Genomic DNA, 272,749 nt, shown 5'->3' on the forward strand with positions numbered 1-272,749 from the left:
TCTGATATGTGTTGTAGATGAGCACCTGCCCTCCTGCAAACCAGGAACGTTTTGCCAGTGGAAAACTGGTGACAGTGCAGTTTCATCCTTCAGCTCAAGTGGTGATGACAGCTGGGCATGATCGCTCTGTGTCCCTCTTCCAGGTGAAGAATTTCAGTTTGTACTCTGCTAATGGTCACTAACATTGAACCTTTTTTTTTTGAGTGTGCATGAAATACCCTGGAGTGGTAGACTTTTTTTCTCTCTTCCTCTGTACACTGGATGTAATGGTTACAATGGAAGTTCCTTTGGTTAAAGGCATCTTGGAAGGAATTTGTGACTTCACTTGTGACTTCAAACCAAGCACATGCAGAGTACTGGCAAACTTTTTGTCTCAGAGATAATAGCTGAAGATTTGTATTTAAAGACATTTGGTTTGAAGGTTTGCAGTGACAAGGACTAACGAGGTTTTTTGTTCCTAAGTTGTTTGGAGAGCCTGTAGTGGGGGCAGCAGCCCACTTTGCTTTGAGACTGTAAAATTGCTGTGAAATCATGTTGTGGATGGAGAGGCAATGCTGCAGGAAGAAGGTGTTGATCTTGAGACACTGCCTTGTTCCTCTGAAAACTAAAGATCCTACTTTTATTTAGGAACTTTTAGCATGGGCCAGTGTCACTGAAATGGTCAGACACAAGTGGAATGTGATATTCCCACAGAGCTGCAAGAAAATCCAAATCAAAGCAGATGTTTCCATTTAGAAAAAGCACAATAGAAGTGATTATTTGAACAAAGCATGGGCAAGATGAGGAAGGGCAACAGGTGTGAAGCAGAAGGCAGGGAGTGTTATATGAGGTGAGAAGATAAGAACCAGATCATTTGTAGGAGAGAAAGAGTTTAAGGCTTCACAGTGGTGTACTTCTTATTACCTAAGTCTCAGCTCAGAGGTTGATATGGTTTTTCTCTGTAAAAGTATTTGATATATTCCTCAATCTGACAACCCTGTTTTTTTGTTTTGAAGGTGGATGGTATAAGGAACTCAAAAATACAGAGCATCTATTTAGAGAGTTTTCCAATTTATAAGGCTCGTTTCAGTGTGGATGGAGAACAAGTTATAGCCACTGGTACTCACCACAGCATGTTCTTTGTCTATGACATGATGGCTGGGAATATCATCCCTATTCCAAAAGTACGAGGTATGTTTTGCAGCTCCGAGTGTCTGGGCATAGTTGAAGCTGTCCCAAATAGAGATGGCACATGAATTTGCTTTAAAAGGAAGCACAGTGGGTTGTTGGAGGTTGTATTTTTAACTTGCCTTCAAGGAAATAAAGTACTTTTAGTGCTAATTTGTCTGGTATATTAATTATCACACATGAGCAAAGTTAAGTTCAGCTTCACTGTGACAGCACAGCAGAAATTGAAAGCTGAAGCGGAGTCAGGTCTTAGTCATATTCATTCTACCTCTGAATGTTGAAGCCAAAGAATAAAAAGTAAAAGAAAATCAATCTAAAGTTTCAAATATCTTTTTAAAGGTGTGGAGGAAAAATTTCTCAGAAACTTTGAACTCTCTCCAGATGGATCATTTATGCTGCTAATTGGAACTTCAGGTTACCTTCACTTGCTGTCCATGAAGGTACTTTCTCTGCATGGTTCATCTAGCTTCATTTCCTTCCTGCATTTTCCTTTTTATCTCATCTGCAAGGCAATCTAACTTTCAGCTGAAGCCAAGGTATGACACATACTGTGACAGCCCTCAAAAATGCGCTGCTGAATCAATCCACTGCAGCTTTAGGGAATTACTTTGGACCCTCTGAGGCTTTGTTCTGCAGCTCCCTGGGGCTGGTGGAGATCAGGGCAGTTTGATGGGGTTTTCAGCTGGAAGAAGTTGAATGTCAGTGCTGCATTTCAGCTGCTTGCACAAGCACTGTGCTGGCAAAAGGAATGGGAACAGCTTGGGAACAGGCACCTCGGGGTGGAAGAAATACAGGACTGCTTTTTTGGGAGTCATGCTAATGCATGCTGCTGTTCCCTGTTCATGAAACAGTCTTTCAGCTGAATTTTAAAATGCTGTATGATGGAAGGTGGATTTGTTTTAAACTTTTACAGGGAAAAATACTTTTAAAGGAGGAAGTTCAGTTTTGTATAACTCAGATCCTTCAATGAGGGAGAAGACAAGTGTTTGTTGATCCAGCTGCAGTTGGACTCAGGAGCTTGTGCTCTGCTTTGCAGGCACTAAAAATGTTGGTGCTGTTCTCTGCATGTCAGGGTAGCTAACTTAAGATTCCTGTGGGACAGGAAACAATATTTTTGTAGATTTTTGGTAGATTCTCTGTCAGCATTGTTCTTCATCCTACAGACAAAAGAACTGATCAGCACTATGAAGGTGAATGGAAGGTGCACTGCCTCTGCTTTCACCCCAGACAGCAGTAAAATATACAGCTATTCAAGTGAGTATTCCAGCAGCTCTAATCATAGTTCCATTTAAATTGCATAAGTTCTTAGAAGTGACTTACCATTTTAGAAAAGTAATTTTTAAAATTTATGTCAGTATCTCTTTTAAAAATACAACCAAGTGATCAATCAATAAAGAATGGAATTAATTATTTTAGTATGCCTTTAATTATTTTGGTTTTTTTTTAATACCCTATATTTGATGCATAAATGACCTTCTAGTTGCCATGTAATTAAATTTATTTTAACAAAATAGACCAACAAGTGATGTGTATGTGTGTTTCCTCTAATATACTTGATTCTGCAACCAGAGGAGGGCGAAGTTTTCATTTGGGATGTGAGAAGCAGAAAGTGTCTACACAAATTCGAAGATGAAGGTTCTTTGGAAGGAAAGTGCATTGCTGTTTCAAAAAATAACCAGTATGTGGCATGTGGGTAAGTGACTGAACTTTGACAGCTTCTTCTGCTCTCAATTTGAAGCTCTTCAATGAACTTACTGGTGGCTGGTGAGAGTGTAGGAACACGGTTTGGTTCTAATAAGCTTAGAGTAGACATGAATAGATGAATATTCCCTACTTTATGATAATAATTTAGTTTTTCCTGTGTAAATATAAAATACCATAGTACTAAAACAATAGGAGTGATACTGGTATTACTATTGCCATGTATGGGTTCAGCAGTTAATTTTGAAATCACACTGACTAAAATCACAAATTGTGTAACAGGAATGTTGATTCAGGATCTTCTCTCTTTTCTAGTTCTCTTCCCTGTACTCTGAATTTGGCTCCTGCAAGGCAGCATGCTAACCTTTTAAAAGGGGCCTCAACTCAAAGCCACAAGCTGAAACTATTTCTCCAGATTCATTGAGATGCAGTTTCAGCCAGTGTTCTTTTAAGTGAGAACAGCAAATAAATACAGGAGTACAATATATATTTTCTTAGCTCACTGTTGAAGAGGATTTTAAAGTGAGCTTATGCTGCACTTAAAAAAAAGCCCACAATAAAAAATTTGAAGTTATTTCAGAATGTTTTGGTATCAAGTTCTCCTTGCTTTGAATTCATCCTAGTAAGAGATGGGGTCATCAAGGCTCTCCACAGTCGAGTCTCTTATTATATAAGTAAAAAGAAAATCCATCTAAACCCTTCCACTAAATACTGTTATAAACTCCAAAGGAAAATAAATCTGCAAACAAAATATTATTACAAACTGCAGTAAATAATTGGAAATTACATTTTCAGGTAAGTAGTGGCTATAGATAACAAGGCAATATGTACTGAAATGTTTATTTTCGGTATAATCTTTGTTCATTTTGTTCTTTAGTTCATCTTCTGGAGTTGTAAATTTATACACTACTGATGTCTGCCTCAAAGAAAACCGTCCTAAACCAGTTAAAGCCATAATGAACCTTGTTACTTCTGCCACCTGTGTGACTTTTAATCCCACCACAGAGATTCTGGCAGTAGCCTCCCGTGACACTGATGAGGCTGTCAAATTGGTATGTTCAGCTTCTTTATTGCAATATTTCTTTTATATCTTGCTAAAAATACTGCTGGTGACATAATAAAACTGATATGAAGCAGATACAGATACTGCAAAAGGTGCTGGACCAACCAGATGAGGACATGGCTAAGACACTATGCATTTACAAGAATATAATTTTATTTTCTTTAGTAAAGTTGCTCTGAAAATAACATTTTGTAGTTTAGTTTACCTTTTTACCTTTTTAAAATGCCCTCTAAAATGTCTGGAAGTGTTTGAGGCCGTGTTGGACAGGGCTTGGAGCAACCTGGTCTAGTGGAAGGTGTTTGAACTTAACACTGAGCTTCAATTATAGATTTGTAGTTTAATTTTATTTTTAGTGTTTTTTTCCCCAACTTTAAATTCTGACCTATTTCTCAATATAGGTACACCTTCCTTCATATACTGTATTCTCAAACTTCCCAGTGTTCAGAAGAAAACAGATTTATCTTACTCAGTCTATGGACTTCTCTCCCAGAAGTGGATATTTCTCAGTAGCTAATAACAAAGGCAAAGCTTTGTTATTTAGGTAGGTACTAAGTTAGCTCCATTAATCCCAGGTAACATGTTTATGTTCTGTAAGATGGGGCAGATGACTCTACCTGATAAGGTGATTGCTGGTCTGAATTTCACCTGATGACTTACTGGAGTGTGGAATTGGCTTTCCCTGCTGGAGCACAGCCCTTGTTTGTCTGATTATGCAAAACCTTCTGTTTCCATAGTTCTTTATTTTCTTCCCCTGCTGGTATGGTCAGGGGTGGGGTGAGGAGCAGTGCTAACTCTAAGCAGGAATATTTATTTTTTTTCAACTCACAACTTCATGGTGCTTGTAAAACTGCTTAATTTTAAGATGTGACTTTAATGATTTACCAAAATGGAAAGGAAAAATTCATAGAAATATTCCTAAATATGAATAAATCTTGTGATTTGTCCTTTAGTTGAACTTGAACTTCATATTATAATGGCACTTAAGTAATTCTAGCAGGTAGATGTTTGCTCTTCTACTCCATCAGATTAGCTAAGGATACTCAGTGACGCTGCTGAAGAGCTGTTGTTTCTTCATGTTATACCCTCAACAAATTACTGAGAACTTTTAAATCTCTCAATTTTTTTTCTTTAGGCTGAAACATTATCCATCGTTCTGAAAGAAGATACAGGAGAAAATGAACCAGTAACTGAGGTGAAAATAGCACTAGAACTATTCACAATATTGAATACTGTGGAGCCTCAGAATTTCAGTTTTGCTGCCTCCACTTCTTTCCAGATGGCAGGAAGAATTTCTTAGCCCTCTGCAATCTGTCTTGCCTGGGTCACTCATGGGCTGGAGTAGGATTGGCCTTGTCACTCTCAGCTTCTCTGATAATGCAGCAAGTTGATAGTTCAACTAAAAACCACTGTTAGCAGGACTGATTATATTTAAATCAAACTCAGCAATGCTGATAAACAGTTGCAGGCTGGCAGGGACTTAGCTTGTTCCTGTTCTGAAGTATTGTGAGCCCACCCAAATCTGCATCATTTCAAATTCCCATCACATGAATTACTGAAGTTTGAAGCATAGTTTGTGTGCAGATGTGATTTTATTGTGCACTTAAATGTCTTGGGAAACTGGAAAAACTTGTAACCTTGACAGTAATCCAGCAGACTGACAAAAACTGTGTTAATGAGGGGAGGCTGAACTTGTTCAGACTGGAAGCAGCTCTGGCTGCTGCATGTTAAGTTTGCATAGAATTTTGTGATGGCTCGGTGTTTGGAAAATACTAAAAAAATTCTCTCTACTGGTCTTTCCCCAGGTGTTGTAACCTGCAGCTACAAGGATGCTGACAAAATCAAAGTTTTTTTTTTTAATTTGTAATTTTATATGGGAGCTACAAAATACTAATAGAATATATGTATTTTAAAATTTGTTTGTTTTAAATAAATATACCTGGTAAGTTTCCAGGCAACTTGTTTCAACTTATTCCAATGCTGAACAGTTCCCAGAACCAGTCAGTCCCACTGTCCTCCTCTGACTGTGTTCCAGCTTCCACTTTGATATCCTTCACTTGTTCCTGGAGATTTTGGATGCTGTGGTTGATGGCTTGGCTTCTGATGTGAGGTTAAAACAGCACATCCCCTCAAATTCCTCACATCCATGGCCATGGGCAAGCAGTAAAATGTCAATTGCAGCCTATTTTGGAGGGTTGTGTGCCTGGTGGTCTCTTCATCCTCCAGGAAGGCACTGAGGTTTGTGGATGGTTGTGTTGGCCTTCTTACTGAGCCAGCACCCCAGGTGAGAAATCTCACTGAGGGCCTTTGCTGCAGCTACCCATGGTAAAAATACGGATACCACCATCCTCTTTCCTTTATTCCAATTGTAAATTGTCACAATTTTCATCAAATTGCTCATATGATCTTTTTTGGTGAGCCAAATGAGCTTTCTCTTTCCAATCTTGCAACAATGTGATGCTTGGGGTGAGGGTAGTAAGCTGTCCAAGGCTACAGGACCCCCTTGGAGGTGAGAGGGGACTCCTGCCCAAGCCCTATCCCCACAAACAAGAAACACTCCTCAGGGGAGTACCCAGGGGTGAGATGTGGATGAGGCCAGTGTTCCACTGGTGTAATTGCACCAGTCATCCGAATGTGTTTTCCAAACTGGGTCCACATTGTTCCTGTGAAGGGAATGAATGTGGTCATAGAGTGGGACAGGCTGGTGTGGTCACCTGTATTGAAACAGAGTACAGAATTTGGCCCTGGAGCACCCAAACAGATCCAATTCTTGGGGCTCCTCTGGTGCATGCAGTAGCAACCTCATCCACTCATCCCAGGCATCCATGGCATTGGGTTCCTTACCAGCATAGGGATAGTGCCTTTCTGTCAGTGGAATTCCTACCAGGAATGATGACAAGGGGTTGCCAAATTAAGAGTTTTTGTGAGGGTCACCCAGATGTTTTCATGGGGTTGTGGCACAATCCACCCTGCGATACTTGGCAGGAACAGCAGCATCCAGATCTTTCCCATGATGTCTCTGGAGGCAGCAAGAGGCAGGCTCAAAAGGAATATATAAACCTAAGAAGTAATTAACAAAAAGCTTTTAGAATCCAAAACCTTTCACTCTTGATGACTTGGTGAATTGATCTCCCCCCTACTCCCCCTTTTATTAAATCAGAACAATGAGGGGAAAGCAGGGTGAGAAAGGGAAAGGGTGGCAACATTATGTTATTATTTTAATGTGGGAAAGTTTGGCTTAAAGGTGTAGGAAGAAAGGAATTAACAATATAACAAAGCATGTGTGAAAAGTTTGGATACAACTTACCTAGGTAAGTCTAAACCAGTGAAGCAGTCCACAGTTCTCTTTTCCTGTAGAATCTACTAGATTATCTAGCAGAACCTAGATCTGGAGAATGGTTTCAAATACTTATCTCTCCAGATCTTCTATAGAGAAGAGGTGAGGCATTTTACCCGTGCTTCAAGATCAACTGGAGAGAAAGGTACCTTTACCACTACCAGGCCATGAGAAACTTTGTTTACCCCAGGTTCACCCCAACACTGGCCACTCCTGCAGTTTCAGATGGTTTTCCAAATAAAATAATAAATCCACATAGGGCAATTCATTCCATTTTCCTCTCTCCCTCCCTAAACTTATGTACCATTCTCTGGCCACTTAGCCTGGTAGTTTAGCTGGTATACTGGCCACCACTTATTATACAACTGGATTAGTCTAGAATTACTTGGTGGGTCTCCTCCTATCTGTTACCAGTTTTTCAATATACATTTCAGTGGAGAATTTGGAATATCATCTCTCACTTAAGTTATAGGAGAAACCGGCCCCATGTTCAATAATTACAAATATCCAAGCTATTACTTCTGAAAGTCATAACTGTATTTCTGAGTTTGTAATGAAGGGAGGAGTGGGGAAGGGAAAGGAGACTGCCAAGCCACAATCACTAAAACTGACACAAGAGGGTGCCTCGAGTCAACAAATGCGATCTCAGCCACAGACACAAAACTAAAGCAATTCCAGAACTCCAGCTAACACTCAATCAAGCTCCAACTCTCTCTCAGCAAATGAATTTTTATATCACGGGCATCCCCATGCTGAGATGCTGGCAAACTCAAATCAACACACGACTCTCACATGAACACATTGTCAGAGTTCAAGAAAAATGCAAAGAATGCAACAAATGCAAAGGAATTAAGCAAACTTCACCACAAAAGCGGCTCCAGACGAGGCCAGGGCCAGGCTTCAATTGGAAATGGAGACTTACTTTTCTTCATTCCTCCACCCAAGTCAAGGTGGTGGCAGCATGTGCTACAAGACAGTGGAACAATGATTTTTCTTTAAACTGCAAGCTTAGCTTGATACAACGAGTCCTGATACCTCCTGAGGACAACCTCTAATACTTTCTAGGGGACTTGGAACCCCTAATACTTCTTGGGGACTTGAAATTTTGACAGGGAAACTCTGATCCCCTGAGGTCAGCAACTCAAATCTCCCCATGATAAGCTTTGACAGGGACTCAAACCCTATTTGCAGTGACTCAACACCCCCTTACCAGTAACTCTGTGTGAGGATTCGTATCCTTTGTCAATGATCCTAAGATAAATAATTTAAATGATGCCTTTACTTACCCCAGGGATCTGGCCTCGAGTCCCTGCTGGCCAGAAGCTGAAGTTCTCCCTGAGAATTCTTTAGTGCCAGCTGGAGATCTGTTGACTGCTGATTCATTGAAGCTCTAGGCTGATCTTCTGGCTGGCTTTCCAATTTACTGTCATGAAATCTCCAAAATATCAGAATAAGACCCCTTATCACTCTCTGCAACTCCCTGAAAAGTGGTTGTAGTCCGGTGGGGTTGGTCTCTTCTCCCACACAACCACTGACAGATCAAGAAGACATGGTCCTAAGGTCTGCCAGGGGCAGTTTTGGTTAGATGTCAGGAAAACATTCTTCACTGAAGGAATGATTGGGCTGGAATCATCTGCCCAGGGAGGTGGTGGAGTCACCATCTCTAGACATGATTAAAAAAAGACATGGCACTGTCAGTTATTGTTCCTTGTCAATCAGGTGAATTCCAATGATCTGAGTGGTAGGTCTGGTAACTAGATGCTGTGACATACACAAGAGTAGAAAGATTACCCAGCAGCTGGCAAAAAAGTCCAGAAGAAACTAAGAGAATTTTCATCTGCAGTGATTTCTGCAGGCTGCAAGACTCAAAGGATAATTTGAAAAAAAAGTGTTCAATGGCATGCATCCAGCATAGGACCTATTGCTAAAATAATTAATGAATGCTGTATTGTTTCTCTGAGCTGTGGTAGTAAACAAGTGTCTCATTACAATTCACACAGACCTGTGCAGTGTGTTCCATACTCTCTTACCTCTGTCTGGAAAGAAGCTGAATGGTACCTCTGGAACTTGCACTTAAAATTAGCCATAGTAACTTACTGATTTGTTTGAACATATCCTCCAGCAAACAGATCCCTCAGTAAATCATGTCTTCACCTCAGAGCAATTAAACCAGTGGAACAGGACTTCACTTGAATATGTTTACTGCTCTAATCCTGCTTTTGCCATATGCTGGTTTCCCCCAGAGGGAGGAAGTCTGAGTACCATGCAAGATTTTCGAAATAGAATAATAAATGAGTGGGTGTTTGAGCTCTGAGAGGATGTGAAGCCCTGAAGCTGGTGAACCTGATTTGGTATTTCACTTGCATAGAGTAAACCCAACATTTTCCAGCATGTTTTCAGCTCGGAAACCTGCGTGTGCTTATGCAAAACATCATCAAGAACAAATGAAGGTGAAGCACATACGACAAATTAATGAACAGGTCAGGCCTCTGCTATCCCACTTTTCCAGCTGTGGAAGGTTTTGCTAACTTTTAAGTACAGTAATTAACATGTTTCTGTTGGAGGGCCCTGCAGGAAGGGGAACCTGTGCCCAGATCCTCTTGCCCAGCATGGGCAGGGCTTTTGGCAGCCAAGCCAGACACTCCTCACAGGACCACAAGCCCTGCTTCTGCCATAAAACAGCTTCTTTATGGTGGTCAGATGCAAGAGTATGTTATTTGTGTGCTTTTCTGTGCAAGGAGGCTGCAGAAGGGCTGGCAAAGGGCTGTGGAAAGGCTGTGGACAAAGAGAAGGTTAATGCTCCACCAGTGATGCACCTCAAGGCTGCAGTTCGATGTGGGGAAGATTCTCAAGGAGGGGGGAACCTCATTTTTCTTCTACTGCTCATAGATAGCAAGATTTCCAGACACAGAGTGTCTCTGGGCATCAGGATTTCAGTTATATATTCAGTATATAACTGTAAAAATTGTAGAGAGCTGGTCCCAGAGGCCTGGGGTGGTCCTGGGTATGTGTCCAGCTCCCATTTCAGTAAAAACAATGTGGCCTGTGGCTACTCCAGGCTGAAGTTTTAAGGAATCCCCAAATTCATATTTTTTTTCTGCCTTTCCCCTATCTATCCTCTGGGAATCTCTTCTGTGCTTTCAGGCAGACTCAGCAAAGGCTGCAGGAAGTTTCTTTAAAGGTTCTTTAGCTCAAACAACTCCCTTAATCTAAAAATATGAGGCATGTAATTGCTGTTGCCATTTGTAACAGCATTAAACCTGTGCAAAGTTAACTGCTGGCTTTAATGGAGCTGCTCTCCATTTAGATTATTTTCCCAATGAGCTTGTCATTTCTTCATTATTTTACTCTCTTCATAGTTTTCCTGCACTTTGATAACAAATTATCCTTTGCTTTCAAGGACACAGAGCACATGTTTCTGTGAAGCATGTGATAATCTCAGAGTCACAATTTGCTTTATGAGTGGCCATGCCACCTCCAGAGATCAGCCTAGTAAGGAGGACTATAGGAGAAAATGTGCAATAATTGAGTTTAGTGAATTTTTATGGTAATGAATTTGTGTATGTTGTGTTGAAAGGGGAGAGATTGATATACTCCAGCTAGTAGCACATACTTCATTAACTTTATTGGGCAAAATTACTTAAGACTTCAGCAATATCCAGTGCTAGTCCCGGCCCAGAGTAATATCACAGCACTTATAAGCATCATTAATTGCCAGAGCATATGCTTGCACACATGTAGTAGAAGTGACATCACTCCAAAGAACTCAGATGTTTATGTTTATTTATATGTCACTCAATTTAATGGATGTATGGGAGTTGCTGCTACAAGTGTTAAATTTGGTCACTCTACATGCAGCCAGTTATCCTGGAGGCCCTGGTGCATCCACAATGTGCTTTGAGCTGTGATGTTTAGAATTGCACCTGTCTGCAGTTCTTTCTGGCAATATTTTTGCTGATGTGATTCCTCTAAAGCTAAAAGAGCAGTGGATGGTTTGTAAGCATGAAAAAAGGCCACCTACTTTGTCAGAAGGAAGCTTGTCTGAGCTCTGCAAAGGAGCATTGTGATTTTATGTGGAAATAGCTGGGAAAATTTCAGCTTAAAAAAAGAGTCAAGATTTTCATAAAAGGAGCCTTCTGGTGCTCTTACTCAGAAGAACCACATGCAGAGTAGTTGGTGTGGGTAAGTATTCTCTGTGCTGCACTCTGCTGCTCCAGAGAACAAGATGTTCTTTGAGGTTCAAATCAAAATTTAAATACTTCTTCTATTCTCCTTGTCTAATGCTATGTAAAAACACACAGCTCTGATATGGGGCTTCCCCCCCTTTTCCCCTTCTCTGCTGAGGCAGAAGGATTCTCATGATGGTAAATCTTTATCCAACTGAATGAAAACTTTATTTTTTTTTAAAGTGGGGAGGGAAGTAGTTATTAGACCTTGTGACAGAATTTTGTTCTCTGCAGCTCCTGTGGGATTGGGCTGTTGAGGTTCCCTGGTCCAGCAGCCCCACCCAGGGATGCTGCCTCTGCCATTCCTGATTCTGACAACTGCTGCAAAGAACTCATTTGCAGGGCTAAAGCCTTTTCAGCATGATAAATTCTATTCCTCCCCCCCCATCATTAGTTTCCAACCTCACTTTTTTCTTTTTAATATAACTAAGCTAAGTGGGATAAAGCAAGGAGTAGGTTTCTGCACTCTAGGTAAAATTTATAGCTTTTGAAAAGCTCGTATGGCTCAGGAAGTTAATTGTATCCTGGGACTAAAGGTAAAAGTAGTAAATCTTTAATAACCTCATGTGCTGCAGCTGGGAAAGGGGGAAAATATTGAAGTCTGTTCCCCTAAACACATCACTGTGATGTCCCTTAGTGACAGTTTTGGTGTTAATACAAAACCTGGAATTTAAAAAAAAACCCTAAAAGTAGTCCAAGGCGTGCATATATGAACAAGGGCTGGCTCCAGACTCCTCCAGTGCTCAAGAAAAATTTGATTTTGTCATGGTGACACAGGTGGGAGGGCAGGAGTCATGGCTCATTCCAGGAAGGGGTGGGAGACCTCAGCTGGAGAAGCTGGGGAAATGACCCTGTTCAAGGACTGGTTCCATGGCAGGATTTCATCCTCTTCTCTTTTTCTAGAGAATACTTCCCCATCTGGTTTCAACAGATGGTGATAGAATATCTTGCATGGCAGCCCAAGACAGTACTAGAGTAATTTGAAAGTATGAAAGAGGGTTAAAAAACTGTAACAATCTTCTGAAAACTTCAAACAAGCAGGTTTTGTGACCCAGTGGAACAATTCAGGGAGAATGAAGTGCTCCATTGCAGAGGTAAGACATCTGATGAATGTCTCCAGTACAGGAGGGCAGATGATGTCAGCTCCAAGCTTCATTTGCAAGTAATTGTCTTTGTACATGGCTGGCATAAAATCTGCAGCAACCTGGCATTTCAGCATGCCCCTCAGTACAAATGGGCACCAAAAGCAGATGCTTTAATATTCAACCAGCATCACTTCTACTGTACCTAATTAATTTGTATAAAAAAAAATTATTGGCGAGAGAGAGCAAAAACCACTGTAAAACTGTAATGTTGTTAAAAGCACTGATCTGCAATTTTTTCTGCTTTTCAAAGTGTGAATTTTTGGTGGGCTGGACACACCAAGGTATGGCATCTAGTTCAAAACTGGCTCAGGAGGTAAGGCACAGCATAGTGGACTCCAAATATTTTTAGTTCCTTTAAACTCTTGTTTAACTCAACGTTAAAACTCTACTGACTGCCTGAATGAAGAACCTGAGAGTTCAAATCTTTGTGTCTATCTTTACATTTTCTCTGGCTGCTAAATGATTTTTATTGTATTTCATTTTATTCAGTAACCTTATCACAGAATTGAAATGAATTTATCCCCCACTTTCCCTCCTCAGACAGAAGCTTATGAGGTCTCAATTTTCCAAACAGGCTTCACTTACAGTTGGAGAAACCTCTGAAAATTGAGGCTGCTTTCCTTCCCCTACTTGCAGTTCCAGAGAGTAAATGGTATGAAGAACAGAGCCCAAAGATTTTAAATTAAAAGTTGCTATTTTCAGAGCTGGAAGAAGTCCTTTGTCAGTGGAACAAGTGCAGAGCAAAGCAATGGCTTTTCATTTTCTTTTATCCAATAATCCTAGGTTCAGTCCCAAGAAACACCCTTGCTCTGCTTGTGTTGTGGTTCTGCTTTGCACCATCCACTTCCAACCTGCATGGAACTGGAACTAATAACACAGAATGGGAAAAATCACATTACTGATTACTTGGGGGATGCATGCTACTTTATACAGCTCTTTTGAAATTAAAAATGAAGCAGTGAGTTTTAATTAGGCACTTTTTGGCAAAATATGAACTTTGTTTTCTTTAGTGGGCTGTAATTTTGTATCTATGTGTTTCTTTGCTACTACTTGGAAAAAGCCATACTTTTACAGGAACATACCCCATTTTTCCTTTATTGTAATTGTTTTGGAATAAGAAGTAATCATCCAGGACTGAACAACTTGCTCTACCAAACATTTTGTTCTCAGTCCTAGTAAATTGCTTTGAGAATTGAGCAAAGCTCTGCTCAATCATGCAAGATATCCATTCCAAAGAACTCCAGGAAAGTAAACCTGCCTTAGCCCATTGCAATCATCTTTTATACTTCTCAAAGATAAAAATATAAGAGCATGATTCCAAATGCACTGGAATCTGCACTCAATGAAGAAATTAGTTTAATAAAACAGCTTCATGTTCCTCATCTAAATCCCCCGACCTGACAAGTGTTTAACTTATTTATTACTAATAGAGCAATTCTGCTCTGATAGAACCTTCCATCAGTGGATATTGGTCGTTTTGCAGTTAGGAATGAAGGTGTTGAGCTCTTCTGGAGGGACCTGCATGGGAAGGCAGGGTGGAGGGGATGGGGTGGAAAACAGGAGTCACTCACCTGTGCTTTTTATTGACAGCCTGTCTGCAGATTCCTCCTGCACCCCTGTGTGCCAGACAAAACCCCACAAGAATATGCTGTCCAGATAACATCATCACCTTTTTTGTCCCCCTTTTTTGCCCTTGTTTGTTTGTGGCCATTTGTTTATTTTTTGGGTTTTTTTTGGCCTGTAAGTACCAAGTAGATATTTGTACGGATGGGAAAATCTCATTTCAAATCTTTCCTCTTATGTGCAAGCACATTCCCCTTAAGATTGGAATTTCAATCTTTCAACTTTTTTTCTTCCCCCTTCCCGTGTCACTTGGCTTTATTTGCTAGTTAAGTCAGAAATTGAGTGTACAGACTCCACACCATGTTCTTGTAATGGTCACAGTGCAGCCACTGGCACATGGGCTCACCCATCTTCTTAGGGAAGGAACAAGGTAATAAAAGTTTTTATGGAATAAGTGATATTGGTGGTAGTTATTGTTCACAGAAATGCAGTGTTTTTTGAAGAGCTGTGTGAAGGTTTCTTGTACTTTATTATTTCTATTTGTAGCTATGGGAAGTTGGTAGTGACTTGAAATAAACCATCCACCTATTGAGTAAATAATATTTTACAGGTTAATAAAGAGTTCCTTTTCTACTTCTTTTAAAGATTATAAAATAGTGAATAGGACAAGGACAAAAAGTTAGGGTTTTGAAACCACTGCAGTGTAACAAGTTAGTAATGATAGAGCCTTGGAAAAGGGCATTTTCAGAATCTATGTAAATAATGTTAATTTTATCATTGCAATTGTCTTCCAGCTCTGGGCAAAATGCTGCTCTGTCTTCAGTCTCCTGTTTCACAAGGCTTCTGTTGTGAAATAGCTTCTTCATTAGCAGAAGCTGTTTGTGGTTTGTTCTTTCTACAAATTCGTATTGAAAAAGTTCATAGCAGCATCTTAGTTCTGTTTATTTTTACAGATAAAGTAAAATCTGGGTATTAGAATGCTATAGAAAAGACAGGTGCAAATGCATTTAGTAAAATCTAATGAAAGGTTTGTGCTTTTAAGTAAGTATGGCAAATAAAAGCTACTTGAAGCCTGAGACACCCTATCAAATGCAATCTGACTTAATAATTTCAAAAGAACTGTATAAAGTAGCATGCATCCCCCCAAGTAATCAGTAATGTGATTTTTCCCATTCTGTGTTATTAGTTCCAGTTCCATGCAGGTTGGAAGTGGATGGTGCAAAGCAGAACCACAACACAAGCAGGGTATTTCTTGGGAGTGAATCTAGGATTATTGGATAAAAGAAAATGAAAAGCCATTGCTTTGCTCTGCACTTGTTCCACTGACAAAGGACTTCTTCCAGCTCTGATTTTTCTGCATGCAGAACCAGTTTTAGCTTGAAAACATTGTGGCATAGTGGGAAGTTGTGTTCCTTAGACATTTATTATTTCAAAATCATCACATAGGTACAAAGTCAAAAGCATTTTCATCTGTAATTTCTTGCTGTAATGCTATCCAAGAGAACCCTTTTAAAAAAAATTGTTAAAATTTAAATACTGGGGTTTTTTTTCTGTTAGAGTGGTTTAGAAAATATGAAAAATTTGTAATTAAACCCCTGAAAATAAACACCCTCCCAGTAGTTATCAGGGCTAATGCTTGGTAGATATTTACCTGGGAAGGCCACTATTAAAAGCTGGGATTTATGTGCCTTTAGAGTGTATCTATGGAGTGGTGACAAGTTGACAGCTTGCCTAGCAGTAACTGTATTCAGACAGGAAAATGTAGGCTGGTAAGTAAATAAAACTATGTCCACTCTTCTGTTGAAATACCTTGAAGATTTTGTACTGGGAGAACAGGTTTTATCTGAGATGGGGTTACCAATTATTCCATTAAATGTGTTGGAAATTAATGTCTTAAAGGCTGTTACCCCGGTGCTGACTATTTAGGCTAGACAATGAGTTAAGTTGTTATTACAAGGACTGATAGACACACAGGTACAGTAATTGCTTAAGCCTCATTTCATTAGTGAATTAGGCCAAAAATAGGATGGAAAAGCTTCTGACTGGTGAAACTTGCTGAGCTGGAGTTTTTAATTTTCTGTGCAAGGCCCATTAGAAACAATATATCAGTGACTGATATTCCTTCCAGACACACTGGTAAAATGCAGGTTTCTATCCCTGCTGTCTTTGTACTTCCTAGCTCTAAATATTCAGGATTTCTGAGCACCAGAGGATGAATGAGCTGGGTCTGAGCTGTTTTGTTGTGCTTCTCATTAAGGGTGACGCAGAGGCAGGTACATTGGAACGGCCCACAGATGTTCAGACCTGCATTATGCCCCTTCCTTGTCCAGTATGAATATGATAAAACTCCAGAAATGTGGTGGATGGGGATTTGGCCACCAGTGTAACCAGCCTGCCCTGGAGAGAAAGCTTTTGGTCTCCAGCTTGTCACCCCCCTGGGGGAGAAACCCTAGTTAAAAGTTTTCTGGAGCCCATACAAATCTTATGTATCCCATTGGTTCTTCCCCTTTGCTCTGCCCTGGAAACTCCAGTTGATAAAAACCCCTGTTTGCCCTGGCTTTGTGGCTTTTCATCACTTCACCCCTTCAGAAGGAGCTGAATAAAGCCCCCCAAAGAATTCTCTACAAAGGCTCTGTCTCTTTCCTTCAGTGTAGCCTGAAGAATTGCATTCTCTCTGCAGCCCTTTTCAGGGCTCTGAGCTGAAACTGCAGAAGCAGCTGCAGATGTTCCTGTGCCTCCAGGGCATCCATCCCCAAGATGCTTTTCTGGGAAGGTTGCGGCGCCTTGAGTTAAGAAAATAAGGAAATTAAGATTTTAACTAGAGTAGGAGCAACTTAAAAAAATTTAGATAAAAGAAACATATGAAACTTTAAGGTAGGAGCAATATAGGTATTATATGATTACTAGGTGTATCACCCTGAATCTAGAGCCTTCTGATTGTTTAGAACATTGTTTATTTTCCTTTTTCATTGTTAGAATATTGTTAATTTTTCTTTTTTCTTTTTCTTTTTTTAAAGGAGAAAAAGTGAGATGTCACCCTGAAAACTAAACCTTCTGATAATATTTTCATAGTTTAATTACTTTCCCATGAAAGTCCTGTAAACATAAGTTGTTTATCACATTCCTTCTATGAAATGTCTTTCGATGGACATTTTGCATGACCAGTGTGCTTGGGAAGGTGGTAACTTATTTATTCAATCCCTGGTCATTGTTGAGAATCTGTAAATACTGGAGTCAGAGAATAGAGTGTTGGGGTTTTGTTCTGACACTGAGTGGTTTGTGTCCTTTAGCAATACTGGGTGTAGTTAGTTAAAAGCAAGGCTACATACTTTTTGCTTGTAGAAAAGAAATGTAAATTAGTCAACAATTGCCAAAATGAAACAAATAGCCCAAGGATATATATAATTTACTTGTGTTAAGTTGTGTTTGTAGAAGGAGACATGAAGAATAGACTATTGTGGAAGAGAAGAGGACCATGTCTGCACCTGCAAGCAAGAGATCTGAACCGTGTTCAAGAGAACCAGGAGCGCTACCAACAGGACACAGTTGAAAAGTCAAACCCAAGGAAAAGAAAGATTTTATCAAAAAGACCCCAGACCCACTTTAATAGAAGATCTGAGCATCACTAGAGGGGCATGGAGCTCATTACCATACAAGACAAGAGCAGGCAGAGTCAGGCAATGAATATGTATATTCATATATTCATATATTGTATAGGCAAACAGTGTAATCCTATGCATCTGTAATAGTTTGGGGAGTAAATAGGGAATAAAGGGCAGTGGGAGGCATGCATGTCTTTAGGAGAGGACTCTGTCCTCTTGCCCAGCCATAATTAAGCATTAGCCATAATAAATAATAATAAATAATAAATAATAAAGCCATAATAAAGCATTACTACTTTCTGACTGTAAGTAGTGAGAGTCCTTTGTCTGTGATTTTACAGACTTCAACCTGACCACCACCCCAGCTGTGACACAGAAAGGCAAGATATGTGGCATTAATTACTTTTGCAGATCAGCATCTGCAGTCTGCTTCCTCTCTCTCTTGTCATTAAAAATGGTAATAGTCTTGTATGGTGAAAGGACTGTGCTTGTCAAATATGCAAAAAAAAGATCTGCATTTAGGGAAATGCAGATGTTGAGTGGTTTTAGAGCATTCCTCACTCCAACTTTACATATGAATGAAGGTAAAAAATATCTTGTGATTGCTTTGTATCTGTGCTTTCTTTTGGAATGAGTTGCCAAAGCCATGAAGTTCCATTTAAGATTATTTGCTTAAAATTCTCGTGTGGGTATGAATGAAGGGATTGGAATCAGCAGCATGTTTCTATACAGACCATTTGTTTTGCACTGGACAGGTAGTTAATGGTGTTCTATTTGTAAATGTTGGAAATGACAGGTGAAGTAGAATAATGCTTTGTCTTAAAGGAAGTTGGGCAAGTTTAGAAGCTTTCTTTCCATTTACTGAGTCTGGTTTACCAAAACCTGTTTATTTCTCAACATTCTGAGGGGGTGGGGTGTCAAGAAAGGGGTTTTGGTCATAATTTTGTTTCTGGACCAGCTATGATAAATACACTGAAATATTTGAAGTTTGTCTTTCTGAAATTTCCAGCAATCCTTACTATTAAGAGACTTGGAAGCACCATGAAGATATTATATTATTCCTGTTCTGGTTTGCTTGAAGCTAAAGGGGTGTAAATGTGCCTAAACAAGGTGAAAGAGATGGGAAATTCAAGAGCAGTGATATCAATGTAGAGATTTTTTTTTTTGTCTTCAGGCTGGTCTTTGTTTTTTATGGTCTCCTATTGAAAGGAAATAACTGGTTAAATTGGTACAATAATGGAAGATCTTTGATTTAAAAAAAAATAAATATTTTTGTTAGATTTCAACAGTAAGATGCCCAGTAGTAAAAAAGCATCACATAGGAATTGTCAAATTAAAAGCTGAGGTGGGAGCAGGCATTTTCATTACAAAGGTCTATTCTTGTGAAGTCCATTAACATAACTGGAAGACAATGATAATGCTATTAAATGAGTAGATTTGAAAAATGCTTGGGAAAATTATCTTGTTAACAGGAACCAATGAGCTGGTAACCTGAAATTAGACCAGAGGGACTTATTATACTTTAGAGATACTTGGAAATAGAGGCAGAAGGCTCAAAATTTTAAGCACAGAAAATACGTATTTTAAATTCCAGATTTAATGGGGAAATCATTATTGCATGCTTTATTACATTATTACATGCCTTTTAATATATCCCAACTTGCAAAAATCCCTAGTTCTGTAAGACCTTTATGCCAGAATGAAAATAACAATCTTGTTTGTTATTGATCTCAGGTATTTTGTAGCCAAGCTTAAAGAAGCTTTGGCACTGGGTGATATTTGAAAGAGATTATTGCAGGAGTTTGCTGATTTTTTTTGTCTGTCTTTTTAACTGTTGAAAGCTTTGCAGAAATGGTACCTTCATAAAAGCTTTTCCCAGGAAAGATCTGCTCTTTGCTGGTGGAATATTCTGCAAGTCTGTTGGTTTAAAGAAACATAAATTCAGAATTATGTGAGATCTGGAAGTTGTCCCTAATATATTGTACATTAGGGTAACTTACTGCTTTAGAATTGTGCAGAAATAATGGGGAGATGTACTGGTTTTATATAAGTGTTTCATGAAGAGAGAACCTAAAAAATCTGATTTAGCTGGAACTTATATTTTTTTATAAACTGCATTTCATAAATGAGTGAATGTGGTCAAGCACAACTGGGGAAAAAGCCAGCAAATCAGCAATAAATAATCGTTCTTGTATGGCTAAGGAAGTTCAGCACTGGTTTTCTGAACAAAAATAAGCAATTTTCTTAATCACAGAGAATGTTTGATATTTCTCATGAAATGAAAATTTCAAAGGAAAAGGACATGGAAAATCTGCATGATTATGTTGATAGAATATTGTTATGACACACCTGAATAATGAACATATGATGCCATATGCTCCTAGCTAATTAATATTCTTATTGGCTTAATGAGACTTGATCTTAAATAGATAAAAACTCAATTTAACAATATTTTAATAATTTAAAAATTATTTATTTAGATATTAATTATTAAGAAAGGGAAGTTATAAACACTGATGCTTCAGGCATGGTAAAAAGTAGACAGAAAAATACAAGGATTAAGGGTGGGTGAGTGTTTTACATTCAACTCTGACCTGGCTGCTCATCTGAACCACAAAAGCAATTCTGGAGTCCCAAAGCCTCTTGTGTAATGCTGGCACAACATTGCACCTACAGTGCCTTTGGCAAAGTGAATTATTTTTTGGGCTCATGGGAAGGAATTGCCACCTGGGAGGAAGCTGGAATATAATTTCTTCTCATGGAGTTGCCTCATACCCTTCTGCTATAGAAATTATTCAGTGGTTTTCCTAAATTTCACCTGATAAAGCTGCAAATTTCAGTGCAATTTCAGACTTTCATTTAATAACACACTCAGCAAACCTATAATTTAATTTATGCACCTGTGGAGGTTGTTAAGCAAGATAAACCCTCACATATTAAAATCATAATAGAATTTATCCAAATCCCATTTCCTGCCTGAAATAGTGGGTACTATTTGTCAAAACACTTCTTCTTTTCTTAACACAAGCTCTGTGTTGCTGCTGGTTTTTCTTTTGTTGTTTTAAAACCAAATTATTATTTAAAAAAAATAATTTTGAACTGATTTGATGCTTAATTTTTCGTGTAAAAAATCCTCAAGGAAACAACAACACGAACTGCTGTGGTATGAAAACACTAAATTCTCAAAGCAGCAGCCTGAGTTTCTACCTGAATTTTCAAACTTTAAATCTGAACGGTGCACTCTGGTCAAGTTCTAGTTTAGAATGTTCTGTCTGTTATATTAATGGAAGAATATTGATGTTTTGGCTGGGGAAATGCTATATGGCTTTATCCCAGGCTTTGCATCCTTCCCCTTCACTTATGCACATTTTAAGACCGGGTTCTTAAAAAAGAAGAGGAAAACTCTTTCTTTGACATTTTTTCCCTGGATATGTGAGTAGGAATGACTTCTCAATTATCTTTTTTTCCCTACCAAAGTGAAAATTCAGATAGTGAGCCCAGTGGTGTAAGTGCTGTGCCATGTTGAGATCCTTCTCTCAAGGTCCCAGATCCTGGTAGTTTCTGACTCATGGGGTGAAATATTTGGTGAGAAGGGTCTTTTATTAACAGGGAATGCATGGAAGTGTTTTATTTTCTGGTTCCTTACTGTGCTCCTGTATTTCTGCTTTGTGATTATCAGTCATGGCTTGTGTGAATGCAATTTCTCACATCTGATTTGTGAGCTGTGGTCTTCTTATCCATGGCTAATGTCAAATACTCCCTCTGTTGCAACATGATCTCTAAAATAATAGGAATGTTTTTGCTCTTGAGATTATCTAATAAATTATTTTCTTTGTATCCAGGATGTTGTGGGAGCCTGCTTTACTGCTTTACAGTTCTGCATTAATTGGCTGATGTATTTATAATTTCTTCTCCCCTGCATTTATAATCTTTCAGTGTTTAACAGCTGTTCTGTTATATTTACTGAACTTTGAAGGGCTCAGTTTCCTGTGAAGGTGGAAGAGTTAAGTTAATCTTTGCTGTATATAAAGAAGTTTTTTACCTGGGAAATGCCCTCTGGAGCTCTGCTCTGCCTGCTTTGTTCTTGAAAAACTGTAACTACTTTAGGGATTCTATAAGCTTCTGATTTAATTCCTGGACTTTCATTGTAGGTGAGGGATGACCAAAACAAAAAATAGGTCAAGCTTTTGGGAAAATCAAACCTAGATTTGTTGAAGAAAAAATCTGCTTTGTTCTGTGCATAGCCCCTGCTGCTCTGCCCCAGGATTTATGCCCATGTGAAGAGTGAGGTGGAATTAGAACTCTGAAATTGTTGAGGTTTTCCTTTATTTCCATAATAATTTCTGGTGCTCAGCCCACCTTGGAGCCAAGCCTGAAATGCCAGCGATTTATTTTTTCTTAATCACATTTTAAAAGGTGACTCATTGTAAATGCTTTTATTGTATGTTGAGCTGGAAGGACAGAAAATGGAGTTTTGATAACAAAATATCAGAAAGTAGAAAAGATACCATTATTGCAGGAGTTGAAAAGTTAACATATTTATTAAAGTTCTGACAGTTGTGACAGTCATCCTTGCTGGTAAATGTCAGTGCATTATAAACTTCCACAGCTTCCTCCTTGTTTCTCAGACTCCTGTCAATCACTGCAATTATCACATAAATCAAAAGTCACATAAAACTTAAAAACACATAAAACATAAACTTTCTTTACTTCCCTGCTGCATCATTCTTAAGCTCAACATATGATGGAAGCTGTGATTTGTTTTTCTGGAATATTTGACAGCTGCTTGCTATTAATAGGGTTTTTTTTTTGAAAGCCCTGCCTTTAAACCCTGCACACTGCTCTGAATGCCCAGCCACAGCAGGGGAAACCCTTGCCTTGGTTTATTGCTCTTACTGCACCTGGATTTTAATGAAATGCTGCAAACAGGACTGTGCACAGCCTTACATAACTGACCCAAAAAGGGAGATGCAAAAGGGGAAAAATATGCACAAAGGGAAGAAATTAAATGATGAAAGCGTAGGGAAGGAGGAAAAACTTTAATGTAAAGACAAGCAAGTTGCCTTTTGGTAAAAGGTTGGACATCACAGAATTGGAGATGTTTACCTTTGTGCATCCTGGGTACCTCAGTCTGTTTTAAAGACAAATCTATTGTGCACCATGTTCTGGTTGCATTTTTCTATTTCATATGCAAAATGCTGAACAATGAGATGCAAATGACAAAATATGCTGGGGCTTCCCCAGCAGCTTCCAGCTGTGGCAACAGACAGGGATCCAGGTTCTCCATCCAGGTGTGTTCCCACTGAACAGACTAAGAGTTTGGATTTAAATTTCTTCTCTCCCCTCACTTTTAAACTGCCTTTTATGCCTGTGGTGGATAATGCATCTAGAAATCTGAAATAAATGCCTTACAGTACTTGAGTTTTTCAATTCCTGATGGTGCACAACTGAAGTCAATGGGTGCAAGATCAAACCCTGAAAGAGCCTATTGCTGCTGAAACAATTCCATGTGTTGTATCTGTTTTTCACAAGTATGTATATTTACATACATACATATATACATATTCATATTCATATACATATATATATATATATGTAGACTGGCAGACACCCAGCTGTGTTGTTAATGGCTTTTCTGCTGCCTAATACAATCTGATGTGTTTGTACAAATAGCTCTCAGATTTAATTCTTTTCAGTTCTTTGTTTATGATTTCTGAGCTTTAAAACAAAAATAAATGTTCAGGACGGTAATTAACAAGTCATTAAGTTACTGTTTCCATTTTAGTGTTTGTTTAGGATATGAAAGGTTTTATGCTTTTCATAAATTGGTTTCCCAGGAAATGAGTCCTTCAGTGCTATTCTGGCAAAATCCAGCTGGCAAGGATGTCTTGAATTGGCACTGCATCCTGTTCAGAGCTCTAGCTATATTTGTATCCAAAAAGGAAATGGTAATCAGACTAGTCATAAATTATCTGAATAAAGGCTTAACAGGCAAATCCTGTCCACTGCTTGGGTCTCTTAGGAGCTCAGTGGTGTGGAGTTCCTTAGAGCAATTTCCTCCTTTGTCTTCATGTAAAGTTTGTTTCAGTCTGGCTGCAAGTGAATAATGAAGTGATGGGGATTTCTGTTTGTGTTTGCTTGTTTTTCTAAAAATTTAAAACTCATGTATCTTATAATCTCCCAAATTTAAATGTATGTAATAAGGCCTAATTTTCATGTAACAGTCAAAGTGATTAATCATCTGATTAGATATACAACTTGATTAAGGAAAGATGGTTCTTTTCATCACGAACGTGAGTTAGAAAAGCTTTCTCCAAAGACTGAAATGTCTTTTCCAGAAATAGGTAGCCTGAATAGCACATCTGCTGTTGTTTTGCTGGCTTTCCCCTTTTTTAGTAATTGAATTATTTTTTGGGTGATTCTCTAGAATTCAGTGTTTTCCTGTTAGCAGGAAAATCTATATTTCTCATTATTTAGGCATCCAGCACCTTATTCAGGGCAACTGAATTGATGCTTCCCTTGTTTCTCATGGTATGGCAACCTTTCAACTTATGATTTTATAGTTTTGAATTTTCCCTGTTTTTTGGATTTAAGTGTAATGTATCACAAAATAAGTTTGTGTGCACAATAAGTGGCTATCAAAATGCAGGTAACTAAAATATTAAGTATATTCTGTGTCTAAAAGAAATAAAATAACTACCGTAGCTAACATAAATAATACACTTTCATATGAAATTATAATTTTGCCAACATCTTGTACTTTTTGTAGGGTAATCCTCTGTTGTCTTTGTCAATGTATCCAGCATTCAGAGTTGCTGCTTTGTCATTCACCTGTAAAATAAAATAAAAAAAGACTGATAGCTTTTCACAACAAGTCAGTAGCAATTAACTTAAATATTTACTGACAACTACATGGTCAAAACCACTCTGATAATACCAGTTCAGTCTGTACAAATCAAGAAAATTGTAGGTGAGGGTTTTGACTTACTAATGACAAAATTAGGCAATTTATACATCCAGTGAGAAAGCCTGAACTTTGCTGGTGTTACAAGTGACACTGACATGCTGTGGTCAGGATGTGAGCGTGGTGAAACATGGTTTGATTACAGTACAGTGTGGCTGATAAGGCTGTAATTAGTGACATGCTAATTACATGAATGCTGACACAGAGAGCATGTGTCACACATCTCCCACAAGAGCATGTCTGCCTAGCTCCTCCTGCCAAGCTTCATTAATCCACTGGATCCCCAGAGCATTGATTTACTGGGCACTGTCATTTCCAGCATTACATTCCATGCACATCTGAGGCTGGAGTTGTGTTGGGAATTTCCTTACAAAGCCCATTCCTCTCAGCCTGCTCACTCCTGTGTGAGCAGGAACTTGCCATGGGCTGGTGTCCTGGCCATTGCTGGCCCCAGTGTCAGCCAGAAACACAAAACAGAGCCTTTGGCCACTGGTGAGACCACACTGGCTTTTAAAGGATTGGCCTCTCCAAGTTTGATGGGAGATTTCTCTGATTTTGAGAATAAAGATAGAATCAGCTCTTGCTTCAGCCTTTCCCTCAGGTAGGTGCCAGTTTATATTTTCTGGCTGTGGGGAGAAATACATTAAATGAATTAAAACCACCAGCCAGTTATAGGAAAGTGGATTTTCACTCTGTCATCCCAGTGACAAATTTCTGAGGTGGGTTTCACAGGCTGAGTGTGATGGAGGAGTAAAGCACCCAGTGTCCTGAAAGTCCTGCCATGAGCTGAGATCTACAGTTTTAGTGGCAAAATATTTATTGAAGTGAAATATACATCAAGTAGATACAGTAATTTTAATATATATGTATACACAGACACAGAAATGTTTTACAAATAGGACGAAAACAACAAAGATATTTATGTAAAGTTAAATAAACATTTTTACTCTGGTTCTTCTATAAATAATAGCATTTTAACCCTATTCTTTATCAGTGTATTTTGAGGGCTTCATTTCAGACTTCATTTCCTCATGCACGGTCCAAATGCTCAGGGATACAAAGGATGCAGATGGAGATCCACTGCTATGTGATATTTTGATGACAGTTTTTGCTGTTTTGATGAGGATTTTGAATAAGAGGACAAACAGTTCAGGTTGAGAAGGAAACAAAACGTTGGCAGGGGTTGTATGTTGCATGACAGCATTTGAAGGTATTATGGAGAAATTGGCATCAGGACCTGGGTTCTGCCTGAGCTCTTTCACTCACAGTTTTGTCCAAGACAACATCCAAAAAACCTCTTCAATAAGATGATTTTAATTACCAAGCATCTTTGTGTGTTTTTTAGTGTGGAGGATTTTTGTTTGATCTTTTTTTTTTGTATGTTTAATTAGTCAAGAGAGTAGAAAACATACACAAAATACATTATTGTATAGTTAGGAGAGGAACTGAATTTAAAACCAACCAGCTTTTTGTACATGTTTGCATTTACATGGGGTATTATCCAGGATCATTGTCTCCATTTCTGATTTATCATTGACTATGGAGTAATTGCAAAATAAATGTAGTCACTGAGGCAAAAATAATGCATATGACAGGTGGATTTAGATGAGACCAGACTTAAAGCTAGAGGCTGCCTTGGTAAACTAAGACACTGCTTCAGTTCTGAGGAGAGAACCAATGTGGATATGTCAAGGGAGAATTACCCAAAGTAACTAATGATGTGCATTTCCATTCTTCTGTTCTTCTGTGGACTCTGAAGAATCTCAGTCTTTTAAAATTCTAAGATACATCTCTGACTGTGCATGATAAATTTGTGATTATCTAATCCAATTTATATGGTAAGAGGGTAATTTCTTTATTCTCTGCATTACAATTTGTGTCCCTGATTTTGTAATTCCCTGTGGAGGACAGAATCTTTTATAGGGTGGTGAAATCTGATTCTAATTTAACATAAAATCTAAAAGAAGGAGGAAGCTTTTATTCAAGGTATTGTAGTCCAATATTCCAGTAGGTGGCCACCTTGCTCCATCTTCCAGGCAATACAGAGGTGACCAATGGCTACAATATTTCACCAGGTTTTTCTTGTTTTCAGTGCCACCTGTTCTGGCAATTTCCTTCCCATGTGCTGCAGCACATCCCAGTGGGCTGGCCTTGGGTATCTCTTTGCTCTGCCTGCTTCCCACGTTCAGCTCCCCAGTACTTCTTTACTTTAATCCAATTATCTGCCCTAATTTGGAGCTGTTGGGGTATAAAAATGAGTTGAGCACACTCACTCTTGATTATAGTTGCCAGTCTTTCTAAACTGTTAATAACTCCGTTCCTCAATAGCTCAGAATCTGAGTTCCCTCCTCCCTGTGACTGCTCACTACTGAAATCCTCAATAAATAGCTTCTACTTCTTCCTCACAGCATCTAAAACAGAGTGATTGGCTTGGCCATTGCTGCAGAAATCTCTGCCTGTACCACAGCTTTTCACACTGAATGCAGTGAAAACAACCCCAGAGCACACATGGGCAGCTTTCAGGGCAAAGAACAATATCCACTTGGGCTCTCTCATTCATTCATGCACCAGAACCCTTTGTTCATCTCTTCCAATACACAGCACACTGAGGTTTCTTGCACTTCCAAAGTAATGCTTGCATATACTGACTTGAAATCTAATCTGTGAGTCTTTTGTCTTTTTTGAATTTTCAACACTGAAAATTCTTACTGCATGCAATAGAAAACTAGACTTTGAATTACACCTAAACACTTAAATTTCCCTGCGCGTCAATATATTTGAATTTCCCTTGCTGTATAATCTACTTTATAAATTAATTGCCTTATTAAAGTGTGAGGATTTATATGAGTTTATTGGCTTGCTGTACCCGCTTTTGTTCATAAACAACAGTAAGCACGCTGATTTACAAGTGCTTTTGATAACTTATCAAGTACAAATGCAGATTTTTTTTGTGGGACCTGTTCAGATGGAAGCAGGGAAATAGTTCATTTGAATACATTGCTACAGTGCTATCAAATTCATGGCTGTGGGGTTTTTTACTGCTTATATCTCTTTTTTTACTTTTTCTTTATGTACTACACATAACTTCTGGCTGTTTAGGATGAGCTAGGAAGGTATAAAGATATGTTCTTAAATGATGATTACAGACAATACTTTGGCAATCAATTGTTTTGAGGATAGATGGCCATCAAAAATCCCAGCAAACCATAACACTTACTGGTTTGCAAGATTTATTTTCTAGAAACTGAACAAGCTGCATATTTAAAAATGAAAAAAATATTGTAGATCTGCATAGCTGCATTTTTTCAGTTTGAGACCAGCCATGTGGAATGTCCAATGTGTGACTGCTGCAGCAGGTGGAGGTGCAGCTCATCACCCAGCTCAGCATGGGGAATTCAGGAACACACAGGTTTCATTCTGTTCTATGATTCTGGCTACTTCTTGTCAGGTAATTGTTTCTTAATATGAAGATTTTCTCCTCTCTGGTAGTCAATAAAGTAATATTACACAGTATGATATACAGAATATCTCAAAAAATTGCTTCTTTTGAATACCAAATATATCTATTTTCTGCTTAGGTTGCCCTGAATTTGAACCCTCTGGCCAGCATGAGTTCTACAAGATCAGTGTGATGCAAAGTGATGTTGCAAATTTCAATTTCTGAGAACACTTGCTCAGTGACTCATTTCTTCTCTCTCTGTAAATATGGTCAAATGCCACGATGCTCTTACCAGGGTGATGACCTGTGCACTTGGCATATTAATTCTAGGCCATGTTTTTAATAAGAGACTCTTAATCCCTTGCCATGCTGAACCCAGTTATGGTTACTATTGGCTCTTGCAAAATTCAGAATTGTTAGCAAATAACGTTCAGTTTTGACTGCAGTAGGAAAAATATTTATGCTTGTTGTTTACACAGCAGACAGTGTTTTAACAGATATCATAGGAGCAGCCACCTTCTGCCTCTTCCAGGTCACTGCTCATCTAAACATCATGTGAAAGTAGTGTTGTTTTTCCTGGAGTTTTAACCCCTCAAAAAACCCCTGCTGGGCAATTTTCCATTACATTCTCCTCTAAGTAACTGATATACATTTATGTTTTAGTTACAAAAAGGTAAAGACTTTATATTCAATAGCTTTGAGGGGGTGATATCCCCTATTTGAACTCAAAGAAATAAGGATGGAAAATTTTTGGCATTGTGTGGGCTCCAAACCCTTAAATCCTGAAAGAAACATGAAGGAAATGTGATGTATAGAGCTGAGCACTTTTACCCTCCCCAGCACAAATCTGAGGGAGTGTGAGCAGCTCTGGGTACCTCAGTGTTTCCAGCAGGATGATTGATGTTTTAGCATCATCCAGGTATGTGCAGAGGGACATAAAGAAGCTACTGAAAGGGTAGCTTGGTCCTTTCAGCTTTACTGGGGATTTTCTGGCTTCTTTAAATGAAGTGATAAACCAGGTTGAGCAAGTGATTTATAGCAGGTGGGAGCCCAGCAGGATGAGTATATCTAGCACTTGAGGGAAGCAGAGGTCATGGAAATAAATGTGTCAGAAATATAATTAAATGTTTTGTGCTGCTGCTGATGTATAATTACAAATGCCACCAGCATCACGTTCCTACAGGAGGGAACCATAAACTTTTGTGACCTTCTTGCTCTATAGAAATTCCCCAGCTTTTCTCTTCCTTCATGATCCTGCTGTTTTTCTTTGTAATTAAAGGAAATAATAAAAGGTTTTCTCTACCACAAATGAAAAGTGGATGAATTCAAACCTATATGTATATTTTTTCATAAAAGAGTAAAAATGTGAAAAGACCACTTACCTTAAATGCTGTCAGCTATGGTGAAGATGTAACTCACTGTCTGCTATTTTTATATGTTCTATTATTGCACTGGGGTTATTTGCCATGGCTGTAACCTGAGGAGTGAATTTGGATACTAAACTTGAAAACTTCTCCTTGCTGAATGCAGGTAAGAAGTGCTCCTGCCATTTAACTAGATATTAGTCAAAATACAATAGGCTGTATAAAAATAAAGCTTTGTCAGGCAGGAACAACAAATTGTACTGTAAGAGAAACAAATTTAAATGCATTGTCTCCATTGGATTTATTTGCACCTAAAAGGCTAAATTATCCTACTTATAATTTGAAAATATTTGAATTAACTGAGGGAGAGAAAATAAATGTATGAAAAGTGACAGTCTTGTCAATACATGCTTGGAACTGACTACAGGAGAAATTATGGTATCAACCTAAAAAATGGAACTCCTCAGGGTTCTGAAAACATGAAGATGATAGCATCAATATGCCAGAGATATATATGAATCCCCCAACCATATAGAATAATCAGTGACTGCCACATGTATGATACTTCATATGTGTGTATAAAGATGCATAAATGTTACAGTGCTCTGAGCTGCAGGGGAGAGAAGAATTGATGTATTTATTAACACAATTTCTTGGACAATGAACACAAAGGTAGACACAAGAAACTCTCACAGAGTTAAGAGAATTCTGTAGTCAATTTAATCTTGCATTTTACTTTAAGTGCAAGGCCACAATATAATAATCTTTTTACAAACATGTTCATCTTGTGCTTGAGAATAGTGGGAGAAATTGTGGAAAGGAGACTCAATTTGATGGAATAAAGAAACACATTGGAATGAATATAAAAGGGAAAGAAAATTTGCAGCTAAAGAAATGAGTAAATGTAATTCTGCTTGCTTTGCCCAGATAAACTTCAAATATGTTTGCTCAGGGACCTTTATGTGAAGATACAACACTTGTCTGGCTCAGGTTTTTTTTTCAACAGTGGACTGTTGTTGTGTTTGTGTTCTGTAGTATTGGTATACTGTGGGGGTTGATGGAGGAATCTTCTGTTTTCTTCATATAGATTCTGCAAAGTTTGCAGAAGATTGGGTTTTTCTGTCCACTAAAGCATCTTGAAATAAGTTTTGGCTGACTCAGTTAAGCCATGGAGAAATAAAAGAGTCTCCAGTTACAGAGAAATGAAAGTGTTTCTCTCTGACCTCTGTTCATTTCTGGTTTCTGCCTTTTCCAGCTCATCTGCTTTGCATGCCAAAGAATCAAAAAGATGAGGAGATTCTTCCTTGTTTCCAGACAATATGACAATATGGACTGAGGGTACCATGCTGATTCATCAGGATTCAGCTCCCTGCAGCTAACATTGCTCCTTTCAGCAGTTTGGCTTTGGGATTCATGAGACTCTGGGGTCAAACCAGGACCCTCTTGGTGGGGATTCCACAGTGCTCTATGAATAGTGATGATTAGATTATCGTGTGTTTGCTCTTTGATCCCTTCTAAAAGAAAGGCCTGGCCTGGGATTTTCCTGTACACAGGTAAGACCACAGATATCCCTTGAAAATCTGAGGGAAGAAAGGGGCATCAGGTTTGAGACCTTGCCTGTAACCTAGTCACTGGGAAGAACACTGGCTAGTCCAGGCTCGACAGGCTTTTTATGTTTTATTGCTAAACTCAACAATCTCTTTCATCATCGGCCTATCTATGGTATTTTATAAATGAATACAAGCATTGTGCTGGCTTTGGCTCCAGTTTAATGTGTTAAACGAGTGAACTTGTGTGAAGATCTTGCCTGACTTGTCTCTCTTGTGTTTTATGACATTAGTAGAGAAGGTGAGCACAGGACATCTTTGTCCTTTTCCAGGGCTATGGATGTTTGTAAGGGAAGGGACTGGGCAGTGCAGTGCCCAGGGGATCAGCTGGTGAGGTATCAGTGATACAGGATGTATCCATGATGAGATTCTGGCTTATGTTTCATTTAACAAGAGTGACAGCAGTGCATGGGATGAGATGCATTAATTTTAGCTTGTTTCTCAAGCATTTATAGGCACACAGGAGGTTTGTGTGTGGTGTCTAGGGCCTTGTTGCCAGTTTTTGTCATTACCATTCCCAGGTGGGCTGGGAGGGCTCTCTCTCAGACCATCTCTCAGGCCCAAGAAACACAAAATGATTACTAATTAAAAGGGATTTATTCCCAGAAGAATCAGTGCAGATATTTCTGGTGTGGTGGGATGCACCTGGGAGAAAGGGGCACTTCTACTATAAGAAGAATAAAAATTCTAGGACCTGAATTTCAATTTGAGCAGCAATAGTCATTGCACAGCTGCTGCCAGAAAATAAAAGCAATTATGACAGTTTATGAGAGAAAGCTTTCTCAGTCTTGTCCAGGTGAAGGATGCAATACATAATAAAAAACAGCAAAGTAATGCCTAGGGCTTTAGGGAGGGGTGCTACTGTGGAGAGTAGGATATCTCAGCTTTAGGATTACATCACACACGTGCTGGACAGCGTTGGTTAAGCAATTGTTCATGCTGAGGCATTCTAATGAGTGTGATGCTTCACACTTTGCTTTCACCACTAAGTATTGCTCTGGACTTGTTTTTGTACTCACATATTGTGTGATATCTGCAAAGCCACCATCAAAAATTGATCATTGCTGAACCTGGGCCTTCAAATGCACGCAAAAAAAATCTGGCAACATTTGTCTCATGGCAACGTCTTCTCAGCACAGTGAAGGATGATGCAGGGGGATGGGGAAAAGATTTCTTTGTTTCACAAGATGCAGGTGTGGTGGTTTCAAATAGCTTGATTTTTGGTGAGGAGAGAAAAAACCAGCCACGAAAATGATTTTGGCCAGGGCCAAGAGTGGCCATGCAACCCTGGTCAGGGTGGCCAGAACTGCATGGCCAGAATTGGAGCAGCCAGGGTGGTGCTTCACGGCCACAGCTATCTCAGAATGGCTCTCAGTGAACTTTATTTGCTTAGCCACTTCTAGCCAGCCCTGCTGTGGGCAGAAGGACAGAAGAAGAGGCAGCAGCTTTCCTGTTTTCAGCACCCTGCATAAAGAAAAGGTGCAGAGTGGAGCTGGCAGCTGGCACAGGCTTGTCTGGTGCCAGCGGAGACCCCACGACCAAGCACAGCGAGAAGCACGACCAGTGAATCCCCTAATTGTGAACAAGATCAGCCTTTCAGCACTATTTCAACTGGCAGGACCTGAGAACAAATGAACCTATGAATACCAATTCTCTCCCAAGCCATAGAAAAGGAAAAAGTGAGGACAAATTTGGAGAGCAACATGGTGACACTGAAGTCGGTGCGAAGGAGGGAGGGGGAGGAGGAGATGCTCTGATCATCAGAGCTGAGATTCTTTTTGCAAGCTGTGGCGAGGGCTGTAATACAACAAACTGTTTCCCTGGAATTCATTAAGTGCATGGGGGGATGCAGCATTCACCCACAGCCTGTGAGAAGAGTGTGCTCACCCTGGAACGTGTGGACACTGAGAAACTGTGATCTAGTGAGAGGTTAGAACAAAGAGTGTACCCTTACTTTGGGAGATAGAGGAAGAGGACCCTTTCTTTGATACCAGAACAGCTCATCCTTAAAAACTGCACTCCATAAACTAAATGGCCTATGGAAACTAAAAAATCAGTTGTGGGAAAACTGGTTTTGCCCATGGGAGGGACTCACGTTAAGGCAGGTTTTGGGTGGGACCGTGACTGGTGGAAATTCAAAATTAAAAATGTTGGAAAAGTTCACAGAACTGTCTCCTGAAGGAAGGACTCCATGACACAGCATAAGAAACTCCTCTCCCTAAGTGAAATGAAGGAAGATTTTTATGAGTGACAAACTGACTAAAAATTTCATGTTTTGTCTTCCTCTGCTGTCCATGTGGAAGGAAAGAAGGGCAGGGGGAGGGGAAAAGTGCTTTAAAGGTTTCTTTTCATTCTTATTTTCCTTTTAATTGTTCTAATAATTTTTTTTATACCTTTTTAAGTTTGGAGCCTGTTTTGCCCTTAAAATGCATTTTCCAGATCCTTATCTCACCCATGAATTTTTTAATTATTCTTTTCTCCTCCTCTGCTCAACTGCAGCAGAGGAAAATGAGTGAATTTTATGATTTTTCATAGATGCACTGACATTTGTCCAGTGTCAAACCCACTACAACAGGACATTCATGTTTCTGTGTTCCAGTGCCCCTCAGGAAAATCACCTCTGACCTCTGAAAATTGTGTAGTAATTGAAGTTTTTTTAAAAAGTATTATTAATTAGGGTGAATCATATCACTTGTAGTGATCTTGTGAAACACTGAATGTGTGTTCATTTTCTATTTGCTGTCAGACATTGTTAGTTCTGCCCTCTCCATACTTTGCCAGTATTCAGGAGCATTGTGAAAGTCCAGTATTCAGTGTTGATAAAATATTTATTGCCATCTCACTTCAGTCATTCTGATCCACATGATAAAATAATTGTTCCTACTGTTTTTATACTACACTTGTTTCACTTTACTATTCTCTTTTTTTTTTTAATCCCTAAGCTTACATTTTTGCTTTTAAAGTAACATTTTTCTTTTCTCATAATATTTTGTTTATTTTGCTGTTTGTGGAGTTTATGCAAGTCTGTTCTGAGCACTGAGAAACAGACCTTGGGTATCATCTTTTTTCTCTTTAATATGTGTATTTTTTTACACAATCTGATCCTGCTCAGCAAGGTTTTCAGTGTGCTTATCTTTGTGTTCACTGTGGGGAGTGGGAAGATGCAGAGAAAAATACACAAGGAGTGAAATGGACTGGGAGTGGAAAATAACAATTTGAAGGTGCAGCATTCAGAACTTGGCATTTAGGTGGAATGACATTTTTTTGAGCAGCCCTGAACCAGCCATTGAAGTCCACCATGGTTACACATCTAGAAAGGGTGGTGTGTCATTTTGAGGGTATCTGGAAAATTCACATAATTATCTAAGTGCTAAATGTTATCTGAACATTGCTGGCTGCAGTTTGATAGCTCAGTTCCCTCTGGTGAGGCAGACTCAACAATTCCTCATGGCATAGGAAGGGGATTTGGTTTCTCTCTCCCTGTGCTTGGCAGGATCATTAAATAAACCCCAAATCAACCTCCAACCACCAGTAATGGGAAATATTACACAGTTGTGGCTGTGCTTGTGCTGCAAGTCCATCCCAAACTTTATAAGGGCTTCCATTGCTGCAGAATCTGAATTGTTTTTGGTGTGGTTCCTACATCAGCCCTTCCCTGTTGTGCCAAGGCTTTTTTGGGTTTTGTTTTGGGTTTTTTGTTTTTTTGGTGTGAACAGAGACTTAAGAGGGGGCAGGGATTTGTTACAGATTCCAAGAGCAGCCTCTGGTGGAACAAATGTCTTCCAGGCCCCCAGGCTGTGGGGAAGTCCCAGAAAGCTGATTACTGCTTCCCTTGAACAACCATATTTCCTACTGTAGTGCTTGTCAGCTTCTTATTTTGCAAAATTCACACTATAAATAACAATACAAAGGTGGAATATTTTAAAAGAGCTCTATTCCCTTGAATAATCCTGATGGCTACTGAGACAAGTCAGCTCTTCAAATTATTATTTTTTTTTTTATGGGTTCTTTTTTTCCCCCTGGATTTTTCTTTTATAAATTTTTTTTTTTCTAAAATATTAATCATATTTGATTTTTCTGTTGATTGTAATTTACTTTAAAATTAAGAGGAAAATGATGAATATTTGAATGAGTGAATGTCTTGAATTAATGTTCTTATCATTAAAAAGGGTAACAGAGGTTTAGGTTAATGTATTTATCTGTGCATTAATGTAGCCTCAGCACTCATTTTGTCTGCCAGTGTTTCTAAGTAGCAATTAGAAAATAAAGTGAACTTGATTTCCAGTGACTGTGCATAATAAATGTGCTAAACATAATTACATATTTAAATGCATTAAACTGCAAGAATGATTTGGGATATTTAGCAAAGCTCAGTGAAGAAGTATGGGAACTATCTGCAGTAATTGCTCTAGATTTAATTGTACCATTAAAGGCATGAGTGTTTATATTGTAACAATATAATCTGATGTAGGAAGAACTTGCAAAAACGTGGCAAATAATTGTAAGTTTTCTATAACCAGTGTTATTTGTGTAGCAGCACAGTGCTATCGCTATTATTGTAGCAAGAGGGGAAGTTCCAGTAAGATATAATTTATAAATATAAAGAACTTATTTTCTGGAGGCATAACATAACATGCATGAGCTAGAATGGATTAGATTTTGAGATCTTCACATAAGCAAATATCCTTGGGGACTTTTGTTTAAATCATTTAGGGGAAGATGATCGCAGAAGAAAAACTCTAAGTGACAAAAATATTGCCAAATAATCTTTGTGTAAAAATTGGTGCTTTCAAAAGGTAAAATTTAGATGAAAAAGTTTCTTTTTATTTCTTCAATTACCTGGGAAAAGGGCCTAAATAATTGTCTTAGGAACACTTCTAAGATTTCTGTGTTTGTTTTTCTTTTTTCATGGATTGAACTGGAAAGATTCAGTCCATGAATGTCCATGAGGTGTCTCAAGGCAGCAGCTGCAGTGAGGAAATGCTGGTTGTCTCTTGTCCATATGGGTTGGGGAGCTACCACAGCAGAGAGAGGGAATTCAGCTCCAGCCCATGCAGGATACAGAGAACTCCAGTGTTAGCCCTCGGAATTAGAGGTACTTCTGTGTGCTTTCTGTCTATGGTGCTTTTAATGTGCTAACAGTCTCAGGAAGTAGATGTTGCCACTACTTGTTTTTCCTCAAATAAGCTTCCATCACTTTTTTTAGGTTAGATACAAAACTGGAAAGCAAAACAAACAGAGAGACAACTTGGCATAATTCTGAATTTCAGTGCTATGCCACTGAGCCATCAAATAAGCAATAGGGGCTTTTTTTCTGTGTTCTTTCTTGTTTTAAAACCTATTCAAGGTCATGGTTTGAATAGAAAAGTAATTGGATTTGAGACACCATATGTTGTGGGATGCTTATGACATCCCTAATGAATGCTATAAGGGTACTACTTCCAAAAAAATGTTGACATTAGCACTGTAATGGCTGTTGACATGAAAACTTTCATTAAGAGAAACATCTTGAAGTCAGTCTCATCTGATTTTTTTTTCTTTCTCTTTTCCACCCATCATGATAAGATGCCCACTCCTGAGACACAAAGGGCTCTGCTTACCTTGCCAGGCTCCAGCCTGTCACCATCACTCTCTAGGCTTTACTGCCCTTCCACAATATCTCCTGATTCACACTGACAAATCCTACACTATAAAAACATCCAGTTTGCATTGCTGTCTGTCTCATGTCAGTAATTTCACAGAATTTGTGGTGCTGTTTGCACAGAAGGTTATTCCTGTGCTGTTTTGTAAATCAACTACAGGTAAATGCTGTTAAAAGAAAATACATTTTCTAGATAGTAAAGTTTGGAGAAGTTTCTCTTTTTGTGTTTGTCTCTTTCAGTGCTTTTGTCTGAGAAGCATGAAGGCAATCTCGAATTTGTTCTCTTCTTGCTAGGCAGTGTAATTCTGAAGAATCCTTTACATAAGGAACCTTAATATCATTTGTGTATATCATTGGCTGTTCCCTCACACTTCTTATAGTGCCTGTTCTTCCACTGGGTGTAAACACCTCCTTGGTGCCAGAGCATTTTCTGGTTTCACCTTGCTTTCTGTGAACTTAAATGTGGTACAACGTGAGCATTAGAGATCACGAGGCCTGGCCAGTCTCCAGACTGAAAAAAAGAACCAACCTGAAAAATCCCTCAGTATTCAAGAAGGTCAAACATGCACTGTGTGAACTTGTTAAACACATTTATTGAGTTCTTGACAGTAACCAAACACAGTGAATGACCATTATAAATTAAAAAAAAGGCATTTGCTTTGACTTGGTCAGCTCCTGATTTATCTGTAAAGAAAAAATATCCCTTTCACCACCGATTTACAGGATTGAATGTTTGTCCCAATAATGGCTTCAGCAAGGAAAATGACAATTTTAAACTGAGATATGTTTCAACTGCTTTCTGCTTCTGCTTCCTGTTAATGATGGACTAGAAAGTACAGTTAAAGTTATACCACCTTTAAAGACATTCCCAATTGCAATTAACTCACTTGAATGGGCTGCAAATAAAGAAATGAAGTTAAAAAAGAAAATAAAAGAAGAAAAAAAGAGAAAAACACAAATAATGTGTCCACAAGTAGTAGAAGCTTGTTGTTTCAGAAAGGAAAAAAGAAATCAAAGCAACTTAACTAAATTAATTTGTTAAACACATTTATTGAGCTGTTAATAGTAACCAACACAACATATGATCTGTTGTAAAACAAGAAACAGAAAATGGATATATTCTGATTTTGCCAAATCCTACTACAGATATGTGACAGAGGGAAATATTTCAATTTCCTTTTTATTCTGCAGTGATATATTTACAATACTTATCTCTCAAAGCCTGTCCCTTTTTAAATGAAATTAACAGAAAGATCATAACCTAGAAATAAGTTTCCTCTACAGTAGTCTTGTTCTGTCTTGTCGGTATCCATTAATAATAGTGAAATAATGAGAGCTTTCCAAGGATTACTTGGCACACAGAACACAACTCCACTTTGATGCTGTACTGAGCCACCTTTTATCTTTTTTTGTTTTTTTCAACTGGGGGTGGGGGTTGGGGAGAAGAGGAAGAATTTTATATGTACAAAGGCTGAAAAGTCTTTCTTTGTGACTTTAAATTAGTTCAGGAAAATTGTAATCACATTTACTGTAATTAAACTGTAACTGTTTTGTTTTGTTTTTTGTTTTTGTTTTGAAATGGCCACCAGTCACATGAATGAATTTTGAGGAGTTTTCCAACATGGCAGCTCTTTTCCCACAGCACATGGTGCACGTGAGCCCAGAGAAGGAGGTTGCATTGCAGATGATGTCAATTCCCAGAAGGAGCATTCCACTGAGGATTTGGGTTCTGCTTGCTCTGTCTCATTTGAGGAGCCATTCATTTACTGGAAGAGAAACAAACAAAAACAATTATGCTTAAATAAACTCTAAATATGAAAGTGGTTTAACACTGCGAATCAAATTAATTTAACACTGTATAAGGCACGTAGACAAAATGTCTTAAAAAAGCCAGGAGGTTCAGTTTCCTCCTTTTCCTAGAAAATAATTGAATGACTGTTTCTTTCAAGTACTGCAACACAGTCATCTGCTATGCTGCTGAAAATGTCCTTTCTTTTCCTTTAGCACTACTCCTTCATAATGATGATATTGCTGCTGTGAGGGCACTTCAACACCATTATTTCAGGCAACACAGTTGTGTGCATGGGCTCAAAGATGCATGAGACACATGAGTTGTGAGCCATAGCTGTGGCACTGTTACACTCCAGCTCCAGGTGACTGAGCTGCTTCATTGTTTATATCCACAGCTTAACACAACATTCAGAAATTTAGGTGTTTGTTATGGTGGTGCACCAAAAAAGCAAAATTAAGTCTTATCAATTATTAATTTTGTTTGAGATCAGTTGTCATCAAGACTAGCTCATCCCCCTTTGTGGGTGAGTAAACCAGAGCAAAATGTATTTTGTAAGGTGAGAAGAACTTAAAATGAGGCTAGAAAACCAAGGACCCAATGTATTCACTTCTAAAAAAACATATTAGATGTCCCAGACTGTTTTTTTGTCATGTCCTGCACATTTACTCATCTATTTCAAATGTGTGGCATTTGACTGAGGCAGTTATCCTCCCATATCTGGAGTTTTATGTGTTTTTATTTGTGTGCCCTTGGATATCTCACAGAAAGGAGCTCAGTGAAAACAAGACAGGGTTATTCTGGAGGTGGAATGTACCTCTATATTGTAGTTTCTGTGCTCTATTGTTTGGACAATCTTTTCCCTGTAAACTAAAGTTGATATTGGTTCGGATACATCGATTGTTGAGAGGCTGGACTGGTCTGAAATTGTCGCTCATGCTCAGAAATATCTGTGATGGCTGATTCTGGCTTAGCAGTCGTAAAGAATGCATCTATAAAGACAAAACAAGGGGTTTTTAGTAATGGTCTTTTCTGTAAGTAAACAACATACAACACTTATTAAATAGATTAGTTAATAAATGGAAGTGAAACAGAATTTCAGTGAAACGCAATTTCAGTAAAACAGAATTTAAGTTAACTCTAACAGTCTGTAGCCAGAGTTAACTTAAAACCATTCCTTGTGTGCTCCTCTGTTTCTGAGCCAGTTTTAGATGAGAATAACCAGTTTTGTGGGAAGAAAATGAAAATAGTATTGAGGTATCCTTGTGGGAGAGGAAAGGAATGGAATCCACAGTGCTGCATGGCAGCAGCTGGTACAGAACAAGTGAACTTGGTGAATGACAAAAGCTAATTTCCTGAATTTTGTAGCTATCAGTGCAGCTTTCAGTTGTTAAGCCACAGTTTTGGATGATGTTATTCAAGAACCAGGTAGGGGCAGGCTGGATGGGAAGGAAAACTGACAGTGATGCTGCAGAAGTTGTGAAATTAATGATATTAATAAATGAGAGCCTCATTTTTGCTGACAGGTCTGTCATGATGCTGTCTATGCTGTGACTGTGAGTGCTCCTACAGCAGACTCCAGCCTTCTTCTGAGGTGGTTTTACAGCACAGAGGGAAATACTGAATCATTCTGTGCATCCAGCACTGGCTGGCAGAAATGGCTGTCATGGTGACTGTGCAACTCTTAATTGATTCAAGTCCACCAAAATCAGAGAGGGGGAAAAGAAGTTTCAAGTTAAAAACCAGAAATCCTCAATATTATGGTTTAAAGATATAAAACCAAAATATCTTCCACATCAGTGTACAATTTAAGAGGTTTGTTTATGGCATTTAATGGGTAAATCCAGTAGCTGGGTTTTATGTACTGGAAATCATTAAAAATTTCTAGGGAAAACTTGAGCTAGGCATTGCTTTTTCAGTCTGAGTACATAACATAATTAGTAAGTATTCCACAAAATCCATTTGCAGCATTAATTATGGAGGATATAACTAAGTATTAATGGAGGATGTGATTAACCATTAAAGCATGACAAGGAACAAGTATCATGAGGTTATAACCCATAGGTAGCAGCACAGACTAGAAATATTCTAATTCTTATCTTGCACATTAATGTTGGACCTAAAAATGTTTCATGTAGGAAAATATTCAGGTGCTGTGTTTCAAATGTTCATAATATTGAGCCTTTTTGCCTGTGCTCAGTGGTGTCATTCTCTCAAATCACCCATTTAGAAAAGAAACAAAGTGCTTCCTCTGCTTCCAGACTAAACTGGATGGAAGGAATATCACAAAAATAAAACATCTCAGGCTTTTTAAGGTCATGTTATTTACAATGTTAATATGATTTTAAATCCCAAAGTGATATTTAGAGTTGTTTTCTTGTTCCTCATTTCTTTTCTCAGGCCATATTTCTTCTGCTGCCTGCCTGGGGTAGAGAGATGGTGGCTCAAGTATTCCTTGAGGTTCCAGTATGCAAGAGAGGTTTTAGTTCAGCTCACAGGTATGTAGGCAATTCACTGATGGAAACTCTGGAGAAGAGGGCAATTGGTGTTAAATTTGCTGTTTTCTGATGCCAGTCATTGGATTGTAAGCAAATTGTAAGAAAAGTAGTTTTTGAGATTTTTCCACTGGTGTGTTTCCTCATCAGCTTCCTTTTGGATGTGAAGTTTTGTTTTCTCTTGCATAATTTCTCCTGCTTCTTTCTAATAGGGACTTCAATATATCAGTCTGATTTTTCTGAAGGTATTTGTGGTGTGTACTCTGTAATTTTATTCTATACCACAAAGTATTGGCTGATTTTATTCCTAGAAGGCTCCAGATACCATATCTCTGTCATGTGGACAGGATTTCTGAGCCTGAGAGAGTTTCAGGAGCTCATCTCTTCCCAGGGGAAAAGTTCCTGGGAACAGTTTTCTCTCCAGGATTGTGTTATTGTAAATAGATAATATTTCTCAAAACAATACTGAACAGATGTTCTTGGTGTGTTTTCTCTGGTCCCACCAATGGGACCAAAGGGGTGTTGGTCCTTCTACCAATCAGGGTAACCTGGTTGGGAAAACTACATAAGGGTTGAGAAAACCCTGAAATAAAGGCTTTCTTTCCCTCACAGAACAGCTCTGTGTGTCAGATTGTCTGAAGAACCCTCAATATATTGTGTCCATCAGTGACACTGTCACATTTATGTGCTATGGACGTGTGTTTATTCAGACCTAGGAGTGGCCTCTGTTAACCTGAATCACCTCAGCTGTGTTTGCACAACACTGCTGTACTTGTTTTAAAGTCCCCAGGAAACTGTTCACAGCATCACAGGATGATGCAGATGTGAAGAGACTGCAGGAAGCCATTTGGTTCATACCCTCACTGAAAACAGGGCCCCCCTCAAAGTTTGTGTTGTGTAGATACTGACAGAGCTCTAAACAGTCAATATTTTCATTTTGGAAAAAAAAACCTCTTCAATGCTTTTGCAAACTGTATAAATTGCATGCAGAGATCTCTACAGCACAAAGGTTGAATCTAATGTAAAGCAATAAATATTATATTTAAAATAACATTTTGTATCTATCCTAGACTGAGTAATTTGTAAATTGCTTTACCTGCATCCTTGTTATGTAGACAGGTTTGTTCATTATTATCCAGCTTGCTGTTTCATAGCAGGGTGGAATTGTCATTGACCCATCATATGTAATGAAACTAGATGTCTCTGGATAAAGTTCCTCAATATTAAGCCCCTGTAGAAAGTATGCATCATCTGGAGAACAAAGGAGGAAAACAATTCAGGTAAAGCAGTAGCATCACAAAACAAACAAACCCAAACAAAAATCCCAAAACAAACAAAACCACCACCCTTTTCATGTCTCCTAATTGCAGAACATGATGACATGATGTTCAGTTTTACCAGAGAACAAAGTTTAACAGATGCACATTGCTGGATGCTCCAGCAGTTCAGACAAGAACAAGAAACACAAGAAACATCCCTGACCCTGCTGGGTGGAGCTGCACTGAGATTCCCATTCACACACTGAGAGCTGAGCACAGGCACTCACAGGGCAACTCTGAATCACATTTAGGGACCAGACTCAAAAGCTTCTTAAAGTTGCAGTAATTGATTGAGATGCAGAAGCCTCTGGAGAATGTCAACTTTCCATCTTTTGGGGTGATTAAGAATTTTTGCTCAACAAAGCCTCAGGAAGGCCAAGATTAAAACTTAATTGCCCTTCTGGCATGAGAGGAAGTTGCAGTTAATTCATGATAGTAAAGAAGCTCCATGAAGCCTCCTGGCCTCATGCAGGTGCAGTGACAGCTCCTTCAGAAAGCTCCATTCTAGGTAGAAAGCTTGCTGGGGAGCAGTACCAGGGTCCCTGCCTTTGCTCTAAGGCTCCCTGGGAATTAATGAGGTGTATTCCTCTGCAACAGAATTTATTCTGTGGATATGTAACAAAATATAATGAGATATGGTTATATCTTTCAAAATTCATTAAAGTTCCCTAGTGTTTTCTGTACTACCTGCACTATTTCTCTTTGGCCCTACAGTTCTTTTGGCAGTGCTGTCAAAGCTAACACTCAGCTTTTCCTGCCAAATCTTGAGCTGTAGGAGTTCATCCACAGTATTTTAGTACTGGTACACTGCTGCTTGTGTGTATCTCAGAGAAAGCTGGGGTGGTTATGATTTGTAACATTGTGAGATCTTTTTGAACCCTTCCACTTGTGTGTGGTGTCTCTAATTTGGTTCATTTGCAGAGGGAACATTAGAATGTAGGCAAGGAAAAGAGCACACTGAGGTGTGTTCCCTCTTTCAATGCTCAACATGAGCTGGCCTTGATTTGCAGAGAAATCAAATGATCAAGGAAGTGCATAAGAGCTAAAAATGAAAGGCACAATTTAACTTGAATTTAAGATACTGTAGCTGAAGGACATAACTTAGATGAGCAAAAGTCTTGTCTCTTACAATCTAATGGAAAAAGAGGCTGTAGACTATTGTCATGGGCAACAGAAAATCAAAGAACACAGGCAGAGCAAATGTGTCCTTGTCTTTTATTTTAATACAGCACAGTCAACATGGTACAGGTTCTTGGGGCAACAATATTGGCAGTTACAGCATCAGTTAAAATGCCAAGGTAAGAGTGTAATGTTTCTGCCTCATTGACCAGGGCCTTGCTGTTACTTCATATTTTAAATGTATTTGTTATTTTAAAAGATAAGATCTTGTCAGGTCCTCTCATGTTTGTCAGAAACAGAGCCCTCTGTCCTGTTCCTGCAGCTTGAGCAAGGGTGATTGCCCTGCTGAATGGCTGGCTGGATCCTCCAGCAGAAGGGAAAGTGCTGTTAGTGTCTGGGAGGTGACTGGAACCTGTTTTAATATGCCCAGGCTTCAGTGGCCCATGGCCCATGACAGCCTCTTTCTAAACCCACATCTTCCAGACAGAAGCAGGAAAACAGTAAAAATACTTGAACAAGTAGAGATGACTGAATAGACCTGTGTCCTAGCCCTTAAAAACTTTATTTGCAGTGCACTCATAATTTTGCTAGAATTGCATCAGGAGAGAACTGATGGACTTTTTTTCATGCCAGTGCCTGTTTTCAATGAGTCATCACACACATTTCCTTTTCCCCCATGAACATCTTGTTTATTATTTATGAGCCATGGAGAATGGTGTGTTTGGCACCAAGTGCAGCATCAGAGTCAGGCAGGAGATCCCTAAGGACCAAATCTGCTTTCTCACAGCCATATTGGCTTCAGCTGGGCTAAAATTATTTCAGCCAGGTAGAATTTTCCCTGAAATGTTTACTAGGAGATGGAAAACTAACTGAAGATTAATACAGATGAGGGATATTGATATGAGACTGGAGGAAAATATCATTTCAGGAAAACTGGAAGGTAGGGGTGAATGAAATAAAAGTTTGTCCAAGAAAAAGCAGTACTTATTACTGCCTGTATATGAGTTATATCCCCCTGGGAAGTCAGATGACTCCATGAGACAAGACTACAAAGTAAGGATTTGGTTCCCAACATGTTTCCCATGAACAGGTCTGCCCTTTCCCCACATCTTGGTAAGGGTTTCTTGTGGAGCTGAAGCAGACCTGCTGGGTTGGGATTAACAGATTGCAGCACTTCAAAGTCTTGCTTATATTTACTGCAAATATGTTCAAAGTGCTCAAAATCACCATGTATGATCTCTTGCCAGTGACAAACTTCCTTTCATAAGCCCATCCAGCATTTCATGGATCCCCAGCATCATTCCTATCTGCAGCCCATTATCTGTTTCTCTTGATCTGCTGGTGCCTTTGGATGATTTCCAAACTCAGGAATTCTTCTCTCTACAAATTTGATTTCATTAGATTTCATGTTCATTTACATAAAGGCCTTGACTCTGACAATTTACCTAGGAAATAATGGAAATCCTTTTGTCCCTAGGTTTGTAATAGATGTGTAGTGTTGTCTTTCACAGCAAAATCTGTGTATGTCCTCTTCATAATAATGCTTTTTATTGGGAATATATTGTTAATTGAGTGGAGGAAGGTACATTTTATTTTAAAGTTCATATCATGATAATCCAGAAAAGGATTTAGGATAGATTTACAGGGTAAGGAATGTAGAGATACTCAATTTCTCTGCTTACCAGACAACGAAAAGACCAAATTTTTATGTGGAATTTTGTGAATCTATAAAGTTATGTTCTTTCCTGATGTTAAGCAAACACTGGGTGAAAGCTCATGTAGCATAACTGCTTTGAAAGTAAACTAACTTATCCCCTCAAATGGCACACTTAAAGAGGAATAATAAAACCCTTTTCTTCTGAGATATCCACACAGCTTCTGACTAAAGCCTGCTTGAAAAACCCTTGTTTCAGCCTTCTCACAGTAGATTCTTCGGGCTGAGATAACAGAATAAAATTAGCATTTAAAATCTCCTTAAAAATTCCTTGGGGTCCACTTTATTTCACTGTAGCCATTAATATCTAAGAGTAGAAATTTCCCTTTTAATGCCCTTTGCCCATGGAAATTTTATGCAACAGGAGAGACAGCACTTAATTTTGTTGCTGTTCTTGAAAAGAAAACCCCAAAACCTTTTATTTATGTTATGAACTGTCCTGCCTCTGAACCAGTGCTTCATTTATCATTCTCTCCATGCTTCTCTTGAGCATATGGGGCCTGGGCATTTTGTCAGCACCGTGCTGAGCATTGGCTCCAGGAGTGGTGCCCTAAAGCAGAAGCTGAAAAACTACAGCTGCTAAAGGCACACTAGAAATCCTTACAGTGGAAGAGGTAAAATTAATTTTCAGCAATCATGCTATAATCCATCATGCAAGACAACTACAAAATTACTTTCAATAACACTTTCATGTTCCAAATTTACACTAAAAATTCCCAGTCAATACTTGTTACTACAGTAAGTAGTCCAATGCCCTGTGGAATATTATGTGCATTGTGTCTACCAGGGGTTTAATTTTAACAGATAAACGTAGCAAAAACAGTGGTTAAAAATTAAAGCAATTCTGTTAATCACTGCTTTTCAAGCCTGTGTTTTGTATGTTCATCTTCATGCAAAATTTCATTTAGTGAACCCAAATTAGGTGTGATTGAAATTGTGTTTCTCTTGTAAGGAGAGAAAACAAGCAATGGGAGATTGTGGGATGCTCACAACTCCAGAGAGGAGCTGTAAATTCAGCATACAAATGAAATATTTGCTATTGGGAGGGTGTGACCCCATGGGAGAACATCTGGCTGGTTCCCAGACAGAAGCTGGGAATATGGAATTTGTGGGTGAAAGAGCTGGAAAAAGCACACACAGCCTTAACAATAATTCCCTGTTTCCAGGGTGCTGCAGCAGCACTGGTAAGCAGGAAGCTCTTGCAGAACAGCCTTGCTGTGTTCTTGCAAGGAATCAGGACAAGCAGTTTAAAAATGGGACTGATCTGCTTCTTCCATGCAGAGAAGATGACATTTGATACTGACAGAACAATCTGGGAAAAACATTCCGTGGAGAACCCTCTGTTGCCTTCCTTTCCATAGGTATTGTAGAGAACTGAGTTTTACTATCATAGAAGACTCTTATTTGGACCAAAGATGTAACAGGATTTGTTAACTGTCAGGTAAAATCAGAGGAACATCAGTGGGGTGAAAGGTGTGTGTGTTGCAGGAGAGGACAAGGAACTGTTTGTGTTATCAGGTTGCTATGTACTTTTATAAAGTTAAATTCTGGTATTGTTGAAATGAAAAACTTCATAGAAGCTTAGAAAATTTGACAAAGGAAATGAGGTTTTCAGGAGAAGAGGTTTAATTTGTTATACATATTTTCATTATTTTCTCTAAATTTCTCTAAAATATCTTAAGCTCCAGTTTTCCACAAGGTCAATATATGAATGTGGAATTATTGAGGATCATCAGTTAAAGGCTTCTCAAATGTGAATACAACAAATATACAAGCTATGTTAATGACATCTTTCTGTATCTGTTAAATGCAGCAGTAGTTGAATAGGAATGTTATAACTTTCTGTACAAAAAGAAAACACTGATGAACACTAAATCCAGGTAATGGTGCAGCACCTTGACATAACCAGATCCAATATAACCCAGGCTGCTCCACATGTCCCTTTTACTGCTAACAGTAGTAAGTTTCTCCTGAGCATTCTGTGTGAATACAGTATATGTATATGTGAAATATAACTTCATTAATCTGTTGGTGCACCTTCAGACATAAAACAGACTTTGAAGTTCAAAATTCATTTGATAAAGTGACGACCTAACAAGCTTTTTCACATTCCTGAGTTTATCATGCAGAGTTGCTGGCAATGCAAACCTAGAATTTCTGCTCATAATAAAATGCCTCTTGTTTCAGGATCACTAAATGTGTTACTTGATACTGAAAGAACACAGCTGTTACCAGAAGAAATGAAAAGAAACTTACTCTTATATGTTATTCTTGTTATGGTGTCTCTGTTAAGCATACGATTTAGAAATGGATTTGATGATTCAGATACCTGCAGAAGAGAAAATGCACAATGTCAAATTCTTCTCACAAACATTTCTTTGCCAGAACTGCAGGTCTTCATGTGTGCACACACACACTCACTCTGATACTGCTCCAATTGGGTTCTGCCTTTTCTTCATTGCTGTGGGAGATATAAAGAATTATTTACTTGTTTTTCTAAAGAAGCTTGATAGAAAGTTGTTAAAATAAATAAAACACAGGAATGGGAGAACAGGGCGAACAGAAATTAATGCCTGAATAAAAGCCTGAGCACAGGTTTCTTCTCCAACAGCTTTGATGAAATTTGCAGGTGGTTGATATATTAGGCAGGATTTTCATTAGTATTCTATTACTTTATTTATTGATAAATATAATTTCCTTGCAGCAGGCTATTTTAATTGCAAATTAAAGCTCTCTTCCTCTGGTTTATGTCTGAGCAATGTATGAGGTAACACCTCATGTTCAGGTGGAACTTTCCATGTGTCAGATTCTGCCCCCTTGATGCCTCTTTCTTGTTGCTCAGCAACCCTAAGCAGACCCTGGTCCATCCTCTGACAACTACCTGCAGGCACTTCTAAATATTGACAAGATTCCCTCTGTCTTCTCTTTAACTTTTCCCTTTTTCATGAATGCAGATCAGATTGTTGGGTACAATACATTTTGGATGAAAAAAAAAAGGTAGTCTAAATATCTTTCTTAAATATTAGACCTGTGTGAAAAGTGCCCTTTTATATCCAATTATTCAATATGCTCTGTGAAATGCATACTTTTAATTCTGAGGTTATTATTTTGTTAGGACCTTTATAAAATGGGATTAGAGTACTAAGGGGAGCTAATAGATGTCTCATACCTAAGGTATGACAAGGTAAATTCAGCATTACTCAGAAATACACTTTTTTAGACTGATGAAGGAATATTAGCAACATTTGGAAGGGAGAATATTTTTCATATAAAATGAGAGAAAAGGTTTTTCCAATGTAATTAAATAAGTTTGGGAAAACCATGAAGTCTTGAGTTCAGTGTTAAATCACTATAAATTATAGACTTAACTATGTACCTTGAATGAAACAGAATAGAGACAAAATATTCACCTCTTTGTAGTTCTGTGAAATGGAAGATATTAGAAGTTCTACTTTTAACATTCTTTCAGTTTTGTTAGTTTGAAGACAATTTAAATAACACTGAAGAAACTTATTTTGCTGGCTTTGACACATCAGCATGACATGCCCTCTTTCCCGAGTACTCAATCTCCTGGAAGAGATTTGGATGAATAACATTTCATGAAGAAACACTGAATTTGCAAAGCTAGTGACTTCTGCCATAGCCATTGAAGTGTTATAAGTGATGTTTATGATGTAAGGGGATTTTCCCCCACCTCTCTTATCCCTTTTAATTTCCCATTGATTGTAAAAGCTTTGGAGAAGAGATGGTGTGCTCAGGTTCAGGGTGAGGCTGTCTCTGGGTTCCAGATCAGACTCTGGACATTGCTGTAGCATAATGAGGTGTCTGACTCCTACATTTACAGTTCAGGGAAAGGTTTACTATCTCTATATTAGGAACCTGTAGTAAAGAATACTTACTTTCATAAATATGGAAACTACCACCAACCCATTAGGACTCTTTGCAGCCTCTGTGACGTTTGTGTACAGCTCATGGTTATAGTGGATCAGCTGAACCTAGAAGAGGGTGAAGGGAAGGATTATAATTAACCAGTGGAGAATCATTCCATAGAGTGTTTGCAAATACTCCCCACACACCACTTGGTTGGACTGGGATCCCATCTCTGCATTGGGTATTTCCTAGCAGGGTAATTTCTCAGCTGTTTGCAGTACATGTCATTTTAGTCATTTCATCTGGCTCCAGCAGGTAGAGCATCAGTGTGTTTTCCTCTGAATTGGCAGCCAGTGAATTCACTCACATCCAGCTACAGATTGCACTGCAGGGGCTGACATCACCTCCCTGTTCCAGCAGCATTTGCCATGGGCACCAAGTAATCTGTACTCTGCAGCCTCAAGGCAAGCACAGAGGAATCAGGGGTTGCAATAAGAGATAAAATTATACTTTATGTATAAGGCCACAGCAGTCAGTGCTCTTGCTTTATTAATAAATTGGTAACATGAATTGTACATGATCACCTGTACTTCCAGCAGTTTACTTTGCATTTTAGCAAACTACTACAGTTTTAAGATTATCTGTTAAAAAGATTAATTTTGCTATATGAAACTAAGGAGAAATGCAAAAACAGTTGTTTGAAATAATTTTTTATGTCTGACTCTCTTTGATGTTCTCTTTATTAAAACAGGTTATTTAGGCCGTTGCTGACAAATGTGGTTTGTGCTTTGTTTTGCATTTTTACTGTTTTTGGCAGTTATTTTGTGATTTTTAAAAAAATGCATATAAACAACTGGTTTAATAGAGAGGCTTGTCATCCACATTTATAGCTATATGCCAGAAATTGTATCCTAGATAAATAAACAACATTAAAAATATTTTTTATTTAAAAGAATAAGACTAAGAACGCATGGAGGGAACTCATTTTTCTCCTGATTCTGAGCAGACAGCTGTGTAGAGAAATGCAAAAATTGTGCAGTAAAGTGGAAATTCAGTTGGGTTAACTAATCTTGGCTGCAAAATCTACTTTGTTAGAAATAATGGCGTGCTTGGAATTAGCTCTGAAGCTACAATTGGTGTATAACCATTTCATGAGAGCAGCTGGTAACAAGAACTAACTTGCAGTAAAGGATGTTCAACAGTGAGCTTTACCCAGAGTTCCTTGGCATGTTAACACAAGCTGTTATTTTCAGCATGTATTATGGCTCCTAAAAATGAATATAATATATATATATAAAAGACTTTGCCATAACCTGCTTTAGGGTTGAAGTAGTTATTTCTAGATGCCATTTGAGCTGCTGACCTGGTATCTTACACTAATGAAGCTCTAACAGAGCCTCATTCCTTGTTTATATGCAACCACTGCAGCTAGAAGATATAAAAAAACAACAAAAAACTGAATAAATGTAGACAATTAAGTCTTTCTCCTTAATATTTATATATACTCTCTTGCCCAAGTCTTACTTTAATTTATTTACAAGTAGGAAACAAGAATAATTTAGGTAACATTTAAAACTTGACATTTCCCTTAAGCATCCCCAGGACTACAGTAAAAAGTACAAATTACTGTCTGAAGTGACCACATTGGCCATGCATGCCTCAGAATTTGCTCTCAGGACTTTCACCTTGTGCCAACAACAAAAAAATTAAGTAAACAGGCCGAAAAAGTAAAAGTGAGAGGTGATGGATTCTTGACATCCAAGTGCTTCTGGAACTGTTGCAAGTGTCATGACCATTTGCAATCTTTTCCATACAGCAGAAAATGCAAGGTAAAAAAAAATCCAAATTGGGCCCAGAGGTACAGAAATGTTCCTTGGCTGCTGATTGCTGAGTGACTTGGGGAGGGTTTTTGACAGGGGAGTTATTGCTGAGCCAATTGCTCCAAACATGGATATTTTTGGCTGACCTGCCACTCAACCACTCTTGTCACTCATCATTAGCAGATAAGCAGGAGCTGGGTAAACATAAATAAATGGTACTTCTCTGCAATTTGCTTTGTGTGATGAATCAAACTGAAGTTTGAGGCTCAAATGCTTAATGTTGATTATGTCTTGGCTGATGCAGAATTTTACTGCAAGCTATAATTTGGCACTGACCTAATCCATCATCTACAAAAGTTGTATCTTAAGAGAGAACAGGGGTAATGTAGGAAAAAAAGGCACTATTAGATGAGTCTATAATAATTTCTGGATTTGTGCAGGATTTTCTGACTAAACACTGCATTGAAATTGTTTTCTCATTTTAAATAAAACAGATGCTCAGTCACCATGATGATGAACTCAGTATAAATGCTCCATTGGGTAGATTCAGTTACATGATGGTGCTCTGTATTTCTGCTGGAATTCTGTATTTCTTTAGCAATGAGCCCAGAAAACAGCAGAAAATGGTTCAAGATTGTGAGTAGGTGGTGATTGATGCTATTCCTGTTGTACACTGCATTACCCTGAGGCATTGAATACAAAGGATGCCAGAGCAGGTCATGGACAGAGGAATTTGCAGTTCAAACCTTCTCCAAAATCCACCAGTACTGTGTATCTCAGTCCACCTTGCCAAAGAACCATCTGTAGCTCCATTTCTGTTCAGGGGCTGGGCATGATGGGCAAGGGAAGACAGAGACACATCACAGATTGATGAATAAAAGGATGAGCAAAAAAAAGTTAAGATAATTTGGTCTAGTGAAAATCTAGATCTTGCCTCTTTTGTCCTCATTTCATCATCTAGTAAGGAAAAATAAAATTTAATCTACCCAATCTTAACTAACAAGTAAAGGTTAGTGTTATGGTTCCAAACCAGAAGCAGAAATAAGGCAATTATCAGTTTTACCTTCTCTCTTGAACATAGAAGTGTATTGCAAATTCAGAATGTTATTCTTCTATTTGTGCCAAAAATGAAGCATGGCATTTTATATTCTTAAAATGCCAGCAATGTATGTATATGAGGAAAGCACAGAATAAAACTGAGGATGTATTTTAAGAAGCTGTTGGTACTGTCCATTGGAGAAGATGTAGTAGACAGGTGGGGGCTGATGTCTCCCAGGTAACAAGAAACAGGAGGAGAGAAAATTATCTCAAATTGTGCCAGGGGAAATTTACATTGGATTTTAGGAAAAAATTTCTCTCCCCAAAGGGCTGTCAAGCCCTGGAAGAGGCTGCCCAGGGCAGTGGTGGAGTTAGCATCCCAAGGGCGTGCAGATGTGGCACTTGGGGACGAAGTAAACTTTGGACTTGGCGAGTTATAGGATAACAGTTGAACTTGTTTAAATTAAAAGGTATTTTCCAACAATTCTATGATTCTATGATTTTTTTTTTCTCATGCTCTTCTCTCAAAAGTCTCCTTCCACTTTAGTAACTGGGTGGCTCACCTATGACTTAAAAAAATTACGTTCAAGTCCTATTCTGCCTTTGAGCAGATCACCCTCCCATCTCTGCCCAGCTCATCACCTCCAGCCTGGGAATAGCTGTCCTTTGCTCCAGTATCAATATTGTGAGAGGCTCAGATGTGACATTACTGGTATTGGGGAAAACATCTCAATAATGAATGTCATGTTACAGAGTTCAATCTGTGTCATTGCTCTATGACAATTTGTGACGTATCACCCAAAAAAGGCACAAAAAGAAGATGAGAATCCAAATAGTTCTGGCAGAAGACTGTGGGAATTTCACTTGATTTCCAGCACCTCAAAATATGGTAAAAAGAAAACTTTTAAATCTGATGAGGAAAAAACCTGAAATTGATATATTTGCTGGTTAAGTTGCTGTTGGAATGTGAGTTGAGAGTTCAAACACAGAATAGTTTGAGAAAGCCCAGCTTGATTCAAAATAGCCAAAAGCATTTTCAGAATGATGCTTTATTGTATTGTCAGGGGTCCTTTAGGATATTAATGCTGTGTTAGATAGGATGATAAATTAGAGTTAAATTTTTAGAAATTATTCTGAGAAATTTAACACCTGTCAGAGATGCAGAGTCAAAGATTCAGAGAAAGTTGGCACAGTTCTGCCCAGCAGGCAGAAGATAAGTGGGTTTTATTCTTTTTTGTTTAAGAATATCCTGGAAGCTTGTTTTAAAGCTAAGGGAAGAGCAAGTGCCTTTTGCTGTTCATATGAATTGCCTAAGAGCCAGTTTCACGTTTGTAATTTAATAGGCAAATTTGAAGTTAAGAAATAGCACCCAAGAAAAAAAACAAGAGGACAGGGATTATCTAAGAATGTGAGATAGTACAGCTTAAGGCAGACAAATATAAAATTATCTTGTTTCTGAATGACTTGAGTGGTGTTAAAGTCAGTAGGGAAGATAAGTGACACTTGGGAGCTGGAACTAAGCCAGTTATCTTTCTAAAGTAAGCCCTTTAGCTTCCTCTGAAAGCTTTGGTGAAAGAAGCAGGGTGTTGGCAAACACTGCTGAACAAATGCAGGACATGGACATGATGGTGGTGGAAGAGGCAGCAGAAAAGTCACATTTGCATTTTTTAATAGCTGACTTTCTACCTCAGACAACAGAAGTCAAAGCTTTTTTTGCCCTATTAGACAACAAAGTCTGTATTCATTTGCAGGCTAGTTTATACAGCTAAAATGCTGGAAATACTGGATTGGAAATACCTGAAAGGCCAGAGATATTTTGCCTTAATGAAAGTAGATCAGGGAATGTGCTCTAAAATGCTGAGTTCCTGAAGAACCAGTCTTTGGTTTGTTGGACCTTCTGTAATTAGAAAAGATGACTTTGGGCAGTGATTCAAATAGAAGTCTGAAATTTGTTTTGTCCATGTAGTAAACTCTGTTCTGCTGGCAGAAAGCCTGACCTCAGTCACATTGTGAAAGCAGCTCTTTACTCTGGCTGGCAAAGGGCCTGGCCTGCAGAATGCTCCTGACTGCCATGCAAACAACACCCACTATTCACTTTTGCTGCCACCAGCTCCCACTGGGAAAACTACAGACTCTGAAATACCAAGTGAGTGGGGCTGTTGTGGCTTCCACGGGGGAATAATGTCTGAGTGGGGTGTGAAAGGTACAAGCTGCTTCCATCTCCTCACAGAGCACCTTTGATGTCCTTTGATGACAACACCTTAAGGTGGCAAGCAGTCAAAGGTTGGGCTCAGGGGTCTTTTCCAGCCTGAATAACTCTGTGGTCAGTGAGGAGGGCAGGCACAGAGCAGGAGTGGTGCCTGCCCCTCTCCAACCCTGACAGCAGCCACCTCCCCCTGCCAGGACACCCTGGGGAGAATGGATGGTTCAAAGAGTGGATGATGCTCCTGCTGTCTCCTGTTTGGGTGCTCCCAGTGTGGCTGGAGTGCTGGGCTGTGATAAATACTCTGGTTCCCTTTGAATTTATGCCAATCCCATAAAATCATGCCAATATTTGACTGTGTATGGTGATGGAAATGTGTTGTTTTTTAGGTGTACAAGGAATGATGGCTTTATAAAAGCAATGTCTCCTGTGGGTTTTCTCTAAGTCTTTCCCCCATGCAATTACTATTCACCAATTCTCCCAACTGTACTTTCTCCAGTTTGTCCTAGTGCTGTGCCTGACACCTCTTCCTTTATTTAATTTCTTTGTTATGTACCATATCCTCTGGTATGGCTTTTGCACAGCAAAAGAAACACAACCCCCTTCTCTTAGTACACCGATGAAATGGAGCTGAAAATTACTGCAGATAAAAATCCAGCTCCTTCAACTGTAATGCTAAGATTTCTTCAACTAAAGTAGACACCTAATTGAAGATAATGTTGACTCTCTCTATAACTTTATTACTTTGTCAATCTTACATCATTAAGCATGTATTTAATTTCCTTATCCTGCAGTAAACAGTTTGTTGTCGAGGTGAGATACACTGGTTTGTGTTTTCTGTAGGCAAAACTGTCTTTTACTTTAAATTCAGGTAGTGCTGTCTTTAGCTTTTGAGTTATGGAGCAGCAGTGTAATTGTCCCATTACTTTGCTAAAACATTTGATTATTTGTCAATCATGTGAAAACCTGAGAACTTGAATGTGAGAAATTCAAAAAGGAATGTGGCTGTTATTTTCTTTCATGGACACTTCAGCAATATCAATTTGCCAGGCTGTTGTGAGGAAAGCATTCCACATGAAACTGTCAGTGGGGGACTGTGTATCACTAAAAGGATTCATAATAAAAGATTTATTTCTGATTTTAATATGCTTAATATATATGCAAAGTAAATGTTTAGCTTTATAATTAATTTAAATATATATATGATTTAGTTTTACTGTATAATATATTACCTATTCCTGTTTCTCTAGCCTTTACAAAGCCCATTATCTCAAGTTTAAAGGGAGACACATAGAAAGAAGGCAAAGAAAAAAATCTAGTTTTTTCTTCTTTTAAAAATTGTTGTAGAAGTGTGAGCCTAGTATAAACTCAGAATTCTGTCTCCAGAGCTCCCTGATCTCCTCAAGAAGTCCCAGAATCCTATTAAAAATTGCTGCTTTCTCATGAAACTGCATGAAGATTTTTTTTCCTGGCAGGAAGGTTTTAATAATTAAAATTAGTCAATACTGAAGTGTAGAAGGTTATTTGATCTTGCTCAGAAACTGACACTTTCCAGAATGGGAAAAAAAAATGCAATCTCTCCAGTAAATCACTTTGTGCAGAACTGGGAGTCAAGTAGAAGAAATTTGCTGCAGAAGAAAAGAGGGCAACTCACCAGGGAAATAGATTCACTGAAAACAATTGTGAGTCTGAGCACCAAAGTTGAGATTTTTAGGACATTTTCTGAAAAAAATCTGTAAGACTCTCAAGATGAGATGTAAAAACGCATTTGTTAGTACTTCAGGGCATTACATCTCTCAACCACATTATATAAAGTTGCTGTTGGCTCTGGTGCTCCAGTTCAAATTTCAGTTTGTCTGCTTTCCCCCTGTAATTCCAACTAAACTCAGCTGTTTCATCAAGGCACTCTATATTTCTGTGCAGTACTGAGGCTGCCCACCTTCATTTAACAGACTAAAATTTTGTTCCCGTCGACCTTGTCAGCCCTGGACGGTGTCAGCAGATGAGAAGATTAAATCAAAGTCATGCCTGTAGCTGTCTGTGCCCAGCAGGCCTGGGCTCCCTTTCAGCCTTGCTCTTTTCCAGCCTTTTTTGATGCTGCCTGTGCCACCCAAGCCATGGCATTTTTCTTGTGCATGTTCAGACCAAATACTCCCATTTTTATGAACACCAAACCTTTCCCCTGTCCCTTTCTGACCCATTTCTTCCTTTCACTTAAACTGTCATTCTTCCAACACCATCCTGCTGTTCCATCCCCCACTGTGAATATCCTAGAGAGGAAAATGGTTCTTAAACACACCCTGTTCTCCTGTCTCAGTGGGGTTCAGGGGTTAGTGAATACAAATCTGAGACCAGGCCACTGCTTTTCCAAAGGGTTATCACAGTGGGAAAGGGCAGTGATGCTGCTCTGCCACCTGCATCACCCTGGGGATGTCACAGGTGCCTATTGCAAGTGCTTGTGGAATCACAGAAAAATCAATTCAGGTGCTCTGGCAGGTTGCAGTATCTCACCTTTTCTTTGTACAGCTAAACTGTGTCTTTGCATTCTGAATTTTAGCTCTGTTGTTACATAATTAGAATCAACAAATTTCAGAAACAACAACAAAAAAAAACTATCCCAAATGTTGCATTAACTGTGTTATAAAAATATTATTTTATTTTATTTTATCATACAAGGAGGGTAGCATTAATATGCAACCTAAATGTACAGTGATGCTGGAATTCAGCAGAATTGATGTTGTGGCTGAGAAAAACCCCAACATTCTGAATTACTTTGACTTGTTTGATTCACCCTGTTTCATCTCTCTCTGTGGCTGATCAGAAGGGACAGCAGAGAGGGAGGCAAAAAAAGACTGTCAGGGCAAGCAAACTAAGAGATACAGCCAACCAGCTTTCTGCTCCCACTTCCCAACTTTGGAGCACTAAACTACTGCATTCTATGATTTTTAGCTAAGTTTATTCTGTGTTATTTGAAGCACCACAAAGTACATGCATTGTTTTGAAAAAAAAAAAAAAAAAGACAACAGAAAAATTGCCTTTAACTCAGAAGATAGCTGGGAGAACAGGCACAGGCTTAATCTGCTTGTACTCTGAGTAGGGAAGTGAAATTACTACTGCATTTGCTCTTGATAAACAATTCGATGTTATTATATTTTCTGGAACTTCTGATTTTTAAGTAAGGAACACCAGAACATATTTTTTAGCATCTTTCATGTTTATTCCGTGCTTTACAAGTGAAGTACTCAAAATTCAGTAACAGAGGAACACCTTGGAGTTTGACATCTGGCAGCTGTCACAAATTCTGATATTGGGAATGTCATGGGTGGGGACAGGCATGGATTACTCTACAGGCTTGGAGTAGTTTTGGAGTAGTTTTCCCACAGATCTGTGCAGTTTTATATGCTTATTATATTTACACTGTTATTGCCCAACCAAAGGCCTGGTAAATAAACAAATTAATAAAAGTAGATCTAATTGGAAAGGGTAATTGCTACTACTTGAAAAGACACAGATAAAACTCTCTAGTGCCTGGGGCTCAGGTCACTATTGCAGTTAGATGAGAAAATGTTCTGAGAGTGATGCTGTGGGACGGTTTCATTGGCAGTAACTTGTGCAGGATCTGCTTGTACCTTCCAGGAATTGCCTCTCAACAAAGTACCTGTAACTATGCAGGTCTGTCTGTATAACAAAAACAAGCTCTAATCTCAGCCCAGACAAGACACCAGAGCAAAGAAAAGCAGGAATGAGGATGGTGCTGCCATGGCAAACTCCTCTGCAGGCAGGCAAATCAGCAGCTGGGGTTCTGCGAGCTCCCCAGACTCCCATTTCCTTTTGCTTTCTCTGCTGCTAATAACAAATGGGGAGAAGGGTAAAACTGCCAGCAGCAATAAAGGGAAAAAAAATTCAGTGCAACCTATCTAAAGCAGGAGAAGCTCATATTGCTTCAGAACAGGAGGAACACGAGGAGGAGGAAAATTTTTCATGACTCAAAAACACCTCAGACAGCTTCTTAGTAAACGAAGGAAAATATTTTCACCTAACTGTGGATGCTAAATGCAAAAAGGAAGCAAGGAACACAGAGCCCGTGTGAAACTAAGTCTCACTCTGGCCTGAGAAAGCGTAAGAAATAATCCAAACAATCCTTGGTAAAGGACAACAATCTTTGTAGGTGGTGTTTAGATCCTTGTTGTTTACTTGCAAAAAACAGTCAAGGGGTTGTGTTCCCCAATTATCCAATGATGGTGATCTGTTGGTTTAATGACCAATAAGAGTTTTACCTCTCAGACCTTCTCAAACCTGTCTATAAATGAAGATCAGGAATAATAAACTTTGCTCTCTTGGACAACGCAGCTAAGAGAGTCAGTGTCGTGCTTCTCGCTGTTCCTAATATAGTGCAACACCTAACTAACTATTAAATAGAGGATTATTTGTTCAAACCAGCTCAGCATTTACCTGCTGCTGGTTTTATCTCACATTTATATATGTATGCACAGAGACATATGGTTTTTAGCTCTCACTATGCTGATCATTTGAGAAAATTTGGTCCAAAAACTAGAAGGCTGATGCATCACAGCAGGTCACAGACTTCAGACTACAAAGGCTGTGCTGGCTTTTTTTTTTCCAAGTTGTTGGCAATAGTCTTACTGCCTGTAGCTGGAGGTGTTCACCCAGCCAATATGTGGCTTTTTTACATATAGTGTCACCACTGTAAATGAGATTTCCAATATGAATAAAAGTGACAAGGGAAGCATGCTGCTGTTATCATAGTGCAGCTTGCTCTGCAGAAACTGGTGCAGCTCCACTTCCCCAAAGACAGTAGGTGTAAGAAAGGTGTACAGATGAGATGTGTGCATGCTAAGGATTGCTTTATTTGCTTCATTAACAGCAGTTTGATAAACATTTCTTCAGTTACAGGTCTCCTGATTAGAATCAGAGTGTGAAGATTTTCAAAGTAATAAAATGGTTCAATAAATCTGAAGCTATACATCCAAACAGAAATTACTGTACATTTAGAGACATTTTAAGAGGTATTCACCCCATCAGCATCCCATGAACTTTGAAGGCATATCTTGTAAATGATTTTCACTGCTTCATTGATTTTTAATATTGTCAAATGCTTATGGCCCTGCAATCCAGAAGTACTTTGAAATCTACTTAGCTTGGCATATGTATTATACTATGGTCTTCTCTATCTGGCATTGTTTAATCTACTTATTTTTCTATATTTACAAATTTGGACATTTTAAAAGTAGTTGGTGAAAGGCAGGTTCAGGTATAGATGATAAAAAGCTTTCTGGGTGGCACAATATTATGTATATATGACAGGAGGATCATGACTATTTGATGCAGTTGGATGTTGCAGTTTGCACAGTGCTCTGTCTTGGGGTGATGAACTTCCACTGGAGCAGCAACAGTGCAAGTTCTGCCTGCTTCAGGTGCCCATCAAGGATATAAATAAACAGAATAATAACACAATGAATTTTGAGAAACAGTTTCTGGGTCTTTGCAAACACCACAAGCTCTCATGTCCCTGTCTTCACCCTGCCATGCCTGTTGTCCTGACTGCAGTTGACTCACCCTCTGTCATTTGTAAACCAGGCACAGTAATTACCCTGGGAAGTAAATGATAGTTAATGGGGAAATGTGCTAATGGCTGGGAAGCCAAAAGCATTCCAAGGGCTGTCATTAGTGTCTGCTGTGTGCAGCCATCAGGAGTTCCAGATTTCCAAGGGGATCATGATGTGACAGCTTTCAGCACTGGACATCTCTGAATTAGGATTTTGAATCAGGCCCAGCTCAAAACAAAACAATGAACTAAAAGGAGACAGATGGTCCCTTCCAGCTCCTCACTGCACTTTTATTTTCCTCTTCATAAACATTAAAGGACAGATTTTCAGCTGATGTAGGATGATACAGCTCAGTAATTCTGTTGGTTTTCTAGAATTCTCCTTTTATATATTATTTTATTTTAAACAATGTACATCTTTAGATTTCAGAATAGAAATTCACTTTTTGTTATAAGATACCACTTTCAGAGCACAAAATAAGGAATACTGTCTAGCAGTACACAGATAAAACTGATCTACTCCAGTCTGCCCAAAGATTGATTGATAATCACAACCAACATATTGATGACTTTACAAGGTAATTTGAAAGATGGATGACTTAAAAAAACGGATGTGATATTCTTTGCCAGGAAAGAAGCCTATGTCTAAAAAATTCTCTTTTCACCTTAATCTTTTGGTAATTTCTACAGTATTGGCAATTTCTAGATATTTTATTATTTAGTAATACCTTTTCTGTATAAAATAAGAAAAAATGAAGTTAAAGCTCACAGTGGAGTTCACATTTTAAATTTAGATGGATTTAAATATTTTAAATCCTAGAGACTGCATCCTGTTTTTTCTTGTATTGTGACCCCCCCACAGTTTTTGTGCTTCTGACAGTAACAGCAAACATACAACCCAGATTACATCTGTCATAGTCCCCATGGTTTCACTTATTTCCAGAAGGTTTTTGATGTATATGAAGATTTGTGGGGATAAACCCTGAATATGCAGCCTGACAGCTCAAAATTCTAACAAAAGATTTCCAACTTTCTTTGATGTATTCATCTTCAATAATGACTATATCTAAAAAATAGTGAGATATTTTCAAATAGGCCATGGAAAAAAAGGCTTTTGGAACATTTTTTTTTCCCTGCCATTTTTCCTTTCATCATTTTCCTGGATTTCTGAAAGAAAATCCTATGAGAATAGAATAGACTGACATTCATTAGAATCTGGAAGAATAAGGGTGATTTTTTTGTTCTTTCTAATTAACTGCCCCAGGGAATGGCTCTACCAGTCAGGAGGAAGAACAGTTCCTCTATTGTGCCTTTTGTGACTTAGAAACAGTAGATGGGGAGGCTCTAAGCTATAAATCAAACAGTGAAAATCCTCTTAACTGAATACACCCTTGGGCTTCACACAGAATAAGGCCTTGCACTAATCATAAGCAGAACTAGTTGGGATTTTTTTTTTTTTGCTGAAGCAGGGTTTTGCTGGAAAATGCTTATGTGTCAAAACCAAAGTACCTTGTGGAGGGAACTTGATTTCAAAGACATTTTTTTCTGAAAGACAAGCAGAGACTATCAGAAACCTCCCTGTTTTCCTGCCAGTTTGTCTTGTGATTCATCCAAGAGCCTGCAGACCAGATGCCTTCAGGAACTGGCTGGATTTCCTGTGATGTCCCTCCCCAAGGAAGGGCTGAGTGTGAATAAAAATATGTTTGTGGGTACAGACAGACTAAAAGGGACAAAATAGGTTCCAAGAGCATAAGGCTCCCATAGAGTACTCTGCCTTACACTAGAATTCCTGGGGTTAGGCTATGATTTTCAGCCTTAGATGCACATGGAAATATTCCTGCCTGTTGCCTCTTTCATGGCACTAATTGTGCCCAAATCAGGAGGGGTCAGGGCTGGGTTGTACCACTGAAAACACAGCAGCCCCACCCTCCCAGGCTTGTCCATGAGCCCCTTCGCTGGAAATATCTCACTGCCTCCACTGCTCTGAAGATAAAAATGGAACAAAATGTGCAAAAATTTAAAATAAATGAAGCAGTCTCAGTGCAATAATTTGTGTTTTGAGTAAAATTGGCATCACAAGTCAGTGACACAATACTCTTCAGAACAGCCCATGAGCTCCAAAACCACAACACTCAGAACTGGGCTGAGAGTTCTGTCTGTCCCTTTGATTATTTGTTTTTGTCTTTGAAATACAGGCATGTCCTGCTAAAGGAATGTTTTGTGGTAAACAGTGTGGTAAAGAGGGCTTCATGTTCTGCCCATGGTGGATCGTTCTGTAAATGCATTATGTATTTTTACTGATGTTTTTATTGCTAGAATATTTTTATGATATTTTATTGACCCTTCCCTGTTTTTTAATGTGAAGAGAGCAAGCAAAGAACACTAACCTCTCTTCTAAAGCACTTGGTACACTTAGTAGTACTAAAAAGTCTTTTATCCTTTTCTGAATCAGAATTCCTTATTTCAAGCAAATATTCTTATTTATCATTTATGCACATTGCCATAAGCTTTTCTGTTCTCCCAAAAAATAAAACAAAAAAGAAGATAAAAGTTTCCTTCTAGAATCTCAGCAGAACCCCAGGCTGAAAGCCATGCTCCTCTAATGCTCTGTTTAGTGAGTTTTAGTGCAGTGAAAGTGCTGCACTGAGTTTGGTGGACTGGAGCAGGAGGAAGAAGTTGGGTCTGCACAGTCTCACCAGGATACTTCAGTCTTCAGGGAGGCAAAGGAGCAGCAAGTAATGAGAATTGTGTGGTTGAGCTCCTGTAGCAATGGATGCTGTCAGATTAATGCCTGTGTCAGCATGGGGAGTGATGGGACCATCCCCCCGTGCTGAGATGTGGACTTGCACCTCAAAGCATCAGGCTGGGCTGGAGGTGCTGTATGGAACTGATAGCTCAGGCCTTGATCACTCTGTGCTTTGATTATCAGAGGAAATGGGAAGGAAATTGCTGAAGGTGAGAAGAACAAAGATTCACATAACAAAATACACCAAATATACGCTGTTCACATTGAACGTGCCTTGGAAATTTTAAAAAAATCCATTTTCTTTATTCATAAGAATTTTGTATTGGAGAGAACCTGACAGCTGTTTCTGGCCAGTCCTACACTGAAGGTTAAGCAGATGAAGGCTGTTGCCAACTGATTCTGTTATTAACAGAATTTCCAGGGACTATATGGTAGTGGCATGTTCATACTTAGATAAGAAAAAGCAGATAAAATTCAAAATGATGGAAAGAGATGGACAGTAATGGACTTGCCTTTTCTAGCTAAAATCCAGAACTCTCTTTGCCTTTGATATAATTTTCAGAGTAATAACTTGTATATGGTGCTTTTCTAATGTGCCTATAGCAAATTGTCAGTGAGAAAATGTTTTCATGGCAGGTGGATTAAAAAACCCCAACCAGAGCACTGAAAAGTAGCTGAACATAATTAATTCCTACTGTATTTTAAACCACCAAATTTTGGCAGGTATATGCTGTGACATCCAGTTAGTTTATACATAGATAAGAATGCAGACAGATAAAGGTGAGATATTAAAACATAAATGCAAAGAAAATTGACTTGGAATAAATGTGGTTTAACTCTGTCAATTTTAATTCTTCAGAGTGTTAGCACTGATGCCATTGTGGCTGCTATCACTTGCATGCTATTTTAAAAGTAGCTATGCCTGAGAAACTATTCTAATTTTAATAATTTTAGAAAGACATGCTTCCAACATGATAATGAAACTGAATTTTACTTCCCTTTATTGTTTGTAAAACATCCCAATCCATTATTTATCACAATTTTGTCTAAAGAAAACAAAACTTAGAACTATTTCCTTCTAAGTCTTTATTGAAATTACAGAGATGGCTAAAACAAAATACCTCAAATTTAAAGTATTTTGACTTTCTGGGAGGCAGTGCATGCCAGGAAAGGTCTACAGTGGTGAAGAAAGGTCAAATCAGTATTCTAAACGACAACTGTAACTGCCACCTCCCAGCAATCCATGAAAATGTAATAAAAAGGCTGCTAGAAAGGACATGATTTAGTTTGCTTTTTGCTAAGACATTAAAATGTGTCATAAGAAACTGTTAAACATAAAGTAAGGGACAGAGACCTATCAAAAGAGTCGCTGAAGCTACAGAAAATCTGAAGGTCAGGGAGCTGTGTATTGGGAAACAGAGATTATTCCTGGGGAGGACAGAGAGGTGGGAGCTCCTTCTGGTCTCATTCAGCCCTAGATGGATGTGCTGCTCCCACTCCCATTCAGGTCCCAAGGAAAAGTGACTAGCACACTTATTTGGGATGAGGAGAACCTGCTGTCACTGCCTCCTGTGCCTGTCCTGGCTATGGGAATGAGCCAGGAATTCCCATCTCCCATGGGAGCTGCCAGCAAGTTCAGACCATTTGGAATTAGGGTCACATTCATTGTCTGAAGCTCTTCCATTTTTACAGAGTAAAATAAAAATTACTAAAGGTGAGTTTCCAAACTGACTTCCCACTGTCTGGGTGCAAGGGCTGGGCTTGCTATCACAATTAGTTTGGCTTGTTCCCATTTAAGCATTTACTGAGACAAATTCGTGTGGGCTGTGAATGCTCAGCACCAAATGGGTTCAGGAGCTTCACTGGATCCTCATCATTGTAGCTCATCTGTCATTAAACCTGGGCTCTCCTATTTATTATCTGATCCCCAGCATCCCTCATCCAGCTCAGGGGTACTATCAGTGAGGACAGACTGGGCTAACAGGGATTTTTGCAGTTTACTCTTAGTACAGAAATACCAAATCATAGTTCTACTCCAGACCAGTCTGTTGCCTCCATGAGGGTTTTGCCCAACATAAGATTTACAGTAACTGCTTGCTGTCTTTAACTGTTTTGATAAATTATAATAATTAAAATGCCTCTCTTTTATTTTCTTTTGTGGTTGTCCATAGTAGCTGCAAGAACTTTCGTACAGATTGTTAGTAGGACTGCTCTTTGGAATGTTACATTAAATATATTTGGGGAAAAAGTTAAAACTTATAAAAAGTGTAATGGAAAACTGATTACCAAGTGACATAAAACAAAATCCATTTCCAAATGCACATAGATTTTTGTCTGCAGAGGTAAAGTACTCTTTAGTTAAAGAAGAGTCATCCTGTAGCAAGTGAAGTCACCCCAAGCAAATGATAACCATTTGGAATGAGGCAAAGTGAATAATGCAAAAGTGACACTGGAGGCTTAGAGTGCTGAATGTTTTCATGTCCCAGTGGTTTAAAAAGCAAATCCTGCAGCTGCTACTCTAAGCAGAAAAACTCCACCTTATTGCTTTATGATGCTGGATTTTAAAATTGAGGCACCAGAGGGATTTAGATTACAGTCAGTGACAGACTGTGCTCTCAGTACATTGACACTCTCTTTCAATTCTCCCTCCCCCCAAAAGAGAGAACAGTTGGTAACCAAAAAGTAAACATGTGCAAAAATATATTTATTACTAAAGGAATCTGCTTCACTTGGTATCTAAGAAATTCAATGTTTATTATTCCATGCAGGTATTTTGCTGTGTCACATGCTACATTAATGACCTGACATTGTCATAAAGCTTGGAATTTGTTTGGACAGTTCCTGCAATTCTACTAATGGATGGAGAGTTCATAAGATTCAGAAGTTTCCAACAAAGAAAAGATTTCTGGCAAGAAATGCCCACATATGTGTAGATAATGAAATACATCCCATTTAAAAATCTGTCTGTGGAGTTTCTTGAAATTCAGTGTAAAGCAGACGGTTTCTATGGGGCTTTTATTCCAAAATCCTCAGAAAGCAAGAGAGAAAGGAAAAAATGCTGGACCCCAGAAATGGAGCTCCTTGTATCAAACACCTGGAATTTTCTATGTAGAATCCCAGAATAATCAAATGCTTTAGTAAAACATGGGGAAATCCAGGGAATGTGGATACTTTCCGGCATCAGTGAGCAAAGAGAGAAACATTTCTGGTTCCTGCTGGAACTGATTTGGGAGGGAATGTCCTTTTGCATGTTAGTGGGAATGACAAAGAGAGCATCAATGTAGTAGCAGCTGGTACCCAAATTCAACAGCCTGGCATTCAGTGCTTGAGGGGAAACTCCCTTAAACACCACACACAAAATTTTCAAATATTTAAAGATGCTTTCTAGAAATCAGCTCATGATCTGCAGAAATCAGGTGGCTTCTGGTTTGTTTTTGTATCTAAAATTAATGTATTCAGTTAGTCCAAAACTACTTAGTGCAATTTTAGCATGACTAAATAATCAGAATGATGATGTACTAAAAGACTGCTGTAAAGGTTCTTCATTTGATGTGAGCTGTAACTTTTCACCTCCAGTGACCATGCAAAAACCTCAGTAATCTGAGAAAATGAAAGCCTAAAATAAGGATCAAAATCATACTTGGGTACCTGAAATTCAGTCTCATATTTTAGAAGGGGTTAAACACTTGTTCTGACCATCATTCAATCTCCAGATGGTTTCAAATGATTTTCTGGGGTTATAAAATTAAATGACTGCTCCTTTTAGTTATATATTACTGTCAGTCTTTCTGCTAAAAGACATAAATACATAATTCTGCCCCTGTATCTTTCTCTTAGTTTGTATCCATTAAGAGCTACAGCTTCAACAGGTCCAATCCTGAATCCTGTTGGGGCAATAACTGAATTTCTGGGCTTTATCCACCAAGAGAAACACCCTTTTACAGCTTGCTACAAATAAAATATTTGACTTTTCCTGTTTTGCCTGAACTATCATAAAATGCACACTTAGGCCTGTAGTATGCACTGTAACTTCTTCCCTTGTAAAAAAAAATAAGTCAAAAGCCTTATTTGTATTTCCACTGCTAATGAAGTTTTAGAAAGGTGAGAAAAGAACAGGAGTGCTATTTATGATAAGGGAATTTGATTATACTCAAAGTAAAATTCTTCATTGCTGTTACAAAGTTTGGTCATCATATAACTTGCTTTGTGTAATTAAGGGTTTTGCCTAAGGGAGGGATATAACTGTCTGTTTCTAGAATCTAATTTTTCTTTAACAATGGCAGCATGGCTACAGTGGCACTAAATGTAAACCTGTGACTGTGGGAGTACCCTGCTGCTGCCTGGCAATGTGGCCATTCCTATAAAAAGTAGTTGTACTTGCTCTATATTTTTTCTATTTATATATTTATGATCAATGATTTATAGTTGCTGCACCTTTGACTGATTTTAGAATTTCTCCTGGCTACTGAAGTTTGGGATTTTTTTATTTAACAAGTGTATATTATCCATGGCTTGAACATGACTGTCTAGCCAAAAAATTACAGAAACATAAGTTAAAGTCAACTACTCCAACAAAGTTCAAGATTAAACTGCTTCTGAAGGTCAGTAAGGATTAAGATGTATTTTTAGCACTTAGTCAGTGCAGGAAGTTTACTGCCTTTTGATGTAAAATACACCACAAAAAGTTCAGTTCCCTGTTCCTGGAAAGTAATTTTTCTTGTGGGTTTCAACAGCGTAGTTCAGAAGGAGAGGCTTTCTTGCTAAGAAACCCAGCTGCATTTTGTTATATTAATAAACAGTAAAATCCTATTTAACTTAAAACACAACATTGAATTTGGTTCAGAAAAACACAATTACCCTGTACAGGCCAATCACTTACGAGTTGGATTTGGTCATCCTTGTAGGTTCCTTCAATACAGAATATTCAGTGAATAAGTGTCTTTTTGTACTTCAATCCTGCTTTTTATCGATATTGTATAAAATTTTGGGTGAAGCCATCTGTAGTCTTTAGTGAGGACAGAGATGCATTCTTAAAACCGAGGCACAAATTCATATCCCAGTGATTTTGAATTACTCATATGAGCAGCCTCCCTATACTTTAGTGATGACAATACTACCACCTCTCCTGGATTTATATTCTGTTCCCATAGCAATTTACATTACCTGTTGACTTTCACCTTTGAAGCTCACACATTACTCTAAAGGTTATAGAGATTTTAGGAAGCCCCTCTTCCATTAGAACTGTGTTCCCTCAGATGTTACATTTTCCAGAGGCTGATTTTTCAACATTAATAAGCATTGGAATATGGTACACTTCTGGCTGTAATACTTAAAAATGATCTGCTCCACTTCCAAGAGAGGCTCCAAAATGTAATACCAGTATTCTGTGGCATCTGAAAAATCTGAATTTTGAGCTTCCTTCTTTGAGCTCTTGGCAGCAGTGCTGTGGTTACCTGGTGTAGTAGGTGTTGCCCAGGGCTGGCTCTGTGAGCACTGCAAGAGTGGGGTTAGGGAGAAGCAGATGATTCCTGTCCTCCCTTGTCAATGGCATCACTATCTGATTTAATCCTCCTGCCTGAGGAAGAGGAAGGAAGGTGTGCTAATACAATCTTATCTCAAGCTTTTCCTCTATAAATTACACCACCATGAGGTGTTTTGAGGAGGATGTTTGGAACTTCACAGGCAAATCTTAGTAATAAAGCCATTGTTCGTGATTTAACAATTCAGAGTACTCCAATTCTGGTGCAGGCTGGATCAAGTTACCCCAGCTGGCTGGCTGGTTCTTATAGCCTGTCTATTTGACAGTCCTGCTTCTAAAAATATCCCAAGTTGGATTTACAACACTGACCTCCCTGATAAATAATCCTTTACTATCGCTCTCCCACTCACACAGAACATGTCTGCAGTTAAAGAAATGGCAGTAGCAAGAGGAGACTGGTGTTTCAGAAGTTACAGCTTCTCCCTTTTGTCTTAATTTTCTTGTATTTTTGTGTTGACTTTCTCAGCAGCTTTTAGCAGCAGCAAAAGTAAATCTGAGTTTCAAACTGTGTGTACAGCAATACATGTTCATTTATTCAGATCCTGTTCTCACTTTCATTTTAATTCTTCTGTAGCAAATGAAATAATTGTGTGTTTATAAATGGCCATGAGTTTTTGGAAGGGTGGGCAAAGTAGAAACATATATTTTTTCATGTGTTGTGGACTATGGTTTCTTGTTTGAAAGTCTCCAGCCACTGTGTTTGTGAAAAGTGCATAACCCCAAATAATTAAGCTCCTTGACTTTCTGCCTTGGCACTGATAAGGCTGCCACAATGCACAGTCCCAAATTGATTGGAGGTCTCCTGCAGCACATTTTTCATTTTTATGCTTAGGAAAAAAAATTGACCATAAAAGTTTTTTATGACTTTGCCACATGGTAAAGTTAAAGGGTCCCATTTTCACCATGAACCTTTTGGAGGCTGTTACCTTTTCATTTTAACAAGGTAGACAGTGCCTGAGCTACAGCACTCAGGCCAGTTCTGCTGTTTGAATGGAAACCAGGCTTTTTCATTAAATGATACAGACTCTGAAGCATGAAAACCTGTTTTGCATAGAGGCATTATGCAGCAGACACAAATGATTGGTGTCTTAGTTGGAGACTTGGCCTAAGCCAAGATTTTTAAAAATCATTATAATACAGTAGGATGCTCATGCAAATAGGGAATTAAACTCACTCGAGCCCATATCATAGGGACAAGTAAATACTCCATTTATTTATTTAAGCATTCCAAAGCCTGCCTGCCTTTCCATGTTACCAGTGCCAAATATATTGATAATCTGATACACAGTTTTGAAGCCCTTAAAGTCAGACTATTTAAATATTAGTTCAATTATTCTGTCTACTGAAGTGATAACTGGGGGCTAAAAGATAACCAGATTATTGTAGAGATCTCTCTTGACAGCCTTTAACACCTAGTTATAAGCTAAAGCCTGGAAATTACAAGCCTCTCGATATCATTCAGTCCACAGTACATTCTGAAGCAATTTGCTATTTCTAGGCTGTTCTTCATGCCATCATACCACTCCAGTGCTCTCCAGCTTGCTCTGAGTGCCTGCCCAGTTGCAGAACTAGGCATAAAGGTCCCTAAAATAAACTTCTTTCTCAGTGTGGACATCAGGTAGGATTTTCAGATGTGTAAAGAACATTGCAGCTGGTTCAAGGTGGATTTGGGCTATTTAAAGGCTTCTGCTTTGTCTGGACTTGGATTTAATTTAGGCCTGAGCCAATCTAAGTCTCACAGTGCTGGGAGAGAGAGGTGCTTGCCCTATCCCCTGCCCTCTCCCCAGGCACCCCTGTCTCTCTGGAGCATCCTGATATGACTTGGAAAGCTCAGTGAAAATGAGGTGAGAGACATGGATGGGAATGGAGGAAAGGAGCAGCAGAAATAATTCTGATTGTGATCTACTGGAATAGATTGCTCTTCTTGGGTAACTTGGGAATTGTTTCTTCAGTGAAACAGAGGTTTCTGGAAAGCCCACAGAGGGTTTATCTGACGCAGCAGTAATGGGGTAGTGCCCTGGAAACTCAGTCTGCAATTTGCAGTCACACAGTTCTGTCCTGCAATGATTTTTCCCTTGTTCCTAAAGCCTATGCCAGCAAATATTCCTTGCTGTTCTTACCTGCACAAGCTAAATTTGACTAATAAACCTAGGAAGTTATTTTTCTTTATCCCATCTCCACTGACAGCATTATCCAAGGCAGGACTGAATAGTAACTAGCAGCAAGCCCTGAAAGCACCTGTGACACCACAAAGACACTCTCCCAGGAAGTCACTTGGTTTGTTTACAGCTTTCCCCCTCGCATTGCTGGGAGATATAGATGTTATATCCCCCAGTGCTGAAAGCTTGTGGAAGATCACTCATTTATACAGGCAACACTTGTATGGGTGGATGGACACTCAACTCCATCAGGTTCCTTTCCTTGGAAATCTGCAACCATTGATTTGCATCTGGGCTTGTACTTTGGCAGTGTGTTCTAGAAGTAAGACTTAACTGTGCAGGTGTAGGCTTGAATTAGTAATTAATGCTTGACCTTGCTGGAGCTCATCTGTCCACCTGCCCAAAAAAGCTTTTGAAACCTTGAAAAACACAACCTCAAAGGACAGAATTCATCTCAGTATCTGAAAGGGAGTCCTTGAATCTCAACTCCTCTGTCTGCTGTTTGTGCTCTGTTGTCAAGGGAAATGCATCTGCACAGAGTGATTTGTCCTGTCTTAAGAGACCCAGCTCTGGATATCAGCACTGATTAATCCTCCAAAAGTATTGAGCTCATCTATTCACTGTGGGAGGATTCAGACAACAAGATGAATCCTGCACACACTGCAGATCCAGCTGTGCCTGACTGACTGACAGCACTTTCCACTTTCTGCTTTTATTAAGAAATGTTGAAGTCTCTGTTAGAAAACAACAAATATTAATAGTACTTCAGAACTATTACTTTCAAAACTGGGAGAGCCTAGCTAATAGCAATTAGTGTTGCCAAGCAATGCTTTACATTTTGTATTGTTACAGTATAGGACTGATGAATTAAAAACTTAAAAATTCTTTTAAAAGCATCTGAAATGGTGGTGATACATCACAGGTGCCATGGTATGTTTCAACTTGATTTTTGCTTTCATGTTCAGTCAACTTTTTTTTGTTTGAATATTGCTCTTCTGTATCTGAACAGCAAAGACCTTGTTTACTACAGCTTCCTTTACTTTCAGTGTTTAAAGGAGCAATACATGATGATTCACTTACAGAATTTAACAAAGGCAACCAAAATCAGTTATGTAATACATTAGTAATTTTACAAAAAAACTGCCACAGGCTATATGTAGCTTATAAAACAAAGCCAATGATTACCATCAATTATAGCATCATCATGCAGCAATTAATGTCTTACTCTTAAATAACTGCTATTCCTCAGTGCTAAAGAAAATACCACACATTAACTGACTCATCATCAGTCTGTGATGCATAGTACAGCTGTTAATTTGATTACTCATCTCTGAGAAAAGAAGTGCTTTACAATGAAAAAGCTGTTCTTTTTTGGTATTCTGAAAGAATGGTAACAGATTGGCTTTAAAAATAATCCCTACATTAACACAGAGTTATTGTGAAGCATTATTTTGAGTTTTAGAGTTGGATGCTGTGTAGTTCACAGCCATGGCCCAAGCTGGATGTTGGTACTGCAAACCTCACCCATCTCTTTTGTGTGAAAATAAGAAAGAAAATATAGGAACGTTCCCTATATAAGGAAAATGGAAAGATCCCACTTTGTTTGTCCCAGAAAGTCTGCTAGCTTTATTGCACATCTTGAAAAAGTGCTCAATCTAAGCCACTAAAATTTATCCAGCAAGAATACTGGGCCATTCTGGAATAGGTATCAGGATCAAGAAATTATGGTCTTTCCTGGAACAGGAAATATGTGTTATAGATGTGTATTTAACATACACCATGAATATTCTGCCAGAGACTACATGTTAACTTTATTTCTTGAGCAGAATTCTGTGGACTCATCTTCAGAATCAAGTATCACCTTGTTTGTGCATGAATCACAGGCAGAATGGTACTCAATGTAAAGTTTTACAGATCAGTGAGAGGCAAAAGTAGCACCTCTATAGGAATTTGAACCACTTCCAGCATTACTTTGTAGTTAACCTCTTACAAGAGACAAAAAGGCCCCATCCAAAGAGACCTGATTACTCTGTAAGTAGCAAGATGAGGATAGAGGGTGTCTCTATATACAATAAACATGGCAGTATCATTTGTAGATGTGAGTAACAAAATTAGCATTGCTTGGTTAAAAAAGGAAAAAATAATCCCTTGATTTTCAGACTGGCTACAGGAAAAAAAAATTTACAGATTAACTTGCAAATACCTTCAGGCAGAAATAAGAGCTGGGTAATTCCTAGTGGTACCACTCCCCCACGGTGACATACCTCCCCAGAGAAGGCCTGGCCATTGAGGAGGTGCTCTGATCCCTGGCTGTCCTCGCTGCCAAAGTGTAACCTGATTTCCTCCAGGCGGTGGCTGTAGGTCATTGGGCCCCCGGAGATGTTCACCAGGTGCTCCTTGTCTAACCGCAGGGACACGTGTCTCCCTGTGTTGTACATCGTCCCACTGACCTAAACCAAAGGGAGAAGAGAGGAAAAAAAACGAAAAAAAAAGGATTTTTTTTTTTCAAAGTAATCTGCAAATCTTATAAACTGTTTGGAGATTTTGCTCTTTACACACCTTCACTCAAATACAGCAACATGTCTTGTGGTTGTGAAATGAAATAACCAATCTCAGGTCACACTTCAATTTCTGCTTTGAACCTTACACTGTGTATTCAAATGTTTTGCTAAAGCCCTATATACACATTTTAGCCTTGGGCTCACATGATGAACAGGACTGTTGCACTTCTAATTAAGTAGGTTTTTAGAGTACTTTTCATGCCAGGTCTGAATAATGGCTTCATTTCAAAATTTCTGTACTGGAAGTGGGAACATTTCAGCGGACATAAATTATTAAAGTACACTTGAACAAATTTGAAATTTAATTTTTCCCCTTCTTTTAATATTTATAACAAAGTTACCCAAAAGTAAAGGTGTTGCAAAAAGCAGAGATGCGATTATTCATTAATAGGGAACTCTGTGCGTCCTGCAGCTGCAGGTAAAAACTTTCACTGTCTTCCCATACAAGTGTCTTTGTTTTGTTATAAATATTTTAGGTGTACAACTGCCAGATCTTTTAGCCAGAGAAGTGCTGAATTAATTCCAATTTGATTATATATGTTTAGTTCCTACTACACATCAAATAGCTCCTTGACATTCATCTTTATTTTTAAAAAGGCTGAATGTTGCGCTTCATTTGCAAACTGATTTACAGCTCCTGTGATGAAAAAGAAAATGATTGGACATTTTTGATATGGAATATAATTCTGTCATGATTTCCACTGTCTTAGAAAAAGCTTCTGGACAAGAAGTTCTTTAATTTATGCCATTAGAAAGTCAAATATGCCAGTTTGAACTGAAGTAGAATTATGATTTATTTAAAAACATTCTGCATGGATACTGATGTACACTTGAATAACATTAGCTTAAGAAGTAGAAGTTGTTGCTACAATATGCTTTGTTGCACTTCAATTTAAAATTAGACATGACTATTATGAATTATATCCTATACCACATCAGTACTATGGTAATTAACATTGCTGCAGTGTCATTTTATCTATAATACTAATTACTGAGTTTAAATGACCTGTTTTCATGTACAGTATGTTGTAAAAAGTTACACTGAACAGACTGTGCACTAGAACTAAATGGAGGAGATTAAACAGCTTTTGATTGTTCTGGTTCTTTACACTTTGATACAGATGTTCTACTTTTTTCTGGTATTTATTCCAATCTAAAATAAGCAGTAATAAATTTCTTATTAAAAGTCATAATAGCAGATATTTCTGTTCACTGAAAATAAACCACAATGACTTTAAAAATGCTTCTTACTTTTTCTACTTGACTTTGAATGCATAATAATTAAATACCAAGTTTAGCTTAATAAGTGGAAGAAGGTCAGTTTATTGAACTTGGTTTCAGTACACTGCATATAAATGACACAAAATTGCTAATCATAAGTAACAAATGTAGTTAAAAAACAAACAGAGGAAAATGGTTAAAGCCTCTTATTCACATTTGGAAGCTCATGCTTCACTGAACCCTCAGTTAAATTCAGCAGCTATGCAAAATATTCAGAATCCAATTTCTTACTTAAATTGGCATAAATCTCAAATGAGGTTACCATTATTTTCTCTATTTTAGTAAAACTCACCCAAATAACCTCTAATGTGAATCAAATCAGTCTCCACAGAACAGACAGGGGAAATGATAAGAGGCAAATTCATGAACAGGAGTAACATTTGTCTTTCTTACTTTCCCCTTCATAAAAATGCTCACAATGACATGGTATTGACTTTTTGGAACCAGAATTTTCCTGCATAGCTGCAGACTACGAGAATAAGAAACCAGAATAAAACCTCCAGAAACCTTTCCTCCCCCTACCCAACTTTTCCCAACTGACAAAATGTGATGTTAAAACAGTACCAACTGTCCAACAGTCTCTACATCAGTCTTTGTAGGGAGAGGAGTTCTCTCTTGTCATTCCATGGAGAGTTCTCCAGAAGAAACAGTTCTCTCGTGGCTTTTCATTTCTACGAATAGCAGCCACCCGGGAACAAATTCTGCCATCCTGACATCTCTTCCTATTTTCACAACCCTCTTAGATGTGTCCATGGGCCATGAACTCAAGGGGTATTATTTTAAGGATGTGTTATTCAAAGGCAAAGGTTCTTCATCAGCTCTCATCCCTCTCTCTCTCTCTCTCTCTCTCTCTCTGTTCAAGTGTCTCATGTGATCACAGCTTCACCACCATCTGCTTAGCTTCATCAGTGGATACTTTGCTCAGATCTACAGCTTGAATACTTCATTCCCCCAATACTCTTTCATGAATTAAAGGAGATTTATTGTCCATCTCTATGGCCTAATCAAAAGAATATTTTAGCCTATTACAGTGTCTCCTCATTCTCCTTTCATCTGAGGCTTGACTCCTTCTCTTACTGACATTGATGTTTCATGTTGTCTTTCTATGTGTCGATTACTCTTTTTCTCTTCCTGGGGGGAAAAAAGATCTGCATGGGTCTGCAGATTTCATCTGTGTAATGAAAGTGTTAAATCTCTTGTCCAGTTTTGTGGATGGTTAGGTGATCTCTGCCAGGGCTGCAGCTTGATGGCTTCCCCTTCCCTGCCCAGAACTTTCTGGCAAAACTCAGCAGCAGCAGAATTTCAGCCGAGCTGAGGCTGGCCTGGCCCAGCAACACCAGAAAGGGCTTGCTGGGCTCTCCAGGAGGGCTCAGCCACCTGGGAAGGGTCTTTGGCCACCCCACCAGAACAGGACCTGGAGGGCTTCCCAGAAGGGCCCACAGCAGAGCCCGGCCTGGGGCTGCTCCCCTCAGTGTCCATCCCCTGCCCTGGGGCTGCTCCCCTCAGTGTCCGTCCCCTGCCCTGGGGCTGCTCCCCTCAGTGTCTGTCCCCTGCCCTGGGGCTGCTCCCCTCAGTGTCCGTCCCCTGCCCTGGGGCTGCTCCCCTCAGTGTCTGTCCCCTGCCCTGGGGCTGCTCCCCTCAGTGTCCATCCCCTGCCCGGGAGCTGCTGGGGCCCGGCCCAGCCTCCCCCTCAGGCCGCACAGGCCACACCAGGCCTTTGCTACCTTTCAAGGCCAGAAAGAAAGAGAGAGAAGTTCCCAGGCTTGGGTTTTAAAAAGTGATATTCACAGAGGCAGACATACTTTTCAGTGGTGCAAAATGCTGTCAGTTCTCAGAACTGCCCAGCATTTGGCCCATCTCAAGCACAGAAGAAATTCCCAGCAGCTCCTCTCAAAGAAATCACTTCTGTGTGTGGCTCTTACTGCTTTCCCTAAATGTCAAACTACCACAAGAAGTTAACAAGTAAATATTTTCTGCATTTTGTACATTACCTTACAAAGTAAACAGTATGGAGAATGGGCACCTTATGGGAAAGATGTTGCCTTTTCCTGGTACAGTCAACTCCAGAAAGCTCAGTATTTTTTTTTATATGTGGACTGGATAAAATGTTATAGGGTAGTTTAAAAGGCTCATATAAAAGCCTGTTAACATCTATACAACTATTTCCTTAATTTGTCAGATGGATTTCAGGTGCTTCAGCATAGTGGACTTTGTGCTGACTCTTGCTCTGCTTTGTTCTCTGTGTGTTTGACTTGAAAGTTACACAAAGATAAAAACTTAGCAAACAAACCTGGGGAAGCAATAAGCACTAAATCTTGACCTCTTCTTTTTAGGAAAGATCAATATTCACATTTATCTTATGTGCTAGAAATGAGACTGAAGGAGAGAAAACATATTTAATCATCCATAAAGCTGGTCTGAGAAAACAGAGAAGTCCAAAATAATCCAAGTTAATGATCAGGCCACAATCTCAGTTGACCTCATTTTCCTCACAGATTTAGAAACATTTCCAAACAGGTAATATTACCCGTGGCAAAATCCCCAAGTAGAAGAGAGCACTCTCATGGGCTTCAATCTTAATTATGGAACATTTCAACTTTGGTAGGCTTTAATTAATTTATTAGCATATTCTTGATGTACTTATTTTCTATTTAATCTCATTACTTTTAATTCTTGCTTTGCAGAGCTTTGTGCACATAATTCTCCAGCAGCATTTTTCTCTCTCTTCATCTTAATGCAAGGGTATAGTTGGCTGGTATATTCCATTCTTCATTTCTCAGTAACATCTGGATATCCTATGGTAGCTCTGTATAACTTGGCCCTGCGACCATAAAAAAAGTCCCAGTTCTGCTCTTTGAAAGGTGGAACATAAGAAAAGTGAGTAAAAATGCACACCCAAGAAACACAATCTCTTTGCTGTATGTTTATCTTGAAATGCTACAGATTTTATGATTGGTAGGAAAAACCCCACAATAATAAACTCACTCAGCAAAATCCCTAAACCAAACCAAAAAAGCCACATGAAAACCAGTCCAGAAATATTTTTTTTCCCCCCCCAGTGGTACTCTTTAACCCAGCATCTGTGGAAACATTTTTGTTTTGTCCCAGCTATGTATCTTGTTCCATTTGTCTTTTCTTCCACAAACAGTCCTGGACAAAATACTTTTCAGAACTTCCTTTGTGGCCTACATCTTTATGTTACAGCCTCTGTTAAAATAGCTATTAAAACCCTGAGTAGGAGAAAAATAAGCCTGTTTCAGGGTGAAGCCATGCTAGAAATGTGAGCAGGGAATGCAAGAGGAATGGGGATGGATACCTTTCAATTCCATGCTACATCTGCAGTTCACTGTCACCTTCAAGGGGTGGCACAGACCCTCTGCTTCCTGGGGCCTTTACAAATAGTGAAATAGTACATTTTGGATTTATTTAAGTTAAAAGTGGGCTGAAGATTAGTTCAAATAACTTTTTAAAACTTGTATCTTGAACCTGCCATTGGAGCAGCACTGAATATAATGGAGCAGGAAAATCAATTGTGTATGGCTGCCTGCTCTGGTGTCCTTGGATCTTATCTGCAAGATTAGATGTTCCTTTCTTTAGGATGAAAATAGATACAGTCCAAAGAAGGCCTAGTGCCTTGGAGGGAAACAAATCACCAAGGTTTGAGTTGTGTTTTGAAGGAGTTATATGCCCTGGTTTTATGTGCTGCAATAACCAGTTTTTGATCATCTGCTGTCAAGCTTTTCCATCCTTTCCTCCTGGAGTCCCATGTTCCAGCAGAATAGGAAAGAAGCTCTGCAGGCTTTGGGAGGGGTGGGAATCGTGGGCAGTACCTGAAACCACTCTGCCATTACCTTTGGTTTCTGCCCCTCAGCAATGGTAGCAGTGCCATGGGGATCTCAAGGAAACTGTGATGTGCCACTGGATTTCTGCTCAACTCCTCTCCCTGAGCAGCTCTATGGAGGGACAGGTGCTCCATGAAACATTAAAGCATTAACATTAATATTAAATTGGTCACAGCATCCCACATCTATGGATCTCAAGGTGAAAAAAGTGCAAAAATAAGTGTGTAATTGTTCTTTTTGTCTCACTGGGATACGTCAACATCTTTGCCAGGTTGGTTCGTTTTCTTCTGATGGTTAGGAAGAATTGTCCTACGGAAAATTTCATCTCTGACTAGTATCATCTGATATTAGAAACTTGAGTTTCTATGTGCAGTGATGAATTAATTGCTCTTCTGATCCCCTCAAGCAAGTTCCTTTCATTTAATGGGGTTGCTTTGGTCGTTGTTCATAGTATCTTGACCATATCCTGTGATATGAAGCTCTGTCCTCCCTGATTTAAATTGACTGGACTGTAGCAAACCTTCACCTCCCTTGTGCAAAGCAGAGGCTACTTCAGGGTTTGAAAGCAGAAGTTACATAGACTTCAGATCTGTGATCTGAAATCTGACTTTAGGAGCAGTGAGGAAGCACTGCACCAAACCAGAATTTCAAAGGTAACCTTGCCAGAGCAACCTGCTTTGCTCTCTGCAGCAGAATTATATTCCTTTATTTCACAGCACTGGCAACATGAGAACATTAATTATCTTAATATTCTTTATGTTATGTCTTAATATGCTTAAGGCATCCAGTAAGTTTTAGTAGTTTTATGGTGTTGATTCCTCTGGCTGCTGCTAGAGGGGGCCCAAGCTGGAAAATAAAATGGTTTTATAGAGTTGTTATTCTAAGTTATTTAACAGTTCTTTCAAGGATGTTGTGTTTTGAAGTCTTCTCTTAAAGAAGAGATTGCCATATTCAAATAGGAGACAGCTGTTCTATTGATTTTTCAAACCTTTGAGATCTTTTTCCTGGTCCTGAGGTATTTTCTTTGTGTATGGAGATCCATGCACAAAAATGAACTTTATAAATTGTATTTTAGCAATTATTTTCTACAAAAGATGCAGATTTATTTAGGGTTTTCAATGAATATTTGTACATTTGAAGAGTTATTTTATCTAATACCTTTCCCTTGCCTTTATGCTTAATCACTGCTTGCAACATTATGTAAAGAAATTGTGCAAAGGCTTTATTTTTGAAATTAATTTTAGGTGAAATGCTCTGTTTCCCACATGCTTTCCTTGCTGCCAGCAGAGAGCAGCGTCTACCCATCCCACACAGCCTTTGCCTGTATCCCACAGGGACTGCCTCTGCCAAGAAGAAAAGGAAAACTCATCTGGATTATATGGCATGGCTGTATATCCGTGGCTTTAATTCAGGAGTGGTAGATTCATCTGTGGGACAAAACTGTGGGATCTGTTCCACGGCTCAAGAAGGGTTTGGGGGACTCAGGCTCTGCAGGTTTCTTGTCATGAAGTAAAACATCCAGAGTGGCTTTTTCTGGCAAGAATTCAATGGAGCTTATGTTGTGTTTATGAACAAAAAAATTGTGGAGAGAAGGGAAATACAGATAAGAAAACACAGCACTTACTGGGAGGGAGCTGCAATCTAATTGCTGAGCTTTGAAGAACAACAGGCATCATCATCAATATTTGACTAAAAAAGGCTCGTGTGAAAAATGTAAAATGTAAGAGAGGAGTGTAAAGATTAACATAATCTTTTCATCTTCTCAGTTGAAAAGTTTTAAAAAGGAAATGATGTTAATGAGCCCAATTAACCCAATTACCTGCCTAATGTAATGTGTCATCTACCAGCATATGGCATGACACACTTTTTTCTGCTTTAAAAGCACAATTTTCAGCAGGAACTTTTCCCATTCACTCCTCTGCAGTTTTGCCTGTTTACTTCCCATAAGTAGTAAAAAATGTGGAGTTAACCTCAGAAATTAAATATTCAGGCTTACTGGCTGTAAGCACAATGTGTCAAATTTCAGTGATCAAAATAATGTGCTTCAATAATGTATACTTCATTCTGTAACAAAATATAATTTTAATAGAGGGCCCATAGGGTCATGGTTAGTCTTGAGATATAATTATATGCTATAGGATGTGAAGAAATGAAATTGCTCCAAGGACACTGGTAACACCCCACAGAGCTGATGTGCCACATTCTGCCTTTTAGGGATAATAAAGCGCTTCATTGCATTTCCACTACTCCATTAATGCAATGATTTCTGCTTGTTAGTAACTATGGAACCTAAAGCAGATGCAGCCAAATTTATGGTGTCTTGCATTAGTAATTGCTGGGTATGCTGACACCAGCTTTGCAGTGATATCATGTGCTCCTTAATCTAAAATATTCCATTGTTAGTAAAAAAAAAGTTATATTGGGGCATTCTAAGCCAGACTTTCACTGACTGCAGATCTCAGCTGCTCACAATCCTGTGTATCCACAGGCACTTTTTTACCACTGATGACAACTCTAATCCTGTATTGCAACAGTCATAACCATTATATGAAGGAGGGAAAAATCACATTTGCATGCTCCTCTTAGTTTATTACCTTAGTTTATTACCTTAGTTTAGAAATAGGCTAAGTGAAAAAGTAATTAAAGGAATAACTGGGATTTGGAGAATTCCTTACCCTAACACTGTCTTGCAGTCTATAAAGAGATTTTAGTTTGGTTTTGTTTGAAGAATCTTCATAAAAAATTGTATTAAGGATAATTTTTGTCTCTTCTAAAGGGATTTCAAAAGAGCTGCCTTTTCAAAATCTGAAGGCTTATATAAATATTTAAAAGGTTGTAAATGGCAGAGAAGCCAACAAATTTGTGAGAAATCCAGATCAATGAAAAATTGCTCTTTCCATTTTATATGTGGGTTCCAAAGGTAAAATTGAATATGTTAAAAAACAGAGGGCCTGAGTTCCTTTTTAGTGAGTTACATTGAATTGCACTGACCTTTGGAGCTGCCTGATTTTACTGCTCTTCTTTCAGAGAGGTCTTGGCTGGAAAAGCCAGAGGTTTTCCAAAGGAATTCAGATCAGACAGAAATTTATAGGATGTATATTGAAATTAGTGTGTTTTAATTTCCTTATGTTTACCATCCAGCAACAGACTTAGACATTTGATGTTTAAATCTCATTTGATCAACTGCATATTAATAAATGTGTTCCAACTTTCTAAGATCTTAATTTTGCTTCTACATTTTCTTCAGTACTTTCATTCCTAACACATCCTTCCCTGCTGAGAGGATGAGATATAGCCAGTTAATTGATTTAAATTCTCTTTTAAACTGTTGGTGCATCTTCTATTTTACTATTTGTGCATAGCATTAGCAAAAAGGCTGTGCTAAATTAGTTTGAGAAGTATCTTTCAGGCAAAGTAATTAACACCGTAGTGTTGTGTAGGTTATTAATGCACTCACTGCTTTATCTGCCTGCATCTATGTATCTTTACATGTAAATATCTCTACATATACATCTACAAAAGTGAAATATTTTCTTTTTTACTCACTTTGTTAATAGAAAGGAGGAGAAAAATGTCCTCTTATGCAGTCCAAGATTAATAAAAAACCTTTCTTGTTGTGCATGCAGAGCACCAGATCCAAGTGGCTGAGAATCAGAGAGTTTCCTGTCCAGGGTAAAGGATGTGCCCTTAAAGCTCATCTATTTTACACCACGGACAAAACACACCATTATTAAGGTTAATGATTCAATTTTACAAGAGCTAGAAAACACCACTTGTTGCAGTTATTTATTTCTCTAGTTCCTTTGCTGCCCAGATGTTAGAATTTCTAGGCCTATTAAGTTTTCATAAACTCTAAAACTTGGACTGCTGCTGTTTTTTGTGCCCACTCCAACCATGACATTCCATGAACTGATCCTAAGAAAAACTGCAGTGTCTGAGCTGTGGTGTTGCCACAGAAGCATGGTGATGCTTTACTGAAATTATAAGTCAGTGGAAATGTAGAGTTTATAAACTCAGCTTTTTAGCCATGAAAGTGACAAAAGTTTTATCAGCTTTTTTAGAATTTTTTTGAGCAGTGTTATTCATAATATTCACTGCTTCTCAAATCAATGCTGAGGGAAAAATGCATAATTACTGCAATATAATTTCCCAAGCCCTGTATGTCTAGAGGTAAACTAGTATTTAGACAACTTGAAATTTGACCTCATTAAGATTCATTATGTGTCAAGGTAAATCCTTTGTGGCATGCAAAAATCATGAGTTATTCTGCCTTGTAGCATATTTCACTGGGATTTTTTTTTTGTCCTGGCCTGCTTTTTCTATTTCTTTAAAGAAGGTGAATAAATTAGCCTTTCCAGCTCCAAATATTACTGTTCCAGTTTAACAGAGGATTGTTTTACTGTTCTCATTTTGTCTGCCTCAAAAGCATCTGTGTACTTTTTATGTTGAGAAAACAGGAGAACCTCAGAAGAGGCAGAAATAAAAGAAACACAACCAACCAACCCCTATCTTGAACCTATCTTTGCTTTTCCTGACACTTCCCTCTCTGCCAAAACTCTTCATTTTTTCCCCTGACAATGCACAGTGCAATTTGGGTTACAGCATGAATTCGAGCTCCAGATTCACTTAGGAGCACTCCTCTGCTTACCTTGGTCAAGAGATTTTGTGTTTATTATTTCCTTTTTTGTTTTTATGTTTGGTTGGTTTGGGTTTTTTGTTTAGTCAGTAGTTTTTTTTTCCCATTCCCTGCTGTGTTTGTGGATTCCATGGCTATGGGGGAAGATCCAATCCTTTGTTCCACATACCAAGCTCCTGTAAAGCTCCATGTATGCCTCAGTTGTATAAATCAGTATTTTTACAAGTAACTGAAAGCAAGGCTCTGGATACCACTAAGAACCTTTGCCCTCTGACATCATTCCCACACATGCCTTGTTCCATGTAGAGTGAAAGACACTTTTCCATTAGCTCAAGTCATAAAGAAATGGTGAGAAACTATTCTGAAATAGGCTATTAGAAAATCAATTTTTCTACTGTGCCAATTTGCCACCAATTCACCTCTGTTTTCTTGGTCAATTTGCTTACAAAGTACAATTTTATCTGGCTCTGCAAAGAATCCCTAAGGAAAAGAGGAAGGACTTATGGGATAAAGTTAGCTAAGAATCAGCAAATGAAATATGTTTTTCCAATAGGAATACAGTTTAGACTAGAGAAAATCTCTGCTTTCCACACAGAAAAGTTAATTTTTAAGAAGTATTTTATCACCTATATTCTAAGAGTTTGAGTAATGTTTCATCTGTTGAAAATTGTTGACAAGTTCATCTCTGTTATCTTCCCAGGAAGACTCAATAATCCATATTCAGCTATGGATTCACAATCCTATTTATCAGCAATTACTTTTCCACAGGTTTTTTATACATTTTTTCCTTCTTTGTGGCCAACTGAGGCTGGATGCTCTCAAATACCTGTGTAGAGAGATCTTCCCCAGCTCTAGATGTCTTTCTGTGCTCACAGTCCTATTTGGGATTAATTAAAGCTGAGGAGTTGAGAGGTGCTGAACATTTTACTGACAGTGTAAAGACAGCCTTCCTCTCTTTACCCTTAACCAAGATGAGTTTTAGAGTTCCTTCTCACACTCAGGTTTGCTGCTCTTGCCTGCAGAAAATACTTTAAATGTGCTTATGTTCATACTAATTAGTGCTTAGGCTGAACTAGAGCTTTCAGAAATTAACTCCTGCAGATCAGAATAAATATTGCTTGCAAGAGTCCAATGAAAGTTTCAGCACACCTCATATTTTTAATGGTTTTAAATCCACAGATTTCGCTGCCCCTGAGCCACTGGAATGTGTGAGCAGTACCAGCTTTTGGTTTGTAATTGGTTAGTAATATAGGCTAAAGTAAATATAGGAAATGCTCCCAGCCCTTCACTTAGAGAAAAATGTTCACTCCCTGATGTAATTTAAAGATTTGTAAGTCTAATATAGCTTATGTCTTATTATTTTCATACAAACTATTACTAAAGCCTAGATGATGCCTAATAAACAAGTCTTTTGATCATCTTTAAAATGACAAACCTATTGATGAACTGAATTTTCTCCAACAAGATATTGCTGTATTGATTTTAGCACTCTGTTTTTAATAAACAGAGAATGTCCAGAATTGCTTGCTGTGACAGTCTTGAAAGTAGGGCATCAACAGACTTGGCAAAGGGATGAATTTATAAGGGAAGTTTTTGCTGGAGCTCTAATCCATTATCCCTCCATTGTTGGCATTCATTAGCAATGAGAACACTGGGCCAAAGTGCCCAACACTTCCAGATGACATTCTGGCATGGAGGAAAGGTCATGGGAATCCCAGGACTAGGCCAACATTGGAACAATGAAAAAGCAGTCTCTGATTGCAGAAATATTTTTCATCAGTGCTGGAATTTACTTTCCTCTGAGTATATGAGATTTCTGCACATGCTCAGGAGAGTCACGGTGTCTTCAATCAGTCTGACTGAGCTGACTGTCACAGCTGAGTGGCCGTGGGTTTCTTTGGGCAGAAGGTTCATGTGGATACTAAATGCAAAAAGCAAGCAGGGAACAGAGCCTGTGTGAAACTCAGTCACACAGGCTTCTCACTCTGGCCTGGGAAAGCATAAGAAAGAATTCAAACAGTCCTCGGTAAAGGACAACAGTCTCAGCAGGTGTTTAGGAAACAGTTAATGGGTGTTGTTCCACTTAACCCATGATGGTGATGTGTTGCTTTATGACCAATGAGAGTTTTACCTCTCAGACCTTCTCAAACATGTATAAAAGAAGATCAAGAATAATAAACTTTGTTCTCTTGGACAATGCAGCTGAGGGAGTCAGTGTTGTACTGCCTTGCCATTCCCAATACATTCAGAAAGGTTCATGTGATGATGGCACAGCTGTTAAGGAACAAATAAAATGGAAACAACAGAAAATTCTTGTACATCCCAGACTATAACCAAATAGGTGTAGGGGAAAACATTCTAAAATGTGCCAGTTAGAATATTAAAATGACTTTTCCATTTCAAAGTTCCACCTCAAAAGTGAGTGCAGCTTTATTAAAACTGTGGGTTTGTATATATATAGATCCACTCAGGGACTCAAAGCATCTATAAAATTATATATATATATATATATATATATATATATATATATATATATTATATAATTATCCAAGTATGTAGGTGGCTATTTGCATGTCAAGTCAGAGATAGTATCATTCCAGCTCTTTTAAAAAAGTGTTTGTTTGTTTGTGTTTTTGTTTGTCTTTTGTTTTGGTTTTGCTTTTTTCCCCCTGGGTTCTTTTGTTTTGTTTTCCATACCAGCTCAAAACATAAATTTATAGAGGCTAGAGCACAACAGAAGCACCGAGGGATTACTGAATAAAATGTGATAGACACAAATAAAAACCTGAATAAAAATCTTATGGCCAAGTCACCTTTAAGGGATTTCAGATTAGTTTAAGTACTGTTGCTTGTTGTCTTTTTCATTTGTATATTAAAAAAAAAAAAAAGGTGGATGCATACTTTATTGTATGTCCTGTCTCACGAAAACAAAACAAAGTCAAACCAGCAGCAACCCCTAAGATAAAATATCCACACTCAAGGCGAGTGTTCCTCAAAGTCTGGGCCACCACCCTGAAATGAGGCACAAGGTGACAGATGTCAGTGACTTAATGACCCCTGAGCCACAACTGTTTCCAGCAGCTGCCACAGGAAGCTCCAAGTCAGAGAAATCCTGATCTAGGCTAACATCTTCCCTATCCAGGCACCTTAGCTGACATAACCTCCTTCTCTGAAGTGCTAAGTAAACAGAATTCTGTAAGTCATGACATTCTCATACTAATTCTCAGAAACTCCTAAATAAGTCCCTTAGACTATTAGGAAAATGTAAATCCCAATGTTTTTATCTGTAATTGTGCAAAGGGATTTTTCCTCCACTTCCCAGTGAATTGGTTAGTTTGATCTCTTTTTTTACTGTTCTATACATAGGGGATAGTCATAATTTTAAGTCTGTTTTTCATGTAGTACCTGTTCCTGTGTTCCTCAGGAAGTTAAACACATGTGGAGGTCTCAGATGTCTCCTGCTCTTCTGGGTAAACTCATTGTCTGTTGTTGTCTCTGTTCTTGGTGTTTGCAGAAGAATTGAATACTTTCTGCAGGTCTGAAGGTCACCTAAATCCCGATGGAAGTGTGCAGCACAGGGATGTGTGTGTTCTGCCCAGCAGGAATTGCTCAGTGAACATCCAGACTTTCAATTCCACAGCACAGTGCTGCATCCCAGCTACCTGAATACATTTTTCTCCACAACAAGGCAGTGGGACAGAATATAAATTCTTATCTAAATGTGGATCTGGTAGTGCTGCAAGAGCATTGGGGGCAGAAACAATTTAAAACACATTGTCAGCACTGACCTACCTTCATTCCCAAGTTTGAAGAGATGAACATTCTGTTCTCTACTGTGGTTACAGCCTGGAACTCTCCTACTGGAAGTGTCAGAAGCAAGATCAGGATGGTTGTCCAGATAGTTGTTAAATTTGACTAACTCCTTATTAAAAAACCCTCTGTCTTGATGGAAAACTCCTGCTTAACCACAGGGAAGTTTAGAAGCTTCTCTAGAAAGCATGAGGAAAAAAGCCAATTATGGTGCTTCTTTAGGATCCTGAAACTGTTTTGCTACACAACTTAATAGGGACAGAATTCTCTAACATACATTTCAAATGTCCCAAATTGGAAGACTTCAGTAAGTAAGGGAAAAAAAAAAAGCCCCACCTCTTGATTATACAATATGTACTCGAAATATCTGCGGAATAATTTATTCTTATTCCTGGAAACAAGATACTCACTTGGTACCTCCCTGCCCCCTATCCCTGCACTGCTATTTTAAAGTCTAATTCTGAAATAAATGCACAAACAAAACACCCTGTGGCAAAGGGTGGCAAAGCTGTGGCAAAGAGATTGAACAAACCCTCATGAAACACAGAACAGAACAGATTAAAATCCTGAATGACTTCACATACTTTTAATGAATATTTTAGCTGAATATATCAACCCACAGAGAATAATCCTGGGCATTCCAGCATGAGGCTGCAGTAAGAGCTAACCTACCAACATGCTGCTTCCAGCAATTCAGAGACATAAGACTTAATCTACATCATCTAGAAAGCATGTGTGCAGAAAATGTGTAATGCCAGATCTTACTATAAAAAAGAAGATTAAGGCTGAAAAAGGATTAGAAATTAATTAAGGAGCTTCTTCATGTTTCCTGATATCCCTCTTATCTGTGACCAGCCTATCTTCAGGGTCTGTGCTACTGATGCAGTTGTTAGTGATAGTTCAAATCACAAACACTACAAAGGATTATCATTAAGCTTCAGGAAGAGCCGCAGCTTGGTGGTTTGGGGTTTTTTTTTTCCAGTTCCACACTTGCAGATCTATTGCAGGGATCAGGGGGAGAGCTGCAGGCTGGAATCTCAACTCTCCAGGCTCACTCTGCTGGGAGCAGCAGCTCTTTGGTGGTGGCAGAGGTGAGATGAGAGCTGTGGGGTACAACAGGGAGCTGAGACAGGCACATCCAGAGGAGCAGCACAGCTCTGCCACAGCCCCAGCCAGGGATAGGGGCCAACAAAACAACAGGGAGCTCCAAGCTCCTCTCTAATCTATCTCCTCTGCTCTCCAAGGTTAAGCTAAATAATCCTGGGCTCAGTTTTGTGAGGAGCATGGCTGTGGGATGGTTTTACAGATGATGTATAGACACACCACACAACAACAAAAACAAGTTAGACACTGGCAAGAAAAGTTACATCGTAGGAATTTCAATTCAAGCTTAGCAGTGGGTTCACTGAAAGTTTTAAACTGCATGTACTCCACTTATAGGTTAAGAGTAAGCATCAGGGAAGAATTAATTCTGATTGATATTAATTAAGTCTAGTAATATTAATCACTTTTTAATTGCAGTATTTACTATGCAGACAGTTTCTTACTTATGACACTGCATATTTCCATTTTCTGGAACCTGATTATACTCTTAAGATTCAACCTTCACCCAAGCTGGACAGAATGATTATTATTTTGTTTGGAATTCCCAGCTAAATTTCCACAATATGGAATTAATGTGGCTGCAAGAGATATTCTATAAACAGGGCCCTCAAGCTTGTTTCAGTGGAAATCAAATGTATTTTATCACTTTTGTGAATACACAGCTATAAGCAGGTTCTGAAGTAGAGAGGGTATCATGTGCACTGACAGCTTTTATGAATCAAGTGACAATAAAATAGCAGTAAACAATTTTTAGAGAAAGATGAGACAAGTTTGATTTCAAATGAAAATTCTAGAATTGAGCAGGGAGGAGCTGGCTTGTCAAGCAAAAAGATTTTTCCTGATTGTGTGTATTCCAGCACAAACAAATATTGTCCCTGAAGCCTCCCTAAATTCATGATACTGATAAATAAGACATAAAAGAAGCCCTGAGTATTAATCAGTTGCTTAAAAAAATGTTAATGGTATCTGAAAATTACTGTTATTACTATGAGATGCAACATGATTCAACATGAATTGAGACAAAAATCAAAGCATTAACTTCTTTGTACAAAATGTTATTATATGAGTAATTCCAAAGAGCTATCCATGCTCAGCCCTGTGGAATTTACTGCATTTCCTTTTCCAGGGTAAATTCACAGGTGGAGCCTCTCCTTGCAAACATCTCAGGGGTTGGTTAAGTTTCCATTTTCAGCTGCAGGTTCCCACATTTCCACATTGCAAAGTTGAAAATTCCTTCTATTTTAAATCCTGTGGTACAGTGTTCTGGGGATAGAGGACACTTTTTTGCATCCACACTGCCACATCCCTCAGATCCCAAAGGCCTCTGTCCCCTCTTCCCTGTGCTTGGCTCCCTGTCACCAAGATGTGCAGGACATCTCCAGCTCAACCCTGGTGCTGAAACCTTTGTGTTTTCATGAGGTGTTGGTACCAAACCAGCTCTGCTTCCACTTGAACACATTCCAGGGAAACAAAATGAGATCAACAGTGAGCCTGTCCCTGCTTCCTGATGTTCCCAGCCAGAAAACCTGGAGCTGCTGCTGGCAGAGACAACCCTGCAGCCACAAACTGTGTGATCCCACTGGCAGGTAATTGGCTAAATCTGTTTAGCTGGAGAGCTAAATCTAGAAAGTTGTTTTAAAATTTGCTGAAGCCTGTGCAGCTGTGGTTTCACACTCTGACATGCAAGGGGGGTGCTTTCAAACTGCTGTCAAAGGATGTGATTTTTGCCAAGAGCCCCAGTGTCTGAGGTCTCTGCAGTCCCTGCAATATGGTGCATTTATAAGTAGGGAATTGCCTCTTTATTGTTCTAAAGCAAAATCCTATTTACAGCAAAACCTGTCACTTAACAGAATCCACAGACTTCTAAAGAGAAAAACATTTGCTTACTGCTAAAAAAATATAGTGGAAAGTATAACTTCAGGGAATATTTAACAATACCTGCAAAACACAAGATTCAAATCTGTGCCATATTTAAATTCATATGATTTTTTTTTTCATTATGGGAAATACAGCTAGCAGCTGTTCCTCTCTTCTAACATTAAATTAGTGATTATTGTGTGGCATGTGTGTGCAAATATTCATTTATCATTAGCTTTGTGAGTGTCTTTCTCTTTTTGACCACTACAGCTATTCAGCTCCTCTAAGTATTCTAACAATTATGTAAAGATGCCATTTGGGAACCCTGAATTGTAAATTTTCTCCATATGTGGTACATCCAACCTCCTGTTCTCACATATACATATAGATGACTGCATCAAAGTATGTTACATTTCATGCAGTAAACCAGTTTCCAAGCATTACCATATAAACATCAGGTGAAATGTAACACAGCCTAAACAGACCTCATTAAAATGTATTTATCAAATAACTTCTGTCAAGTGGAGAGTTCTCAAGGATGCCATTTATTTATCTGGAGCCTGGTGCTCTTTTTATTGATGCCAATGGGGAATTGACTGATCCTCTTCTCATGGTGGATTTACTGCAGTATAAATTTCCTGGCTTCAGCAGAGCTACTTCTTCTGATTTACACTGTTGTGAGAGGAGAACCAAACCTGGAGTTTACAGCTGAGGATTTGTACCAGATAAAGCATTCAGAATGCACAGGGAAAGGCCCCTTGTGAAGATTAGTGGTCATTCTTTATGTATATATCACTTGGTTTCCTGCTTTGAATACTCAGTCAGTGACCATTTATAGCAGAGCACATACAAATCAGGCTTATGAGGTATTAAATCTGATTTAGGGTAAATTTTCAACCTGTCCTAAATAACATGGCTGAAAAATGGAGGGTGTATTTACCTGTACCACTCAAGTGGCCACTCACCCCTTGTTAGCACAGGCACACAGAAGCAATGAATTTAGACAAATGCATTTGCCTAAAAAACTATGGAGATCACATGGAAATTTAGTCCACATACCTGGAGTTTGAATTGAAATTAAATATTTTATGGTGTCGAAATATAATTTTTTCTTTGATTCAAAATTCCTTGGTAATTTTTTTTTTTTTTTTTGTAATGAAACATCTCCTGGCAGTAGAAGAGATTTGGGGATTATTGGCAAATTCGGGGTTTTGCAGATCTATGCATTTACAGTGAGCTGATTAGCATGCAGGGTTTCTCTAACAGGTTCCCCCCCCCCCCGGTTTTGGACTCAAATATCAGCTAGAATATCAGCTAGGCTATTTCTATGAAGTAAGAGGCATCAGCCTACTCTGATTTCTTGAGAAATTTTCAGCTCTAAGAAAAGCCTAAGACCTTAATTTTGACGGAGGGACTCTGCAGTGAGGCTGAAATGCCACCATGTCATTCCAGGAAGAAGAACCCACACAGAGCTGCCAGAGGTGCCCCTTTCTGTGCCACCCTGTTTGGGGACAGCTTTAGAACCAGCCAAGGTTCATCACACACTCCATACAGGACATCACAAAATGCCCAAAGGAATGCCCTGACTAGGCTCTTCTGAATGGATTGAGGAGGATGGCAGGGCTTGAGACTTATACTCAAATGCCAGAGCTTTGTATTTAGACTTTCAGGAAGAACCACACATTATAAGCAAGTTAAGATGCAACACAGGTTTTGTTTGTCGTTTAGGATGGGTAATTTCCCACCACCAGATGTGTGAGCAGAACTGCACAGATAAGGCAGTTTCATCTCCAGAGCAATCTGTAATGAGCAGGGAGGGTGTACCAGGCAGGGGATTCGTGGGAAACAGCTCAGTCTCAGGCACCATTTCATCAGAACACTTGGAAAACAACCTCACTGTTTGATTTCCCTTTGCCCAACACTCTGCCTTCTGCATCCTGCCACATTCAGAGCTCTTGGGACACTTTTTCCTTTCAATTTTGTTTCTTGTGTGCTCTGTGCTCCCACCATTTTCGTATTCCTCATATATAACATCCAAATGTGTGTGTGTGTGTCTTTATGTGGGAGACCTGGTTACTTCTAGATCAATTTCCTTTAATTGCCTCAAGTCTTTATCTGGAAACTATGTAAGAGTTTACATGGATTTATTTTTAATTGATAGGGAAACTAAAAACAACAGATTGTTTAAGAGGGGCTTTATCTGTGAACAAAGCTGATGTACTGTTACATAAGCTGATACAAACTGCAGTATAGACAGGACCCTTGGATTTGGAGCTCTGCAAGCATCAGTGGGAGCTGGAGGAGTTTCAAACCAGGTCTTTTTCACTCCAATTATGACAGCATAGCTACGTATCATTTATTTCATGCATCAAGGGATATTTTAAGAGGCCTAATCACTCAGAAAATGCAGACCCCAGACTCTCCTTTATTCAGCTCTCCTGAAAAAAACAAGCCTTCCCTGAGCTGTGTTGACAGTTGAAGATTCCCCACAAATGACCACAATCCTTTCAAAAGCTGGCAGCTCACACATGCTGCTCTCCAAGGCAGAACATTTGTGCTAGGATTCCCCCATGGTCCTTCCCTCCTGTTCCCTTACTCAGGGTGTGTTTTGAAGCAGCAGCAATATGCACAAGGCAGCTCTCCCTACATCAATAGAGACAGTGCTGCTGGCGGATCTTTTCAAGTCCTGGGAGACAACATAACAGCATCTCTGTCTTGTTCCAGGCAGCTGAATAAAGGAATACAGCTAAAAATGGAGAGTCAAAGAATCAGGATTTTACTAGCAAGTGAATGGCATTAGTCACCCAGTATAGCAGAGGCTCAGAGCTCAGAGACCTTGAGGAGACTGCCTCTGTTCCTGAACACTCACACAGGTCAGGAACCACAACACAAGGCAGAGTGTCCTCCAGCATCTCACTGACTTAATGGACATGCTCACTGTGTGAAAGAATTCCCTCCAGCTAGTCTGGGGGAAGAATTCACTAATGATCTGAGCAGTTGCAATTCCACGATTTTGCTAAGGTTCATATGCTTAAAATCTTGAATAAACATATGCTGAAACCAGCCAAGTAGGAATGTGTGTAACAGCCGTGGTGGGGGCAGAGCTGAAGGGTTTTAAGAAAACACTGGTTTCTCACACAGTGAAGAAGCCTCTAAGATCACCCTGTGCTCAAAAACACAGCTTTTGGGCACATGCTCAAGGGACCTGGGCTATTGAGGCCCAGCTTTCAGCAGGGAAAAGAGGTGGAAGGTGGCTCCTCTTTTGTTCCTGGAGGAATATTTCCCTTCTTGCTGTCTCTAGACTGTGGGGAAGAGCCTGCTAACCTTCACTGATAAACAAGGACATCAGTCACAACAATGACTTTATCACTTCCTTCCCCCCTTGAAGAATGATATTGTGGAAGAAAAGACATTTCGTAGATTATTTACGACTGAAATGAATCTAATGCTTTTGGATTATTTACTACTGAAATTAATCCAATGCTTGTACAGAACTTGTATAGTCAGGTACACCTGGCAGTTATAAAGATACCATTTTTTGCTTATGAATTCCTTTGGGAAAAAAATATAATAATCTAGAAAATACTAAGGAAGTATCTAAGCAACAGAAGAAAACTTGAAAACATTTACTGTATGACTAACTGCATCACAGTAATTGAATTTCCCTAAATCAAGAGGAAGAATTAAATTAATGGAGCAATAGTTTGACAAGTTTGGCTACAGTTAATAGACATAAGCAAAATCATTACTTAAGCATATTGTTAATTATGTTTGAATCAAGAATAAATTTAGTGATAGCTGTTAATTAGGCCTTTGTGCACAAGAAAATAAGCAATACCATTCCAGCAGGATATAAATATGTGTGCTTGCACCATGCTGGGAGGTGTGGGTAAGGGAACAGGAGAGCACCTGGGTGTGAGGCTGAAAGCAGGTACCTTACCTGCTTGGTTTCAGATCAAAGGTATTTTATTTAATTCAGATGAATGAACAGGGGCTCAGGTTCTGCTGTCAGTTCAGTCTGGGCCACTGATTTCCCTATTTTCCAATTAAATTTGCCAGTGAGAAAACCCAGAAAAGATTCATGATCCTGATGAAGTGCAATCCTCACATAAACTTTTACAAAACCAAGGATGTCAGCTGTAGAGGAGCTGATGGCCCAAGCAGTGGGACAAGGGCTGGGTCATGAGGGGGTAAATCTGTTAAATACCTTGGACCCTTACATGTTTTGCATCCTACAGACTGTAGTAAAAAGCCATGTAGGTGTTCTGATGGCTTTAATGTCTTCAGAAAGGAAAATACTTGGTTCTGAAGTAGATCAAATAGTATTAATTGTCTTTGTGTCCCTCTAAGTCACTTGTGTCCATAAACAGCCAAGGAAATGAAAGGTGAACTTAGATTAAATGGTGAACAAAGAGGAACCATTCTTCTATTTCTGTGTCCATATTTCTCTCAATTCAGTTCAGCTAAAAGGGCAGAACTCATGAATAGAGTTCTGTGGGACATGAGAGTAACCAGGAAGGTTGAGCTGACCTAAACATGTCACCATCACAGCAATGGGAAGAGGTCAACTCTGTAGTTGACATAAACTATGAAAAAGGTCTTAGGAATTTTGCATTTAAATTGCCAAAATTTCAGCCTGGACTGGCTTGTGGTCAGTGTAACAGTAAATCACAAAGTTACATGTCTTCTGTGCCTTCCTATATCCTTTTACCAAATCTGGCTCAGTGGAATCTCCCTCACTGTAAGGGACCAAAGTCTTCCTATTGCCAGTTACAAGAATGTGCACTGAGGTGCCCTGGCCATCATTTCTCCAGTAAGTTATACTTGAAAAATCTGAGGTACAGCTTGTCTGAACAAAATAAAACAAGTTTAATGTGGTGGATTTCAGCGCTGGCCAAAAATCACCAGTGTACTTACTCATTTCCTGCTGTGAGATATGGATTAGGAGGAGGCCAAAACAGGCTCAAACCTTAAAAGGTATAAAAACCCTTATTAATAGAACTAAAAGAATAAGGAGAATCAGAATAAAACCTTCAGAACACTTTTCCTCCCCCTGCCTAACTTCTTTCCTTTCCCAACTGACAATGTAGAGACAAAATGTGGGATTTTAAATCAGTTACTAACTCTACAAACGTCTTTCATCAGTTCTTGTAGGGAGAGGAGCTTTCTCTTGCCATGCCATGGAGACTTCATGTCTAGGGTAAGAGAGATCTTCCATGATACAATAATAAAGATATTAATCATGTACAAAGTAGTGCCAAAAAGCAGTTTTTTTAGGAAAGAAAATGTTTAAAGCCATCTAAATTTCTCACATATTACAGTGCCTGAATGCACTTCTTTACCTTCTGCTGATAGGAAGTTTTTCTAATGTCTGCAATTTAGTTCTTACTACTTTTGCTGCTTCCCATTACACAGGTAGAAGAAAATTAAAGGTTATCATTAAATTGCACAAGTTACAATTTAAAGGAAATGTCAGTCAGTATTAAAGTAGTTTAAAAACTGAACAGACCTTGATAGCTAAATTATTATATGGAAACAGTCTATTTGTGGAGAAAAGACAGATTCCTCCTCCCTGGTGTCACCAGGCACTCACTCCCTTTCACTTGTAACTTCTTCTCTCCTGTTTCATTTCTGACCTCACTTTGTCAAGTGCTCACTGGAGGTGAGGTTTGCATTTATCCACCCACTGGGCTTCTGAATCCTGCCCTCCTGCCCAGCCTGACAGATATGGGCCCTTTTTTTGTGCCCTTTATTTTTCATTCCAACCACTGGCAGCCTGGAAGTCTTCAGTAAGTCAGGAAAAGTGAGCAGATTTAAGATATCCCACTCAAGATGTTCCACGGGGCAGAGCTCAGATGCTGGGATGTTCTTTGCTTTGTTCAGATGGTACCAAAGCAGGTTGAAGGTCATGTTTATGTCACCTTCAGTACAGGGATGCCACATGTGCTCTGATCAGTCTCCAGACACTCGAGGTCTGCATTTGCAGCCGTGTTTTGGAACCCAGAAACTCAACCTGAGAACAGCAGAAGCTGCTGGGGTTTCAAAAAGAGTGATGGTTTCTAAGCCACCTACTCCTACTTTGAAAATCTGACTAAAAAAGCCAAGTGCATGCAAAATATCTGTTTTTATCTGATAATAAACATCAGACATTCAAAGGACTCACCTACACATTAATATAAGGAAAACAAGATACATATAAGCAGCTATCACTGGTTCTTTTAATTTTTTGGCCACTCCAAATTATTCCAGACTCCCAAGAAACACACTGAAATAATGAGTGGGTCAAGCAATATATGGAGGGATTCTTTTTTTACTGACTTTTACTGGTTTTGTGTCATATTTCCATATTTTTCTTACATATCCATTGGCAACAAGCACTTTTTTTAATACAGAGAAAGCTTCCTTTTGTGTAAATTCACTTCTTATATCAAACTGCAGGACTTGGAGCAATTACAGGAACTGGGAAGCTGTGTTACCATCATACTGGAAATCAGGCTTGAACACTGAAGCAGTGATCAAAAAATAAGAGAATTCCCATTTTTACTTCAGATATTACTAGGAAAACTTCCCTATAAAAGAGGGCTTAACTTTAAAATAAAAATCTGAGAAAGGCTGTGAATAACCCTTTGTATTTAAAGCACAACTTCCATAATTATAATTGGTAAAATGAGAGAAAAGCATTCAACCCCAAGCATAGATCTCTCTTTTCCCAAAAGCCAAACAAGCTCAGCACAACTGAATTAAATACCCATGAGAAGAAAGCAATAAAAAGACTGAAGGAAAAAGTAGTTATAAACTCTAGGATATATTTAAAGTCAAATATAAGGAAACAAAATTATGTTTTGAAAGCATTCAATGAAAAAGTATTCCAAGAAATCAGAAGGAAAGTAAGATCCTGATTAAGTAATTTTAATTAATAATAATGGGTAGGTCTCTTCAGGAGGAAAACAACCTACAGGTAAACAATGAAGCTCAATTATTAATTACTATCCAGTGTTTCTAAATATCATGGTGCCTTGGAAATGCAGATTAATGGATTCTGATTCCTGATACCCTGAGGTAAATACACAGTAACTGCAGAAAAATTATGTGGACTCAGCCAGCCATAACTGAAAGTCAAATTTGGCTGTAATCTATGACTGGTAATTCCCACTGAGTTGATTATGCTATTTCAAGCTCAATCAATGATGTGCTAAAGGAAAAGCCCCTATAAAAATGTCAGTGCAAACAAAAGGGAAAATGAGGATGATTTCCCCAGTGCTGATGGAGTTCTGGTGTTACAGATGCTGCTCAGCTAAACAGCTAAAGCCTTTCCCTGCTATCTATGAAGGCATTTCTGAAGAACAAATATTCTGCTGCAAAAGCTATCACATTGCCCAGGATCACAGGCCTCTTGAAGGCACTTCCCAGGGTGGTGTCTCACCCAGGGAAGTCATCATTTTCCACCTCCTTGTTGTAAATGGCAAAACACTTAAGGATAATAACAGCATTTGAGGGAATGTTTCCAGAAGATGTGCAAACTGCATGTCAGGTCTCCATGCTGCTGCCTGCTGCAAGAGCTTCCCCAAACTCGAGGAAAGTGGATGAAATAACAGGAGATTGGAACTGAGCACATGTCTGTTTTACAAACTCCAGCACCTTGCTCAGATATCCCCAAAGATGCCTTCTGAAAACTGTCCAGCCACAGTAACATCTCCATGGGAGGGCTATTTTAAATGTTTAAATGTTGTTTTCCAGTTTGTATTTTATCCTCAACACAAAGTTAAAATCCAAAGCAAGGCACCAACTTAACTAATCCAGATAAAATGTCAGCAATAAAATGATGATGGCCAAAAAAGAGACATCAGAATACTTCACAAATTATTCTGCTGTCTTTCTCTGCCTCTAAAACTCCTCACTAGTGCTAGGAAACCTTTTCCCAACTACAAGACCTTGGGTGAGACAACATTCACTGCTCTAAATACCAGAAGTTTTGGGTTGCTGGATGAGGATCTTGCTGTGAGAAGTGTTTTTCAGATGTGTTTGAAATCCCCTCCACATCCCCATCCATGCTGAAGCCCACACACACAGAGTGATGTCAGATTTTTCCAGCTCTGCTCTCACACTGGCTGGTTCCCCACACAACTCAATCTCAGTGAGTGGGGATGCAGAATTTGCTTTAAAATTTTACTTTAAAAACACTAATCCAGGAGCTGAACTGCCATTCTGAAGTAGATGCACATTTTCAGTACTCCAGATGATTTTATAGGACTAGTTTATGAACACATGCATATTTTTTTGCTGGAAATATTGACTTGCTGTTCGTAGCTATTAGAAAGTCTAACCAGTGCAATCATGGCAGCTGCAGGTGATTATACAGTTACCAATGGGTTATTAAATCTCCTCAAAATCAATGACTGATCTCCTGGAAAAGGATTTAAAAAGCTGGGGAGGTGCACAAACAGCCAGGGGAATTATACAGAAGCCATCAGATATTTTTTGAAAATCTAATTAAAGTAATTTGACCCCACAGAGACCATAACAGCAGGGACATCAGAGAAGGAGCAGTAATTTACCTTCCCTCTTATTGATTTCTGGAATGTTACTGGAAGAGACAGGTATTTTTAGTCCATCCTAAAAAACCAGTTTATAAGTAAAGCTTCATCAGTGCTTGGGGAGAAGAATCTAAACAACATTTTAATGCCTTGTTTTTCTGCACACTGTATTCACGTGTTTCAGCAGGAAGTCGATTGTTAATAGCAGTAAAGATGGGCTGGTCTGTGCTGAGTTTCAGCAGGCTGTGCTGAATTTTACATGAATGTATCAATACGGCACACATCACCATTCTGGAGCTTCTCAGAGGCATAAATCAGAAAGACATCCTCTCATCATTTACTGCAGCAGTAATATTTTGTCTGGTATTAACTAAATTCTGCTCCTGTTTATGTCCTGTTGTTTTTGCTTTCAGAACATTTCAGGGACATTGCTGTTGCTGTGTCTGCTTCTGCTGTCAGCAATAGAGCAGCAGCATTAATTTAAATTTAAATTAATTAATTTAAAGCAGTGTTCTGGCTTTCTCCATGTCTGAGGACATGCACAAGGGCTGGAAGTTCAAAGAATGGAATCCCAGCCTCCAAACAAATACAAAATCCCTACTGATGTCCTTCTGGGATTTTACAGCAAAGAAGATAGGATGGTAAAAGCATAACATGAAAAATGGCTTAATTTTGCCTGGTGCATCTTTTTCATGACTTGAACCAGAAACCTGTTATAATTTTGATGTCTTTGTGAAGACAGTGACAGAGTGGGACTTGAACTAGTAAGAAGTGAGAAATAACTCAAATGCCAATTGGATTTCAGATAAGCTTCTAATGTTGTGAGGAGTGCAGTGTTTCTGAAACACCATGTAATGATGCAGGTAATTTTAACTGAAAATATATTTTGAAGCAACTAGTAAAATTACTTCTGATCTTACATGAATCATATTAAAACCACAATTAAATAGGAAGATTTCACCAGGTTTCAACTGTCTCTCTTTTGGGTTGGCCACATCTAGTAGCATACCAGATGAGCACTTTGAACAAAATCAGCTTACCAATTCAGTGTCACAGTACCCTTGGCTATGCTCTAGCCCTTATTCCAGGAGAAAAATTTGGGTTTGGTGTTTGAAAAGTCACCTTCTCTCCATTGCATTAATCTGCCAAAGTTGGACAGCTGCAGTTAAACTCACTCCCACAATTCATCACACACACACAAACACAGTCTCTATCTATCTCACCCCCACTAATCCATATTATTTCTGGCAAATAATAGGTTTTCTTTTACATTTAAATCTGTGTTTTAATTTTGGTTCCCTCTCTCTCCAAAGCAGAAGCCTGCAGTTTCCCCACTTCTAATTTTTGTTCCATTTAGCTCTAAACTGTAGGGTAGATATTCAGTGTTATGATAAAGTGAAGCACTTAGAGGAAAAACTCCTATCAAAAGCCTTGTTTTTAGAAATAAAAGCTAATACACAGTTTTGAGAGAAACACTGCAGTTGCAATCCTGTGCATATAATACAACTATTTATCATTGTTGGGCACTTCTGACAGGATGATTCAAGATTTACTTCATTGTTTCAAGATGTTTACAAGAAGATAAAGGAGAAAACATTTGATAAAAGATAAACCCATATGTTATAAATAATGACTTTTCTGGTGTCACCATAAAGTATCTTATAATAATGAAGCAAGGCAAATAATTCACACTATTTTCTCTTAGCTTGAAAAATTGGATTATCTTTTAGGAGCTAAGGAAACGATAAATTTCGGTCCCAAATGAGCAGCACTGCAGAAAGCCTCTAACCCTTATGCAAACACCAACATGAGAAAAGGGAAATAAGAGCCAAGCCAAGTGAATATTGCCATTCTCTACTTGCATGTTATGCCAAACCAGTATCACCAGAACTGTCTGGGAGAGTGTGCTCCAGCACTTTAATAATTTTTAAAGTCTGCTCAGGCCATTTTTAAATACCCCTAAAGTGGTTTATGAGGTCTGTTATAATTATTATTCCAATGACAAATGAAGTATTACAGCAGCAATCAACCAGTTTGCTCCCATGTTCCAAATCTGTGCTTTCTTTTTTTTCCATAGATGGTTTCTTTCCTCAGAGAAGTGGTGGCTGCCTTAAGTTCTTCAATAAATTTGTAGATTTGTTATTGCATTTAGTAGCAAATACATTTATTGTAAAATACACTGTGGGTGCACCTTAATAAAGGCAGAGGCTGCATCTCTGCTATTTCCTTGTCAGCAAGGGTAATACTGTGTATGGAAAACTCAGAGGTTAACACTAATAAAATTCAAGTCAACCACAGTGATTTGGTCTGATGTATTGTCTGCTAGATTTGGGTAACTCTATCCAGAAATAAATAGCCTATTTTTTGGAATAATGAGTATTCATAACAGTGCACTTGTGAATTGTTATGTACAACATGAAACTGCATGTGAAAGACAAACTAGGGCCTAAGGAAGGAAAATTCCTGCCTATGTTAATATTTTCAGGATTAAAACCCAAATAGGGAAAAGTAGCCTAATAACAGTAAAGTGATTGCCTACAAAATTAAAACTCAAATCCAGGTATTAGAACATTTATTATCCTTTTAACCCCTTCCAATAGCACAGGGATTAGTTTTCCGCAACCAAAACAATTAAAAAATGAAATTAGAAAAAACCTCTCTGATTCTAAACTTGCACAACATCAATTCTGGCATGACAGAAAACCCCTTGACACATTGTGCAATGGACAGGAATGAAGATTATGGCTGTGGAAGTTCACCGTGGTGGCACAAAAGCAGGTCTTGGTCACCGAACATGCCAGCTGCACTTTGACACATGCAAGTGGGTCTCCAGTAGAGAAGAAGGGTTTTCAATGCCAAATGAGTCCTCAGGAATATTATTCCTCCTTGTGGCTTTGGAATATTTCTGCTGTAATCTGTCTGGAGTTGCAGGATTCAGGGGCAAGAAGGCCACAGCAACTGTGGGGGGACAACAGGCTCCTCTACCTTCTCACTGGCACAGAAAACTGGAGTTTATTCTTAATATTTAGTAGCTTTCTGTGTGGCTGCAGATATTTAACTGCTTCCCTCCTCTTGTCTAAGGGCTGGTTATCTTTGTGTTGCACATGGACTGTAGGAGGGTGGGGACAATCAGGATTTTGCTGGTGCCACCAGGACACTCCTGTGAATCCAGAGCAGCTGAGCCCGAGCCAGGAGCCTCCAGCTGCAGCCAGGCTGTTCAATGACCATCACACAAAGCTGCACACCAGGAGCTCTCCACTGCTAATGTTCCATCCATGGCTCTGTCATTGAGCAGTATTTGGATTAATTGGAGAATGAGCTGACTACTGACTTCTCACAGAATTGGATGCAAACCCTCTCCTCAGGGCCTGTTGACAGCTCAGTGCACAACTTCATCAATTCTCCCCTTTCTAACAGCTTGTTTGGCTTGCAAATTGTGTCCAAGTTGAGGTTTTTTTGCTGATAAAAGGAGCCTCATTTCCTTGGCATTAGGCAGGGAAAGTTTTCAAGTTTCCTTTGGAAATTAAATGTGGAAGTGTTTTGCTTGAGATGAATTCTCTAGGTCTTGGCTGAATTACAGAAACAATTCCAAGAAAAACAGCCTCCTCCCACCCCAAATCTAGAACTCTTCAATAGGAAAACAATTCCATACAAACACCAGCTTAGCAACTGACAGAAGTGAAATCCTGCTTCTGCTGAAGAAAAAAAAGAGACTTCCACTATGGATTTCAGTGCAGCCAAATTTTCTTTCCAGGACATTAGAATCCCTGTCTCACAGCTGGCTGCCCAGGTTTTGGAGCAGCACAGAATGTGTTCTGGCAGTGGGATGCTGCTGGAATTCTGGACTCCCCATGCCTGCCTGCTGTGTTTTCTCAGCAGAGCTGCTCTGAGGCAGCAGCAGCTGCAGGCTGCCAGTGCAGAGACATTTCCTGGGCAGGAAAGGGATTCTTCAGGTTTATGAGCATTGCCAATCTGCAGTTATGGCTGCTGGAGACCCAGCACAGCTCAGTGTGCTGATCAACACCCCATCTGTGGGATTTCTGAGGAAATACCACGTTCTGGTATTTAACTGACACTAAAGGTAAACACAACTGCTCACTGCTCTGCTTAATGACTATGGCATGAAAGAATGTCCTCATGGGAGGAGATTCTAGCAGGCTTCATGTTGACTAATTCTATAATCAGTCAGTGACTTTTCACTCATTTTTCTGCAAAAGAACTGCTCAGGGTTAGGCCAAGAAAGACAACAAGTCTTTTGTTGCTTTCAGCTCTTCATGGTGTTAGAATTTCTAACCAGCTGTACAGGTACCAAAGGGTTTTTTAGGGAAGTCTGAGGAAATTAGACATCATTCAACTTCAGGAGGGATTTGATGCCAAATTTTTTTAAAAATCTACCTAAATCTACCTTTACATATCAATTTTTCTGACTTAGAAGTCATAAGAAATAAACACAGGCATCTCTTAGATCCTAAAAATATAATTTTATGATACCCTTGAATCATCAACATATGAAGCACCAGGAATGACGTGATCACTTCCATGGATGTTCTCCAAACCATAAAGAGTATTTCCAACATAATTATTTCTTCTGCAGAATTTTCTCCTTTTGGACTTCACATCTAATTCACAAACCTTTCTTTTGTACTGATAAATTATCCTTCTTCACCTGAGGAAAACCCCACCCTGACTTGTGTGCAGTCACTAACACTACTCATGCATATTCATTAGTTTTCTTTCCCTTGTCATCTTTCTTGGCATTAAAAATACTGTCCATTGCTCTGCAGCAAAAAAGTACATTTAGGGTATTCATACACACGTGATGGAATCCAAAATAAAAGCCTCTCTGAGTAAAGATAGAGTAAATATATAAATATGATATAAAAAATTAATAAATATAATATTAATAAATATAAGTAAACACAGAGTAAAAGTGTAGATTTTAGTTTTAAGTAGGTAAAAAAATAGCTTAAGTGCCCTAAGAGTCTGTGTTAATTAGTGAAAAGCCTTATTATCCAGTTTAAAGTACAGTGATAATATCCTTCACAGATTCAACTTAGCTCTAGACATAATGAAAGTATAGTTTGCATTCTTAAATAGGACAGATAGGATTATCACATAGGCAGATAATACCCTATATGTAAGATTTAGGTAAAGAGAACATTGTTTTTTTGATGTTAGAATTAAGTTTGGATTGGTGTAAAAGATACTGTTTTAGAAGAGTGTTTTTAGCTGATTGGATGATTGATGGATTTAATCCCCTGTACTGGGGATCAGAATCTCATCTCCATCCATCCATTGATCCATCAGACTGAGGAAGAACAGCAGCTCCATCATCACCAGCTGCTTCTACAGCCCCCAACAACAAAACTCCACACCAAGAATCTGCTGCCCAAACATCAGGACCTTACAGCAGAGAGCTGCTGCTCAGAACTCAGGACTTTCTGCCAAAACTTTTAGTAAGGACTGTAACTTTCTAAACTCCTTGCCTTTGAGACTGATGCTTTTATACAATATAAACCTTTCTAGCAACCATCAACTGCTCATGTCTCTTTGAGACCTGGAAATATTCCTGGAATCCCCATTGAAGCATCAACGCTCACGGATACACGTTCACCTTGTGACTGCCCTGTATGGAATACTACAAAGAGAATATTTTCAATCTCCTTCAGCCCAAAAGCCCTAGAAGAGATTTAAGGAAATATGTGTGGGTGATCAAGCTACTACTGCAAGAGTCTGGAATGACTGTGCATTTTGAATTTGTATGGATTTTTTGTCGCTACCTTTCAAGTTCATGAGCTGTTTCACAGTTTCAAGTCTTCAAACTTAGGACAGGGTTTGTATTTTTTCTGAAAACTCTCAGAAAACAGAAACTGGAAATATTGCATGTTTCCATGGTAGGAAGTTTATAAAAAAACAATTTTTCCTCTATGTTTCACTTTGTTTGATGAGTTCTTGTGGATGATCTTGACAAATCAAATTTTCTGCTCCAGAGCTTGCAACAGAGCTTGCAAAACCCCATTTACTGCAGAAAGAATTTAATGTAGCTGGATTCAGCCCTGCACTGGGCCTTTCCCATCTTATTCACTCTTTGTTTCCAGTTTCTCTTTACAGCTGTTTAAAACTGAATGAATAAGCATAAAGAAGAAAGTACCTGAAGTTAATAACATGAAGTTATTGTTACAGCCTGGTTTCAGCTGCAGAGTCCTTGCAATACATCAGGATTTTGGCCCTGCTGCTGAATTTGGAGGGTTTGGATGAGTTTATACATGGAAGTGAGAGGTAACTGAACATTGCTGTGCCAGGTGAATTCTTTGTGCTCATTTAGCCATCCCTGACCCCAGTCCTGGCCATCCAGGGCAGTGAGCTGCTCAGCTGCCACCAAATTCCAGCTGGGGAATGGTCCTCAGTGCCACCAGGGACTGCTGACTCTTGCTCAGCCTCAATTGTCAGGCTAAATGCAATGGATAATGGTTAATGGTTAACTGTTCCTGGGCTGCTGTGGCAGCTCTGGGCACCTCTCTGCATCCTCAAGTGCATTTTAATATTTTCCTTCCCATGGACCTGTGAAGATACAGAATGAGCTGTAATGTAAATGTAAATACCTTTATTTACTGGGTCCCTGGAGGAATTTGGGAATGAGGTACATTAAGAAGTTGCTGATGCCTTGTGGGAAATCTCTGGAACACATTTTGTTTGGAATTGATTTTTTATGTGCCCCATAGCATATTTTCTCTGTCTTTTTCTTTTGCACTACTATCCTTATGAGAGAAGTTGTTGTCTTTTTGGGGGCAAGATTTCCATTACTGTCTCATCTCAGACTGAATTTCCATGTTTAAGTATATGCTGTTTGAAGCAGTAATTAATGCAAACTATATTCCCCAGAAAGAGGAGGTTGGGATTTTTTCTCAGGGAGGATGAACAAAAAATAAGGGAGAGGAATTTGCTCAAAAATTCTGTTAATTTGCCTGATGAGAGTGCAAGAGGGATATAAGTGAATGAGGTCTTTTCCCCTTCTTCTAGCCAAGCTGGAAATGTTCTAGGCATGTCTTTTGTTTTTCCTCAGGATGACCTGAAAGGGTTTCAAACCAAGGCCATGTTCTGCAGCATTAAATATGACAGGAGAAGTGGGATCTCTTCATTTATTTTTAGGTTTTTTTACAACACAGCATAGCACAGTAAGTGCATTGGATATTTTGGGACTCTACCATCTCCCATTTCATTGCTGTCATCTAAGTTTGTCAGAAAAACAGTATTTTAATATGAAAGAGCCAAGAATCTTGGCCAGGATCCAGGACAATAGCTGAATCTATCCATGATTCTATGAATTCTTCCACTTTCATGTGACTAAAAGCTCTACAGGTATGGTCAAACAAGCTCTGCCTGCAATTACACATGAGCAAGTCTATTTTCCATAGATTATACTTTCAATCACTACCAGAAAATATTAGTCTTCTTCAGTGTAATGTGCTAGAGGAATTGGTGCCCACAGCAGCATTTATTTGTTGTCAGAACATGGGGTTGGGGTAGTGGTTTGACAGCCAGAGGCCTGGCCACCTCTCCACAAGGACTGGTCAGGAAAATAATAATTGATAATTGATAATAAATAATTGATGTAATTAAATTACCCAATCAGTAAAATGCAGTTAAATCTGGATTAAATCCTTACCACTTAACTTGCATTTCAGAGGTGAAACCCTGTTGGTCTCTTCCAACCCAATCCAGTCTATAATTCTATGATAATGACAACAGAGTGACACAGAGAACTGCAATTTTTAAACTTCTGGTTAACAGTGACCACTACAGTTGCTACTGCATTCATTTCTGAAAATGAAATTTTAATGCTGAAGGAAAGTCTTCACTTGCATGAAATACACAAAAGAATAATGATAATTTTTTAATGATGGAATTTATGTTTTAGGATTAGATCCCAGTCCTAAATACAGCTGGATAATGCCAGTGATTTGTATTTAATTAAAAGGCAAAAGATCTTCTTCTCCTCCTCTGATGGTTATTAGAGCAAATCCCAGGTGGGAGCAGGAGTAACAGCGTTTGTCTCTTTGTAACTGAGAAGTCTAAAAAAGACCTGCTTTATCCTGCATTTGTAGAGAGTTTCATGCAGCTGAACTGAAATCTCAAGTAACATTATGTTTGTTCAAAAACAGCACACCATGTTTAAAGGTGTGATGTCTTTAACAGGACTAAGCTGCTTCTGTTTCCTAATCCTGTGCAATAGCTCCCATTAGAGCTACTACTGAAATAAGATAACTTCCTAACATAAATGAAGAAAGAAATGCATAAAGGACATTAAAGCATATGAAGCCAAACAGTTTATTATTTTTGGAGAATTACCTGTACAGGTGATTGCCCAGGATTGCCTGTTAAGGATTTATTCCTTCATTTTGAGGATGCTCAGTACCCTAAGTGTTATTTTGTGTTAATAACAAATGTCTAATACCACTGGGGGACCCATTTGCAGAGCTACTGCAGTGATTTTTCTCCCCATTCTCATTTTATGCTGTTTAGATAGAGTGAAGTATAGCCTTGCCTAATTCCAAGTTTTATTTTCCAAGTTACATAAAATCTCTTTTTAGCCACTGCTTTCAGTTTTCACTGAGCACTTCAGCTAAAAATATTTTGTTTTCAAACCATTACACTGCAAAGGTGTAAACCACAATTTAGAATCATTCATTTGCAATTAAATCCATCTTTTAATTCAATTTTTTACAAAAAGGTTAAGAAGCTGCAGTGACCAGAACTATTAATTTTATTTATACATATTTGTCAGAGCCTTTCCAGAACATGGCAAGTGCAATAACCTCATCCCACACAGGCAACACCCAGGAGTTAAATCAAGCACTCCAGGGGTACAGCAAACATATCCTAATTTAATATATTGGAAAACTTTCATTAATAGGCAGATTGTAGGAAGAGAAATAGAGATGAAAAATTAGGGATGAAACTAGGGATAAAAAAAGAAAAAAAAAGAGAAAATTTCACCTTTGGTCTCAGAGCACAGAGGGGATGGAACAAACAGCAGGTGTTTCACACTCATTATTTTATTTTCATATCATTATTTTGAAGCAGTATTTGCCCTCCTACCATGTGGCTTTACCTTTTCTTTATTGCTATTCGTACAGATTTTTGCACAGAATTGAAGTTGGAAATTTGCAGAAATGTTTTAATGACTCTGAAACAAAGGCACTTTCTCGAAAATCCTGGTGGTTTTATAGCTGGGGCTGCACAATGTTCCAAATGTGACCAGGTTTTACTGCTCCTGTGTTGTCTCCAAATCACAGCAGCCTGTTTGCTGTCAGTCACATCCTCTAGAATCCTCATCACATCCTCTAGAATCCTCATCACATCCTCTAGAATCCTCATCACATCCTCTAGAATCCTCATTTTCTGCTGCATCCCAACTGCCTGTGCAGTGCAACAGATTCCAGACCAGTGCACTGAACCCAGAAAAATGACACCAGCAATTCCTATCCTTTCACTCTGCATTTTACTACCTTTGGATGTGATTCATGCTTTTCTTTCTTTCTTCGTTTTTTTTTTTTTTTTCCAGGTATTTTCTTTGGCATGATTGACTTCACTGCTATTTTAGAAAAAAAATGTAATGGCAACATGATTTTTGAGGTTATAAAAAAACATGCACAGTGAGAAGCAAGAAACAGAAGGCCAGAGAAAAAAAAATATCTTCAATTACTGTCTCATTTTACAGTCCTGAATATTACCTTCAATCAGAAGCACCAAGGCAAGACACCAGTGGTTTATAGTTTTCAAATAAGTGTTTTGGAGCAGGTCTTCACAGAAGAACAGTTTACAAATTTTTAATGATTATTTATGATAACTGTTAAATGCTTTTTATCTCAGCAGAAAACTTGCTCTTCACAGTTACTGTAGCACAATGTAAAATAATATTACAGTTTGCTGGCATTAATTTATCTTGATTATTCTAATAATTTGATATTTTTATTGGCATGCTGGATTACAAAGAAAATGCAGTATAATTTAATTTTTACCATCATATGTGCAGAAAACACTGCATGCATTAAAATGATGAAAGAGGTATTATGCTAATACCACAAAAAAGGATGCAAAAATGATTTATGTTACTTTCGTCTCCTATTTGCAGTTCATTAAGTTACTGTCTTTTTGTAATGACCAAGTGAAAATTAAAGTACTTCAGAGAAGAACTTTGGGTTCAAGCATCATTAGAGGAAGAGAAATGGGTTCTTTGATGAACTTGACTGCAGAAATCTATAGAGCACAACTTAATCAGACTGCACATTGATCTCTGATGCTAGAAGGCAGACCTATGATTGAACAAATCTTTTTAATGCATATTTTTCCCTTAAAAGTCAGGATGTGATGCATGAGAATGATTTATTTTTTATATACTTCCAGTTTATAATGTAATATGGTACACTGCACTTGCCTTTTTACTCACTGGAAATTGAAATTTAGAAAAAAATGGGTACCTCTGAGGTTATGTATCTCCTTTTACTCTCTGTATTATGTAGGATCTGTGACTGGGAAATGGGATATTGTTTCTAACTAATGAACTCCCAATTCACTCAGAAAAAAAGCATCATTTACATTCCTTTGAAACATGAAACACGAGTTACAGTTAGATAACTGTAGTTGGTAAAAATATCTTCAACCTATTTGCTGTCCTTTCTCCAAGAAGAGTTTTTTAACAGCTTAATGAGATGGTAGGTTGAATTCCACTCAGATATTTGAAATGCCTCTGATTGTAATTCAGATGTAGGATGTAATTCATAAAATTTAATTCATAGAATCTGCTCCTCTGGAAAGAATAGCAAGAACTTGCAAACAACACTGCAGTGCAGTGCAGTAGTGATTCTGCTCCAACAACTTCTATTAGTGTTCAAGAGAAAAAAAGCCTAAATACAAATTTCAAAAGGAATACAGAAAGTTAGAATGAGAATCTAAAAGGTTAAAAGGAGGTGTTTTTTTTCCTCTTTTATTGAAATAATAAAGATTTATAGCCCTTCTCTACCTAAAACTTTCTGTGCTAATAGGCAGAAGTTATGACTCAACACAAAGTTTTTCTACACTTTTATTCCAGAAGGATCTCATAGTACCATCCCTTTCTAAAGAAGTGGAATTCTAAGGCTGTATTCCACAACTTCCACTTGTTTGTTCCACTCACAAAAATACAATGTGCTAAAACAGCAGTAGCAAATTTTATTTTTTTTTAATGTTTCCCTTCCTTTTGGAATTAGGGAGTCAACACTCTTGGAAAATCTTAGCACTACTCCATTCACTTTTTCTTGGTTTTACTGGTTGTAAGTGCAGACATGGAAGTTGGAGCCAAAAGCATCTCCCCAAATGTCACTGTAAAAGATCTGCACCAGGACAGGATGGAGCTTTCTGAGCCTCCAGGAATCTGCTGTAGTTCCATGCCATGCATGAGGAAAAAACCCTCCAGCACTTCGAGCTATCTCTGAAGGAGATTCTCCCTTTTCTCCCACAAAACTCTTATTGCTGGTCAAATAAACTCACAGAGAATTAAAAAAACTACTTCTAAAACAACCTTCTTTTTCATTTCAACTGCTCCAGTTTCCCCTATTTCATCTTGCCTGTTCAACAGAGCAATCCCTTCCCAGGGAAATAAACCCATACTGCCTCAGCAGCAAAGTTGCTGGGTATTAAATACAGGATGATGGAGATCATTTTTAATCAGGTTAGTGCTTTAATTACTGTAAATTAGATTTCATTTCTCTAAGCAAGCAAACGGAATTATTTGGGCTATTTAAAACAGGAATTCTTCAAACAGTCCAAGTAATTTAGAAATAGAAAGACATAATAATAGAAATAAATATATAATATAATAGAAATAAATTATAGAAATCATTTAGAACAGATAAGAATTTTTATCTTTGTTCTGATGTGACAGTAACTTTATGCCTTGAGAAGCATTTTTCTGAGAAAATAGGTCTCACAAACACCATGAAATTGAATTTAATGCTCATTGATACCAAGCCTCCTTAAAATCATAAAAAACCAAAGATTAAGCATGAAAACAAAAAATAACAAAAGTGACCTATTCATAGGGAAAAGTGAGTAGGTAAAACAGTAATTCCTGCCTGGGAACCCCTGTTCTACCTTTCATGGGATTAAGCCCTGTAAGCAGAACATTATCTTCATGTCTAACACTTCAGATTCCCCTGACTGGATCTCTGCACCCCTGCACCCTCTTAAATCATACCTGAGTTCACAAAATGCATTTCCCAGGACAATTTTTTGTGCCAGCCAAGCCACATTTAATGAGCAAAATGGTTTTTATCTGGAGTCATCTCAACAGCCACAATTTCTGACAACATGAAAACATTTTGCAAAGGGCACTGCTGATCTGCCAGTGAAACATTTTACCCAGAAATATCCCACACTTAAATCTTTTTTGTCCAAATTAGATGTTGAAAAGAGATTTTTTTTTTCTTTCAAAATGCTTTTTTTCCTCTCAAAATTTTTCTCTCAAAATCCAAAGCTTGCCTAAATGTAAGACTAATAAAGCCTGCCCCTTAATTTCAAGATAAGGGTCACAACATGGACATGAAAAACAAATGTGTGATTGGTTTGTGTGACAGAAGGCAAGACAAACACTTTGTCACAGCTTCATACAGAAATCAGATGGAAAGGTTTCATATCTGGATAATGGGAAATCCTGATCTGTGGTAAGCAAGACTGTCTTCCAGCTAAAGTAACCCTAAGTCTCAGTTTTATGCCCTCTGTTTTGTTTTATAAGTGGAATGTTTTCTTAACAGATTTTCTGAATGTTACTCATGATCAACTGAATTTGAAAGAATGCAATATTTGTATTGCACAATAAAAGATAGGATAATTTTTATAGGTTTTATACATTAGGTAATCAGCTTCACAGATGATCAAAGATTAACTTTAAATGGATGCTGCTAAGAAAGATCTTCAGTCTTAAATCAGCTTTTCTTCTTTAAACCTTTCTCTTTAATCCTCAGATTCAAGTAATTTTATCAATAGATAAAATTGTAAAATCTTTTAAACTACAGAAGTATAATCAGATGACCCTCAATGCTATCTTTTCTTTCCTTGAAATAACTGTAAGAGAGCATAAATTCTTTGTCTCCTTACAAGCTGCACTGTACATCAGCAATGATATAACATTATTAATAAACAAAATCTGGATCCTTTTAAAAACCAAAAGGAATCAACCTAAGGCCTTTTTCTCAGTTTCATAATATCTCAGAGACATTTTTATGTCAGGATTTAAGGCCAGACTGTTCAGTCCCAGCAGAACCTCCCAGCAGACTCCATTCCACATCAGGGGAATGCACTTGGACTGGAATGGGGGTAGCCAAGATAACCAGTTCCACCAGCACAAATACTTCTGCAGTGGCATAAACAGCACCCAAATGAAGGCTAAAAAATTTTTTTCTGAGAAGATGGTTTATGTCATCTAGTTTTTCTGAGTAATCTTATTTTTGCTGTTTAATACCTAATTATCTTGCTTTAAACTAATAGTCTTCTCTACCATTACACTTAAGGGAGAGCAAAGGGTACCTGCAGTGTAAAATTTGTTCACCCATCTGTTTTGATCAAATTGCTTCTGGAAATGCCCATCTCTTCATTGATACAGCCTCAGTGAAGCTCAACACTCCCAATCACAGGAGCTGAATCCCACTTTAGGAATCAGATCATTAACTCAGCTCCATTGGTACAAATCTGGAGTACTCTGAGTTGCATTACTCATTTTATGCTGATTGACCCAAGCCAATCCCAACCTCAGCATGCTTCAATCAACTCCAAACACCCAGCTTAGTAGGGAAACTCTAAAACTCAGATTTCATATCAGATTTTATATGAAAACATGCCCCGAGATCCTTGCCAATTGCTGCAGTATCATATCCACAATAATGAATAATAAATGCAATAGTAGCAAAATGTTATCACTACTGCAAAAAAAAATGCACATAAGATGAGAAAAACTTATGGTAGGAAGTGTAGTAAAAGCAAAGAAAAAAACCAGGATTTTGGAAATATTTTATGCCAATTTCAATTATTTTTAGCCTTGCTGACAGCAAGTAAAAGGTAAACAGTTTCTAAATTAAAATGTCATCTTTAAACCTCAGTATTCTTGTTTGTCAGACTGGGAGATCTGATTTTACTAGTATTTAAACTGTGTTTACAGAGCTATTACTCTACTTCCAATGCAGTTACTCCTGATTTGTAGAGTATAAGAGAAAATACAATTCTACACTCTTTGTTTTGACAGTGTGCATATTTTTCCATGCAATTTAAATTCCTCCTTATGCATTGGTCACATCTTATGAAGTTGGTAAATACTTCACAACTCCAGTAACAGCAGAAGAGGCGTTTGGAAGAAAAACTACACATAATCATTAAAAAGACAGAGCATAAAAAACCTACCAGAGCTGCAGGGCAGCAGTAATGTTACAAACTATACATTTGTATTCAGCAATAAAAATAAAACCAGATAAAAACAGCCACACCCTGTGCCACGGAGGCTCAATCTACAAAATCAAACCACAAAGAAATGCAAAGAGATGGTTATAAACTGCTTCTGGAATGTCATTAGTAAGACAAAAATTGCTCTGAAAAAGGCTACAGAGCCCAATTAAACATTTTAGGTTAAAACATTTAAGATGAATGAAATCATATGTTTCTAGAAAGAACAAATAAAGTGGGGCTGAGAGAAATTCATGACTGAAAAATAAATGCCCATGTGTTGTGTGTATCAGACACTGACAGGTACCAGTTTATTAAATTGCTCTTTCCCTATATGAAGTCTAAGTATTTCAGCTCAATTGTTTAACCTCATGTAATAACAAACTTAAGGAGCATCACTGATAAGGAAAATAGAGGAATTGGGGCTTCCTCTCAAGGCCACAGTGCCTTGTGTACATGAGGACAAAGAGATCATCTTGCAAGGGTTTTTCAGGATGTTCCTTACAGAAGACTTTGGCCAGCTCAGTTCTGAGTCCCTCAAGTACTAAGAGCATCAAGTGCTTCATGTGGGAGATTCCTTCATAGCCTACTAGCTCTCACTGTTGGAAAGCTTTTCCTGATACTCAACCTCATTTTTCTATTTATTTCTTCCCATAACTCTAGGTATATATAGTTCTTATGGCTCAGCAGTGTAATCCAGGATCACAGTCTCAGTCTCTCCTTTTACTATTTTACCTTTCGCCTTCTTAAAATTTACAGCCTGCAAAACTCCCTGAGGAGATACTGAAGTGGCCAACTGGAGGAGAAGAGGCATTTCCATGCCTTTGGACTGTTACCCAAGGAGGGAGAACCTGTGATACATTACTCTGAATAACATGTAGTGCCAGGCACAGGATCTGCTATCCTGCCTCTACAACCCTGGCCATAGGTAGCATGAATTTTTGTTGTTGTTGTTGTTATAGTACACATCTAGGGCTAAATTGGACTCTGGTTCCCCTTACCTGAGCTGCAGGTGGATGTCTTAGGAACAAAAACACTTAGCAGCAGTTCCTGGAGCTATTGGGATGACTCAGAGCAGACACGTAACATTTCAGTTGATTTAAACTTGAATCAACATTTGAAACAAACTCAGGTGCTCAGAAAGTTTTAAATTCCCCCTCAAAACTTTCAGTGTGGGGATATTTCTTTATTTTTAATTCATCTTGTCCCACCCATCCAGTGTCAGCTGATGAAATCACAGAAACAATAAAGGTGCCATGGCAGCTGCTTTCATTTATTGCTTGGGTTTTAATCCCATCTTGATGGAGCAGAGTATGTTGGAGTATAAGGAAATACAAACAAAAGCATAATGGTAGCAATTATTCATTCTGATGGCAAAATATAGAAATCAGGGATTTAAGCCTGTAAGGATTCTGGTGCAGAACTTGTATGTTTTTCTGAAGTTTGCTCAGGAGCTGGTGACTAAGCAAGTCTGTGCCATATCACATTGGTCTCACTGACCCTCTGCATGCTGTTTTTATCCTTTCCATCAACAACAAAGTCTTCCTTAATAGACACCTAGATTAATTATTAATGTTATGTCAGTAAATAAAAATGGAAATCTGTACTCCTTTTTCCAGACCTAGCATTTTTAGCCTAAGACTAAACCTCTGGTACTCTAGCACTTTATTTGTTAAAGTTTAATAAGGTCCCAGGACATGTTTCATTCTCATTCAAGTACTCAGCCATACTTAAAAAGCAAGCAGGATAACTAAGTTAAAAACAGTTACATAAAAATCCAGTTCTTTTTAAACAAAAAGCAAAGAAAATGTCAGTGAGGATGAGCTACACTTTTTGCTTATTAAAGCTAGATTTCATTTTTACCTGTTTGACCTGGACAATTTGGTTTGGGGACAGTTTCTAAGTGACAAACCTACAGTTTCATCCAGACAACACATTGTCATTCAAAGCTCCAAACCTGTGTGCTCCATCAGCAGTTTATTTCCCACTGAATCTCCCCAACATTGCTGTTTTTCTCCGCTGTAAAACTCTCCTGCCAGCTCTGAGGATGTCAGCCTGAGCAAGGCTCCCTCCCTGCCTCGCTCCTGCTCTGCATCCCCTTCCCTCTCCCATTCCCACACTCTTCAGGGTAATAAATACAGCATTACTGCTTTGATGCCTGTATTTTACAGCTCTGTGGCACAGGTGCAGCCTGAAAACAATGCAGCTGTATCCTGGGAAATTGTAGTGCTTGCTTCTCCTCTGTTCCATTATCTGGACTATTTTTCTCCGAGGGTGCAGGAGAAGACAGAAGGAGTAGGCAGAGCTGATGCTTCTATTTTAACCCTAAGAAGGTAGATTGCCCCAGTTTAGGAATTTCTGAGTGTCTCAAAAGGTTATTCTATGAAAAAAAAATCATTCATAAAGCTTCAAGTTTAAAACAGATGGAAGTACAGGCCCTGTGTTCCTTAACTTTAAGAGGGCATGGGAAAAACTGTACAAAACCAGTTTTGGACAGGTTTTTCCTCACATATTTCCTTCTTTTAACCTCAGCTCCAAAGGGCATAATGTGATCCTGAGATTTTTATTCAGGCTTCCCAGGGCATGTTTGTGTTCTTTCCAAGTGATAACCCTCCCAGAGTATCAAACTAAAACTTTTGGGTGTTTTGCTTTGCCCAAGAGAAGCTACAGGAATCAAATCAGACCAAGCAGCAGCCTATATAAGGAGCCTGACTGCAGGGTGGTTTGTGAAAACAGCCCAGATATTGCTGTTAGCTCTGTAAATCTCCATTATACAACCCTTGAACTCTGTTTTAATTTTTGATGATGTGTTTGTGGCCTCCACAAAGCAGCTGCTCACTATTTGTGTTTCTCTTGTGCCTGGGGACTGCTAACATGGATTGGACATCACAGCTATTAAGCCAGGTGCTATGAAATATGTAAAACTATTTCCCAAAGAGAATTGTTTCCATAACCTTTTTTTTTTTTAAAAAAAAACCCAACTGTTAAAATCTTTCTTGTAGCTATCTGCCATCTCAGCTCACTCTGGAAATGCATTTTTCAAGCTGATGCTTCAGACAGATTTAAAGGGATCCTTTATCCAGACAATTCTTGCAGTTTAATGTGAGACTCACCTGCTATGGAGAGAGGTCTGTGGAAGTCCTTGAGAACATATTAAGAAATGCACTTTGAATGTCCATCTGTGCAGGTGGGAAGTGTGTTATTAACACAGGATATCCTCATCTATGAGATCTGGTGAGCCCTGGGTGGACCCTGAGGTTCTCCTTTGTCCAGGGAACTGGATGTGAGGTTTAAAAGTGGGTTTCATTTGCTGAGTTATTTACTTGTACCTGTGGTTGGTGCTCTGCTCTGGCAGTGGGAAATGGTATTGTCAGAGAGACCAGAACTTATCTTCCAGCTGTCAGAGGGTCAGGATATAAAGGGAAGCCTCTTACTAGTGAAGTGTTAGTGCTGGGTCTCTAAGCTTCACTGAAAATGAGTGAAATTAAGGAAAAAATGGAAAATTATCCCACAGATGGTTTTTCCATTGAGCTTCTCCTGATGTTTCTTCACACAGCAGATAAAGACGAAGCCTGAATGAAACCTGAATGCTGGGTAAGGGGTGGGTAATTGCTCTGTTTTCCCAAATCTATCTATTGCTGCTCTTCCTTAATTTCCCTTCTGTTTTTCATAAGACCTTCTTTATATTGTTCTACTTTCAAGGCCAGAGTTCTAAAACCTGAATTGCTGGTGAAGGCCTAGTTTGCCTTTTCCAGATCTGCACTGTGTGTTTAATCTTGCTCCAAGACAAAGCCAGGCAGAAACAACCCCTGAGGTTGAGTTGCAGAGGCTGGAGGGAGCTGGGATTCCACCCTGAGAGTTCTGCCAAGGCTGCACACGAGCACAGGTGCAGGAGAACACTTGATACAGAAGTTTTATACCAGACTACTCTGCTAGTCAAGCTTCTGCCTTGAGAAACAATTCCAAGTGCTCAGTGCAGTTTCCAACCAGCAGAACAATTTCCATGGGCGCTTCTTCTTCAGTCACCATGTATGGCCACCTAAAATAGGTTTGTCTGTAGTTATCTGAAAACCCATACTGTCTTTCCTGTTTGTCTGCATTTCCCTGAACTACATCTGTTCTTCAGATTTCTTCACAGCCTTCTCATTTGAAATATAAACACGAGGAGTGTGAAATAAAACATTGCCTTGACATTCTTCCCTCTCTTTGATGGTCCCACTTTCTCCAATCTGGAACATGTCTCTCCTTGAACAGCATATTTATTGCTGACACAGCTTTCATGACATTTAATACAGAAGCTGCAAATCTGTCCTGTTTGAGCTCCCAGTACCAGTGTGGCTGTTTGTTGTGTTGCACTGAGTTGGTTGTTATACCTGCACTGAGTGGTTTTCATTGTGCTCTCCTGGGTTTGTGGTGTTGGCTTCCTTCCCCCTGCCCCACCCCTCTGGTTGTATCCCATTGATTGTGGTTCTGTTCTCCTTCCCCCTCAGTTTAAAATCTCCCACCACCTACTGTTCACTCTCTCTTCCTCCAGAATTCATTCCATGAATAAACTGTGGGACAGGGTCTCGTGGAGAAGGAGCCTCCTTGTCCTTTACCATTGTTGAACCTTTTCCCCCCACAGTGGACTTGGGGCTAGCAGGGTGAACCCCAGGAAGGGGAAGAAGGAACACAACAGCTCTTTTTAAATGGGATAAAGTGGGGTGGTGGTAACGTGCATCAGGTTCACCAATTTTAGACTGGAACATTAGGAAAAAGAATAAAATGGGCAGAATATGCTGCTCTAGAAATGCCTGTATTTCCAAGAAGTTTGCAATAAGCAAACAGGTCAGATAAGCAAATCAGTCAGCTGTCTACCAAAGAGAAGCTGAGCATAAAACAATGCATTCAGTGATGGAGGAGTGGAACATGATCTTGTGGGAATACTTTAAAAAAACCACACCTTTCTGGCATTCCAAACAGCTGTGAGAAAATAGGTTTGGTTTGTGAATGTTCAACAAAGCTGAAGTTTGTCAGCTCAGTAATGTGACATGTTTAACCTAAACACTTCTAAATGGATCTACACTGGGGATTTTTTAGCATTGTATTAATTCAGTGAACAATGTAAACTTGTACTGTCAGAGTAAAACTGTAGCTATGTATCCATGGATTTACATCAGTACATGTTTATACTTTAGGGATTTCAAATAGGCTTAACTCATATTATGGGTTGGTTTATTTTTTTTTCCCCAAATTATTCATGTACAACTTGTATTTTAACAGTTCTTCCCTGAATTTCAGAGATGTGAACATGTAGTACAGTCAGCACACTCTTCATTTCTGAATGGAGTACTGGACAGAAATGTCCTACAACATCTTTGGAAACATTTACATTCTCTTGGCAGCACAACTATTGATTTCTTAATCCTGTTGACAAGAGGTTAGTGCACAAAAGACACAGTCTCTGGAAACGTCTTGTTTCACAAGTCACCAAAGATGTTTAGTTGGTATCAAATTATGTGTGGATATGTTACAGGAACATTTCAGTTCTATTCTAAATCTATAATGCTGAGCAAAGCACTTTATTAATAGATAACTATAAGATATTTCTGGCTGTGTCCTGGTATTTCATTATTCATTTGAAAAATGCATTGAAATAAATGCAATAATCTGTCTAAGGGAGGAAAAAAGGTGGTTTGGATCCTATGTACACCATTAATCTTCTGCAAACCAAAATATGCTACAGCTAATGGAGTTTATATTAATGCTGGACCCACCCTTTCAGAATCTACCAAGAGAACTAGTTCTCCTAAGAGATATTACCAGTGGTGCCACATGTGTGGGGGAACCACAGGCAAAGTAGAACAGAATATGGCTATATTATTCAGAAATTTCAAGAGCACACAGACATTGCTGCCTTGACCATCAAAAGCTGCTTGTTCTTTTCATTTCCTGGTAAACAAATTGCCATTTTCAGAAGTGCTAACATTTCAGCAACATCCATTGTTCTGAAATCATAGGTGTTTAGAAGAATATTTATCAGTCACTTCCCAAATCCAAGACCCAATCCCACACAGGAAGGGTTGTAGGATGAGTCATACATGTAAATTCAAAGCAGCTAACCAACTAATGTGCATTTTGACAGGTACAAACATCTCCCATACCCAGGTGGGAGTGGAAGATGAGGCCCATCAGAGAAATGCTGCCTCACAGGTAACAGAGTAACTCCATTCCAAAGGAATATGTCTCTCCTGATGGAAGAAGGAGTGACAAGATTTCCTTGCAAAACTTCCAGAAGTCACTCCTAATGCAGAACTGTAAGAAACAATTTCTGTCATTTAGCCCTCTGCAGGATGTAAATTAACTTGAAATCCTCTGCAAGTGTTTGGGCTGTGAAAGGAAGTAAGGAGGGGAGATGAAACAAGAGAGGAGCAGCCTTGACTCTGGCAGTGAAGCACAAATACTTCCAGTTACGCTCTACACTCTGAATTTCTGTACTGGCCCATGAAGCTGCTCTGTGCTTGCTTCTCAGGAATGTTTGTGACAGACTGGGAGCCACACAGGCACCTTCCCATCCTCAGCACTGAGATCCTGCCATGAATACACACACTGAACAAAGACAATGACAGTGTTTATCCTATCAAGGATGATAAACCCATCCATCTTGTGCTCCTGCTGTGGGATGCCTGGTTTTGTGATGCCTGGTTTTAGATCCTGCTCCACCTGTGTGCAGGTTCCATGCTTCCTCACCCCATTCCAGAAGGTATGATCCTACAGCTACATCCCAGCTCTAGCCCCAGATCCAGTCCAGCTGCCTCCCCTGTCAGCTGTCACACCAGCACTTGGAACACCTGGAGCAGCTGTTCTGCTGTGATGGAGCTGACATTTATCCATCAAGGAGACTTCCATGGGGAAGCTGCAAAGCCTTCTTGGTGAGTTTTTACATCTACCCACTACACTGTAAGCAATTAATATTTCATCATCATTATATTATGCTTGTAAAATAGTTAAATATTGTCATTTGCACCTTCCATAACCCAGCCTAAAATACTTCACTGCCTTTAGATAGCAACTGGGCTCCTCTGGAAAAGCTGGGCTGATCTTGGGACAGAGAATTCCCTTCGAGGTAGAGCTGACAGCTGTCTTCACCTCTGGGTCTCTGGCTGCAAAACACTTCCAAGTTTATGCTCTCAGATCACAGGAGGTACCAAATAAACAGCCTGATGTCTGCTGTGCTTGTTCTCTCTATCTTGCAAATATGATGTTGGAAAACCTGGGTCAAATTAGATGTAAAATGCACTTTTCCAAATTACACACCAGATAAACAAGGGAAACTCCCACTTGCATCAAAAGCAGTTATGTTCACCTAAGCAAAGCTGTAATTTGGTTTCTCTGTTCCCAGATAATCATTTCTTAAGTAACATCTTTCTAGAGAAAAATATTGGTTTGGAAAGCTGACAAAATAATAAAATGCAAGGGGAGCTCACAGACAACATCCAACATATTTGAAAATATTAATTTCTCTCTAGTTCACAATCAGGCAGCTTATTGACATAAGAAGTGTAAACCAAGCAATGGATAAATGAAGGTTAAAAAACCCCCAAAAAAACCCAGAATAAAACCCCATTTAAACCATATAGAACATTGTTAACCATTTGAAAATCATATAAAGTAGAACTGCATGATGAATCACCACAAAATTCCCACTTAGAAGAATGGACTTTTTCCCCTAAAACTCTGACTTTTTACCTCTGAAAGTGCTTTCATGAATTCCATGAAGTATTTCCTTGGCAGAAAACTCTGTGAATGAATCACCAATGCTACAAAAAATGGGAAAAGACAATTTCAAAATAGCAGAATGAACAGACTTGCATCTGCTCAGGTGGAACATACACAGATAGAGGAGGGCTGCTGGTTCCACAGCACTCTGGTGCTCTGCATGTGCAGTCTGGTGTCACCAGACTGTCCTAAAGGAGGACAGAGCAGCCTTGTTGACACTGTGACACATTTCTGAGACATTCCTCAAACCAGGTGCTCTTTGGGATATTGTGTCTTAATTAATATGGAGGAGCAGTAATGGACTGACCAAAGAAGTGCAGTGAATGGAAATTTAAAAAAAAAAACCAACAAATGAAGTGCTACACTGACCAAAATTCATTGTTTTAAAGGAATTTATTCTAGGATGCAAGTTTTCAAGAGAGTGGGGAATATCCAGGGGACAAAGGCTTGCTTTTCATCGATGACTTTGAATGTCACTGCTGGTTACCCATGGCAACAGCCAGAGAACAGCTGGGTTTCAATAAAAGAGAAATGCAAGGGAGAGCAAGGACAAATGTTGCCAGTGAGTTTAATTACCCACTTTCACGTTTGTATTAGCAAGTGGTTTCTGGGGTGCTGGGTTTTTTTAGTGTTAAATCCATGGGGATGGTAGCAGCCTGTGCTATGGCTGTTCCTTATGCAGGACTGAGTGTCTTTTTTAGGAACAGGAGGCTCTGGCAGTCCCTGCCCTGGATGGGGCTGCCCCACTCCTGGTCCCAACCCTTGTTGCATCTCCTCTCCAGAAGGCTGCTGAGCCCATCATGCCATCTGCCTTCCCTCAGCACCAGTGTCTGGTGGTAGACATCAGAATAGAGGAAAACATCCTGTATTTCAGGGAAATAACCAGGAATATTTATCAGGAAATCAGGATTGATACCTGGTTTGGTAAGCAGGTACTGTGCTTTCCTTTCTTGCCCTCGAGAAATAGTCAAATTAATAATCCCATTTCTGGCAAACCCAGAAACTCTATTAATTTTCTTGATGAATCCTAATTCAGTGATCACTGCCAAGAATTTATTTTGAAGCTAATGTAATTTAAAATTATAGCATTGTAAGATATGTAGTGACATAGGATTGATTTAAAAATCACAATTTAAAGGAACCACATGCTCAATCCCCTGGAAAGATTAATTATGGCCAGTCAAAAAGAAAAAGGTGAGACTGAAAACAACAGGAGTGTGGGTTGGAGACAGCTGAGCTTCCCCATATTGGTTGTCACTGCTAATCCAGCCTGGAGCACACACTGGAATGCCTTTAAATCACTGCACTTGTTGGGTGAAGACATTTTTCTTGGATATGAACACAGTAACATCTAAAGAAGGTGTTCAACCGATCTGTAATAAAATCTACTCATTAAAATCACTAATTATCCACAGCTACCAGCCCACAAGAATCTTGGTGATCTTTAATCTTCAAATCACTTAGCTTTAAGGAAAGCTAGAATTGGTTCTCCTAAACAATTCAGTCATGTGGTTAAAAGGAAACAGGTGTAAGATGCAAGAGTCAGGGAAGAGATTGTACTTTGGGGTTTTGTTTGATCTGAAAAGCCAACCATCTCATCTGTTGCATTCATTCTCCTTTAGGAAACATTAATCTGCACAGATGGTGAAACCCAGTAAATCTCTGCTACCAGCTGCAGAGTGGAATTTTTAATGAAATGGGAGTTTAAAGGTTTTCACAGAATGCACTAGAATCACTCCCATTATTTCCTGTGATGCCCAAATTACTTTGGCTATTATTTGACAACTGCTGTGCTGTAAATACAACCTCCACGTGGGTTCAGTCACTGCCCAAACACCATTTAAAAATGGCCTTCATTTTCCAAAAGCAGATGTTGAAAGCTTTCCAGACAAAGAGAAATAGGTCATCCACTTATAACCTGTTATTTGGACACTTTATTTTACCTTTCTCTGAGATTTAAAACAGTCTTGCCATGTTTGTAAACTGAAGTGAATCCAGAGGATGAAACATAAAATAGGATTTGTAAATCCTATTGGATTTACAATAAAGGTGACACTTAAAAGCCACTGCAGTGGTTTAGATTCACCAATTTTTCGTTTCCTGGCCAACACACCAAATAATGTGGTGGGTTTAGCACTGGCTAAAATCACCAGTGCACTTATTCATTTCTTGCTGATAATGTATGAGGATTGAGATACAGATTAGGAGAAGGGCAAAACAGGCTCAAACCTTAAAAGGTATAAAGAAACCTTATCAATAGAACTAAAAGAATAAGGAGAATGAGAATAAAACCTTCAGAACATTTTTCTATTTTCTCTAAAATTTTCTCTAAAAATACTATTGCTATTTTCTCTAAAAATACTTCAAACACCTTTTTTTTTTTTTTTTATAAGATCTAGGCCCCATTTCCAATTAGTTTTTTAAGGGCTTCTAACTAATCAGTACAGTAGAGTTCTAAATTGTTTCAAACTGAGAAAGGATAATGCAGAATGCCTGCTTGTGGGAGCAGAAAGTCAGGCTCTGCTTCTGCCTCACCATCACAATTACCTCAGAAATTGCAGGAAAACCAAAGTTTTGGGAATAAAAACTTATTTTGCCTTTCTGTGTCACAAGATGAGCAGATTCTGACAGGGGTGAGAGTCAGTATTGTTCATGTGACTTCAGTGGGGATAAAACCTGGCAGTCCAGATAGAAAAAAAAACAAGGATCAGGAGGTGCTTTGGAAATTAGACAAATTCAGGGCTAAATTCTGAAGTCTTTGCTGCATTAAAATGAAAACAATTGTATTTTACAGCACTGCAAATATGATAAGTGAGGATCTTACCCCTGGGGACTGGGGACTTGTGTTTTATATGCCTTTGTCTACTGGTTAATCTGGTCAGAACCAAAAGGCCAGAAGTTCATGAAATAACCCAAGGGTAAGGTAAATAGTTTTGAAAAGAGTCAAGTAAATTATTTGTGTTATGTGTGTGCAGCCTCCATGTCAAAGGTGCTATCAAAGTGTTGGGTCAGATAAAATCAATCAGTTAAAGTACTATAAAATATGAATACCAAGGGAATAGATGAGATCTTGATGTGAATAATAAAATAGCCTAAAGGATCTGAAATAAATCAATATTCCTTTCATGTAGCAAACACAAAATGCAGTATATTTCATATTAACTCTGGAAGAAAAGAAAATCTATTCAGATGAAGACACAATATTAGAAGCCTATTTAATCTAGTGGAGAACAACACTGCTCTGACTGATCATTTACTTCACACAAGTTTAAGAGTCAGAGATTTAAAACTAATTCAGTCCTTGAGATGCAAATAAACACTTGAAGTGATTTTGAAAGGCAAAGACATATTCTGGGACTAAGTTCTGTTGATGAAAATGGGATTCAGAACATTTGTAAATCTTCATTACATATGGAACTATGCTGAAAATATGGTCCCACGAGTCTTGCAAAGTTTCCTCTGAAAATTCTGTAATGGGAAGGGCTTTATGTTTCAGATTAAAAAAAAGAGTTTTGTTTCTCTTCAATTAGTCTTTACTGTGACATTTATCTTTATAGAATAACAGAATTTATGCTTTTAATTGCAATGAGCAACAAACATTTTGATGGAAAGTACAACACCGGGGAAAAAGCCCCACCAACTATATTTCAACCCAGGAACTCCCACTAAAAGCATCTGGCTTTACTGAATGTTCATCAGGAAAACATTCTTTTAGTTATATGTAATCTACAGGTAAAATTAATGAATGAAAAATGTAACATAGCTGGCAGAAAAAAAAAAGAAAATAATAATAAAAAAGAAAATATATTTACAAAACCAGTCTTGTGTAACACAAAATTATTGAAAAATTCAAAGAACAAACACCCTACTCTATTTCTCCAAATCTGTTCTCTGTATTATTCTGACTACACTGGAAGGTACAAATAAATATCAAAAGCTACCTAAGGATGCTGTTTACTCCATATTCATTGCAGAGCCCAACAAGAGAAAAGTAAATGCAGAAGAAAGTTTGAGGATTAACCTTTGTGAGAAATGATCCAAATCACTCTCTGGGAGCTTCTTTCCCAACCTGAAATAGGAACAGCTCGTATCCCTTTTAGAGAAAAATGAAGTTCCTAAATATGTTTTCTATCATTGGTTTTAACTTCCATCATGAATCCTTGGCATGTTTTCAAGTGACACCTGAGGATTTTCTATCTTTTCAGGAAGCAGTCAGTTGTATTCTTCCTCGTGCAGAATGTGACATCTCCTCTGCACTCCTTGGAAAGGCACAGCACGATCCATGATGAGCAGAGCAGTTACCCTGGGTGTCTCCCAGCAACTGCAGATGCAGCAGGTTTTTCTGACTGTGTTTTTCCTTATCACACCAATTCCTGCTCTGGTTTGCCTTCCCAAGGAGTCAGCACAAGCCCTGGCCACATCTGCAGGCAGTTCTTTCAATTCCCCACGGAGCTGCTGTGCCAGGAATGCCCGGGTTGCTTCTCCATGAGGGTAAGGAATGGCCCTCTCCTTGCTGAGCCATGATTTTAGTGGTTCAGGATTTGCCCTAGATAAACTTAACAGGGCACAATGGATAAAGACATTCAAGGATAGATTTGCGTTTCGGTAATACTAGTGCAAATCCAGAATTATGCTGGATTTGTGTTTATCTGAGACAAAAATGTAACGTACACAGGGCTTTTATAATGCTGCTGTGATGTTTTTTCCATGTATAAATGAGTAAATATCAGTTTTCAGAAAACACTGCTCTTGTAGAAATTATTAAAGGACAAGATGAAAGAAAAAAATACCTCAGCCAACTCCTACCTGGAATTACCAACCAGATATTTTTCTGATCACTTTATCTATCAATTCTGTTTCACAGCATAGAGTTTCAGTCTCAGCTGGTTACCAAACCTTGATTATTCCTTTCATATTTTTTTTCCATACAAGATACTGCCTCAAGGTCTAATTCATAAAAGAGAAAGACTGTGCTACAATTCTCAGCAATAAACAGCAAAAATATTGTCTTTGTGAACCGCTGAAAAATATTAAATATTCTTTCATTAGACTGTAAGTTTCCTTCCATTGACATTCACAGAAAATTAAAATCTTCTGTGAGGGTTATTGGCCTATGACATATTTATCTGTCATGCAGTTTGTGTCAGCAGTTAACTGAAGTCTGACTTGTACAAATAGCCATGGTGGTATTTGCTATTATAATTGCCAGTAAACTGAGGCTGGAAAATAGTACATGCATTTTTATTTACTGCATTTGATGGGAAGACCCAGAGAAATCTGCACAAATTTATCAAATGTTGCTCCATTGGAATAAAAAGTCTCATCCTGTTTTAAAGAAAATACTCTTGAAGATCACATGGCTTGGGAAATTATAATTGCTAAAAAAGGCTGTTTGGTTTTAGATAGCTCATCATTACCAAAGGAGTGCTATCTGTGGAACAGAGATTCCCTGGTGCTACAAATGCTGTGACTCATAATACTCCTGCTCTAACCTCTTCCTCCAAGTGGCTGAAAGTTCCACCCTCAGGCATTCTTGTTAGGAAAACTCTGTGAAGTGCTGCAGAAAGTGAAGACACCATTCAATAGAAAAAAAACCTAACCAAAACAAAATAAAAACCAAACCAAGAAATTAAATGATGAAAAGAAGAGTGGAAGTAGTAGCAAGAGGGGAAAAAGAAGCTTGGAATAAAGGGGTATTCTTGTGGGGTTGGAGAGGAGGAAAGGACTGTTATCAAGAATCTCCACAGTGATTTGAAGAAAGATGCTTTGCTGCTTTTATCCCAAGCAATTACTCAGGAACCATCTCCTGATAAACCGTATGTGAGACAAACAAAGCCACCCATGGCATTAGAAATGAGAAGCAAAGATCTATTTGCTTGACAAAACCTCCTAGCCCTTGCAAGGCAAGGCAGAAGCTTTTATTTAATCTTGTGGCTTGTTGAACACAGCTGATGTGTTGCTGTGCTTACAATAAACAGCTTTTGGGGTTTTCAAATGCCTCAGCTTTGTTTCAGTGTGTTTAATCACCTGCAAAAGCTATTTATTGCCTTGTATACTTCCCTCATCACGGCCATTATCCTGTAAATATGAGGCTTTATGGTGAGTCTAAGCAGGGCAGAGTACAAGGCACTATCAAAGCTGTGTGCAAGCACAGATGAAATAAATCCATGTGAGGACAACAGACCATAAAAGTAGAAAGATAAGCTATAATAATGCAGTGAAATGATTTTACAAGCACTATGCTGATTGTTTAAAATGTACCCTTGTTTGCTGAGAGCCACTCTGACAACCCCACCCACAGCTGCCAAAGGAAGATGTATGCATTCTAAGAAAATTATTATTAGGGATTGTGAGAGACAAAGCCAGAAAGGCTCATAAAGGGCATTTGTGTGTATTTTATTCCAAGAGGCTTCAGCTAAGGTGCTTTGAAATAGCTGCAAACATAAACAAGCAAGAACACTGAAGAAGTATTTAAATGAGAAAATGTGTTATTACAGAGGGCACTTCCCTTGGCAACAAAGAAGCACTACCTGCACTTACAAGGATTCTTTTCTAAACAGATACCAAGACCAGAAGATAAAAAAAAAAAAGAAAGGGGCTAAACCCATATGGAAGAATATCTCTTGTTAGAGACCTTGCCACATGGCCACAGAGATGATCCCTTCACTGAAAGGACACAACTGTCCACCACCCCCAACTCTCATGGGGAATCCTGAGCTGATTCTCACCCACTGTGATTCATCTGGAGCTGGGGGCACAACCCAGAAACAAAATTTCCAGAAGAAAACTATTCCAGAAACAAAAACGAACGTAAAAATGGATACAGAATAAAAACCATCCCCAAGACATATATCCACCAGTTCCTCAACTAGAACAAAGACTGTTTGCTATCCACTCCCCAATACTTTCCTTTTCAAAAGCTGCTCCCCTGACTACAGTGAGATTCTGTATTAAATAAGCAAAACGTGGTTAACAAAGAATTGATCCAGTGAGATGTGCTGCATCCTCAGCTTCAAAAGGCTGTGAAGAAACTCAAACCCATACAAAAGAGTCTCCAAAAATTCTGAATTAAAAATTAATTGCTAACACCAACAGGCCAGAAAAAAAATTCTCACTGGTGTCTGTACAGTCAGTGCAGAAATGCAGGAATTCAAGCAGAGAGAAAGGAAAAGGACTAAACCTTGCTGTTTCAAGTAAAAATATTACCACAGATTCTTTGTAGAAAAATGATAAAACATTCTGTAGGTAGGCAGGGCTCCTAGAGAAAGGATAATTTGGGCAGTTGTGGCATAAAAGACCTAATCATTTCAATATGTTACTGACTTTCAGGAAAGCAGCATAAATATCAGTGTCTGGTTCTGGTTCTTCACCTGCATGGAATGACAAGGAATTTAAAATCAAATACTGCCAGGTGAACCAGTAGGAGTCAAAGACATAATGCTTGTAATACTTGCTTATGTTGCACAGAGTTGCAAAAAGAATTAAATCATCTTGATTGTTAAAGTTATATCAAGTCTATTTCACTGTGCTTGTAAATTGATCAGCTGAATTAGTAAGATAAAAAATAATGTCCTTTGAAGCAAGAAATATTGCAGATGCTAAACAAGTGATTTAAATATGAAGTCAGTAAGGGTTGCCATAAATTCCAATCTATTATGAAAAATATATTTCTGGTGAATGCTCTACCCATTCATCTTGTCAAATTCACTGAAAATTTTTCTCACACCTTTAATTTATGATGCATTTGCTGTGAGGTGTCAGTCTGAACTGCTTTGTATTCAAGAAACAAGGGGTGAAAATTAATTTCATTAAACTGCAGGGATCTAAAAGCTAGTTTTTCTCACCAAGAAAAGCAGGCATTTCCTCAGGCTATTCATAGATGCCTATGTTAAGCAGATGAATATGAGTTAATGTTTCTGGAGAGAAATTAGGATTAAAGCAGCCAGGTTCTGTTCAATAGACAGACTCAAGGCAGAGCTGGCTGACAGAGCTTTCTGTCATTCCTGCATAAAGCAATCCATGGCTTCATCCAGCTCAGCTTCTCATGGATTTTGTGCTGAAAAGGAAAAAGAGGATATCCCTTGCACAGTCTGTATTCAGACAATTCTCAGTGATGTGGAAGTTCTTGTGATAGTGCTCAATTCATGCATACACAATATTGAATTTTTGGTTAATGAAAAGCCATAATCAGCCACACATCTTTTGCCCACTCAAAGACTCATCTGTGTCCTGAAGCCACCAAAAAGCCCAATGACAACTCAGTTTTATTCAGCTAATTGTGACTGCAATGTACCCACAAGATTCAACCTATGCATTACAACTAAGTGACTATTTTCAGTCACAACTGGCCTCCTTTAGATGGAAAAGTTTCTCCTGCACTTTTAAATCCATGAGCATGAAGTGCTGAAAAGCAACCAGTGAGTGCTCAGCCACTTCAGACTTTATGGGTAGCTACAACTGCCTCACCTGTCCTTGGAGGAGCACTGGTAGTGTCATATTTGTTCCTAAATCTTGCTAGAGAATGAATTAAATTTACAACTTTACCAAGCATGAAATTATGTTTTCAATAATAGTTCAATAAAAGTCACATAAGCTGGGAACAATTACATATCTCACTGAAGAATCCAGTGTCACCAAAGACGTCCATTTGAGTAATTAAATAATGTGTGACTGTCCATTTACAGTGCACCAGGACAGAAAGCTGATAGCCCAGTCAGCTTCAAAGAGCCAACAGAGGATGCAGGTCATGAAGTTTATTGATTGGGCTCAAAATACCATAAAAAGCTGAAGAAATGTAATTTCCATTTTGTAAAAAATTGCAAAATGCATCTCTTTAATGCTTTGTGGACTCTTGCTACCATGACAGACCCTGAGATGAGAACTATATCCTTCTCATTCAGGAATTGCTGTTCCAATTCCCTTCTTGTTTGCAGCCAGTTTCTGTCTGCTCTAACTGGGAGCTGGTTCTCCTGCTCTCTACAGCAGCAGCATTCTTTTTCATAGCATTTGATGTGCAGAACTCCCCTCTCTGTCTTCTCATGCTATTAAAAAATGATTGCAGTCAGCCTAACAGTAATATTTATAAAGTTTGTTGTAATAATTTGACATTCTCAATATTTCATCCAGCACAGCTGGTTTATTCTCCCATTACATCCACCAGATGCTATAATATTTTTCCTGATTTCTGTGCGGAGTGTTCAGTCAAAGGCTGATGCATGTTCCCACACCAGCACAGCTCTCTCTCTCCAGCAATCACCTCCACAGGAGTACCAAACCTTCTGAACATAACAGATGGTATGTCCCAGAGGCAGGAAGAAAAGTTCAAGTTTTTCACTCCTCCAAGTAGTTTCTTGTTTTAGGAATTTCTTCAGTTCACTGCACATCCCTTTGCTCATGATTAGTTATGCAGGGCACAGTGGGGCATTAAAAAAAGGACCAACATCACTGGACAAGGGATTTTAGATATTGAAACATTATGTGATTTTATAGCTAAAGGGCTTTCAGGAAAGACAAGTCTAAGTGGAGGAAAGGATAAGAACAAAATCCATTATTCAAAATAATACATAATCCTTTAAATGACATAATTGTAGAGCTCAGAACTAGCTGAGAAAAGATACTGTAAAATACATCATTATTAACAGCATTATCAGACATATGGGAATGAAAGAGGTTTTAACCCAAAGAATGATGGAGATGCAAGTGAAACACTTCCTGACTTGTTTCTGGGTTCTGGCCTAGTACCTTTGTTGAGAATTAGGATTTTTTCATTTATTTCTTTCTCTCATTAAATTTTTGTCCTATCTGTTGCTAACACTCAATAACAACTGGTACTTAAGAGAGACAAAAGATACAGCCGAGGGGAAGGGGAGGAGTGCAGCTGCCTGCACTATCATAGCAGAAGGGTCTTCTCTTGGGAAGGGCAGTGATGCTGCAGGTTTTTGGCTGGGAGGTGAGGGGCTGGGCTCAGCTGCTCTCACTCTCAGCACTGGAGAATGGTCAAGCTGTTGCTTACTGCAGGAAGAATTCACTGCCACCACCAAAGCCTAGAATCGTACTGCTTCTTTCTTACTGTGGATGAGCCTTTGCTCATGAGAGCAGCTGCTGCACCGGGACCTTGCTGATGCCTGATTTGACTGGAAAAGACCCTCCTCATCTCTCTTGGGTGCCTCAGGGGAGAAACCTGGGACCCCAACCCCCTCCCTCTTTCTGGAGGGCATGTCTTCCTGGCTGTGTATGGTAACTGCAGTGGAGAGGACAGATGCAGTGGAGAGGCCCAGCTGCCACTACCCAGCCCTGCTGTTTTCTTCCAATGCCTTGGGCTTTTGTGCTACACTCCAACCCAACATCCACCCGACACCTGTGGCTTCTTCTGGGGCTGTGGAGTTTTCTGTTGCATTTCACTTCCCACCCTTGGGGGGGATGCCTATTTTTGCTGTCCCAAGGTTCCTGCTGCAGCCCATTTTTCACCGACCACGTGAAGGAGACACGACTGACCTCGCGCCACAGCGCCCCTGCAGGCGCGGGGGAATCACTGCACCTGCCCTGGCCGGCCGGGAGCCACCAGCGCCCCTGCTGGCTGAGACCAGAACTACACCAACAGGGAAAGCGCTGCAGCTGAGAGAAGGCTGTCACTGGGCTTCTGCTTCTGTTTGGTGTTGCTGCTGCTGCTGTTGTTTATGTGCTTTGTTATCCATATCCATATCCATATCCATATCCATATCCATATCCATATCCATATCCATATCCACATCCACATCCATATCCATATCCATATCCATATCCATATCCATATCCATATCCACATCCATATCCATATCCATATCCATATCCATATCCATATCCATATCCATATCCACATCCATATCCATATCCATATCCATATCCATATCCACATCCACATCCACATCCATATCCATATCCACATCCACATCCACATCCATATCCATATCCATATCCATATCCATATCCATATCCATATCCACATCCATATCCACATCCATATCCATATCCATATCCATATCCATATCCACATCCACATCCACATCCATATCCATATCCACATCCATATCCACATCCATTAATAAAGAGCTGTTACTCCTTTTCCCATATCATTGCCTGAAAGCCCCATGATTTTGGAGTTACAATAATTCAGAGGGAAGAGGGTCACATTTTCTATTCCAAAGGAGCTCTCCTCCTTCCTTGGTAGACACCTGTCTTTCAAACCAAGACAACCTTGTAGAGGTTTTCATTAGCACAGTCTTCAATGAGCAAATATATTTTAGAGTTTGTGAGGAAGATATTAATAAATGTGTTTCTTATTTTAAATTTTGGCCCATTTTGTAGGGGATGAGGTGAAACCATCAGCAGTCCAGGCAGCCATACAGTCACTGAGAATGAAGGATTAGTCTTTTCATGAGGATATTATGCCTTCACTTGCAGAGGTGAGCATTCATCATGAAAATGGTTTCAGACTTCTCCCTGCTAAATAATTTCTCCTCTTTCCTTGCCCTGTTCTGGAAAGTAGGAAAAGGAGGTGATGAGGCAGCTAGACACATATAAACATCTTGGCGATATTTGCAGTGCTAATTTAAGGGGAACTGAGCAAACCTTCAACTTCAAACAGCATTTAAAGAACATGACATTTGGAAAAATACCAGTCCATACAAATACTCTGCTGTTTGGGCAGAGGTTTCTCTCAAGTCATGAAGAGGAATGCAGAGATGGCTACTGTGGCTGGCTGAGCTCCACAGCAGCTGTGCTGTGCCAGCTCAGACACCCTGTTTTCATAACTTAACTGATTCCTCTGCTGTTTCTCTGAGCTGGCTTTGGTACTTCTGAGCAGATTCCTTTGTGCCTCTTGGCCTGTGAGCCTTGACCGTAGAGCTGAGAAGGATTTTGGCTGTGCCCTTGCTCAGGGTAAGTCCCACAGTCCTTACAGTGTCCTTGCACTGCAGTTTGCAGAGGGTCTCACAAGGCTTTGTGCTGCTTTATCTCCCTGACTGACATTTATAACAACCGTAAGGAAACAGCAGATCATTAATGTGCAAATGCTGCAGGATCTTTGAAAGCAAGAAGGAAAACTCCTTAGGGTGAGAGACTCCTTAAGATTTTTATCCAGGCAATGTTACATTTTTATTAATTTATTAGCTTCATTTTGCTTATGGTAATGAGTCCTCAGTGCTCCCTGAAAGATATTGAAAATTATGCATTTCTGCTGGAGAAAACAACAGCTAAACACTGTTGTGGTGATGTCATCAGTGGCAATCTGCAGGATATACAATTCCTTTAATATACATCTACCTGTGAAATTCCCTGTTTGTCACTTAACTCCTTAACTCCTGTCTTCACAGACACTGCTTTTAGTAAGTGCCTATGATTAAATACACTGCAAATAATTCACTATAATAGTAACAAACTGTTTTGGGAAGATTTTCCCTATTCCTACACTAACTCCATTATCTCCTGTCCAGGTTCATCCAGCTTTGACAAAGAAGAAATCTCAGTATTTTGTGAAAATTGGCTAGAAGAAAAGAGCAAACCAACTTTGTGCTGAGGACCAGGCAGGTAGAACTCCATATTACAGAGTAGTATAGAGCTCCTGTCAGCAGCAGTCAACTGGGCAGTCAGCAGGAGCATTGCCTGGAACTTGGAAATAGGCACAGCATCTTCTGCCTTTGTCTTTTAATGAAGGGATCTGTGGAGCAATGGAGGGAGACAGAGGCTAAAATGAAAGAAGCTAAAATGATGTAGATGGCACAAAACTTTGCATGATAAGAGGAATATTCTGTCCAAAACTAGCATATATCCCTTGCTTTCAAACAATATTCTTCTGTAAATATACATCTCTAAAAGAAATGTGGTGTAAGCATTTTAAAAAATCTAGATGAAACATCCATCTGGTCATGGGTAGCCTGTGGTTTACTTTTCCTGAGAAGGTTTCTAATAGACAAGACATAGTGCCAAAGTTTTAAGCCTGGAGTTGAGATTTAGAGGCAAAGATTTCCTGTTGTGGCTGATGAATCCAAGGATCTCCAATATCACTCTCTTCTGTCCATGCCAAATCTGTCTTGGCAGGGAGGTTCTGAGGGCAGAGTTTCTGTCTCCAGCATTCAATATGTCCCTGGGCAACATCAAACCAGGAGGGCTCTTTAACAGTGTTTCTGTGCTTCTAATTGAGCAATACCCAGTAAACAGCCCCATATCTGTCCATGGAATTTACATCACAATCTATCTTCACACTACAACAACCACAGCAGCCCTGTGGTTTTTTAGTACCATACTGAAGGAAGAGATCACAAATGTGTATCTGTACCATTTAAGTCACTCAAAAGTTGCTATTAATGCCCATTACATAAATAACATGCTGTACCAAAGCAAACACATGAATTCAGTTATTTGGAAGGGCTGTGACAATACTGTAAGTACATTTGTATGATTAAAAATAATTCACATTTTAATCCTTTTTTCCCCCCCTCTTCAAAGGCTTCTTTGCTCAGTACATTTGAACACTGTTTTGGGTAGAGGTCTTCAAGAGTCCTACCTGATACAGGTCTAGATGAAATACACAGATAAAGCTAAATACTTAGTGAAGGCAAAGGATCTTCGAAGGAGCTTCTAATTGTCACCTCAGCACAGCTGTGCTGTGGCATTGCCATAGCCCTGGGAGATGCTGTGATTTAAAGTGAAATCTGTGACGGGTTTCTCTGCACTCTTTGCAGAGTGGCAGAAAAAGGGGGACTGCAGAAATGTGAGTGCACAGGTTTAATACCATCAGTAGCAAATTGCAATGCTGATATGCTGCCTCCAGCTGCTGGCTGGGACACAGAAGAAAGGATAAAGGAAAGACTAAAGCCATTCCTTTGTCTTTTTAGGAATTCCTTTTTAAACATCTTCAGAGAGAAAAGAGACAATTTGTTCTTATTTACAAGAGAAAATGTTTATTTTCATAATCTTTTTCACATTTTCCAGTTAACATAAACTGCCCAGTGATTTTGGCAGTCAAGTTAAACTTTCTTTTCTTATTTTCCCAGCTTATAAGCTAAAATTTCCATTGTGAGACTGGTAGTTTGGGTCTCTTTATTGTTCAGGGATACAAACAATGACTTGATAAAAAAGCTGGAGGTAAAAGTACTCAGTTCTAATTGATTCAGTTGGAAATTACACAACACAGACAAAGAGTTACTGATTCAAACACTTAGCTAAGTGACACAGGGCTACCACACCCCAACAGCACCACTATGAGCTCTGAGTCTCTGTCACTTTCTCTACAGGAACAACACATCCCAAATAAAAAAGGGTACATGCAAAAGGATTATTTCATCTTTCCAGTTTTCTTTTAAGGCCTATAAACCCCTGTAATACAGTGTCCCTTAAAGTAAGAACAGTTTCTTACCCCAAATTTATGTACATTTTCCTCCTCTGCTGCAGAATCATCTACTGGTGGTTTCCCTAAGCCTGCTGGATGACATGGAGGTTAAATGTTCCCACTCCACCACCCTCTAGATTCCAGTAAGAAAAGGAGCTGCTGATCCACAGATTTTATTTTTGATTATTAAATATAGTTCATTGATTACAGTTTTTCCCCTTAAAGCTCCTTTCTAGCATCTAATCCTAAATTATGTAGTTTAATTCTTCTGTCTATAAGCAAACTGTGCCTCCTTCAGTTTTCAACCATCACAGATTAACACTTCAGGGATGAGAAACAATGAACTTGCACTTCTCTCCAGCATCAAACGCTACTCAGAACTGGGAATGGCAGCAGTGTCATCTATCTCACAGCAGAACTGACATGTGCCTGTCACACAGCACTCACTCCAGCTGCAAGGCAGATATCCCTGCTGAATATCTGCTCATTTCTTGATTTAACCATTTTGGATGAAAGTGAGGAAAAAAGAAGAAGAAAAAAGACTTTTCCCTCACTTCCTTAATGGCTACATCAGCTTTGTCAGGAGCTGAGGCCCTGACAGCTCCCACCTCACAGCTGCCACCAGCAATATCTGTGCCTGCTGTTTGCAGAGCTCTTTGGAAAGCTGGATCAGCACCTTGCTGCCACAAACAGCCTCAGCCAAAGTGTGGCACCTGTCCAAATGGGCAGCAGATACCTTACACACATTATTAAGTCCCCACTCATGTCTTAATCCACACTTAGAGAATTCCAGAGCCATTTCAGACACAGGGGATGGCAGCCACTACAGCAATGTAGCTACTTAAAGTGCTGAATGTCACCATCCTAAAAGATGGACTGACCATAACAGGTTAATAACATTTGCCTTCTGAGAAGAAAAAGAAAACTCTGATATACAGAAATTGCAGCCTTTTGCCATTAAACTGCAAACACAAACTTGTAAATGCAGAGGTCAGGATTTACCAGGAGAAGAGGGATGTGGATTCTTATTAATTCTGTTTGGCATGGAAAGGTTTTTGCCTCATGAACTGGTAGCAGCTGAACAACAACCTTGAACATGCCTCACCTTCCCCAGATATCCTGACTTTGATAATATGATTAAAATTCTGTGTACAAAATGACATGGAACATCCCCAGCCATTACAATGGGTTCTCAGTCAATGATATTTCACTGATAATGTGTAAAAAATATGCACTTCAAATAACATATTATTATATATTACTACATTTCAATATGTCATACATTTATTAATGTTTGTAATGGCAAAAAAGAGCAAATAATCATTGTTTTGAGTCCAGGAAATGCATTTTAACAGTGCTAAAATACAAAATTATATTTAATTTAAAGCATATGGTGTGAGGAGACTTGCACACTTTTACTGTAACAAGTAGGATCAGTGTGAGAGAAAAAAATCTTCAGCCTTTTTCATACCAGTGACTATAACCCCAAGTAGAGAATCATGTACACAGACAAGATATATGTTACTTCTACTTCTGCAAGGCTTGAAATAAATATCTAGGTTTATAAATAGACCTAAGTGCAGGATGAAATAAATCCAAAGAAGATACTAGCAATGCAGTGCACAGGGTCTACTAGAAAATAGGAAAGGGGCATTAAGAACAATGTGGGCAAATTTGAAAATTCCTTTGAATATATCAAACTCTAGCTAGAGGCCAGCTGCTGCTCCAATTTTTTTTCCCTGTCTTATCATTAGGGACTGAAAACTGGAAAGCAGCTTATGGAAATAAAGATGAGGAAGGAGAAAGGATGGAGAAAGCAGGACCTTTGGATGGGATCTGTTAGCCCAGCTTCAATAACATCTTTAACCTTCTAATGGATCTGCTGCCCAATGTCCAGAAAAGCAGATCCTGTTGATGTTTCTGATTCCATCCACTGAGTGCATTTCCAGGGACAGCACACCCACCTTTGCAAGGACACCATGGGCTGCTTTGAATCACTGTACAACTGCAGGTGAGAGACTGTAACACACAATTTGAAAAATCCTCCTGCCAAACTGAGATCATATCCCAAGCTCAACACCAAGGTACAGTGCTGTTTGTGGAGTAAATCACTCTCCAGGTCTAGGACCTCCCAGGAAACTTCCCATGGCAGACAAGTGAGCTTGTTTTATGGCAACACACAAGATTAAATGTCAAGCAGAGTAATTATACTGGAGCAAAAAAAAAAAACAACAACCCTCTATGCTATGAAGAAGCTGCAGAAGTATATTCCTGTGCCTGTTCAGGACTCATTTCATGGGTGATCTGTGTCAGGGACAACCAGAAACTGAGAACACACCAAGATCCACCTGAGACCTCACATATTCCAAACTGATGCAATCTCATGGACAACTGAAGCAATAAGGAAAGAGAGAGAGATCTCAGTATAGAGTAAGATGTAGACCCTGAACTTGTTTTTCCCTATGCACGATCTACTAACAGCAAAGTCTGCAGGTACATCTGAAAAAAACCTCAGCATTTTTTCCTGTTCTAAATTCCATGATAAGGGTGAATAAACAAGTTCCTTTAACCTGCTGGTTCCACTGCAAGTTCACTCACTAACATGTCCCAGAACATGCAGAACTGTAGAAACATTAGAAATGGTAAACAATTATTTAAGCAGCAATACTACATTTCATTTTTTATTCATTAAAGTTTTTGATGTTTGCATCAGGCTTTTGACTTTCCAAAGCTATTCTACATCAAAAATCATTAAGACCTCTAAAAATTTATCACAAGTCAGTTTACAGAGGACATTGATGTCTTATTGCTATCCATTCCTCCTGGACCATTTCTAACAATTCATTTTTTATATTCCTGCAGTGCTGAAATATGGTTCATACCAGTATCTATCCTTTAGTAATCACCAAAGCAAAACTTGGCAGTTGTCATATATTGCACTCTTGAGAAAAATGCTAGTAATACTCTGAATTGATTGAACAGCATGGAATCAGAACTAACTGGCAGAGAAACCATTAAACTGATTTCAATCCATAAATCTCTTTTCTCCTACCCTGTTTTAGTTTAGAAGCTGCTGAATGTAGCCATTATCTTGTGATGCATTGAATGAACCAATTATTTATATGGATATTAATTTAAATAATACGTGATTGCATTCATGAATGCCCCATATGAGCAGGCAGATGTGTGGATCTTGGTGAGTAACTTCCATTTATGCACAGTGAGCTATAGAATAACAGTCCTTGGCCAGCAGACATCAATTCCTTTTATTTCCCCAGAGGTCAACATCAGGTATAATGTCCTTGCTTGCCTTAAAAATAAAGTGGTTTTAAACAGAACTTTACCTGCTTTAGGCAACAATTTCAATCCTTGAGTGTGACCTAAATTGACTCATAGGACATAAGGTCACTGATGTGACAAGGTTTAATTACTTGGCAGGGATACACTTGATGTCTAAAGCAAATGCTGCTGCTTGACATGTTTTTAGGAGAAAAAAGAAAAAACAAGTATGTCCAAGAACTGTACTTGAGTCTTAAAGAATTCTAGAAATGGGGCCTTTGAAATGAAGTCCAAGGAGAACCAGGAGAACAAAGACAAACGGGCTACAGAAAGGCAAGGGACAGAATTTGGGGAACCAAAGGCAGAGCTCTTGCAGAGGTGAACTGAGGAAGGTATCCCAGAAAGGACCAGGTCAGTAGGAAGTGGGGTGGTTTGTTCATCCACCACAATCATCCACGACAGGCTGGATGATGCTGGATGCTTTGGAGATTGAAACCCAAGATGCTTCCTGCCTAAATTTAAGATATTCTGTCGTGCTGATTGCTTTGGTGCTTAAGGGAAAAAGAGCACAGAAAGTAAAAGGGTTCTGTTCTTTGTGACATGGAGGAAGGAGTGTGATTTACAAATTAATAAGGGTTGGCATTGTTTATCAGAAAGGGCTGTTTATCTGAAATGGGCTGCTTTCTAAATTCATTAAAATGGATAACCAAGAGACAAAGCTGGGCCTGAGAGAGAACTGGATGGGACCTGTGGAGTTTCCTTAAAAGTAGCATTTCTTCTTCTGCATGTAAACTCATTAAGCATCTTGTGCTGAGATTCTGGATCTTGAAATCCAATTATCTGTATCAATGACACTCAAGACTTCAGGACCTGCAAAGTCACTTTGTCAGGAAATGGAGAATCCCAAATACAGAATAAGAGCACAACTCAGAATAACATCTGATGGTGCTTGAATTGTGTGAACTGATACTGCCCTGAAATCCTTGGGCAGCACAAAAAGCAATATATCACTGCTCACTGCAACCTTATTGCAAAAAAATGGATCAAAGAGGTATAAATATTTGGCAAATAGTACTGCCATCCCTTTTACTCCTGAATGGAATGGGAAGAATTTCCTTCTCAGCCTCGGACCAGAATTAACCATTAAGTCACCTGCTGTGTGACAGGCCACAGATGGGGCTTTTTTTCCCCTTGTAGGCTGCAGGGTAGGAAAACAGTGATGTTGTCCTTCATACCCTCCTGTCAGACCATTTCTTATCTTAAGGAGAAAGAAAAATATTGCTTCATTTCCAAGCAGTCTAAAAATTTGTAGGAAAGTCTCAGTCTGGTTTACTAAAAGGCTTTCACTACTAACACTGAAATAAACTGTCCAAAGGAACTAGAAAGAGATGTGCTTAAATGGAAACCTTAGACAAAAATTCTGTCATGGAATGGAACTTTTCATCTGCCAAGGAGAGAAGGGAGAACTAAACAGGTAACTGGTTTTTAGAAATTAAACAATGCCTCCCACTAAAAATGAAGCCCAGGGGAAATGAGTGGCAAGGTGTGGAAGGGGTAAGAGGAAATATTAAGCCAGCGATCACAGATTGGTCTTGGATTGTCTTTCTGTGGATAAGCCACTTCTGTTCCTCATAAGGTAACTTCCAAAGTGAAGCACACAAAGTAGATATGTTGCTTTCAAAATTAAATAAATATTTTTCAAATTCAGATGAAACTGAACTTCTAAATTAATCGCAAAAAAACCTGTTAAGAACTTGAAGTTACTGTTCCAGGAACAACTGAACTGAGTATTTCCTTCCATCTTTCTCTCTCTTAGAGCTTGAGTCTCCTCCCAGCCCCTTTTCCAAAGGAGGTTTATAATTGTCACTGTGTGCAAGTAGCTGTCTCTGTTGTTCACTGTGCATGTAAGCTAGCTTATTATAACTTTGATTTGAAACCACATCAAATCCCTTTTTTATTTATTCATCGTTTTCCTTAGGATCAGTTCCATAAAACCCTTTCATGTACAGCATAATCACAGTTAAGTCTTGTCCAAGAAATTCCCTGGCTGCCACAGCAACTGGTTCAGAGTGCTGAGAGTGGAAGTGCTTCAGCCCATATGAAACACACCTCTATTTTTAACATACAAAAAAACTACCAAGGAAATGAACACAAATACACTACCTGCCAAATCAAATCCTCAGTGAAGCCTTAACTATGAACAAAGTTTTATTAAGGCATCAAAACTGCAATCTCTTTTCTCAAAAGATTATTTTGATTTAACCATTTTTGAAACCTCTCGAAGACAAATCACAACAAGAGCAAATCCTGTTCTTGTAAAGTGATAGGAGGTTATCAGAGGCAGCAAAAACTTCATCACTGATACAGCATCTCCTGGTTTGTCAGTGCCTCCAAATTTTATCAATAATCAGACATTTGCTTCAGTCTGAGCTGGTAAAAAAACCAAGCTGAATCCTTAGAATTGCTGAAGACACTGAATATTCTGAACCTTCTGCATATGACTCACCGACAACTTTCACATTCTTGAATTTCGTGTTTTGTCATTCTGTAATTTATACATAATGTGAAATGTGTAAGCCTTTATGTACATAGCAGAGTCATTAAAACTCTTGGTGGGTTTTTTTTTTTGTTTTGTTTATTTTGTTTTGGTTTTTTTGGGGTTTTTTTTTGTATCAAAACTAAAAACCCTCACACATTTCCATTTAAAAAGCAAAACATCAATATTAGCCTGAAATTCAGGCCAGAGTTGGAAGCATTACTGTCCTCCAGCAATAACAACACCACCATTTCAGCATTTCTGCAGTGAAACCCACATCAGCCCACATTCCAATGTATGTACACATGAGCCACCAGAACTTCCATGGGAAGTACGGAGCAAATTCCTACAATGTCACGCTGTTTCCAGTGGACATCTCATTTGTCATGACAAGGGAAGATAAATCATTTTGAAATAACCTTTTGTTGGAGTCTCTGCTTGCTCTGATATTGTAATTCACGCTGCCTTTTCACTTGCATTGATCTGTAACACAGGTTGGGTAAGAGACAACTGCCTGCATGGAACAAGCAATAAATACTTTAAAATACCCTTTTAGGCACCCCAACATAAGAAAAGCAACACAAAATCATTATAAATGAACGAATATTACCAAGACTGCGAAAAGGTTCAAGATACTTTATGTATAAAGTAATTTCAGAATTGAAATATCAATCCTTCAGATGGATAAACAGAATTGATTATATCAGTCATTTGAGGAGTATCTTTAAAACACTCTACATTGTAATTCTGCCTTGGAGCTGACAGATAAAAGTAAATGCTTTAGAAAAATAAAATATAACAAATGTTTTTTTTAAATCTACTAACTCCATTTATTTTATACACCAGAACAGGAGAGACCACCTACCTTTCTTCCCCCTGTGTTTAGGCGAAGAGGAGTTAGGAAGGGATCAAAAATCATATGGCTGGTTTCAATATTGACAGGTGACTGTCTTTTCCCAACAGAGCAAAGATTCCAAGCTGAGTTCACCAAACCCCAAAAGGAGGGCACTGTGAAATATAAGAAAGTGCAAGTTTAAGGGAAGTCTGGAAAGATTGGGGCAGTACATGCCAGGCAGATGGCCAGGTAATTAAACTTGTCAGATTGTCTGCACACACACTTTGAAACTGAAAACAGACAAATTCATCTTGCATTTGAATTTTAAAACTTCACACAACAAGATCAAAACATATGGTTTCATATAATATTGCATCAGGAAAGGTGGATTACTTCTTTTCCTCTTAGATATAATCCCAGGTTCAATAATAGCTCCTTTGCTATTACAGAGTATTTACTGAGCAACAGGAATGTAACTCAGTAGTCCTTATGCTAACTTTGCATATATTCCATGTGTCCTAGGACTGAAACTCTTCCGTTCTACTCAACTCTAAAAAAAATACTTAAAATATTTAGAAAAAAATCATTAAAACACACAGAAATGTTGTAAGAGAAACACATACTGGAGAACATGACTGCTGACCTGAAATTCTATCTATTTCTGTTCTGTTCGCCCAAATCTTTCTTTAGATAAAATTTTGGTTTAGAAAAATCAACTTGTTGGAGAAGTCACACTCTGGTGGTGAGGAAGGATAAGTTCCTTCCCTGGGCATGAAATGGCTTGGAACAAGGTGAAAACCCTGACTGTGGACAAACTGAGTTACTTCCTGCATTTCCTATCTGGACAAAAAATGTGATGTAACTACATATTGCTGCATATCAGGGAACTGAAGCTGAGGGTCCCATTGCATCTCATCTGCAATTTACAGACAAGATCAACCCAGATTCTCTTTGGCTACTGAAAACATGAGTGGAGTGGAATTACAAGATACACAAAGGACACATTTAGATTTGTGTCTGCAACTTCAACCTTGTCAGAATTTTTCTGTAGTTTTGTGTAGCAGCTGGAAGTTTCTCAATCTTGTTGTGAGGTTTTTGGTTTTTTTTTTCTTTTTACATGTTGCTAAAAGTTTTCATCAGACTGGGGAAGGCTGGGTTTGCCTGGTGGGTGGAGATGAAAACAACCCACCTGGGCTATGAAAAGCTTTTTTGTTGCTGTGGTCAGTTGGATGCAGGATTTTGTAGTGGGAATGTTTGCTCCTGATTGCAGTTTTTGGCTACTCTAGTGGGAGCTACATAGAGTTTTGGCTGGATTTGAACTTCACATTTACACTGGGCTTAACACATTGAGAGAATATTCCTTGGAGGGGAAAAGGGTGGAAAACACCTTCTGAATAATACAGCTCTAGGACAAGGGTGATCTTGGTATTTTTCTTCTGTGTTTTATACAACTCATTCTTTTTGCCTTCATATTTTGAGTGTATGTAGAGGTGTGAAACTTTGGTTGGGTTAATCTATATTTCATGTCACTTTTCTACAAAATTAGATAAACTTTCTGGGGAATTCTTAGGTTGCTGCTTGCACAGCAAAAACTCCCTGTAAGTGTCTATGCAGGAGTGGTGGAAAGTGTTTTGCAGCTGTTGGCTGCTCCAATAGTTCAGGTGTTATCATCTACAGATGTTAACTCCTATTACAAAATACCTGAAAACTCAATTTTCAGTTGAAGCTGTTTCATTCTTGCTGTGTCTGTGCAGCCACAGATGCTACAGGTGCAGGTGAACTCTAACAGCCATAACTGAGGTGGTGCAGCTAGCAAAGCTTAAAGCTGCCTTGCATACAAATTTTATGTGACTGTGTGCTACTCATACCTTAAATTTGCTGGTGGCTTATCTTTTTTTAACACCTGAGTTAGACAATCAAATCAGTAACTCCTCCTAGGATATACTACATGAAAATATCAGAGGAAGGATGATAGTGGAATGCTTCACAGCCATGGGAAAGCAATTATCAGGGAATAGCACCCAAAATGGGTGGAATTGCAGGTGCCCATATCAAGTTGTGTCAGCAGTCTTTTATTTGAATAACAAACTCTGTGTGCCACCACCCCAAAGAAGGTCCAATGGAAGGCCCTTAAAATAAGTGAAGCTTTGTATGATCTGAAAAATAAACTTGCAGGTCTTAAAAAGTTTTTTGGCTGTGTTTGTCCTCCCAGCCAATTTGCACTTCCACTGTGAACTTAGAAGCCTAGAGAAGTTCACAGAATATACTAAACAATAGCACTACTACTCTGAAATTGAATAAAGGAAGTGTAGTGTAATTAAAAACAAGCCATCTCACAACTAGTTTTTCTAGTGCATTTTCTAAAGAGAAATACCACAGCAGTTCACTTCAGGTATTGTAAGACAGAAAATCTCTTTTATACAGAAGCCTAAAATAAAATTTAGGTTGAGAGAGCCTGGTTTCTCTTGATTAATTCCCCCGTTGTGTTACTGGTGGTATTTTAAAAAATGAATTAATGAAACTGTAGAGCTATAGAATCAAAGGGGGAAATATTACCTGGGGAATTTGTTGCTTCAATGGTTTCTAGTATTACTTAAAAAAACTCCAACATTCTGGTCAGAAATATTCCTGGAACTGGTAAAAAACAAGTCTTTAGCAAGTTTTTAAATAAATAAAAAACCTAGACAATGTCCAATAAAACAGCAAACCAAACATGTCAGCCCATTATCTTCAAGTTGAAAGCAAAACTATTTATGATGCAACTGGGACTGACCCAGAAAAGCTGCACTGGAGAAGAGCTGCTAGGAGGGGTTATTTTATAATGTTATTCCTGCTTCTGACAGGAAACCCTGCATTCTGTGCCATGCCTGTCACAACAGCCTGGAACTTGAGGAGAGGGAGCTGCAGAGTTGTGGCATTGCCCTGCAAAGGTCACAGATGTCATCAGACATGTAAGTGTGAGCTGAAATCTTTGATTCCTCTCTAAACACCTCAAATTAAAGCTCCAGGACCTCTCCAGTCCTGTTTCTATTTCCATTCACACAAAGAGAAAAGTTCCCCACTGATCAGAGTGATTTGGCCTGTGCTTCAGCCCAAAATTAATTGACTGACTTAGGACTGCATACCTAAGCTGACTAGAGAATGGGGATATTAAGCAATATTAATGTCTGATTACATTTAATTAATTAGTCCTGCTTCTTAGATGCCCAAAGTGATCTAAAAGTATTCAGAACTGTAATAGAAAAAATCTAGGAAGGTTCATGTAGGAAGTCAAGGCTTAAATTAAATACAGTTACTGTATTAACCGTTTAGTCTGAAGAAATCAGATGTATGAATGTAAGAAAACATTTAAAATTATTCATTATTTTTTATTCCAACTTAACTAGCAGACAAGGTTCTACTTGGGCCTCAGTCATTAATGAAACAGTATCTCCTTTCCCACACTTATGTTGTATTTCCAGAAAAATTACTCATGTGTGAAATATGCTGGTTTTTTGTGTGTGGACCTCTGAAGCATTTTAATCAGTTCCTGTACTGTACAGCAGCTACTGTGACTCTCTATTTTGCATGAAGGCCAAATATCAGCTCAAAATATCACTTAACAAGGTGCTCCAGCTCCTGGTTATTGTACCCAAAGCCTGAGTATATTGTGTCATCTCTGCTTCCTCTATAAATCCCCCCAAACTTGCACTTCTTGGGAGCTGAGTTGTTGCAAACATATTACACAGACATCAGATCATAAGTTTGTGTCTGATCAATGCCTTCAACCTTCTCCTAACAGAAAATTCAGAGTTTATATCCTCTGCATGCTGCCACACTACGGACAACAGATTTCTGTGTGTGTGTGTGTGTGTTATATGGTGAGGTGGATTACTTATATTTTATACCTGTGCAGGAATCTCTGACATCTTTATTTAGTTTGTATCTTACTGCAGCTGCTCTCTTTTCAATTTACTGGGAACAATTTATATTGAGATAGATGAAGATGCTTGAGCATCAGCATGCCACAAAAGGATGAGGAATTCTCATGGCTTTTACCAAACTTATGCATAACAGCAGTGAAATAAAAGCAGCTAGAACAGTAAAGCAAGGATTGAGAGCTATTCTGGTAATGAATACCACGGATTTGCTGAAATAAATACGAGCCTCCCCTCTCCAGAGGAAAGCAAAGAAGGCATGGTGTCCCAGAAGGATCTTCTTCCATAGGGACAGCAAATTTGCAGACAAGCAGAATGGTATTGCCTGCAGGGAACACTTTGCATTTGTGCTGAGAGAAGCCAACAGTTTTCTAGGATGGGAATAGGGGTGTAGTGTGTAGGACATCTGAATTGCCTGACTGTAACAAAAAGTCATGCTGGACTCAAAGGTCTGGGTCCTGGAAGGGCTGTGGACAGGTATCCAGTGTGAAATGATTGGGTCTGAGCAAGGCAAGGACCCTGCTTTAGCAGCAACTACAGAAGTAGCATTTTTTGCATCCAAAAACGTGTAGATTTGGTGCTAGGGGCTATGGTTTAGTTGTGGACCTGCAGTATTGGTTTAAGGGCTGGACTCTATGACCTCAGAGGTCTTTTCCAACCTTAGTGATTTGATGATTGCATAATAGGTATTCCACTACACTCAATTCAGATCTCTGTAGGAATGAAAAACCATGTGTAGTTTATTTTTGTGTAACAGAGTGAAGAACTAGATAGAAATTAAGAACCTTATTTAAATGGCCACCAGAATGAAGGTGTTCTGGGTTGTTCTGAGCCTTTCTTTAAACAGGAGAAAGAAGCCAGGAAACTTCAAATACAGGAAATAAATAGGGTGGCTGGAAGTAAGGGAGCATTTCCAAAAAATGCTGTCCAAATAAGAAAAATGGAAAAGGTGATAAACTCTGGCAAGTTAAATATAAAACTAAAATAAGACATGCCAGAAGAAGATATTTAAGAGCAATTCTCTGAAGTCTTAAAAGCCACCAATAACTTGTTTAAGAGGATAAGAAGCAAGAACACTGGCTGAGTGTGTAGGACCAGCTGGTGATCAAGTTGTAAGAGCAGTACAGGCAACATTATGTGGCAGTAAAGCTGTGTGAGTTCTTTTCCTTACTGCTCACAAAAAGGTGCCAAGGGATGTTCCTACATGGAGCTTCTTTATGGGGAATGAATCTGAGAAACTGTCCCAGAATCAAGCATCAGAAAAGTGACTTTTAGTATAAACTAAATAGATAAAATGAACAAATTCATTCAGGTCAGACAGAACTCTGGGATGAATACCACAGTGATGTGAAATGCCAAAATCCTTGCTTAAAATCTGCACCAGGCTTGGAGAGACAAAAAGTGGCAAATGTGATCCAATTTTTATGGTGTTTATTTTTATAGATGCTTGTTTTTCCCAAGGTATCTGCTACTGATCCCTGTCAATGACACGAGGTGGAGTATAGGCAAGACAGTCAGGTTGTTTCTGTTTTACTGCATCAAGCCTGTAAATTCCTCTTTGAGGTTTGCTCAACTTGCAAGAGCACAGATTCTCTGAATTCAAGTTTCTCCAGAGTTCATGAATTTAAATGAAAGGTGTCAACTTATCCATGCAGCACAACTTTGTTTGTATTTTTAAGGCTTAGCACTGGCCCTGGCAATGGCATAAAACACCAACAGATTGTTATTTGTGCAGCGATTATTCTTGCCCTGTGTAATTACTGGTCCCTCAGATAAAATCTCAGCTACTTTATTGAGTCTGGGAATTGGAACCACAGAGAGAATCAGTAATCTATGTACATCAATAAAGCAGTCCATTAATTATTTCCACCTACTTGGCTTGAAGAAAATTATCATATTAATGCCTCTGTATAACCACATGACCTGCTCTGCCTCTACATAAAAGCCAAAGGTAAAGTCATAAAGGCTTTGAGAGATAAATCAGGGATACCAAAGAAATGACAGAGTATAGAATGGCATTCATCTCAGTAATTGGTCACAGAAATCTCCAGACTGCAGTAATATTAGACAGTATCACAATAGCTTCAAATTTGAGAACTGAAAGTATTCTGATTTCTTTTTAAGCAGCAAAGCATTGACAGCTGAAATATATCCTACAGAGTAAGACAGCATTGCCATTATTCAAGGGATAGTAAAAAAATTAAGAATATTCATCAATAAACCTTGAAACATGTAAAAAATTAAAATTTTGAAGATCTCCAGTAGCATCCTACAACCTACTGCTAATTCCATACTCATAATTCCATACTGGTCTGTTCAAATGTCATCTTCCCTCTGTATGAAGGATTCTTAATGACAAGAAAAGTTCAACCACTGCACTCGTTAAATGAGAGATAACAGAAAACAGGAAGTAGAAAATGAGGATTTAAGATTCTGGAAAGACTTTGTCTTTTAAAAAGAGGCAATTTTTTGCTATGCTTTTAATAAAGACATCATGCAATACCCTCTCCAATTTATCTTTCAAATTATAGCTGCTTACTTATGCCTAATTAAACATTTTCTTAAATTAAGAGTATTACCTGGGAAAAAAGTATTTAGCAATCAAAATTAGTGACCTGTGGCCCTGCAAAGCTTTTGCTTATTTTTATCTACACATTTGGGATAAAAGTGTAGAACACAGTACCACTCCCTTCATTACAGTGATTAAACTAGACTAATTCATTTCTATAAATTATGCTAATCTTGGGGTAAAGAGTAGTTATACAACAGTATGTAATTACATTTTTCTCTGCCACCCTGTGGTGAGTTCACACATACTAAAGCTATACAATCAAACACTAATGGTTCTGAAAAATATAAGTCAGCTGCTTATAAAGGTGTTTACAGATGCTTTTTATATTGAATTTTTTTCTTTTCATTATTCATATGGCAGGAGTAGGAAGCGGTACCTATAGGGAGAGGTCCAAAACTAAGCAGGTAGCAATCTTCTAGGGTCAGGGTTACTGAAGTTCTGAAAAGAGAATGTGTTTCTCTCTCATTCTAGTCGAAAAGATACTACAGTTTTGGGGGAAATGGGTTATTCCAAGTAATGTGAGTGAAGGTGAAAGAATTAGCACAACTAGAGAAAAAAAAAAAAAAAGGAAATTAAAACAGATTAAAGAACAGTTTCCTTTAAAGGTTAAAAAGCAACTGAGATGTTTAGTGGAGCTGGCACAGATTGCTCATTAAAGGGTCAGTCTTGGGAAGGGAAATCCTTCTTGGCAAATGAAGAAATTAAGATTCCTTAAAAATGAGAAAGGGGATGTGAGGAAGGCAGCATCCTCTCCCTCTTTTCCATCCCCAGTCCCTGTGGGCTGAGTCTGTGCCCTGCCTGCCTCTGAGTGGGACATTGGGTTCCCTTCCTCTGCCTGCCAGTGCCCAGGCTGTGGGTATGACTAATGAGCTGCCATCAATTACTGCCACTCAGCTGGTAATTTCTAACCAGATCTGGTCAGACCCTCAGCCATCAATCACTGACAGGGTCCAACAGATTTCCCTTGAACCAAGCACATCTGAGAACGTTTGCCTGGCACTCACTGGGGGATGGAAAAGGGGGAGAGTTTGGCCTGGGGTTGAAGCATAGACTGAAAGCAAAAAAGATGAAATGCAAAAATAATCTGTGATGGTAGTTCTAAACTTGAAATGGGACTCAGCATTAAAATGCAGGAAACCCAGATTTTGAGCGATTCTGTGATCTCTAATCTTTTCTCTTCATGTTCTTCATCTTTGGGTTTTTTTGTGGCTCATGCTGTAGAACTGGGGACGATGGCTGTGCTGTTAAAATGAGTGACTGTTCTAAGACAGGATGAGTGAGATGTAAGACTTTAAAGAAGATCTGGAGCAAAGGTGAAGAAAGCCTCAAACAGATGAAATTGAATGGAAAAAGTTGTTCAGAGAAAAGTAATTTGGAAGGTATTGTTTTAAGAAAAAAGACTGCTTATCCAGCAGATACCTTGAGCTCTATTCTGTAGATTCAGCTTTATTTTAATGTCTTTGGGATACTATTGATCCTTCTGCTGAAAAATATAAATTGAAGTAGGAACATAAAAAAATAACAAAAGACAGTATACTTATTCTATCAAAAGTGCTTTTTCTGGGTATCCCAGTGCCTCACAGTATACTGTTACTAAAATAAATGTAACTCTCAGGTATTAAGTTGGAATTTAACTATTTAATGCCAAATTCAGTGCATGCCTGCTGATGCATCCTTTATTAGGATGAGTTTACTGAGCATGTCACTCTGGGACTGCAGAGCATTAGGGGAATTCTGGAGAAGGCAGGTGTGAGGGTCAGATGTAAGCAGCACTCAGGAGGGGTTAACCAGTCTCATTCTTGTGGATGCTAAATGCTAAAAGCAAGCAGGGAACACAGAGCCTGTGTGAAACTAAGTCACACAGGCTTCTCATGCTGGCCTGAGAAAGCACAAGAAAGAATCCAAACAGTCCTTGGTAAAGGACAACAATCTTTGTAGGTGGTGTTTAGGATCCTTGTTGTTTACTTGTAAGAAACAGTTAATGGGTGTTGTTCCACTTGACCAATGCTGGTGATGTGTTGCTTTAATGACCAATGAGAGTTTTACCTCTCAGACCTTCTCGAACCTGTCTATAAATGAAGGTCAGGAATAATAAACTTTGCTCTCTTGGACAACGCAGCTGAGGGAGTCAGTGTTGAGCTTCTCGCCATTTGTGATATAGTGCGACACATTCTCCAAGGCATTTTTTGTGTGTGATAGCAACTCCTCAAGAATTATTTGTAGGTCTGCACTATTTTGGCTTACCACAAGACTCCTGCAGTTAATGAAAGCCAGGGAGGCAGAAATGTCCAGCCTCTGCTGACTTTTAAAGACTTGTGAGAAGCCAGCACAGAGTTCAGCACTGAGTGCTGCAGTTTTTATCTGTAATGACAGTTCAAGACAGGAACAGTGATGTTCTCTGCTCTGGGGTTTTCTGGAGCAATCAGGTTTTTCTGACCCCATCCCACAGGGCTCTGGCTCTGCCTGGGGATGCTGCTTCTGCAGTGAGATTACTGAAACTCTGATTATTCTTGGAAACGCCAGAAGTGAGCACAGCTGACTTGATGCACTTACTCACAGGCTGGAAAAAAAATGTCTGGGCAATCCTGATCTCTTAGAAGTCTGACCTGGTGCTGCCAAGCCACAACTCTAAATAGAGCCATTACTGCAAAATATTTTGGAATGGAAAGAAACCTTGGCTTCCCCTAAGCGGTCACATCAAACTATCCAGTAATTGCTGGGCAGTGATTGATCTTTCACTGAATGATCCATTTCCTTTTGTGTGGTAAAGACTCTGAAAGTCTGATATTTCTTTTGGGGCAGAATCCAGTCCCTGCTTCCCTGACAACCTGTTGTACACACAGCATGAGGCACCCAGCCCCTGAGGACAGGCTGCTGATCACAGCAGCCAGCTTAATCCTTATCTAGGAAAACTTCCACCTTCATGGAGAATCCAGATCTCTTGTACTGAGAGGAAAGAAACTGCACTGCTGCAAAGCTATTTGTAAATCAAGTGGGTCTGTCCATGGCCCTCTTGGCTTTTCTAGAAATGCAAGGCAAATACTACATGCTTACTCATGTTTTACGTGCTACTTAAGTAAGTTTTCTCCTTTTAATCCTTTATGAACTTGCCAACATTAGAAAATCCTCTACCATTGGATTAATTGCCATTTGTGATGCTCACGTATACTGCTGTTTTTTTATTGACAAAGTCACATTTCAAACCTTTAGGTCCCTTAATGCCTTCAGTTTTGAATTGTGCTATGAATCTGAACTTCCAAACAAACTTGCTGATCTTGCTGAGGCTACCTTTGGACAGAGATATAGCAAATGCTTAGTTCTGCTGCCACTGAGGAAACATTCTGAAAATGTATTTGTTTTCATAAGGCTGTGAAGATTCTAAAATACTCACCTAAATGTGTATTAAATTATAGTAGCAAGTGTGTTTTCATTTACTTTGAAACTTCTGTCTTGGCACACAAAGAATACAAAGGAATGTTCTGTAGCTCTCCCGCTGGACAGGAGAAATGGGAAGGTTCTCAAGCTGGTTTTGTCTGAAAACAAACCAACCAAACCCTTCCAAAATCCTTCCAACCCCTGAAAAGCTAGAATGGGGGCAGAGAAGGAAGCAAATAAATACTTTAGGTGTTGTTTGGGAGTGGAGAAAGGGATGAGAGGTCTGGATGTGATGGGACAGTGCAGGCAGAGCAGTGTGAGGTGAGGAGGGCGTGACTGACCCACTGCCATTCCACACCCTTTTGAAAAATTATCATGTACAAATTTCAGCAGCAGTATTCAGACTGCAGAGCTGAAATTCATGCTGAATTTAGCACAGATGACAGATTTTGATCTGTACTCTCACATCTTTTTTCTGTCTAAATTTAAAACTCTGCAAAAACCAGGTAAAATTGTACATGTCTCTACCTTTAGTTCTATTACAAGGACTAGATCTTGAGTGCCAACAAATTGTAGTAGGTAAGATCAGGACATGAATGATTTTTTATTTTTCATGCTTGAATTTAAGAAAAGGACTTTTCAAGCTCTCTTATTAAATAATAAGTGCCGAGTTAAACCATGCCAAGGTATTGCCTTAACTATTCCACCAAAAATTAGCCAGGAGAGGGCAGATCTTAAAGAATTTGTGTGTTGTGCCAGGGCTCTGAAATGGGCAGGACATGCTTTGTGTTTCTCCTGAGTGCAGGGTCTGCAGTTTCCTTGGAAATAGCCCATGGGGTGAATGGGGGAGACACTTTCTGTGTCACCAGAAAGTGACACAAAGGAACCAGAGCAGGACAACGGTGGGAGCTGTGCCCTAAAGCAGGGCTGAGCATCAGGGCAGAGAGCAGACCCCCAGGACAGACTCAGGGGATAGAACACAGCTCAGGGAGGCTGTACATGTGAGCCAAAAGGCCAGAACAGCACAGCTCACAGCAAGTTACAAGATCAGCTCTGCTCTGCGTGTGGCAGCAGGAATGGATGCAGGGAATGGGAAAGGAGGGGATGCTCCCTCTTGGATGTAAGACAGAGTTTGGGACTGTGCTGCTTTGTTGTCCTCAGTGCATGAAAACACCCTGACGCAGAAGTAACTGAGCTGTGGATGTCAGGTCTGTGCTCAAGGTTAGCTCAAACAGCACTGCAAGCAGAGCCCTCTATTATTTCCAACTCCTCAAACGGACTGTAAAGCTGTTTAGCACAGCAATGATCTTTCCAGAGCCCTCCTGATCCAGCTGTTTCCCTAACCTGTGGGTGTCTGCACGGCTCAGTGTCAATCACATGTCATCCCAAAAAATGCTGCTCATCTGACCAGTGCTGGCAGGGGGCCTGAGTTTGTAAGGCAACAACCATGTGACATTTTCCTTCTGTGCTTCTCAGGACTTAGCTTGTGAAAAGTGCGAGTAGCCAGCACACTTTTTACGTGAGAAATACAGCAGTGCATGAGTATCTTTTGAGTTGCAAGGTAACTGCTCCACCTCAAAGAACATCTCAGTAGCATCCTCCAGCAGTGCAATGGCACACACTGGTCAGAGAGGCAAGGTCAGGATGCGGAATCCTAAATTCTCTTGGAGGCACAAAGAGAAGAATCTGCTCCCCAGTGTGTCACAGAGGGCTTGTAGCTCTGGAACACTCCCAACAGCCCATTCCTGCCAGAGACTGTAACAGCTCAGATGGAATAAGCATCAATTGCTTCCAAGGGAGATGTGTAAAAGATAATGGATGTTGCCTTTTTGGCAGCCAAGATTCAATATAAGATAGTGCCTTGGAGGTTTTATTACTTGTGACCTTCACCCAGAACTGAATACATTTTATTTTGTAGATACAAAATTTGATGGTCTTTCTAGCAGTAGAAAAATTATACCTGCCTTATGAAAAGAGGTTTAGGAAGAAAAGTGTTAAATGGTTACATCAAGATTGATTAGGAAATTTGTAACTATCCACATGGAAAAGACTGCAAAGGTGTCAAGAATTACCTTATGGACCCAAGCTTCTAAATCAACTCTGAAATTTATTATGAATATCAAATATACCAGGTAATAAAAAAAAAAAAAAGCCTAGAAGCAAAATCTGTAGCTTCATAACCACTGAAAATATAAATTTCAGTTGACCTCTGTGTCACAGGCTAATATTTTTTGAAATCAATGCACAGAATAATCCTGAAAACAGAGCTAACTAAACTAGTTCATGGTAATTCCTTAGATTTTGGACTTTTAGACTACCAACTCTTAACTCTTTTTACGTAATTTTTATTAAGAAAAAAATTATCCTGACATGATGTGGTAGTTTGGCATTTAGGGAAAGAAGTGGGAACTACCCACGGAAGTGATCTGAGAGAAGTGCTTAAGATCAGGCCAAATGCTGGGCAGTTCTGAGAACTGACAGCATTTTGCACCACTGAAAAGCATGTCTGCCTCTGTAAATACCACTTTTAAAAACCCAAGCCCAGGAATTTCTCTCTCTTTCTTTCTGGCCTTGAAAGGTAGCAGAGGCCTGGTGTGGCCTGTGCGGCCTGAGGGGGAGGCTGGGCCGGGCCCCAGCAGCTCCCGGGCAGGGGATGGACACTGAGGGGAACAGACCAGAAACTGAGGCCTTAATCAAAAATAATCCTTGCTAAATCTAATTCAAATAAATAGATGGGCCTCGTTAAAATTAAAGGTTGATAAAAGGCTTGGCTAAAATCAGACGTTAATCATTGGCTAATAATGAATTGTCTGTCAACTTTATGCTTGTTCAGCTGGGCTTATAATGAGAGACAAAGAATCGGGTAAGAACTTCAAAAACAAGACAATTGCAAATCAGAAACTCATTGAAGACATGAAACTGGGGACCCAGCCAAGGGTCCATTTGTCACTTTGCACTGAAGATGCAGAAAGATCAGGATGAAGAACAGATATATCCCTTCCTCCCTTTTGTGACCCCTCACAATAAGACCACCAACCCATTTCAAGGAACAAACTACACATGCTTAATTGCTTTTTTTGTAATTTGCATAAGAAGCAGAGAATGAGTGACAACTGGGGATGAATATGCATTTGTATTAAATATTTCTGTAAATAAAAAGCCTGTATTCACCTGTATTCAGGGTCGTGCATATTAAGGGGAGACCCAGCACTGGCCCAGAGCTGTTAATAAACATATATTAACATATGTAACCCCAAAATGGTTAAAGAGTCTTTGTCCATCTCAGTTGGATATTGATACTAGATCATATCCATATTTTGGTAAATCAATATATTTCTAGTAGAAGTAATATCCAGAAAGCTTAGTAAGTACAGATCAGCTATATTTAGTGTTCTTACTTCTGTTTAAACTTCTAACACAAAGCTACCAAAGTCAGTAATCATAAATCCCATTAAAATTGCCATATACAAATTCATTACATGTGTTTACTATTAAGAGTTTTTTTTCAGTATGACCTAGCAAAGAAAAGTGAACATTAGTCTTGCTAACAAAATTGTATTTTTCTGTTTTATTTAGCCAAGTTTCAGCACTGCCCCAGGCAGAGAGGAAACTGAATGAATTTTTGAGATTTTTGGGACAAAGAGAACTTTTTTCCTTTAAAAGAAGCTTTCCATCTTGATCTGTGACAATACATAAAATAACTTTTTGATCTGAGCTTTAAGAAAGGTGTTTTAAAAGTTCCTATCCTGCTTTTCAAACAGCTGTAGAAATGTTGCTGAACTGGAGTGGTACACATGGAAATAGAATCTCTCTCGTCCTGAAGTCATCTTACCAGAAGAGCAGCAGGAGTTTAGCAACTATAAACTACATGTAGGGACTAAAGTTGCTCCACTCTGCTTTTCTCCTTTAACAGAAAAGAATGAACATGTTATGAGGAAAATGGAATGTGCTTATTTCAGAATAGTAGAAAGTTGAATGTGAATCACAAAACCTTAGCAAAACAAATACTCTCATGGCAGGTATTAGCTGCATTATTTTCCTTAAGTCTCGACTGTACTACCCAAAGTTTCCTCGGCAATTTAACTTTTGTTCAAGAGGAACAGGGCAAAGTCTGTGTCACACAGGCAGGCAATTGTCATTGGAGGCTTCACCTCCATCAATAATGATGCCTTTTCTTTGTTCTGCACTATTTGCTGTTGTCAGCTGAAGTAACAGCTATATCTATAATGCTGTCGAAGGAAACCAGCAGAGCAATAGAATGACAATTCCTGGACTATTTACAACAAGCCTGTTACAAGAGAAGTATCAATTTAGTTTCTGTAGCATTAACTGTGGCAAATTTAATACAAAAAATGGTCTTTATACATAATTTCTTGGGATTTAGACCAGTTATTTGCTCGTCAGTCTTATGATGTGAAATAACACCTTTTGCTGTATTTGTGTGCATGTTATTTCAGAAACTTTGCAAAGCCTGGTGTTCTTGTTACACCACTGATTTGTTATGACTGTGATTTTTAGTAACAATCACTCCTTTGAAACCTTTAGCATCACCACATCATAAGTTTAATAATATTAACAGCTTTAGAAGGAAACAATACAATTTTAGTGTTTACAGTTAAGTGCTTTCCTGAACAAGGGATACATTCTGAACACACTGCTCTTGCCAAAAGATACTAAATAAGTTATCCACATCTAATTTCAAATTTATGCCTGATATCTCTTACAATCCCCGAAATTCACCCTTTAACTTCCACACATTTCATGCATGTTCTTGTTCTGCAGTGTGGCATATAATAACATCAAAGTGGGATAAACAGAGGGGATAATTTCAGGGCTTGAAGGAAAAATCTCTGGTTTTGTTCACACAATTGACTTGGCCCATTTTCACTTTGTCTTCCTTCAAAAAATACACTCCCAATCTGCTAGAAATAAAACCCCATAAACTGTAACCTCTGGGAAATTTCTTCTCTGATAACATCTGAAGCTGCTTCTGCTGGTGGAGGGATTTTTGCGATGCATTTCGAATCAAACGTTCTTATGAGATGTTGTCTGGATAGAGCAGTTCAGATGGACTGACTAATGCTCCTAACCCCAGCACTCCTCAGAGACCTGCCTGAGCATCTCCACAGATGCCAGTGATTAGGAAGCCTCCAGTTCTAGGAATTTCTTTGAAAAAGTAGAAAGCACAGTTTTTGCAGCCTAGCGAGGTTTCTTTAAAGGTCTCTTTTTCCCTGAGGTAACGCTTCTTATAACTCCTTAAAAGTCTGAAAACACTTTATAACTCATTAAGCAGATGAGCCTCATTTTCTGCACTCAAAACAGATCAACTTCCAAGGCAACCACTGCTCTCCTCAGGCTGAGGCTGCATTAGGTTCACAATCAAAGCAGGTGTTAACAGTATTAAAAACCCTCCATATTTTGATGGACTCAGTCTTCTCCTGAGAATTATTCCTGATGTGGATGTTAGAGGTAGCTTTTATGTGACTGATCCACTTCTATCCACCTGCTCAGGAGTTGTACTTTCTGGTAAAATGATGGTTGGTTCTTCTCCAAGCAGGAGAAGGGACTTCTCCTCAAATATTTTACAGGAAGTTTTGTTCACCCTCAAGTAGAATCACTGCATGGTAAATCCTAGACCTTGGGATCCCTGAAAACCTACCTGGGTTTGTCCACAAACCATGTGGACATCCAATCAATAAGAAAATCACCTGATGAGGACACTCAAACTTAGGAGAAGATAACTGCCATGACCCACCAGATCCCTGTCACAAAGTGCTTTTAGGCAACAGTTAAAATTTAGGATGATTACTGCAACTTGCTAGCATGGATACCAAACCCCCCTTAATTTGAGGTATGCAGCACATTCTTATTTGGTTTGTTTTTAACCTGAGTATTCTGTATTTAACTTCTTTTTGTAGTCTGACGTGCAACAAAATTTAATTGTAGCAAACCATCTATTAGATGGGTTTGGGTGCATTACCTTGATGTCAGATTATGTCAGATTGTGTCATTCTATTAGCTCTTGTATTTACCATAAACATCTTTTTCCTAACTCAACTGTATGAAGCAGTATCTGACAGATGACAAATGGGTCACAATAACTCATAAGTTAAAAATCCCTCACAATATAGAAGTGTGGACACTCAGAAATACATTTAGCTTCTTAATCCACACACACATCCTCATATTTTATCATGAATGAGGTTTGATTTAATGCATAAGAACTTCTGAATTTATCAGAGGTTTTCTAATTTTTCCTTATTTTTTCTAGTTCTTGTTATCCTTTGCACATAAGCATTTCTAAATTGTATAGAAATTTTATAAAATTTTGCATTAGGAAACAAATTCCTGAAATTGGCAGTGCTTGTTCTGGCCACTGACTGTACAGGACCATGTGGCAGTGGGCACAATAAATAGGTTTAACATTAAGTAAACTTCTTCCATTCTTAAATAAGATGTTACCCATATTTTGGACTTAACTTTAAATAAGACATAAATTTAAGGCAGCTTCCCTGAAATTCTGCTATGAGGTAAAAGCACTTTAGAGCCAAAGACCTATCACAGCTTTTAAGAAACAAAAATATGCCAAGCTTCTCAAGCCTATTTCTAATTAACTGTTTTACCATTTGCCTTGACTTTTCCAGAAGGAAAAGAAATTATCATTTCTAGTTCTTCTGTTTCTAATCCCTGAATCTGGGCATCTCTGAAGGTTGATCATCCCCTCTTAGCTGCTGACAGAATCCATCATTTTCATCTGCCTGCTCTTCACTGTGCACATCCTGCAAGTTAAAATTAACACCAACACTGGCTTGTCCTTTTAACACTAATGTGCAAACCTGTCACTTCTTCACATTAAGATACATTTTCTCTTTTCAAAATACCTTCAAGCTGACTACTAATTCTCCAGTCCTTGACTTCATAGGCAGTATAAAATTTTAAATGGTAATTGAGTCATCTTTTGATGGGCTGAAAGGGAGAGCAGAGTATGATGTTGCCAACAGCATGCTGTTTGCTCAGCAGTAAAGTTTATGGAGTACTGCTTTATTCAGACAAATCATTAGGTTCAGTACAGGTGGTAGCTGGATGACACACAGTCATGATGTACAGAAAATCGATACCCATTATCTGGAACCATCTTCTCACCATGAGAGATGTGAATTTACAGCTGCCTTTGGAGCTTTGGCCAACACTGACATTCAGCACAGAGCCTGTGTCTCTCTGTGTGCAGGGCAGAAAGCTCACAAGCAGAAAAGGTTGTTAGGAGGATCTATTTTTTTCCCCCTTTTTTTACTATTAAAACTTCTGACTTGTTTTTTTTTTTTTCCTTGACAATTACTAGCAGGACTGCACATGGGGGAACAAGACAGTTTTCTCACATCCCCTCACTGCAAGCACCATATTTTCTTTTGCTACAGTGAATTGCATGAGCTCCTTATTCTGCTACTTTTAAACTGAGTCTGTCCAGATCATTCATAAGTCAATAGTGCTGTATTTGCTGCCAGATTTTTATCTCATTGACAAACACAGAAACATCCTGGTGCAGCCCATTCATAACCATCTCTACTGTTTCTATTTTGCAACACTTTTTGCACCAGCACTTTCACATCATATGTTGTCTGATGATTTTCTGGATCAATTTTTTTTATATTCAATGTCACCAAAAGTACCTGAAACTTAGAAACTGATTTAGGAAGTGGTTCTCTTTGTTCTGTTAAAAGGCTGAAAGCCTGAGTGACTCTTTATTAGCCTAAACCAGATTTTGGGTAGACATTGTACTTTAGGTGACCTGTATATCTGCTATTTTAAATAGAACTCAAAAAGATAAAGTAGGATTTCAACTTGATAAGCAGATTCAAACTATTTCTCCACTGTGGACATAACTCATTTTATGCTCCTTTAAAAGAGAAACTTTTACCACCTGCAAGGCATTTGCATAGTGCTGAACCCCTGAAAATCTGTGACTATTATACAAGTTCTGATTAGGACATGGGTTCAGGAAATACTTGGTGTCAACTTACAGTTTAATTTGCTGCTGCTACCACTCCTCCATGGTAAAACATGGTAAAGGACAATTATGAACTGCAAGGAACAGGTTCTGAACTGGTGTGGCTCTGGTTAAATGAATGGAGTTATGCTGACTTTATTAAGTTGAGGGTTTGATTCTCCACTGTTTTCTGTTTTAGAAATATAGCCAACTTAGCCTTAACCTCTAATATTTTTTGGATGAATTGCTAAATCCTCAGAAGGCACTACTTACTGAACATACAGCATAAATAGCATTCCTCCTTATGTAGTTCTTGACTGACCCAGTTTCTCTGTTCTTCTGAGAAATGCTGGCTGCTGTCTCTTGCTTTCATGTATTGTGCTGCATTCTCTAATCCTCATTTGTCCTCAAGAGACTCGATGCCAAGTACAGGGCTGCACATCCCAAAAGAATGACACCACTTCCAATTCATGCTTCAATGGTTTCACCTTGTGGATTGAGGAACTGGATGGTTATGACACCTTTGATTTCCTTGGATTTCACATACTCCAGGTGACAGGAATACTATCAAAAAGCCAAGGTAAAAGGGACAATCTATTCAGGTGAAATATAGTCAAGTGTGACTTCCATGCACCTTTCTGTCCCCCCAAAAACAGGTTTCTGAATGTTCTATAATTCTAAATTACTTTCCAACAAAATTTCCCTCAAACTCATGTTGTGGACTCCTGAACTCTCAGGCCCTCGGCTGTAACCAAAACCTGCAACTGACATCTTAATTTCTCTTCTTCTGGTAAGATAAAAAAATATATATAAAAATAGCATGCTCTTCTGCCTTTTCTCTGTAATGTCATTTATCTTGCTGTGATTCTTATGACAGCTTGTAATGCTTCCAGAACTTGCATTTCAAAGCACTTTTCAAATCTCCTTTTGGATGCCAGGGTCTGGCCTCAATTCACCCAGCTGAAAAGTAGCCAAGGGTTTTGTGGAGCAGCAGACATTTATTTCAGAAGAGTCAGAGGTGGAATAAGCAGTATCAGGCTGCCTCCCTTCCCCTTCAGCAGTTCTTAAAGTTGGGCTTACCTCTTCCAAAGCCTCCTAGGTAGGACAGGATGGGATATAATGCCAAAACATCATTCTCTCAGCTTCTGCTGAGGAAGGTTTATCAGCTTCTGAGAATCAAATCCCTCAATGGCAGAAAGAAAAATACTTTGGAAACCTTTGTTGTCCCTTCTCTCTTCCTAGAGAGAGAGAAAGCACAAGGAATACAAGCCACAGAAAGGGGCACAATCAGGGCTATTCATGAGAACTGAGGGTGAGATCTGTGTTACACATGGAAAAACACAGACTGCAATAGGAATGTTCTTTAGAATCAAGACAGAAATTAATTTAGCATTTATCCTTTTCAGACTAGTAGAAATTCTCTGTGGCAATCCATGTATCTGATTGAAGTAATTATTTAAAAAATTGGAGGGGTTGAAAACACATGGATACACCATTTATAGTTACTGCTCAGTAACTTGCATAATACTAAAGATGTCATCAAGGAAGGGACAAGAAATTTAACTTGTTCTATCACTGTGCACTAATTAAGGTGTTTAGTGCAGAAATCAGCATAAATAAGGAATTAGGAAATAATGATGTGAGTAGAGGATGATTTCTAATATCAGCACATTGATGCACTGGGCTGATGACTGGCAGCACTTTATTAAGTTTTGGCAGCATTTAAGCAGACTGGGAGTGCTGTGATGAAGCTCAAGCACATAAATCCAAGCTGCAGCTCTCGTTAATACTGATGAGTGAAGGCAGTTAATTGAATTATATATGAAGTACTGCTTATTAAATATTTTTCTCCTTGCTACAGAATTAACTCTGCTTTATTAACAGCCACTGTTGTCTCTAATAGTGAATGTCAGAGGGATCTCTTCTCAGCCATTCACTTTCCTTTTTCTAACCATCTGCTCAGGTTGCTTATCTATGTGCACATCTATTCCTGCTTGCACTGGCCCTTGAAAGAAGCATTTTTGCTTCTCACAAATAGTTGTGTGATAAAGGTTTTATTTCCTTTCAGAACAGGTTTCAGTGAAACTCTTACAATTTTTCTCATTGTCAATAGAATAGGATTCTGCAGATTACATAGACACAGACTTTGACTGATGCCATCTCCAGAATGAAATTCAGCATTAATGGGCAATTTTCATTTTGCTTTGATGATGATTTCTACTTCCAGTTTTTACAACATTTTAAAAAATTGTACATAAAACCTCTGTTAATGAGGAAGAGAAAGGAAAAATCCAGACACATAATCTCAAGTTAGAAAGAAATTGTAAAGCAGGGCTTTACAAAAGAAATAAACCAGTGTCCTTTCAGGAACTCTGCTGAACAACAAGAATTACTGCCCTCACTAGCTGGCAGATGTTTACAATTAATCTCAAAGACAATACAGCTGAAAGAGACCTCAGCTATTTAGCTATTCAGACAAACGTGACAAAAGCTTATCAGGATAGTGGCAGTGGTTTAGCAACAAGTACAGCAAACACCTTGACATTCTGCAGACACGAGGGTTGCTGCTGGAGCACGTTCTCACAAAGTCGGGTGTGCTGGTTTAGGGCAAATTTGGGAGGAAACCTCCAATGGGGCTCCCTCCGAGAAGCAAACCCACATGGCCCCTTTCCCCAATCCCCAGCCAGTTTGGGAAGAGATTTCTATGAGAGAAGTGGAATAAACCTGTTTATTTAATAGGCAAAGCACTACCCAGCACAAGAATGAACAATACCAGATCACAAAACCTCTTGCTGCTCTGAAGAGATGACAAATTCAGAGGGTCTCTTTCCTGTGGCTGTTTGCTCTGTTTTCAATCCCTCTGGCACTGCCCAGGCTGGGCTCCTGGCAGTCCAAGGGTGCAACTCCAGGTGCTCCTGAATCCCCAGTCCAGAGCAGCTTCAAACTGTTCCAAGGAAAGGGAAAGAAAACAGTCCAGGAAGATCTCTCTGCTTCAGCTGGCTGGAAAGCCAAGGCCATCTGTCCCTTGTTGTCTGTCCGTGCTGTATTCAAAACCTTGTCCTGAAATGCAGGGGGAGCAAGTGCAGTCTCTGATAACAGACTCGCTGCTTCTTCTCCACTCACTTCTACTCTCAGGTGAAGTTTTAGGGATACAAAACCTATTTCTGGGCCAGATGGATCAATGGGGATACAATTTAACATCACAGTCACCCCAGGACATTGGCTCAGTGCTCTTTCATCCTTTGCTGAGATGTGTGAAGAGATGGCAAAACACAGTGAAATTTCGTACTAACATTTATATTAAAAAATATGGAATATGTGGAGTGTACAAAGCCACAACCTTCTACTGTTAAAAAATATGATGAACATTTTAAAATATGTAAGAAAATATATTTATACAAAAATAAATATATAAGTATGATATATTTTAAATTATGCCCTGTTGGAGGTCTGACAAAGAGCTACTCTGTTTATTTTGAACACAGAGCCCATTCAGGTCAGCCTTGAAATATTCTAAAAATAAGCTTTCATGTGATGGTCCTAATCCTGGCCATATATAAGAGGTTTTCAGTGAAATGAAATTAAACACTGTAGTGCACAAGTGACAGAACGCAGAAAATATATTTAAATAGTAGCAGAGATCAAGGATAGCAAGTTTTAATACCTAGCAAAACACAGAAATGCTGCATGTCCACTATTCCATGTTACTTTGTAATCCATTTATTTTGTAAAGACAACTGAGGAACAATCATTAAAAAATATCTTTGGACAACACAAAGCCCAGAGTAAGTACCTTTGTATAGATGTTTTGGGACTTCTGTTTTTATTTTCATTGCTTACACTTCTGTATCCCCAGGGAAAAAAAACCCAAAAACAATTAAGTTGATGTAGTAACATGAATCAGTGAAAGAAACGCTTATAAAACAATGTTTAATGAAAGTGAATTAGGTATTTCTTAACTTGAACTACAAGAATGCCTTATGATCTGAAGGTACAGCAAAGCCTCTAGTATTGCTTTCACATGACTTTTCCCTTGGTATTCTTTTAATTATGATGTTTTCAAATTTGAAGTGTTCAAATACTGTTATCTGAAACCCTGGCTCAGTATATAAGTTTCAAGATAGGATTAGTCTTGATTTTTCTTCGCCCCAACTATGATAGTGCCAGACTAAAATCCTGTGTAACACTAAGGATGTTCATTAACAGAAACAGGGGGTCCCCCTCTGAAACCCCTGATTCTCTCCATATGTTGAAGGATGAGTTCAGGTAACTCAGAACAAGGGCCAAGGGCAAATGCAGAAACTTGAGCTAGAAAGTTATTTGTTCTTCAAGTTAGAATCTGATCCAGATGCCATTGCAAAGTTACTTTTTTTTGCTTTGGTAGTTCTTTAGAGGAGAGCAGGGCTCCCTGAACACAAAGTGGATGATGCCATAACTTCCTTTGGAAAGTGCAGTCCCTGGTGGTTGGGGGTTAAGACTCTCAACACCAGAAACCACTGGCTAAAGCCATGTAAAAATGGAAGAAAATGGTTCCAAGCAGAGGCTGGAGAAGTGCACAACCACAGAAGGTCCAGCTGGAATTTTGAACTGCCTATGAAAATATTGATTTGGGAGTCACAGGCTGTGGCACAGATGAGGAGGAGGCTGAGAGCCATCTGTGGAGGAAGCTCTGCTTTTTTCTCAGGGTTTCCAGAGATCATGGCGTGCTGCTGATGGTGCCAGCTGGCCTGCTGCCACAGCGCTTCTCTGTGCCACCAAACAATCTCTGAGAAGCCTACCCATGGAATCATAGCACATATTCCAAAATAAATTGCTTGGTATTTCTTCACTATGAAAGCCAATGAGCAGCAGATTTTCTTTCCAAAGCTCAGACTTCCAGGGCTTCTCCTGGCTGGTTGTGGTGGGCACATGGCTGTGTGACTCTCAGGAGAGTTGCTGACAGCAGAACTGGAAGTATTTACTTAGGAATTATGTCTTCTTTTCCCATCTTTTTGGCTTGCCCACATGAACACTTCCCATAACCTATTCCAGAGACCATGGCTGAAGAATACCTGATTTACATAATTTTCCATATACTTGAATCACTTCCATTCCTTAAGGACAGGTGATGGTTTCTCATATTACCTCTCTGTTCTCTCAGTAAAACAGGACTTTATTTAGTAGAGAGAAATGGAACCCTCTTCTTTCTTGAGGAACTGAACCTTGAGGCTCCCTGTTGTTTGTTTACAATCACATTTAACACTCTGAATCACAGTGCTGTGCAGAGCAAAAACCTCAAACATGCAGGATGTTGGTTATTGCTTTAAGACTAACCTGTTTTGGGATGCTTTATAACAAGGAAATCTTACTTAATTTTATTCAGATAATAATAATCAGCTTAAAAATGAAGATTAGAACAGGAGCTACATAACAGTCTTACATAATTATATATAATTTTTGTATACATAAATATATATACATGTGTGCCTACAAACACAAGGATTGTAATTCTTCCTGATCAAATTTTAACTTTTTACCTTATTACTATCATTTTGGTTGTGGTAGAATTTAGAAGCGATTTCCCACACCCAGATTATTCTCCACATCTTTTATACAGGGGAACATCTGAGGTAAAAATGGTGAGAAGGGGCTTGGTCCCACAGACTCAGTTTAGAATGAGAATTACCTACAGAACACAGTGAACTTAGTAGTTGATTCATTTCCTGTTGAAGATGATTCCTAAAAGCTCAAGTATCTCCAGAAGGTCACTCCCACCTTCAGAAAACATAAACAGCTTATTTTTAGAGTTCTGTAAAAAAAAATGCCATGCCCACACAGTAATTTGGACATATGTTCTTGAGTTCAGCTGCCAGTTTTGTTAAAGAATTCTGGTCTCACTGTTTTTACTAAATAAAATTTTGCATTTATTTTGGTGAAAGCAAAAACCAAATCTGCATAAAACCATTCCTCATGGATCTTGCAATGAGAGCTAAGTCTGTTGTTGACATTCTTATGCTTGGTTGTAGGCTGCTGCTCCTCCTCCTCCAAGTACATCCCTAACTTTAGATACCACAACTGGAAAGGATGTTGGATTGAGCACATGCTAAGTGGCATTGCTAAATCAGAGTGAAAGTGGTAACTCTTCTTTTCTGCTGCTGTCCTTTGCACAATATGGAAACATCTTCTTTTGCTGATTGGCCCCAGTAGCTTCCTGTGTCTGTACTGAACACTGCACATTCACCAGGCCATAAATGAGGGAATGAAATACACAAACTCCTGTGATCTTTTATCAAATTAATTACCTGAAATAGATTCCATGCTAGAAATATGCACAAAAGTTCTCATGTGTAAAATTGGGATGTATTTTCTGTAGGTGAAAGTAGAATCAGGCTGGTTTGAGGGTTCAATGATTGATGTTGTATTTGAAATTTAAAATAAGCTCAAATCCCCAGTTCAGCTATCACTGAAAACATTGACTTGGATAAAATAATTTACATTATTTGAAAATGACAGGGTACAAATTATTTAAAATAATCATAAGAGTATTCTGAAGATGTATGAAGAAATTAGAGCTGAGCATTGTGTACAGTGTAGTACCTGGGGTGGTGAAATTACAAAAAAAGAGAACAGAGTAAAACTTCTTTAGGAATAATAAGAAATAGGGTAGAAATGTCAGACATTGGAAACTACCAAGATGATCCACTTTCTGCATCTACAGACAAGACAATAGGCTTTTCCCAGTATTTCACCAGGCTTTGGGTGAGGCACTACCTTCTCCCTACTGCACTCTCTAAAATGAAACCAACCCAAGTCCTGCCACAAAGCAGCGAGCCCATAAACATAAAATTACAATGAGCAATAAAAGCTTGAGACTAGTTTTGCTGTTTCTTTAATTTATACTCTTAACCAACTTTAAATGCACATTATAATACCAAGTAATTTTGAAAATCTCAGTGTGTGGATAATAGAGACTGCCAAGGCCATGCAATGTGTTTCAGCCATAGCCTATTAGACTTCAGTCATTTATTCTTTATTTTAGGAAAGCCTAATCTGAAGAAAGAAAAGCCATTTGAAGATGCCTAACTGCAGGATAGGAAAAGCAAAATGGAATCTGAACTCCCTCCTCAAAATGCCCTGACATGCACTCGTGAAAGGGAATTCTGTAGCCATGACCTACATAGCCCAGTTTGGTAATACAGAAGAGTTGACTCCATAATCTGAGATGTCCTTTCCTATGTTATGTGCTGTATTCTGAGTCATATAGAACAGCTAAATCCTGCAGTTCTAAATTGGGACTAAAGCTGGGAATTAGATATCATTCCCAGCTGCATCCTGATAGGGCTTTAACAGCACCTGACTGAGATTTGGAGTAGCAGCTCCTCTCAGACCTGAGCATCCTGTTCATCCTGTACCTATTAGTGCTGTATGACACACCAGTGCACAGGTTTAATATTCCCATTCAGCCCCTGTCCTCCATGAGAGGCAAAGGATACAGTATTAAACTGTGATTTCCTCAAAAAGAACATTAATAATTGAATTGCAGTGTAAACACTCTAGGACAAAAGAGAGGGAGGCTACACTGCACAGCTGTGGAAATAAGTAATTTTGCTGCACTTTAAGAACTTGGAATGAGATGGTTTTAAATAAAACCACTGTAAGGGGAATACAATCTTGTAGATATTGATTTTTATTTTTTTTTAAAGAATCAGCTTCTGATGGCCTTTATTCAAGGGATGTAGCATTTGTCTCAGCAAGCAAATCCCACTGTTTCCAGTGTGACCTATTTTCAGTCAAAAGTAATAACCTAGGATTTTCTAAACTGGCATCAGCTCATACTTTTGTAGCAACTACTTCAGCCAGACTTGCATCCTAATTAGTGTAGGAGCCACATGATGCCTGGATTTCAGAGACTCAGTGAAACACAACTTGGCCAATTTTATAAGCGAGGAAAAATCTCATCTCTTCATCTGTCAATTGAAATGTCATTGTTTTACTGCATGTGCATTCAGCCTTTGGGTTTGGTTTTGAACTGGAACAAGTATCTGTGGAATGGGGCTGTTCCTTGGCCTGGACATATCTATCCTCCTTCCTGCCTTGCCTCTGAAGTTATAGTGCCAAAATGTCACTGCTCTATGAATCTGAGGCTCTGCAGTGGCAGCTCTAGTGATGCCTGCTCAAGAGGTGCCAGGCCCTCAGTGCCCATCCTGCTGCTTCTCTGCTGGGGCAGCTGCACTGCTTCATGTCAGTTAGCCAAAGTGCAAAGGGCTTATTCAAAAGATCTGCAGGAATATTTTTTTCTTTAATCAACACCAGGCAGACCAGCCTGATGGCACAGGCATATCTGAACTGGCTGCTTGATTCTCTCCCAGCCTCCAACTGCTGTCTTGAACTCAGCTTATCCATTTATCCATCCTACATCTCATCCTACATCTCATTCAATATTTGTAAAATTAACCTCTCCGAGTAAAGACCTGCATTCTTCACCAAAACCCTAATGACAAACTCATAGATATTAAAGAAACAGGAAGAATAAATTAGAGGAGGCCATGAAAGGGTCTTAAAGAACCACCTCTGTGTTGGGGTGAAACATCTGTTGGCTATGTGCTCTGGTGTCAAGTGAACAACTTCCAGTGTTATTTTGTGCTCCATCCCTGAGTATTTTTCTTTGTCATACAGGCTCTGAAAGGTTGAAGGGTCTGAAATGCTGCAGGCTGGGCTGTTGACTATAAGCACTTGTGAATTACAGCAATGCCATTTGCAGTGCTGTAGTTAACAGCCTATCAGGTTTCCCATTATGATGTCATGCTGTTATTTTCAGGGTTTATGTCCTGACTATAAAGCTGGTGACCGCTTGGTCTGGAAACACTAATGCACTTTTTTGTACGTTTTATAAATATAAAATGAAAGCCCTAAAATAAAATCAGTCTCTATTCAGAAAGGTGGCAATTTTAAGTAATATTTTCAGTGCTATGAAAAAAAAATAAAATTCAATAAGATTCAGGAAGGTTCCTTCTTTGGGCAGAGTCATTAACCATAATAATGCGATTTACAGCTCACGGGGCAGCAGGTACCCGGAAATGCATTAAGTAGGTGACTGTATTTTATGGTGAGTTCTGAGAGGATAAATCTTTCACTTACCACAAATAGCATGTGCCCAGAAATGCCATGGTGGGGTGATGGTATTGGATATCTGTATTTTAATCTGTGTTAGTACCAGCAGTAAAACTTAACCATATAATAATTCCACATCCTCCTAGGCAGGCAGATCTAAATGGTGAGCATGGATTTTGCTCCTGCATGTGTTCAATGCATTCATGGTTCATGAATTCACAAGTGACCTTTTCAGAGAGGTGTTATGATAGCAGGAAATTTTCACTATGTACAAATGAGAGGTTTCAGACTATCCAGCAATCCTCTGTTTGAGGAGTCTGAAGAATCCTACACATACATACACATGGACTTTCAGAAATAAAGTCAGCTTAGCAGGTTACTGAAGACATGCTAAGATCAAATAACCCCCTGAATCCATATTTACAAGTTAAATCACAGCCATCTACTAGGAAAGTACTTGCATACCATAGGATGTATCCACCTTCAGGCAACAGTCTCATTTCCTTTTCTTTTTGATTTCTTAATTGGGAAGGGGACAGGATTTGACAGAGTGGTTTTTTGTTAGTACCAGTGAAGCTTTCAGAGACAGCAACAAACAGGCAGTTACTCTGTGTAACCATGCACAGAGCAATGGTGTGATCTTCTCAAGAGTTTATTTTAACCACAGATGAGGGTGTAGCTGTAGTGACCATATTTTCCTCTGTGTAACGTGGCAAATTCTACACTGAATTGCATTAATGATGTAGAAATTAAAAGCTACACACTATGTTTATGTAACATCCTCACTGGTGCTGGATCCATCACCAGTGTAATTGGAATCATCTTCCCAAAGTCACTGTAATATCCTGATGTGAACAGTCTCAGTGAAAGAGGAGGTGAATTCCTACCTGACAATCACAACTGCAATTGTAGTACTCTTAAAATGCAATTCTTCACCAAGGTATTATACAAGAGTAATTTTTGTAAGTGGCATAACAAGAGTAGCAGCGAGGCAACATCTTAGTGCCACTCATTATCCCTATTTCCATGTTATATTGCAATCCCTTCCAGTTCTATCTCATCCCACACAGATTTATGGCAGCAGTACCTAAGCAAACACAAGCTGGAACACTGTAACCCTTCTCTGATTAAGTCCAATTACATTCCACTGGGGAAGAACATTATTAGCACAGAAAAATACCATTCCTTACTATTCTCAGTGACTTCTTTATCCAAAGGACACTAACTTATTTCACACTTTACCATGAAAATATATAAAGAGGATATTTTTTATGTTGCAAGTGATGATTGCTACTGTTTTGTACAAAAGCACATGCACACTCACGAGAAAACTACTACTACAAGGTAATTAATAGCCAGAGGTCCAAGTCCCCTCCTTATATAAGGAACTGTGGCAGATGTCATTACTCCTTTTCAACTTGGATTATTAGCTTAAAAAGGTCCTGGAGTCTCTGAGCAGCAACCAATTCTTCTATCAGATTTCTTTGTGCTTCAATTCTTACTCCTCTAAATCATGGATACCACTAAAATGTCCAGTGCCAAAGGTCAAGAACTCCTTAGATACCCTGTAAAGATTAGTCTGTCAAGGCCTAATGTAAGATAAAATTTTTTAATATATCAATATGTAAATCCAGCATTGTACAGGAGCCTTGCTTCTGGCCCTTGGATCTTTCTTAACAATCCTTCCAAGTAAATAGTTATGAGCATTCACTTATTAATGACTTAGTCACAAACCACTGTTCCAACTCTTTTTATACTCAGCTTGTCAAAAATATCACAGAATGCTTTGGATTGGAAATTACCTTAAAGATCATGCAGATACACCCTCTAAACCCTTTCCTGTATACACCAATACTTATCCTTGGAATTCCTTCCCTTGCTTTTAGGTCACAATGGAGAACCTAAGAAAAGAAAGATTTCTAAAACTAGTCTTACCCTTTTTATCCTAAACTCCAAATTTTGATGGTCCAGCTAATGTAGTGCACAGGGATGAACCTTATTTTCTTCAACAAAAGCTTAAGCAGATGTGCTCATCATGCAATGATGAACCCTTGTAAGATCACACAGGTGGCTTGATGGCTTTTCACTTTTAGTTTAAAGTGGACTTGGATAATATTAAAAAAAATTAAATTGTATTGTATTTGCAGAAAGGGCAGGTACTTTCCCAACAGTACAGGTCTTCAAGGTTCTGTAGTGATTGTAAACACACAGTGTGTAGGACAGCAGATCCTCTGCTCTCTGATTATATGCCTGCCCAAATGATATTAAACCTCTTGAACGTCTTCCCAGCTAGAGGCCATCATCCATGAAGGTTTTGGTAGCTACAGTTGTACCAAAAAAGTCCTGGTACTTAATTTTTCTTTGTGCTTATGAGCTATATTTAGTGTCATTGCAAGATAAACAGTATCAGCTACAGGATAGTGGGAAAGAGCATTTTCAACTTCATCAGAAAATATCTGGAGTACTCCTACACCAAAAATGTTACCTAACCTAGCAGCAAAGCGTGAAGGAAAATAATTGACAAGGATCTGCAAGTCACTGCCTTCAAGATTTTCCTTATTTGCACATTCCTGAAGCAGAAGAGGGACACTCTCATGTCCTGGCAGGGGAACCTGCAGGTGCAGCAGGACAGCTGGTGGCACAGCAAGGTCCAACCTGCCACTCCATGTATTGGTTATAACAGGGGAAGGCTTGACCTTTTCAGTGCCTGGTGGGACTAGGAACAGGCAGGAAAACAACTTGAATCATTCAGTTATGTCAGGATAACAAAAAAAAAGGCCAGGATACATCTGCTACATGCAATTTTTCTTTAGTGGATACCAATCCTAACTGGAGGTTTGGCAAGTGCATTCTGTGATCAAAAATTAGATATAACCACCTTTGCATTTTATGCTTACCAAAGCCTAATTTCATAATGCTATGAAAAACAGGACCAGTATGAAACAAATCAATACAATCACAAAGATTATCAAAGGTTATACACATCTATTTGAAGTAACAACAATGGTACCAATGAATTTGAAATATGATTGTCGTGGCCACCTGGAAATTGCTTGCACCACCTCAGTGACACAACATATTCATAGTCACAGCCAAAGAAAAGACATGAAAAAGGTTATTTAAAGGTGTTTTAACCCATCAAGAGCTACTTTGATATTCCACACTGGAAAAAGTCTATGTAGTAAGTGTTTGTAATAATATAAATTATTTGATTATTATGCAAATCACCATGCATAAAGGAAAGTATTCCTTCTTCATCCTTGAACATTCCCTGAAGTTTAATTTGGAACCTAATTTGCATTCAATTAAAGTTTTAAAGCCCTTACTTTCTACTTTGCTTGCCTACATGATTTAAATCATAATAGCAATTCTTTGCTTGTAGAACAGATGAGATGGAGAGTGGTTTCTGCACCAGTAGCAGACACACAAATCCAGCCTTGATGAACATTTCCTCGAGCTGAGCCACAGTTCCTGTGCTGAGAGAACCTGCCAGCTCTCAGTGCTGCCTTCTCTTGGAGCACTTCAAGAAGTGAATTTGGGAAAGATACTGTGAGGAGTCTTGTGCCTCATCTCTGCCTAAATCCTCCCCTCCTGTGAGATACACATCACTGACTGCAGCTCAGTGGCTTATAGCAGGAAAAAACGTGTCCAGATGAACATTAGGAAGGGATTTAAAATCTTATTTTCTAAAGTCTATCCCAGAATATGCGGAGTCTGGGATTTGGGGAATGCAGTGAAGTATGGCTTGATTTTATGAACTGCTCAATGGCAAATCTGCACGGGATCCAGTGTGTTTTAAGGACTTGATTTAAAGGCTTCCAAAATAGATTTAGCAGAAGAAATTATGAATGGCACATTCTAACCTAGCTATATTGTGATACACTCCTAACTGCATTCTTACACTGCTCTCCATGAAAGAAGTGAGAGTTTAAAGAGAGACAGTGACTTTGCTTTGAAGTAGGTACAAAGTATTCACCCAGCTAAAGCTGTGATAGACAAACTCCAGGAACTCCTCCTGGAGTGTTTTACAATGATATGGCTCCTAATTAATCATCTCTGCACCTATGGCTGCTCCCCCAAACAGCTACAGAGCTGGATTCATGTCAATCATATTAGCTGAGGTGCCAGTTCTGAACTGCAGTGACAGGCTCTTGGACAAACACTCCTCTCTAATGTCTTTGGGGGTGTTCACTTCCAGCCCTGGATCAGGACAAACAGCTGTGTGAAGAAAACATCCTGGCAGATGGCTGTAGCTGTTTGCTTCAGTGCTCATCCAACACTGTCAGCAACTCCAGCACAGCTCCTCAGCCTGCCTGGCAGCTCTCACCTCTCAGGTGCTAATTAGCATCTCATGTGAGATCTGATACGTGACTGCCACCGGCCTGGATAAACTTAATATGCACCAACAGATCCTTTGTGATGTGTTAGTCTGAGAGCACAGCCACAAATACAGCCTTGAAATGCTTTAAAAATGGTTTTCAAAGGCTCCTGGATCTAGGTGCTGCTGGAAAAAAAAAAGGTTAGCTGTTCGTTCTGTATAATCTCATGGAATTTCTCTCTTCTGCTGAGACTGACAGGTTGCAGAGTTGAATTTGGAAGAAAGGTACCCCCAAATTCCCCTTGCTTTCATCATGGCTGCTTCATTGAGCTGTTCATTACTGACTCTCTGGGCCATCTTGAGGATGTGTGCTGGGTTAGTCAGATATTCAACACATATTGGTAATTCAGGTTTCCCTCAGAAAGAAGGTATCCTTCCACACCCTCTAAATGATCTTACCTCTCACAAGTTTTTGAGTCATCACTGTTTCCTCATTTATCTTCCAAGGATGTTCCTAACCCTAGATTCCTCACAGTATTAAGACTAGAACACCACAAGCATGAATTGATCACAGGTTTCTTTACATCCTGACAATTATATTATTTTTCTCAGTAACTTTAAATTGAGGCCTGTTTAGGAAATTTTTTTTAAAATTCATTTATACTGGGTATCTACCTGGGTTGTGCAACTCAGGAAGGCTGAAATCTTGAAAGCAGATAATTATATTCTCCAGGTTTCTTCTCCTGCTGTCACTATGAGGAACTAAACATGCATAACAATACACTGGAGTGTCTCTGACAGCCCAAACCAATCTTAAGTAAATCTGAAAAGCTACTTTAGGCTACATAAATATGTAATTAAGCTCCAGGCCTGTAGATTTTCACAACCATCTCAGTGCCAGAAATATGTGGGCTGAAATATTTCATCTCATTTGCACTAAAATTATTAACAAGACAATCAGAATTTTGGGAATTTCAAATGACTGTCAGGTTGTAACAGTTCTCACAACAGAGAAAGTAGCTGATGATAGGTCAAATCTACAGATCCTCAGGAACAGCTTATACAATAGCCAAGCAATATTTTCTACTATTATGAGGAAATAAGGATAATAAGAAAATAGTAGTTTTCTTGTTGCACTCATGATAAAACTTGAAGTACTACTTTACCTTATAAGATATAGCTAATATACATAAAATAATACATATTAATCTCAATCACACTGAAAAGATACTGCAGAGAATCCTTTTAGATGCCTCTTGATTATTTATCATTTACTCAATCTCAATGAAGCCCAGTTATATAATTTTTTTTTCATTCATAGTTTGTTTACTAAACAAAAATCAATGAAAATTGCATGCAGTGGGTTCCTGTCCTAATCTACTCTAAAATCTAATCTAAAATTGTAAAAATGCAATTACTAAAAGTGCTGCAACAGATAAATTATTTCATCCAGTTAACAGAAATACTTTTCAGTCCCTTTCCCTTTTCTACACACAGAACACATACACTCCCAAAGCAGCATCATGTTGGTGCTACTGAGAGAAACCAGAAATGTTATTAAAGTGATTTCTTCCCTGAAAAACAGCCATTGTTTTAGGATGATGGATTAACAGGAAACTTTCTGTGCTTCACTATAATGTGATGTTGAGTACTTGTCAACTAAAAATCTCTGCAATGAAAACAAATCAACCCAAAATATCTTCCCCAAATCCAACTACATTAATGCCAGTGAAAAAGATATTTAAGAAAGGCTAAAATTTTAAAATTACACTTACCAGGAACAAAGCTTCCCTGGACCACCTCCTTATAAGCCCACCAGCCTTCATGGATTTTTGGTGAATTTTGCTGAGCTAGAAAGAAATAATCAAAGAAACTGTAAAATTAGGGCAAGACACAGAACTTAATTAGCTAAACTTTACTGTCTAAGAGGTACTATCCTCTACAGAAGAGTCATTCAAGTTCCCAGGTGATCTTTATTCAATTTATAGAATCATGCTATGCATAAGTATCTTGGTGAACCTTGTCCCTGTTCATCACACAGTAAAATATATTCTGCTTTGGAAGATTTGATCACTGAACTTTACAATTCAGGTAGAAAATGAGCGAATTTATAGCACTACCAGAGGCTTCTGTGCCACCTATGAAGTCAATATGGGATAAAAAAGCAGAGAAAAAAAGAGTGCTCAGTAGTCAATACCTGAGTCCAAGTAGTCTGACTGAAAAGCAGTTTCTCCCCTTCCTTTCCTGAATTTCCCAAAAATCCCTCACTTTGCATGGGAAAAGGTGGCAGAGCAAACCACAGCCAGTAATGTCACTGCTTCACTTCATCCCTCGAGCTTCTCCAAAAGCAGGCCAGAAGGGCAGAGCCCACAGCTTCCCCAACACTGGCCCAGGCTCCAGTGCTGAGGCAGGAATTTGGTTTTTCCATCTTTGTCTGCAATGGAGCACCCACACATGTTCCCCCTCCTCAGCCACACGGGTGCCTTGGCAAAAACATGTTTGTGTCTGGTGTCTGTGCCATGCAGCTCTTTCACATGCCAGAGCAGCTGGGAGCACCGTGCAGGAACACAGGAAAAGACTTCTTTGATCAATATTCTGAAGTTTGTAGCAACAAAAGGCCTAAACTTTGGATAAGGTTTGCCCCTGGTGAGACTTGTTGCCTAAATGGTTTCTCTAAAGTCCTGAAAAGCCAAGAGCAGGAAGGTCCTGACTGGTCAGGTTTGCTCTTGGTCATCACTTCTCTTTGTCTTGAAACTGGAATTCAAGTAAATTTTGTGGTCAAAATGTAAAGTCTCTGTTAATTGGAAATGTTTTCAAAGGGCACAAAGACACACAGCAAGACAAACATTCAGCTGATCTCCATAAGAAAGAAGAGCTGATATACAAGCTGATATATGTTCTGCCTTCACCTGTATTTTGCTTTGTATGCTCCTATTTAGAGCAACTCTCCCTGAGCTGCAGGAAGCTCAGTTACCTCGTGCATCATTTCATTTAGATTTTGGGCTTGTCTTCTCTTTAAGAAACTTTCAATCCCTTTCATTAGGGCCAAGATTTTTTTTACATAAATATGTTGCTACAGAAGGTGGTGTATTTAGCAGCTTTTTGCTTCAGTTTCACTTCTAAATCACATATTATTTATGAAAAACACAACTACCCTGGGAAAAGTTTCAGCAGTATAATAAAAATTGTTGCTGTCATTAAAAATTATGAAGAGGATGTGAAAAAAATTCAGATAAGGACCATTACATAGTGTTCTATCAAGTTACAAAACAGTATTTATGATTTAACTGACTGTACATTGCAGAAACAAAAGTAAAGCTGAAGTTAATTAAATGTACTGACAGAAGGATAATACCCTGCCTTACCAAAATCCAGCCATGCCAGTGGAATGAGGTACATGTGAATGCAGATTTTTCCTTGCAGGACTGATGTTTTTCCATTAACTGAGCACTGATTACAGTGTTACACTGAAGGGACTGTTCCACTATGCACCCTTTATAGTCTGCAGATGAAATTGTCCTCGTATTTTAGTTTTTATAACTCTGCCTGGAGAACTCCAACTGTGCATGACTTGGTTGTGCTAGACTGCACTGTACAAACATTTGGAAAATGGCAAATCCCAACTCACAATCACAGTATATGAGCAGAAAATTGTTCCTATCCAGTCTGAACTGCAATTTTTTGGACCTCAAAACTTGCTTTCACATCCTCAGCAGGAGAAATTCTTAAAAATTTCAAAAATGGCAGTTGGAGAGGATAATAAGGAGTCCAACAAAGTCGAGCCATAATTTTCTACTCAAAATTTCCCAGAAATTACATTGCATTAAAGTGCATCTTGTAGTCATACACACAGCTCAAATTGGTTCAGCCAGGCAGAGGCAGATGCATTTTAGAAGTGGCTGGAAAAATTATAATGATATATATCTATATCTATATCTCTATATATAATCTATAATGATAGATAGATAGATAGATAGATAGATAGATAGATAGATAGATAGATAGATAGATAAAAGCAAACTAAGACTTTGGGTAGGATGGGTATTTTCAAGTTCAGCTGCCTAAGGTAAGGATTCATCAAAATGTATACAATTGAAAAAATATATTGCTTTTTCCCATTCTGGGGCACTCTGAATGATACATGCCAGGTCCAGAAGAGAAGTATAATCCATTATTTGTAGTCTATATTGAACCAAAATTGAAAGATGCTGGCACTGCATTTCTGCTTCAGTGGGTTACCCTAATGCTTACAATAGCTAATTGCAAAAGGAATAGCAGGAAAAAAATATTTTGATGACTTTTTTTCATATTTGCTGCATTAGTATGGAACAGGCTGCATGAAATGAGCAAGAAAACCAGATTATCAAAGCTCTGTGTTAAATAATTGGCTGCCAGTGCAATTGCTTCAGCTATCAGAGGAGAGCATGACCTGGCATCACTCTACACATTCCACAGATATCAGATCCTCATCTCTGCAATTCACATGAAAATGAAACACAGAAAATACAATACCAAACTATGATGTTGTGCCCTAGGTATATCTAAGGTAGAGCAAGGGCAGTGCTGGCAGCATTGCTGTTGTACAGAGAACTGAGTCCTCTGAGGAAACCAAGGGGCAAGGCAGGTGGGATTGTGAGGGGGCACTTAGGGTGAAAATCTCCAGGGCTGTGTTCTTTCCTGAACCCTGAAACCTCAGTGCTTTATAGCAGTCCAGGCAAAACTTCCTGCAGTGCAATGCAGAGAGTGACTGAACACAGATTTCCACTCTGCAGTGCATGTGAAATCCAGCTTGGTGCCAAAGATTTACTTGGATGGAGCCTACAGGGACTTTACTTAAAAAGGGAAAAGATTTATAAAGCTCTTATTTCTCTGAATGCAGAAGGAAGAGGTCTGGTAAGGCCAGGGAGAAAAGTTTATCTTCCAAAAACTTCTTCTAAACCATCACTCCAATCTGTGTTATGCAAGTGGGCAAGAGGACTTATGAAAGGAGGAAAAAGCTGTTCCCTGTTTTTGAAACGTAATCAGACCCATACCTGGATTAGTAATGGTACAAGGGAATATAAAATTAGAATGAACAGCCATATGGACAATCCTTGCTGGGAATCCTATCTAGGACACTCACACCTGATGCACACACAACACAGGCTCTCTACAATTGGTCTATTAATGCCCATCTGACAGAATGGCTCTGTGCCTGAGTAAACAGGTTCAACCTTATGGCTCGAGGATTGTTGCCAAGGAAATGGATTCTTCCTATGTGCCACCTCATGACACATGAAAATAGCAAAATTCAGCATCCTTCTGATCTCAGTTAAACTACTGTACCTCTTCCTGCAGTTCTCCCACCCAAGGACCACCTAAAGAGACACATGGGCTCTTTGTGTGGCCTCTGGCACTGCTGTGGTCCCATCACCTGGCAGCTCTGCCCAACAGAGCTCTGCCCTGCCTAACACGGCAGCTCCTTGTTGGCAGGGGGACACAAAAGGTCTAGAAAGCAATTCTGTATTCCTGAAGAGGATTAAATATCTTAAAAAAACAAAAAACCTCACAACTTCCATCTGTAATACCTCCGAGGCTCCTGCGTTTACCACTAAAACCCAGAGTATGACTTTTGCTTCCTAGAAATATTGTTGGTTTTGCAAAGCATGAAAATCATCGAGCTCCTCTGTACAGACACTGCAGGTTACCTGCACAAGGAGCTCTGAAACAGCAATTTTTAGCAGCAGCACTGCATTCTGCCATTAGCAGGGACAGCCCAAAATGACACACTTGTCCAAGTGCTCGAGGATACTGAATGACCTCCATTTGTGCAGCATTCCTGCCCCTAGCATGGAAATCTCTGGTATCTGATATTAGTAGCTCTTCTGATACAACACCATGATGTCAGAGCTCTTTCAATAAAGCTGCTGCAGAGGACACAGGATATTTATTTGGAGTGCTGCTTTCATTCTGTCAAGTTGTTCATTCTTGTTTCCTAGTGGTATCCCTGCACAGGCAAACAGCATTGTACAGGATCATAAAAATGCACAGTAAATGCAAACATCAAAGATGCCAATGCCCCTTAAAGTCAGCAGTTAACTTTTTTTAGCTTAGAGGCTAAAGTGAGTAGCCTCATGTTTTTTTAAAAAAAAGCTATTACTGGGTCAGTAAATGTATTTTTAAATGATCAGATACTTTGTGTTGGATACCAGGTACCACCATGCAGATGCTGGAATATCTGCACAGCATTTTCAGTGCTAAGAAGTCCTCATCATGCTGGAATGCTGATGTTGACATAATATAAAATGCTGCAGCGAATACAGAATGCCCCTCAGTAAAAATGTTTATTTGCAAGATATAAACAAGCCATTCTACAGTTACTTATTTACTTTTTATACTTACATGAACCAAAGAAAGGCCTTTATCTGATGGCATAGTTTATGTCATTCACATTTGAGCCTGAGCCAAGAGTAGACTCCTGCCAGATCAGAATTCTCCATTCACTTTACTCTCATTTCACACAGATGAAAAATGCTAGACTGGGGAGAATCAGGCTTGCAGCAGTTAGGAAAAGATCCTTCTTCACCTGGATTTTATTGATCTAAGCTCTTCTGATTTCTGTATCAATTATTCTACAGGTTTACCTCATCTCACATCTTAGAAGTCTTGTGTGCAATAACCTGACTGGTACTGCCCTGGTAGTAAAAATATGACAACATTTTTATCATTCTTACCCCTTCTGCATAGTTATGAAATTAAAAAGAAAAGCAGCTGTAACAATGAGCCATTAGTTTCATAATAAACTTAGTGAAACACATTAAGTCATTGCTAATGCTTTGATAGGAAACTCCCAGAAAAATGGCAGAGGGTCTGCTACAAGAAAAATAAATCCTCAAGTCTGTGATTACAGTGGTGAACACTACAAGTGAAAAATAAACAAGCTATTAGATGATGGTGTGATCTTCACTTAGAGACCTTATCCTGGTTCTCTCCCAGCCAGCATAATCCTATTGCTTAGCCATTTAATGCTACTCAATTTTTCATCAGAGTTCCACAGTTCACTCTGAGCAGCTTCATCACTCTCAAGGTGTCTCAGTCAGTCACTGACAAGTTATCCAAGACAGCTGTGCCTAATGGCACAGACCAAAATTAGAGGAATTTCCCTGCAGAAATGTAGTCCTGCAGAAAACAGTACAGGGCAGCTTAAAACAAAATAAAAATAAAAGCTTTATGAAAAATTTAACTGCTTTTGCTAAACTATTATTTATATTATATTTATCTATATCTATCTATCTATCTACCTATCTGTCTATCTATCTATCTATCTATCTATCTATCTATCTATCTATCTATCTATCCATCCATCTATCTATCCATCTATCTATCTATCTATCTATCCATCCATCTATCTATCTATCTATCTATCTATCTATATCACAATCTCATGCAACACCTGTTTTGTAATTATTTTAAGTAGTTCTGATTACTGAATTTTATATGGATGTTTTGTGCACTGTTAAACCCAAGGGTAGGTTACCTAAAATTTGGAGGGAAGACAGACTTAATCTAAAATAGAACTTTCAACACCTTCAGTCATGAAGCTTTTGGCTCACACCAAGAAATGCCTCTTAAAGCAAATAGGATAGCCATGTACTAAAGGGACCTGGCAGCAAGAGAACTAAGCACATGCAATTAGCTGAAGATTCAGCCCTCTGTAATTAATATTTAGTTTCTTTAAAACAAGTATGTACGTAATTGAAGCTGTAATTAAGATGTTTTTATGCAGCCCTTTTATATTAAAAGACCCTAACAACAGACATTTCAGGCACTAAATAAAGCACCATTTATAGATGAGTAGCTACCAGACAAGAAAGGTTGGCCTGCTTATGAATCCCACAGCCTACACTGTGAGCATCAGCATACGCTGAGGGAGGAAAAACAAAACAAAGGATTATAAAGGGATCAATAAATAAAATGCTTTCATCAGCTAGGCCAGATTTTTTTCTTTCTTCCTTTTTTTTTCCTGGATAACATTTTGCTCAGAAAACATGCAAATGCTCTATCATTAATACCCTCCAATTCCATAAATCCTTCTTCCTCCATCCCCATGTGTAAAAGCTCTCACTGCTGCGGTGAATTCCAAGCAGTATTCAACACAAGAAAAGTGGATGTGACCTGATTTTATCATATCTGAGGGAAAAAGTAAGGCACTACCATGGGAACTCTGCTCTGGCACAGAGACTTGACTGTTCTCTCTATTTTCTATTTATTGTGATTTTGTTTTCTGATAAGATTTCAATTATAAAGCTTGGTCAAAGGGTTAGATTTCATACAGGCAGGCTCATATAGGGCTAGGAGCAATGAAAATGTGGTGTTACCCTGTAACAAATCAAACTGCTGCACCTACTGGAGCCCTGTACTTGGCTTTGGAGGAGGGTAGAAATAAAATTATTTAACAACTTCTTTGTCTTCTGACCTCTGAATATTATCAAATGTGTTGAAATAAGCTTATGTGTAAGCAGGAATAATTCCCAATAATGTTGATGAAGAACACTCAACTGGACATTAAACTCTCCACCACTAACTTCATTTCTAGAATATTAAAAGTCCCTGTAAAACTGCTTTCCTTTTAATGTGATTAAAACACAAGTCCAGGAGTTAGACCACATAATGTAAAAGATGGGGTTTGCCCTCTACAAGAACATTCTGGAATACTAGGGAGGCATTTCACTTTATGTTATTTGCTTCAATTTGTAAAATTATACATTTTGTATTTTCTTCTTTGGCAAAATTTCACCTCTGAAACAACTGAGAGACAGGGAACTTCTCTCTCTGCTCTCTGGGGAACTTGAGCAGCTCAGAGAGAAACACCAAAGGTTTTACCTGCAAATTACCACCAGCTAGGCATGCAAGCCTCTGCTTCCTCAGGTCACATTTCTATCTATGGGGCTCCTACTACTTTTGAAGGAGGTGCTGCTCTCTTCCTTCTCTGGCACCAGAGTCAAAGCTAAAGTACTGTAAGAAATAAAAGCAATTAAATTATTGCTGGGGAACAAAAATACAGCTGCATAGCAGCTACTGGAACATAATATTGATTAAGAGGAGTGGGGGACTCAGCACCTTTCACCTCAGTCACAGATGGCACATTCAGTGCTTCAGGGGTCCCAAACCACATTAATACAATTTGGCTGTGTTGGTGTTTCCCTGAGTCTCTGATAAGAGTAGCAGCACACTCAGCAGCCTATTCTGTGTTGTGTTAGATGGGGTAGTTCCTCTCCCTTGAGTTGTTTAATTATGTTTAATTATGTAGATATAAAGTCTGAAAAGCTCTATAAAATAATGTAATAGCAAGCAGCAAGGTGTCTTGTGATACCAACTTCCCAGCAGCTTTTTCCATCGCACTGCACACCCTCCACTCCCATCAATTATCAATTTCAGCATGGTTTGGGAACACTCAGCAACTTTAAAGAAATGGATTCAATATCCTTGAGGCTTTAAAGTTCAGTGCATTATTAGTGCTAAATTAATAGGGTTTCCTCTAAAAGGAAGCCACTAAGTTCCTTCCTGAGCAACACACATGGTATCGACTTCTGCCCCATCGCATTTCTGCTCCCAGCTGCTCTCTGCCCTCTCTAAACACAGAGTTACTCATCAGGAGTAGCACAAACAACTGGGCACTGTCCTGTTCAGTGCCACAGGTACACTGTTTTTGTTCAGTTTTCCCAAATCTCTCACTTCAGGAAAGAGAAATTACTTCATCATCAGTCTTCCCATGAAAGGACTCAGAATTTCAGTATTCATCACTGCGTAGGCATATAAGGGATATTAAGGGGTATAAATCAATATATTTAACCTCAGGAATGATGGTATGGCATCAATATCGGGTGCTTGATCCTAGAAAATACACATAGCTTCAAATCCCATGGAATTCTACAGCACATGGAAATTTGCAGTCCAGAATGTGATATGGAAACATTTCAAAGAAATTCATATTACACGGAGAATTCAACATTTTTAAGAAATATTATTATGACCATTTCCCATGGTTTTGACAGGGGACATAACTGAAAAAGGGGAAAGCATGCCTTCAGTGTCCCTTGAGGACTCAGCAGAACTAGGAGTAAGTCTGTGTGCCTTGTACAAACTTTACTCAACACAAACTGATGCCCATGCCTGAGACAGGCAGTCCTTTTCCCCTGGCTGATACCCAAACAACAGCAGTGTGACAAACACCACCATCCTTCAAAAGCTAATGGCAAAGGGGAGGCAAAATTGTTTTGATTACACTGAACTGGATTCAAAGTCCCAGATTTTCAGTCATCCTGGGGCTGACAGGGCACTAATCCAGATCATCTCACAGCTCACTGGACAACCTAAATCCTCAGCACTTAAACTTGATGTCCTGGAGTTTTCAGAGATTTCTGCCATATGAGAGGGACCAATCTGATTTTTATTTATGCCTCAACATATGTCACACATGAGGTGAAGAATCTGGCAGCTGTGTCCCTGGGGAAGCTTCACCTAGCATCCAGTCCTGACAGAGCATCACCAGGGGCCTGTGAGCCACAAACCCCACCTGCCCCATCATCAGGTTTGTTTCTGTGTGCTACCAAACAATGAGATGTCACAGGCTATGAAAGAATTCCAAGGTCCATGTTAACAATATAGGGATTTGATGTAAGTTTTCTTCACCCACATTCCTGGAAAAACTGTGAAAATTAAATGCTTATCACTGGAGGCAAGAAAAAGGATTAACGAAGGATATTTGCTTCTGAAATGGTTGGGGGAAGTTAGAGCAACAAGTTTTAAGAGTCCTCAAAAACCCAGTAGATAATCTAGCCTTGCATCATCCAAAACTAAGCTAGGCTGTAAAGTGCCATTGTGCCTCCCTGCCACATCATTAATGAACCCAAAATTATTTAATAAAATGAATTGTAAGCCCAGGATCCCATTTGTATTAAACTGGCCTCTAGACAAATTTGAACACTCTGTGTCACCAGCAGTAACTTCCTTTGCTTAATTTAAGTTTACATCACAACATGAAGGTTAGGAAGGTGGAGAAGGAAATAAAGTAACCTTATCAACACCTCAATCTACTCACCAACCTGCAGCCCAAATGAAGAGTAACCTTGATGGATAAAATGGAGCACACTTTCCAGTTCTACCTTTTTACCCTGTACAACCAATAATGTTAGGGTGAGAAGTTATCCAAACCCAGAAGAAAGGGAAGAGCAGCTTTTTATAAACCAGAAATGGGGAATCATTAATGGAAAAACTGAAAACTGAACCTGAGGAGCAGGAAGAAAAGTAATTCCAGTCAGAACAGCTGCCAGGATAAGTCAAGACAGGTAAGAAAATAACTTGTTTTGTTCATCTCAGTTGCCAGCCATGCTGTGTGTCAACATTCCAATTCATTAATTACTGCTCAGATATTACACTGATGACACCCATACCAATTACCTAAACATACAGCTTCTATAGTCCCATATTTGGGACTGTTTTCAAAAGACATTCCTAAAAACTGGACCAGCTTGGAAAACACTGTGTTTATCCTGCTTGTCACATAAAGATGTGAAAGAACTTTTTTTATTTTTATTTTTTACTTTGTCATATTCCCAACCTTACCAAGAGACAAATAAATCACTCTCCATACCTCCCCTGTTTCCCTGCAGTTCTGTGAACTATCCCTCAAAGATTATTTCTACTGTCCATCTGTACAAAGCTGTGTTTATTCACTGATCTTGGAAGAAATAGTTTCCTTCCCACTCATCAGGTTGGTTCCAGTGCTACTCTGGCACTAGAAAGCATCTATTCTTTTTTCCCTATCCCAACTAACAATATTCCTGACTAGAAACAGTGCACCTTGGGTTCCTTCTGAACCCAACCACATTTGGTGGCTTCTTCATCCTTGCAAGGGTGTCCTCTATTCATCCTTCTCAACCACTTAAGCCATGAGTCAAAAGCAGTAATTTGGATTTGCTTCTTTTCTCTCTCCATTTTAATTCTGAAGTTAGGATGGCAGGTGTTTCATGCTGGCTGTGATGAACCTGCCTGCTTCTTTTTTCTAGTCTGGAATTTTAATTGCTTTCCAAATTACTGAAGCAGAAATCCCAGGTAGGAAAAAAAAAAAACCAAAACCACCTTCATTTAGGTACCTGTTGTTTATGGCTTTATCTTTCAGTCTTTTGAGACATGAGACTTTGGATACAGATAAAAGAAAAAATATGTAGAAGCCACCAAATGTAGGGATTTTTAAAAAAATGTATCCATTTCGAGAGAACTGTAAGGAGAAATATGCCACTGCAGAGATTTCATTTGGGGTTCCAAGCTTTTCCTCTTTTCATCTGTGTGGTCCTGTTTCTTCCAAGTCAGAATCCACTGAAGTTTCAGGCAGTCTTCTATTCCTGCCAGTAACGAGAGGAAAGATCTTTATTTTTTTTTTTTGTTAGGGCAAACCAATGAACTCGAAATAGATGTCACAGATTTTAAATGTATGTGTTTCCTTTCTTATGAGCCTGGTGTATCTAAAGCAGAGACACCTAGTAGTTTTCAGTGTCCTTTGAAAACCAGAGAGCTTTACACATCTTGTTCAGGTTTCTGACACCTGCCTATCAAAAATACTCACTGCCTACTTCATTTGATTTATAAAAATACTAAACAGTTGTCCATTTATTAATAGAAATAGATTTTAAACTTAAAAACCACAACCACAATGCAACAGTACAAAATAATATACTCTAACAGCAGTAACTCCTAGAGGCCCAGTAGAAATAAAAAATCAGAAATAGAAAGAAGCATCCTTGAATTGAGGCCAATTCAGAGTAGCTTTGCTTCTTTAAGTTTCTTACTGTACTCACTTTTGATCAGAGAATGCTTTAATGAACAAAGCTGGATAATAACCCTGGCAAATTCACTGCTGTGCAGCTGCCTGAAAAACACACTACAGACCCTGGAGACACAGCCAGCCCATACCTGATTACCCACAAAAAAATGCCTAATGTGTCTCCTACGTATGCTGAGCACTGTGGATGAGACTACAGAAGAGATTTATTTCCTAAACACAGTGTCTCCTGCCCTTGCCTCCTTTCCCATTTTCCAGGCTTTCCCACTCAAGCCTTGGATTTACAGATGAAGAAAAGGCAAAGAAAGACTGGAAAGGCATGCAGACGTCAGCAATGATGCTGATGTGACTCCAGTTACTTCCAGTAACTGATCTTTTAACTAGAATACACTGAATTTCATGCATAGTATCTCAGCCAGCCTACAAAATCCTCAAGTGCACTTGAAATAATCTCCTGAATGCTAGGCAAACTACTCAGGAGATGAGCAGTTTCTAAAAAAAAAATATTTGGAATTTTGAAATGAATCTATAATAAACAAAATATTGCTTGTGTCAACACAAAATAAAGAAATTTGACATTAGCCTCACAGATATTAAATTTGTCAGGAGACACTGAGGTAATTCATTTTGGCTGTCCCTGTGGAGGAAGGCCAGTCTGACAGGCATCCTCCCTGGAGATCAACCCCCTGAGATAAGACAAAACTGCCCAGTGACTGTGACTGAGCTGTGGAGCCCTCCCTGCCTCAGGACCCCGTGTCATCTCCCTGTCAACTATTGCTCATCTTATCCCTGTCTGAGACCACTGATCCCCTTCCTGATTCTCCCCTTCCCTACAAAACCCCAGCTTTTGCCCAGATCAGTGGTTAGATCATCACTGGCTCTTTCACTGGAGTCTGAATTAAATTTCTTCTGTGGAACTCTGTATGATCCTGGCTGGGCTGAACAGAGCTGATCACAGAGCAGAAATCACTGCTAAAAAAGCTGACTACCCAAAGCCTTTGCCCTGCTCCAAAGGGTTACCCCAGGCTGGAGATTGCCTGGAAAGCCTGGACAGAGGCTCTGTTCCCCCTGGGGCCAGTCCCAGTAGCTGGGACCTACAACATCTCCCCTGCCATAAACTCCAGTGACCAGCAGGGAAAGCCAGGGAGGGCAGACTGATCCTGCACACAAAGCAGAGTCTGCCATCCCTGGCTGCAGGACCACACAACTCTGCAACAAGCAGCACTGCTGATTCTGTAGATCTGAGTTTGACACCTGGTAGGCAGATTCTTAAAACGGTTTAAAACTGAATGACAGGACTGGCAAGGATCTCACACCAGGGTCATTTACCCAGTCTTCACCTTCATCCCAGGCTGGTTTCACTGCACCTGGCATGAGGCAAAGCCAGGTTTTCCCTCAGCTACACAGGAAACTCAGCTCAGTACCAGAGGATGCCAACTGACTTTACACTACTTAAACTCATCCCTACCCTTCCAAACACTTGGAATTGATCCAGCCATGTACCTAAAAGGAATAATGTGTTTTCTTAAACCCTTATGGGGTACCTTATGGTACTGTGTATGTGGCATCTGTTTGTTTCTTCCCCAACACAACTTTGTGCAGCAATATGTTGATAAGGCTGCTTTTTTTTTTAATTTTTTTTTTTTTTTAGCCCCCCAGGAAGTTGTTATGGTCCTGTGGTAGAACCAGTGTAAAATACAGGTCACTTGAGAGACCCCATTATTGCACTGGAGAACAAACAGTTTAAACAAGGCTGCACCTGCTTTTAACTATTCTGTCAAACTTTTGGCCAAATCCCTTCTGTGAATGTCTCCAGCTCCCAAAGTTAGATCATGTCCTCTTTTCCATGGTTCCCCAATTCATATGTTTTTTATGGTCTTCTTATTGGCACAGCATAAGGAGCTTGAGTCTATAACTCAGTAATGCCAGCAGCCCGTGTAACTCCGAGACTTTTCTTGTCCAAGTGATGATTAATCAGATTTAACAAGACTGACACAGCACTCTGCAGAACACGACACTTTGATAAATGGTGCTCTCACAGCAGCTTACACCAGGGGCATTCCAAAGCACTCAGACTGATAGGAATTCTCCTGATGATTTCAAATATGCACCGAGTACCAGTACAGAACAAACACAAGGTTTTTCGTGACCCATCTGCATCAGAATCTTTTCTTCTGAGGAGGGATTTCTTTAACTGTGATTTTCTCAACCCTCAGCTGGGTTGAAGAAGACCTGGAGAATGTGGCACTGGATTTATGCTGCTGCTGCCCAGCTCTGCTGGTTGGACACATGGCTATGCCAGGAGCACATTCACACAATGGTCATGATATTTACTTTATCTCATTATTTTCTGCCCTCAGAAAGCAAGCCTGAGTGAATGGGAGATGTCAGGACAGTGCACAAAGCAACCTGTGATAATAATGAAATAAGTAGTAGCTGTTTACTCCCAAAAGAAGCAGGAGACTATCTAAAAATAATAAACTTTGGGCTCAGGCTTTCTTAAAATATGCTTTTCTTCCAGTGGCAATGCAGTAATGCTCAATGTTTATCCTAGAAGTTGTAGGGTAATATTTATTCTAAGAGTCTTTGTAGAGTTAATTGCAGGGATAACAGTGGATTGGATTTGAGTGGGAAGGAGATCTAAACCTTTCCCTCTCCCCTATCCCAGAAACAGCTCACAGTAAAAGATTTTTTTTTTCTCCTTTAGGTGGTATTTAATTCAACTGATCAACTTTTTGGTGAATTCAGCATGATAAAAATGACATTGGGCATGACTGGCATTTCACAAACTCTTGCACATAAGGATGTCAATATATATTTTCCTTTGATATCTTAAGTATTTTACATCAAAGAGTTAAAAAAAAAAAGAAAAAAGAAGTAAGGTTTATGGGCCATCAAGCTGCATTACTGAGTATTAAAACAAACAAACCCCCAAAGACTAGACATTCTATTTTGGAAATTAAGTCAATAATCTAAAAGTGATCACTAATCACTTTCCACCAGACATCTTTAAAGAATTTTCAATACACAGTTATAGACCTGCCACAGATCAGAGGCTAAGCACACATTAAAATGTTAGATATTCCCCATCCTGTTGCTATTAAACACAGTAGGAATCTAAGATAACTCTGCTGGAATTTGAGTAAATGTCAAGGTGATCTGGAAGCTCAGCAAATTTCAACTGTCTCAAAAATCACAACAATTCTGAAATCCTGCCGCTGCTGATCTCAAGTGCCAATCTTTCTGCTCTCCCCTGAACAACTTTTCATTTACCCAAGCTTTAAAATTGTGACAAGAAATGCAAAAGACAGACTAATTAAGAAAAAGAAATTAACCCTAGATTCCCAAAGCCTGCTTAAACAACAGCACCACTTTCTGTCCATGTGCATTTGGAAACATTCTTGAATTTAGTGTGGCATCATCTGCACTGGCGCTGTGCTGTACAGTAGTAAATGACATGAGGGACATAAAATGGCCTATTTCCTTAGGATAATTACCATCCTAAACAGGCATTTTGTATTATTTATCATATATTCATCATCATCCTTCTCCCTAGCACTGTTTCTCAATGCAGTCAGAATCTTGTGTAGACACCCAGAGGGGCTCAATCAATTCATGTGAAGTCAATAGAAACCAGTACAGTACTAGCAGGGTTAGTGTCACAACTCCAAACACAATTCCAACCATAAATCAGCATCAATGAGGTCAGAATCCACTTAAAATGTTAACAAAGATATCTGTATTAAGTAATGTAATAAAAACTGGCGTAATATACCCTATTTTGAGTATCAACTAGCCCCAAGCTGCCCTGCCTCACATAAATCTGCATTAAGAACAATACAAGATTTGGACATGTAAGCCTCCAGATTCTCAAGGCAGCTTTTTCATTACTTTATAGTTTGTCTAGGCAATTATCTCTGTGAAATGTAGCGCAAAGCACAACCATTCTGATTTGGCAGAAAACTCTTACTCTGCCATCTCTGACCAGAGATGTTTGTACAGCCTGAGCAGCTGCATCTTGTTATTTCTATATAACAAGTAGTGGAAAATATTTGGAGGTATTAGACTAAAAGGTATTGTAAAAGTAGAAAGTATTTCTTTAATAGCTAATGTTTCTCCAGGCTTTCAATTAAGAACTACAGTCATTCCTAAAGGATGAGGACAGGGCATGTTTTACTCACCTCCTACACGTGCTGGTATCCTTTTATAAAAGGCTGATATAGAAATTTGTTAATACTCTTCTATACATTGGTAGAGCTGGATGGTCTGTGACCCTCAATATGCAAATTAATCAGCACTTTAGGGGCTGGATGAAGCCCCTAAATTACATATGGCCCAAATTCACACTAACAGTATCCCATAGTAACAGGATGAAAATGAGAAGAATTTTAGTATTTGCTCTTTCCTCTAAAAAAGGTATCAAAAAAACCTGTCTGGAAAAGGTTTCCTACCTTCATTCTAAACCACAGCAAACAAGAGGATTGCTGTCCTTACAAGGCTGTGATATCTCTGCTGAGCAGGTACAGTGGTTTTGGTTCACCAATTTGAGTTTCCTGACCAATGCACCAAATAATGCAGAGGGTTTAAATCCCACTAGTGGGTTTAAACCCAATAGTAGTGGGTTTAAAATCACCAGTGCATCCATTGGAATTATCTACTCATTTCCTGCTGTGGGATATGAATTAGAAGGAGGGCAAAGCAGGCTCAAAACTTAAAAGGTATAAATAAAACTTTATTAACAGAACTAAAAGAACAGTGAGAATCAGAATAAAACCTTCAGAACACTTCTTCTCCACCCACAACCTCTTTTCTTTCCCAGTGACAACATAGAGACAAAACCTGGGATTTTCAGTCAGTTAGGACCTCTACAACAGTCTTACATCATTTCTTGTAGGGAGAGGAGTTTCATGGAAACTTCTCCACAAGAAACAGCTCTCTTGTGGCTTTTTCATTTCCATGAATAGCAGCTGCCCAGAAAATCTGCAATTGTGAAGTTCCTCCCATCTTTGCAGCCTTCCCACAGCTGCATTCATGGACATGTCAACTTATGGTTTTTTTTTATTTTAAGGATGAGCTGCTCAAAAAGCAAAGGTTCTCTTCATCTGTCTCTGATATCATCTTAATCTCTGGCAACAGGCTTTGGGGAAAACTAGGAATACAGAATTAGTGACCACCCTCAAAAAATTTGGTTTGTGTTGCCAAGCAACACAAATTCTGCCAGAGACAGTGATAAAATTCCATTCTTCAGATAAACCTTAAATTTCTTTCTGACTATCTTTTCCTCTTCCTGCAATCTCTTGCTTTATTCACTGCATCCCACAACCTTTGCATTAAAACAAGAATGTGCTGAATTACTGTCTTTTCCCACATAACCTTTGCAATGGAATTTCTAAAATGTTGATATAACTTTAGTTATGATGATGTACAAATTCCTCATTTGCTTCTCTCAATTTTTAAGACATCTTTTAAAAAAACCCCTTTACCAAATAGCCTAATTTAGTACTAACCTAGGTGATTACAGAATTAGGTCTTTCCAGTCGTTGTCCCTCACCTCTCTACTTTCTCAGACTGGTTTTCTTCCCTCTTTCTGCCTCCACCATTCCACAGCTCCTCATCTGGGCACATCCTCCTCCACAGCAAGTGTCTGCTCATCTGCCCACCTCAGCACAACTGTCCTTACCCAGCCATTCCCAGATCCCAAAATCTAGCCCCAAGCCCTTCATTTGATAAGACACAGGATTTGGAACTTATTTTGAGTTTAGCAAGGAAATCTGTTTCCCTCAGAAGCCGACTCCATTTTTACCACGCTCATGTATGCAAATCTATGCATGTGTGTGATGTGGTGTGCATCTGTGGGCATAATATTTGCAACCATAATAAATGTGAATGTGATTTATATTAAAGAACAACAGCAGATGAGATCGAGCAGCTCAGGAAAAAGCCAGGAGATGAGACACAAGTGCTTCCTTTAAGAGTGGAGAGGGGATATGCCTGGGGAAGTGAGTCTCTAGGCTGGCAGCTACAGCAATGAAAGGACAATTCAAACCAGAACCAGGGGACACGAGTATCGAGCTGAGCACCTGCTTTTTCAGATTTTTTTGTCTTCAAAGCTGCTCCATCACCAGTTATCCCATGCCCTGGATACAGGTGGAAAAGAAGTTTGGGAACTGCATTAGCAAGTAGAAAAATGTTGGAAAAAAAGAGCACAAAAATAGGCAGCAAAGAGAGATCCTACATTGTAAACCTTCCTGCCATCACAGGTAGAGGTTTAGGAATCTCCTGAGCCAGAGGTTCCGCTGCATTAACCTAGGAATAACTGAGAATAATCCTCACAGCTTTCACCTCCAGGAAGAGGCAGGCTCCAGCTAGGTGTATATTTAGAAAGATCAGTGGAGCCGTGCTGATTTACTGTGCAGATTATCATTTAGGCTGTAGCAGCATCCAAAAGCTCCAATTAGGAGGAGAGCTCCATCCTGTCACACACCAGATGAATACCCACACTCAAGCATTCCAGGGAGACAGGCCTGGCTGCCTTCATATGCTTCTAATTGGCTTCTCCTTGAAACTCATCCTGATTCTGCAACATTTGCAGATTGCAGCTGTTTGTTTACTTCACCGGACTGGAACATGAGAATTACTTTAGTGCATCCCTTGTGGAAGGCAGGACTTGCCAGCAGACTAAAGGATGATGGAACCCAGAGCCTAATGATAAGTTATAAAACATACCTTCGTCCTCCAGGCTCTGAGTATTTGACAGGATCATCAATTTCTGTCTATCATAAAAAAAATTTTATCACAGCCCTGTAGGCTCAATAAATAGGACATTCATGGTTCAGACATCTTTCACTGCCTATGGGAAGTTGATAGCTCAATCCAGATCTTTCAAGTGACATTCTGACCTTCCCCTCCTTCTGGGACAAAAACCATGGAATGAGAATAAAAAGAAGAGATGATGTACATCCATCTTCCTCATTTTTCGTTCTGCATCTGAAATTAATTAAAATCAGCCCTTACTGAAACAGCCTTTTCTAGTGCTTTTTCCATTGGAATATTAGCTTGTTATTTTAAACACCTTGACTGAGAGTCAGTGCAGAAATACTGAGCACCTAAATATGACATGATGTCAATACTGTCACTTATAACTAACAACTCTATGAGAGGGATCATTAAGCTCATTACAGACATCTTAAAAAAACAATCCTCTGTTTTGAGGCTGATAAAAGAACAAAAGCAAAGTCAAGGTCCCAAGTTCAAATAAATTCTACCCTGTAGATAAAAAGCAGAAGGTTCTCTTGGGGACAGTGGGAACTAAAACTAACTGTTGCCTTTCTTCAGCAACAGGGGTCTTAGGTAAGGCACAAGGCAAAACACTGCATTAAACATTTGTAATATTTCAGCATCACCAGAGTTGTACCTGGGAAGGCTTTTACTGCCAAGTGTCCAACTCTTTCAGCTCTTTGTTACATATCAGATTTTATTCCACAACTGAAGACCTTCAAGATAACAAAAGCATGCAAAGGAAAAGCAGATTGACTTTTTGGCAGGAAGTCAATGTGCAAATACTAATGAAATAATCTCAGTAAGCAGACTCTTCAAAGGTCAGCAGCAACACATTGGATAACTTCAGCATTTAAATTATTACAATTCTGTCTTCAAGGATTCTGACAGCTTCTGTGCCCTAAGTTAAGGGTTTTAAAAAATAATCAAGGTCTGATGACTGAACAGTCAGGGTCTCTACATCTCTATCTCTGTGACTCTTCAGACAAAGAGACTGTCTTTTTCCTACAGGAGCTACCAATCCAATTCCTAACTATTTAGGACCAGAACCAAAAGCAGTTAGGAAAGTGGTCTGTTATCAATTCTCTTTCTCATCTGTTTCTGGCAAAGTACAATATGGAACACCCAATCTCAGTGCTATCTCCCATTACCTGCATTCTCCCTGCTAATCTATATCTTGTTGTTTTATCTGTTTCTCCACTCTTCTACTTCAACCATCACAATCAAATACTCTTAATTTCTCAGTAAGGGGGATCCCTCACTGATCTCCCCATGACTTTCTTCTCTCCTTACTCAGAACTCAGGGTTGGGTTCAAGCAATGACAGATGATGGTGAGGAGGAGAAAATAACCCTCAGGAATGAAAGTCAATGACCTCAAACTGGCTAAGCTTTGAAATACCTCAGGTGAAAGTCACTTGCTGTCCCATAGTCCAATTTTGATAGAGTGGTGACTTCAGTGGTTTTATTGGGATCAGAAAAGACTCCTGGAAGAATGAAGCACAGCTTAAGTCTTCCATTCACTCAGTGGAGCACCTTCAGTTCTCATTTTTACTGCATTAAATTATGGAGCACTGATTCATTTCCTGTCTTGCACTTTTAGGGATCAGGATCAATCCTGCTGTGTTACTGACAAAAAACCCATCACTGGCATGTCAATAATTAACAATTACTGTCAGTTAATTCTGTATTAATCCTGCTTAGGGACTCAATTTCTATTAACTGTATATGAAGGAACACTTTATCCCTCTCTTCACTGTCCCACTCTTCATTTTATCAATGCTTGGGACTGAAAAATCTCTTATTTCTTCTTGCTACTTTAGATGGTTCCTTCATATTGCAGATCTCCCTGACGATATTGTAAATTGCCAGGTAAAAAATGTGCATATAAGGTAGACAGTCCTCTTGTCTGTGCTCAGAAATTGTACTGAAGAGATTTAGACTGGCTTAATTGGATTCACTTCAGCATCTTTCAAATAAACAAACTAAATTAATACAAATTTCAGCCTAACTTCATGCTAGGAGTTACTATACAGTGTTTTGAATCCCTTTATTGAAACTGATTAATTTAAATTACCTTTTTATTTAGACTTTGCTTTTAGAACATTAGAAAACAGAAAATCATAAGCAAAAAATACAGAATTCTAGGAGAGATTACTTTTTACTCCTTGCTGTGCCTAGTTCAAACACAAGAGGGTTGTTTTCTTTCTCTAAAAATGGTAAGGGTAGATTTCATTTCCACTTAATGCAGTACTACATTTAAGCTTCCTTATCCCTAACACAGCTCAGCTAGGAAAGGAATGTGAACTGAACCCTAACTCTCCATGAACCATGGAATCAACAATTACTTAACTTTTCTGATCCAGCATTTTTACTAAAGAAAAAAGCTTAAGAGGAACAGGAAGGGCACACCATGATTCTGCTTAAATTGACGTGTTTGGGATTTCCAGTTAGACCCCATCAGTTCCAAATCAGAGCAATCAAGAAGCCAAAATGAGAATTCTTATGTGCTAGTTTGGTTTCTGCATCTCTCCCCACCAATTTAGAAACATATGGAAAGTGAATTCCACAGTGGCAGGAAGCATTTTCAAGTTGCACAGCAGAACCTCTTTGGCAAAGACACGTCCAGGATCAGGCAGCCTCCAGGGAACTCGTCTGAATTTCATCTCCTCCAAGTGCCACCACTGGGGACAGAGCAGCAAGAAGAGCTCAGCATTCCAGAGAAAGTGACCTTAGGGCAAAGGAAAAGCAGGAATCACCTGGCTCAGGTGACATGGAAATGGAGGTGGGCCACTAAGGCTTACAGATATATAGGTTTTATGTCCAGCATGAAGGAATTTAGACAAGAGGGAAGAGTTGTTGACTGTGACACTGCCAAAGCACAAATACAGCAAGCATGGAAGAAACAGACATTTTACCCCATCTGTGAGAATTTGCTTTTGTTCTTTTTATCAGCCTCAAAACATGTCTATGATGAGTTTAATGATCTCTCTAAAAGAGTTGTTTAGTTCTAAGTGACAGAATCTCATGTCACATTTAGGTGCTCGACATTTCTGCATTGTTGAAGACAATCAGACAAGGTGTTTAAAATAACATGTAAACATCCTAATGAAAAAAAAAGCACTCAAAAAGGCTATTTCAGAAGGGGATGATTTGAGAACAGATTTACTACTAGCAGCCACCAGGAAAATGTCCATTCATTTCAGATGCAGAATGAAAAAAGAGGGAATGGATATACATACTTACATGGCTAAGTTAGAATCATTTCACCAATGTATTTATACTCTGTAGCAACAGCTCCAAATCCACTGATAGTGGAAACTGCTTAGGAATAGCACATTAAGTTCCAGGCTTCTAGGCAATCACTACAGTAACATAGTCTGTTTCCCTACATCTTGGCAGTCCTTGGAGAGGTGTAGATACAGATTTAATGAGCAATGCCTACCATCTGTTAATATTGCCTCTAAGAGCAACTGAGAAAGAAACAGCAATACCAAAAGTGCATGAGATGGCAGAAGCTTTAGAAAAACTGACCATCAATAATTGGGTTTTCTGTGTATGACTGCTATAAAAACAAATCCCCCAAAATGAGCAGACTACATGTTTATTTTGCAAGAATTACAATATTTAGGTCAGTCTTGAACCTGGGTTTAACCAGGAAATAAACATTCAGGTTAACAGAGCTAGTGAGTGTATCAGGCTCACCAAAATGCCACATCCCAGGACCTGAACCTGCAGGATCCAAACTCTGGGCTCACTCCTTTGTTAATGAACTAGAACAGCTTTTTTGAGTTATCTGATTTACATAAAGCATTGCTTACACAGGAAAGTAAGGCAGTATTTCTCATAGATGTGCAGTAGTTTAGGTTTGCCAACTTGTGACTATTGTATAGTTAGAAACCTGCCCTGTGCCTCACTCCACTGCCCAGAACACCACCCTGGGCCTGGAAAAGCAGCTCTTTGGAGGCACAGTAACCCTGAAAAAATTGAGCCAGACAACAAGACTCATTTCAAGAATAACCTTATAAACACCTGGGCTAGAGAACATGGCAATGACTACATGTACCATATCCCCTGCTGTGGTGAAGAAACCCCAAATTACAAGTTCTAATTAAGATGTTCATCCAGTTCTCTACCATTGTTAACAATATTAATATTTCTTACCAGTCCCAGTGGTACATGTCAGAATTTTGCTAAGAAAGACAGTTTGAATCAATTCTGCTTCAAGTACAGACAGAAACGTTAGTGGGGTTGTCTTTGCTCAAAGACCAGGCTGCACATGGTGGATAATGCAGAAAGATAAAACCAACACAATGTGTACCTCAAAGAGATCTGATTGTTGAGTGAGAACCATGAGTAAATATCACTGCCCTTGTCTGTATATCATGTATGTGTTTATAAAGTTAGAATATGTATTAGTTTTAGTAATAAGTTGATGATATAGAAATAAAGGGTAGAATGTTTTGGGGTGACTTCATAGTAGCTGCATCCCCAAATGCCTGGTTTATGTTACATATTAAGTTCTGCACCTTTAAAACTGGCTCTGAGAGCAAAGGGGGGAAGAAGAAGCCACAGTTTGTGTTGAGAAAGAGAATTCACTCCCCCACATCCTGCTGCTGCACTGTGGTGTCTGCAGCAGGACAGACAGATGGACAGAGCTTCTCTCTGGCTTTTAGTTAGTTTTAGCTAGCTGAGGCAGAGGAGTTCCCTGGACTTTTTCTTCCTTTTTTCCTGGATCTGTTCAAACCTGCTCTGGACTGAAAACACCCAGCCAAACCCAGGAGCTCACTCACTCCTGTGACCCACCAGGGCCTGGAACTCGGCACCTTCCAGCACCAGACGGACTGAGAAGAACCTGAGTGAGCTGAGCTACTCCACATGAAAAGGACTTTTTCTGGATTTGCCATCTCATCAAACAGTGAGAAGTTTTATTGTTAAATAGAGAGTTGGGCAAAGAAAAAAGTTGAGTGGAGTAAAAAAGTTTCTAGAAGTTTTATTCTAGTTTTTTATTCTTGTAGTTCTGTTAATAAACTTTCTTTATTCCTTTTAAGTTTTGAGCCTGTTTGACCCTTCTCCTAATCCATATCTCACAGCAAGAAATAAGTAAGCATTCTGGTGATTTTTAGCTAGTGCTTAAAACCACCACAAGCTGATAGAACAAAAACTTCATTTTCTTCATCCAGTCATATACATTTCAGTCTTTTAATATTAATTACTTCTTCATCAAGAAAGCTTGGCAAAAATTCATTTAAGTGCTTTGGGTTTATTTCCACAGTCCCAGTTTAATTTGAACACAGTATTAAATCTGGAGGGAAAGACATAACTGGAGGTCCATAGTTTACATGATGAGGTATCTTTGGCCTACTTTATCCTACAAAGCTTTGTGACAAGAACAGATGTAAAAGCTCCTTGCAGTCCTTAATCAAGACATACTATTAACTGAGATAACCAGAAGGCAAAAGAATAAGCCAAGTCACCAGGGTTCAGAAACAGAGATGGTTGCAGGAGATAAAGGGTTTATTTTAATCCCAGGAACTCCCTGGCAGAGTTTAAGTCAATTATAATGTTAAAGCCACATTACCTTGCTGTATGCTAGTATGAAAATGTAGCATACATTTGTAGCAATTTAATAATCATCAAATTTTATTAAATACTGACCCTTTGAATCAGAAATGCATTATTTTTCAGTGATTTTAATGGGTTATTAATTTATGCAAATTACAAAGAGAGATTACGTCCCTTTTCCAAGCAGATTATTCCAAGTACAGTTAAAATGCAAAAGTGTACTTTCTTTTTTGTAACTTCTGCAGAGAAAACAAAGGCAAAAAACTTCTGCTTGTTTTCATCACAGAAAAAGAGGAATCAAAACCACATTCAGAGCAAGATATAATTAGGTGATAATTTAACTGTGCATGTTTCCTATTAGGGAGATTGTCACATTGAACCTTATTTAACACCAAAATCTTGTTGTTTAGAGATAGACTGTCATTATTTATTAAATCAAAACAAAAATAGAACACCCCTTCTGTATGTCATGCAGACATTGTGGATGCTGATACCACTCTGGCAGGCACCAGGTACTCAGCTCCTTGCATTGAAGGAAATAATTTTTGAAAGACTGGATTTTGCATTCCTCTAGAACTCAAAACCAAATTCTTTAATTTTACTTTTAGCATGGGGTATGGCACTAAACTGAAAACACATGAAAGCTAAAAACCATTCCAATTCACAGTCTGTCAGACAGGTGTGGTAAAGAGAGCCCAAAACACACACAGAAGGTGCTCCATCCCTCTCCTTGCCCCATGGTAAGACATTCTCACAGATAAATACCCCTGAAACTCTCCCAGCCACAACCACAGTCTGCTTTCTTCCACAGCCTATTCCCTCTGCCCTAACTTCTGTCTCACCCATACTGTACAGATGAAGACCTATTAAAATTCTTATTTACAGACCCCTGCTGGAACCCTAAACCACTGCACTGTAGTGTCCAAAGTTACCTCGTGTCTCAGTGGACAGATTAATTGTTTCCTTATTTTCTTCCTCTGTGTTTTTGGTTTTTTTTTTTAATTTGTAAAATGATTTTTACCTGGGGATTTTTTTTTATACCTGAACAGAAATTAAATCCTGAAAGTAAGTCCAGACATTCCATCTCACTGTGCTAAATCTCTGGGAAAAGCTCTGGGCTCTCCCAGATACTCCAAATACTCTGCTAGTTTATAAAACATAATTCTGCAAAGGCCTGAATAGCCATTTTGAACTTGGCCACATCCTCAAATGTCAGTAAAAGCCACCTGTGGTGACAAGCACCCCTGTTGATGGCAGACTGACTGAAGGGACATAGGGGCTGTTCTAACACTTAGGGACAGCTGCACCACATAGTAAAACCAACATTTCATTTCTATAGCTCTTATTTTAGCTTCTACTAATGTCAGATCACATAGAAAGAATTTAACAGTTTCTTCATCTACATTTATTAGATGGTACACACTCTTAGTGTGCTACAGAATAGGGGAAATAAAGAAGCATAAAATTCACTTCCGTTCAAGAACAGCCAAGATCAGTCTCAAAGAGCAATAAATAGTAAGATACTGCTAACACCCAGCATGAAGAAAGACAGTTAAAACCGTTATAAATCCATATCTCTCAGTTACTTAACAATCTATAGGTTCAGTCAATTTAAAAGATCCAGGAACAGGGGTTTAGTGGATTAGTAACAACAGACCATTAATCTCTGCAGCCTCCATTTTAATCCAGCAATAACCAAAGTGATTGAAAATCATTCTGACACGTGATTAGTAAAGCTTCTGAGCATGGTTTTCTCCCATACTTTAATCCCCACTGCAGAGGTCACAGCACCTTTCTAATGGAACTATTTACTAAGGAATCTCTGCTTAATGTTTAACTAAAGTTTAGGCCAACATTTTTGGCTGACTAAATCCTCTGCACACTACCTCTCTGAATTAACAGCTGATTTTGAAGATTTCATTTTGCACTTCATTTCAATCTATACTAGCAAAGCTTTCTTTCTTTCCTGGAAAAATGTCCAAAACAAAGTTGTCTCAAACAAATACTCATTTTCTACATAAGATTTTAAATAAACACGTAGGAATTGATAACTGTCATCCTAAATGCCAGATTATTTCTGTACACTTTATATAATATCAGTGAAAGTTACATCCAAAAAAACTTGAGTTTTAAAAATAATGCACTAGTATTACATCACACACTCTGGTTTTAAATATAAGAATGCTTTATTTCAAATGTATTAACTTCTGGAGTATCCAGCGACTAGAATCAATTCTTAAATGACCAGTAATGAGATGACACTAAGTGATCAAGACACATTTCATCATTTATTCCTCCACAACAACAGCATATCAGTGAAGAAGCCATTGAAAGAGACACCTTGCAAAAAGGATTTAAATTCAGCTACTGCTACTGGTGGCCTGAAACCTGAGCCACAGGTTCCTTTTCAGAAGCATTAAAAGCAAGATGCTGACTACCCTGAAATCAGAAACACTCTTTTACTACTGCAAAGTAAATAAATATTTAAAAACATAAAAACACAGCAGAAGGTCCCAGCTCCATAGAGCAGGGAACTAAAAATGGGTGTTTTGAGTGAGTTACTGCTGTTTGTGAAGCATTAAGTAGTACCAAAGTAGGACAAGGGCTGGAGAAGAGAAAGGAGAAAGTCTGCAAGCTTTGTGCCCTTTGGTAGACATAATCCATATACAGAAATATGATCTAAATGTATTGCAGAGATGTCCAGCTGTTTTTATAAATAGTACAAAACCTTTTTCTTGTGGTATAAATTAATTCATAATATTATAAATGAGCCTTATCTCATTTAAATACATGAGGAATTTTTGCTGACACATCCTGAATCTGCCACCAGCAGGGGAGAGGAGTTGTTTGCTTTGCTTGGTCCCAGACAGAGGCACAGACAGATCCTCAAGTGTTTTACGTTTTCCCCACCAAACAGTTTTCTCTCAGTCTGACTAAACTGTGCCTAACCCATCTAAATTCTGTCAGCTGCTTGCACACACCAGCATGAGGTGTCCCAGGCATCCCTGCAGGCACCACCTGGTCCACAGGTGAGTCCCCATCCCACTGGATGTCCTCTTTAGATCAGGATTTGAGGCCAAGAGAAAATTAAAATTTGTGTTGGGAACAAAGTGGAAGAGAAACTCACACATAAAAAGCATTGCATATTACCACTCATCTCTTGTAATTTCGCTTTTTAGTCTTCTGGTTGTGTTTATTATCGTGGAAGATGGTGTTTGTTTCTTGCAGGGCATCCATACAATGAGAATTAACAAAATACAATCCAGTTTATATGAATTCTGATTGTACATTTTATCTTGCTATGCTAATCACCCTAGAAAAGTCTGCATCTTTGCTTTACCACACAAAGAGCTGAGATTATTTTACCAGGATAAAAACCTGTTTTCTATACAACTGTATAATTTAAAGAGTGATTATGAAAATTTTTGCTCATCTTAGCTGGGCTTTTCCAAAGATTTTGTATTATTCACATATTATACCACTGCTACTCCTTGCTTCAGCAAAGCACTTCAACACATCCTTAATCTAAACTGTTTTATACAATTACATGTTAAGACTCAGACTGAGCAGAACACTTAAACAAGTCTTTTAAGTTTTGCATTTTGCTGAATCTGGCTGTTAGTATATCAAAATAAAATGTAAAGAGGGTGACTCAGTTTTTAGCTTGCATGTATGGAAACATATTTATACTGTCTAATAAAATAATATTATTTATTACTCTATTTTCCATCCTGTTTCACAGTGAGCTAAATACCTGTGACTCTAGAGCAAAGGCACAATTACAGACTGGCAAAGATGAATTGTTAACAACTTGGAGAGAGTGCTAGGGGAGCTAATGAAGATAAAAATTATGCATCTTGAAATAACTTTACATTTCAGTTGGAATTACTGCCACATGGTACCCTCAGGATTGTCTGGGCAAGCAAAAGGAGACTGTGGGGTCCTTGTAGATTACTTTGTTTTCCAGCAAGTACAAAAACCAATATGACAATAAGATAATGCTTATAGGTATGAATGTGAACAAAAAACCCCCTCTGAAACACCAGAAATGTTGAATCCAGGTGAATATATAATGCAAAATAAAAAATGGGAGGAGTTCAGACATGATGGAAAAATTCCCTGGGGTGAGGTTTCACCCCTCCAAACAAATTCATGTTCAGAGTATATCCAAGAATTCCAGCAGTACAGAAAGGAACCTGCTGGGCTGCTGAGAGCAAATTCCAAAGACAAAATTTAGGACCAAAATCTCTGGTGCTCTTTACTGTGTGTAGTCACCTACACCCACACTGAGGGGATGTGAAACACGAGGCAGGAAAGTGCTGCACTTGGAGAACCCACTCATTACTCACAGCCCAAACACAACCAGAAAAAGGCCAACTGAGTGAATCTCAATAATTTAAACTGAATTTAAATAACACACATTTATGGAGGAACCTTGTCTGGATCTGAATTTTACCTTAATATCACACACACTGGAAACCAATTTAAGTTAAATTCCAATGGATTTAATTCTTATGTATACCATAACTGTATCTTAGGATAACTTCACTGCACACATGATGAGGAGAAGAAACACTCTGTAGGAGGAAGGCAGAGAGAGAAGAAGAATCCAGACCATGAGGAAACACATCAGGGCTTTTCTGTGACCCTACACAAACTGAGGGGATCCAGCCCCACACCCCAACCAGAAACTCAGATTAAGATCAATTTGTGGCAGTTATATGGCCAAAATAAGAGTGAAAATGGACTGCTACTACTCAAATTCTTACTGACTGACTTTCCATGTGACATTTTACCTCAGCTTCTCCATCTGTGAAAGTGTGGCCAACACTGTGTGTTCCCTGCAAACTGCCCCAAGTCCTGACACTGAAATTATTTATTTTTTTTAATTGAAATATAATGCAAAGCTCCTTCATTCACACCTTTCAGTCTTAGAAAAATCAAGACAAGCAGCCCCATTCAGAGAACTCTTCTGTCAGCAGGTTTCCACATTTCTCACCAGCTGGATTAGGAGCAGCAGAGCATCAGTTAAACTCCTTTCTGTTCCAGCAGTGGGGACCATCACAGCTCACACACCTTTCCCCTCCAGCAGCAGCAGCCCTTCCATAAATGCAGCTTCCCATGTGGGAAACAGAAAGCCTTAACACCAAGCTGTGGGGCATTCCACTGATGTATAAACAAACAGCTAATTTTGCATAAAATTCCACTCCCAAGAACCCTACTGAAGTATTGCTTCCTTTTTTACCAGGAGGTATAAATTTTCAGCACCACCTTTTTCCTGAAGTTTCTTTTCTCTTCTATGATGGCAAATTCAAGTTAATGCTCTTTATAGCAGCCCAAGAATGTCACATTGCCATATAAATTTCAGCTGTGGCAGCAGGAACCCCTCCTGACCTGCTCCCTACCCAAAAACCATCCTACTGGGAATGGCAGGGCTTGCTGGAGGACACAGCCTCTTCAACATCACTTCAAAGACTTGTTTTTCATAGTCACATGTACAAAAGACCCTTCACTAGCACTCATTATATTTTTCTTTTAGCATTAATAATACATAGGTGTCCTGCTGGCAAAGCAGAAAAAGTCCTTTTAGGATTATTCCTGCAGCAGAACAAGGCTCTGTAGTAGTTAACAGCAGGAAGGAACTGAAATTGGAAACAACCCACAAAAATGACAAGAGGATGATTTTTCAGAAACCACGTTTCCCTCTAAATTCATCTACTCAAATTCTATTTCCAAAACATAGAGATGTCAACACATTTAGAGGGGGAAAAAAAAAAAAAGGGTAACATTGCTTAGCAGCCTCCTCCAGGCATGTGCTGAGAAGCCACTTGGGAAGAGTCAGTGCACGATTTTTCCATTCCATATTTAAAGCTTGACCAAGTTAAAGACTAACAATAAAGGGAGGAAAAAACAATTTATGCTTATTTTAGTGTTTTACTAAAAAGTATACTCTATTTAGTTATTTGTGGCTTACAGCTGCTGTGGTGTTTTTCTGGCAACAATATCAGAAAAGTAAAAACGGTGGGGAATTTAATGCTTTTTTTTATTTCAGAAATACAAATGTTACAGATTCATGAATTCAAAACAGAAATGCTTCCATGTGAAAACATACATCTGACAATGAAAGTATTTATTTTCTTTAGTTCTGAATACTGATTTCATAATGCAATGTACATGGAAACTGATCACCTTCCCCTTTCCAAGATGAGTAAAAATAAATTAAATATTTTAAGACTGTGATCCTGAAAGGCTTTACCTGGCTGTCTACAGCAGCACAGACACCTGCCACCTAAAGCTTTTCTTGCTGCTGACAGTTCAAGTTTTGCAATTTTTAAGGCCCTAGTCTCAGTAACACCAAAGTCCTTTAAAACATCTTTTGGGAGTTATGAGGACTTTTAGGGTGGATGTAAATCTAGGTTACCTTTACCTCAGCTGTCACCTGCTAAGCTCTACATGACAAATTTGCCTTATTGGCAAATTGGAAGTTTGTACTTATGAACACCCATGTGCATGAATGAGGCACTACATCACCAGAAAGGCACCCCACAGGATATAGGTCTACAATATTTCAGCCCTCTATTTTCATGACAATATTAATTTGCTATTTTATCTCCAAGAAATTCCATTAGAAGACACTTGGCAGCTTTATAACTCTCAATGGTTAAACCAGCAATAAAATACTTTATTACTTTGAATTCAGCTGTAAATAGGTTTGTCTGTAAAGCCTCCCCTCCCTCAAATACCAGATTATTATCCTTTGAAAAACATTATTTCCCATTTATTTACCAATAATGTTTCAATTCATTTACCACAGTGCAATTTTTGCTAAGTGATATTGTCCTATGTATGGGCAGGCACCTTTGTACCTTCTGATGGCATTACAATTGAAATTCAGTCCCATTGTACAGTGTTACCTCTAAACAAGTCAATTACAATTTGATTCTTATTTCATATTCCTCCCAACATGGTGTGGAGTGAAGACAAAAACAAGACAGGAGCAAAACAACACTTATCACAGTATTTCTGTATTGTCCATAACTAACTGTCACCTAGTTTTGTCTGCTGCTTGAGCTGGTAATGAGATAATGATGGAACAGTTTTATATAGTTCTCTATTAACAGCCCAGATGGGCCATGTTAAGTTTAGCCATAATCAGCAACGATGAAAACAGCAACTTCCTCCTCAGCTAAATTACCACCTTTCAACCAAGAAAGAAAGCAATACTTTGACCAATAGCAACAGAGAAAAAACAGTATTTTAGGGAAAGCAGGAATTCCTTATTCATTCATATGCAAGGAATATTCAAAATGCAAATGGGAAGCCATTTCAATCCTTGCTATATTTAAAATCTAGCTGTTGTAGAATTGAAAACTGAGAACTTTCCAAAAATGTCAAGGGCAAAACTTCCCTATAGCCTCAGCTGCATTTTAAAGAGCTTAATTTGAGTTGGGTTTGATTCCTGACTTTAATAATTTTATCTTGGTATCTAGTTCAATTGGATTACAATGAGGCAACATAACCAGGTGAAGAGGTTTGAAACCTGGGTATCTACACCACTATGATTTGGAAAAGAATAGCAGCAATAACCAGTTTCTTTCCACCAGTTTATTGGATGGAAAATAGTTCAGCATAATGTACAAAAATTATTCATGAATATTCCCTTCTATTACCTTAACATAGGCTAAAAATATGTGTGTTATTCCAGCACTTTAGTACCTATCTGGTCACACTCTAGCTGTAAAACTAACAATAAAAATAAATAGAATGATTAAAAATACAAGACATGCACAAAAAAAAAGTAAAAGCAGGTATTTACAGGAGACTACAAAGGCCATTTCCATAGAATTTTCAAGCAGAAACATGTTCACACCTTTTGAGAAGGTGGAAAAAAAATCTTTAAAGTGAGAAAGCATTCCAGAGCTGAGGAACTGAGGGTCTCTGGATCCAACCTATGGTCCCTCCATGTGGAGAATGTGAGCAGACAAACTCCATGTGGATTTTCAGTAACATCAACTCCATGCAGGCATGAAGATTTGCCCACAGACATGAGGCTCTGGAGATGGTACTAAAGCAGGAAAAAATATTGTAATGGGTAAAGTTCTCAGTTACCAGGAACCCTCTGCATGTTACACCTTCCTGTATGCCTAGTGCTTACTTTCATATATGTGTGTTTAATATATATATCTGTGCTATGAAGAATTCCTTCCCCTAGAACATCACACATCTTAAAAGTGACAGAAGATATTTCTGTGACACTATTTGAGGATAATTAACATGGTTTCAACATTTTTGTCCTAACATAATGAACCATTCTCTGTTCTAATGCTGGATGTTAGAGCTTTGATATTCTTCTCGTCTGCAATTCTGCTTGAATTATCTCAGGTTGTGTGATGCTATGAGAAGAAGAGTTATCCAACCTTACAGACCATGATTCAGCAGGTAATTCCAACCCTGGCATAGTTTAGAGTTCCTATAGGGCATCTCTGTGTTATGGCAGGTCATAAGAGCTCAGAGACTGCAGAACTGGCAAGACAGAAAACGAAGTGGAAATGTGCTCCAAATCTACCTCTAGTCCTCACTGCCAGGAGATGCCACATCAGCTGCTCAGCACACACTGGAGTTCCCAGATAGAAGAAGGTTCTTTTACATCATCTCAGTTGTTCATCATACATGATTTATGGCACTAGTGTGCTGCCAAACAGGCCACAGAAGTTGCATCCTAAAAGGGATTTGGCCCCATGTGCCTTGACAGCATGGCAAAGGATGAAAATACTTCCAAATAACACGACAGCTTTTATCCATGTCAGTTCCCAGAAGCTAAATGAATAAGAGGTAGTGTATCAATTCATAGGAAGGCACAAATATGTTGATCATGTAGGTTTTATAAATAATTTTGTTGATGTATTAACAGAAAATGTACATGAAAACCTTCTTAGCCAATACCCTCAACAGCTTCATTTTCTAATTTAAACCAAGAATCCTGTGAAGTTTTGAAAACAACTTCCTAGCTTTTTTTCTTGAAATTGATTGTTAATATCTCAATTCATAAAAAACCTTCCTCATGGCTCATACAAATGCCTGTGTAAGCAAAGGTGACAGCCACCTGAGAACATTGATGCTAATTCATCTTTGGTGGTATTGTTACTCAGGAAGGAAATTTTGGACATCATACAACAACTATTATCTTCTTTGTATATAAACAGTAGAATCCCTGTGCCAGGAGTATCTGCATCTTCAAAGGAACAACATCTAGTGAGGACTTATTTCAGCATTCTGTCTACAGGACATTTCCTCTGCTCTGTGCTCCTTCTATGCTGAACAGTATCATTAAAAAGACAAAACATCAAAAGTCATAATACACATTATGACTGTTTTTCTCAGTGGCTACAACTTAAAGGAATAAATATGACTTTGAAGGAAAGCAAGGGCTTTTATTTCTGTCTAAAGGACAGAAATGGTTTTCGTGGTCCTTCAGCCTGTTTATATTTCTCATTTGCATCTGCACAAGGAAACTAGATTCTCTTTTCAAACAAGCAATTCCAAGTAGCAAAAGCCTTAATTCAGTATGCCAAGAAAACAAAAATGTTGAGTTCATGAAGTTCACAGATAAATTATTTCCCAAAGCCACGGAAGAGACGGTGATTAAGAAAAAAATCAATTTCTAAATCTCAGCATAGTTTCTTCCAAAACAATCTCTCATACACACAAGTAACTGACAGATAAAAATTATTAAATATAAAATATTTTGAAAACATATATACACCTCTTTTTATTAGATTAAACTACTCTTTATTTTTTCCCTATGCTAAATCTCCAAGAATTCATGAATGTGAGAGACACCGAAGAGTCAATAACTTCATCATTACTTATTTTAAATAAGAAACACAGCACAAGTGCTACATTCAGCATAATTTCTACTTAAATGTTATGTAAATACACAGCAAAGGACGTACCACTGAACCTGTGTTCAGTAAGTTCATTAATAATGGTTAAAGAACTTTACAGTCTGTTCAATTCAGTGAATGACATTATCCCTTTGAAGAGCAGCCCCTAATAGGCCCTAATCCAAATAACTGCTGGAATTAGCAGGAGGAAGATCACAGGTTTAAACAGACACTGAATCAAACATTTGCTAATGTTCAGGAAAGATCCATGTACAGCAGATCTCCCTTCAGTCTTCACTGCCAAAACAACTGAATGAATAAGAAAGAAAAAAAGAAAATAAATACTGCCACACTCCTTAACTCACATTTCAGACATTTGCAGCACTGGATCACAACTAGTGTTTTTAAGTAACATGTTGAATGAATGACCAGTGGTGAAGTACAAAAATACAGAGTGCCTCCAATCCTGTGCTGAGGCAATCCCTTAACAGGCTTCATGACATCTCCCACCTGCACTGTTATCCAGACATCCCAGCCAGATAATTTGCTACAAAACCCAGTGTAAAAAGGATGGCAGAGGCAAATACAGAGCGTTAGTGCCAGTCAGATATCTACAGATCTTAATCCTTTTTACTGAGATGACATATAGTGAGGATTCCTGAAAAAAAATAAAAATCCCCAGGAAGAGGAAGAAAAGAATACCAGGCTGAAGCGTGTATACATCCTCTGTGTGGTCAAAATTACCCGAACACAGCTTTAACCATGAAATAGAAGCATCCCACCATTCACTTATTCCCTTTATTCCCTCAAAAAAAAAAAAAAAAAAAAAAGAAGAAGAAGAAAAAAGAGAAAAAGCAAACAGACATGGTGTGAGTGTGGACAGTATCAGGTATCAGTGCTAGAGGGAGATGGAGAATGATGGGAGCCCCTGCAGGACTGATCCCACTGGTTCCGAAGCCTGGGCTCCCCTGTCTGAAGAGCAGGAAAGGAGGGCAGGAGCTCAGGGAACAGCTAAATGCATGGCATGAGTAGCTGCATAGAATGGGACAGCTTCTTTCTGTTTCAGGGTATTAATGTCACAGTGGCCAAGAGAGTGATGAGCTGCAGTTAGCCATTCTCACAGTGGTACTTTAAAAAGTGCCTGATTTGAGGAGCACTGGACAGGCGGCACATCACGCTGAGCTAAACAGATAAGTGTGATATTTCAATGACAAGAGGCAGCAGGTTTTGCTGTTCTAAAAAGCAGGAGAGAGAATTTTTCTGATGGTACCAATGGACACGACTGGAAGGTCAGCCTGGGTTGCTGGCAGTGTCACCCGGGTGCCTGGTGGCAGATGGTGCCAGTCTGTGGGGATAAAGGGAAGGCTGACGCACACCGTGGGCTGACAGCGATGCTATCTGCTCAGGAATACAGGAGCTCTGGGGCAGGTGCAGGCAGGACAGATTCACAGGGATGCTGAGCCCCAGCGTGTGCCCAGCCCAGGGGCTGGAAGGGTGGATGAAGTGGGAGGCACTGCAGGAAGCACGGTGGGGCTCAGCTGCCAGTGCGGATGCTGCAGGTGCTGCCGTGTTGGGGGGACACAGCCCAGGCCAATCCCAGGAGAGTTCTGGACCTGCCTCTCCCGACAGACATCCAGGCTGGACATTTGGGATGTCCAGCAGGACCCCAGCTCTGCCCCCAGCAGTGCCTTGTGCTGCTTGTGTTCCCATTTCTGGGCTTAGGCAGTGGCTGGAGGGCAGAGGAGGCGTGCGGGAAGGGGAGCAGGGGGAGATGCAGGCAGGCTGCATCCCCATGGGGCTCCCTGCAGTGTCCCAGGCTGGAAATGTGGCCACCTCGCCACTCCTGCCTCCCACAGCATCATTATTCCAAACGACTGTGACAAATTAACAAGGGAGCCAGGGCTTTTGCAGTCAAAGGGAGTGTTTTCCCCACAAATAAATTGCTCAAATCCTTTACACTACACACCTAGGCATGCCTATTTATTAATTGGACAAGCTCTGGCGACAACTGAAATTACCTTGCTTTCCACATATTGAAGGGAGAGAGATCTTTGCAATCTTAAAATAAAGCTGGAAATCCCAGCCACCACAGAGCTCTCTGATCGGGGCTTTATTTTTTATAAAGAAAAAAAAAATAATTTTCAGAGCACAGACACAGTAAAGCTCATTTTAAAAGCAGAGGCACATTCTTTACTGCTGTCCCTCCCTTTGCAGACCCTGAACTGTGGCACCAGAACATGACAGCTCCATCAACAAACCACAAATCCTTCCAGATCTGCATATCAGCCAAGTTTAAGAAGTTCAGGAGATATGAAATTCTGGGATCATGGCAACGTTGCAAGTAATTATCACTGTCAGGTACACTAGAAATGATATTTATCAGTACACTGTGTTGTGTATGGTATGAATGGTAATTAAAACACATTAAGGGTGAGAGGGAAGCGATGAGAGTCGATTTCTGTCACAACCCACTCACAGTACACCATTCACGGATTTTTCAACTACAGTTTTGATCTGGGTTTAACTGTTCCTCCTGCCCCTTAAGGGGATGCCTGGGAACCCTTGCACAGCATCTCCCCCGCTCCCTGGCTCCTTCTGTGCTTGCTGCATACCTGAAATGCAGATGATGAAATTCGCTTGCAGAAGAAAAAGCACCTCCCAAACAATTTCCATCCTCCGATTCTCATACCAAGTGCATCCCTCGGCGAAAAAAAATAACAAAGATCAATATCGCAGTTTGAACGATCCCAGCAAATTTCCTTTCGAACTTGCAGACTGTATTCCCCAGATGTGCTGACAACACATGTCCGAGCTCTCTCTCCGCACGGCTCAAGCGAGATCCCTTCCCTTCCTTCGCCCTCCGAAAAAGATCACGAAGCCAGCTGCCGGTACCGGGATCTTCCTCCTCGAGCGAGAAAAAATTCCACCAGATTTCCCAACACGACATAGACAGCAAAGCCCAACCGGTGCGATATCCAGAGAGTCTCTATTCCAGGGGCGGCCAGGCCGAGTTAACCCCAAAAAACTCTTTGCACGTCTCAGCGGGGCACGGCCGGGCAAGGAGGCGGCGAAGGGAGGGGGGATTCCCTTCCTGCTGCTGCTGCTATAGAGTGAGCGGAAAGAGATTAAAACCCGCTGCAAAGCCCTCCAGCCCCGCTGCAAAGCCCTCCAGCCCCGCTGCAAAGCCCTCCGGCCCCGCTGCAAAGCTCTCCGGCCCCGCTGCAAACCCCTCCGGCCCCGCTGCAAACCCCTCCGGCCCCGCTGCAAACCCCTCCAGCCCCTCTGCAAAGCTCTCCGGCCCCGCTGCAAACCCCTCCGGCCCCGCTGCAAACCCCTCCAGCCCCGCTGCAAACCCCTCCAGCCCCGCTGCAAACCCCTCCGGCCCCGCTGCAAACCCCTCCGGCCCCGCTGCAAACCCCTCCAGCCCCGCTGCAAAGCTCTCCGGCCCCGCTGCAAAGCTCTCCGGCCCCGCTGCAAACCCCTCCGGCCCCGCTGCGCTCCGGGCGCGCAGCCCCGGCCGCCCGGCCCCGCCGCAAAGCCGGCGTGCGACTGCAGGGGTCGGGCTTGCCCCGCACACCGAGCCCCGAAATGCAGCCCCGACACCCTGGCCCGAGATGCAGCCACAACAACCACCCTGGCCCGAGATGCAGCCACAACAAACACCCTGGCCCGAGATGCAGCCACAACAAACACCCTGGCCCGAGATGCAGCCACAACAAACCCCGAGCCCCGAGATGCAGCCACAACAAACCCCGAGCCCCGAGATGCAGCCACAACAAACCCCGAGCCCCGAGAGGCAGCCCCGCACAGCCCGGCAGGCGAGGCCGGGCTGTCCGGCCGGGGAGGAGCGCTGGGGGTGCGGGCTGTGCTCCCCCCCAGTGCGGAGTCCGCACCGAGTGCGGCTGCTGAGCGTCGCCGGGCGGCTTGGCTGAGGACGCCGGTATTTTAAAACTTATTTAAACAAGAAGGAAAAAGAGATTCAGACCCGAACTTCTGCCGGGTTGGTGGCGGAAGGGCACCGGGAGGCTCCAAGCGAGAGTTCCCCAAGTGCCCGCGCTGCGGTGCGCATCTGATGGCATTCCCCGGGCACAAGAGCTCTGCAGAGCTTCCACTCCCTCCCCCGGCCAAATAAATAAATAAAAATAAATAAAAAAAATCAATTAAAAAAAAAAAAAAAAAGCAATGCCAGTTTTGGGGAAATCCCTACCCCTCACTTACCCCCAAATCCTCCTGGTTTTTAGCCCTCCCAGCTCATCGGACGTGCCGCTCCAGCCTGCAGTTCCAAAAACAAGCCGAGGTCAAGCCGCGAGCCGCCGGCTGCCACCGCCTACATCCACCTCATCTGCCGGGAGGTGCCATCGCTGCTCGGCGCTGCCCCGCTCCCCGGAGCGCGGCTACTCCGCCATGTCCCCGGGCTGCGGGCGGTGCTGCGGGCACGGCGGGGCTGGGGCGGCGGCGCGCACGGCCGCGGAGGCGGTGCCAGCGCGGGCGGCGGCTCTGCACCGGCACCGGCACCGGCACCGGCACCCGGGATCGGGACCGGCACCGGGATCGGGATCGGGACCGGCACCGGCACCGGCACCCGGGATCGGGATCGGCACCGGCACCGGCACCGGCACCGGCACCGGCACCGGCACCGGCACCGGCACCCGGGATCGGGACCGGCACCGGGATCGGGACCGGCACCCGCACCGGCACCGGCACCGGCACCCGGGATCGGCACCGGCACCGGCACCGGCACCGGGATCGGGACCGGCACCGGCACCGGCACCCGGGATCGGGACCGGCACCCGCACCGGGATCGGGACCGGCACCGGCACCCGGGATCGGGATCGGCACCGGCACCGGCACCCGCACCGGCACCGGCACCGGCACCCGGGATCGGCACCGGCACCGGGATCGGGATCGGCACCGGCACCGGCACCGGCACCCGGGATCGGCACCGGCACCGGCACCGGCACCCGCACCGGGACCGGCACCGGCACCGAGGAAAGAGGGGGCACTCCCGATCGACCTCCCCCGGGCGCCCTGCCCGCCGGGCTGTCTTCTGCATTCCAGAGGATGCTGCTCACTTGGGTTCAAATGTGCGGCAAATTTGATGTTGCTGTCCCCCACCACCCCGTGGGAAAAAAATAAATAAAGGAAAATGAAAAATAAAAAAAGAAAAAAGCAAGAGGCGCACCTGGGGCGGGGAGAGCCCGGTTCCCTGCCTTGGGGACAGCCCGGTTCCCTGCCTTGGGGACAGCCCGGTTCCCTGGCTCGGGGACAGCCCGGTTCCCTGGCTCGGGGACAGCCCGGTTCCCTGGTGCGGGGACAGCCCGGTTCCCTGGCTCGGGGACAGCCCGGTTCCCTGGTGCGGGGACAGCCCGGTTCCCTGGCTCGGGGACAGCCCGGTTCCATGGCTCGGGGACAGCCCGGTTCCCTGGCTCGGGGACAGCCCGGTTCCCTGGCTCGGGGACAGCCCGGTTCCCTGGCTCGGGGACAGCCCGGTTCCCTGTGGATCCTGGCTCAGGCAGGGGCCGGGGCTGGGGCTGGGGCGCTGCCGTGCGGGGGCTGCCCCGGGCCCCGGCACCCGGCGGGATGGCTCGGGCTGTCGTGGGAGAAGGGAGGGGACAGGCACTCAGGGCTGCCAACGAAAATCCCGGCTCAGGGCAGGTGTGAGAAGGTGCAAGGGCTTGGACTGCGGATGCCTTCGATGATCACGGCGAGGCAGAGGAAAAGGGGAGGGAGGGAGATGCTTTGGGTATCAAACCGATCTCCCTCCTCTCTCTCCTGAGCTCTTGGCAGTGTGCAGAGGTCACATTACGAACACTCCAGTGGCGGATGCATGTAGAGTAGGTTGAAAACAGATTGGTTTGTAAACAGTTCTCAAACCTGGGCATGCTTGTAAAATGCATGTTTGTGTGGATTCTAGCAAAAGGAGGACGCCTGGATCTCTGAATGGGGAAGGGAAGCATCTTGAAGAGAAGAAACTACAGGACTACATTATTTCCATTGTATCTGAGAAATGTGCAGAACTCCCAGGTTTCAAATATACCTGATAGTAGTTAATTGTAGCAGATCAAGAAATCCTAATTCAGAGCAAATGGATGGGACAAAAACAGTCATTGTTTTGAAAGAAAGAATTGGACTGCAGGCACTTAATAGTCAATGTGATGCTTGTGTTCATTTTTCTCATTCCCGGGGTAGTGCAAGTGCTCTTTGCACTGCAGCAGTTTCTGCTTTTGTTTACTCCATCTCTTCTTACAATTTACAAAGAGACTCAGGATTCTATCAAATTAATTGTTATTATCTTCCCAGTGAGAACAGCGAGGTTGGACATGAGGCTTTGTCATTCAAGGCTTACAGACAAGAATTCCCATATATATTGATGGGCTTACATTAAACAGTGGGGCTGTGCAGCAGGAGGGAATCCTTTCCCTGACAGGTTTGCAGAATGCTGAGTATCATTTTAATACTTACGTTTCAAGTATTCTGTGCAATTCTCTTCTTTATGCCTTGTTAAAATCTAGATTAGTATCTCCAGTTCTGGGATTATATAAGTGGCATTTTCTGTCTCTAATCTAGATGTATATAAGCACACATAGGAAATGTTCAGTAAAGATTTCCATTGATGTTTGCTAAACTCCTTTACTCAAACAGATGAATGTTTTCCATGGATTTGCCTGTGGATTCTCTTTTGGGTTTTCCCAAATAATTTGTAACAGTAACATCCCAATCCAGAGCATAATAAATGCCCAAAGATACCTTGTCTTTTATATTTACACAGTCATCCTTCTTCCCAAGCTAGTCTCCTTGAAATTACAGCATTACATGTGGGGAAATAAATATCTCAAGCAAGTGAGATGGCCTGTTGTAAAATAGTGTGTTGACTACTAGGTCAGCAAAGAGCTAAACTGGTGATGAGAGAATGCCAAATCCTAAGGGCAAGCTCATGTTTAACTCCTACTGGTGATCAGTGGGACTTTAATTTGCACTTAATGGCAGAAAAAAATAGGTAGTTGATGTTGGCTGCTATCAGATAGACAAAAGTCCCAAATACATTAAATTTTGTGCATGTTTTTAGTAAGTGTATCCTCCTCTTGCAAACCTTATCATTATTTCAGTGGTCTGTGACAAATAAGTAGTTTGTGACTCAGACTGAAAAATCTGTGAGGGATCAACAACAACTTGGAAGTTTCCTTCATCTGGAAAATACAGCACTGAACTTAAGGTTTTTTAAATCTAGATAAATAATAATGAATTAATTCTGCTGTCATTTCCTCCCTGTGATGTGATTTGTGTCACAGTGTCCTTCATGCTTGGTTTTGAAGTCATTATATTTGCTCCTGCAGCTCCCCTGGAAAACTTAGTTCAGTAAAGTTTTAAAGAATGCCAATATGGCCCTGTACCAAAGCCCATTGAAATCAACTGGAATATTTCTGCAGAGATGATGTTTGGAGCAGGCTTTCACTGCAGAATCTGTCACAGTCTGTTTGATCCCAAGGGAAATGGTTTAATATAGGAGGGTGTATTTGGGACAGAAGCAGCACATCCCTCTTTCATTCCAATCAGACAAAATTTCTGGCTGCAGCACTCATTTTGTTTAATTGTAATGGTTTCCATTCAAAACTCCTGTAACTCACTAAAATGAGGGGGGTTGGCATTTACTGCCCTTACTTAAATTCCATTCCTATTTATACAGTTGGCTAAACTTCTTAATCTTGGCAACCTTTAAGCTGTACTGGAGTCACTGGACTGACTGCTCACATCTGGAAGTTAAAATGACTGCAAAGTGGGTTCAGACAGGTCTCTGAAGCATGTTTGTGTAGTCCAGCTGCGAGGATTTTATTATCTCTGATTTTTGGCATGGATTTCTGGCAGTTTAGAAGCATTCAATATATTAATTACAAGTTGGACACACAAGTTTCTTCAGGTCAGATTTACACAGAAACACCTTTTTATCTCAGTGAACAGAATTTAAAAGGTACTTCCTAATTCCACATGCTGAAAGGTTTTTATACCAACATGACACAGGTTCATACCTGCTCAGAGGAGCCAGCATTTGACTCATTTGACTCAAAATTAGTTTGGATCAGGAAAGATCAGTTGTAGAAATTGCTCTGAACTGGGGAACTTCTGAGCAAAATAGGTTGAGCTGTGACTTCCCTGGTGTCACTGGAAGGGGTTGCTGCCATTCCTCACCCCTGCCACATTCCCCCAGTCAGGTACAGGAGTTTTCCTGTGCATTCCCTGGCTCAATGCTGTTAAAGTCACATCAGCAAGGGTCTGCTATTGCAGCTGGCTAAAGATTCTGGCATGTTTCCAGTAATGAAGCTGGCAGAGCTGAAGCTGAAGCTGAAGCTTGATTTCCCCCTGTCCCAGGGGCTCCTGGCCCCATGGATTATAGAAGAACCTGTAAATCAGTGTCTGAATTACCACTGGGAATAGCCTGGGATGCAAGCACAAACCAAAATCAGCCTTACATCAAAAGCAAAGAAAGGGCTAATGCTGTAGTTCACTCAGGTAGAAAGATACTGAAAGGTCCCCAAATCCAAATGGGCAGTTGAAGATCACCCAAACCATCAGTCTACTGGTGTCCAGCTCAGGGAACTTTACCCATCTCTACCAGAATTGGACCTTAACCACCACTGAGATGAAAGGGGTTGCCTGGAATAAATTAGCATAATGATAGTGTTGAAGCTTGCTGTCATAAAGCACATAAATGCTACACTATGCTTCCTCATCTCAGGTTTATTCTTTATTTACACTTCTACTCCAGGTAGAAATTGAACTAGTAGTTTTTTATTGCAATTAAATTAATTGTTTGCAGATAACAAAAAGGGCTTTTGTGTGTAGGCTGCACATTTGAATGTCTTTCCATGCAAGATTCAGTAACTTCAGAGACAGTGAAATGTCATGATAAATTGTCAACAAATTACCTGAAAAACTCTGTGTATTCCATGCAAACCTTTAAAGCTATGATAAAGAATTGCATACACATTTCTTTTAAGGAAAGAAACAAAAATTTACCTACTCAAACTTTTGCTACCTACTTTTTTCCTGTTTGTGGAACTCCAGTCTCAAGGAATGAGTGTGGGATTAGGAAACAATGTAAAGTGCTGATTGTGCCAGCATTGTGTGGCTTCTGCTGAGCTGCCTGCATCTCTTGCATTTATAAAATGGGCTACAGTTCTGCAGGGAATTCAGGTTGATAATTTGCAGTGAGAAAGGCAGGATTGACTTCAGGCACTTCAGGAGTAGCAACAGCTTCTCAGTGCCCCAGGTCTGAGCTGGTGTGGCAGCACTGGCCAGCAAGAGGAGAGGGAACACAGGCAGTTCCAGCCCTCCCTGCTCAGCTCTGGATGTGTGGAATGTGCTGTTTTAAGGGGTCCCAGTCAGCAAGGAGGAGGGGGCTTAAAGGCTTGGCTGTTTTATTGTGAATTCATCCTTGTCAGCAATCTTCTGCCAGCAACAACCATCTATTTGCCTGTGTCTGAGCTCAGCCCTCTTAGTCACATGTCTCATTTTAAGATTTTAGGTAGCCCCACTCAAATTACAAAATGCTTAAGTGACTTCTTGGTTCAGAGGTCAGGAAAGTCATCCTTGAAAAGCCACTGGTGAATTGCTGAGAATGTGGCTAAAAATACTCAGTAGTAATGTTGCCACATGATTTCTAGTGCTCCTGTTCCACATTTTGTTATTGCCATGCTTGTATTTTCTAATGTCTTCAGTGCTTATAAATAATGCTGATCTCACTAGGAAAACTGATAAAAAATTTAACGTATCATTATAAAAATACAGCCCCCTAAGAACCCATCTGTTCAATGAGCATTAATGTCATTCTTTTCTTGTATTGATAAACCTTATCAAAACTGAGATGGAATTTCCATTTTGCTGGTAGATACAATGATGCAATTTATTTGAAGTTAAAACACCCCCAACAGAAGAATGAGATAGATGACTGGCACTTAACTATGAGGTCAATCAATGTGTTTTTCCCATGAGTCAGTCTATTCATTATCAAAAATACTTATTTTCAGTCCAGCTCCCCTTTTTCATGTCTGAACTCCAGCAAACACTGCCAAAACATCAAGTATTTGTGAAATAACTTTCTTCTAATTCAAAAAGACATATGTAAAATGCAGTGATTTAGTTTTTCTGTCAGACACAAAAGTGTTTAAAATGCCATGTGATCCTGCAGTTCCTCAACAAACCCCAGTAGTTTTCTGGGATTCTTTTCAGTTTAACACCCACAGATTTGGGGTTTTCTGAGTAGGCACATAGAGTGGGAAAACTGGGGTGGTTTTGTTGGTGGTGTTGAGTTGTTTGTTTTGGTGGTGGTGTTTGGCTTTTTTTTGGGTGTTGTTGTTTTTGGTTTTGGTTGTGGTGGTGGGTTTTTTGCTGGTGTCAAAGCTACCAGATGAAATTGACTTCAGGTGGTACAGGGATTACAGTCCTTGTAGTATTCATATTTCCTATTATATTTCATATTTCCCACAGCTGGGGAGTAAATTAGGAAAGTTGCCTGTTAAAAATAATTTAAAAAATGAAAAAGCAGGATTTGGGGATTGGGTTGTTTTTGTTCTAACTGACTGCAGTATAGTCTAAGAAAGGTGGGTGATGAGAAGGGACATTCCTTCAATCCAGCTTTTGTCTGACTCACATCAGATTATGGGCAGATGGGAGTTGTGCTGAGCTCCCAGTGTTCCAGCAGGGTCATTAAGGCAAACAGTGATATTTGGCCTCTATTATTGCTTCCTCCATGACCACTTTTTTTATTAACAGTCACAGGTGGCCGGTTCCCCACACTGGTTGTAATTTCACCTTTCCCCAGAACCTGTGCAAGACCATTCCTGCCACATTCAGGCAACTCCTGTTGGTGAAAGGCAGACTATTTCTACAACCACCTGCAGAAGCTAAAAAGCAGGAGGGAGAACTTTTTGCTTTCTCCTCTTTCATCCTTATCTCTTGCAAGCTTGAATTAATTAAAAGATCAAAAGCAATGTGTATTTTTTGATATTGAGAATTGTCATCTCACTATAAAAGTAAAGAACACACATCTTGAAAAGAAATTTCTGAAATGGATCTCACTGGTTCCACATTACAGACTTTGACAGCCAATTGTCACCTGGTGCTTTTTTAATATAATTTCTTAGAAATGGTGATTGCAATATCATAGAAATATTCTGGATGTGTGAGTCAAGTTAGGAAATTTTAAGTACATGTTGCTTTTGGGGTAGGTTGAGTTGAATACTCATGTTCCCAACTAGAATGTAAGAGGTATTTTGCCACTTTTCCCATTGTGCTAAGATTTGCCACCAGGATATTTGTCAGGAAAAAGGTGAACTCTGAGCACACATTGATTCCTGTGTGACTGCCCAGGGCGAGGTGCATGAACTCATTAGAAGTTACTCTGCTTCTCATTAGAAGCTCTAGAACCTAAAGGAGAAACACCTAGGAACAAAGTCACATTTCTTGGCTTCTGTGTGGAAAATTTGTTTTTTTGCATGTGTGGAGTATGAGGCACAATCTTGTTGAAATTGTTGCCTGTTTCTAGTTGCTATTTTTCTGTATTACTGCATGAACCATTTTGTTTTTCTGGCAAATACATTGTCTTTTGCTGCAGTTATGAATAGCAATTAGTAAGGAAGAGAAACATGCTTAGTAGCTAGTATCCTTCTTGTCTCTAGATTTTTAACATTTGTAGTCAAGGTTTTCTTTAAACAGATTTTTATTCTGCAAGAAAATACCTTATTCCTCCAGTATTATTTTTTAAAGCAAAATCAGTCAATATGAGTACTGTGAAACCAGAGATTAATATGCTCAATATTAAATGTTGTTCCATGCAACTTCTCACATGTTGCAAATGTCCATAAAGCAGCAATTATGGGCCTGAGCTTCTTCCTATTAAAGCGAATGGGAGTTTCACCCTTTGATTTTTGGCACATTTCCTTTGAAATTAAGCCTCAATTCAGCTGGATAACTTTCATCACAAAAGTAATTGAACAAATGGAATTATTCATGTGCTTAAAAGAGACCATGCTCTCAGGTTTTGGGTGTTTTTTAAGTCTTGGAGAGGCACAGTGTCTCATCCAGCACAACTGCAGTTTATAGACAATAACTGGAATAGCTGGAGCTGGAATGGCCCTTCCTCACCTCCTGTGTGAACTGAACTTTCGTGTTCATTTGCAGAAGAAAACATTTCTCTCCTAACTCCTTCCTCTAAATCTTCCAGGTTCTGGGATGAATTGCCTGTACTGATGCCTGCTTCTAAAATTGCTTCATCTCCCTCACTTTTCCTCTGTAAAATGGTGCTACTGCTCACAAAGATGTAAAAATACAGCAGATAATGCTTGCAGTAAATTCTGGTGATAAACACCAGAGTCCTGAGGAAAGCTGTTATTTGAAAGAAGTCCGTGATGACTGATCTGCAGGTGCTACCTGTGGATTTATGGGACATGTGAAACTTAGGCTTTGTATTTTTCTAGAAGAGGGGAGAAATTGGCATCTATCACAATTCAAAAGGATGAGAACAAGGCCACAAAAAGAAAAGAAGACTCTCCTGACTTTTAGAAATCTTTATAAACGTCATTTAATGTCATTTTCAAATACCTTGAAGGGATCATAAAACTTTGCTCTTCTCTGATCATTGTACCACTTAGAAGTGGAAAGGTATGAACAGCCATAACCCTGGCACATTTTTAACAATACTCAGGACCAAAGGGGATTGTTGGATGGAAGCTTTGATAACAAAAACATAAAGATGTCATTGTCAACTATCTCAAAATATACATGCTTGTTGTAAATGTCACCTAAGCCCACAGCTAAGTGATGGATCAGAATTTCCTGTGTTTTCAAAGTGCTCCTTTTGATGAACACTTTTAACTCATTCATGAACAAATTATTTTGTGCCCCACAATCTGTTTACTTGTTGTGTGTTTCTTTTCTGCTTTCTGTTCTTGTGCCTTTAATCACTGAAACAAAAAAACCTCATTTAACATGAGCAAGCTGTATATACAAGGTGGAATTTCAGCTATAATCTGCATCAAGGAAAATGCTTGGAAAGTGTTTGGAACTAAAATGCATAACATAGTAAATCACTTTATTAGCAATAGTATAAATTTTTTCCTCTTCATTAAAATAACAGAAGTGGTAAACTAAACTAAGTGTTAGAGATGTATGGACTAATTTGGTTCCAGTCCATGTCTTCATTCAGTGAAATATTTCAGCATATTATTAAGTATTTGATTGTGTCTTGGATCAGCTCTGAGCACTTTGCTGAGAGGAAAAGAAGCAAGTGACAGGACTGAGAACATCAAGAAAGATTTTGACCCCTTAGGCCTTGCCCCTATGGTCACTCATGGTGACAGGACAGTCATGATTGCAGTCAGGCTGTTTTTGGGGAGCTGGAGGTCCCACAGGTTGAGATGCCTGAGGGTTTCTGTCTTCTGGCACTGCCAGTCCCTGCCACACGTGGCCCCTCACCATGGGACAGGGAGAACATCCTTCTTCTTGTCTACCTGAGGAAATCCCATGGGCTAGAGAGTTAAGAGGCAATATCTTGGAGTTTTTAAAATTATCTATCCACACTATCTATTATAAACTTTATTACTTTTTCATGTCAATCATCTCCTACACTCACCTTTACCAAAACCAAGAGTCCCCAATCTGCTCCTCTTGTATGGTTTGCTTGCATCAATTTGTGTGGATTTTTCTGCAGAGCTATTGGACTTTTATTTGGGGTTAGAGATATTTGTACTATTTAAGTGCCTTGCTATTGAGTAGAATCATAATAATAATTTTTCAGTTGAGCTGCAGGTACAGAATATAGGAACCATCTTTTGCCAGCATATATTAAGTGTATTAGGCATTCATCACTTATTAAAATCTGTAATCCCAGTAAATAAAAGACAATTTTAAAATTACAGGCTGGTGGGTATCCTAACTCAACTATTAAAAATCCGTTTGACAAATTGCAAGTCATTAATAATTAGTACTACAAAAGCTATTATGTCTTTGATTGGGGAGAAATGGACTGAGGCTAGTATTAAATTATTCAATTAGATTTAATTCCATTTGTGATGTGTCTTACTTTATGTGAAGTTCAGCCTGTAAAAGGATCATGGTAGCAACCACCCAAAATGTTGATTTATGTAGAGAGCAAACAGGGCACATAACTTCATCATGAAGTTCTGTTGACTGACAGTGTAAGTGCTGCCAGACTCACTATGCTTAATTAGATTTCTTTATGCACTCTACAGTAGCATTACAGACAATAATTTATAAATGAGTTTATTAAAAATTCTATATTAATATTTAGAAAGCACGTTAAACCCTTTCTCTTTTGCCTCTTCAGTACAAAAATGTAAAATGTCAGTAGGAAAAAGTACAATGAAGATCCTAAGTTACAGAAGTCTGTGAGTCAGCAGATCAAGTCAAAAGAGCTCAGGGATCAGTGGCCTGCTAACTGTTGAAAAGGTTACTAAAAGCCTTGTCTTTTCTAGCATTTTGTCTTCTGCCAGCTGACTGGAATTAGCTCCATTCCCAATTTATAAATATTAGTCATATCTACCTGATCAGCTGAGAAGTTCAATATTTCTTTTTCAATTTGTTTTATTTTCCACCACATTTCATTCAATCTGTTAGCACTGCAATAAATCTATCTTTGCATTTGTTTCCCAGTGTTTCTCATCTGTTTCTCCCTTGTTCCTCATTAGGAATTTCTTGGTATAATGGTTTTGCCATTGTGTGGATTTCTTCCTCTTCTCCTAAAACACCACTTGCAATCATGAAGCAAACAGCTTCACAATGTGTATTTCTGTGGCACTATTGCTCTGTGAAACACCAAAGAGAATATATTCTGTATTTCTGGCATGTTACACAGAAATCATCCATTTTAGAACCTCCACCACTGGACAAGTCACTTCATCAACATCAATGTTAGGGCAAAAGTAAAGGTCGAGATTAGCAGGGATCTCTTTGAGATGTCAGGCAGAGAGAGAGAGCTTGAAAATTCTGCCTGCAACTGCTGTCCTGTCTGAGCTGAACACTTCAGACACATAAAACAAACAGGAATTGACCATCAAGTTTAAGTTACACCCATTTGTTTCAGTTGTTTTCCCCTGTGCAAGGCATTCTTACAGACCAACTCACTGGTTACTTTCCTTCAGAGATCCAGGAGCAAGTGGAGGGCTTCATAATTTATGGATGTAGTCAGGAATTACTTTGAAATTACAGTATTGTGGGGGAGGCTCTGTAACAATTTAACTGAGCTGTAGTGACAGGAATTGGTAAAGAAGGGGACAACTGGAAGACCAGGGCAAGGAGGCAGGTCATTGTTATTCCAGGCATGTGTATTACATATATATTAATAGTGGTCCTGAAAGTGAAACACTTCTATATTTAGTCTGTTTGGGGGGAAAAAAAAAGGCAGTATTTAGTAATCATAATAGCAACCATTTTCAGTGTGACTCATGCATCCAAATCCTCTGGTTCTTGTTCAAAACTCATTTTTTTTTGTCCCACCTATTAAGTGCATGTTATGCATGGTGCATCAAACAGTGAAGTCATCCTTGTAGACAGCCTTCTGAAAGGGAAATTGTAACATTTTTTTGTTGCTAAATTAGTTATAAGGAGTTGAAACATGCAGGGAATCTTTTGATCTGAGTCCTGTCTTGTGCTGCTTGATCATGTCCACAATAGCACAGCACAGAACAGCAGAGCCTGGACTAGGAACGTGTTCAGTGTGAGAGACTTCCCAAGTACATCAGGAAATTCTGGAGTTAACATGATGATTCCATGTGAATTCCTGTCAGTTTGAGAGTGAATGACTGGGAACTCAAACCTGTTGAAATGTCTACAGTCAAGGCCATTGCTCCTGATTTTTCTGCACTGAGAATCAGTCTACATGTGAGAACATGAAATGTTGCATGGAAGAGTGTATTTTTTACTGCTTAAGATATTCTTCTAAAATAAATATACTATGTATAGAAATTATATTTGCTCTAAGAGAGATAAATCTGAACAATTTTTTTATTTTTTGGCTTTTTTTTTTTTTTTTTTAATTGCTAGCTCCTCACCACTTTGTCTCATGGATGTGCTTCCAGGGATGGTGTAGTATTAGAAGACGTACCTGTGAAGTCATAGAGCATTTACACACCTAAATGCTAAGGCCAACCAGAGTAAGGAACTGCTATGAAAACCTGATTTCTGTGATATTCTGGGAGCACAGATCTGATTTTTACTCATAAAATGCAATATATACATATATATATATGTGTGTATGTGTGAAGGAAATTATTTCCCAGGATGCAGTTAGTGAGATTTGGAAGAGGGAACCTGTAGTGGACCAGAACACAAGAAGAAGACTTTCATCTCTTTGTATAGTATGAGGTTAACCTTCATACTGCTTTTTACCCTGAAATAACTCCCAAACAGTGGCCTCTCAACAATACATTTCCATTCAAGTTTTAATTTTAAGCTGAAATACTCGTTTTATTTATGAGGCTGCTTTCAAAAAATCAAATATTGCACAGGGACAACTGGAACAACTGGTGTGGAACTGCCTGCACAGAGAAGATGAAGAAGGGCAGCCCCACTACAGTATTTTCTGGCATGATAATTAATTACCTTGTTCTTCAGCAGAATTATCATACACGAGCCATTAGATGCTGCAGAAAGCAAAGCTTTCACATGCATTCTATTTGCATCACAGAAATAGATTACAATGAATATGCCTTGTAGAATTCATGTCCTTCATTCTTGAATCTGTTTCCTACAGACATTTAAATCACAGATGGTACTAATGGGCTTCTAGCACAAGACTTTTTATTCTTTAGGAAAACACAACTAAAAAGAGCTCTGATATTTTTTTTGTTTTGGTTTGGGGGGTTTTGTTTGGTTTTTGTTTGTTTGTTTGTTTTTTTTCCCCAGAAAATAAATCAGCTTTGCAGAACCAGCCTGGCTCTTGGTGCCAGGGCATTTTCACTCTGCTTGGCTGAGGCAGTTCTTTCACCTGTGCATTATTTCTTCTGCCTGCATTCTGGTCCCATGGGGTAATGGGTTCAGAAGTAAAAAGTCCAGCAATAGCTGAACCCAAAAATCATTTCACACTGTAAGAAACACTGCTTCCACTGCTGAAATTAGAAATCCTGTGGCTTTGATTTGTTTTTCTCTGACAAACTCTTGGTGAATGTTCTGTCTTCTGGCAGTGTTTAGGTCTTACTGATGGAGTTTTCCTGTGGAAACAGAGATAAGCTGTGTTTGTGTGAGCTGCCTCACCTCCAGAGGGGTGGGTGATGTTAGCTGGGGTTCACTGAGGTATGTGATAATCAGGGTGCACTCCAGTTTGTGAATCACCTGTCTGCCACCTGGGTGGAGTATGCTGGCCTCCAGGTAGGGGAAATTTGCCTCCTGGAGGTGCTTCCCCTTGTACTGACCTCTGTTTCAGGTCAGGGGTTCTCCCCCATGCCATCACTTCAATCTTTAGGTAATTTTTAGGTCATGCCATGCAGAGGGGCTCACTCAGGAGCAGTTCAGCCTCCTGAAACCTCGTTGTGTGCATGGATCCAGGGGCTGCCATGACCCAAGGCAAATGCAGAGCACCTGCTCCTCTTGCCTCCCTCTTGCTCCTTTCTCCAAGCTGCTTTTCCCTCACATTTTATTTTTAAAAACAGTTTATGCTGCCAATTCAGATTTTTCAAGTAGGGCCCTTCCTCACCTTTGAGTTCACTACAGTCAGGTCTCTTTCCTCAACACAATTGTTGATAAAAGGTCCCTTTCTGGCTGCAGCATCACCAAGACCATTATAATATTTTATAAACCATGAAGTACAGTGGTCACACACACTTAGACTGATCTTCATCAAGAACTAGACCTGGAACAGCCCCCTCCATGCTTCTATCAGATTTAGGAACACATTACTGGGTTTGTGGGCTTCCCCAAAAGAGATTGGGAAGCATCATTACACACAGCAACACAGTGAGGAGCTGAGTTAAGAAATCACCATGCAGTGAATGTGGGGCTGCTGTTGATGAATAAAGTACTGAGAGCAGACCTGAAGTCAGAGCAGAACTGCAAATATATCTGTAAGAATGAAAATGGCCCAAGTTCAAAACACATAGGCTTTCATTCCCCTGTCACTCAGGATGTGATCTGAATTAAGAGCTTACTCTTCACCTCTAACATTCTGATATTTTATTGAACATGCAGTACTCCAAGAAGACTGACTATAGTATCAAGCAATACCATGCAAAAGCACGGGAGAGAACTGAGATATATAGACAGAACTGAAGATAAAACACAACCATAATAAAGTCACTGTATTAAAAAATAAGTAGGCCTGATTTCCTTCTGCATCAGAGGTTCTTTACGCCACCTTGTCGGAATAATGGGGCCATGAAGTGTGCATAGCCGTAATTACTCCTGCTGCAGAGGCCCTCTGAGCTGAGAGACTGGTGTAAATGGAGCATTGTATAAATGAGAATTGAATTCAGTGTGGTGTAGATTGCATGTTCCTCTGAATTTCCAATACAATCTAAAATTTTAACTAGGAAAAGTGGCAGGGATATCTCCCTCTCTCTGTGGGAAATACACGTGTTTCAGAGTCAACATTTTGTACATAGGGGAGTTTCACAGGACTTCACTGTGTAACTTTCCCCTTCACACAGGTGTGGTCATCCACAGAAGGGTGTTGGAAATGCTGCCAAGCTGTTCTGTTCAAATTTTGCACCACTTTTGTTCAGCTATGACTGCAAGACAGGCTCAGACTGGGCTGTCTTACCTGGTATGGAACAATTCAGGGGAATGTCCCCAGATGCTGGAGGGAGCTGAACAAAGAAAGGACAAACACAGTCCCCAGAAAAGTGTCAGCCCTTCTTGTCTGGCACAGGGTCTACAGCTGCCATTGCAAATGATAAATCCAACAATTGTACTGAGACCAAAGGAGGTCTAATGAAAGATTCCCTATGCCATTCCTTTCTAGACTGCAAGGCTGGCATTCTGAGGCAATTCTTAGGTATCAGAAGCATAAAATACTGTGTGCAGTGTGTTCTCTACTTACATAATAAATAGCTGGCCAGCCAAGAAACATCCTTTTAAAATGGTGAGATTTCTCAATGGGAAGGATGAGGTGAGATGAGCTGGGACTGTAATGTAAGTTTCTAACAAGAAAATTGAAAAGCAGATGAGAAAAACTGCCTTTCAAGATTCTCCTTTATTATTTCCCTTTCTTCCCAGAATTTCATATCAGGACAAGACCCACACAACACTTCAAGAGTCTTGTAAGTCTGCTACAGTGTAAAATGTACTGCTCTGCTCAGGTGAATTGTACCCAGTGTATCTGTATAGGTTAATGAAATCTAATCCTCCACTCATGATAAAATCCATTTAGCAGTGACCAGATGCTTCCTTTGGAATCCCAGGTCTGCTGCATCTCCCATTCGCTCCCATCTGTCAGTCAGAGGGTTTCTCAGGGAAGATTTCCTGTTTATCCTGTTGACTTCTGCAGCCCTGCTGCTTTTGGATCACTGTGAAAAAGAATTGCTGCAAAATGCAATAATAAGGATTATCTCTGGGACCTGATTGTCTTTGTGTTTTGGATTGCTTTACTCTGGGAGCACACTCCCTGGAGTGCATTTGATAATTTTAAACAGGATTATACCAGTTATATATGATGTTGTTGGGAAATATTTCCTGGCTAGCTGGAGCTCTTATACCAGTACTGTCTTTTCAGAATGAATATGTGAATGGCTGCCCTGGAGTTTTTAACTGAAAATTTCACTAGGTAAATTGTTGTGATAACAACACATCAGGTTATTTGGGGTATCCCCAGACTCCTGGCCAAATGCAAACTTAAATGAGAAGAATTAACTAGCTGTGATTGGTGTTTGTGATTTTAGGCTGTGAAATGACTGTGAAGCCAAGGTGCACCCAACAAAATGCTGGAAAGCACTTTATCGTGATCTCAAGTTCTCTGCTGAATTACAGCCTGAGGCTAAAAAAGTTTCAAATGGAAATTTCATCTTGACTGCCACATATAAATTGGTACATTATCCAGGGAAACCTTTATTATTATGTTTTCTTTGAGAAAATGTAGTGGAATTAGTCAAGAGTAATAAAAGTGCCATAACTGACAGGCCTAGAGGATAATCCTTGATTAGAAATGTCCTCCATGACTTTTGGTATTAGCCAAATTTTAAAAACGGAGGCTTTGTGATACTGAGAAATGTGTGTTCTTAACAACAAAAGTGGAGCTGAATCACATACTGCAAAACAGTCTGAGGTGCAACTCAGTAGCATCCCTGGCTAGTTAGAAATGCATCACACAATTGTGCTGTCTCCAAAGGCAGCGCTCATCTGCAAACCAGAGACAGTGGGAATACGAATGGATGCTTGAGAGTACTTCAGCCAGGAGGAAAGGAGAAAAAAAAGGGATAAAGAAAATCCAGTCCCTGTTTCTCTTTCTGCTGGAAAAATAGCAATGCTGTGATCCCTGACCTTTTATTAACAAGGCAGTCTCTTGCAGAGGACAGTGATTCATTGCAGGGCACCTTATCTGCATTTGAGCAGGCTCACCCCCAAGGCATTCCTTTGTCATCTGCTGGAACTACCAACGGCAATAGATTCACTGCACCAGTTAGAAAGTTTAAAGTGCTACTTTATCCTATCTGCAATATGAAAGACCCTTTAATGAGATTTAGAAAATTATGGATAAAGCCTAGTTTGACTTTTGTAATAAAGCATACATTGACATCTCTAACTAATGTGCATTGTTGCAGTGTAAGCCTACAGAGAAGAAAGGGTGCATTATTTGAATTATGAATTGATGAAAGGAATATGATCCTGTGTTTGAAGATAATAAAAAGGCAGAAATTTTCCATAGGAGGAAGAAAGAATAAAAATGTCTTTCTTTATCTTGTCAATTGCAAACCAAATTGAGGAAAAAATCCTGCTTTAAATCAAATGTTGGACAGTCAATGAGAGGTAAGAAATATTCTTTATACAGTGTGGGTAAATGGTTCCACTCTGATTACTCTTTCAGACAAAGTCTGGTGTGCCCTTACTAACTATGATTGTTTGAATTGTCTCAATGGGAAGTAATCAAGCAGCTAAGAGACTATTTTTTTTAAACCTTTTCAGGAAATGCTCAGTATTAATACATTCCTTCCAGATATAACCAAAATAAATTATGTACTGTGTCTGAGTGGTTACAGTTTGAAAGGGAACTTTTAATCTCACAAATGTAAGGTTGCTTTCTTTTATTTTTATGACATCTGGAGCTCCTTGAGTTCTGGATGACTTTCATTCCTACCCAGATCTTTGTATATTGCTTCAGAATCAAGTGTTGGATAGAAACACAAATGCCTGGTGACCCTTTGTGGGGCTAATAGCTTTGGCATTTCCCAGTCCTGATTTACAAATGATCAGGGTGTAAGTAAGTTATGTAAATGCTTTTGCTGTTTGCTCCTTAGTCCAGGCTATTTTCCCTTCATTCCCCATCACAGCTGGTTAATTGTCACTATCCAATCTGGATGGTTCTTTTTAAACTCTCCACAATGTAATTAGGGTTTCCAGTACAGTCATATTAAATATTTTATCAGACATAAGGCATGCATGCATTATTTTAGTGCTGGTGACTTGTGATGCATTATCAAAAGCTACACCTGAACTGAAGGATCTGGGAGTAACTCATAATATAAAGGTCCAGTCCTACTTCCCTACTCTCCTACTTGGTTTCTATTCCATCAGCCTGTTTTCAGGGGAAAACCAAAGCACACAAGTAGAGCAAGAGCTGGGATTTTGTCCAGTTTTCAAGTTTAGCTGTGGGATGACTGTTCTCACTGTGAAGTGTGCCTCTTTTGTCATTAAGATGTGTTGACTGGAAAATGGGTATGACACATTATGAGCCAGGATGATAATCCAGCAGCAACCCACATCCACTTTCTCCACATTGTCCTCTCTCACACTTCTACTCCCTGTAGTTTCTTAATATGGATGCTCAAATTCCAGGAGTCTTGGTAAGGAGTGAAAATCAGTAAAAAACATTTTGTGATCTTTATACCTCAGATCCAAAACCTGTCCCAGTAATCTAGCCACAAGGTCAGCTTGTAGATTTTTCCTTTCAACAAAACTATGAAGGCTTGAAATGTAACTACCCTAACCTCATATTTGTTATTCTAGTCCCCTTACTGCTTATCAAAGAATATCCTCTAAGAGATCCCATTTGAAATATCTGCAATTTATTTTCTGTGTATTTTGCCATGTAACATAGACTAATGTAGCATTTGTGGACTTGACAAGGTGAATTTTTATTGCCTTCTGTACCTGTAAGGCTTTTCAGCCTTTCACTTTGATGATTCACATCTTTTCATAATGCAGCAACAAATTCTTAAATTTACTAGGCAAATTTATATGATGCAAGTGGAATTGCATAGTGCAAAGTCTGTTTGAAGTAATCTGAGAAGTGTTCTGGGGAATTCTCCTGATTAAGAGAAAATCTCTGCCATCAGAACACTGCTGGAAGTGTCTGTTTGCAGCCACCCTTTCCCCTGCTTCTAAAAAGGTGAGGAGAGGGGTTATGTCTGGAGGAATTCTGGAGGATACAAAGCATGAGGCAATGGGATAGTGCAAATAATGTGTATATATATATATATATATATATATATATATATATATAATATCCAATGATAACGGAGAAATATTCCAACTTTCCTACTGGCAACAGGCAAAGTTGATTCTTTCTACACTACTGAGGATATGGAAGGTGCAGTTTACTCTCTATTACCTCTCTCTTCCAGCTCCAAGTATTTGCCATTTACTTTTCTCCTTTTCTCATTATAATACATTCCTTTTTGGGGTTGAGTCTGTGTTTTGATATAGTGATCTCCTTGGGCACCTTCTGCTCTTGCAAGTAATCCTTATTCATAAAGAGCTCAGTTACAGGCAATAGGGCCTTAAATCTAATTTTTTGGCATCTCTGCTTTTATTTATGAAAAAACTATTCTTGTGAATAAAGTGTTAGCTTGTGGTAAACAATGGTAAATAACGCCAACAGCTCCAGTCTGGTTACAGCTATAGCAGTCAAAAGAGCTGAAAACTCATCTCTCTGTCAGACACTGTCACTTTTCTAATACAGAAAACTGAGTAATTCCATGATATTTGGAAACATTTCTCCTGCTAGCAGATGATGAATTTTCAAAGTGACGCTTAATTAGTCTTGTTACTTTTTAATGAACTATGGAAAGATATTATGGAACTGCTAAATGAGGATAAATCTGTGTATCAGAAACTCTTATTAGCTGGGAAGCAGATAAAATCCCACTGTTTTACCTTTGTGCAACAAAATGCTTTAATCCCATTAGAACTGTGCACCCAACACTGATACAGCACTATTTGGGTAACAGGGAACAGTGCAGCTAACAAAGAATGTGACTGGAAGACCATAAGGAATACACATATTCCTTATTTTTACTTTAAAAATACTGATTAAAATTGATGGTTGTGGTACAGCATTGTTGGACACCTGTTGAGCCCTTTTTCCCTTCTCCTCAGCTCTGCTCCCCACTTCAGGCCGCACAAAAGAGAAATGGAGAATCTTCTCTTCAGAAGGATTTTAAAGATGTTCACAGGCTGCACATGAGCTCTTACAAGGCTTCGTAATTGAAGAGGAGCTGCATCACTTCAGAAGCATCTTTGAAAGTCATGGATGGGTGTCTAAATCTGCTACAGCCATGCTCTGTGCCCTTGGGCAAGGCACTTAACACCTGTGTTCCCCTATTCCCTGCTGTGTAAAACATTGCTGATGCTTATCTAGATTGAAGAAGAGCAGTGAGGCGATGTTCATTAATTATTGTTGGAGGGTGTTCTGAGATGCAGTCCAATAAAAGTGGAGGATATAATGCTCTGCCCTTCTAGAATACATTCTTTGGAGAAGGTAAAACTTTATCTCTTCTACTTTTATGTGGAAGGAAAAATGTAAGGTACAACTTGGAAGCTTCATTTTAATTTGCTTTGTTGTTGTTTTTAGTGTGTGTGTGTGGTTTTTTTCCTGTACTGTATTCAAGGCTAAATTCACAGAGGTGTTTATAAAACATGAAAAGATGCAGACAGGCACCTTACACAATTTGCATAAATACTCTGGGAATCTGCTCCCCGTGGAGTCAGGAATCTCATGTGCTTGGGTGGCTTCATCAATCCCTAGGGAATGCCCACCTGTATCCTTACGAGTTCAATTTTCCCTTGCAGTCTAAGCTGCAACTTCACTATTTGTAATGCTTAAAGACACAAAGTAATCTTTCCAAAAACATTGTGAAGCCATTTTTCAACACACCCCTCACTACCATGTAAGATTTTTTATATATTTTCCAATATAAAGTTTCAGGATGAGCTTTTATCAAAACGTTGCCCTCATTTCTTCTTGCACATTATTCCCATTTTATTGCTGAATGAAGTTCTGTTAAAGCAGAACACACTGACTGGCTCCTCAGATGTAGATTCTCCCAGGGCTATGAGTGGTGAGCAGCTGAGAGCTCCTGGATCCCACAGACAGGTGTAGAAACTGTTATTCCTGATGGAAGGGATTTGCTTCACTGCAGCTGGTCTGAGAATTTGGGAGCCCTGACATGGTAGGGGAATGGCTGGGTGATGCTGCAGTGGGATTTCACCTGGAAAATGCTGATAGAAGTTTTCCATTGAGATGTGTTTCCAAACAAGTCCTGCTTCTTTGAATGTTTCTCAGTGCATATACAAATCCCACAGAAGAGGCCCAGTTCCATAGCCATAAAATCAGAGTTGTTTTTGTGGGTACTTTCTGGACTTATCATAAGCTCTGTAACCATTTTTCCCACTATAAATCCCTCAACTGATGTTTTCTCCTAAAAAATGGATTTTTTGACTATCTCATGAGGCACAAGGAAATAGACATTCAGTTCATCATTGTTTCATTACTAGTGTGAAAACCACTTCGAGAATGAGTTAGAATAGACCAATCTTTGTATTTGAGAAGAAAATAAAACTATTTGACTTACTTTTCAGGAAATTGGTAGGTGCTTGTTTTGGGTGTGCTGGAAGGAAATTTAGATTATTTGGATATTTTAAATTCTAACTCTTTCTTCCTTTTCCATCTCATTTTATTTAAAATTTATTTTAAAGCCTGTTGAAGTGTCAGCTTTTGTAACAAATCCTAGTGGCACATCACTTTGACACAATCTGGTGCCTACATGATGATTTGGAGTAAGGACATTTTCTTTGCTCTTAATTTCTTTTCAGCTGAGGCAAAAAACACCACCTCAAAACACCCAACACAAAACCTTGATGTTAACAAGAGCTCTTGAAAGAGAAGTGTGAAATCTTTCTCTGGTTTGTTAGTTTTCCTCCACCACGCTGAGGATAAGCTAATCAAGAACATGAGCCAACAAGACCAGTATGATGAGTGTCCACCAAGTCATTAAGAATAGAAAGGATTTGTTTCTTCAATCCCTTTACTCTGTGGTTTATTTCTGGTTTAATAGTACAAATTTTAAGGAAACTCTTTGTGAGAACTGAAGGGACGTTTTTCTTCTTATTTTTTTCCTCCTTTTTCTTTTTTCCTTTTAGACTGCTGCCTTTAAATTACACTTAGAAGCTTCTGATCTCTGCAGTGTACACTACAGCACCTTGTGACACTCCTTTCTGTTGTGATATTGTAGTCATTTAACACATGATGGTCCCTTCCCTCCAGCAGGCTGGTGCAAAGTCTTCTTCAGCTTACAGTATTTGGGAGCTGAAGGTCTTGACTCTAAATGCAGGGATGATTCCAGCAAGCAGAAAGCAATTACCAGCCCTGGAACCTGTCCAGAACAACAAGGCTGACAATGCTCCTTTTTTCAGTCCTGCCCTGGCAATGCTAATAACCCAAAGCTCCTGTTCTATCTGCTGGGAGACATGCATTCTAATAAGCACTCACAGTCATATACTTATTTTTCTTAGTTTTCTTTTGAATATGTATGAATAGATATAACATCAGCCAGAGCAGGTTGAACAGTGAATTTACAAACAGACGTGCAGTAAGGAGACTTACAGAATGTTTGCCTTAGTAAAATTGTAGCAGGTAAATGATGAGTGCTGTAGTCTATAATCTGCACTATTATCATAATTGCTATCTGCATTATCTTTTTGGATGGTGATGAAAATATTTTATATAACAAAATTAAATATCAGTGTTTGTTGTACTGTGTTTAATACTTTGATACCTTTTTAAGTGTGTGGTGCTGTAAAGAATAATTCAAGTGGAATTTAGATCAATGATTGCTTGTAGAATGTCTGAATGAAATGTCAGAAGATGGAGTGTAAAAATGTTTTGTGAATGTAAGACCTTGAAACCGTATACAAGGTCATTAAAGAACACTGGTAATTGAATAATAAGATTATTATTACTATTTTTTGACATACTGTTGCAAAATAAGTCTCTCTGCTCTCTGAGGGTTTTCTGTGATTAAATTATTTATGGCTAATTATCTCCTAAGACCCTCTTGCTATAAACCATCTCCTTGTCTCAGTGCTGCTATGGTTTTCCACCCTGGGGCACGTAGCAGTAGTTGAAAGGGGTCTCTCAGCTTTCTGCTCATGAAGGCCTCTGTGCCTTCAGCTTCACAGCAAGCACTTGCTGTTCAGTTTTGGGCTCCCAAACAAAGTGTGGTGGAAGAAGCAGCCAAAAGTCTGGGATTTGCAGCTGCTGACAGGCAGGACCTGCTGCATTTATCTGCCTGTTTTGAGGAATCCTCTGTTGTAGTTTTATTTTTGTTCTTTCTAATATCTAAACCAAATGCTAATGCATTGAAAGGCTTGGTAACACCTCAAAATAAATATCTAGGGTTGGGGCTTTTCTGTGTGAACAGACTCAGCCTCTTCTAGTGGTGAAACCTCTTCTAGTGGTGAAAATTCTTTCCCCAGAAATTTTGCAAGGTGGGCTCGTAGCACAGGGGTTATTGTTGGGTGTGGAAGACTGAGGCAGGACCAAAAAATGGTAGCAAAAGATGATGGAAGATTTTACTGGATCTAGAATACTTGTGAATGAGTTCAGTCTTCTGCTTCTGGAAGGTTCTTGTGTTCATTTTCTGTCAACTGCAAAAATAATTGAGAGGTCAAGCATTTAATCAGCCACTATTATTACATCAAGTTTTCATGTCCTGAGCTTTCTATGACACCACAAATGTCACTGTCATGGGTTTTACTCTTTCATTTCATGCTGTTCAGACAGAGGATATGGGAGATAAAAATCTTGTTCTCCATGTAACCATTCAATAAACATAAGAAAAAGTAAGATAGATCCATGTAAACAGATGATGGTGTTGACATTTTGTAGAAAAGTAGCACAAATTCTCCTTTGTTCACAGAAGCTCTTCTACTGCAATCCAAACCCTAAAAACCAGAGCAGAGAAGTTTTTGTGGAGTATTAAATGTAACTTTTATCCTAAATTCAGACTGGAAAATATCCAAGCACACAAGAAGTACGTTTACACTTTATGGACTAACTTGATATGCTTTTATGCTGTCAGGGCTGACTAAACTCGTACATCAAGGTTGTGAAGCACCCCAGAAGCATCTCATGCCTGATTATCTCACCTTTGTCACCTACAGAGCCAGATAATCCCACTGAAATTGTGTAGAGCCATGGAATGGTGAAGGGAAGGGAGATGTTGTCCAACACACCCTGGCAGTTGAATGTTTCTGATTTTGTCTCTGTGGAAAAGGGACACAGCCTTGGGGGCCAAAAGCACAAGTGATGTTATGAGAAACAGAAAAAGGCCACCCTACTGTTATGGTCAGTCATCCTTTTCTTCCCTTTGCTGTGATCACTCAGTGGGTGCTGCCCAGTGCTTGGAGCTTTCAGGACAGAGAGGTTTGTGTGTCTCTGTCATTACACTCTGTTCTGCCAGTGATAGCTGGTGTGTGCTGGCAATAAACCTCTTTGTAATCAAACAAAAAGCATGTTTTGCTATGATTCACAGGATATTAAATCTCATGTTGAGTCAAAGAAACAATTTGCCACATGGCACAGAGTGACCTGTCCAGCTGTAATCAGTGAGCTTTATTCAAATGAAAAACCTCACAAACATCTGCCTTAAGTGAGAGAGATTTCTTGCAAGCATATGTTGAGTGCTTAAGTATTGGGCCCTTATTTTGATAAAATAAGAAAAATTTGGGGAATATTTCATTATATAAGTCACAGGAGAATGTTATAGGAGTTCCCTGACTTTGGTCACTTTGGGATTTCCTTTGCACTTACAAGAGTGTGGATGTGGTGCACATTTGATCATTGTTGCCTAGGTCCCTGAGGACTTATGTGGTTATTTACTAAAGGAAACAGGTATATAAATGTTATGCAACAATTGGATTCCTGAGAGCAAGTAAAAGCTTGAACAGGATATAAACCTGAATTAAGGCTGTGTCCAAAGCTTGGACTTTTAATTGAGCTTTGACAGGCACTGGTTTTGGCACCTACTAATGTGGAAATATGTAAGCTTTTGTCTAGATAATCATGTGTTACACTACAGACACTGGACTGTGCCTATCTGAGTGTTGTACAGAGCAGGCTAATCTGCAAAACTGCTAATTGCTAATTTAAAACTTCTAATTCTACATATTTCACTATATTGTCTGTTGAAAATTAGGCTAAATATCTGATTTAGAAAACAAAATAAAACTTCAGTACTTTGTGTTGTTTCTTTAAAACTCATTAAGCGATGATAAAAATCTACCAGTGAATCACATTAATTGAAACTTAGATGGAGGTAAATGAATTTAAAATCTGGATGGCTTAAATTATTCAAATGCACATTTGGGGGTTTAATATATCTGTAGTTTGTTAGCCTATAGTTACATGTGAACTTTTTTTCCAGGCTAAATGAGTCTTCCTTCCCTGAGGTGTTCATCACTCCTTTCATGGGGCTGCATGAATTAATTTAGGGGGTCTGAGAGAAGTGGGTGGGTGGGGCAGCTGCTGCTCCAGCTGCTGTAACCAGACGGATGGTGAGCATTTCACTGTGGCCTCTTTCTCTTTGGATGACCATTTTACAGAGTCATCATGAAAGGGGTGATCTAATTCCCATACTTTACCCTTTTTGTTTTTAAGAGATCACTACAAACAGCAAGATGCACTTGGAATGCTTCACACACATTTTTGTTTTGTGTGCCTTTTTCCTCAGGCTTCTTAAGCAAGATGAATTGTTGAATATATTTCATGCTGTTGTGCTTCAAATTATGTATTCACTTTTTTTTTTTGTCTGCACACAACTAGTTGGGTGTAGATGCTCATTTTTAGTAAGAAAGTGGCAAGATTCCAAGGCATTGTTTTCTGCTTTTTTGTTTTTAAAATAAGTGTCATTCTCCCCAAGGAATTACAAACTAAGATGAAGCAGATTGAGGGCAAGCATGTGGTTACAAACAAATTCTGAATAATTTCATTTAAGATGCTCAGTAATGACTTGGAAAACTTTGCAAGTAAAACGCAAACTTTTTGAGTAATGCAAAGTCCTTCAGATAACAATTCCCCGTGTGTGCATCTTCATTTTGTTTTGTTTCTTTATCTTTTTTATTGTGTCTGTTGCAAGGAAAGTCTAAAATTATTCTGATATTTCATTCAGGCAGAAAATTTTAACAAAATTCAGTGTATTTCAGTTCTCAAACTTAGTTTACTTTCTTAATTAAATCTCAGCTGTTGTGCAGTTGTGCATCTATTTTGGTTTTGTGAGAGGACAGTGGCCTTTGGAAGGAAGACCTGAGAACATGAGATAAGCCCTAGCATGATAATTTTTTCCCAAACCAACTCTGAAAGATTTTGGCAAAAGTGCCTGGAGCCACAATGGCTGAAGGGTCTCAGTTTAAATGCCTTTTCTGCCTGGTTTGGACTTTTAATGAGCCATTCATAACCAAAATACCTCTGTGCCTCCAGTAGAGCTGTTTCATCTTGGATTATCTAATTAAAACCATCAAGTACAGAGCGAGTTGCAACTCAGAGGAATATGCAGTGTTGATCTTGCCAATTACAGGTTGATGATTTACCATGTTAGTCTAGAACATTGCAAATATTCTGTGGAAGAACTGGCTAAAACAAACCTTGCAGTCTTTATCCAGGGGTACTCATGGGGCTCTGGGTGCTGTGACAGCAATGGCCACGTGGTTTTTCCACAGCTCTGCCCCAAGGGATTGGAAGATGTAACAGATCCTTTGGCCTCCCTGTTGTAGGAATAATGAAGTTCTCTGGATCTCATTTTATACCTTAGACTTCAGCACAGTGTCCTGGTGCTGCTGGGTTGTTGGTTGAATTGGATGACCTTGAAGGTCTCTTTCAACCTTGACAATTCAGTGATTTTGTTCCTAAACTGGCCAAACTTTGCTAAAGTCCTCCTGCAAAGCCATGTGGCTCTACTGGCTCCAGGTGTAGCTCTCACAGTATAGAGGGTGATGAGATACTCTAGTTTGTAGTGTTGACTCCCCAGTCCTAAAGCAGGGAACATTTTTTCCTCTCAACACATCCTGCTCCTCTCCTGGATGTGGCAGTGGAGTAAAAGCAATATCCATAATTCATTTTATTGCTTCAAAGAACCAGACATCATCACAGCAGAATAAAAAAAAGTAATGTTAAAACAGAGGCAAAAGGGTGAAATATGTCACCAACACCAATGGCATAATGACAACATATTGAAAAAACTGAAAGGTGCAAAATGAGATCTTACATTTTCCTTAAGTTTAGTAAACCCATTCTTTTCAGCTTTATGGATGCGATGAACATCAATAAGATTGATTTTAAAAGGCTATAGAATGTTAAAATTATACCATTTTGCTCCCAGCTTCAATATTATTCATGCTTACAATTGGCCATTGCCAATACACCGTTCTTTACTGAGGAAAATAATAAATTAATTGCTTTCTTCTGTCTGTTTTTACCTTGCCTAAAGCTTGTCAACAGCTCCTCTGTAAAGATTGCTGCAATTTCCATTTGCATAGTAAAATCTCCTTCTTCAGCTTGGGAGAGACTTTGCCACAAGCCTGGTTTGCTCTGAACAATTAGCTCTGCTCACTCACGGTGCACAACCTGCTGCTGTTTGCTGGGAGCCGTGAACAAGGGACAGAGCTCCTGGGAGGCGGCAGCGGCTTTGGAGGCACAAGGGCAGCAGATCTGTTGTGTTTCAGCTTGTGGTGGTTTTACATTGACTGATATTTAGTGAAGAAATCATTTACAGAAATAAGTTTTTAAAGAGTGTTTAGAAAAAGCTAATAGCTGCCTAGCTCTGAGAACTGACAGCATTTTAAACGATTTAGAAATCAGATTTGCCTCTGTGAATTCCACATTTTAAAAACAGCAAGCCTGAGTGTCGCTCCATTGGGAACGGCGAGAAAAACGACGCAGACTCTTTTGGGAGTCAAACAGGAGAATTTCTCCTCGGTTTATTACTTCCAATCTTCTTTTATAGACTGATAATTGAAAGTACAGAAAAGTAAAACTCATTGGTCAGTGAACTAACACATCACCATCACTAGTCAGTGGTGTACACCACCCCTCGACCTTCTCTTGCTAGAAAACAAGAAACTGACCGACAGCACCTGCAAGGCTGTTTTCTATCTCTGAGGATTGTTTTAATTCCTCCTTATGATTTCCCAGGCCACTTTCTCAGGCAAGACTGAGAAAGTTATGTGGCCTGCTTTTCCACAGGCACTGTGCTCCCTGCTTCATAGTTAGCATCCATACCCGGGCAATCTTTCTTTGCTTCCAGCCTCGGAAAGAACTCCGGTGAATCCACCCTCAGAAAAAGCTCTAGTGAATCCACCCTCAGAAAGAGCTGTGGTGAATCCAGCCTCAGAAAGAGCTCCAGTGAATACAGCCTCAGAAAGAGCTTTAGTGAATCCAGCCTCAGAAAGAGCTCTAGTGAATCCAGCCTCAGAAAGAGCTGTGGTGAATCCAGCCTCAGAAAGAGCTTTAGTGAATCCACCCTCAGAAGGAGCTCCAGTGAATCCAGCCTCAGAAAGAGCTGTGGTGAATCCACTCTCAGAAAGAGCTCCAGTGAATCCAGCCTCAGAAAGAGCTGTGGTGAATCCACTCTCAGAAAGAGCTCCAGTGAATCCAGCCTCAGAAAGAGCTCTAGTGAATCCAGCCTCAGAAAGAGCTTTAGTGAATCCAGCCTCAGAAAGAGCTGTGGTGAATCCACCCTCAGAAAGAGCTCCAGTGAATCCAGCCTCAGAAAGAGCTGTGGTGAATCCACCCTCAGAAAGAGCTCCAGTGAATCCAGCCTCAGAAAGAGCTCTAGTGAATCCACCCTCAGAAAGAGCTCCAGTGAATCCAGCCTCAGAAAGAGCTGTGGTGAATCCAGCCTCAGAAAGAGCTGTGGTGAATCCAGCCTCAGAAAGAGCTGTGGTGAATCCAGCCTCAGAAAGAGCTCCAGTGAATCCAGCCTCAGAAAGAGCTCCGGTGAATCCAGCCTCAGAAAGAGCTGTGGTGAATCCACTCTCAGAAAGAGCTCCAGTGAATCCAGCCTCAGAAAGAGCTTTAGTGAATCCAGCCTCAGAAAGAGCTGTGGTGAATCCAGCCTCAGAAAGAGCTGTGGTGAATCCAGCCTCAGAAAGAGCTCCAGTGAATCCACTCTCAGAAAGAGCTCCAGTGAATCCAGCCTCAGAAAGAGCTGTGGTGAATCCAGCCCTGCTCTTCCATGGCCTGTGTGGCCTAGGCGGGGTCAGACCCCAGGGGCTCCCAGGCCGGGGATAAAAACTGCGAGCCCTGGCCCAGGTTGGACCAGGCCACGAATGCTGACATCTCACTAACAATTTCTCGCTGCCATCTTGCTAACATCATCTCACTAACATCATCTCGCTAACATTTCACCAGCGCTGAGCTCCCCGCTCTTGCCCCCAGGTCTCAGGGGGGCTCCAGGCCGCCCTGCCCTCCTCCCTCAGCGGCTGTGGGCAGAGGGAGAGGCCCAGCACGGCCTGAAATCCATCACCGTGCCTAATAAACCTAATAAAGCCAAAAGCTCTTTTAGTAAGCCATAAAAATAAACGATAATGCACTAAAATATCCCCTTTAATTCATAAAATAATATAGAAAAATAAAGTATTCAAACTGTAAATATAAGCGGAAATATCCATTAATAAAACCTAGCGAATATTAAAGTAGCTGTGATCCCATAAAAAACTTACACAGCAACAAAAAAAATATAAAAGTAATAAAAACCCTTTACCCCCAGGAAGAGAAGAAGAAACCCTTTATTCCCAAAAATAAAAATAATCACAAAAACAAATAAAACCCCTTTGGCTTGAAACAACTCATCCTTAAAATAATACCCCATAAGTTCCTAGCCCATAAACACATCTATAAAAAAGCTGTAAAAATAAAAAAAAATTCACAATTACAAAATTTTCCCAAGCAACTACTATTCATAAAAATAAAAAAACCACAAAAAATCTCCATAACATAACCAAAAAACCTCCTCTCCCTACAAAAATTAATAAAAAACTAGTCTATATTTAGTAACTAGCATCCCAAGTTTTACCTCTACATTATCAATTAAAAAAAATTAGTTAAGCAAAACCAAAAAGTGTTCTAAAAATTTTATTCTAATTCTCCTTGTTCTTTTAATTCTATTGATAAAATTTCTTTATACCATTTAAATTTTAAGCCTGCTTTACCCTTCTCTTAATCCATATTTCACAGGAAAAATAAATAAATACACTAATAATTTTAGCTAACACTAAACAAACCACATTATTTAGTGCATTATTAGCAAATCTAAATTAGCAAATCTAAATCACTACACAGCTGAAGTTTCCAGCAGCCTTGCTGTTACCACCATAACCAAACCCCAAACTGGAGCCTGTGGCCGCCACAGGTCATGTGCCACTTTGATGTTTTGTAGGATATGTGATTATTTAAGCCTTAAAATCCTGAGGGAAGAGGATCATTTTGATCCATATGTTTATATTTTTAATTATTTTTTCTGAATCGTTCCTTTACTGTGAAGGAATATTTGTGCAACTGTGGTTGCACAAATAGAGAAGCACAGTAGAAAAGCCAGCCAAGATGTTGTTTTTTTAAATCCATTCATGCTACTCAGAGTCTCTTACTAGTAAAGATGGTTTATAAATAAGAGGACCATATGTGGCATTTTCATCATGTAAAGGCTCTGTGATTTCCTAATGCTGATTTGGGAAATACCCTTCCTGGATAGGGGCTGTGTGGGCTCCTTTCAGTGCTTTTTTTGTTCCTCATAGGAAAGCCAGCCAGACCCCAGCTGGCAGAAGCAACCAGGGAGGACTTTAGGATGTTCTTCTCAGTTTGCTTAACTATTTCTTTAATATTTTTCACTTCATACCACTTGCTCTTTCTTCAGTTCTGTTTCACTTAGCCTTTTCTTGGTTTTTTTTTGGTTTTTTTTTTGGTTTGTTGCTTTTGGTTTTTTTTCTGTTGTTTTGTTTTTTGGTTTGCTTTTTCCCCCATTCCTTTACCTAATCTTTACTGACTCCTGCCATGATCTGAAAAAAAGACCTGATGTTTATTTGAATCAGTTCATGTACTGTATTTTTCCTTCTTTTCCAGATGTTTTCAGAGCAGAAATACTTCCCTACCCCATATGCACAGCACAATGGCATCTAAATTTAATTCTAATCAGCTTCATTAATAATATTTATTTTTATTGTTGACTTCATCCCAAATACATGGAGTGGTCAGTTTGGCTTGAAAAAATCAATGGAAAAATTAACCCTTATTGCTCTGAAAACTCATACATTAATTTCAAGATTTGTTCTTTCAAAAGGAATCCTCTGCTTTCAGAAGAAAAGCTCTTTTGAAAATATCAGAGATGAACCCTGATTCTCTTTTCCTTTTTCTCCAGTAGAAACAGAAGCACTCTCTTAGCATGGCCTTTGAAACTTTGGCTTTTCTGATGGTGTTTTAATGGCTTTCACAGAAGTTATACATAGAAGCAGATATTAAATCCACACTGCCACACTTACTTGCTTTCATCTTCTCCTGATGCTCCGTGGAAATAGTGCCAAAAATTGCCACTGAAGTTAAACTTTCAGAAGGAGGCATAAAGAAATGAGATTTCTTAGCACTGAAACCAGACATGTGAATATCTCTAGCATCTTCATGAGTGGAAGAGCATCTAGAAAGTGAGCAAAAGTGATGCAAGATGGACTAATGCAATTAGTGGTGCTGGGATAATAAGAAATGTCTTAAAGATCTGTGAACATTTACTGTGTGGTAAATTCCTTGAAAAATCCCAGGGGAACAGTGATGAGATGCTGTACCAACATCTGCTCCAAGCTAGAGAGAGAGGGTGAAAAAGCACACAGAGTTTATGCAAAACCTGAAAACCAAACCCAAAGAACCTGTTGAGTTCACAGGTTGTGGGCAAAGCTGAGCAATGCAAATCCCTTTTTATCTCAGTGGGATGAAGTACTTGGGAGGTGACTTTTCCCTGCAGGCTCTGGATGTGGTTCCCAGCAGGATTCCTGGTGGGACTTCACCTTTGAGAAATGTCAGGTGAGCAGCTCACAGGAGCCCTTCAGTGCCTGACATGTAAACTGGGAGTTGCTGCTGCTGTTGATTCACAATGAAATGGTTTCCTTTTTAATTTTTTTTCTTTAGCATTAAATTTATACTACGTGATATGGGATATTTTAATTCTTTTCTGTTAAAAGATCACAAGCTTTTTTCATGCAGAGGCAGGCTTGATTTCAGTGCTTGTTTACCAAAGTATTTTTTGGTTTGTTTCTACATAACTGTTTGTGTTACATTAATTTTCCCTACTTAAAGTTTTACTGAAAACAATTCAATCATTCATGTTAGCAGATTTGCAGTGCAAGAAACAAAAATGAAAGAAAACTCATGTGGTGTAAATGGTACATTTTTAAAAAATTGAATATACTTTTAAATTGCTCTTGATAAACAAAATCAAAACCTACCAAACAATGTCTTGAAGATTGAAGTTGAAGCTGCTCTTACTGTTAAGTTGAAAAAATGACTTACAGAAGTGAGAAGACCTATCTTTTAAACAAGATCCAGTTTTAAGCCATCTGTGATTTAACATGGGCTGATTTAATTCCTTACATTTTCAGGGGGAGAAGTCAATGATAGATTGACTTCTTAAGTAGCATTATGTAGTAGCATTGTACAGAAGACACTAAATAAGGTAAAATGGCTCTGGTAGAGCTTGTGCAGGCATGTGAAAGGGAGTAATTCTGGGGAAACACAAGTCTTTATGAATACTTATTTAGATTTATTGCATCTACAAAACACATTAGCACTCTGAAAAAGACCATACCTATAAAAGGAGATGAGAAAACAGCAACTGTATACAAAGGTACTTATAGATGCTGTGGGCCACTTTTCACTTGAAAAGGAGGAAATATGAGCAAACCATTATATGTCTTTTTCTTGCTGTTGCAGCTCTGACACTCGTTTGTTTCTGCCTCAAGAAAGGCTTTTATTCCTTCCCAGGTACAGTAACAATTTTCATCCAAGCTTCTATAGCTTATCTTCAGGACAGTAACCCTGTTACAGCAGGTTTAGGTTTTGCTTTTTTAATGTACTTTGAGCAGGTATTTTGCCTCTGTATTGATGAGGATGTGCCCAGGATGTGCCCTATTCAACAGCTGATCTAGGCAAAAGCCCAAAAGTTCAATTACTGTACCTCCCTTAACAGAGATGATCAAAGCAGTGGATGGGGAACATGGGGAGAAGGGAGTGCACCAGGCTGAGGAGGAAATCAATGTGTAGATAGAAGCACTGGAACCTTTCCTTTTCTTCCTTCATGCAGAGGGTAGGGCAGAAGGGGGCTGGAAATCTTGTTTGTAATCTCTCTGTTGTGGGAAGCTCTGACCAGTCACACTGACGTGGTCTTGGGACCAGGGGGACTGACTTGGGCTCTCCTATGCCGCATAAATCTGAAACCTTCTGTACTGGGATTGAAAAGGGAAGGAGAATCCTGGCTTTCGAGTCTGGTTTGTAAACAGTGCTGGTGTCACAGGGCAATATAAGCCCCCAAACTGAGCCCTGTTTCCAGCTGTCCCAGTGGGGGCTGCTATGCCTGGGTCCTGTTGGACAGAGCTTTTAACAAGCTGTGTTCCATATTTGTGTCAGGGGAAAAGCTGAGCCCCTGACACCCCGTGCCCGTTCCCATTCCCACCTGCTCCTGTGTTTTATGGACCAAGGAGACCCCACTGATCATCTTGCCTGACCTCCTGCCTAACACAGACCATAGATTTCATGTAGAAAATTTTGGAATCAGTGTAGAACTTCCAACTTGCATGGCTCCTGCAAGACTTGCTGCCAGATTTTAGCTACAATACCTTACAGATAAAGGATAAACCTCTTATTTGCAAGGCAGTTAGCAAAAATCTTTTGAAAAAAAACTGCATGTGCAATTCTTGCCAAAAAACCCAACCTCCCCAAAACTCCCAAATTCAATCAAATATTTTATTGTTGCTCCATTTATGTAGGTTCTTTTAGTTCTGGTAATACCTAAGCTTTGTTAATTGTTCTTTGTGAGGATACCTCTAGAAACTGGCAAATATTGCAGAACCTTGGCATTTCTAGTTTTCAGGATCTTACTTTCTCACTAGTGTGTTTTTTGTGTTCCTTGTTTTGTTTCAGATTACACTGATTCTGGACATCTGAAGTGGTTTTGTATCTGCTTTGTAGGTGGCAGCTATTTAATTCAGGAAGAGAGTGACTTCATCTGACAGCTTTGGAATTGTACAGCTCAGCCAGTTACTACTTATTTCAAATAACAGCAAATTGCTTTTTTTTTTCCTTTTTATCTTTTTGTAATAACACTGTTTTAGAGGCATTAAGAACTCCTGCTTTCTGTAATGGCTTTACAATTTAAATTACATGTAACTTATTCTTACCTTATTATGAAAAATATTACCTTCTTTCCTTTACTCGAAACTGTTCTAAGGCATAAATCTCAACTTTCTCTTATTAAATACTGAGGTGTTTCAGATGTTTCATACACTGATCTCCCCAGAAAACATCCCCTATAGATCCAGTGTTCTCTCCACCATTGAAATGGGTACCATATTTTATAGAAACTTAGAAGCATTCTCTTAAATTCTTTTATATAAATTATGATCCATTAATATTTCACCGTGAGGAAAACAGGAAAGCCTGTCTTTAAAGACAGAATGCAGGCTGGAGCAGGAATGAATAATAAAAAGCTTTTCTGTCTAATGAACATCTGATCTTTTAGAAAAATATTTCTGAGGCAGGAGCATAAAGTTCAAGCCTTAGAATGGTTTGTGAACTGAATATAAAAAAGTATGGACTAAGTTAATCAAGGCACTTCATTGAGTTATTGCCCTACATTTAGAACAAAAACCTAAAAACATCAAAGTATTCTGTAATTCTGAAGTCTGTGTGAAGAAATTGGTTATAAAATGTCAAAACATGACTTCTCAGCAACTTAATAATTTTGTTTGCTTTTTTTTAATAGAAGAGAAAGTTCATCTGCACGGCAAGAAAATAAATTTTAAAAATGGCATAAATGTTTTCCCAAAAAATATTAGCAAATCGATATTTATTAAGAATTACTTTCAAGTAATGAGCAGCTGTGGTGGAGATGTTTTAGAAAATAACTCAGACAAGACCACTGAAGATTAACTAAGGATGTACTGTCTGTACTGAATGTGAATGTTCTTTCCATTGGCAGTCAGAAAGAGCTGCTTGTGTACCTTAATCTTGGACATTTTTGTTCTGTTTTGAAATTGCCTGCTACAATTCATGTGCAGTCCTTCCTCTAACCAAACAATTTATGTATTCAGCCACTTAAATAGTGTAAAATACCAGATGATATCTTTACAGTATCAGTGTATTACTGCATGGGGGAACTGTTTCAGCCTGAAAGAATTTCTCTTGAAAAGTGAGCAAGGCTAGAGGAGTTTCTGATTTTTTTTTCCTTCATGGTTCTCAATTTAGCATAGGAATATCTCATCAAATCGTTGAGTAAAGCACAGGCTTGTGTGTTCTCCTCAATTTTTTCTTCCTCCATCCTCTGGTAGAGAAGCAGAAAGGAATTTCTGAGTTTCCCAAGAGTGTTGCAGCTGATGCCAATACAAGAAGCTTTATTATTATTAGGACTAATGCTCCTTGTGTTCTCCCTCTGCCACTCTCACATGCAGAGAGGGATCACAACAACCTGACATGAAATGTTTAGAATATCTACTCTGCTATGCAATTACTGCTTTTTTCACTGCATTCCTACCATGCATTTCAGTCATGCTTCAATATTTTACTGACTGAGGTAATGTTTGTCTGAAAAGCTTGAAGGCTATAAATTTTATGTTGATTGACATTATAACATCTGAATTTAGAAGTACCTGCCATGAATAAAATGTAAAACAGGATGATTATGTGTGATTAAATAGTTGAATTTTATATTGTATATTAGTCATGCCACCATCCAATTAAAAAGATAATGGAAACAATAGTGTGTGGATGCTAATTGCAAAAAGCAAGCAGGGAACAGAGCCTGTGTAAAACTAAGTCACACAGGCTTCTCACTCTGGCCTGGGAAAGCACAAGGAAAAATCCAAACAGTCCTTGGTAAAGGACAACAATCTCAGCAGGTGTTTAGGAAACAGTTAATGGGTGTTGTTCCACTTAACCCATGATGGTGGTGTGTTGCTTTATGACCAATGAGAGTTTTACCTCTCAGACCTTCTCAAACATGTGTATGAAAGAAGATTAAGAATAATAAACTTTTCTCTCTTGGACAATGCAGCTGAGGGAGTCAGTGTCGTGCTTCTCACCATTCCTGATATAGTGTGACAATAGTGATTTTTAATTTTTAAATCCATGTGGGTTGTATTATGGAGCTTTATGAAGTAGTTTGCATAATGTAATGCTCAAGAATAGACTCTGAGTCAAAGCTGAGCTGCACATGGTAAATTAGGCAACTTTTACTTTCTCCTCGACATAACTCCAAACTATAAATTTTGCCTGTGAAATTTTATGGAAGTGTCTCCAAGTTAGGAAGAGATTCTCAGAACAAAGTTGCATTTTGTGCTCTTTTTTCAAGAAATCTTTTCAGGCCTGACTTTGGCCTGACTGAGGCCAGGATGACTGCTGTGGGTTTGTGTTCTGGTAGACCAGGCTTTACTTCTTCTTCAACAGAAACTGATTTCAATAATTGTGGATGTTCCATGCCAGTAGCTGCCACTATAGTTTATCCACTGAAGCCTGCTCTGTGCATTCTCTTGCTTATTACCATTAGTGAGCCTTGTTCATCTAATTAACCCAATGATCCCCTTCATTTAATCTGATTAACTGCAAATGGGTAAAAATAAAGTAATGTGGCCTCTGATAGCATTGAGTAAAGGTCAAAGGCATTGAATGAGGCTTGTTTGCCTTTGTGGTCAAAGAGCACAAGGGCACAAGACAGAGGAGTTTGAAGCACTGTAGGAAAGGTGTTTCATACCCCCCATCTCATTTAAAACTGGCAATGGTTAAGTCAGCATCTTCAATTTAGTTCTGTCCTTCCCCCAAAAAACAAAGTATTTCAGGTGCTTGGTTGTTATTGAAGTGGAACTGACATTTTTATAGTGATGCTTTTTGGTCCTGCTTGTGTAAAAGTCTCAGCCCTCGCATTAATCTTGTCAAAGGCAAAATGTTTTATATGTTACATAAAATAGCTGCACATTTGTTGTTTCTAATAATGTTTGCACTTTCAGGGCTCCTTTGAAAAGATAATTTTATAACCAACGTCTCATACATTCTTATTATTCTATAATTCTTCATGAGTTTGTTTGCATTGACTGACAGTTTTATTCTGAAAATCTCTCAATTTATTTCAAAATTTATTCTGAAAATTTTGTCACTGGGATCATGAGTGAAGCTGAATGGTAAAAAATAGATTTATACTGGTGTGTTAATCACCTGAACTAAAAGATCCCAGTGCTCAGTCATGTCACAAGAGAGAAACAAACTTCTTATTTTTTTAACAAAAAACCCTTTAATGCAACAATAGATTTATAACTTAGCTGCTCTAAATTCCTCTCTTGGAGTTTCAGTGGTTTAATGCAAAGATAGTCACTCTAGGGCTACCTGGCTGTAGGAATGTCTGAATTAGTGCTCTTGGAAGGGGATGATTTAAATGGTTTCCTGAAATTGCAGAGGATACATTTGCAAAGCAGTCCTAATGATACATAAAAGTAATTGAAATGTGAAGCTATTTTTCCTGATTTCCTACAGTATTTGACAGCCCCTTTCCTCCTTCATTATTATGTGTGAATATAAGGGAGAAAAGAGGAGATTGGAGCACAGTCTGTGTGAATTTTGTCTGAAGCTGAGGCTGCACAGACAGAATGAAATACCAGTACTGTGAAATAGATAAAAGCTGCCTCAACTTATCTGTACAAACAGGTACTAAAATGCTGTTTTCCCAGGAAACTCTGTTGGATGACTGGGGGTGTTTTACAAACCTCTGGCTTGCAAGGCAGAGGTACCACCTGCCCTGAACATCCCGTGGTTCATGGGTTCAGCAGGAGTTGGTTGCTGTAATTTGGCAGTAGCAAAGGACAGGGACATGAAGATCAATGTCCCATGTGGTTTGTCCACAGCTTTTAAAACTTTCAAGTGGACACAATGCTTTCAAGCATTCATGTAAGTGAATGATTCCCTATTATGGGGGAGAAATTTGAGGTGGCTGAGTGTGACCTGCAATGGCTGTATAAAGCAGAGGGTGGATTAATTGCATTTAAAAAACAAAAGCATTGCTTGAATATGGTAAGAGCCATGTTAGAGGAAGAAATTTGCAGAGCAAGCTATGCACAAATTTGGTGCACAAAGAATTCAAGTCTTCCTTCCTGATGTTGAAGGGAGTTGTTTCTGAGCCTTTTATTTACTTTGTCTCCCTCAGCAGACCTGGGAATTCTTTATATTTAAGAACTTATATTCTGCTTTATTATTTCTATATTTTGTAATAAAATGTGGCTTTAGAGACTGTGCACTTTTACTATCTTTTGGTCTGTATGCTTAAAGGAAAGAATAATGGGGAGAACAGTCCACTCCAGAGCTGTATGTGAATTACTCCATCAGCCAACTCTGAAAATAGGTCTTTTTGGTGCTGTACTGGAAGAGAACTGGATATGTGAACTGATATTCCAATACTAATTATTTTTGAAAATACTTTTGTTTAAAAAGGCTTCATTAGAGGAGCAACAAAGATTTGGTTTCCCAGACTATCATTGCCTGGGAGTTTCTTTGCCCAGTAGTGGGTAGTGCATTTTTGAGTGATGATCATCCTGGAGAGCTTGTTACTGCAGTGATTTGCACCCCCATGTGTCTTAGCCAGGCACAGGCTAAGTCTTGTGCTTTCCATTTAATGTGGATCCACTTGGCATTACTTTGTGAGTGAAGAATCAGGGCTCCTAGACTGTTCTAAGTTGACCTGATTCTTCATGCACTTTGGAAAAATTATAAATTACCCAAGGCACCACCAATTTCCTCAAAAAGGTGCTTTCAGTGTCATGCCAGCTTCTGGTGACTTCAAAGCAAGTAGGACCTGGCCACTGGTACTCACATCATGCACTGAAAGCTGTGTGTGGAGGAGTCTCCTCTCCATTCTCTGCTGCTCCCATGGCTGATGGAGCACTGGCCACCTGAGCTGGCCACTGACTAGCTGCTCTTCGTGCCATCAACCCCACAACAGGGCAGCAGGTGGTGTGTAAGCTGTGGGAAGATTGAGCAGGGTGGGATCTGAGATACAATCCTGTTGGAGGCACAGCAAATGGCTGACTTCCCACAGTGAAACATTTGGGTAATCCATTGCCATCTGGCTTTATTTTGCAAGCCCACTCAACTTGCCAGCACATTCAAAATATCACTCAACTTCTTTCTCTCAGAGAGAGCCTTGAAAAAAAAAAAAAGCTGATAAAATTACCTACACTTTTTTTTTTTTGCCCTCCTGTTCAAATTGTAAAGGATTTCTTAATATTCATGTTATCATAAGGTTTTTTTAAAATAGCCTTTTTTTGGGGCTGAAAAATGTCCTTCATTTTTCAGCAATGCAGACTCAGTGTACCTTTTACAAATGCTGTGATTTTATTAGGTGCTCAAATAAACTGATAATGAGCTGGTTCATCCAAGTAGACTGAGAGGCAATGATTCAGGGCTGTCATACCCATATTTATCAGGGTATGGGTGGTCTAACACTTATTGATACTGGTGCTTGAACTCAGCTCTCCTGTTTATCCCTTGTCTTCCAGATGCAATAGATGTTCCTGTCCACATTTGCATGATTGGAATGTCTGTGCCCCAATTTTGTGTGGGTTTTGTGGGGAAAATCCAGAATAGATGGAAATAGGAAGTTAAACAACTTGAAAATACTGCTGTTTGCTATTAATTTTTTACTCATCTGACAACCTTTTGTCATAGAAGGTATTTCTGAGGAATTAACAAGGTCAAGGATTATAAAGGAATATGGTTTTGGAGAATTTATCATCCTTAAAGTTTCTTGAAAGATGGGCAACTTAAACTCCAGTCTGTATTTCAGACACACATGTGTCTGCCTTAGAATGCAGGACGTATTCACTTAGATAAAAACAGCTAGACTATAAAAAAACAAAAGCAAAACCAACAGTAAGCCAACACCACACATACACACTCACTGAGCCAAGACTCCAAATCACGGCCCTGGTGCAGTGTAACAGTCTGGTACTGTTCAAATATGCAATGAAAAGCTTATTTTGTACATCTCAGATAGCTGGGGAAATTAATGCCCTAGCCTGAGGCTTCTGTGTTAATGACCCCCAGCTATTCAGGGATGAAAAGTTTTGTATGTCAGTTTGTTCCCCACTGCTGAAATTCTTTGTGTGGCTGCAGCCTTTTATGCAGGGTTCTTTACAATTTGAATTCATACATGTATTGAACATGGGCATTCTTTTCCATCCCTCCCTCTTTTCATTGAGATGTGATCACATTACAGTGGATGTTTACTGGGGAGAGGCTCCTTTTCAGAGTGATGTTTATGGAGTCTTAATTGGTCTGATGAGTGTGCACTGCAGATTAGGCTACTCCCCACAGATAAAAAGATTACAAGGGCATGCAGTGATAGAACAAGGGAAAATGTCTTCAAACTCACAGAGGGTAGATTTAAATTAGCTCTTAGGAGGAAATTCTTTACTGTGAGGATGGTGAGGCAGTGGAACAAGCTGACCAGTGAAATTCTGGATTCCTGATCTCTGGAAGTGTTCCAGGCCAGGTAGGATGGGTTTCTGAGCAACCTGCTCCAGTGGAAAGTGTCTCTGCCCATGGCAGGGGGTTGGAACTGGATGAGCTTTAAGGTCCCTTCCAATCCAAACCCTTCTATGAATATTATAAAACAGGCTTTAAAGGAAGAAAAATGATTTCTCCATAAATTTTTCTGTTTATGGTTCAGTAAATGTCCTCTTCATTCCCCTACTTTGCATCCATCATTGATTCAGAGGCAAACTCTGCCTGTCTCTAACCAGGATTTCTGAGAAGGCATTGACTGTACTGAGCACACCCTGACCTTCTCTGCTTTTCCATACAGAACCCTTGTGTTGCTCTGGCTTCAGAACTGCTGTTCCATTTTCTCTCTGGCTGCTTCTATCCTTTCAATTTTGTGGTGTTAAACAATCCCAGGCCAGGTCTAAGAACGGCTGATTTTCTGGGTTTTCAATAAATTCAATAATTCAAATATTAGACATCTAAAGGCACCTATGCTTCATTTGATTAAAGGAGGAGAACATGTCCTAGGGATCTCTGACAGTGTCTTGATGTAGATAATTCAGTATCTCCAGCTACATAAACTCAATTCTTGTGAATTCTTATAGATAAATATGCTTCAGACATTATCCTGTGGCCTGTATTCATTGATCAGAGTGATCACTGACACAGGAAAAAACAGTTTGAAAATGAGCTTGAATATAGGCCAGAGGAAACTGAATGTAAGCATGAGAAAATGTATAGATCCTGGGGCCAAAGAGAACATCCAGACTGGCTACTCTGCCCTCCTGTAAATGGAGTAATTCATGTTTATTTTGACTCCATCTTATTTTTCCAGGAAGAATAACAGCTCTCTGTGTCCTTTGCATCAGCTGTAACTTTTTACCTCTTCAGCTGCTGTTATGTGCAAGTACCTGGACCATTTTGCTCCAGGCTGCAGCACTGTTATAGCCTGTGTGTAACCCTGGGATGCACTGGCATCTCTCATTTTAACAGAGCAATGTCCTACCTACAGGGAATATCTGGTGATGGGCATTTCAGTGCATTTCTAGTCAGCTTGGACTAAATGAACTCATATATATGAGAAAAACTGCTACAAATTTCAGAGGTGTGAAGTTATCTTCTATTTAATTCACAATTCTTAACCATGGTGTGAAGGTGGATTTAATTCTGAACCAATTATGATTGTTCTTAACCCCTTTTTAATTGCAATAGTTCATGTTGGAAGGGACAGTGGTCATTTTAAATGTAAAGTGCTGTTCTTATTGCACAGAAGCACAGTTCAATTGAACTTGAGTATTGTGGGATGCTTTCTAAAGCACTGTAGGAAAAATTAATTCATTTCTGATTATCAAAGTTGTGCTTTTGAACACTTTTCTTTGATCCATCTACAATATATTTGCTTTCTTTGTGTGGGAGTGAACTAGTGTGAGGTTGGCACTTGTGTTATTAATGGAACTGTTGATCATTTGCCTTGTTTGTTAAGATTCAAGACAAATGAAAAGATATTAAAACTAGGATTAATAAAGGTATTTTTAATATATTTAATTGATAGTTTTATTTAGTTGCTTATTTAAACCTAATTTGCTTTCATGAGAACAGTATGATACAATACAGACTTCTCAGTTCTGGAAAATACTCTATATTGATTTACTAATTGAAATTAGAGGCTCAAACGTGTCCTTTAATAAGGCCAGTTGTTCTTTCATGTTAACAAAATGAACATAATAGGCAAACCAATCAACAGTAATCACTGATAATACCTCTGCCAGTCAGATGGGTGGCATTAAGAGATCTGTGAGGAGCAGAGCTCATGTTGTCAACTTCTTATTAATTCAGAAGTCATTGCAGAATTACAGCAAAATGCCACTGGACTAAATTTTATGATATCTGTATTCAAGCTACAATACAATATTTTCATAGAGGAAACCTAACTGACTGACTTGAATGCTCCTTGGTTTAAGGTTTTTTGTAGAATAATGAGGGGAATGAGAGATGGGGCAGTGGGAGTTGGGTCTGAGAGATTGCCTGATTATCGGAATATTGCGATCTAGAGCTGTAAATGAGAGCTGGCCAATGGCTGAACAAATGGGCCTCTCACACTGTCCCAGGCACACCCTCAAGGAGGAGATTAATTTGTTCCTGCAGCTCTGTCTTCTCCCTTGCCACCATCACCCTGGCTTGCTTATTATCTCTATGCCAATTAGCTGTGAGGGCTTGATGAACATTGTCAAGCTCCACCCACCTGCAACAGCACACAAGACTCCTATTTAGATATTTCTTTTTTTCCTTATCTGGTGAAAACCAAATAATGCAGTTCTTTAACTCTATGTCCTCTTGACAGCTTTAAAATTATACAAATTCACACATCCATCATAAATATATATATCTCTGTTGTTTCAGGCTGCTAGCAGACTCAAGGTATAATCAGTTTAGATTTTGACATGAATATGCAGATGCTAGATATTCCATGAAATTTTTACTAAATTACAGCTTCTGAAAAACCAGCTACCAACAACTTTGACCATTTCTTAGACTGCTGGCTTCTTAGTTCTCATCCTGCTTGATCTATTTACTCCTGAAGAGCAGAAGAGCCTGACAGCAGCATCCTTGGGACACCTGTAATACAACCTGTGCTGTGTTCTGAAAATGCTCTTGCACTGTTTCCTGCCTCAGCTCTTGGGAGTTTGTGCTGTTGATTAAAATGACAACGATTTATTTATTTAAAACTTAATCACAACTGTATTCAGGGATCTGTGAAAAGGTGGTTTTGACATTTTTCGCACATCAATATTTAATTAAAAGTCACTTGAAAACAAATAAAGAATTGGGGATGACATTTTACGGGAGTTTTTACCTGAGGTTTGTAATTCCTGATGAGCAGGACTTGCAGGCAGACACTAAAGCTGCTGTGTGGGATGTGGATGAAATGCCACCCCATTTCATGGGTCTCAGAGACCTGCAAGGATAAGTCATGGCAGAAACTCACAGAATGATCAATATTCTAAGCAAGAATTCTGGAAAGTAAAACAGAAGCTTAAAAAGTGACGGGTATTGCTAAACTTTGGAGAGTAGAATAGAAGCTAAAAAGGGACAGGTAATGCTTAAGTATTTTGAGCAGATTTCACTTTCAAAGCAAACCCTTACACACCCCAGTGGTCTGCACAATCACTACCAGAACTTAACATGCAAAACTGCCAGAAAAATGATGGAGAAATCTAGAGCAGCTGTGAGCAGACAGTGCTGCTGCAGCCAAAGAGAAGTGTGACCTTTTCTGGCAGCTCTAAGTGTAGGTCTCTGTGCAGTTTTGGGGTGATTGTATTCCTAGGGGAGGTTCTGTGTGATGTGTGACATAACTAAGGTGATGTTGGATGAAAATGAAGGTTGTTCATAATCTATCAAACTATAATTGAAAGAGAAATAAAACTTTAAATAACTATATGAAGCACCTTCAGTTATTTCTAATTAATGGGTTTTTTTCAAGCTAATGAATTTGAGATAATAAAGTGGGCTTGATTTTTAAAATCTTTTAATACAGATAGACTTCCTGTGAAATTGCAAAGAGATTCGAGAGCAGCAAAAAAAATCTCACAGCTGCTCATCCTTAAGTATAGGCTAAAGGAGGTTTTGTTGGTATAAAATGAGAAGCTGCCATGTGGCAGTGGCAATGTTTTTCAAGTAATGTGTCTGGATAGAACATAAATTGTGACACCTCTGAAGCAAGAAAAGGCAGTTTTGCTAATGATAGTTCATTAAGTTTGGCAAGATGCCTATAGCATGTTTTCATTTTTGCTGTATTCTTCCTTTTGGCCCAAAGGATTGACTGTGAGGCAAATTTGGTTGCTGCTAATAAGCACTTAATAAAATAATCATGGCAGAATTACCTCAGCATTGACATGTACCACAGCCCACGCTGTATTGTGTGGAGTTTCTGATAATGACCTTTCAGACTGATGGATTTATAAATTATAATGTGGAATAAGGGACTTTATTTGAGTCTGATTTGCACTTCAGGAACAAAACCAGAGCCTGTTACTACACCTGAGGACAGGTCCCTACATGATTTTTAAATGACTGCAAAAATGTTGACTTGAGTGAAACCAGGCAATTCCCATCAACGTTAAGACCAACTGAAGATTGATAATTATGAATCCTGACTATGTTGATGGGTCAGAAAATCCCCAACTCTATTTCCATGAAACCCAGGCCCAGAGGATTGCTAAAATAAAAATCTGGCAAATCAGAATCTTGATCCTAGTTCTTTTTGACAGTTAAAAGGATAAAAATAGACTACTTTTCTCTCCTCAAGGAGAAAATGTTCAGTTGCAGAGCAGGTGTCCAGTAGCTAACTCATGGCCAGAGCAAAGCAAGGACTGGCATGTTGCTGATAGATGTACTCTGACTTGGGGCTGTATTCTGATATAGATATGCCTGAGCTCTGCTTGCCACAATAAATGTTCTTCTAGTGGTCTCAATTTCTTTGCCACCAGAAATTTAGGATTGGATTCGATCAGTCCCTGAAGTAAGAGAAAACAGACAACAAACTTGATGGCAAAGCCAGTAGATCTTGCTTTAGGTGAGGGATTCCTCATGTGGGAATTCTGTCAAATATAACTGATCTTACCAAAATTCACAGAGATTCTCATAAAGCATCTAGTGTCCTCTTCAGCTGTGTGTGTCAAGGGATAAGTTATTTTTCCTCAAATGTGCTCAGAACCCTTCAGAATTTGACCCTCATTTATTAAAATCTACGATGCCATGTTTAACAAAGAAACATTAAAATGTGCTCTTCAGCATCAAGAGTTTACAGTGTTATAGTCTTGGGGGTTTTCCTTCTGTTTTGTGTGGCTCCATACTTCTAGCTTGAATAAAGTTTCAGGTTTCTGATTTAACCCCCTGTGCAACAAATATGGCAATTAAAAATGCTTTTCTGCTGTTTAATGGTTGTGGATCCCTGGATGACTCTGCATTTTATTCTGTTCTCTCTAAAAGTCCATGTTTTGATTCAATAGTACAATTGAGGGAACATCTCAACACAGCCAGGGTGAGGGAACATGCTTACCTGATTCTGTTGTCCATTGTCTCTTCTTTAGGTGGCTTTCTAAAAAAATTCTTGGGAAAGTTACAATTAAGCCCATGTTTACTGGAACTTTCACATTCCACTGCCAAAAATGCAGAATATTTTATTTCAAGGTTTTGGGAGTACTTAATGTGCATTTATTGATTCCAACAATGAATAAAAATAATTTTAATATTTTTATGGAAAAGTACATGTATACTAAATCCCTTCCTTGATGAAAATCAATTTCAAGTGCACCTAAGTGGGCTTCTCCAATGTCCCTTTATTCACAAGGGTTCAAAACTATCAACCCACAATTGCATTCCAAAGCAGTCCAGCTCAGTTGCCATGGAGACAGCCAGGATGTTACTGATCTGGAATATTATTTAAAAAGCTGAACCACTTCCTTGTGTGCTTCCTGCTTCCTCTTCCCTAATCCTGAGATCCCATTAGGCTTTGAATGTGCAACCAGCTCTTGGCAGTGAATTGGGTTTTTTAATCCTTTTTCCTGTTGGAGGAATTTTGAGGTCTGGGTACACCCCACTCCTTTAGCTCTGAGTGTTGTGTGACTTTGTTCCCAGGAGTTCCTGTGCAGGATGCTATGGACTTTAATCCACACTTTGTTGGCCAAGGCTTTGGCATTTGGGGCCAATTCGTGTTTCTGCATCCTCCTACCTGTGCAAAGATCCAGGCTTTACACCTCTTCATTCTATCAGTGGTGAAGCTTAACTTCTCTTGGCATAAATCACAAAATTTTGGGACTATATCAGGTTTTATCTTCAAAGAGTAGATATTTTTTTTCCTCCTGGGTGACTGCAGAATGTGGGATGGGCTTTGCTTAGTGTGGTCATGTTAAATGTTTAATGACATCTGTAGCAAAGTTGTCATTAGCTCTTATTTGGTACCCTTAGGCAAAAACTAATTTGAAGCTTGAATTATCAAGACTACTTCTGGTTGACAGAAAAATCTTATATTATTAAAAAAAATAAAATAATAATTTCCAGTCCAAAGTGTGACAGATGTTTGCCACTCCTAACAGTGCATGAGGTGTTGACAAGTTTAAAGAATAAAAAAAAAAAAAAAAAAGGCAAAAACTGAGAAGGTGGAAAAGACCAAAAAAACCACCAACCCCCCTGCTTTGTTTGTAGCTCCTGTCCTTGAAAGGTACTGTGTAATCTTTCCTTATTTATTAATTCCACTCCCCTTTGCCCTCTCTGCTGTTATGCAGGCTCCAACAAGGAAGGTGACCCCTAAGTATTCAAAACAAGTCTGGAGTAATACACTAATAAAAATTCATGTGGTGTTTAAAAAAAAATGAAAAAGAAAAGCTCAAATCTTTGTTCAAGGTCCATTAAAATGTACAGACCATTCTGCAATACTTTCATTAGCAAGCTCCTTGCTTGGAAAAGTCCTGCCTATTGTGTGATGAATCCCCATATTGACTGTCTTGTCCTCTCCAAAGGTAGAAGATAAAGATAAAGATAAAGATAAGATAATAAAGTAATAGGGTGGAAGAATGATACCAGACAAGTTTCATATGCAGTCTAGTATGAGATGCATTAGCCTTTCACAAACTCTGTTTCACCTCACATCATTTGGCCATTCAATATCATTGAAGGGGTCTGTAACTCACACTACAAATAAATCAAAATGTTGACAAAGGTCCAGGCTAGTTTGCAATATAATACCTGAGCCCTAAAGAGAACTCTTCCAATGCTGCCACGGAGAAGTAAAGAGCAATGAAAACCAGAGGTAATTGCAAACTTTTGGGCTGAAATAATTTATCACACCTGAAAATCCTGCTGCAATGAATAATCCATTCCAAGGGGAGGTTTACAATACAGCAGATCTTTCCTCAGCTTTAGGGACTAAGGGACTAATGTTGCTTAGGGACAACTTGCATATTCAAACACCATTTTAAACAAAAATACCATAATCCATGTTGAGGGTTAGGTGGCCTTCATTTTGTTCCTTCTCATCTATATAATTTTTCTCCTCCTCCTCCTCCTCTGACCAGGTGCTCGGTTCTCTGCCAAGAGCACACCTGGTGCTTTGGAAACACCCTTTATATACAATTGGTACAGTATGGACAGTATACTTATTCCAACTTTTCCAGGAACTGTTTTGCATGGCCACTCCTTGGGTCCACCTTTTTAGATCATGCACTTTTAAAGTTTAATTTCCCTTTATCATCTTTTGATTTGGGCTGGGGCTCTTTCTTCTACAGGCAGTGAGTGTTGACAGCAGCCTGGGCCCCATCAGCTGTTCACTGCAGGTTATCTCACTTGTCCAGGCAGGACCTAACCCTAACATCCAAAATTCTTCTTGACAATCCTAGCTAGTAGCAGGAGAAAAAGGAAAAGACACATCAAAACTTGTTCTAACATTATACACATAACATTCATCTTAATACTTGTGAAAACCTATCTCACAATATGTATTTATAACACAGCTGTCACTGAATAAAGTATCTTCTTAGGGATCTTATGTCTGTGGCAGGTCTTTCCTAAATATTCTGTTCTGTTCCATGTCAGAACTGAGAAGGATCACTCCATCCATGAGGGGAGGGTTTGGTTTTCTGCTGGATTTGCCACAAATACTTTATCAACTCATTCCTCTTCTATGTTCTATTGAACGTTTTCTAAACATGCAATAAGCTTATTCAAAAAAAACCCAAAAAATGGAATAAGGGAAATCTAAAAGGTAAAGGGCTTAGAATCACCTCAAAGAAAAACAGTCACTTGTGATAAATATAAGGTAGCTGGTAATTGATCACAATATTGGAATAATGGAAGAATTTTACCTCCATTATCCTTATGGCCTCCTATTACATGCTCTCCACTCTGAAGTAAAACTAGATCCATAGAAACCTTTTGTAAATAAGATCAATCAAAGCTCCTTTAAAGATTACCAAGATGATGAAGATATTTTTTTCCCCAAGCATTGCTCTGCAGCCCTACCCATACATTGTGCAGGGAATTAAAATCTCTGGTTTTGGCAATGGCAATGGGGAGAAAAAACAGAGTCTTTTTACCTGATGTAAAAAAGGTACAGAGGAGAATTTGATGAATTCTGTGTCATGAGGTGAACACAGGAGAACTTTGCAAGAGATGAATTTTGAGAGCTGTCCAGGCTTTGGTAAGTCTCTGAATATGGGATCAATATCAAAATATGATTCACCGAAAATGCAGGCAGAAGTTTAGTTTTTGGATGGCAATTTTTTGTGTGTCATTTTCTGCTTTTGTCTTAAGAAAGGGATGAGGTTTTTTTTCCATTTTCTATTGCCTTTGTGGCTGCATTTGGGCTTCCTGCTGACAGTGACTAGAGGTTTCAAACATCACACTTAGTCCTTATTGCTATTATCCATCAAAACAGTGACACACAATTCCACCGATTTTAATATAATTGAAGTAAATTAATTTTAATAACTAAAATCTGAAAATTAGCATTGGTTGAAATGGGAATAAAATTGCTCCCATCTCATGTTTAAATTACTGCTTCTTTTCATAAATTTTAAAACAGCTGACTCTGGATTCCTACCTGTGTTTGGGGGAAAAATTTATTGCTGCTTTTTTTTTAACAAGGAGTCATGCAGAATTTTATGGGAGCTGTAGTTATGCAACAGATAAAGTGAAACAAAAAATGCTGCACCAGGAGTCTACAGCAGAGAACATTACTGCATAATTTCCTAATACATAACTGGGCAGCCCCAAGGGGTGCAACACATTATTAACCATATTTTCAAACTGTGCTAGTGGAATGTATTGGAAAGAAAAAAAAAATCAAGTATTCCACTCATTGAAATAAGTGCATTTTATTTTAGGCTTTATGGAATTACTTGTTTTATCATTCTTGCATAAAAATCTCAAACTATTTAATGCTGGAATTATTTTAACCTTTGTACAGCTTTTCCTGGTAGACTTTTTCTGCTGTTTTGTCTCGAAATTAATGTTTCCTTAGTAAAGCAGGGCAGTTACTCTAATCTTTTATGATAAAAAATAATAATCCACTAAAAATGCTCTCCTACTGCTTTGATCCTTGCTGAGGCTCATGGCAGCCTGATGTTCAGTTAGCAGGGGTTAGCAGTGAGAGTTCTGAGACCTGTGGCTTGGACAGAACTAAGGGAGTTCTCAATGTGTCTCCTAATTCCATACACACACACACACACAAGAAAAAGAAAAAAAGAGCTGTAATTTTATTACTGTTTTTAGATTTCATTTTCCCAATTCTGTGTCAATAAAGGAACCCTCTGAGGATTTCAAAGCTCTGGGGAGCTCTGGTCACATTTACAGGTTTCTAAACTGAGGAGAGTAAAAGTTGTGGCTGAACTGATCTGACTTTTCCTGCTTGGGCAAACAGGATTGACAGAGCCAGTAACTTTGACAGAGGTTCCAATGTTGGAGTGTAACTTGTTAGTATTCAACAAGATAAATGTTTCTGTGTGCTTCTCCTACGCTGTTTGGTATTTCACTTCTGTGCCACGCTCATGGCTCTGACCTGCAAGGCAATTCTCTATCTGCAGCAAAAAGCTTTCTGTCTGGCTCTTTTTATTGATTTGGAAAGTTACAGTGGGTGAGCATATTAGTAGAACTGCCCTTCTAGAAAACTGCATCTGGTGTATTTACTCTGTTTTCATCCTCTCATGAGCTGGTTTATTAAACAGGTGATACTCCAATTTTCACCTGCAGTTGTAGAGTGCTTTGGGGGCTGTATTTGGACTGTGGGAATATCTTGCTCTGGCAGCAGACATTTCCACAGGCAGGACTTGATGTCCAAGGCTGAGGGAGCCTGCTGAATGTTGCACTGTACTATTACAATTTGGAGAGGTGCTTTCCTGTTCCTGTCATTCAGTAACTTCCCTATAAGTAACCTAATCTCTACTTACAAAACTAAGTACAGGAAGCAAAAAATGCAAATCGCTGTGCTTGATGTAGACTGGCTCTTAATTTGAATTAATGCTTGAGAATAATGGTGTGTTTTATCTCTGCTCAACTTAACTGAGCTTTATTAAATTTTAATTTTTCACTTCCCTCTTTTCCTCGAGTACAAAGGGTGCCTGAACCTCACTGAATGGTGGTATCATGTTGGAGCAGGTGATTTTGGATGAAGGATTAGGGTTCTTGCATATGAGAACTGCTACTGCTGCATTAAAATTTAATGGTTGATGTGCACAGGTGCACAAAGTGAGTAGGCAGACCTCTTACTTTGGGATAGTGAGTGCTGTTAACTTTCTTCATGTTTATGAAAATTAAAGTTTAATTATGAGGCATTTGTTTTGAAGTTAATTTCTTTCTCTTTGCCTTGCCTTTGTGCTCAGGTTGAAGACTGGAAAGTGAGATATGTAAATTGTTTAATTTAATTAGTAGTCTCGTGGTAAATGTTCTGCAGAGCATTAGTGACTGACCTGTGCACTGACATTATTGTACTATAAAGCAAATACTCGTGACAAGAAACTATGGTGAATTAGCAAATTTTCTAGGAAAAGCTGAAAATTAAACTCTCCTCTCATATAAATGTGTCTATGCAAATCCCTTGTACTAACTCTGAGAATCTGTATCTTGAAGGAGGTGAAAAGCAACTCTTAGTTGTTGTTGCTCAACTCTTTGTTGAACTGACAGGGTGCTAATTGACCCTTTTTTCCCATCTCACACCAAATTCTTCCCCCCAAAACTTTGTGTGGCAGAGCTGTAATTCCCTGAGGGGCTGGAGGGAAGTTTGCAGTGTGTGTTAGTGACTCTCTTAGAATTTCTTGGAATCTCTACATTTAAAATGTTTGGAAAAACTTTGTGGATGGTGATGAGAATTTAAGCCACTTCAGCGTAATGCAAATTCATTACCAATCATTCCTTCCTTATTTTTTAAACATAAATTCTGTAAGTGGAGCCTAAGAGAAATCAATAGCACGATGGAGGATTTAATGTGGATCAAAGTGGAATTACTTTAGGTAATTTACCTTTAAAGATCAGTTGCTAATAATTAATGTCTTTAATTTTATGGGAAGCTGTTAGCAGCTTGTAGAGGAAATGTAAACTTCTTTAGATAAAGAATGCTACATGTGTGAATATATGTGCTAGCTTCATGTGTGAATATATGACCCTCAAAATGTTTCTGATGCTGTCATCTCTCTAGGAGAATCAAGCCATCTGCCACATTGATTATGAGAGAAAGCTGTAATAATTAATTTCCTAAAGAGATTAGACTAATGAATTTTTGCCCATATTAAAAGCTGGATGTTAGAGCATAAAGCATATTCCTGCTCACCAGCATTTCTTGAGCTGCATTTCTTAAACCCAGGCTTGTTTTATTTTTGTGATGGTATTTGGGTTTTGGTGATTTGTTATGCTTTGTTATGTTATTTGTTATGTTTTATGCATCTTTGAGATTTTCCAGTACCTCAGAGCTGTTTTGTCATCCCTTTCAAGGTTCCTGCCATGCTGGAAGTGTCAGTGCCGATGGGTGGACTAAGGAAGAGTTTTGTATATCTTAATGACACCTTGAATGAGAGCAAAACCACAGTGCAACATTGCTGCATTATCCCTTAAATACATTTTAAAAATTCTAATCACTTTTCTTTTCTTTGAAATCTAAATCTCTGACACTCTATGTATATTTTAGATTTCATTATGAGCACGCTGTGATGTAGTTTAGACACTTTCCAACTTGCTACAAAGTGATCTTATCTTCCTTCCCCAATTTGGTTTCTAAAGACATCCTCTTTTATTTATTTCTATCAGCTTCTCTGTTGCATCATCAAAAAGCAAAATGTGTATTATAGCTTGAAAGCAGCACCCAATTCACTGATCAGTGCAGGGGTGAAACAGGGCTTTTGAACAGCTTTGCCAAGAAGGTGCAGTTGGCTTGGAATTACCGTCAGGTCCCAGCTTAATCATTCTCAGTATTCTTCAAAGCAGCAGGAGTGTTGTTAAAAGAATATATCTGCTTATAAAGTAGGAGATTTTTTGTCACTAGAGGACATGAGGTATTTGGAAAAATTCTGAGCTTGAACACCACACTCAACCAGATTTTCATGTGCCTAAAAAGCCTTTTTTGTGGGGTTTTTTCAACCCTTATATAGTTTTCCCAACCAGGTTACCCTGATTGGTAGAAGGAACAACATCCCTTTGGTCCCATTGGTGGGACCAGAGAAAACACACCAAGAACATCTGTTCAGTATTGTTTTGAGAAATATTATCTGTTTACAATAACACAGTCCTGGAGAGAAAACTGTTCCCAGGAACTTTTCCCCTGGGAACAGATGAGCCCCTGACAGAAACCCTCTCAGGCTCAGGAATCCTGTCCATAATTTTGAATTAAGTGACGTTTGCTGTCGAATATTGATAATATTTGACGTGCAAAGCCAGGGGCTTGTCCCACCAAGCTGGACAGAACTCAGCTGAGCTTGCTGGGCTTGGAGCCTGGCTCTGGTTGGGTTGTTAAAGGTAAACCCTTAAATCTACTGAGTCCAATGTGCTTCTGCTGAGAGCGCTGGAGGGTGAGGGAAACCAGCTGGCACTGTGAGCAAAGTGAGCTGCTCTCACATCAGTGCTTCTCTGGGTTGTTAATGGAAATACATTTACCTCCAGGAGCTCCTGTGCCATTATAGCTCAGCTGTTGGGTTTGGGGGTATTTTTGGAATGGCAGACCTTGAGGTCAGCAAGCTGAGGTCCAACATGGGGCTGTGCTTTCTGAAACTGACAGTCCAGATCTGATCTAACAGCTGAACTTGAAAAGAAAATGCTGCCCAAGGTTTAGGACTTCAACCTTCAAAAATCAAATCATCCATGTGTGGGAATCACCCTGCACCAGACTGTGAGATTATTTTGGCTCTTTCAGCTAGGTTAGAGAACCACAGTTAACACAGCTCCCCAGCAGCAAACAGCTGGAGTAATGATCACAATTTACAATCAGGATGCTTAGGGCTTCAGGGAAAAGCAGGACAGGAGAGGGGGGATGTGTCCAAGGGCAGGAGCTGGAAGTTGTCTAGGGAAGCTTTAACCTCATATGGCTTATCCAATTAATCTCTGTGACTCCTTGGACCTTCTGCCCTACCTAGCAGGTGGGTTTAATGTACTGCAGAGCCTGGAGCAACGTGGGGAGAGCCCTTGGTACTAACAGTGTAAAACAGCTGCCAGCAGAGCAAGGATCTGGAGACAAAATCATCTCAAAATGATGCAGTTGTATAGCCTCAAACGATACTTCTGGAGCATGCTGCACAGTCCCTGAATTAAAGCCCTTAAGCAAACCAGGCAGGAAAGTGTAAATTAGCTGAGCAGACATATATACAAATATATCTGAAAAGTCAGTGTAAGTCCTGGAAGGCTCTTGCAAGCAGAACCACCCCTTGGACTTTTCAGATTCAACATAAATGTTCAACACAAATGTGTTTTTGAGTACTAATATTAAATAAAAGTTGTCTGCACCAGTGACCTGGAGTCTGCTAAATTATCCTGTGCCTCAGTAAGACACAGCAGGAGCGTTCATAACTGGGCAGTGTAAATGGACATGAGTTGATTATTGTCTCAGTCCCTTTGGAAACAGAATTCTGCAAGTCTTCCCAGAGAAGGGCAAGGTGAAATTCCAGCTTTGCTAAGGTTTTGCATTAGCTCCTATCTGCACCATTGCTTGAAAGCATTTGTGCCTTTTGAGGAGAATATAACTGGAGGCATTAGGGAGATGATGCTGCAGTAGCCACACTGCAGGGAAGGGATTCCAGCCCAGTGTGATAACAGCGTGCCATAAGCTGGGAGTGTAACAATATGTTGGGTTTTTGTAAAGAAATTTGTAAGTAAAAAAAAAACAAAACACAAAAAAACACAAAAAAAGGAAGATTTGAAATTTTAAAAACTGCTTTTGATTTAACACCACCTTCAAGATTTTAAAATCTTACACTTTTTTCTTCTCCAGTCAGTATTCCTATGAGTTCTCTCACTCCTTTCATAATAGAAATGGAGTAAAAAATGCATTGCTCTTGTGTTTGAATTGTGAATAAGAAAGCATTATAGCTCTCTTATGTAGGAAATGAGAAATGGACAGTTCTTTTCTTTTTCAGGTACTGAAAAACATTAATTGTTAATATTTAAGAATGAAAGAATAGGTGAGAAAAAAATATCAAGCCTGATGCCAGATCCCACAGACCTCACATAAATAAATGTTTTGATTTTTCAAATGTTCAACACATATTTTTCTGAAGTCTCTCAACTTCCCTGTGAAGCAACTTGCATTTGTTTAAGTGTGCCTTATGTAGACTGGAAGAAGTTGCTTTCCCCAGAGATGTTATGGGTGCATTCACAATTACATTTTTGCAGTGAAAAGTCTCTCTGTGCATACGTAGGGAAAGCACATCTGTTCCCAAGGAAATATTGATTGGAAAGCAACATTCACCCTGTGAGTGTTGTTACATCTGAAATTCCCACCAGGAATCCTGTGCTGGAAGCTGCTGGATGGCAGCAGTGCTTTTCTGGCGTGATTGTTTCCTGAAGGTCATGTTTGTATCACATTTTAAATAGGGCAGGGTGAGAGGGTCAAATCAATGAGTGTTTGAGTTATCTGCTGGTTTATCTGTAAGGCTAATCTGTGTGTTCCAGCTCCTTATCTCCTCCAAGAATTCCTTTCTTTAGTATCAGCTGGGGGTTTGGTGTTTGTGTGTATAAAATACAAATCCCTCTCATTAACTCAAAGTTGCATACTTTGGCCATTTGCATTTGTTCTAAACCTAAGGAAATGTTGTAGGAGAGAATTTGGTATTTTTTTCAGTCTTTCATGCTGTATAAACTGGACAATTGCATGTTTGGAAGAAAACAGACTGGAAGTTTGCTAAGAACACAAAGTTAGGAAGGAACTAAATGACCCACTGGCCATGTGAGATGTCTTATGGATGAAGCACAATTATTCTTAAAATAGTGGCAATCAATAATTTTATGAAACCCATCACACTGGTTGCAAATAGTAATTACTCTTGCTAAAATAGGGTAATTAGTGGCATTTGGTTGAAGTTTGATGGTGTTCCCAATATATGACTTGGTCTCTACTAGTCTTTCCCATGGTAAATATAATGGCTTTTTAATAGAAACCTGTAAAGTAAATGAATTGAACATTTCCATGGAGATCTGGTAGAATGAATGGAAACTCAGAATATTCTGATTGGTTTGTTAATTGCTTGATAGTTACATTAAACTGAGTGGGAAAGTGGATGGTGTTGAAAAGAATAAACTGAAAGTGCTCTTCCAACTCCACGATAGCATGTCAATTTAGGTTTTACAGGCTTTCTCATTTAAATAATTATCTGTGCTAAATTTTACTGTCTGACATTTTATAAAATCAAAGTAATGAGCTTAATACAGAGAACATATTTGAAAACATCTTTGTTGGAGCTGGCTGGAAATTTCAACTGGTTTGGATAACAAATACCAATTTCATCAAATGCAAAATATTTTCAGAAAGTCTGAGTCAATTTTTTAGCAGAGTGAAATTAAAATTATACCTTCAGAATTTCTTTCTTGTTATGGTTATTAAGATAAACCAAGAAACTGTTCAGATGACTTCTTTATTCCAGTTCAGGCTTTTCATACTGATTTGAATTTTGAATGACTGGATTACCTGTGGAACATAGGTTTGATTTTATGACAAACTCCAAGCGTGTTAATCAAAATAATTCAGTATCTCATTTTGTTCTTTGGTGAAATAAACGGTCTATTTGACTCAAATTGAAGACTTTAAATTTTGCTTCTGGTCTCAGTGATTCTTTTTTTTCCTGATGCTCCTCCTTCCAGTAGAACAGTCCAGGTTTCATGTTCAAGCCCACTCAGCTTTGAAAATTTGGGTTTGGACTGTGCTTGAGAACTGTTTAAATAGTCTGGATGATTCCAAACCTTTTTTAAAGATTTTTCACTCTCCTGCCATGAGTGAATCCAGACACAAAAGGTGATTTCTTGCTGCTCTTAATTTACAAGAAGTGCAAGTTGCCCTTGTTAGTAGCGAGCAGTTCATCAGTGATCACTAAAATTCTTTATTTGTTGCTTTGCTGGTAGTGCCTGCATTAGAGCAAGAAATGGGTGAGAAAAGGTGATGCACATTCCTGTCCCTGCAGGAGCCATCCTATTTCTTTCTCCCTGTGCCTCCCCTCTGGACTTGCAGCCTTCAGGATGGGACTGGGAATTGTTAAATTTTTGTACCTCAGCAGTGAGAGCTGAGTTGCTTCACGACTGCTGCAGTCTTGCACAAATAAAACAGATAATATAAGCTGACAAAATGTCTCTCATAAACTGAATTTCCTAATGGCTTTTAGTTTCTTTAATTGCTTGCCATGGTTACAAGGAGAGCTCTAGTATAAATATTAATGTTATGAATGAAACATGAGACTCTTATTTCTGTAGTGTCTTCAAACTCAGAATTTCCTTCTAGTAGAATGATTGATGGAATGGATTATTGAGAACTGGACTGACAACAGCAATTGGAGTTCAGAAGAAATAGCATGGATTTTAAAAGCATTTAGCTCTTGTTATGTTGCTAGAAAACAGTTGAGCAGATTTTAAATGTCTTTAAAATCCTCTCGAGTAACAGCTGATACACAGTTTCACTTGGAGATGTTAGGGCACCTTCCTATACTGAAATTTTTTTCTTTAGTATTTCCTCATCCTTATTCAGAATCCATTGTCCTTCCCATAAAAATGTGCTGTTTATTGCAAAGATTTTGCTGGGTGATTGAAATTTCCTTGAAATTTCCTGGTAAGAAACCTGTAATCAACTCTAAGTCCTATGCAAGAACAAGGAAGAAATTATTATGCTTAAAAAATTTCAAAAAAAAAGCCAAACTTGTCCAATAAGTCTCTTATAATCTCTGCCCTGGAGCAGGAATGGTCTAGGATGGAAGTAAATAAGTAATATCAATAGCTTGAAGAGAAGACAAATTTATAGCAGTTTTTTCTGAAGTGGCTAAGGATTGGAGCTGCAATTCCCAAAGTCCTCTGCTGAGAAAATTTAGGGGGATGTTCCTAGAATGTATTTGGCTCTACAGAAGAGTTTCTCAATAGTCAACATCAAAAGCCCTGGGCATGGGTTGCAGTCTTTAAATGTGCCAGTGTAACACTGGAGACAATTTATCTTCTGAATCTGATTTAGTAGAGTGTGGCCTTATCCAATGGTGGGAGATCATAGGAAATCCTCTGAAGGATCATCATTTTACAGGATATGGTGGAGAGATTCTGTATGAACAGCCAGCTCTACATCTCCTCCCCCACTGATAACATCTTTTTAGATGATATTTGCTTTTCTATGGAGAATATTTTCCTTAGGCAGAAATTTTATTCTAACAGCACCTTGCTCTCAAAATCTAAATCTTACATGATCTATTCATTCATATTTGACCAGGGATTACAAAAGCTGTATGCACACGTTTTTCCACTGGAAATAAGAAGTGTGACTATAGGATAATTATATTTTTAAACATTCCTGCATATGTATTAAGCCATCCATAAGTTTACTTCAAGTTTAAATCCTGATGTGCACGTTTTTGTCTGTATGTGAATGTACCCAAATACTTGTTGGTTTGGGTTTTTTTAACAGATTTCTCTTCTATGCTAAAGCAAAGCTTTGAGAAATCAGTATTAACATCCCTGGCTTTAATATACTCAGGAAGCAAGTATAGTCTCCTTAATCATTCATATCAGCCAGCCTTAAATAGGGTGAGAGCTATTCTATTTCACATTCCCTATTTTTAAAGTGAAAATTAAACTAAGGAACAGCCAGTCAATAGACTACATGAATTTTATAGGCAAAGTCATAAGGCTTTTAACTTGTCAAACGATTTCATATACCATATGTAGTCTAATTCAACAGTTTCAGGGAGAGTATGGAATCATGTCTAATACTTTTTACCAAACATAATTGATCTCTTCTAATGTTTTCATTATCACATTCTGTAGCATTTATACAGTGATTATTTAATGTATAAGTCTAAAGCCCCAACAAGAATCATTCCAAATGAAAATCAGAAGTGTAAAAATGACACTTGGTGCTATGTTCCTTTTGGAAAGGTGTCTGCACCTTTCCCTTCATTCCACATTTTCCTTATGAATTCCAGGCATTCATTTAAAAATAACTTTCTCCTCCTTTCCTGCCAGGAAGTTATCAGCTATGCTTGTGTAAATCTCTGCTGACAAAAGTTAATTCAACCTTGCTGAAAACTGTCTACTTTTAAATTGCAGTGGCAGCAAATCCATAAACTCTAGAATTTACTGAGGGTCACTTCAGTATTAAGATGCATTAATGCAGCAGTGGCAAACCCTGATCCTGCAAATGGCCACACTTGGGCTGGAGCTCTGGAGTGGGGACCAAGCTCTTGTGAGGACTGAGCATCACCCCTCCTAAAATTTCAGCATATTTATTCAAAGAGAGTAAAGATCTGCTGCTCATTGGAGCTTGATTCAGCTGTCAGGTCAGACATGAGCCATGCTGAAAGGCTTGGGGTCAGGTTTGGAAGTGTGGGATAAGTTATTTAGCACCTTGTGCCTGCATTGGTGTCCCCAGTCCTGTAAGAAGTGGTTCTGGTCATGTGTAAGGTCAAAAAAAAGCCCTTGGGAGGAGAGAAAATGTCCATGATGAGCATAAAAATGAGTGTGGATGATCACACAGATGAAAAAAATCTCACAAGCTGACCTCTTGCTGCCCAGGGGTGCAAAGAAAAGAGATTTTAATAGCTGGTTAATGAAGTTTTTAATCTTAGTATAACAAAGCTCTGGTTTATTTGCTGTGTCTCCTGGGCTGGGGGAGGTTTTACACAGAGAATTAAAAGAAATTCTTCCTCCCTCAGACTGAAAAAATATGTACAGATGCTGGACTGGTGTGGACAAAGAAAGGAAGGAATGGGACAGCTCTGCTCAGCCCACCACAGTCACTTGTTCTGGAGGTTATTTTTGTCTGTAGCTACTGCACAGAGCCAAGCTTGGAAAGTCTTAGGAAAATCCTGTGTCCAGTAATGTCTACAAGAGATGGACATGTACATATGTCTGTTTGCAGAAAGGGTTATGCACTGTGCTTTTAAAGAAAGAAAAATGTTCCTTGTACATGGTCTACAAGGATAATCTTCCTCACACATTATTTCCTTGTGTAACAGTTTCCTTTATCTAGCAGAAATATTATTGAATTGTTTTCCTCCCTCATCCTTTGGCCTCAGAATATTTTCTATATCCTTTTCTATATCCTTTAAGAGTCTGTCACAGGTTTTCAAGGATGCTGAAACAAAGGCTAAATGTTTAGAGCAAGTAACGCTTGAATTTGTCCTTCAGCCTTTCTGGGGAGAAAAATAAAGGTTCACCTTATGGCCTCATTTGCTATCCTCAGAGGAAAAAAGAGTATTTTTTCCTCAGTAGTAATGGTCCAGCCAGTAGAATGTCATTTAGTACCAAAGGATGTCAACATCACAGAGAATTTGCTAATTTTATCAAGATTAATATAATCCTTAGCACTCGGTCCTAAATCATTGGTGACAGCTCATGGCAAAATGGGAAATATCACGGGGACCAATGACACTTGCTCCAGCTTTCCCTTCAGCAATAGCATTTCTGATATATTTATCTTAATCAGCAGCAGCAGGAGGAAAAGGAAGAAATAGAGACAGAGAGAAACTCAATTGAGTTTGAGTGAGATCATAATTAAGAAAGCAGTTGCTGTACAATTCCAAATGCAGATTTCTGACGAGGAGAACGAAAGGCAGTTCACTTACATGACAAGCAGAAATGTAATGAAGTTTGATGAAATATTTGTCATCATTTTTCCTTTTCTAAGCATCAGCTCTAAATGCCATCTCTGTGTAACTCGTTCAGAAAAACTCCTGTTCCTTTATAGTAAAATCTTCCTGTTGATGGAAAAAAAATGACAAAAGGAAGTAACATCATTGCTGAGAGATGAAAGATGAATCATTCAAGTTGTTTACGATGGAAATGCCTTTTAAAATTAAAATTAGATGGGTGGAATTAAATATAAAATCTCTTTATCTAGTTTGTTTGATTATTTCCCTGTTTTCTGGGTGGTTGGATTATCTTTACCTTCAGTAAATACCAGAGCAATGTGCTGAGTAACACAGCAACACCAGTCTGGGTACCCCTAGTTTTATGCTTCTGGAAATGAAAGACTCAATTTTTTTATTAGTAACGTGCCTTTATAATCTACCAGTTTATCAGTAATGTTTATAAACAGTTATACAATTTATAAACATCTGTATTTTTAAATTATTCCAATTAAAACCAGGAAATCTGCTGCTTCTGAGTATTTTATTTTTCTCATCAATGATTCTGTGTGAATTTTGCTCATAAATTAGTGTTCTCTAATGGCTGATGATGCTTTGTGGGTTTTTGTAAACCCTGTTAAACGAATGGAACAGCACAAAAACTGTTGGAAATAGTGAAAAAGATACTGGGGAGACTGGGGCTGAATGAACATTTATAGAGGAGGAAATTCTGTCCCAAATTACTGGCAAAAGTGTGGTTTAGGCATTTTAGAGACAAGAGTGGAAAAACTCCAGTTGTTCAAGACACAGGATAAAATTGTTGGAAAAAGCAACTGCCAAAGGACTCCACAATCATAATGGCCTTAAAGTATCTTCTTTCATTGATAACTTTAATTGCTTATTCAGACAAATGCCAACACAAAATTAGTACAGAATCTTTTTAGGGGCTGTTATTAGACTGAGGGAACTTTATCCACAAAAAGCACATTTGTGTGGGCTGGAGGGGGAGCTCCCCTGTATCACCTGGTAATTATGTGGCCAAAATATGAAAAACTCTGCACTCTGTAGGAAAACTGGAGTCAGCTGAAGGCCAGCTGAGTGTGCAGCAGTGCTGCTCATTCCAATAGCTCTGCTCCCTGCCTAGCTGGATTGCTGATGGGATGGCAGCAATATTAAAGTCATCATTTTTCCCTGCTGTCTCTGCATCAGGTGCAGCTCCCCCTTATTGACAAGTATCTAATAAGCTCAGATCTGCTCACTGCCATCTTTTTCCAGGTACTGTGCCTCTACTGAAGGCTATTTAGTCCAGCAGATAGATCTCATCTTCTCCAACATTCTTGGGAGACAAAATGCCCTATCCAGCTTTACCTTGGAAGGCAGATATTAATTATTACAATTTCCCTGACAG

The 272,749-nt window shown here is 39.2% G+C and overlaps 2 protein-coding genes across 11 annotated transcripts in view; one reads left to right on the plus strand and one right to left on the minus strand.

Annotated features, from left to right (window-relative positions):
* UTP18 (UTP18 small subunit processome component) overlaps positions 1 to 5,886 on the plus strand; it is an 8,826-nt gene extending 2,940 nt beyond the window's left edge. Inside the window, exons 6-14 of one of the 3 annotated variants that reach the window (XM_086857694.1) lie at positions 18 to 143; positions 996 to 1,170; positions 1,507 to 1,607; positions 2,331 to 2,421; positions 2,737 to 2,860; positions 3,746 to 3,920; positions 4,330 to 4,472; positions 5,064 to 5,123; positions 5,734 to 5,886. In XM_086857694.1, coding sequence (XP_086713820.1) covers positions 18 to 143; positions 996 to 1,170; positions 1,507 to 1,607; positions 2,331 to 2,421; positions 2,737 to 2,860; positions 3,746 to 3,920; positions 4,330 to 4,472; positions 5,064 to 5,088 — 960 coding nt within the window. In that variant the 3' untranslated portion in view covers positions 5,089 to 5,123; positions 5,734 to 5,886. Of the gene's footprint in view, positions 1 to 17; positions 144 to 995; positions 1,171 to 1,506; positions 1,608 to 2,330; positions 2,422 to 2,736; positions 2,861 to 3,745; positions 3,921 to 4,329; positions 4,473 to 5,063; positions 5,365 to 5,733 lie in introns of those variants that run through there. The other 2 variants (XM_086857697.1, XM_086857696.1) reach the window with 2 other exon arrangements.
* Positions 5,887 to 37,389: 31,503 nt separating this feature from the next.
* Positions 37,390 to 211,841, minus strand: CA10 (carbonic anhydrase 10 (inactive)). 8 transcript variants are annotated; one of them, XM_086857769.1, is made up of 10 exons: positions 211,579 to 211,841; positions 209,973 to 210,463; positions 174,092 to 174,166; positions 141,091 to 141,233; positions 72,458 to 72,643; positions 49,152 to 49,247; positions 47,509 to 47,581; positions 42,197 to 42,351; positions 39,423 to 39,597; positions 37,390 to 38,582 (listed from the first exon to the last, which is right to left on the minus strand). In XM_086857769.1, the coding sequence occupies exons 2-10, from the start codon at positions 210,031 to 210,033 to the stop codon at positions 38,560 to 38,562; spliced, it is 987 nt and encodes a 328-aa protein (XP_086713895.1). In that variant the 5' UTR covers positions 210,034 to 210,463; positions 211,579 to 211,841; the 3' UTR covers positions 37,390 to 38,559. The 8 variants fall into 8 exon arrangements, with proteins under 8 accessions (XP_086713895.1, XP_086713896.1, XP_086713898.1 ...); XM_086857770.1 differs by lacking the exon at positions 211,579 to 211,841 and adding an exon at positions 211,346 to 211,464; XM_086857772.1 differs by lacking the exon at positions 211,579 to 211,841 and adding an exon at positions 211,142 to 211,305.
* Positions 211,842 to 272,749: the final 60,908 nt, after the last annotated feature.

The sequence above is a fragment of the Cyanistes caeruleus genome, chromosome 19, assembly GCF_971803275.1.
Source record: "Cyanistes caeruleus chromosome 19, bCyaCae1.hap1.1, whole genome shotgun sequence".
Classification (NCBI taxonomy): domain Eukaryota; kingdom Metazoa; phylum Chordata; class Aves; order Passeriformes; family Paridae; genus Cyanistes; species Cyanistes caeruleus.

Coding starts and splice junctions, on each gene's coding strand:
- CA10 (XM_086857769.1), bottom strand. CDS start 210,033: ATGGAAATTGTTTGGGAGGTGCTTTTTCTTCTGCAAGCGAATTTCATC. Junction 174,167..209,972: donor TTTCATCATCTGCATTTCAG/GTATGCAGCAAG, acceptor ATTTCTTTCTAG/CTCAGCAAAATTCACCAAAA. Junction 38,583..39,422: donor ACAGAAACTACAATATAGAG/GTACATTCCACC, acceptor TTTCTCTTCCAG/TAAATGAATGGCTCCTCAAA.